General features: G+C 41.1%; 4 protein-coding genes across 18 annotated transcripts in view; 2 read left to right on the forward strand and 2 right to left on the reverse strand.

The window, feature by feature from the left end:
• Nucleotides 1-994: 994 nt before the first annotated feature.
• On the reverse strand, nucleotides 995-80116 carry LOC124612745 (cytoplasmic protein NCK1). Of its 5 annotated transcripts, none has more exons than XM_047141130.1 (6): nucleotides 79988-80116; nucleotides 73291-73508; nucleotides 13453-13660; nucleotides 4350-4857; nucleotides 4029-4262; nucleotides 995-3932 (listed from the first exon to the last, which is right to left on the reverse strand). In XM_047141130.1, exons 2-6 carry the CDS (start codon nucleotides 73397-73399, stop codon nucleotides 3720-3722), a joined length of 1272 nt encoding a protein of 423 aa, XP_046997086.1. In that variant the 5' UTR covers nucleotides 73400-73508; nucleotides 79988-80116; the 3' UTR covers nucleotides 995-3719. The 5 variants fall into 5 exon arrangements, with proteins under 5 accessions (XP_046997086.1, XP_046997087.1, XP_046997084.1 ...); XM_047141131.1 differs by lacking the exon at nucleotides 79988-80116 and adding an exon at nucleotides 75346-75711 and having other exon boundaries at nucleotides 4029-4238; XM_047141128.1 differs by lacking the exon at nucleotides 79988-80116 and adding an exon at nucleotides 75346-75708.
• On the forward strand, nucleotides 75717-109861 carry LOC124612747 (integral membrane protein 2C). The gene is made up of 7 exons (XM_047141134.1): nucleotides 75717-75899; nucleotides 76076-76255; nucleotides 76349-76474; nucleotides 90220-90393; nucleotides 90484-90598; nucleotides 108821-108967; nucleotides 109049-109861. The coding sequence occupies exons 1-7, from the start codon at nucleotides 75813-75815 to the stop codon at nucleotides 109177-109179; spliced, it is 960 nt and encodes a 319-aa protein (XP_046997090.1). The 5' UTR covers nucleotides 75717-75812; the 3' UTR covers nucleotides 109180-109861.
• Nucleotides 109715-161768, reverse strand: LOC124612748 (serine/arginine-rich splicing factor 4-like). 6 transcript variants are annotated; one of them, XR_006979568.1, is made up of 7 exons: nucleotides 161647-161768; nucleotides 129926-130027; nucleotides 129734-129847; nucleotides 129255-129652; nucleotides 128986-129182; nucleotides 127900-128018; nucleotides 109715-109961 (listed from the first exon to the last, which is right to left on the reverse strand). XR_006979568.1 is itself a non-coding variant. In XM_047141138.1 (6 exons), the coding sequence occupies exons 2-6, from the start codon at nucleotides 130009-130011 to the stop codon at nucleotides 109872-109874; spliced, it is 879 nt and encodes a 292-aa protein (XP_046997094.1). In that variant the 5' UTR covers nucleotides 130012-130027; nucleotides 161647-161768; the 3' UTR covers nucleotides 109715-109871. The 6 variants fall into 6 exon arrangements, 5 of the variants coding, with proteins under 5 accessions (XP_046997094.1, XP_046997091.1, XP_046997092.1 ...); XM_047141138.1 differs by lacking the exon at nucleotides 127900-128018 and having other exon boundaries at nucleotides 128986-129176; XM_047141135.1 differs by lacking the exon at nucleotides 127900-128018.
• A 32713-nt stretch (nucleotides 161769-194481) lies between these two features.
• The window catches only part of LOC124612878, a 139411-nt gene continuing 45534 nt past the window's right edge, over nucleotides 194482-288358 (forward strand). The window contains exons 1-6 of one of the 6 annotated variants that reach the window (XM_047141319.1): nucleotides 194482-194887; nucleotides 220283-220336; nucleotides 221940-222112; nucleotides 243594-243737; nucleotides 252015-252230; nucleotides 252774-253040. In XM_047141319.1, coding sequence (XP_046997275.1) covers nucleotides 243606-243737; nucleotides 252015-252230; nucleotides 252774-253040 — 615 coding nt within the window. In that variant the 5' untranslated portion in view covers nucleotides 194482-194887; nucleotides 220283-220336; nucleotides 221940-222112; nucleotides 243594-243605. The remainder of the gene's footprint in view (nucleotides 194888-220282; nucleotides 220337-221939; nucleotides 222113-243593; nucleotides 243738-252014; nucleotides 252231-252773; nucleotides 253041-288358) is intronic. The other 5 variants (XM_047141321.1, XM_047141320.1, XM_047141318.1 and 2 more) reach the window with 5 other exon arrangements.

Consider the following 288358-nt stretch of genomic DNA (forward strand, 5'->3'; position numbering starts at 1 on the left):
AGCTTCTTGGGGTTGGGATTGTACTGTGATATGTTTACACTATAACCTAACCATGGACTAATGCATACATTATGTCAGCAACTATAGAATACTAGTAGTTACATGATGATGAAAGTTTAACATTGTCTTGACATAACATAAAAAGGAGGAGGGGGAAGGGGATGAAATTCAAAAAGAAAAAAAAATAATAATAATTTGTTAGCTGGCATGATTGATGTAGAACCAAAATCACAAAGACTGTAAATCTTACAGGATTCAATTAACGAAAGTTCAGAATATAGTGGAATTAAAGTGGAATTAAATGTCATTATGAAAGGAAGCACATAATGAAAATAAATTCTGTTCTATGAGAACACTTCACTGAGATCTGGTGCCTCCTGTCACCAAAGGTTGGTTTTTGACAACCATCTAAAATTAGAATCCTTCTGGTGCCTCCTGTCACCAAAGGTTGGTTTTTGACAACCATCTAAAATTAGAATCCTTCTGCCAAAAGGAACCACTGGCTTCGAAAGCTTGCATATGTAAAACCTTTTTATTTTACATGAGTCTTCTACTGCCACTGCTTGGTGAGTATTTTTTTTTTTTTTTTTTATCCACCCAATTACATTGTATTGTCAATAACTGATTATTTTCATTAGTATATCTGAAAAGGATTCTCACCTAAAGTGGTACCTGCATCTCTTCCCACAAATTCTGTATGAATATGATGACAGTCATCACTGCTGAAAGTTTTATAAAAAACATGTTTGTTAACCAAAAGCAATTGATGATATTTTACTGTTACTGCTTGTCTCTCATGGTCAGTCAAACTTTATTCTACCTTTGTCACAAACATTCTTCCTAATTATTGTTTCACTTGCTACTTAAGTGACGCCCGGTCTTGATTAACATCTCGTTGGGCTCTAAATTCAGTGAACAAAGTTAGGATGACCACAAACAGAGCAGACTCAGAATTTTTAAAGCAGGGTACAGAATAAAAAAAAAGCATACAACATGAATACTAAATCATTACAATGTTTGCAGCATTTTATGTTTAAAAAAGAGCTACACAATAGGCAAATTAAAAAATAGTACACTGACCATATAATAATTTATATCCAAGCAGAAGATCTGCAGTCCATTAAAAATGAGCAAGGACACAGAAGCATGACCCTTCTGCAAAGAGTAGTCATAAAAAAAATCTCACTTGTACTTTAGTAACTTTCATTTCTAAGTCACAACTTCCCAATTACTATAATAAATATGCAGTCACTCATGAAAACACAAAATTAATATGCTACAGTTGCATCATATCATTACACACACAAAACCTATATACAGCAGGTAATTAATTACATAGCGTATTCCTTGAATGTTTACAATAATTTACACAAAGGAATGGTTATACAGTGAAAAGAAGAAAATTAAATTATACAAATATTCATAAATTCAAATCAGAGAATCTAGATGAAAAATGAAAATAATGTTCAGTATGGCAAGCAGTGCTCCTTTTAAGTATCCTTTGATACAAGTACTCTTTTTTTTTTGCTTTCATGCAAAGTGACGGTAAGTAAATATTGCTATTTCATTGCTGAAAACATTTACAAATGTTGTCAAAATGAAATCAGAATCCTATCGAATTATGTAATTTTTGCTAATGTTTTCTTGTATTTCACAAAGTATTACACATTTATTTTAATACATAATGCTATGTTACAAAATTCCTTAGTTGCCTGTTCAGTACTTCTGATCAATTACACTGCCTAAGTGCTTATCAATATGGCAATTTTCCTTCATTCTTGTTTTAACTGGTCCAAAGCCATTTTGTTAATAAGTAGCAGGTGGAAAACAAAATCTTTTGGTTTATTGGGGATTAAAAAGAAAAAGTAAAATATAATAGCAAAGAAACCAGACGTGTAAGTTGATTACTAACATTTGCAGAATCAGTAATAAAGGAGAGAGAGAAAAGGGGGGGGGGGGGGGGGGGAGAGAGATTCTAGTCTAGTTTCTACAGTTGCAATTGTTGAGAGAGCTTTGTTTTTAGGTAGTCTTAATTTTGTCTGAAAACTGAATTCATAAATGTTCTTAAATTTGAACATCTTTAAACAAATATTCTGTAATTAGTTTCAAAGAGTTGCTTGACACTACAAAATGCCAGATGTAAGTTAATCTGTGCAGAATCATTCAACGAACAAAAGAAACATAGGGCAGAAAGAATTTACATGTCAAATAGTTTCACAGTGCTGACTCTTACATCATACAAGTCTTTGATGTAAATATCAAGTTAAAGTCTCTTGTCAATTTCTTCATGAATCTAAAATCTCTAACTTCACACAGTTAAATTTAAATTTTATTTAAACAGGGTTGGTAATGTCATAGTCATTTGTGCAATTTACAATAAAGGAATCTTTACAACTCATCCTGTTCTTAGGCTCTGAGGTTACAGTATTAACCACTGTAATAGTGATAATTGTAAAGCAGGTCATGTATACCACATCTGAAGCATATAAATGTATATAGGAGCACACTGTTGAGATCTAACAAAGTTACATCAATGTCTTTATTGGAAATAGATAATTTTTTACTGATTTGAAGTGCTAACAATTTGATTTGTAATCAATTTGCTTTATCATCTTATTTAGTATTCTATTACTATGATACTGAAGTTCTGCTTGCATAAAGGTCATGTAAGCATAAGGGTACAAAGAACATAACAAAAACCAGTATCAGCAATTTCTGTTCACACAGTAGTTACACATACAACAATTTTGTAGTATCTCTGCTGCATCAAACAGTTTACACAAGTCATATGATGAGGTATATCAAAAATGAACGGCATAAAAGTACTATTAATTCCACTGGGTAATGGAAGATCACCAAAAATGTGACACATTGACAAAACATTTATTCTCATTATATCACTAGAATTATGATTACACATTGACATTATGCATTTTCATAATGTGCAGTCTTCTATACTAAATTATTCACAACAGGGAAGGACATATAGATGTGGCATACAAAAATGCAATGACTCAACAGTATTCTAAACAGAGCAAAGTATTAATGTTAACTCTTTAAGAGGTACCTAAGCTCTGATAATATGTACTAACTGAAAAATGCAAATATAGAAATCTTTCTCTTTCAGCACTTCGAGGTTCCAATGAATCTATCATTTACAATCAATCACACATCTAAAATAATATACAAAGCACTTACTGCATCCAGAATGTTGCAGAAGGGACCAACACGGGACTCTACTCTGCAAGATAGTCAGATAATAAATTAAACCTGCAACTCAATAAAATGGTTACAATGAAGTTACAGCCTTCATTAACCAAAATCAGTAACATATTCCTTATTTTTATCATGTGCATATTTTTGCCATTTGTTTTGGAAAACTGATTTTATTTTTGCCACAGAGATAACAATGACTAGAGTCTTATGGAGCTCACTGTTACATCATAACACAACAGTATTTTATGAATCTCAAATAATATGTAAAAATGGTCACATAATTCACTGAACGGCTCATGCAATCACAATTATTCCTAACAAACTAAACTAGCTTTCCAAGACTTCCAAAAACAAAACAAAAAACAATATTATACACACACTTGCACTCATTCTGCCGTTATTCTTCCAGCATATATTATAATTATATTCTAACAAACACAAACTCTTGAATGACAGATATGTTCTTCAGGTTAAGAGTAGGGTAAATAATGTAAAACTAATATTTAGCAGTTATTTGAAGATTTTGGGAGTGGCCGTACAAGATATAATTTCTCGCCTTGCTTGTTAGTATAAATAGGTGCACGCTGATAATGGTCTACAAGCTGATCCAAGGTATGAAACTTCCGCTGACCAATGCAATAGAGTGCACCTTCCACATGCACTCTGAAATGCTTATTTCGTCCAGGAGCTTTCAAAGATACCGAATAGTCACCCACCTACAAGAAGAGAAAAGACAATTACTACATAAATCTGCAAAACAATATCCTCATAATTCACAATGGAAAATTTTGGTTTGCTGAAGTAGAACTCACATTGGTTTCACTATCTCTTATTAGGAAGTCACCATCATGGCCATGCTGATTTAAAAGATTATCACACTGGGCACGAGTAATTGTTCCATAATACCACGGTTTTCCCACAAGATGAGGTCTGTCGACACTACGAACTCCTGGGGCATTACCGTCTGTTCGATGATCCAGCGAATCATGCCTTTCTCCACCGCCATCTCGATTTCTATAGGGCTGCGTAAGGTATTCACTTAGTTCCTAAACCAAATTAATTATACAAATAAGAAAAAAGATGAAAGAAATCGAGTGACAAGACCATGTTCTCTTACACATACAGTAACCTACCTGAAGATAGTTTCTTGGAACCAAGCCTATTTGGCCTTGTGCATTGCGAGCTTTATACCATTCTGGATCAGAGGGCGGCCTGTCCAATATTTCAAGGCGATCTCCCTTCTCAAATGATAACTCTTGTTCGTTGTTTGATGAAAAAGAATAGAGTGCAACAACAATATCGAGAACATTTTCTGCCATAGCATATGTGTGCAAAGTATCATCTGCATCCCCTTCTTCTTGTGTATAATTGCTTGGAAACCAACCAGCCACTGAACCACTCTGTCCACGCCACCAGCCATCATTACTCTTCTCCAAAATCAAAATCCGTGTTCCCTTCACTAGAGATAGCTCATCTGCTTGCTGAGCTTGATAATTGTACTTCACAACAGCTGTTCCAATAGCTTCCGATGGGTCAGCTGGCAAACGTCGTCCCATTGTTGGTGATTCAATAGCTCGTGATGGTGAATTACTGGAAGGAAGAGTTTTTGAACCAGACCCTTTCTTCACTTTTTTCTTGATGCTGAAAAAGTATTGACAGAAATATTAGTACTTCTGCAAATACTAATGAGAATGAAAAGGATGTGAAATGTGTTGAGGGAGGAAGGGAGGGAGGGAGGGAGGGAGGGAGAGAGGGAGGGAGGGAGGCAGGCAGGCAGGCATTATCGAAATGGGACAAATTGATAGATGTGATGTACATGTACGGATAAACAAATGATTACAATTTCAGAAAAATTGTATGACCTTTTCAAGAGAACGAGCTTCACAAATTGAGCAAGTCAATAACACATTGGTTTGTGTATGGTCCATATGCTAGGAGTTATTTAGCTTGGCATTGATTGTCAGAGCTGTGGGATGTCCTACCGATGGATATTTTCCAAGTTCTGTCCAACTGGGATATCAGAGTGTCAAAATCGCAAGATGGTTGGAAGGTCCTGCCCATAATGCTCCAATGTTCTCAACTGGGGAGAGACCTAGAAACCATGCTAGCCAAGATAGGGTTTGGCAAGCAGGATTCTCTGGCGTGGAACCAGTGATGAGCCCGCTTCAAGGTGAACCCCAATGACCAGCATAGACCTGTCTGTAGACACCACGGGCAGTGGTGGGATACCAACCTGATTATCACCAAAAACCAGGAATGATGGTCTGGTGTGCCATTTCTTTTCATAGCACGACTCCTTTGGTTGTCATCTGCGACACCTTTACAGTACAGCGGTGCATCGACAATATTCTGTGCCCCTTACGGTAAGCCCTCCTTGGCTTACATATCAGCAAGATAATGCCCAAACCGCACATGACGAGAATTTCTACTGACCGTCTTCATGCTTGCCAAACCCTACCTTGGCCAGCAAGATCTCCATCTCTCTTCCCAATTGCAAATGCTTGGAGCACTATAGATGATGCCAAGTCAAATAACAGCTTTAATAAGGGCCAGAGGTGCAGCAACAAGTTACTGACTTGCTCAATTGGTGAAGCTCTTGCCCTTGATTAAATCACAATTTTTTTCTGAAATTGTCATCATTTGTCTGTCCACAGATGTGCATCACATATACTGATTTCTGTCCCGTGTGAATAATTCCTTCATGGTGTGCCACCTTTTTTTGTCTTAAGAGTGCATTTCTGAAGCTATTGAATTGAAGTGGTGTTGAAGTGAGTCTAGCTATGGAGACTGATGTAGGAAAGCAAAGAAAATATTTATTGAAGGCACAAAAATGCAAATGAGCGATTGGCGTCATTGGCTGGGAGGCCCCTTGCAGGGCAGGTCCAGCCGCCTTGGTGCAGGTCTTATTACATTCAATGCCATATTGGGTGACCTGCACGCCAGATGGGGATGAAATGACGATGAAGACAGCACAACACCCAGTCCCTGGGCGGAGAAAATCCCTGAACCAGTTGGGAATCGAACCCGGGCCTACAGGACGGCAATCTGTCACGCTGACCACTCAGCTATCAGGGTGGACATTGAATGCACACAAAACATGAGTGTCTAATTGTGTACAAATCTTAAAAATATTACTTGGAGGAAGCACTATTGAAAACTGAACTTTAAGAACAATAGTTAGGGGATAGTATTCAAGTGCAAATTGTTTTTCTTTCAAATTTCAAGAGGTATGATAGCATTTGAATTTTGACATGTAACAGCAATGTGCAAAAAGTTCAGACAGGCACCTCAAATTGTTCTGAAACCCTTTTTTGTTTAATAATATATTTTGTCAATGCACTATATTGCCTTAAAATATGTATGATTGACAAAAAAAAATTTTTTCCAAACAATGGAAAATTTAAGATGGAATAATGAAAATATTATGAAATGGATCGATCACTGCTCACTATATAGTGGACATGTTGAGCTGCAGATAGGCACAACAAAAACACTGTTAGACAAATAAGCTTTCAGCCAAATGGTCTTCTTCCGAAAATACACACACACACACACACACACACACACACACACACACACACACAGTCTCTGGTTGCAGATGCGCGCGTGCGTGCGTGTGTGTGTGTGTGTGTGTGTGTGTGTGTGTGTGTGTGTGTGTGTGTTCTAATGCGGAAGAAGGCCTTTTGGCCAAAAGCTTACTTGTCTAACAGTCGTTTTGTTGTGCCTATCTGCGGCTCAACATCCCCACTATATGGTGAATAGCGATCTATCCTTTTCATAACATTGTCAAAAGATTTTTTTGTATCATATGTCTTGTATTTAGTAGCAAATGACTGATTTTCACAAGAAGCATAAATAAATGTACATACACCGAACTGTTATAGAAAAACCAGCCAGTGGCAGACAATTACCATAAAAACAGGAGACATACCTTTAATCTTTAAGGAACATTACTGGAAGTTTGAGAATGTTGCTGTTGTTCAGAGACTGTTAAAATTAAGTTTGGGACTAATTCACTAAAAAGATTAATAACTGAATGTCTGTAAGACAAATTTGAAATACACGCAACAGTTTTTGATGTGCATCAAGACTGATTGTGGCAATCTCGCATGATTACAAGTGATGAATCCTCTAACGTGGTGTTGGAATTCAGCACAAAAACCTTCAAGGCAAGCTTTGTGTAAGAGTGGTGCAAGCACTAGTAGCATGTGGCAAATTCTGAAAAGAAGGAAAGTACAGAAACTAGGCGAGGCTGACTCAGACCATGCAGTGCAATTCTGCGAATAACAGGTGATAGTTGTGTGTCAGATGGGATATATGGGTAGCATTTTAGGGGTGTGCAATTTTACTTGAATCAATATTATGAAAAGGAAAATTGCTAGACAACTGACCACACTGCGAGCTGCGGCACCAGCGCATGATGGGCGTGGTGACTGGGTGGGGTAAGGAGGAGGCTAGGGTGGGGAGGGGGAGGGATAGTATGGTGCGGGTGTCTGACAGTGAAGTTCTGCAAGGTAGTTGGAGGGCAGGGGAGAGGAGGGGCATGAGAGAGGTGAGGGAGTAGCGAGAAAGGATAAAAGTAAAAATACTGGGTGTGATGGTGGAATGAAGGCTGTGTAGTGCTGGGAGCAGTCGCAGTCACAGTCACAGTCAAGGCCTGTGGTATTTGGATCCTTCCCACCAACACCAGCTTCTCTGAATTGTGCAGGTGGGAACGTTCCCTGCAACACATCCTATGTTCCTGTAACCCTCCTGGTCTCAACCTTTGTTAGTCACTGTCCTCATACATCCAGCCCCTTCCCTGTTCCCATTCCAACACTGCACAGCCATCATTCTACCATCACACCCAGTCTTTTTACTTCCCTCCTCTTCCACTACTTCCATGTCCCCCCCCCCCCTCCCTCCCTCCGCCCCCTCTCTCCTGTTCTCCTCCTAACCTGCAGCACTTCACTTCACTGTCCACCACTCCCACCATACTATCCCTCTCCCTCTCCACCCCAGCCTCCTCCTTATCCTCACCCAGTTGCCACACCCATCATGCACTGGTGCTGCTGCTCGCTTGAGACTGCAGTTGTGTGTGTGTGTGTGTGTGTGTGTGTGTGTGTGTGTGTGTGTGTGTGTGTATTATTCACAAAGGCCCTAATGGCCAAAAGCTTTATTTGTGACAGTCTTTTTGTTATGCCTATCTTCGGCTCAGCATCTCTGCTATATGGTGAGTAGTGACTTTCCTTTTCATAACATTGTTAAATTCCATCCTGGATTTTCCGTTACTTGAATCAAAATTTATAAGGTAATTGTACAGATAAAAATCTACTACCAAGGGGCAGCAGGAGCACACACACATTAAGGCACTGAAATTTGGAATATTTTGGAGCCAGTGGTTCCTTCTTCTGGCAGAAGAGATGAAGGGGAAGGAAAAGTGGTGAAAGAAAAGGACTGCTGAGATTTAAGACATGGGGAGAGTTCAGAAAAGTCACCCAGAACACCGAGTTAGGGGAGACTTACCAGAATGGAGGGTAAGGGAAGACAATACATATAATGGCAGTGACAGAACATGTGGAACCAATAAAGTTTCCTGTGCACACTCTAGACTTCTATTTCTTCTTATGGGACACTGTACTAAAATGGGCAACGGAACATCACTTTAAGAGGAGTGGGAAGGATCTTGGGTCGGATGTCCCTCATTTCAGGGCATGATGAGAGACAATGAAAGCCCTGGCGAAGGATATTGTTTAGTTGTTCCAGTCCAGGGTGATGAGGGGGATGCTCCTTTGAACCTGATTCTTGGGGATGGTGGGAGGAGTGGGTGAAGGGGGGAGGGGATGAGGACATGGCACAGGAAATCTGTTTACAGAGTAGGTTGTGGGTGGTGCCTCCATGAGTATGCTCCAGCTCAAAAAAGAATAATCTGAAAGCTGCGAATTACTTGACTCAACAACTCTACTGTTCGGTAAGTTCTTACTTTTACTCCTAAATTATTTGCATAATATTCCATGGGAGTATTTTCATTTTTTACAGAGTACATGATTCAGCACACTCTTGGTTTAGTTCCTCTTTAAGAAACAGGGTGAGAAAACACACTAATAAACACACACACACACACACACACACACACACACACACACATTATTCAAACAGAAATCAGGTCACCTTTGCTCTCATTCCATGTTAAAGGTTTACTATTTTATTTAAATCAGGGGGCAAAATTAGTTCCTTCTGGAAATGATATAAGAACTGGCAGGAGGTACTACGTATGCAAGCTTTTGGAGCCAGTGGCTCCTGGCAGAATGTTTGAAAGGGCAGGTAGAGAGCTGAAGGAAAAGGACTTGTGAGATGTAAGAAAAGGTGGAAAAGGGGTAGAGTTCGGAAAAGTCATCCACAATCCTGGATCAGGAGAAACTTACCAGACAGGACGAGAAGGAAAGACTCATACATCCGGTAAGTCTCCCCTGCCCTAGGGTTCTGGCTGACTTTTCTGAATTCCACCCCTTTTCCTAAACCTCACCAGTCCTTTTCCTTCACCCTAGTTCCTTCACCTTCAATCCTTCTGCCAGAAGAAGGAGCCACTGGCTCCAAAAGCTTGCATATGTAATGCCTTTTATGTGTGTGTTCTCCTGCCGCCGTTTGGAAAGTAGGTTTTTTATCCATACAATTACATTAGGTTTTCAAAAACTGATTCTTTTTGTTAATACATGATATAACACATTTGTGATCTAGCATTGTGAATAAATTAATTGGGGGGGGGGGGGGGGGGAGATAAAAAATACACAAAAAACACAGAGTTCATAGTATAATGATCCTACAATAGAGTAAACTTAATTCTTAATAAATTATAAGACAGAATTGCTGGTGAGTACTTACATTTGGATGGCAAAATGTATAGAATTGCCATTAGAAACAAGTACAAGTAACACACTGCTTAGCTTTCAGGCCTAATGGTTTCTTCATCAGGGAGGGGTAAGGGCCAAGTTAAATTTAATTCTTGCCCGATAAACTGCTACACCCAACAGTAGATTGATCGTCGGGAAAATAATGACTGTTATTGGCATCAGAGTAGAGTAAACATTATCTACTAATACTGCAATGGGATAGTAGCAAGGATATAAGAAGAACTTTTGTAGAAACTCTGTATATTTCCTTTCTAAAAGATGTTCCCATTTTAAGTTCACAGGTCAGTATCTGTATTTACAAGGGTGCTAAATACAGTATTAGCAAAGGAACCACTAGAAAAACTAATAATGTGCGCAATTTTCATCTCAATAATGACAGAAACACAAAAGAGCTCCGATTTATTACAAAATACAGCTCACACAATGTGGAAGGAATGAACCATAAGGTTCTTCAAGAACAAATCTGTTAATAGCAGTGTCCACTTATTAGGATTGATACTCAAAATCATAAGCTGTGATAACATTTTCAGAAATGAGGAACACAAAACTATAAACTATCTTTTAGAGTTGTTTTTTGTTTAACTCAAAGTTCACACCAAACAAATCAACATTAAACAATGAAAATTAATGACGGTAAAGGCAAGAAGGAATTGAGAGGTTGATAGGCATATAACTGAGACTGAAAATTTAGATAAACTTTTGAACAATGTTCTTCAAACCTAATTAATACAGGTGGCATAGGAAAAGAAAAAAAATTGTGTGCACCTGTTTAGCTTCATTTTACTGACCTACATTGTACTGATGATGTTGCTTAGCTGCCGTGTGATACTGGGTGGAGTGACTAAGGGGACAAAGGAGGCATAAACAAGAGTAGATTAGAAGGGGGAGGTAAAATAAAGACAAAGATTGTTGTTAGTGGTTGAAGGTGTAGTATGAGTGTAGTGGGTGAGGGGGCAGTATGACGACAAGAGGTGGAGTGAGGCGAGTGTGAAACAGGAATTAGAGGATACTCTGCCCACCTGGCTTGCAGGGTCCGAGGATGTACTGTAAGGACGATTCCCACCAATGCAGTTCAGTGAAACTGGTACTTGGAGATGGTGTGGGAAAGGATGCATATAACAAAGGTTGCACCAGGTGTGAAGCAGCCATTGAAGTCAAGCAAGACAGAGTGACAAATTCTGCTCTTGGCCACAGTTTGGCAGTGGCTATTTATTCAGGAGGGTAACTGGTTGATGGTTATGCCAAAGCTGTGCGTAAGTTACAGCACGGCTGGTAAAAGATTTAACTGCTTCCACAGATCGCCTGGCTTTAGATAGGATAGGACAGGACAGGACATGAGGATATAGTTAGGTGTACAAGGAATGAGGTAGTCAGTCTGGAGTCAGTAGTAGATTGGGAGAAGTAGTGTTCAATAGTGGCATTTATACGGACAAAGTTTACAGTAAATAAAAGTGATACAAGTTAGGGCATTTAGGAAAAAGAGACTAGAGAGAGAGAAGATAAAATCTGATTATGTTTCACATAAGTGTCCTCAGAAACACAAGTACTCTAAACAGATTTCAGAGAAATTTTTCTAGCACTGAATGTGAGAACAGTTGAAGTTCTGAATATTAAGGTATGCAATACGTTCCGACAAGTGACTTCCTCAGTGCTATACAATTTCTTTAAAAATGCCAAAGTACATTTAAAGTATGACGGAGAAGAACACTGCAAAAACAATATTATTCAAAGCATACCTGTCAAACAGTGGGTGAGGGGGCAGTATGACGACAAGAGGTGGAGTGAGGCGAGTGTGAAACAGGAATTAGAGGATACTCTGCCCACCTGGCTTGCAGGGTCCGAGGATGTACTGTAAGGACGATTCCCACCAATGCAGTTCAGTGAAACTGGTACTTGGAGATGGTGTGGGAAAGGATGCATATAACAAAGGTTGCACCAGGTGTGAAGCAGCCATTGAAGTCAAGCAAGACAGAGTGACAAATTCTGCTCTTGGCCACAGTTTGGCAGTGGCTATTTATTCAGGAGGGTAACTGGTTGATGGTTATGCCAAAGCTGTGCGTAAGTTACAGCACGGCTGGTAAAAGATTTAACTGCTTCCACAGATCGCCTGGCTTTAGATAGGATAGGACAGGACAGGACATGAGGATATAGTTAGGTGTACAAGGAATGAGGTAGTCAGTCTGGAGTCAGTAGTAGATTGGGAGAAGTAGTGTTCAATAGTGGCATTTATACGGACAAAGTTTACAGTAAATAAAAGTGACACAAGTTAGAGCATTTAGGAAAAAGAGACTAGAGAGAGAGAAGATAAAATCTGATTATGTTTCACATAAGTGTCCTCAGAAACACAAGTACTCTAAACAGATTTCAGAGAAATTTTTCTAGCACTGAATGTGAGAACAGTTGAAGTTCTGAATATTAAGGTATGCAATACGTTCCGACAAGTGACTTCCTCAGTGCTATACAATTTCTTTAAAAATGCCAAAGTACATTTAAAGTATGACGGAGAAGAACACTGCAAAAACAATATTATTCAAAGCATACCTGTCAAACAGTGGGTGAGGGGGCAGTATGACGACAAGAGGTGGAGTGAGGCGAGTGTGAAACAGGAATTAGAGGATACTCTGCCCACCTGGCTTGCAGGGTCCGAGGATGTACTGTAAGGACGATTCCCACCAATGCAGTTCAGTGAAACTGGTACTTGGAGATGGTGTGGGAAAGGATGCATATAACAAAGGTTGCACCAGGTGTGAAGCAGCCATTGAAGTCAAGCAAGACAGAGTGACAAATTCTGCTCTTGGCCACAGTTTGGCAGTGGCTATTTATTCAGGAGGGTAACTGGTTGATGGTTATGCCAAAGCTGTGCGTAAGTTACAGCACGGCTGGTAAAAGATTTAACTGCTTCCACAGATCGCCTGGCTTTAGATAGGATAGGACAGGACAGGACATGAGGATATAGTTAGGTGTACAAGGAATGAGGTAGTCAGTCTGGAGTCAGTAGTAGATTGGGAGAAGTAGTGTTCAATAGTGGCATTTATACGGACAAAGTTTACAGTAAATAAAAGTGATACAAGTTAGAGCATTTAGGAAAAAGAGACTAGAGAGAGAGAAGATAAAATCTGATTATGTTTCACATAAGTGTCCTCAGAAACACAAGTACTCTAAACAGATTTCAGAGAAATTTTTCTAGCACTGAATGTGAGAACAGTTGAAGTTCTGAATATTAAGGTATGCAATACGTTCCGACAAGTGACTTCCTCAGTGCTATACAATTTCTTTAAAAATGCCAAAGTACATTTAAAGTATGACGGAGAAGAACACTGCAAAAACAATATTATTCAAAGCATACCTGTCAAACAGTGATGGTTTTTCCTTCTTGACATAATTGCTTGGCACATATCCCGCTTGATTTCGAGCATTCTGAACTCTCCACCAGTGTTTTGAATCATCCAACAGCAGGTAGCGTTCATTCTTTCTAAGATCCAGTTCCTGCGCTCCTTGAGCTGCATAGTCATATTTAGCAACGACATAGCACACATCATCTTGGCTTGTTTTGCCTAAAAAAAGGATAGGTCTCATTAATATAAGTTTCAAGAGTAATGAAAATAAAGAACAATTAAGTTGTGAAGTGTACCCTTGACTCACAAGCTAATATGAATGTATTCTTCACAGTACAAAAAATTACTAGAGAATAATATGAAATATCTGGAATCCTTCCCAGTAGCCAATGATATTACAATGTGCGCAGTACTGATTATAAAAATATACCATGTTTATAATTTTACGTACAACTTCAGCAAGTTACACATTGCAAAAAGGACACTTATTCTAAAAGGATAAAAGAAAATTTGAGCTATTCAACTCCAACAATTATAGAGCTGGTAAATATTTTGTCATGATGAGAACAATTGCAAGAAATATTGGGATGTTTGCCTAACTCTTGACAGGTTAAAATGAATTTCAGAAAAGTATTGTTAGATTCAGATCCCATCTCTCACAGAATTTGTTTGTTGCTATATTCATTTGTTGCAACTTTTTGGAATATGAGACTAACTGAGAAGGATCTCAGCAATCATTAACATATTCTGGGCCTGCAAGTGACTATAGCATTTGATATTTTCATCATTTAAAATGTACTATAGTTATAGCAGAGTTGACCTGAATCTTAAAGGTGGGTTCACATCTGTTCAACTTTCTGTATGCATAAGATGCACTGGGATGATGTTAGATTTCTATGCAGCAGATATCTTTCACTGGAACTTCAAACTGGGGTAACTGTCCTTGATATCAAGAACTTGAAACATCAGACCTAACCTTATCATCACTGATTTAATGTCTCTGTATTTAGCATTTTCCTCCACTATCAATGGTCTGACACAGAAGAGGAAGACAAGTAAGGAAATGGAACCCCATATATTTGATAACAATAGTTCCAGGTTTACTCTTGAAAAATATATGATGAAACACATTGTTACAGTTTATCAGGGCTGTCTAAAATGATAGCTCAGAGTAACTGGTGACTTGCAACTCTGCAAATGATGTGGCCCTTACCCTACTGTGCTCAGGGAATCAAAGTTTCATGAAAGATGATCCCTTACTTTGAAGAATATATTCCTGAAAAAAAATTTTAACTCAAAGTCTCAAGCAGAAATGCGCATCAATAAAGTAAGTTTTGATTTGCAAATGGGAGTGAAAACACAACATTTAATGTCCTGTGCTTCTTTTATCTATAGCAGAAACTTCTCCTCTCTCTGATTCACAAACAAATTTTAGCACCTAACACCTCTGGCTTAGCCAGCAAACTGAATTCATCGGAGCAACAACAAAATACCCAGACATTTGATACTCTTGCCAATGCTTCTGTTTACAAAATCCCCATGTCAAGCAAAACTTTGTATTCATAATATAAACTGAAGGACTCAACAAGCATATTGATATCATGATTGTTACTTTTTTCTAAATATAATTTTTTCTTGTATTTATAATTAACCATTACAATAGCACATTTTGCAAGATAAATAAAATATGCATAGTTATATTATCTTGAGGTATTCGTTACATGTTAAGAATATACAAAGGGTTTTGTCCCTCCAGTAAGCCTTGTAAGTAATAGTAGGTGGCCAAAGCCCATATTTATGCTGCAGCCTCACTGGGGCTCATTGCCAGCACACCTGGCTGTTTCTGGTATACAAAACAACTGCCCATTGTCCAGCCATACATGCAAATTTAACCTGCAGCTGTAGTTTGATCACTGGAGTAGTGTGTGTGCACTTCTCTCTAGGTGTGAATGGCATCACTTATATGCGCATGCTGAGAGAGATGCATGCACATACTATGTGTGAATGGCATCACTTATATGCACATGCTGAGAGAGATGCATGCACATACATGTATGCCTCTATTTGCACATGGGGCAAGTACAGGGATATTGGCGACTAGGCACAAGGTGCAGTGGTGTAAATGCAGATGAGAAAGACAGTAAATTGGTCATTTTAGTCCATCTCTTTGTAGACAGAATGATGATCTGAAAGTTATCACTGATTTCTATACCTTTTAATGGGCTCCACATAACTTTACCTTATTGCACATTCTCTCTCTACACATATGACGTTTCGATGGGGCGAGATAAAGGACACAGGACTGCCCCTTTTTTTTTTAAATCCATACTGGCACCATCAGTAGCATTTGTATTGCAGACTGGACCATGTCAGAAAAAGTGAACCCTCCAGATGGAGTTGTCACACTGATAGGAGCACAACATGCTTACAATAAGACTATTACAGCTCAAATGAAGTCACTTTGTGATTGAATGATAGCAGTGATTGGGGGACAACCTACAAAGCAGTGAACACATCCACTATGTGATGCTCAAGAAAGAATTGTGACTGGCTGATGGCTGGTCAAACACTGAACAGTCAACCCAATAAGTTATTTTAATCTGAGTAGTGGAACCATCTGGCCAACCTCTTTTTACTGTGAAGCATACGATTCTCTCACTCGCTACGTGCAAACTAGTAGTCCTATGGAAAATGTGAACAGGACCTTTTTGTAGGAAATTTAATGTAGTTAAACTTTGTATTGGGATACTTTTTCACTACAGGCCATAGTGTTCAAGTTATTAAAGAAAAAAGTACAAAAGTGACCTTCAAACGCAGCCCCATTCCCACAGTCAGCCTCCATTGGTCAGGATTTCTAGAATGTTGTTCATGGCTCTCTCTCCTTCCACTGTACAAAAATGTCCAGTTACACAAACTAGTCCTGATATTCAACCTTTCTTGGTCTCTATTGACTGGGCTATTATGCCACCTTCATAGTTGGCTATTTAATTAACATTATAATTTAAACGTGCCCCAAAACGTAATGAGAGAAAATCAACTTCTTTAAATATTATGCTACACTAATTACGCAGACAATTCCATCTAAACTTAGCTCTTACACGCACAGCAGTTTCAGAGTCAGAAGAACTAAAAAATACAATGATGTAATTGTTTATTTTATGGTGTTAAAAATACACAAAATTGTTAGGTAAAATTTACACTAAGATCAATTTTACAATCTGTAACTGTTGAACTACGCTGGTGTTATAGCAAGGTCAGTTAATGAAGACCAAAGAAGATCAAACGTGGGAAATAATTTGTACAGTTGCAAATTTTTGTACAATGTTAGGAGAGAGTGCCATGAACAACACACTACAAATCCTGGCCGTTGGGGGTTAAGTGTGGAATGAGGCTGTGACTGAAGGTCACTCTTGTACAGTTTTTTCGAATAATTCAAAAACTATGGCCTCTAAAAAAAAAGTATCCCAGTACAAAATTTAATTACCTTAGTTTCCTGCAAAAAGGTACTGTTTACTTTTTCTGTAGGTCTAAGAGTTTGGGCCTAGTGAGAGAGATAATATGAAAATCTCACACGTAGTTTATTTTATAATATACGCAACATATAAATACACATCTAATACATTAATATGTATATAATATATAAAGGGGAAACATTGTTCTCAAAATTCTCAAAAATTTTGTAACATTTTTTCTTCAAAATTGAATATTCAGACTGACAGACTATATATTTTTTTTTTTTCAAACAACAATTTATATGTTTTCTGTTAAACTGACTCCGGGAAAGAAACTGCTGTGAATATGTGCCATTTCATTCTCTTTCTTGAAGTCAGTTTCAACTACAACAGCAGGGCATGTAAACATTTAGACAAATTGTTTCTCACATATATACAATCTTTCTCCTTAAATATATCAAACAAAAATTATATATATGACAATATACTGATTTGTTTTCTTTCTTGTTATCGGTTTTACAGAAAACAGGGAAGGTGTATCTATGGCTTATCAGCTAATGATTAGAATACTACCATGGAATGTAAATCTCCCAGAACTCCAAAACTTGCTAATCCTACCCATTCACAGATTAAAACTATGCGAAACACCAGCAATGCAGCAATGAAGCTTCTATCATCACAGATCCAGCAGCTGGAGAAGTCTCTCTCTCAAACCCTGTACAACTGACGATCCCAACAAATTTACCCATTCATTTTAAGCAACTGTATTTCCCAATAAAAGTTTCATTTGCAATAACAAACAAGGCTCACAGTCATAGAGAGGGGTAGGAGGATGGAGGGGCAGGTGTGGATGTGGCGTGCGTGTGTGTACACACACACACACACACACACACACACACACACACACACACACACACACAGAGAGAGAGAGAGAGAGAGAGAGAGAGAGAGAGAGAGAGAGAGAGAGAGGGGGGGGGGGGGGGAGGACAGATGAAGGGGTGGGAGGACAGATGGATGGAAGAGGAGATAGACAAGGGGAGGGGGGGGGGGGGGGAGCAAGAAGTTTAAGATGTACATCTAATTCCCAAACACATTTTCCAATTACAGAGCGTTTCCAGGTTCACTAGTACAAAGATATGATCAATGTGGGATGAATATTTGCTATGTTAAAATAAATCACCAACAGTTTTTATACTTGTTGTTACTGTTATTTTTTATTTGATTGAATTAAAGATCTGCTTTTTAGAAACTATAGAATGTTATAATGCCACAAATACAGAATATTGTAATTTACAGTAAAAGCACCACCAGCACCATTTTTATATCCACACTGCTGCTAAAGTTATAATAAAGATGGATTCTTGCATTATTTTACAGTCTATCAGTTGTATGATTACAATAAATCTTGCAGTTAATACCAAACCGAACATTCCGTATCAATTATGAATAATAAAGCATGAGGTTGCCACGATAGACAACCCTAAATGTATCCACAATGAATAAATGTAGGGTTTCACCAAGTTAGAATGGACAATACGGGAAATTTCCTGATGTCCGCGATAATTTTTATCATTCATAGTTGCCGAATTACGGCAATAAGGATTTTTTCCCCCTCTCTAATGGTGCTATATACATTTTTCTCTGGCATTTCAAAGAAACTCTTAAGAGAATGTCGGCGATTTAATATGTATGGGACTTGACCAAACAGTATCAAAATAACAGTGCCAGAAACCACAGTCCCGCCTGTCAGGACAAGGGGCTCCACAAGGATAGATTGTTACTCACCGTAAACATGACACAATACGTTGCAGACAGGCACAAAGGAAAGACATTTCCACACTGAGCTTTCGGCCCAAGGCCTCCTGCAAAAACAAAAACACACACATACATATTCATACAAGCAAACACACTTCACTCATATACGACTGCTTTCTCCATCTGGCTATACGAGTTTTGGTTGCTTCTGTGGAAAAAGGCTATGGCTGAAAGCTCAGAGCCTAACGGTGTTTTTACTGTGCATGTATGCAACTCGACCTGTATCTTTACGGTGAGTAGCAGTCTATTCTTTTCGTGGTATTGTTGACATTCTAACCTGGACTTTCTGCTATACCAAATAGCAAACACACAATTCAGGTATGGTTCTTGTGTTGACCAATGTGCCTGAAACCAATCAATCTGTGTTCTGCTGTCGTAGTAATCAGATAACTCACTCATAAAGCTATTCAGACATCTACAATGTACGTGACAGTCAAAAAGTCAATATCGTTTATGGTAAATGTCACCAAATCAACTAGAGCAGTAATGTCGTCGTAGGCTGAAGAGTATCCAGATCATGCCAAGCAGTCACAATCTGTCTTTTTAAACATTATTTAAAAAAAAAAAAAAAAAAAAGTTCTACAAACTGGAAGTGTAGTGCCGGAAACCACAGTCCCGCCTGTCAGGAGAAGGGGCTCCACAAGGATCTACATCTACATACATACTCCGCAATCCACCATACGGTGCGTGGCGGAGAGTACCTCGTACCACAACTAGCATCTTCTCTCCCTATTCCACTCCCAAACAGAACGAGGGAAAAATGACTGCCTATATGCCTCTGTACGTGCCCTAATCTCTCTTATCTTTGTGGTCTTTCCACGAAATATAAGTTGGCGGCAGTAAAACTGTACTGCAGCCAGCCTCAAATGCTGGTTCTCTAAATTTCCTCAGTAGCGATTCACAAAAAGAACGCCTCCTTTCCTCTAGAGCCTCCCACCCGAGTTCCTGAAGCATTTCCATAACACTCGCGTGATGATCAAACCTACCAGTAATAAATCTTGCAGCCCACCTCTGAATTGCTTCTATGTCCTCCCTCAATCCGACCTGATAGGGATCCCAAACACTCAAGCAGTACTCAAGAATAGGTCATATTAGTGTTTTATAAGCGGTCTCCTTTACAGATGACCCACATCTTCCCAAAATTCTACCAATGAACCGAAGATGACTATCCGCCTTCCCTACAACTGCCATTACATGCTTGTCCCACTTCATATCGCTCTGCAATGTTATGCCCAAATATTTAATAGACGCGACTGTGTCAAGCGCTACACTGCTAATGGAGTATTCAAACATTATGGGATTCTTTTTCCTATTCCTCTGCATTAATTTACATTTATCTATATTTAGAGTTAGCTGCCATTCTTTACACCAATCACAAACCCTGTCCAAGTCATCTTGTATCCTCCCACAGTCACTCAACGACAATACCTTCCCATACACCACAGCATCATCAGCAAACAGCCACACATTCAGAAAACAACAGCGGACCTACCACACTTTTTTGGGGCACTCCAGATGATACCTTCACCTCCAATGAACACTCACCATCGAGGACGACATACTGGGTTCTATTACTTAACAAGTCTTCGAGCCACTCACATATTTGGGAACCAAACCCATATGCTCGTATTACTTTTGAATGCATTATGGGAACAGCAGTGATCAATGTCTTGTAAATAATTACTATTAAAAACAGTCTTGATCACGATTTGTTAAATAAATCGTGATCAAGACTGTTTTTAATAGTAACCATATGCTCGTACCTTAGTTAGGAGTCTGCAGTGGGGCACCGAGTCAAACGCTTTCCGGAAGTCAAGGAATACGGCAGCCGTCTGATACCCTTCATCCATGGTTTGCAAGATATCTTGTGAAAAAAGGGCGAGTTGCGTTTCACAGGAGTGATGCTTTCTAAAGCCGTGCTGGTGCACGGACAACAACTTCTCTGTCTCAAGGAAATTCATTATATTCGAACTGAGAATATGTTCGAGAATCCTGCAACAAACCGATGTTAAGGATATTGGTCTGTAATTTTGAGGCTCCGTCCTTCTACCCTTCTTATACACAGGTGTCACCTACGCTTTTTTCCAGTCGCTCAGGACTTTACATTAGGCAAGAGATCCATGATAAATGCAAGCTAAGTAAGGAGCCAAGGCAGTAGAGTATTCTCTGTAAAACTGAATTGGAATTCCATCAGGACCTGGTGATTTATTTATTTTCAACCCATTCAGCTGCTTCACAACCCCAGGGATGTCTATCACTACGTCCTCCATACAGGAATCTGTACGAGACTCAAACAGCGGTATATTTGTACGATCCTCCTGCGTGAAAGATTTCTCAAATGCAAAATTTAAAATTTCAGCTTTCATTTTGCTGTCTTCCGTTGCCAGGCCAGACTGATCAGTGAGCGACTGGAAAGAAGCCTTCGACCCGCTTACCGATTTTACATAAGACCAGAATTTTCTTGGGTTTTCAGCAAGATCTTTTGCTAAGGTATGACGGTGGTAGTGGTTGTATGCTTCGCGCATCGCTCTTTATACAGCAGCACGAATCTCTACTAACTTCTGCCTGTCCTCATTCTCCCGATCTCTCATGTACCGCGAGTGCAACTGTCTCTGCTTCCTGAGCATTCTCCAAATTGCTCTGTTAAACCACGGTGGGTCTTTTCCATCCGTAACCCACTTTTTCGGCACATACTTGTCCAATGTGTGATTTACAATGTGTTTAAAATTTGCCCATAAGTCTTCCACGTCCATCATACCGGAAGTAAATGAAGTCGATTCATTTACTAAGTGGGATGCTAACAACTGCTTATCTGTTCTTTCTAGTAAGGATACTCTCCTAGCCTTCTTGACCGACTTTTTTACTTTCGTAACCATAGTCGTAATGACAACATCATGACCACTAATTCCTGTCTCAACACTGACACAGTCAATGAGGTCTGGTCTGTTCATGGCTAACAGATCTAAAAAATTTCCATTACGCGTTGGCTGTCGATTTAGCTGCTCAAGACAGTTTTTGGATAATGTGTTCAAAAGTAATTCACATGATGGCTTGTCTGTACCACCTGTAATGAATCCATAGACATCCCAGTCTATACTAGGTAGGTTGAAGTCGCCTCCGACTAATATAGCGTGATCCGGATACTTCTGCGATACAGAGTGTAGACTCCCTTTGAATGATTCTAGAACTGTCACAGTGGAACCTGGTGGCCGGTCATAACACCCAACAATTAACTTTATTTCTCCTAGCCCTGTTAAACATGTCCAGATAACTTCACAATCACACTTTACTTTGACCTCAGTAGACACAATATTTTTGTCAATTGCAATGAAGGCACCATCTCCTACGGTATCTAATCTGTCTTTCCGATACGCGTTCCAACCCTCACTAAATATTTCAGTACTTCCTATCTCAGGGTTCAGCCAGGTCTCAGTCCCGAGAATAATTTGCGTGCCACACGCTTCCTGGAGGGCAGTAAATTCAGGAACTTTACTGCTAATATCTTGATAGCTGAAGTGTCTTTACACTGAGCGCGTCCTCACTTCCCCGCCTGCACGTCGACTGATGAGTGTTCATCAGGACACCTCGCACTACTGCCTAGCCTAAAAAACCCTCATGTGCACGCCATGATAGATTGTTACTCACCGTAAATATGACAATACGTTGCAGACAGGCACAAGGAAAAGACAGTTCCACACTGAGCCAAAGCCTCCTGCAGAAACGAAAACACATATATACATATTCATACAAGCAAACACACCTCACTCATATATGACTGCTTTCTCCATCTGGCTATACGAGTTTTGCTTGCTTCTGTGGAAAAAGGCTATGGCTGAAAGCTCAGAGTCTAACAGTCTTTTCATTGTGCATGTATGCAAGTCGACATGTACCTTTACGGTGAGTAGCAGTCGATTCTTTTCGTGATATTGTTGACATTCTAACCTGGACTTTCTGTTATACCAAATAGCAAACACACAATTCGGGTATGGTTCTTGTGTTTACCAGTGTGCCTGAAGCCAATCAATCTGAGTTCTGCTATCGTAGTAACCAGATAACTCACTCATAAATCTATTGAGACATCCGCAATGTACGTGACAGTCAAAAAGTCAATATCGTTTATGGTAAATATCACCAAATCCATTAGAGCAGTAATGTTGTTGTAGGCTGAAGAGTATCCAGATCATGCCAAGCTCTCACAATCTGTCTTCGTAAACATGATTTTTTTTTTTAAAAAAAGGGGGGGTCCTACAAACTGGAAGTGTAGAGAATAAAATACATCAAGGAAATACGAGCAGCTGATGAAAGAAATGAAACTAATGTTTCAGCAGAAGTAACACAATACAAATGTCATTAAGGGGCATCTCAGAAGAATGAGAAGGACCAACTAAACGAGTTTTCTGTGTACACTACATTGTGTCAAATTGCATCCTCTTTGTATTTCACTGCATCTATAGCCTCATGGCGAAAACTTTCAAAATTGGTTACAGCTCACTAAACATTATCTACGAGGGCTGTTCAATAAAGAGCGATATTTTTTTTTTTTTTTTGACAACATACTATTAACTCATCCTCATAATTTTGATGGTCCTCCTCAAAGTAGTCTCCCATGAATGCGATGCACTTGTCTGTAATGAAGTTGAGGGATGCACTTAATTGATTTTTGCAAGATAGCGACAACATTGGCAATATGCGGCCGCACATTATCGTGGTGCAGCTTCCAGCCTGCTTCACGGAAATTTGGTCTTTTGTACCTGATATGGCCTTGCAACGTTTTCAGGACATGCCTGTAGTATTGTCCAGTTACTGATGTGTGTGCAGGTACAACATGTTGATAAACTATTCCATCAATATCAAAGAATGAGATGACCATAACTTTCCCAGCAGAAGCAACCACTTTTGCTTTTTGGGGGGTTGGTGATGAAGGAAATTTCCACACTGCATTTTGCTGTTTGCTCTCAGAATCAAAATGATGTAGCCAAGTTTCATCAGCGTGATTACATTTGAAAGAAACTACCAATGTTCCTCTAACATCAATTTTAACCGCATGCAGACCTGCAAGCAAATGTCCTTTTGTTCGGGAATCAGAAGTCTTGGAACCCATCATGCACAAACATGTGTCATGTGTAATTTTTCTGTCACCAGTGTGTAGGTGGCAACCAATGAAATGTTCAGTATTTCAGAAAGTGATCTTAACGTAATTCGTCAATCCTCTACAACAATGACAACAGCAGCGTTCATGTTTTCTTCCACAAGAGCAGTAACTGGAGCACTGGGTCCACCTTCCTTTGAAATTGATAGTCTCCAATCTTTAAACATTCTAAACCACCTTTGAGCTGTGCTGTAGGGAAGAACAAACTCTCCATAGGCCTTCTGTAACATTGCATAGTCTCAGATGAATATCTGTTGAGACTCAAGCAGAATTTCAAAGACGCATATTGTTCCTTGCGCGTTACCTCCATTGCAGCGGTAGGCGATACTGAACATATATGACCTAGCCTGCCTGTCACAGGCAGAAACCAAGAGTCCCAACAATGAAACTACTACAGTGTGTTTGTTACACACTAAGCTAACAGAATATCACAAGATTAAAGTTTATCGCAAGAAATTATGACCATAATAAAATTATGATCATTCTTTGTTGAACAGCCCTCGTACAAAAAGTGTAAAGTGATGCAACATATCAATGTTAATGTTGTTTGAGGAAGAAGCATCTTTCACAAAATATATGCAACTCAATATTCACAATATGCACTAATCGTGAGCTGAAAATCCATGCTGATTTCAAGCAGCAGATAAAAACAATGCTCTTGATCTACCTATGTTTGGTGCATGTTTTTCAAGACAGCATCAATGGTCCCAATTTTACTGATGGGAATCTAAATACATTAAGTACCTCATGGCCCTAAGATACACTGCTGCTGCAGTTATTGGAAGACATCCTAATGGACATGAGGAAATCAGTGTGGTACCAACACAACAGATTTCCCTCTCATTCCACACATGTAAATGACAGACCTTCTTAAGAGAACATTTGGAGACCACTGGCACTGCTATTCAGGGAATGCTAAATGGTCTGTGCACTCACCAAACTTAACATTTCTATCCTTCTATCTGTGGTGAAAATAATAGGTATGTTAGGAAACACCGACGACTCCACAGGTCAACTGTGCTGCCATTAATTCCAGGTGAAATTCAACTTGCAATGTTTTTTCTCCAGAATAACTTTACAGTGTGCAGTAATGCTCAAGGTTAACATGTTGAACTCTTGAGATCACAGCTGTGATAATAGATAAACAAACCATACCTAAGCTAAGTGTTTGCTTACATTTGGTATAATAAGGCAGTTTGTGGAACGTCTTCTCCTGACGGAAGGACAGTGGTTTGTGGTGCCGTTATCTTGACACTATTTGACCAAGCCCCATGCATGTTATGTTGTTTAAGTTCTCTTAGATGCTTCTTTCAAATGCCACAGGAAAAAATATATAGTTCCATTAGTTCAATAAAATAAGATCAGTGTCTTAATCCGGTGACCATATATGACAAAAATTACTTGTGAATGTCAAGACATTCACCATATCGCCTGCTATAACTTGGAAAAAACCACACCTTATTTAATTAGTCATTCCGGGCATATTTCGGGTGGCCTGTCTTAGCTGCCTTACCCCGTAAGTGTTTCGTGTTCTTTGCTCATAAGGCAGACTATGTTGCTTACTGCCTTCCATTGGTACTAACGTTTCACTAATTTTACCTTAAACAACAAATAATAAACTAAACTTAGCATTAGGAGTAAAACTATATGGTCAATGATAGCAAAGGCAACCTGCGGCAGCAGTCATGTCGTATATTTATTCCAATGCCTCTACTCCACCGCCTTTTGTCTCAGCATATTCCTAACCAATAGTCCACCCGTATGGAAATCTACAACCAAACTGCAGCCGAGAGAATAGTTACCACCAGACTCACCCAGTGGCAGGGCATCCCTCTTCATCCCCCCTCCCCTCCTTGCAACACCAGGTTTTATACATTGCATGGATGGGACCTCTCCTGCCAACATATCTTTCGGATCCCCAATTTCCTCAGTGACACTCTCTGGGAGTCTCCGTTCTACCTCCATCTGTACTAGTGTTCCTGTTTTGCCTACTACTCCTCTTTTTCTGTAAGCTTCTTACTCCTCATGTGTCTCCTTCAGCCCTCTCACTTTAGTCAGATTTATAGGCCGACAAATTAATGAATTTTCCTCCACACTGTCTGCTCAGTGGTCTCTTCCTCTCTCGGAGCCGAATGCCACACCCTTCCTGAACTATATCAACAAGCAAACACACCCAATACATCACTATCACTGGGTGCACCTGGGTAAGGACTGTTTCCATATTTCAACCCTTTTTCATTGTTGTGTCTCCCTCCCTTCCCTTCGAATGCAGCCTTCCCCTGATCTATTCCTTGTTTATCACTCCTGCACCACACTGTTTACTCTTTGCTGGAGTGAGAATCTATGGACGACTATACTGTGCCCTATTACGATATGAGTGAGGACTTGATGGCTGAAAGGAGGTATGCTACTGCCAAATAGCTGTAGTTTATTGTTCACCATTTTTGGCTACTCTTCTTCTCACAGTATGTAAAATGACAATCCACTGAGCGACAGCATCTCCTGTACATGTTTCTTTGGCTACCATTTATGTTAACTCTCAAGCACACTTTTATTAACTCAAAAGATGAGCAAGGTGCCAGTGTAACCACGATACACTTTACAAACATGATAAATCCCTGAGCAGACCACATGAAAATTAAAATCATTCACATCACAAACAATGTGGTAATAGCAAAAGCAGATTTTAGTGAAGGCTGTGTGAAAACAACTGATAAAACCAAAAATTTAGAGGCACTAACCTGTAAACCTCCAAAAAGGAGGCACCCACTTATGGTCATACACAATGTATCCACTATCACATGTGAAGAAACACCTTTTGGACTCAATATATTGGCAAAATATGGAGGAACACATGCAAAGACAGGACTCTGACAGTGAAATTAAGTTAAAATTCAAGACAGTACCCAGGGCAAACATGTTTGTGCATCAGGTGGTGGATTTCAGCCAAGACTTAGGGAAGCTCTTACTATCAATGAATAGGTTGTACATTGGCTACAGAGCACTGCCAGTCAAGGGCTCACTTAGGCATGTGAAAATGTCTAACCTTTTTCAAAGCAGAGAAGCAAGTTTGTGAACACTATGGTGAAGCCAACCACTAAGAGACTGCCCCAACACTACAACAACAAATGTTATGTATGTTCAAGCCCTGGAAATGAATGTGCTGTTGCAAAGAGAAATCGCAAAAATCGACTATGCCCAGTAACCCTCTTGCAGTTCAGTGCCTGATTCTGGAAACAACACACAATGAAAGAACGGGTAATCATGGGCACAAAAAGAAGAAACCATCTTAAGTGTGGCAGGAAAGCCAACAGGATCATACCAGGATGAGGAATAATGAAGGCATGGATGACCAAGGGAAAAAATATTATGTTAATGATCAGCAGAATGTGTTATGGTACACTTTTAAAGTGTGCCCAATTATGATGCCCTTTTATTATTCACCTACAACCATTATGAACAAAATCAAACAATGGAAAGTCCTGGTTGGAATATCAACAATATTCTTTAAAAGGATCCTTTTCATAATATTGTCATTACGAACAAAACATACGCTACCCCAAGGCAGATGATGCTTGTGCGATATACATAACAGACACTGCCGAAATAGACTAGTTAGGCAGAATTCTAATGATCTGATAGGTGAAGTTGTAAATCATAGGCTTTTTAAGCGATAACTCTACTCTGTGAAAACAAAATATAACATGAGTAAATCAGTACCAACACAAATTAAAAAGATGGAAGGCATACAGAAATAGATGGTGCTCTCCCTACAGAGACTCATATCCTCCCACAAGCCTTATCTATTGTGATCACCACTAATATAGTGCACTCACTGAAAGCTGTTATGCCCGCTAATCTGCAATCTGTCACGAATCTGAAATTGCTCTCAAAGGGCATCACACCAGCTTCAGACATTGCAATACAAGCTAGAAGACATGCATAAAAATCTTGAAAATAATCTGCATCTAAACAGACTAGAGGACCTCAGCACACTTCCAAGTATATCCCTGCACTACATTACTTGCATGGCACACCCAAAAGGTAGCTTAGTGGTCTTTCCAACACCTGAAGCAATTGGCCAAATTCAGTTGAAAGTGAAAACCCTACCAACAAACACACAAGAACTCTGAGATTTCATGAAGCAAGGGTTCACCAGGAGAAAAGAAGTTCATGACCTAAAACAAAGTTACAAAGACTTTTTCAAAGCTCCCAGCCGAACCCACTTCAATTTCTCCCAGAAATCAATGAAAAGTGATATCCTTGACAAATGTGAATATAACAAATAAATTAGAAGAAGATTGGGAAATACACTATATATTCAACTGCCATATCTGAAGCACGGTGTCGCATGGTGTCTTCCAAAGAGTGAGGTGCCAAAGCAAAGTTGGTACCTCACAATGCAATTGCAAGAAAAGATCCCACCAGCCTAGCCATGTCGACAAATGTTTTTCTGTGTTGCTGCAGTGGGTCTTCTACCTACGACCGAGCATGGGACTGCTCAGCCTCAGGCCGTGATCATTGACTAAAACAACAGCATTGTCTTCTAGTAGGCCATCTTTGTGATCAATGTATTAGGCAGAAGTCAAAATGAAAGTTTTTGCTAAATCTACTCTGTATAAGAGACTTTTATTTTGTCTGTATCAATTGATATATTATCATCCAGAGAAATTTGTAAACACTCATGACATTCCTGGGGAAGTAAATTGTACTAACGAGGAGAACACAGCAAGTGCCATAACCTGATTTCTCAGAAACAACACACAGTAGTAGAGGGGTCAAGATAAACAAACACATGTCTCGGATTATCTGTAGAGACTCTGCTGTTTGTGAGAAAATTAAAGTCAAAGTTTTCTAGGTAAAGTATGTGCCTTTTAGGGAGTAAACAGTCTAACAAAAATGGTGGCACAATAGCTAGTGTCACAGCTTCACAATTCTGGGGCCCTTGTTCGAAATGTGACTTACTCCATTCATCTACCCGTGCCCGTAGAAGATTACTACATAGATGTTATAAAATGTATTAATTAAAATAATAATATCTTTATTTGTCTACTAATCTTATGTCTACTGAATAAATTAAAAAGAGAAGAAAAACAATAAATGAGTGGAAAAATTATCTGAAATTGCTTTGGTGAAATTCTTGTGGTGTATCTTGATCCATAATCAATCGCAAGCACCAGTTTTTGGAAACTCGATCGATTATGCATGTTTTATCTTGAAATTATTGCCAGCATATAAAATCTTCAGCAATGTTAACAATTCTTTTCCTCTCCCAGAGGGAAATGGCTCTGAGCACTATGGGACTTAACATCTGAGGTCATCATTCCCCTAGAACTTACAACTACTTAAACCCAACTAACCTAAGGACATCACACTCACTCACACACACACACACACACACACACACACACACACACACACACACACACACACACACCACTGCAGTCTCAGGCAACTGAAACCACACTGGCACACAAATTATACACTACATGTATGACACTTATTGTGAAAACCAATTTGTAGTTTTACAACTAATATAATGCCCTTGTACCTCCTAAATTGATAAGAAACATTCACATAGTAACCTTCTATTAGATAAATGAAAAATAAAATAAAATAAAAAAGCAATAATCTGTTTTCAGACATGGGATGTAAAACTGAAAATCCGTGATGCTAGCCACTACGTTATCACTTGCATTCAGCTACTTGCGCATTAAAAGCCATTCAAATTACATTCAAAAGTTTGATAAAGTGTTGAATATCTACAGCTAAGTCAATACATAGGTTCACTTATTTTGAGTCCCCTTCCACTGAACCAAGGTCTCCTCCGAGTACAAACCAAAGAACCCACTGTTGTACCAATGCGTGTATTTTCGTTTGGTACAACAGTAAGATATCTCAGTTTCCAGTTAATATAAACACAACTGCAGATAATCCAAGCACAAAAGCAGCTATAGTACTCCTCCAGATATTTTATCAAACAACAAAAACATTCCAACTTTGTCACAAATATGCTACATCAGTAACTCTTAAGTCCGAACATGGGAAATTAATACTAATGAGCTTTTAGACAAAATATTACCATAGCATTAAACTTTACATCAATAGGCTGAGAGATGCAGTTTATTATGCTTACGCTTCGCTACATATAATAGTGATGGACACTAATACAAAATCCGCACTACAGCACTGTCGTGTGACAGATGAGCACATTACATGAATGAAGGGAGAAACTGATGTGCTGGACAGGATGGGCTGTCCAGCCACAGATGAAAACAATGCAGCACCACAACCAACATTAAAATCACCTTGGCAAATCAGTTTGCAGCTAACAAAATCAGCTCTTGAGAATATTTCAGCATGTTACTAGAAGTGACCACAATGTAATAATAGATTTGTTTGATCCTGATTTACAGTGAAGGAATATGGGACAGGAACACAATCATCTTTCATATAATTTTTAATAGGTCAAGTGAGGAAAAATGACATGCAGAAAATGACCTTCAAGTACCAGAATATGCTGACTGCAGCATAGATTACATTATACGGTCACTTACAACTCTCAAAATGTGGCCATTCCAGCACAGAAATGACTAGACATTGTGGGATGCCATAGAGTGTGAAACATGCAAATCTGGAACAAGAAGATGAAGATGAAGAAGAAGGGGGAAAAAGTGTACAATAACTGTGCATATTATATCAAATAGCTCTAGGATACGAGGAGATTGCAGCTAGACTATTGTTCTATAGATCAGTGAAAAGTAAATACCAAGCACATTGGGGAAAAAACACGCACTGGGACCAATACATTCAAGGGCAACTAGTAACATGCGTATTGGGTACCCCCAACAGAATATTAACAGAGAAAGTGGCCTGTCCGGTTAGCCGAGCGGTCTAACGTACGACTTTCCAGAGCGGGAAGGGGCACCTGGTCCCCGGCACGAATTCGCCCGGAGGACTTGTGTCGAGGTCTGATCACCTGGCCAGGCTGTGGATGGTTTTTAAACGGTTGACCATCTGCCTCGGTGAATGCGGACTGGTTCTCCTTATTCCGCCTCAGCTACACTATGTCGGTGATTGCTGCACCACCATTACTCTAACACGCAAACATAGGGGTTACACTCGTCTGGTGTGAGACATTCCCTGGGGTAGTCCACCAGGGGCCGAACTGCACAATAACCCTGGGTCTGGTGTGAGGCAGTGGAGGGGTGAAGTGGACTGCGGTAGTCGTCGTGGGGTTGTGGACCACTACAGCTGCGGCGGGGACGGAGCCTCTCCTTTGTTTCTAGGTCCCCGGTTAACATACAACATACAACAGAGAAAGTAAAAATATCAAATGTGCTATCTACATTGTGTAAGCATTGGACTATGCCAAATACCTACTGAAGCCACTTCTTCCAGAAGATAACAGTGAAAATGACAACAATCCACAAAGAGAGGCACAAGAAAGTATGTGTACCCCACATGAAAGCCCAGGTATCATTTTACCATTTGCAAAGAAGTCGCTGTAGCTGCTATCAATCAGCTAAGAATGGAAAAGCACCCAGACCTGATCACATTAATGATAAACTGCTGAAAACCACAAAGAACATAACTGTTCCATTCTTCACACACTTACTAAACAGATCTCTAAGACAGGGGAGAATCCTATAGTCTAGAACTCTGGACAAGTTGTAATAATGCAAAAGAGCATGGATAGAGATACAACAGTTCCTTAGAGCTACAGACCTATCTGTCTTCTTAGCACCTCAGACGAAGTACAGTAGTGCTTGCTGTGCAGCAGACTGCAGTCCCACAGGGAGCTAAAAAGTCTCAGCCAGAACCAAATCGGCTTCAGAAAAGACAGATCTACAGACAGCACACTTAATTGTGCTCTCAGCATTGCTGACACTTGAGCAGAAAGTATGTCATAGGTATCATGGTTGATATTTCAGGTGAATTTGACAGCTTGTTGTGGCACACAATGTTTTCCCACCTGAGATAACCGCAGGTCCGAAAATGTTTGTACCAGAGTGTCCAAGATTACCATGAATGGCGCAGTGTGGCATGGGACACAACATCCAGCAAAGTAGTGAGGCAAATCATTAGGTGGTGTCCATGGTGATCTATATGTGGACCAATTTTCTTCCATCATACCCCTGAGCCATTGCTAATGACTCTGGACAAAAATGTGCAAGTATTAGGAGTTACAGACTATGCTGGTAATACTGATTGTGGGGGCAGAGGACTCAATAGTTACTCTGGAATGAAAAGCATATGAAGTGCTTGCTCAGATACAAAAGTCGTGCTCAAATTATAAATTAGATATTGCACCAAATAAGACTGCCCTCCTGTTAATGAAAGGCAGACATTCTCACTGGTGGAATCCTGTTCTGAGAATTGAGCAGCTACACTATGACACAATGAGGTACACAAGTATTGGGAATACACTTGGGTGAGAAGTGTAATTTTCACTTATGTATGTCTTAGATATGTCAGAAAGCTGCTAAAGTTATGCACAAATTGGCAAGGTGGAGCACTATTCACTTTACGAGCCTATTACAATTGTTTAGACTCTATAATGATGTAATAAATATTGCTACCATAGGATTTTCAGCCAGTACCAGGGGACACAAACTGCATAAAAACTGATAAAGTTGGTTAGTTGGTTGGTTGGTTGGTTGGTTGGTTGGTTTAAAAGAGCGGGGAAGGGACAAAACTGCTAGTTCATTGGTCCCTTGTTCCAAATAAAACAATGCCACAAGGGTAAGAATAAAACAAGCGAGACTGACAACATAAAACGGAGAGAAAGGAAAAACCACAAGAATGACGGAAGGGCAACAAACACTTAAATAGACAAAAGGGGAGAAGAAAACCACAGAAATGGAAAAAACATGTAGAACAGATTAAAATGGCAAAACAGATTACCATAGCTGGCTGACCACGAGAATAAAAAGGAGAAGTCAGATATTCTGCAACATATTAAAACCTCCACCCTGAAAGCACTAGGGTGGAGGACACAGAGGGACAAAGGACATGCACTAAAACTTAGATCAAATGATAAAACCCACCCTCACGAATAAAATGTAAAACTAAATAAGCCGATGAGGTAATGTCAGATAAAATTAGTGGCAAAGAGACCGATAACAGACGATTTTGTCGCAGGACAATCAAAGTGGGACAGCACACCAAAATATGGGCAACCGTCAACCGGGCGCCGCATCAACACTGAGGCGGGTCTCCACGGCATGGAGGTAGCCGTGGGTCGCCCACGCGTGGCCAATGCGGAGTCAGCAGAGAACCACAGAGTCCCTGCGAGAGGCCCACTTGGAGGACTGCCACACATTCGTAGTCTCCTTAATGGCATGCAGTTTGTTGTGCATACTGAGACTATGCCATTCCGTCTCCCAAAGCCAAAAAACCTGGCAGCATAAAAATGAATACAAGTCAGATATTGGAATGCTGATCTCCAAAGCAGTTTCCGTATAGTCTGTTTGGCCAGCCTGTCAGCAAGTTCGTTGCCTAGGATTCTGACGTGTCCACGTGTCTTCTGAATTATCGGACTGTTCCAGGGCATAGAGTGACTCCTGCATCGTCACTACCAAAGGATGACGAAGGTAGCACTGGTCGATAGCTTGTAGGCTGCTGAAGGAGTCAGTACACAGAAGAAACAACTCCCCAGGGCATTAATGGACGTGCTCGAGAGCACGAGATATAGCCACCAGCTCTACAGTGAAAACAATGCAGCCATCAGGCAAACAATGCCGTTCAATATGTCCTCCATCGACTTATGCGAAGCTGGTGTGACTTATCAGCTATTGAGCCGTCAGTGTAAACCACTTCATGGTCTCGGTACATGTCAAGAATCGAGAGGAAGTGACAGTGGAGAGCTGAGGGATGAACTGAGTCTTTTGGGCCATGTATAAGGTCCAGGCAAAGCTGCAGCCTAAGTGTACACCATGGAGGTGTACATGAATGGGCCTCGAGTATAGGTGGTAAAGGCAAGGACTCCAGTTCAGATAGAAGGGATCGAATGCAAACTGTAATTGTAAGCCCTAACCTGGGCCACAAATGCAAGAGAGGGACCACCGTGGGTGGGAAAAGGAAATGGTAATTTGGATGGGCAGGAGAACTACGAACATGTGCAACATAACTGGTGAGCAGTTGTGCATGCCTGACCTGCAATGTAGGGACTCCAGCCTCCGCCAGGACGCTGGTCATTGGACTTGTTCTAAAAGCTCCAGTCACTAGTCGAGCACCACAGTGGTGCACTGGGTTGAGTAAACACAAAGCTGAGGGTGCCACCGAACCATAAACCAGACTCCCACAGCCAAGGCGGGATTGAACATGGGCTCTGTAGAACTGCAGCAGCGTAGAGCATTCTGCACCCAAGTGGGTATTGCTCAGGCAGCGGAGGGCATTGAGGTGCTGCCAGCACTTCCACTTAACCTGACGAAGGTGAGGAAGCCAAGTCATTCAGGTGTTGAAAACCAGTCCTAAAAATCGATATGCCTCCACTATGGTGAGGGGATCATCAGTAAGGCAAAGTTATGGTTCCAATTGAATGGAACAATGCCGAGAGAAGTGCAAAACACATGACTTTGTGGCTGAAAACTAGTAGCTCGGGGCTAGAGCCCATGACTGCAACTTGTTGATGGCTCTCTGTAGGTGCCGCTCAGCAATACCAGTACTGGTGGAGCAGTACGAAATGCAGAAGTCATCTGCATACAGAGACGGTGAGATGGACAGCCCTACAGTTGCTGCTAGACCGTTCATGGCCACTAAAAATACAGCAGGAAATTCTCGATAAAAATCGGGAGAAGGCCCCAGAAGAGACCCCACTCGTATAATGTGGCAAGGATATGACATCGCCAGGTGATGTCATACGCGTTTTGTAAATCAAAAAAGACGTCAACAAGGTGATGGCGTCTGAAAAAGGCTGTTCAGATGGCAGACTCAAGGGACACAAGATGATCATTGGTAAAGCGACCCAGGCGGAAACCACCCTAGAATGGAGCCAGTAGGCCACATGACTCCAGGACCCGACCCAACCCAACCAGCAACACACCATACATTCTAGCAGCTTACAAAGAACGTTGGTGAGGCTGATGGGCCAATAGCTGTCCACATCAGGCAGGTTTTTGATGGGTTTGAGCAGTGGTATGATGGTGCTATCCCGCCAGCGTGACGGAAAGATGCCATCGCACCAGATCCGGTTGAAGATCATGAGGAGATGTTGCTTGTAGTCAGATGAGAGATGTTTAATCATCTGACTATGGATCCAATCAGGCCCAGGAGCTGTGTTAGGGCAATGTGCATGGGCACGGAGGAGCTCCCACTCTGCAAATGGGTCGTTATAGGGTTCACTGTGGTGTGTAGTGAACGAGAGGACTTTCCCTTCCATCCGCCGTTTGAGAGTGTGAAAGGCTGGGGTGTAATTCTCCAATGCAGAGGGGTGAGCATAGCACTCAGCAAACTGCTCGGCAATTGTGTTTGCATCGGGAGATAACACTGGGAATATCTGTTGGGGTCTGGTACCCAAAACTCATTTGATCTTTGTCCAGACTTGGAAAGGTGACGCATGGCACCCAATGGTCAAGACGTATCTCTCCCAACACTCGTTTCCATCGTTTGATAAGCTGGCGAACACGGGCACAGAGCCATTTAAAGGCTATGAGATGCTCCAGGGAAGGGTGCCACTTATGCCGCTGTAGAGCTCGCTGACACTCCTTAATTGCCTCAGCAATTTCCGGCGACCACCAAGGGACTATCTTTCACCGGAGGCACCCTAAAGAATGAGGTATCGCGTTTTCCGTCGCAGAAATGATCATTGTAGTTACCTGCTCAACCACTACATCAATATTACTATGTGGAGGAGATTCAACGGTAACAGCAGAGGTGAAGGCTTCCCAGTCTGCCTTGTTTAAAGCCCATCTCGGCAGGCATCCGTAGGCCTGACACTGGTGCAGTGACAGGATGATGGAGAAGTCACTACCACACAGGTCATCATGTGCCCTCCAGTGGATAGATGGGAGAAGACCAGGACTGCAAACCAAGAGATCAATAGCCGAATATGTGTCCTGTGCCGCACTGAAATGTTTGGGGGCACCTGTATTTAAGAGGCAGAGGTCGAGTTGAGACAGTAAAGTTTCGACGTGTCTACTTCGGCCGGTAAGCACAGTGCCACCCCACAAAGGGTTATGGGTTGACACTATTATAGTCATTACGGTTCTTGTAATATCCTCTATAGCCGTGGAGGGAAGGGGTCTGCATTTCCAGGAACCAGGTTTCCTGGAGGGCAATGCAGAAAGCAGGTGTAGAGCTTAAGAGTTGCTGTAGCACAGCCAGGAGGTGGAAAAAACCGCCACAATTCCACTGGAGGATGACATTATCATGAGGCTGGAAAGACGAAGTATGCAAGGAGGCAGGTTATGTCTCAGGGTCACTTGCTGCCACCGAGTGAGAATTTGTAGCCATTTCTATGATGTATGAGGCACCAGTGTGATCCAGGTCCTCAGTGGACACTAAGATCTCCACCACATCCTCAGATGCAGAATTGATAGCGTGTGGTTGTGTTGGGGCCACCAGGGAGTCCTGTTTCTAAACAGACTTCTTTTTAGTTTGCTTGCTCTCTCGCTTCTCTTTGGGGGCTTGCTGGGAAGATTTCTCCAAAGCAGCTTCAGGCATGGAGGAAGACTGTGAAGACAATAAGAAATTCAGCCTTCAGTTGCAAGGTAAAATTTTTTTTAGTTTTAGTTCATTTTAGTTTACCTAAGTTTCAATGCCAATAATGGTATCTTCTTCAGAACCTATAAATTAACCGATACAGGGATATGTTAAACATTGAAATACATCATCAATCTAATGATTTCATAATAAGGAAAATCGTGATACAAAAATTAAATTACTTTGAGGGCCAAACTTTGGCTATGTCACAGAATAAAACTAATACAGAATAAATACGCATAATAATAAGATTATGTCTGTCAATACTAAAAACAATAAGAAAACCGTATACGGAGCTACGCCGGGCCAGGAATAAGGGTCACACATAAGCAACAAGGAAACGAGGCGTCGAGAGCAGTTCCACAGCAAGGTAGAGACAAGCTGTCTCAAAATTATTTAGCGCAACATAAATTGTATACAAAATGTGACAGGTAACAGTCCAGCAAATGAAATGCCTACCTATGGTACAGTACATTAAAAAATTTTTCTAAGAACTAGGTACTAAGTCAGAGCAAGAAAATTTACATTCAAATATTATAATACAAGGGCAAAACTCCACTACAGTTACTAATAAATTAGTATGAGAGGCACAGGCGTGTGAAGCATGAAATATCTTGAACATAAAACAGGCAAATTAAGAAACACCTTTGCAACTGGCAATGAAATACATATAAATTCCCTTTATAGGTAACGTATCCTACAAGGTAGACTGTTTATTAAAAAACCTAGAGTCCAAAGTTTCTTACTCTACCACCAACAAGCTTAAAAAGAATGTAGTACATTCTCTTGATAAAGGTACTGATAAATCATCCGTGTCAGGTGTATACAATATCACTTGTGCTGAATGTCCCTGTTATTACATTGGCCGGATAGGAAGGGCCCTGTCTGTTAGGTTTAAAGAGCATCTGCCGAGGAGTGATGGACCACGAAGATCTACTTTTGCTGAACATCTTGTCCAAATGGCCCATGCTCCCAGGCCTCTAAAAGATACAGAACTTTTGCATAATGAAGTCAAAGGATGTAAGTAATTTACTGAATGATCAGCTGCAACTAAAAAATAGAAATTAATTCGAAGGATTACAATCTTTACTCCAGTGGAGTTGACCCACAGTCCACTTTGAATGACCAGTGCTGTTTCCTATCTGCTTTGCCCCATTATTCTAGTGTGTTTGTACATTGTATATATTTTGTATTATACTGGTAATGATGCCTGTTGCAAAGGTGTTTCTTAATTTGCCTGTTTTATGTTCAAGATATTTCATGCTACACATGCCTGTGTCTCCCATACTGCTTTATTAGTTCTGTAGTGGGGTTTCACCCTCTTATTATAATATTTGACTGTAAATTTTCTTGCCCCGACTTAGTAGCAAGTTCTTAGGTAGGCATTTGTCCATTTGCAGGACTGTTTCCTGTCACATTTTGTTTACAATTTACATTGCACTAAATAATTTTGAGACAGCTCGTCTCTAGCACGTGCGTGTGCACTTGCGCATGCACTTGGTCGCTGGCCGAGCCTTGCCGCAGAACTGCTCGCGACACCTAGTTTCCTTGTTGCTTATGTGTGACTCTTATTCCTGGCCCGGTGTAGCTCCATACACATTTTTCTTATTGTTTTTAGTATTGACAGACATAATAATATGATTACGCATCTTTATTCTGTATTAGTTTTATTCTGTGACATGGCCAACGTTTGGCCCTCAAAATAATTTAATTTTTGTAAGTATCGCGATTTTCCTTATTATGAAGTCACTCGATTGATGAGGTATTTCAATGTTTAATATATGCCCGTATGGGATAATTTATAGGTTCTGAAGAAGATAACATTATTGGCATCGAAACCTAGGTAAACTAAAAAAATTTTACCTTGCAACTGAAGGCTGAATTTCTTATTGTCTAAACAATTCATGGTTGCTGAAGTGCTGCATTATGTTAAAGATTTGTAGAAGACCATGAAGCTCTTCATCCTGCAGCTTTTTGGCTCCTTGAGCCACAGGCGAGTGTCCACTGTGGCATTAGTGGAGATCTTGGGAGAGAGGGCCCCAAGGGATCACTTCCGCACGAGACGAGCCGGTGGAGGCTGTTGCTTCTCCAGCAGGGAGGAGGGGACCGATGACCCCTGGGTTTGAGGGGGCCTTGCTCCTGAAGCAGTTGCTTTGGGAGCAACGGAGGAAGATTTGCCCCCTACCACCAAGGTGGCGGATGTATTCTGGTGGCCAGAGGGCCCACTGTTCGTTACACAGAGTGAGATACCACTGGCACTTGGGACAGTGATGGTAATGTTGCTGCAGCATATGATGACGTCAACCAAATGGGATGTAATCTTTCAAATTTACGTTTAGCCTCTGTGTAAGTCAACCAGTCCAGGGTCTTGTACTCCACGATTTTCCGCTCCTTTTGGAGTACTGCGCAGTCTGGTGAGCAGGGGGAATGCTGCTCTTTGTAGCTGATAAAAGTGGGAGGAGGTGCACAAGGAGTATCTGGACGCAGTGGACATCCGCTGTCTCGACATGTGGCATTGGAAGTACAGTGGGAAGGCATGTGCCTGAACTTCCAGCAATTAAAGCACCACATAGGGGGAGGGACATTTGGTTTAACATCACAGTGGCAAACGATCACCTTGACCTTTTCAGGCAATGAATCGCCCTCAAAGCCCAAGATGGAGGCATCGGTAGTAACCCTGTTGTCTTTGGGTCCCGTGTATAGATTGGCACAGAGCTCATCAGACTGCAAGAGGAGACCGCGATGGAAAATGATCCCCTGGACCATGTTGAGGCTTTTATGGGGAGTGGCGGAAACAGGAACCCCGCTTGTCACAGGCGAGTAACACTCGGGACTGGGCTGGGGATGCTGTCTGAATCAAGGCTGCCCCATTTCGCATCTTGGACAGCGCTGTCACTTCTCCAAACTTATATTTAAGGTGTCCAATGAAAAATTGAGGCTTCGTAGGTAGAAAAGAGTCCCCAACAGCTCTGCTGCAGATTAAAAACCGAGGAGAGTACGGCTCCCTCCATTCTGTAGCCCTATATTCCTCCAGTGGTGTAGCGAGGGAGGAAAACGATTTAGGGCCATACCTGTCGGCACTGTATGAGATCTTGCCCTTCTTAAAGACTGCTGGCGCCATACATTCACCAGCAAGAGATGACTTAGTCCGCTTCATTGCGGATCATCCAACCTGATGCCACCCACTCCGATTAGGGTCTCTCCCCACAGATGCCACCCACCCAGAGCAAAGGCCAACTGGCATGATGGCCATTGCCATGAGACATTATGCCCCAGGAAGACAGGCATCTACTCCTTGGCATACGTGGAAGTGTACAGCTCAGGCATCAGCAGTGTGATCCCTGTGTTGTCGGGGGGCTACCACCAAATGGGCACATGATGGCCCCAACACAATGGACTAGCTACCATGCTGGATATTGGGTGCAGAGAAATCCAATACTGTCATGGGGGCAAAAGAGGACAGGAGACAACAGAAGAAGATGACATACCCCGAAAAAGTGTCCTCCCCCAAACAGTTGAATTGCAGGTGGAGATGCAAAGCCATGACAAGAGATTCAGCAGATTGAATCTAAGGGCACTATGGATAACTCTTACACCACGTAAGGTGTCCTTCCCCATATGGTACGCACTTCTGTAGAATTTGGAAAGTGGCAGGTCAAACCATAGAATGGGACCTGAACTCCTAGTGCCGAAAAGTGAGAGACTCCTTTTAGTTGCCTCTTACAACAGGCAGGAATACCTTGGGCCTATTCTAATCCCAGGACCCGCAGGGGGGGAACTGATAAAGTAAATCCTAAGATCTATTCAAAGGAGTGTGCTGCTGAGGCTCACAGGAGCCTTTGGTACAACAGTGTTGGAAGTACTATTAGTCAGATTAGGCATGTGCTCAACTGATATTACTGTCAGATACAGGAGATCTCTCTACCAGATTTGCAAAGAGATGTTCCCAAGGTGAGATAAATTACAGTTCACGACATAACAACCAAACAAGATCTAAAATTATAGAAAATGAGCGAGTGGCACACAGACAATATCACAAAAGGTCACAGCGTATATGGCATATTCCAGATATCAAGGAGAGAATGCATATGAGCCACTAAATCCATTTATATGTATGATTCACTGCCTGACAGGCTATGGACCATACACTGAATATTTATACAGGATAAAGAATCACACAACAAATGTCTGTATGTGTGGAGACATTGAAACACAAGACAAAATTGTATTGAGCACCCTACCTACGAAGATTTCTAATTGGTTTAAATGTATGTCTTTGATCATAATTTTTATTCAATTAATTGGTTTAAATGTAGCTTTTTATTTATATTCCTTAGTCACATTATTTTATTCAGTGTATGAGCTTTTCATTTGCTTCATTTTTCTTCATATTATTCTTTTTCCAATTGGAATATGAGTTTAATTATATTTACTTATTATAATATTCAATAATTTGAAAAATGTATTTTTGTTACTTGATGCGCAATTTTTCTTTTTTTCCCATGGCAATCATCAAACAAACATTTGAAACATAACCTCAATACCTGTTGCACCATGGACAAAATAACGCAGATTACGATTTAAATGAAAGAAGGATTTATAAGTACAAAAAATTCAAACAAAATGAGAAATAGATATAATGAATGCAATAATGTGGATGAAAAAACAGGGTGATATAACAAAATAAATTAAATCAAAATTAATATATAAAATTAATTAAGAGCACATGGACAAAGATTTCGAGTGGAAAAGGAATGATTGGAAGAAAAATGAGAGCAAATGAAGTAGTTGATATTATGACTAAAATGATGTGCCAAAGGAATGAAAATAAAGAATTACATTTAAATCAATTAATTGAATGAAAATGATGATCAAAATCATTTCGATACAGATTTAAAAACAAAAAGAATTTACAGCCCCTAGTGAAATTCGAACCCACATATTCGTGCATGCTGTAATGAATGGGACACCCTCCTCTAATATTATCTTTTTTTTATAGAAATAAACAATACAGTTTATACTAATTATACTAATTAAATTAAATCAAAATTAATATATAAAATTAATTAAGAGCACATGGACAAAGATTTCGAGTGGAAAAGGAATGATTGGAAGAAAAATGAGAGCAAATGAAGTAGTTGATATTATGACTAAAATGATGTGCCAAAGGAATGAAAATAAAGAATTACATTTAAATCAATTAATTGAATGAAAATGATGATCAAAATCATTTCGATACAGATTTAAAAACAAAAAGAATTTACAGCCCCTAGTGAAATTCGAACCCACATATTCGTGCATGCTGTAATGAATGGGACACCCTCCTCTAATATTATCTTTTTTTTATAGAAATAAACAATACAGTTTATACTATCCATTCTTGTCTAGGTTAAAATTATCTGAGAGGGTTCACTAAAAGAATTTTATATGATTTTGAATACAATGAATTATATTTTGGGCTAAAATATGTAAAAAGAAATTAATTTGTTTGTGCTCTATACATACAGTTAAAATTACTCTTGTTTTAGACATATTTGAAATTACAAAATATATGGCATACTTAAAATTCATTTTATTAATTGCACAATCCAGCACTAATTATTAAATTTATTTCCGGACTCATTTACAAAATAATGATATATTTTAGCAAAAATTCTTCTTTTGTCAAGAAAGTTTGTAAAATCTTTTATTTATAAACTCTTTGGAACCCACATCCTCCTGCATGCTGTAACGGGACACCCTCCTTTAATATTACCCTTTGTTTTAGGTATAGAAAGAACCAATGTAGGTAGTAGTGGGTATGCCTCTGATGGAGACTGACGTATTTATATGATCGACACTAACAATGTAATTTGGAATATTAAGTGGAAATTATAAAAATGGTGTGATATTGAAAAATGTGATGAAGAATAAAATTCAAGAGTAGTACAGGCAAATGTTCATCAGTTATTTAGTCATCAAGAACCCACATAATGAAATCAAAATTTCAGCTGCAAGAATGTACCCCTAGATGCAAAAAACTGGAGCCAACAACAAGAGAAAATGAAGATCAGTAAAAAGTTTTTCTTTCGTACTTCTTACGCCTCTGAAAGCTTTCAAAACTTGTGCAGAGACAGAGAATTTTAATAGTGAAGTGTGGGGGGATAAGATTACAATGCGAAGCTCCTATTCCATCCATTACACCATACAGCCATTCTATTTCATACACCTTTTTTAAATGCTAGTGAGTGTCACACAAAATCCAGAAATTTTTTTCATCAATTACTCACAAACGAGAGCCCACCAGGGTAAGTGGCTGCAGGGTCTGATACCTGGGATCTTAACCCACGTCACCACACATTCATTTTCAAAAAGTTGATCCCACCACTGGGGACCTCTCCTTGTAAGTGACATTGTTAGAGACAATGACAAATGTGACTTAGTGAATGAAGTAGTGAAAAGGTAGATAGGTATAATACTAAAGTGGATACTGTGAGTAAGTGAATATGACTGAGGATACCAAAACTAATTCCTGCAAAGATGCCGAACAGGAGTGAATATGTGTTCAATAACGTGGCATCTAGGGCAGGGCTAACGAATGGATGGGAACTTATACGTAACTTATACAAGTTCCTCAGCAAAGGAATTACATTAACTACATAGTATTTATAATTAAGGATTGTGTAGAATGAAATTAAGTTAACATGAAACCCGAAGTATTCTCGAGCACATTTGCGACTGGACGGTTTGGGTTTTCCCCATTCCGATTCCCCGAGACTTTCAAATGGAAGTCGAAAGGAAGTCCTGCAGTGACTACTATCTTCATTTAGAAATCTAGAAAATTACAAGTTACAACGTAATTTTATGACAATGATGGTTCAAATTGATTGCCTTTATAGCTATTCTCTAATACGTATGTCACGAGCAGCTCCTGTATAGGTCTGCAGGTATGCATTATCCTCAGAAATAATTTTGTTCAACTGAGCTTGCTTTTTGAGCTCTCTACACCAGTGGAGAAATAGAGTGCTCTTTGCCTCTTTTGAAATGCCTGGACCTAGTTCTACCACTAAATCCTGCTGAGTGGGATAGGAATGTGCTGACTTTGACTCGGGGTTGCACTCTGTTCGCAAAGCACGTTAGGATGTCTCAGAAGGGGTGCAGGGTGCAAAAGCAGTGCTTAGCAACATTGTACTCGTGTACAGACCTTGAGTGTACAAACAATCTCACCGGAGTTGTCCTGCCAGTTGCAGAAACAGGGCTTGAACTCTCCTGAAGAGAACTGTAACTATTAGATCTTCGAACCAGAGAGAATTCTCATGTCCCCTTACTGGTTCACATGTAGCTACAAGCAAAATAAATATTTCCTGTGCACTGTATCTGTTATTTTAGTGTGTCCTATAGTGAATTTTGAGACTCAAGTGACAAGTGAAAAGGTGAAAAAATAATTTAGATAATTTCTTTGCTCCCTGAACTATTCAATTTATGCAAGTTTGAAGGAAAATTAGAAATCACGATGCTAAGTAGGCCATCTTCAACAATTGTGCAGACAGTTAAAACAAAAAGTCATCAATTCGGTAGAAAATTCAACTCCAAACTGTACAGCAAGAATGAATAGCTGTGTGGTTGCGATCTGAAAAATGCCTCATTCTGCTTTTCTTGTTTATTCTTTGGAGGAGATCTTTTGTTGACTAAACACAGAGTTTATGACAAAACTAGAAAACACAAACTTACTTTGTTCCATGTGAATATGTTTTGAATCTGGCAAGTTTGGGCAATGTAAATATAGCTACCCAATTAGCCAGAGGGTACAGAAGGTCCGCAGCATTACACTACCAAAAAGTTAGCGATAATACATACGTAATAAATCTAATTATTAACTGTATATGTTTCTGTGGTGCATTGGACCTTGCCCTCAGAGGACATGATGGGACTGAATCATCTTCCAATCCTTGCATTTTTCATTTCTTGATTAATGTTAGTGCAGAATTAGAATCCGTATTAAAACTGAATTTAGAATAAGCAACAGTTTTCAAAGGCACCTCTAAAACCACCCAGCATGAACCACTCTAATGCGTGCTTGCCAATGCCTATGAAGCTTTTGGCTGTAATAGCTGGCAAAACCAGTGACATAGCCTGCTTTTTACAGATGGTTATAGTATATAGGTACATCATTAATGGAAGGCAATTGAAAAAATTTGGGACTTCATAGCATCAGAAAAGCGTGATACCAAGTCTTTGGCAATGTACAAGAGCAGATAAATCACCAATCACCACTTCGAGAACTGTCCACATAAACTAACCATGCAAACATATGATGGTGCAGCATTCATAAGTGGCTCTTCATGAGGGCACAAGCTCTGTTTAAAGAAAAGTTTTTCTATGCTTCACACAATCATTGTTATGTCCACCAGTTGAATCTCATTATGCTTATGGTTGCTTCAATTATTAAAAATTTGTGAATATTTTTCACTAAGCTTCAAAGACTCTGCAGCTTCTTTTCAGCATCTCACCAAAGAATAGCAATTCTCCACAAAATAGTACGAAAATGGCTGCAATGTTCAGTGCCTACTCGATGGAATTTTCAGTCAACGAGTGTCAATAATGTTTCTGAATATATGGAAGAAATTGCCAAATGCTTGAATAATATGAGCAATGGGGTAAAACTGTGCAATGAAAACACAAACCTACAAACTAGTGGCTCAGTAATGAATTTGATGGCTGAAAGGTTCATTTTCTAGCTCTCAATTTTTCATACCATTATGACCCATGTGGATATTTTGTGTGATAGGCTAGTGAAAGAGAAATATTGATCCAACTTATGCACAAAATCAGCTGACAGCTTTTGATGGTGACATTCCAAAAATTAGGGGAGGAGTGAACGAAAATTCAAAATATTTGCACGAGTGCCATAAAAGAGAAAGAACTGAAGACTAAGGCAAGATGGGTAATCTACTATGGGATGCAGAAGAAGTACGTCATGTTAAATGTTACGAAGCAAAAGAAAAATTCAAGTTAACTGGAAATATTGTTGCAGCCTCTCTGTTTCTGCAGGTGAAATGCATCACTTACTCTTCCAGTTTTCAAGAAACTTCTTTCAGAGCTACTACTGAAAGCTATTCTTTTTTGGAAGCAAAGAAACTTTGGACAGAACTCTGTTATATATGGAAGAGAGGAGTTGAGAAGTTTATGTGGAGCTTTGAACGTGCTGGATTACGTAACAGAAAATAATATTTTGGGAAACACTGATTGAACCTGTAATGAAAGCAGTAATTCCAATTCGAATGGCCACATCAGATGCAGGACATTGTTTTTCATTACTGAAATGCATCAAAACCTCCTTCAAAATATTACGGATCAAGAAAGGTTACCAGCATTCGCAGTACTCTCTATTGAATAAGACCTCATTTTTTGAATTCCTAGCTTCAATCCAAGAGTGACTGAAGAAACTGCTAATACGAAAGAAGGAAGAATCGAGTTCCTGTACAAGTGATCATTACCACATCAAAATGCAGAGGATAATCGAACAGCGTTAATGTTGAGAATGCTGAAAAAGTTTAGTGAGGCAGTCCTACTACTTTCTGTGTACACAGAGTTGCAATTCGTCTTAATTTCTTTTGTCCTACAAAGTAACATTTTTCTCTGTCTATATATTTTGCTGCTGTTATGAGCAGAAACTGCAGTGACATGAGTGAGCAATCTGTTTATATATGCATTAAAAAGAACATGAGCAGTGCACTGATTTTCCCTCCTTTGTTAATGTACTTCTTGGTGAGCCACCACTGAGGTACGGTGTTCCTTTTATTAACCAAAATCATCGCATAGTTTCTCTGTAGTTCGGATCTATTATTTATGTTTCGTGCTGAACCTATCACACAGCAGGGGGGGAGGAGGGGGGGGGGGGTGGGTTGTAAACACTTTAAAGCGCTGACTGTAACAAGATAAAGATTTATGCGATTTTGGGCGTATACAGAAAAAAAATTACAAAGCATTTTCCTACAGCTGGTTCCGGAGTACAAAGTCTAAATGACTCTTAGTGTTTATTTGATGACTACTACTGGTAAAAAACAATGCTTAATTCTAGATGACTCTACTCTGGTTCATCCAGTTGGATTCTCATGTACACTATACGATAATTACGTATAATCTCTGGGAAAGTAATTTCTAAAACATAATACTTTAGTTAAAAAAAATTGGCCAGATGCGAGTAGGACTCGCGCTCCGAGGGTTCCGTAGAAACTGAATTATGTATATAGGAGTCCATCCAATCTGGGAAATGAGAATCTCCACAATTTTTGCCTGTTACTGACACTGATACTAGCAAGCTATCAGTCCCAGGAATTCCAAGACACTCGAGAATGTTTTAATTTTCAGTTTGAAGTTGGATATCGAGTGACAAAATAAATATCTTTTTCATGTGATACAACTTCAAAGTAATAGTTTCTTGACTTTTCCTTTTCTTGCACAGAGAAAGCTTGCTTCTTTCAAATTTCATGATTCTGATCAATGGGAAGTACCGTACAGGTTTTAATGAGTGAGTGTGAGAGTATCAAAATATGCGGCATAAATAATAGTATCTTCTGATTGCACTGACTTTCAAATCTTAAATGTTATACAACACCAAGAGACTATAGACCTCACAATTTGACAAAAATTTCAACTTGATACCCCTTCTCGATACCGACGCGTCTTAACAGACGCACGAAGAGAAAGTAAAAAAAAAAGTTTTTCGTTTGATATAATTACAAATTAACAATCTCAGATTTATTCCTTTAGTCATACTTTGAAACCTTGTTTCTTGCCAAATTTCATAATTGTAGGTCAATAAGAAGTATCCTGTAGATTTTGCTGAGTAAGTTTGCAAGAATCAAAATGTGTGACTTAAATGGCAGTATCTTTTAACTGCATTGACTTAGAAGCTTCAAATTTTCACTCCACAGTAAGATATAGTATGCGACATAAATTTCAACATTATATGTCTATCTGTTGCAGAGAAACAGCTGGACTGACTGATGGACTGACAACAAAGTGATCCCATAATGGTTCTGTTTTTACCAACTGAGGTACCCCAATAATTAATAAATCACATGTAAGCTCTTCACTGCACTTATGCACACATTTTTAAACTGAACTTACTTATGGTACACCTGTGTTGATGGCATGCATATATATCAATAAATGTTTCATGTAGGATGATTGTGTCTACATGACAACTGGTTATCATTCTACAGTTTTTAAGTTTCATGCAACATTTTACAAAAATTCTAAAAATGTTTAACACACCCTGGACAATTGCCATTGCCTGATAATAGGTATGAAAGTACCAATGTTTATGCTTTGAATATGCATGGATCCTCCAAACTGCCTTTTATTTATTAAGCATATTTTGGCCTTGTTTGGAATTGGATTAAAAGTGGTCTCGAGATTAAGAGCCCCCCCCCCCCCCCCACACACAACTAAAGGCTCATGGTGGACCAACACCCCCCCCCCCCCCCCAATCTCCCCTCTGCCTCCTTAGTCTGTCTCTGCAACCAATCCATAATTACAATACAGTTAAGTGCCAACTTTGTTGTACAATTCATGATGTTTTAACAATCAACAATCAGGCTTAGAATTGATACATTAAGACATTATCTTCAATACACAGGCTACCTCAAGTATGTTTCATTAATTTCAAGACAGATCAGTGCAGAAAATAAATTACAGTAAAACTTCAACAATGAAGATATAGAGATAAGTCATCTCATCATAAATCTAGAATTATTTACCATGAGTGTTAAAATTCCATAAAATCTTTTTATTGCTTGTAGACATGAGCTAGATTGTTTGTTCATGAGAAATTCTACTAGGTTGTGGAAAAGTAAAACTCAAAAGTTGACTGAAGCACTTTTGTATGCATAATGTGCTATGTGACCAATTTAAAGTTGTTTTCTTTGTTCAGGTTGGTAAACTTCTTTTCAGAATTATGTGCCACTCTCTTACAATTTCATTGCAAGAGTAAATAAGGTCCAATAATCTCAGAGTTCAGTTTTTTTTCTTTGCTTTCATAATGTAGGCCTATATGAAATTGGTTTCACTTCAATTAGCCAACATTCTGTAATATTTTAGAACAAGTCATTGACCCCTTAACTACAACCCCTTTTAATTATTATTGCAGTAAATCTGTAGATAACTGAAGAGTATTACATTGTGAAAAAGATCCCATCTCATCTGAATTCATATGGAATATTTACAGAAACATTTTTGTTTAATAAAGTCAAACCTGGATAAAAAAAGAGCTGAAATTGTCTAGAATTTCTTCCACTTTACAGAGATTTCTCAATTACCTGCTTCCTAATTTTTATAAGCCTCTTTCACTTATAAAGGTTTCCCTTAAACCAGTTCTAGCATCTACACCTCTCACTTAGGGAGATTTAAGAAAATATTGGAAACAGGATAAGGAATCTAGGCAGAATTAAGAAAGACAGTAATGGCTTATAAAAAAAATCTCAAAATATTAGTGTGGGCATTGATTTACTAATCTAAAAAGATAAACACAAATCTTCTTACCTTTGGACACATTAAAATTTTAAATTTATCACTTAATGGAAGCACTTTTAATTTTTCATTCTGATATGATGGACTTTCCTCAGAGACAACACTTGTCACTTATTTGTCTGTCTCCTAAAGCATTATCACTACACAGAGAAACAACAACAATGCATATGTCTGACCTATCAAAACATGCGCATTGTATTATGTTAAAAGAAACAAACATTAGATATATCCACAAATTTTTAATTTATCCAAATTTGCAAGTGTTTAATAATATTTAAAATACTGCATTAAATAGCTCTCCAGGTGCATTGTTTGCCTCCCTTGTTTCAATCAAGTCAAGAGTCCCTAGTGTAAATTACAGTAATTGTGGGTTACAATTAATTTATGTAAGTTCTGTGCATTATGCAATTATTTCTATTGGCCTATCACTGAAAATAGTGTTTCCATTATAGGTGTACTAAAAATGAACAAAGAGATAACAAATTTAATTTAATTTATCACGGCTGGAAATTATAAGCTATCTGCAGTGTTGATAAAAGTAAGGCTTTAAAGACATCCTCTACAATATTAGTCAAACTTTTCTTTTGCTACTTCAAAACTATTTAGAGCAGGCACTTGTGAATCAACAACACAAAACCAAAAATAACCAAGCAGAGAATGTCTGTTATCCTACATCACAAAAAAAGCAAGTAAAACATGATCAGTATTTTCTGGAATGGTAAATTCAAACTACCAAAAAGGATATATCAACTGGTCGAGTCTTCTGGTACGTTGTCTTCTATACCTGACAATCACCTGACTGAAGCCTGTAAGGACTATACGAAAACAGGGTTGGACTTACCTTTAGTACACAAACACGATTGGGATTTTCTGATGTTTATCCAGAGCCATCAGAACTTGTTTGTACATCTGATAACAATAAACTGAAGTACAAGGGTCCCAGAATGTTTACCCCGATTCTAAACTGCTATTTCTATTTATTTATGGCATATATATACATGATAACCTAGTTTCAGTGTGTGTGGACTTTATTAAGTTTTTTGCACTTGCTGATTTTGCCACTGGAAGCACCACTATTGATTAAAGTGTAAAATGACAGCATTAGTGCATGAAAAAGCACAATGTATTGTGTGGCTAGCTGAGACAAAATCTCAATCAAGGTGCAACAAAGGTTCAGAACAATATATGGGAAACCACCACCAGACGTAAAGTTGATTTAAGATGGATGCAAAAATTTTATATACTGGTACATTGAAAAGAAGGAGAAAAATGATTATCTTCAACATCTGCAGAAACTGTTAGAAACATTTGCACATTGTTCACACAATCACCCTTCAGATTGATGCGACAAGCATCACGCCAGCTCCAGTTAACAATGACCATACTGCACAGTGTTTTACACAAATGGTTGCAACTGTATACCTAGAAAATTGAGTTTGCAATAAATGAAAGCATGTGATTACAAACAACAAGAAGAATTTGCCAATAATATATGTTATTCTACATTGAAGAGAGTGATAGCCCAAGGACCAATGTGTGGCATCCACTAATACACAACGTAACTGGTAAGTGAAGAAAACTTCACAAGCCAAGATCACTAAAAAAGTGCTTTATTGGATGACTGGTTTCAACAGAGCTAAGCTCTCTTCATTGGATCTTATGCTTTAAAATAGTACAACATATTGTCAATCAGTGCTGCAAGTCCTTTCACATTACTCTGTCAGTTGCCAGCTTGTGGCAAACATGAACACTAGTGATCAGCACAATACAATTATCTTCATGTTTGTACACAGCAATTTTACATCACACTGATTTGGAATGATTTTCGTGACAGTGGTAAATGTTTATGCAATGTTAAATGACTTGCAACACTGATAGATAATATTTTGTAATGTTTTAAAGCATAACATCCAATGATGACAGCATAGTTCTGTCAAAACTGGTCATCCAATAAAACACTTTTTTAGCGGTCTTGCCTTGTGAAGTTTTCTTCAGTTACTGTACACTGAAAATTGCTCCATACTGTCAATGTCAGGAATGTATAACAACATAGTCTTTGGCCCATACTACTCCAGTTACAAATCTGTTACTGAAACTGTGCTTCAGAATTATGCTGTCTCAGTTCCAGGAAATGTTAGTCCATGTAATGTTTCAAAATCACCTCTTTGGGACACATGGGTCTGTGGACGAAGAATTTCCATATCATAGATGGTAAAAGATGGCCCAGTCCCTGCCCACAAAGATCACCATACATTGCCCTCCCCCTTCTTTTGTGGTTGTGGTTGTGGTTGTGGTTGTGGTGGGGAGTGGGGATTGTGTCAAGACTAAAGTTTATGTCACACTGTACCACATATGTCCAAACTGTTTGAAAGTAGGTCACTTCCTCAAATGCAGTAAAATGTGTGCCATAAAGTACAGTACTGTTTGTTTATTTTGCATGTTGTCAGCAGTGTTCACACTCGCAGCTCGAAATCTAAGACTTTGTGTATGCATTGTCAAATATTGTGTCAATGTTAATTAAAAAATTGTGATCATTTTAAAGTCACGGTAAACATTCTGGAACACTGTAGCTGTAGAACCATGACTCTCAATACAGTAGACTTTTATGTCTCACTTGCGTGATATCAACAAACTATCCTTCCACATTAATTTGTAACACTACATCAACCTGATGCGATAGAAACTAGTTGCAAATAAAAAATTATCAATATAGCAGCTTTTGATGTTTTGAGCATATCATTCAACAATTATCCGAGAGCTGTAGAGCAATACTGCCTTTGATGAAGATGTTTTAATATATTTGAAAATGGAGCAAAATATCTGGAAACAATAGTGTTCTAAATCACAATGCTAGCACAACTGCCCACCTGAAAAGACCGTAGCCTCTAATTTATCTCCAAAATACTATTAATTTTTGAAGGACACACAACATACCTTGACTAACATAGCTGAACAACAGGGATAGGCAGCATAAATTAATGGCATTAACTTAATGAAATGTTGTATGAAAAGACAAATATCTCTATCTCTCTCTCTCTCTCTCTCTCTCTCTCTCTCTCTCTCTCTCTCTCACACACACACACACACACACACAGTGGTTGTTCAAAACTTGCATAAAAGAAAGAGAGACAGAAGCATGAAACTAAACATAATGATGTAGGATCGATGATGATGATGATGATGATGATGATGATGATGGCAGATGAACATATCACTGTGGGAGACATCAGAATATCTTACTTGTACCAATAATTTTAGGCAAGACCCCAAGCACAATAAAACTTTGAACATATTTTTTGCATTCAACTCACCGCTTTCTAAAACCAGTGGCAAGTCATTATCTACACAGATTGCTATCTTCTTTTCAAAATACACCTAGAATGTAGTCAATTTCAATACGTTGCATAAAAAGTGACAAATCACAAGCCCAAAAAACCACAATGGACCTGCTATATGCTGATGTGACAAATTACTTGAACTATAGCATAAAATATTAACATTCACTACTCCTGCTTCTAATATACAATAACTGCCTAAGTTCAAAGAGCTTTGTTTCTTGCATAGAGTCACTAAAATACACCATGAGTGGGAAAGTAATAACAGGATATGCAGGCACTGAGTCAACTGAACCTACTGTACCAGAAATCTGTTTCACCTCGTTACTTAACGATAATGTGGAGAGTGACAGGATAGAACAGAACACTCAAAATATTTCTTATGTGCTTACAATACTCTTTGGCATGTAGGTTGTGGTGAAAGACTGAGCTGTAGAATAACTAAAAGGTATAATTTAGACTGAAAGGCGACAATTTGGTCTTGATTTGACAAAGCCAACAAATGTGAACACAAAATCTTTGTTGTGGTGAAATACTCATCTGCAGCATAGCCCAAGCCTACGTTAGGTTGTGAGTGGGTGAAGTGATATCCAAGGCTTCAATTAATGACAGATATCTGGCAGAGCTTTCTCAAAATAGTATTTTTTCTTTTACTGTACTAGGGTTTCTATGACCTGCTTGCATTCTGCCATGGTATACTTTTTTTTTCTTTTTTTTGTTATGGTTTCAGGGCGCAGAACTGCTACGGTCATTAGCGCCTGTTTGTGGCTTAGGGGGAAAAAAAACACCCACCAAATTGGAAATCAGCAGCAGAAACTAAAAAACAGAAGGAAAGCTTAGAAAACCATTATAGAAAGGGGGGGGGGGGGTGTTTTCCCCAAAAGAGCTTCAAATGACCAACTCCTCCCACAGACACTGATAACCTCGAGGACGCGATCAGCTGAGAACGTGTCATCTGCTAAAATGGGGATATATCAGGCAACAGCCGTAAACAAGCGCATAGCGGAGTAAAATAGGGGCACTGAAGTAAAAGGTGTCTCACCATCCACAGTTGAGAGCAGTGAGGACAAAGTGAGGGGGGATCGCCGGTTAAAAGACGTCAATGGCTAAAAAGATAGTGTCCTATCCGGAGTCTAGTTAAAATTACCTCCTCCCAATGACAAGTTCGGGAAGAAGAGGTCCAAGCACAGGGAAGAGCTTTCACGTCCCGCAATTTATTAGGTTGGTTGGTTTGTGGGATTAAAGGGACCAGACTGCAACGGTCATCGGTCCCTTGTTCCAAAACTTAAAAACTACCACACAGAGTAAAAAAAAAAAAACAGACAACAGACAACACAGGACAAGAAAAACTCAGACAAAGAACAGACATAACAAATTAAAATCACACGGAGTGTGGCGGTGGTTGGCCGACCATAGAATAAAAAAAGGAAAAGCCAACCACCGAGAACACATTAACAACTCAGTTTAAAACCGTAGGCCAAAGGCCAGAATCAACACAAAACAATAAAATAAAACATAAACACTCATATTAAATGATAAAAAAACCCTGCTCGAATAAAACGTAAAACTAAGCCAGCCATAGCAGGGTCATCAGTTAAAAGGGCAGGGAGCGTATCAGGCAGCGCAAATGTCTGCCTGACCACAGCTAAAAGGGGGCAGGCCAGCAAAATGTGGGCCACTGTCAAAGCCGCCCCATAGCGACACAGAGGAGGGTCCTCCTGACGCAGTAAGTAACTGTGTGTCAGCTGGGAGTGGCCAATGCAGAGCCTACAAAGGACGACTGAGTCCCTGTGGTTGGCTCGCATGGATGACCGCCACACAGTCGTTGTCTCCTTAATGGCACGGAGTTTATTGGGTGTGATCCGATCGCACCATTCAGCGTCCCAAAGCGCAAAAACTTTTCGGCGGAGGACTGCTCGCAAATCCGTCTCTGGGAGGCCAACGTCCAGAGATGGTTTACTGATGGCCTCTTCCGCCAGGCGGTCAACATATTCATTGCCCGGGATACCAATATGACAGGGGGTCCACACAAAGACCACAGAGCGGCTGCAACGGGCAAGAGTATGCAGGGACTCCTGGATAGCCATCACCAGACGAGAACGAGGGAAACACTGGTCGAGAGCTCGTAAACCGCTCAGGGAATCGCTACAGATAACGAAGAACTCACCTGAGCAGGAGCGGATATACTCTAGGGCACGAAAGATGGCTACCAGCTCAGCAGTGTGAATGCTGCAGCCATCCGGCAAGGAACGTTGTTCGGAATGGTCCCCTAGAGTTAGCGCATAACCGACACGAACAGCAACCATCGAACCGTCAGTGTATACAATGCCAGAGCCCTGATACGGGGCCAGGATGGAATAAAAGCGGCGGTGAAAGGCCTCTGGAGGGACTGAGTCCTTCGGGCCCTGTGCCAAGTCGAGCCGAAGGCAAGGGCGAGGAACACACCATGGGGGTGTATGCAAAGTGGCCCGGAAAGGAGGTGGAACAGTGAAAACCCTAAGTCCGGAGAGAAGCTCTTTGACGCGGACCGCGATTGTACAACCTGGCCGGGGCCGACGTTCTGGCAGATGGACGACCGATTGCGGGAACAGGAGACGATAGTTGGGATGCCCGGGAAAGCTAAAAACATGGACAGCATAAGCGGCCAGTAAACGTTGGCACCGTAACTGCAGGGGAGGGACACCTGCCTCCACTAGTATGCTGTCCACAGGGCTGGTCCGGAAGGCACCAGTGGCAAGTCGTATTCTGCTGTGTAAGATTGGGTCCAGCACCCGCAATGCAGACGGGGATGCTGAGCCATAAGCCAGGCTCCCATAATCCAGACGAGACTGGATTAATGCCTGGTAGAGCCGTAACAGGGTAGATCGATCGGCGCCCCAGCTGGTGTGGCTCAAGCATCTCAGAGCATTTAGATGCCGCCAACACTCCTGTTTAAGCTGCCAAATATGAGGCAGCCAAGTCAACCGGGCATCAAAAACTACACCCAAAAACCTGTGGGTCTCCACCACAGCAAGAAGTTCACCATCAAGAGAAAGCCGCGGCTCAGGATGGACCGTCTGGCGCCGGCAGAAATGCATAACGCGGGTCTTGGCAGCCGAAAACTGAAAACCATGCGCTACAGCCCAAGACTGCGCCTTGCGGATTGCGCCCTGTAGCTGACGTTCAGCAGCTGCAATGCCAATATAGCTATAGTAAAGGCAGAAGTCGTCAGCATACAGGGAAGCGGAGACAGAACTTCCCACCGCTGCAGTGAGACCGTTTATTGCAATTAAAAACAGACAGACACTAAGGACAGATCCCTGTGGTACCCCGTTCTCCTGGACTCGGGAGGAACTATGGGAGGCTGCGACTTGGACGCAGAAGGTACGATACGACGGAAAATTGCAGATAAAGATCGGCAGAGGGCCCCGAAGACCCCATCCATGAAGCGTAGAAAGGATGTGATGACACCATGTCGCATCGTACGCCTTCCGCATGTCGAAAAAGACAGCGACCAGGTGCTGACGGCGGGCAAAGGCAGTACGGATGGCCAACTCCAAACTCACCAGATTGTCGGTGGCGGAGCGGCCTTTACGGAACCCACCCTGAGACGGAGCCAGAAGGCTCCGAGACTCCAGTACCCAGTTCAACCGCCGGCTCACCATCCGTTCAAGCAACTTGCAAAGAACGTTGGTGAGGCTAATGGGACGGTAGTTGTCCACCTCCAAAGGGTTCTTCCCAGGTTTCAGAATGGGGATAACAATACTTTCCCTCCATTGCGACAGAAACTCACCCTCAACCCAAATGCGGTTGTAAAGGTCGAGGAGCCGTCGCTGGCAGTCCACTGAAAAGTGTTTCAGCATCTGACAGTGGATGCTATCTGGCCCAGGAGCAGTATCAGGACAAGCGGCGAGGGCACTGCGAAATTCCAACTCACTGAATGGAACATTGTAAGATTCAGGATGGTGGATGCGAAAAGAAAGGCTCCGACGTTCCATCTGCTCTTTAATGGAGCGGAAGGCCAGTGGGTAATTGGAAGAAGCGGAACTCAGAGCAAAATGCTCTGCCAAGCTGTCGGCAATTTCGTCGGATTCTGTACAAACTGCTCCATTCAGTGAGAGCGCAGGGATGCTGACAGGGGTCCGATAGCCATACAGGCGTCGAATCTTGGCCCAGACCTGCGATGGAGAGACATGGAGGCCAATGGTGGACACATACCGCTCCCAGCACTCCTGCTTGCTTTGGCGGATAAGACGGCGGGCCCGCGCACGCAGCCGTTTGAAGGTAATGAGGTGTTCAATGCAGGGATGTCGCTTGTGACGCTGGAGCACCCGCCGGCGATTTTTAAACCCTTTAACGATCTCAGGCGACCACCAAGGCACAGTCCGCTGCCGAGGGGACCCAGAAGAATAGGGAATGGCAGATTCGGCGGCAGTAACGATACCCGTGGTGACCGATTGAACCACCGCATCAATGCCATCATTAGAGAGAGGCTCAATAGCGGCAATGGAGGAAAACAAGTCCCAGTCAGCCTGATTCATTGCCCACCTGCAAGGGTGCCCAGAAGACTGACGCTGTGGCAGTGACAGAAAGATCGGAAAGTGGTCACTACACAGGTCGTCATGCACTCTCCATTGGACAGATGGTAAGAGGCTAGGGCTGCAGATCGAAATGTCAATGGCGGAGTACATGCCATGTGGCACACTGAAGTGTGTGAAGGAACCATCATTTAACAGCGGAAGATCGAGCTGTGCCAATAAATGCTCAATGGTGGCACCTCAACATGTCACCACTGACCCACCCCACAGAGGGTTATGGGCATTGAAGTCGCCCAGTAAAAAGAAAGGTGGCGGTAATTGGGCTATCAGCGCACCCAGGACATGCTGCGCGACATCACCCTCCGGTGGAAGGTAAAGACTGCAGACGGTAACAGCCTGTGGCGTCCACACCCGAACAGCGACAGCCTCTAAAGCTGTTTGTAGAGGGATAGACTCGCTGTGAAGAGAGTTAAGGACATATATGCAGACGCCACCAGACACCCTTTCATAAGCTGCCCGGTTCTTATAATAATCCCGATAGCCACGGAGGGCAGGGGTTCGCATTGCTGGAAACCAAGTTTCCTGAATAGCAATGCAGAAGAAAGGGTGAAGGCTGATAAGCTGTCGGAGCTCAGCTAGATGGTGGAAGAAACCGCTGCAGTTCCACTGGAGGATGATATTGTCCATGGCTGAAAAAGGCGTGAAGGGACTGGGAAGGCAAATTACGCCGCTGGGTCACCTGCTGCCTCCGATAGGGCACCTGGGCGACTGGCGAGATCAAGGTCCTCAGCGGACGCAAGAATCTCCACCACATCCTCAGATGCAGAGCTTGTAGGTAGTGGTGGAGTAGGTGCCACCGCAGGTGCCTTGGTCTTACGGGTCTTCAGCGTCGTTTTGTCTCGCTGTTCCTTTGGTTGCCGTTGCTGAGAGGGCTTATTGGAGTCAGTCTCCGGGACCGAAGACGATCGCGAAGCTCGACGACCAGCAACATGCGGCTTCTTCAGCCACTTGTTGGTGTCTGCTGTGCCGCTGGTAGGAACCTGGGAAGGGAGTGACCCAAGGGATCCCTTCCGAGCGAGAGAAGCCGAAGAAGACTTACGCTTCTCCGGCTTAGAAGCGGGGACCTGTGTCCCCGGTGGTTTAGTGGGTGCTGCTCCCGAGGTAGATAGTGTAGGAGCAACAGCGAGAGAAGGGGCCCCCATCGTCACAGGTGAGGTCCTCTGACTCAGAGCTGACTGTTTGTGTTGCAGCTAAAGGAGCTGGAGCAGGAGTGACAGTTGAGGCATAAGATGCCATCATGCGCACGGGGTGTAGCCGTTCAAATTTCCGCTTAGCCTCAGGGTAAGTCAGTTGGTCCAGGGTCTTAAATTCCATGATTTTGCATTCTTTCTGTAAGATCCTGCAGTCTGGCAAGCAAGGTGAATGAGGCTCTCCACAGTTGACACAGAGGGGAGGCGGAGCACATGGAGAATCGGGATGAGATGGGCGTCCGCAATCTCGACATGTGAGGCTGGAACTGCAGCGGGAAGACATATGGTCGATCTTCCAGCACTTAAAGCACCGCATTGGGGGAGGGATATAGGGCTTGACGTCACAACAGTAGACCATCACCTTGACCTTCTCCGGTAATGTATCACCCTCGAAGGCCAAGATGAAGGCACCGGTAGCAACCTGATTGTCCCTCGGACGCCGATGAACGCGCCGGACAAAATGAACACATCTACACTCTAAGTTGGCGTGCAGCTCGTCATCAGACTGCAAAAGTAGGTCCCTATGGAAAATAACACCCTGGACCATATTTAAATTCTTACGTGGTGTGGTGGTAACGTTAACATCCCCCAACTTGTCACAAGCAAGTAACCTGCGTGACTGGGCGGAGGATGCCGTTTTTATCAAAACTGACCCAGAGCGCATTTTGGACAAGCCCTCCACCTCCCCAAACTTGTCCTCTAAATGCTCTACAAAGAACTGAGGCTTCATGGATACAAAGGATTCCCCATCAGCTCTGGTACAGACGAGATACCTGGGTGAATACGTGTCACTGTCATTCATTGCCTTTCGTTCCTCACACGGTGTGGCCAGGGAGGGGAATGATTTGGGGTCATAAATGTTACCTTTAAAATGAGCCCTTGAACACTTAGAGACTGCTGGCAGCTGGCCACCAGCGAGAGACGATGTACCACGCTTCATTGCGGGCCATCCGCCCTGATGCCACCTACTCCGACCAAGGGTCCTCCCCACGGGTGCCACCCAGCCACAGCAAAGGCCACCTGGCAGGATGGCCATTGCCAGGAGTCCCGATGCCCCAGGGAGATGGGCATCTACTCCTTGGCATACGTGGGGAGTTAACGGCGCAGGCATCAGTAGAGCGATCCCTGTGTTGTCAGGGGGCTACAACCAACAGGGTACATGGCGGCCCCACCACAACGGACTGGCTACCGTGCTGGATGTTAGGTAACATGTGGTCCATGGTCGCCGTCAGTGCAGAAAGAGGCACTGCACAGTGCAAGGTGTAATCTGCACGCAGGAACGTAGTCATGCCCAAGAGATGGAGCGCGGGCAGGACTGCAATTCAACGGCGAATAAGCTGGCGAAAGGTCTGATCGCAAGATGGACACAATGCACCAAGTAAGGCGCCCTTCCCCAATCGGCTCGCTCTTCGGAAAATTTTGAGAGATGGAGGTCAAACCCAACAGGGGACCATCACATAAGGCCGAAAAGTTTGAGACTCCTTTTAGTCGCCTCTTACGACAGACAGGAATACCGCGGGCCTATTCTAACCCCCGAACCCGCAGGGGGTCGCAATTTATTTCTGGGAAGTGTAGACCAATGTGCGTGCCATAAAAGAGCAACATGACAACATAAAACACTCTGTAGATCGGCGAAGGGAACCATGCGAACAGCAGGCTGAGGAAGAGAGACTGCAGCCTTGGCCGCTATATCAGCCACCTTGTTTCCACAGGTACCAACGTGTCCTGGGATCCACAGGAATGCCACAGAGATGCCTCCCAAGTGGAGTAAGTGCAGGCAGTCCCGAATCCAGTGGATCAGAGGGTGGACAGGGTAAAGAGCTTGGACACTGGGGAGAGAGCTGAGCGAATCTGAGCATATAATATACTGTACCTGATGATGGCGACGGACGTATTGGACAGCCTGGAGAACAGCATAAAGCTCCGCAGTAAAAACCGAACACTGGTCGACAAGCTGAAACCGATTAGGGGTGTCACCAGCAATATAGGCACTCCCAACACCAGATGATGTTTCTGAGCCGTCAGTGTAAATAAAAGTGGCATCCTTCATTTGTGCGCATAGAGCAGCAAATGCTCGACAATAAATGAGAGAAGGGGTACCATCCTTGGGAAGCTGACAAAGGTCACGAAGCAGGCAGGTCCGGAGGCGGTGCTGTATCCCCAGTTGTCAAGAAAGTTTTAGGAAAGTGGAAGTAGCAGTTGACGGAAGCGAACTACCCGTGGTGGTAGAGAGGAATGGCGCCTTGCATACCCTAAATCCAAGAAGGTGTCGAAAAAAAAAGGTCACGGGCCGGATTAGCAGGCATGGAAGACAGATGGCTACCATAACGACTCAGAAGGACAGCTCGCCGATTGGACAGCGGAGGGTTGGCAGTCTCAGCATAAAGGCTTTCTACAGGGCTGGTGAAAAATGTTCCAGACGCTAAACGCAATCCACGGTGGTGGACAGAGTTGAGACACAGAAGAATAGATGGCCAAGCAGAGGAGTAAACTATGCTTCCATTGACCGATTTCAGCGCACTAAGGCGCAATATAGGCAGAGAAGGACCACTCGGTCTGCTCCCCAGGAGGTACCATTCAGAACACTGAAGGTTTTGAGGGATCACAGACAGTAGGCCAAAAGATAGGAAACGTGGGAGGACCAGCACAATTTTCTCTCAAACATGAGCTCCAAGAATTGAGCGACATCTGCGAATGGGAGGTCGACAGGGCCTAGATGTAGGGAAGGCAGAAGAAACTCCATACAATGCCAAAAATTGATACAAACAATTTTACCGGGGGAAAATCTGAAGCTCCGAGAGTGGAGGTGATCGAGACATCCTTGAAGACGTTGTTAATGAAGGCTGGTCCGTTGAGAGCTGTAGTAAAACACAAAATCATCCACAAAGGGGGAACCCAAGACATCGGGAAAGAGACAATCTGTAATTGGATTTATGGCAATGGCAAACAGTACAACACTTAGCACAGAGCCCTGGGGCACGCCGTTTTCTTGGGAGAAAGGAAGGGAGAGAGTAGTGTTCACACACACTTTAAATGTGCGCTATGTCATAAATTAATGAATAAAAAGGGGTAGCCGACCTCGAAAGCCCCAAGGGAACAGGGTGCGGAGGATGCCTGTCCTCCAACAGGTATCGTATGCTCTCTCCAGATCAAAAAATATTGCTGCTGTTTGGCGTTTCCTGAGATAATTGTCCATGACGTAAGTTGAGATAGCAACAAGATAGTCAACTGCGGAACGATGCTTTCCGAAACCACATTGGGCAGCAGCAAATGTAGACACCTTTTCCTTCAGTCTGATTTCCTGAATAAGCCATTCATCTTAGAAAATGGGGCAATCTCTAGAGGAAACAGTGTGGTCGCCCATACAGTTGATGCAACGAGGGGATGGAGGTGGACAAGCACCCTCTTGGGCATCCTTGCTACACTTAACGCATTTGGCCAGCTTGGAATATGAGTGCCTGGTATGATTAAACAGCTGACACCGATAGCAACGCATAGGGTTGGGGATGTAGTAAGGGCGAACTGAAATTATCTCATAGGGCGTTTTAATGTTCGATGGAAGTTGAACTCTGTCAAATGTTTAGAAGATAGTACGGGTTGGTACCAAGTCCTTGTCAACCCTTTTCATGACTATGTACAGCCGTTACGCCCTGGTCAGACAGGTAGTTTTGAATTTCCTCACTGGGCAATCCGTCGAGTGAGCGTGTATAAACCACCCCGCGTGATGAATTTAAAGTACAGTGCCCTTCTACCCAGACAGGGAAGGTGTGTAGCAGTGAAGTTCACAGCAATTTTTGTGCCTGGAGGGCAGTGGCTGTTTCTAACAACAAGGTGTCATTTTGTAATCAGGAACAAGACTTTACAGGATCTGCAATTGCATCGACACCTTTCTGAACAATGAAAGGGTTGACTGTGGAGAATTCTTGACCTTCGGCCGACCGAGAAACAACAAGGAACTGTGGCACTGATGGAAGAAATGTCCGTGGCTGGGACTCATATAACTTTCTCTTGTGAGCAGAAATTGTAGACGTAGAGGAAACCATTGTGGAAGTATTCCCCATGATTACCGGTGTCTCCGATGGTGTGCTCCTTCATTGTGGGGGCCCCCTCTGAAGGCACTCCCACCTTAGGTGATTGTTCACACCTCAGGTCACATCTCCCGAGAAACGGACGGAGGGACCAATCGGCACATTCGGAAGGTACCAGCTTGGGTAATCACCTCTCCCTGGGCCTGGCCGTTACCATAGAGTACGTATGTGTCCTACCTGTCTACCCGGGGCTGGGAATTACGCGTTACCCCATCACTGGCTACATGTGGGTCGACACGCACAGGAAGGAAAGAATGAGAAAGGGAGGAACAAAGAAATGGAAAGAAGAGGGGTCTTAAACACCTCAGTGGAGAAGAGGGTAAAGAGAAGAGGCAAGGAAAAGAGAAGGACAAAGGGAGGACAGAGACTTTCCAGCATAGAAAGCAAAGAAGAGAGACTATGTCTTACAGTTATATGCGTCCATCTCCAGACGTAAGCATGAAACATACCCCCATATGGGGAGAAGGGAAAGGGAAGAGGTGGCGGTGGGGGGGGGGGGGGGGATTGGAAATGGAAGGTATGCAGCCCGGAAAGGAAAGAGAGCCGCACTAGTTCGGGGTCCCGTGCTTGCCACGCACATATCCACAAAAGAGTTGTGGACCCCCTGGGAGGGGGGGGGGGAGTGTTTATTTTGTCTCCTTCCATGCTCCTGAAGGTTCACCTTCTTATTAATAATTAATAAATTAATTAATTAATAATTGCTTGCAGTGCTGTGAGAGGGTTGGGTTGGGTTGTTTGGGGGAAGAGACCAAACAGCGAGGTCATCGGTCTCATCGGATAAGGGAAGGATGGGGAAGGAAGTCGGCCGTCCCCTTTCAAAGGAACCATCCCAGCATTTGCCTGGACCGATTTAGGGAAATCACGGAAAACCTAAATCAGGATGGCCGGACGCGGGATTGAACCGTCGTCCCCCCGAATGCAAGTCCAGTGTGCTACCACTGCGCCACCTCGCTTGGTACAGTGCTGTGAGAGTTGTCACTTAATGTAAATATGGTTCCCTTCCCTCAGTGCCTATCTTCTGCTTGGACCTTTAAGCTGACTGACAGCACAGCCATTACTAAGCTAGAATTGCATGAAGGCTCTATAAAAGTAGAGCAGATGAGTTCTGTTTCCCACATCTTGTGACGAATATCAAAATACTGAGATCATTCAGGGGTGCCAATTACTGGAATATGAGACTAGGTACTTTTAGAATTTATAAATGCCCCTCAATCACAATTCCGTAAGGGTAAAAAAACATCGATCATACGTACCTGCATATGTACACTGATTTCAATCAAACATGGTACCTGTATCACTTACTCCTTGGAAATTATCACTGTGGGTAAGAACCACCTAACTATTAGAGGGGTGTGGGGGAAAAAGCAGTGTAGTCGACAATGCACTAATAGCCTTACTTCACTCGTTTATTATTTAAGAATGAGAACGCTTGGTGACTTGGAACAAACAAGTCTACACACAATTTCAAAACTTTACAGAACTTTTTCGCACTGACAACCCTAAAAAATGATGAGAGGAAAAAATATTATCACTTATCACATTTTCGCTGCTCCTGCATTAAAACTGCCTCATGAAATAATGTTTTAATTTATTACTTCTTTACTACGAACTGCACTCACAATCCATTTCACAGATAGTATTCAGGTATGTTGCTGAATGTACCTACACAAATATACCATTGTACAACACACAGTTCACGAGATTTGACGTCATAAACACAGACGCATGACAAACTGCCGCATCATAACTGATATTTTAATTTATTATTTATTTTCTACTAACCTTATTCACAACACATTTTGCATACATTAGCCACATATACCACTGGATGTACCTGCAAAATTATATCATTGTACAGCACTTGGGTCAGAAGGTACAATGTCATAACCACTGAGTTGCATTAATATGAAACTTCAGGGCAAAATTCACTAGATATGCAGGTGAAACATGTATAAAAATACATGTGAAACAGGTTAAAAATATCTGACATGAGAAAAGCTCATCCTAATCCCCTAGAATGATTTCAACGAAATTTGGTACACATTAGTTATGATCTGGAAAGAAATATTGTGGGAGTAGGAACCACCAGCATCCTATTGAAATGAGCAAGATAACATGGTGAGAGAAGGGGGAGGAGGAGGATGGGGGAATGGATAGACAGCAAGGAGGAGGGAGGAGACATAAACAGGATGGGGAAGAGAATGGCAGGGTGGGCAGGGAGGGGAGGGGGGGGGGGGGGTTATGGAAAGACGGAGGGCAAAGGAGGAGATGGACTAATAGAAGACACCAGGTACTCAGCTAGTCTACTTATAATTTCTCAAGTGAATTTTCCCTTCGATACATATATTGCATATAGCTCTGTCAAAAACTTGTTTCAAACAATGGAAGTTACAGGACAGAAAAATTATATGGAAAGGATAGATTGCTACTCACCACACAGAAGAGGTGCTGAGTTACAGACAGGCACAGTAAAAAAAGAACACTAAATATATCTGCAGCTTTCAGAGAAAGTTCTTCTTTAGTAGTAGAAAACACACACACACACACACACACACACACACACACACACACACACACGGCCACTGTCACCAGGCACTAAGGCCCAACTGTGATCACATCTTATGTGAGCAGCAATCTACCTGGAAGGTGTGTAGCAGGTTTAAGGAGGAGGCATAGGGTTGGGAGAGGGAGGGATGGTATCTTAAGAGTGAGGGAAAATGCTAGTGCGGCCTTTGGAAGCATGCAGGGATGAGATGGAGAATGGATAGGGCTACTAGGTGAATTAAATTCATTGATGACATCTTCATGATCTGGACCGAGCGTGAGGATACCCTATCCACATTCCTCCAGAATCTCTACATTTTCTCCACCATTCAGTTCATCCGGTCCTCCGCAGCCCAACAAGCCACCTTCCTTAACATCGACCTCCACCTCAAGAATACCTCCATCCACACCAGTCCTACCAACCATCAACACCACCTCCACTTCGATAGCAGCCATCCACTCCATACCAAGAAGTTACTTCCATACAGCCTAGCCATCAGAGGTCATCCAAATATGTCGAGGGTCACAAAGAAACTTTCAAAAACTGAAATTACCCTCCTAACCTTTCTAGAAACAGATCTCACATACCTTGTATGACCAGTCACCAACCATCCACCATATACGCCCAGTCTGGCCAAAAAGGAGCATTCCTCATGACACAGTAGCACTTAGGGATGGAGCAACTGAGTCACTTTCTCTACCAGGGTCTGGCATCTCTCATCCTGCCCTGAAATGAGAAATATGCTCCCCAATAAGAGGACCATCCCTCTCAAATGGTATTTTGTCATTCACACTCTGTACACAACATCCTTGTCTGTCCCTATTCCATACTTGCTTCCAAACCTTTGCCTCGTGAATCATGTATCTGCAATAGACCTACTTCCCACCATCACCTACTCCATTCCTGTCACTGGCATCTCCTACCCCATCAAATGCAGAGCTACCTATGAAAGCAGCCACCTGATGTACAGACTTAGCTGCAACCACTGTGTCATTATCTACATGGGCATGACAACTAACCAGCTGACTGTCCACTCAAATGGCCACAGTCAAACAGTGGCCAAAAGACAGATGGACCAGCCAGTCAGTGAACAGGCAGCCGGACATGATGCGCTGCACTTTAATGACTGCTTCACAGCATGTGCAATGTGTGTGGGGTCCCCCCCCCCCCCCCTCTCCACCAACACCAGATTTTCTAAACTGTGAAGGTGGGAGCTATCCCTACATCTCCTTCGTTTCCATAATCCACCTGGCCTCAACCTTCGCTAGTCTCTGTCCTCGAACTGTCTCTCCGCTTTCCAGCTCCCACTACAGTACACACATGGCTTCTAGCCTGCCTAACCTGCAACTACTAATACTTTCCTCTTCTCCAATTCCCTCCCACCTCGTTCTCCTCCCCACCACAGCCTCTTAGCACCACACCTAGCAACCCTGTCTCTAACATGTAGCTGCATGCTCCCACCAGCACCTTCCCTAACCCCTAAACAGCAATCCCTACCACTCCCAACACTATGCCACCTCCTTACCTCCATTACTCACTCGAGGTAGACTGCCGCTCATTTCAGACAGTGTGTGTGTGTGTGTGTGTGTGTGTGTGTGTGTGTGTGTGTGTGTGTGAGTGAGTGAGTGAGAGAGTCTTTGTTGTGTGAAAGCTCTCCTTCTGACGAAGGAATCTGCCTATAAACTGAAAATATTTCTAGTGTTCCCTTTCATTGTGCCTGTCTGTAACTTAATAACTCCCACATGTGACAAGTCGCAGTTTACCCTTTCCATCTTCTTGTTAAAATTTTATATTACTATTGTCTACCCTTTCTTCTAACCTCACAACTGTTAGCTGCAACAGTGCTATGGTTGCTGAACGGCTGGAACAAGAATAAGTACAAAAAAAATCAAAATACTATCCACGAATAACAGATACTAAATGCAGCTGCTGTCAGGGATGATTAATCATTAACATCCATGGCAGAAACTACCACAGTTCAAATTTGAGACATACAGTGGGCAGCCATTTACATGTTTAAAATCCAGTATGTTATGCTTGATGGTGAATGTTCATCAGAGACAAGGATATCATCAGGGGTGCCCCAGGGAAATGTGATAGGACCACTGTTGTTCTCTGTATAGAAGATGACTTAGACAAAACTTCTGCCCGTTGTGATGAATGGCAACTAGCTCTAAATGTGGGGCATTTTAAGTTAATGCAGATGAGTAGGAAAAGCGAACCTGTAATGTTCATATACAGTGTACTGTTTGACACATGTCATCTAAATATATGGGCAACTTCAGTTTATTGGAAGAATTTTGGGAAAATGTGGTTCATCTGCCAAGGAGACTACATATAGGACACTTGTGTGGCCTATTCGTGAATATGGCTAGAGAGTTTTGGTTCTGTATCAGGTCGGACTGTCGGAGGACATCAGAGTAGTTCAGAGGTGAGCTTCTAGATTGTTACTGGCAGGTTCGATCAACACTTAAGTGTTATGGAGATGCTTCAGGAATTCAAATGGGAACCCCTGGAGAAGAGGCAATGTTCTTTTTGAAGAACAGTACTGAGAAAATTTAGAGAATCGGCATCTGAAGCTGACTGCTGAATGATTCTACTGCCACCAACATACACGGCACATGAGGACCATGAAGATAAGATTCGAGAAATTAGGAGTTGTACGGAGGTATACGGACAGTCGTTTTTTCTTGCTCTAGTTGCGAGTGGAACAGGACAGGAAATGACTAGTAGCGGTATAAGATGCCATCCAACATGCACCATAAGATGGATGCACAGTATCAATGTAGATGTAAATGTAGATGTAAAGTAATCTAACAGAAACATGTTGAATCAAACTAAAATACAAGTAAAACTGCAATAGTAGGGACTGTATAATGGGAGAGAGCTGTCCCCATAAGCCCTACATACGGAGCTATCTGATGCCATTACATCTTCGAGAAATATCATAAGCATTCTCAAGATTGCAGAATGCCTCATTCAGATGAGATCTTTGATGGAAAGCTTGTAGTATGGTCATCCGCAAGCTTCTCAGGTTTTCAATTGTGGAATGATATCTCCTCAAATGTACACTGGAAGTGAGTGAGAAGTAGTGCAGGGTCTAAGATTAATTCAATGCAGCAGTTTGCTACCTGCTACAAGGTATATTGTGTGCATTCTTAGTATAACACTATGACCACTACAGATGTTTGAGGAAAGAAATTAAAATATATATTTCCAAAAGGTGCGGTAGAATCACTTTTACCATAACATTTTGTAAAAGATTTTTTTGTCGCCGGTGAAATGTCACATATTACAGATAATGCTCAATTAATCACTCACATGGGGAAAGAGCTGCTGTACACTTCAGTATTGGTGGTACTGTAATCCCAACTGATCCTCCATGAAAGCTGGATTCTGGTTGGAGGAAGGAATAATTTGAGTAAAAGAATTCACCATGGGCTGTAGATGTCCCTCTGGTTTGGATGGAGCTGATGTGCTCACTGTAGTATTAATATGTTACCTTGCTCTTCTACTCAATGTCATCCCAACGGCCTCAAACACAAGTATTTGTTGTGATGTTCACAGCAATTGGTCTATGCTTAAATCTTCAATGAAACACACTTCCATCTTTGTAAAGAAGCACTCCACACCTCAACAGTGAACACACCTTTTTTAAGTGGACAACTGTCTGAGCTCTTTACACTTTTTGTACATGAATACTCTCTGGAGAACCAACTAGCTACTGTTAGAATATGTACTCAAAATTACAGATGACCCAGAAGTTTCAAAGCAGCCATGGAAAATATGGTCAACCCAGGCACAACTTTGTACAACTAAGCAAGCACAGCTTAGCTGGAATGTAGCATTGTCCTTGGAGATTTGTTGCAAACTTTGTAGCCTTAACTACTACACACCATATCAGTATATACTTCATTTTTAAGTTGATATTTATTTTAGAGATTACTACCATCACCGAAATGCAGTCAGTTGTGCGTAGATAATTCTTTCCAAGATACAGAATGAATGTACCACCATCACTCCAAACTGTAGTCACTCAAAATACCAAGTATTTACAGCCCTGTGGGTTAATTACGTGTAGTCACATATCATGAACCCTGTGCTCTCTGAAACATAGCCAATTAGGACTGGCCAAGCTCCTTAGAGTTGGCACAACCTGGAGAGAACATGCAGCTTAAAGAACAATGAGTGCAGTGAGCATTATCCACTGCGACAATGCTGATGGTGCATCCCCAAAGAGGTATTCACCTCTGCCTCCAAACACTGATACATGAGCACCGAAACTTACAACAAACAGCCATATTCCATTCAAATGTGTATTACAGAGGTCACATGTGAGTAACATATACTTTGGCTGTCTAAGAAAATGTCCTGTGACAAGATGAAGACAACTTATCAACAAGTAAATGACATATTCACATAACTTTGGCATATAATGTACCAGCGTGTGCAGAGTGTTATGCAAGCAGCAGTTTGAACCTTTTAATCTTGACAATCAAACCCAACCATTGCCCTCAATACATTGAATTTATTCACTTGTTTCTACAGTAGACTTCTCTGCAATCCTTTTTCTAAGCCTATGGACTTTACAGTTTCCCTCCCGAAACATTTCAAGCCACATGTTTGTTAGCATAGTGTTCAAATTACAGGATTCAAAGTTCATCTATTAAGGCTCATTTTATATTAATGTTCTGGAACTCTTCATCAAAGATCAATCAGACCATATATTAATTATTCCTACCCACATTTATGGCCGTAATGCTCCTTAAAGGGGTGTTTTCAGATTTCTGAATACTGACTAAATATTATTTACAATACCGTAGAGTTGCACCCTAGTTCAGCAATGGTGTGAAAGATACTTTAACAGCTGCATCTGGGAAGCAACAGATGATTTGGCTACTGAGATCACTTGATTTAATCTGTCTGAATGTCTCCAAGCAACGGGAGATGATGCAGCTCAGGCATGTAAATAATCAAATCAAAGAAGGCCTACACTGCAAACAGTTGCTATCACTATTACTGCATTCAGAACTTGTTAACAGTCATCAAACATAAGTGGCAATCAATGCTCCTAAAGTATGCCAATGAAGTGAAGTTATTAATTGCACATTCAAGCATCTCCTGCATATTTGACAACTTTTTGTAATACATTAAGTGTTCTTCTCTATCTTTTTCATAACCATTTTCAAGTACCACAGGCTGACATCAGAGTATATCTTGCTGTTCTAAGTATGTTTATGCAAGCATTTTCTACCTATGCCTTAAGCTGGATGATTTACACTGACATGCCAAAGAAACTGGAATAGGCATGCATATTCAAATACAGAGATATGTAAACCGGCACAATACGACACTGCAGTTGGCAATGTCTATGCAAGACAACAAGTGTCTGGCGCAGTTGTTCGATCAGCAGTTGTTCGAACGGTTACTGATGTTACAATGGCAGTTTATTAAGATCTAAGTGAGTTTGAACTTGGTGTTATAGTCGGCACATGAGCAATGGGACATAGCATCTCCGAGGTAGCGATGAAGTGAGGATTTTCCCATACAACCATTTCACGAGTGTACCGTGAATATAAGGAATCCAGTAAAACATCAAATCTCTAACATCACTGTGGCCAGAAAAAGATTCTGAAAGAACTGGACCAACAATGACTGAAGAGAATCATTCAACGTGACAGATGTGCAACCCTTCCGCAAATTGCTGCAGATTTCAATGATGGGCCCTCAACAAGTGTCAGTATGCAAAACAATCAATGAAACATCATTGATGTGGGTTTTCATAGCCAAAGGCCCACTCATGTACCCCTGATGACTGCACGACAAAGCTTTATGCCTTGCCTGGGCCCGTCAACACCGACATTGGACTGATGAAGACTGGAAACATGTTGCCTGGTCAGACGAATCTAATTTCAAATTGTATCCAGCACACAGACGTATACAAGTATGGAGACAATCTAAAGAATCCATGGATTCTGCATGTCAGCAGGGGACTGTTCAAGCTGGTGGAGGCTCTGTAATGGGGTAGGGCACGTGCAGTAGGAGTAATATGGGTCCCTTGATACATATAGATACGACTTTGACAGGTGACACATACGTAAGGATTCTGTCTGATCAGCTGCATCCATTCATGTCCACTGGGCATTCCAATGGACTTGAGCAATTCCAGTGGGATAATACAACACCCCACATGTCCAGAACTGCTACAGAATGGCTCCAGGAACACTTTTCTGTGTTTTAACTCTTCCGCTGGTCACCAAACTCCCCAAAAACAAACATCATTGAGCATATCTGGGATGTCTATCAATGTGCTGTTCAGAGGAGATCTCCACCCCCTCATACTCTTATGGATTTATAGACAGCCCTGCAGGATTCATAGAGTCAGTTCCCTCCAGTACTACTACAGACATTAGTCGAGTCCATACCACATCGTGTTGTGGCACTCCTGAGTGCTCACGGGGGCCCCCCACGATATTAGGCAGGTGTACTGGTTTCTTTCGCTCTTCAGTGTATTTTGCAATAGCTAGTATACACCACTGATCTGCACTGGGATTGCAGGAATACAGTGCAGCTATTTTTGGAAAAATCATAATAAAATTGGTTTGACAGCAACAGACTACATGTGTGTCATTTTTAGCGTAATACAACTGTGAAGCAATGAACTACCTCCATTAATCAAAATTTAAATAACAGTTACAACAGTTGTGGTGAAATTAGACGACTTTTTTTCAGAAATATTATTTTCAAACAGTAGGATTAAGAAAAATTCAAAATTCCACAAAATAAAATGAGACAGAAGCACATAACAATAAAGTAGCAACAAGCAGGAGAGAATCGTCCTTCAGGTATCTGAGGATTCTCCTAACATTGTGTTCTGAGTACATAAATGTAGTTTACAGGAAGATGTAAATGATAAAAGATGGGCAAATGATATATTACTGGCTGAGCAACAAATAAAAAAAAAATCTCACATATCATGAATGGAACTCTCTTTTTTTTTTTTTTTTTTTTTTTTTTTTTACCACAATAACGACTTTCCTTTCCTCTCTCAAACTATAAGCAGTAGTTCAACCGCAGTTTTTAAATATCAATAATTTATATGGAAAAATATTAGTATAATTAACACACTTTGAAATATTAAGTATTCTAAAATTTGTGATTTATAAAACTCAATTAAAATTAAATTTCAATGCTAAGTTAAAAACACAGAATTCTCTGGGATTTTATAAAATTCCCAGAGATTTCCCCAATTTTTCCAGATAAAATTTAATTCCCTTAGAATTCCAGGTTTTATAGAAGAATTGCCACCCTGCTTTCCCTTAATCTATTTCGTAACCGTTATTCCTCAACCTATTCGGTATTCACAAATTAAGTATATGAGATTTGGATGATCACTTTGTAGCTACAGTATACAATGAAGTCTAAATACCATTCAAAAACTACAAGAAAGACAAAGCTTCATTATGTTACTTCCTCTATGCTATCACTTACGAAATTCATTTCTTTGAAACATCTTAGTGTATTTGTTCGAAAAAGGTCACCAACACAGAGGAAAATTAAACATGAAATGTCATATTGAAATAAATATGAATTGTTTAATACTTACCTTTGGGAGATGACACTTACAGTATAGCAGATTAAAACACACAAAATAACATCAAAGGAAGGCCAAAGTTACATGCTACAGCTTTCCTCTTGAGGATGAGAGCAAAGGAGGATGTAGACAGAGGTAACTGGAGGAGGTATAGGTCAGTCAGAATCTAGATTAAGAAATTTCTACACAATGCACAACAGAGGAAAGGAAGAGAGAATGTTAATGGTGTTTGGAGGCCAAGACCGGGAGTAAGCAAGCACTACACACCATTTCCTTCATCCCTTTCTTCCTTTCTCCCTCTGAAATGTGCCACCTCCTCTTTTTAAATCTTCCTAATTTACTCCTCTGCATTTTTAAACGATGGAGGTGCTATAGTGGTATTTGTTTCCTTATGCTGCACACAGAGACTGGGCAGATCTTTCTAGCCGTCATCACTTGCATTATTTGTACGTCACACACGCCCGTAAAACCTGTTTTGTGCAGGTGACAGATGAGTATGTGTTCAAAAGTTTAGTGTCTTGTATATGTTGCTGGTGATAAAATTAAGGCTCTAGACTTGCATTCAAGATAAATTAGTTCAAATCTACATATAGATTTAAAACTTTACTTTTTATTTCAAGAATCATGCAAAGCAAATGCCACGATGGCTCCTCTACAGAGGCCATGGCAAGTACCTGGTTGGGTCAGGCTTATGACCCACACTAACAGGAAATTATATTGTTTTTTTCTCTTGTGCTAGAAGTGATTTCAAACAAAAGGCCTTCCTTGACTGTTATTTAGTGTATTTCAGCTATGAATCTGCTGTTTCAAAAACAAACATTAAATATGTTAAAACAGAGAGAGTAAAAGAGAGAGATCCAACACAGAAAGTTGTAAGTTTCCATACCATGCCAAATAGCTGCCATGTAGTGAGGTGAGGGTCGAAAACTGTTTTTTGTCTGGCCAGCAGTAGCTTCTCTGGTGCCAACAGATTTCTGTGATCTTGCTTCCAGCATCACTCCTGCATCTGACTGACCTTAGTTTGTGGTACAGCAGCTTAACTTTTAAGCTGCAGTCACCTGATACAGTGCTTCTCAAATCCCATCTTGAGTAGACATGTTATTACTAGTGGATGCAAACCAAAAATTTAAAATGCAAACATAATAAGGCACAATCTTTTTTACAATAAACCACTGACCTACCTTCAAAATGAGGCAAGCACAAATCACAAATTTGTATACAATATAAATACAACACATTATACAAGTGGCCAAGCAACAAAATATGGGTACTTGATTATGTTTAGCTGAGGTGGTTTGCACTTACACTTCAATAAAGTTAGTTTGTTTGAATTGATTTTGTGACTCAAGAAATGTGAAAAGTGCAGTCACCATTTCTGCAGTATACTACTTTAACCTTTTAGGACCAGGAAATGAAGCATATGTCAGGGAACATTGTATCAAGTATGCCTTTGGTAGTGTGTACGAGTGGTACAAAATTATGTATTTCCCTTACAACAGATTACAATATAAAATTAGTCAGTTTGTAATGTAAATTTTTGTCTCCCTTTATTTAGGTTTAACAAGTTATCAAAATAAAGACAATTTTATAATATAAACTTAGGTATAGGTGGGCACATGTAACGATGTATATATTTCTGGATGTCATGTGCAACAACAGTTAAATGTGAAGACTGCAATTCAACAAAGCTGATCATTCTATATTCACGAGGAACACATTAACGAGAAAACTTTATAAATAAACAATCAAGTCTTAAGAAACTTCCTGGCAGATTGATTCTGGAATCAAGTCTTAGAAACAGTCCGTGAGCTGTATTTAGGGTAGCTCAGCGACCACATGTGAAACAAATACAAAGTGGTAAAAATTGGTCTGGAGTGCTTTCGATAACCTAAATGTGTGTCCATTGTGAAAACTAAACTTTCAATGTGTCTGAATCATAAGTTAACAGTAAGTGCGTATAATGAGTTTTGACATGTCTAGAGGGAAAAAATGAGGGTTACATGGCAAGCAATAGAGAGACACATGTTGAGAACTATAAGAGGAGCAAGTGCAACAGACAAATGGAGTGGGGAACAGGCTGAACTGGTAATGAGTTACGACTGTAACAAAAAGGAAATTTCTGTGATATTGCCTCCAGCAACACATCTGCATCTGATTGACCTTAGTTTGTAGTCCAGTAACTTACTTTGAAGGTGCAGTCACCTGAACTGGATTTATGGCCGACTGAATCGATGGCTAATGGACCAAGGAGTGTCAGATTTCAACAGACAACAAAAGACTTGGTGGCATAATGGAAGGGGGCCAGATGACATTAAAAATGGAAAAGAATCAAGGCAGGCTTTATTAGGCACTGCATTTCATATTATCCAAATACAGATGCTACAAAATAAATCTGCTTAGAAATTCTGTCAGTTGTATCTTCATTATACGAGTAGATACTGGAATATTCTGTAATAGAGTGCATGCAGTTAAATGTCAAGTTTACAGGAAACAGGTTTTTATTCTTCATATAAACAGAGTGCTAAAACAGATATGTAATGCAAACTGATGATGAATGTCAGAAGTGCGGTGTGCAGCAATACACAGCTATACAAATGTCACATTTAATTACTGCAGGTATCTAATGAAAGGTATCCTATTTTATGGTGGGCCCAGAGGTCTCTAAGGCATGCATTGGTGATAAAGATAAGTTATAGAATAAACGTACCTCATAATCAGTTATACCAATATTCCATTCGTTTACGCACTCCAAATACCGACCACTTAATCAAAATGCAACAACAACTCCAAAAAAAACATTTTATTGCAACTGCATAACAACTACGGAATGTATCTTGAATCAGAATTACACCGTGCTTTCATATTCCGTAATAAACAAACTACGAAACAAGCATCCATGCAATCATTTACTAGGAGCACCAATTTTATGAAAATATCTTACCAATCTTCAAACTTGACATATTACTATGACAGGCATAGATATTCTATAGACGCAGTTCTTTTAACTATAAGGTTGTCCGCCCCGATCGCTATGAGGAACAGTATTTAGGCTTGCCAGTCACATCTAAATTCCAGTCCTGTGTTCCGCCGCTAGCGTCATATGAAAAAGTCTTTCTCCCTCATACAACTGACCCTGTTGTGTTGTTATTACTTTCTAATTCAGTTTAAGATTCTGTGGTAATAGGACCACCCTACAACGATATAAATCTCCTGTATCCCATACAAAATAATTTCGCTTCACTAGTATTAAAATTTGGGCTGAGGTACTCGCTACGCGTTATTTCTTTGTCAATCCGTACAGCGCCACTGGTAAAGGACGGGAGTATTGAGAAGCTGCCGAGATCGATGTGAGGATTTGACGTCTGTAGTGAAAACTTGACAGTTCTCGATCGTATTTAAGCAAGCAAAATGACAATTATCACGAAACCATTAAGTGAAAAAAAGGCAGACAAGAAGGAAGCTCCCTTAGTTATAAATGAAGAGATTGGAAACTACGTAAGTATATACCTACGGCTTGCTACGCTAAGGGCTCTGTAATGGAGTAATGAAAATGGCAACATGAAGAAAATTATGCGCAGTTATCTTAAGCTGATAAGCACTGGTGGAATTGCAGAATGTAATATGAACGTTCACTAGTACTAGAAATTTCGCTGATGAACATCTTGTTACAGCCCTCGAAACCTGATTTGGAAGGAGCTGCAGAAACAGAACCACAATACTTTGTTTTGCGTACTCGAGCGCGTAGAGTTTCAGCTGCTACAACAATATGTTTATTTCTAACTGCTCTGTTAGTAATGAGCATCGGAATCATAGCCGGAGTGTATCTCTACAGACAATTTGCAAGATCTCAGGTAATCAAGCATTGGCCCTGAAACTGCTGCATTAGCCTATGTATTTGAAAATATGTTTCACAATAATTTAATTATACTGTAATTCGCTGTCAGGTGCAACGTTTTCGTGGTTGGTGCACAATCCCATATGAAGGTACACATGCCACAATGTATTTGGATGACAGAAGCAACCAAAACGTGAATTCAGATTCATATGTTGCAGATTCAGACTTGTTTGCTGTAAGTATTAATGGGAAATGTATATTGTCATAATCTAAATAATAATAATAATAAGAGGGAAAAGTCTGAGCATAAAACTTGTTCCATTTTTTTGCAGCATTGCACATATCAATACGGTTAGCATGATTGTTGAAAGGGAATTATACATGTACATGGAAAAATACATATTAACTGGTAGCAAATAGGGGCAACCATTCCTGGGGGAGGGGGGGGGGGCATCAGGAGCTACATTCCCCTCCCTTCCCCAGCACTCAGGGAAAAGAAGAAAATATTGTAGTCAGGTGTTTTTCTTTCGAGAAAATAATTTAAAAGTCGGTATTATGCAGGTGTTTAACAGGATCAGAACTGTAAAATTTTATGGCTACTTACAAGCCACCATTCGTCTTCCAAAATGCATACTCCAGGGTTGCCCCCCCATCTCCCCCCCCCCCCCCCCTTCAAATTATCGTACGGGCACTGTTTGTAGCATATAAAATTATTTTAGATTAATGAGACAGAAAGGGCAGCAGAATAGTCCTACTTAATTCTGAAATGAAATTGCTATTTAATCTTTTGGTCGTACGAAATCTGTCTAAGGTAAGGATTGGTTTGTGTATGGGGGGGGGAGGGGGAGGGTCGTTCTAACATGCTAATGCCTTTATTAGAGATATTCACTGACAGTGATGAGTTGTGTTGCAATCACAATCACCTGAAAGACAGTCCATGGAAAGGTACAGGAATGCTTCATGGGAATAAGTGTTCAATTGTGTATGCAGTTTACAATCTATGCCTGATCCTGTAAATTCTATGTTTGATAGGATGGTGATATTAGTTGGAATTGATGTTTAAGTTAGTGTAGGTTCTTCCACTAAGTGACGTCCTGGTCGTCATATTGTTCGCTGCGAAGGATAAGAGATTTAAGTAATCCATTTAGGAATCTTTTTAAGGACACCATTGGTGATGATGGGACATTAAACACTAATCTCCTCCTCCACCAGATTTTGGACTGTCAGATACCTATAGCACGAAGGTGACTATAGTTGTTGCCATCATAGAACATACATATTACAGATGTTATATATTCATATCCAGTTTGTATAGTAAAATCTCTTTTGGGGGAGGGTGAGAAGATGAAAGGAGGAGGATTGGATTGTAGATTATAGTATTTTATCCCTCTTCCACAACTTTAATTGTGCATATATATTGAAATAATCAGCAACCATTTGCATAAAAGAAATTGTATTTCTTTATTCGACACTCGCAAATAATGTGATAGTTATAACCTTCTGAAGAAGGGCACTAAGTGCCTGAACTGATTACAGAAATAAAATCTTTATAGGCAACTGGTTGCTGGTTATTTTGATATTGTAGATTATAGTAGTTGGAGGTGTGTGTTGTCTAATTATTTTTTTTCACCATCTTCTTTCCATTAACTGGATGCCTTACTTTAAATGCGTGAGTGTTACCTAATATGTGTGTGTATATGTACAGCAAAATTGTCCTGCGAGAACTCAATATTCTGTTAAATGGAACTAGAAGAGTTAGCATTTATTGAGTATGTTGCCGTTGTACTTGGAGCCTTATCATGTGGTCTCCTTGTGGGGATTATAAAGTGTACTGTTGGATGTGCCGTTGTGGGCAGGGGTAGTGGAAGGGGGCCTTTGGTAATAATGGAAATGTCAAGATTGTCTTTGATAATATTATGAAACGATTGAGCAGGATAGGGGTGGGTGACAGTAAAGTGCTGCCTGGGGAGCATACAGGGATGAGGTGGAGAGAGGGTAGGGCAGCTAGGTGCACATTGGGAGGTGTGATGGAGGGGGGAGGGCATTGACAAAAGAGAGGTAAAAAAGACAGTGGACAGTATGGCAATGGGCACCTGCAAGCCACCAATCCTATGCCAACAAATTCATGGGTCATCCAATGGAATCGTTTCTAACGGCCCAGAATACCAAACCCCTCATCTGGTTCCGAATCATTGTTGACATCTTTGCAATCTGGATTGAGGGCGGGCACACCCTATCCATATTCCTCCAGAACCTCAACAGTTTCTCCCCCATTCGCTTCACCTGGTCCTCCTCAATCCAACAAGTCACCTTCCTAGAGGCTAACCTCCACCTCAAAGGTGGCAACATCAGTACCTTTGTCCATATCAAACATACCAACCACCAGCAATACGTCCATTTCGACAGCTGTGACCAATTCCATACTAGTGATGGGCAGTCCCTCTCAAAATAACCAAGGCTCTTGTTGAGACCTTCACAGAGCGTAATTACCCTCCCGACTTTGCACAGAAACAGATCTTCCTTGCCTTTCTCTCTCTCTCTCTCTCTCTCTCTCTCTCTGTCTGTCTGTCTCTGTCTCCATTCAACCCCCCCCCCCCTCCCACCTCCCAAAGTTCCACAGTCCAACCACAGAGGAGCAGTCCCCTCGTGACTCAGCACCATCCAGAACTGGAGCAAGTGAACCACATTCACCACCAGGGTTTTGACTATTTCTCGGCGGCATGCCCTGAAATAAGGAATATCCTGCCCGCTATCCTTCCCAATCCACCCACAGTAGTATTCCACCACTCACCGAACCTACACAATATCCTCGCTCATTCCTACACAACCCCTGCTCCCAGCCACTTGCCTCGTGGCTCATATCCCTGTAATAGTCCTAGATGCAAGACCTGTCCCATACATCCTCCCACTACTGCCTACTCCAGTACAGTCATAAGCATCACGTGATTCTAAGCTGCAGTCACTGTGCTGGATTCCTTGTGGGTGTGACAGCCAACAAGCTGTCTGTCCGCATGAATAGCCATCGACAAACTGTGGCCAAGAAACAGCTGGACCTCCCAGTTTTTGAGCACAGTCTTCTTCATTTTAATGTCTGCTTCACTACCTGTGCCATATGGATCCTTCATACCAAAACTAGCTTTTCTGAATTGCACAGGTGGGAACTCACCCTGCAATATATCATACGTTTCTGTAACTCTACTGGCCTCAACCTTCGTTAGTCATTGTCCTTACTCATCTAGCCCCTTGCCTATTTACATTCCAGCACTACACAACCCTCCACTCCACCATCACACCCACAGTCTTCTTACTTCCGTCCCTTTCTGCTGCACCCCTCCCTCCGTCTAACTTCCTCCCGACTGCAGCTAGCTGCCCCACCTTCTCTCCATCTTGTCCTTGTATGCTCCCACAAGCTGCACGTCACTGTTCCCCACACCTTCCTCGCGCCAGCCTTCTCCTTACCCCCCACCACCTAGACTCCCATCATGCTGTTCACAATCTGGCAACCAGAGACTGTGATCATATGTGTGAGTTGCGTTTGTGTGAGAAAAAGAATAATATACCTCCACCAATATGTTTGCTAACACGTAGACCTTATCAGCGAGATTCAGTGATAATAAGTAGTGTTTAAAGGTTCAGATTGGTGGTGATCACATTGTGAAATCTGGCAATGTTTGGATTTTTCAAAAAATGCCCAGTAATATAGACAACAGTACACTTAATATTAATTGATATTCAATCATTAGCTCACCGTGGATGATGAAATAAAGGGCAAAACTGAAGATTGCTGTACCACCTGCTAGCTTTGACCTGTTACAGCATCAAGATGGTGGACACCTTCATTTCAGGCTTATACAATATGGTGACCATGATGTCACTCGTTACACATGCGAACAAACACAAATAATATGAAAAATATTTAATTGCAGAAGCAAAATTAAACAAATGGTGCAACTGTAAGATGTGGGGGAGTGGAGGTGATAATGAATTAAATGTATGACAATCCTAATAAAGAAAAGATACCAAAACACCTACTAAACAAAAATCAAGCAAGCAAAATATTCAGCAATTGACAGAACTGAAAGAAAAGAAAAAAAAAAAGAAAAGAAACTAGTCTCCAAAAGACCTATATAGCTCAAAAGTCCACAATAGCACTTATTCACACACAGCTCCATAACCCAGTAGGCCTACTGAAAATTTCACATGACCTGTGCAGCGCAAACAAAAACCCCAAAACCACACATCTCAACAATTCTGATATCTAATGCTTCACTTGACTATGTTTCAAAACTGAAGTCCACAGTACCACGAAACCATAACTCTCTTATAGCTAATATTGAAAACCTAACCTCACACAGCAAAAATTCATAAAAAAACTGCATTAACACCAATTTTAATATAAATGAAACACAATTATTGACATAAACACATATGCCATACATACAACAATAAAGGGAAACAAAACCATAAAAACATACTTACCGGTCAGAGAGCTGACACACAAATCTAGTCTACAGTCACTTTTCAGATGGCCAACCTGGACTTCTCAAACCAGGAAACTCTCCCCATAGAACGTCATATGTTGTCCAGCTGGCAACTCCACATGTACTGCTCCCTGGTCCAACATGCAGCAGCTTTGGTCAGTCTCGTGCCGTCTCCACAAACATAAGATTTCACATATTTGGCACTTAAAATGAATAACTGAAGAAATTTAATCTTGATCGAGATGTCCCACATTGCTGCTTGCACGGATCTAATCATGAACTTCATATCTGTAACTAACAAAAATGAAATTAAAATTAAATCTCCAACCATAAACAACACACTACACTAACATATCAGAATCCAAATATATATCCTAGCTACTACTACTAACACCTAAATAACTCTCTAACAATTCGGTCCAAACTCGGATGTTATTCCCACAAATGGCTCTGATGGAGTCCAATGTATCATTAACATCAGTCGCAAACAAGTTAGAAATATAAACATCCCATACTAAAGAGTCCCACTGCATACTAAGAAACACCCTCTCCATCACTTATCCATTACCCTGTACCACCATGAAGTCACAGAACACAATACATTTTGTCACAGGTCAAACCAGATGAGTGGTATTACAAACTTCAGTTGACCTCAATAGAGACAATAAGCTAAGACCTTTTTTGCATGATACCCAGAGATCTAGAATTAGTGGGTCTCACACATTGGCAATTACTACAAGAGAAATTGCAGTATCATGTATTTCAGACATTACAGTTGAATGCAGACTCCTTCATCTAACATTATCAGTTATATCTTCCAACATTTATACATGGCCTTTAAAACTATTATTTGACTAGCTTATCGACTGCAATCATTTTGAGTTTTTGTGGAAAACTACTATCATTTCATTTTCACTCACTGGTCATGCACAGATTTCATGATAAAATTATTCTTTTCAGGTATGGGAATCAATTTTCTTACAGTACTTAACTATGCACACACATCCTGCAGGGCATACTAGGCTGGAGGATTGATAGGTAGACGAGGCACAAGTTGTCCTGCTTGAGCCACTCAGAAAGCATATCTGATCATGCCACAAACAAGAATTGCAACCACGATACTGGGATTTATAGATGAAGTGCTTGCAACTGCTGAAACTAAATTGCATTTGCTGGTTTCAAGGAATGCCCCTCTTAGCAGTTTAGTTACTCCTTTCATAGGAAAGTTCCAGAAGTTTCTAAAATCGAAAACATCCGTTATCCACAGTCCTCTGATGAGAAACTTGGTTTTTCTGTGGTTTAGTCCCAAGGATTGCTATCTACAGGATACATAAAGTTTCAGACATACCTGAAGTATACTGTGGATATAGTGAGGATTCCTAAGTGACTGTTGTAAAATACCAAGTCCTTGTTGCAAGAAAGGAAAAAGACCCAGAATGAGATTTTCACTCTGCAGCAGAGTGTGCGCTGATAATCTGCCAGGAAGTTTCAAGGAAAAAGATGTCTGGGATTTCGTCCAAAATCCTTGGACTGATGTCAACCAAATTGAACTCTGAAAAATCAGGCCTCATAAGTATCGAGATTTATAACCTCTTAGCTCTGGTGGGAGTGGAGAGAGGGCAAAAATGTTTTTTTCCCCCACCTCTCACATATAGGTTGCCTTGCATGACAAACATATTGTGTAGGAAAAGTTTAGGCTGCCTGATCAACGTGCTTTGCAGGCAGCCTACATGTCAGGGGCCAGAAAATGTTTTCCAGGCCCTGACGTGGTGGGGTGTTCAGCATGAAAGGAATGTCGTGTTGTAGTATCAGTTTGGATGGGAAGATGGATCGGGAGGGAGAGATGCAGGAGGGGATGGCTAGAGAGACGGGGAAAGGAGGGTAGGGACAGAGACATGGGGAAGAGGGGGAGAAGATAGTATGTCAGAAGAGGAGACAGAATCTGGAGGGGGTGGGGAGGAGATGGACAGAGGGGTAAGGAGGGGAGGGGCAGAAGGAGGCATGAGGAGGGGATAGAGGTGATTGGATGATGTGCACAGTGACAGAGGAAGAGTTGGAAAAGACGGAGGGGGGGGGGGGGGGGTGAGATATGGGCAGTATTGTGTCCAACGCATACGTGTGCAAAGTCAGGGGGGTAAGGCTTGGGTCTGATAAAAGAAATAACTTGATGCCAGAAAAATAATAGAGAGATTGAATGAGTTATGGAACAGCATTTTAGTTGGGAATGTAATAAACTGTTAGTGTAATCTTGGCACAGTCCAAATCCTAAACAGTGCCTCAAATGAGCAAATAATCTGATGTCAGATAGATCAGATTTCTTTGATGCACTTCAACTGTAACAGTTTTGAATGCAACTGCATCTGCATAAATTTCACCATAATGGGTTGTAATATATGACCATTTTTTTCAAAACTGGGCCAGAACTAATATGAAATCGAATTAGGAAAGTCTAACCAAATCAGAATAATTAATCCCTCTTACTAATGAGATGTATCAGTACCAGTGATTGCAAGTAGCTAATGAACATAGAATACATTTTATAGGTTACTTGCATGGTTCACCTAAGTAGGACACCACTCTGGAAACGTGTTGTGCTGCAAGTGAGCAGGCATGGTCAGGTCATGTAGGCAGACAGGAGAGGTCACTCCTGGACGAGTTACCAGATGGGATGAGTGAACAGCTGCACATATCATTGTCTCTTAGCCAACCAGCTTTCCTTTCAGGAGAGGGCATGAGGCATCAGTTGTTGAAGGCACAGTGGCATTTTCCATGGGGCAACCAGTAGAGCTGCTTTACAATTTGAATTTGGAAGAAGGAGAAAAGTCATTTTTAGCAAGGTAAGCAGAGGATGCTTTTGTGAGCAAAACAGAGAAAACAGGGCTTTTTTCGAAGTAAACCTGCTACACGAGATAAGATCTAAACATGGAGTGGGAACCCCTAGTCAAGGCATCTTTGTGAGTGCGAGATGCCGCCAGGGCCCAGACACCAATGTAAGAGATGCCAGGACTGGCTAACGTAAATAAATTAGCTGTTAGTGAAATAGGACTGTGCTGTCCAAGGGCCCACTTCATTGGTGTCAGATTACGGGGCCAATTAATTTATGTGGAATACTGTAATACATGCGTACTCTAACACAGGAAAGCCGCTGATATCCATATTTTTTTATGACTGGTGGGAATCCCACAACTTATTAGATAATAAAATAAAAATTTGTTTAAAATGATTTGCATTAAGATGTTATTGTGTGTGGAGTTTCACTGTCTTGGTGTAATAACACACTATGTAGTATAAAAGTAGCAAGATAATGATTACAGTCCCACTTATGTTAGAAACAAATGAAGATTATAACTAAGAAATACTTGGACCCACTATGATTTTGTTTTTTGATTAAAGGATGTTTAACACTGCACACTTAGCCCGTATTACGGGATGCACCTTAGGTGTACAAATCTGCAGCGGCACTCTAAGCATACGTGTTTGGAATTTCAAACTGATTCACATCAACTGATTACAACATACGTGCAGGATATTCGTGGTGCAAATCCATGCATGCACACTGGACAACAAAAAAGGCATGAAACTGGAAGGAGAATATCAGATTTCTTGTAAAGTCATTCATTTGAATTAAAAATTTGTAAGAGCTCATGGTTCCTATTTATTAAGTAATTGTTGCTGTCTTATGTAGCTGTCACTGAATTATCACTGTTCTGAATTATGAGCTCTACTGTTTGTTTCATTTCTTTGAATGTTGCTGCCGCCATTTGAATGTAGTAATTTCTATTTTATTATTATACAATCCAGATTTCTGCCTTACGCTGTTTTCATAACATTCTGACGTCTCAAACATAGCATGACTGTGGCTCCAACCAAAAAAATATCAGTTTTTTGTTTTATTTTATGATTCTTGTTCCACAAGGATATTTTATCTAAATTTACATGTATACAGTAGTTGTTTTTGAAGTTGTTGCCCTGGCAATGTCTGTAACTGATAGAATTGGGGCATGATGATGATGATGATGATGATGATGATGATGATGACAAAAATCCAGACATTGTTGGGTTTGACCCAGCTGGGTAGAAGGAAAGATAGCAGGGGGATGTATTCCCTTTTAATTATGGAATTGAGGCTGGAGAAGCTGAAGGTATTTCAGAACTTCGTGAGAGTGGGTGTAGCTTGTTTTGACAAGTGCTTTCGGTGATACAGGAAGGAATTTGATCAAGTGACATAGTAAGAGGTAATTTCACCCGGCTGGAGGTAAAAATTAAACAATTTGTTTATTCATTTTGTGAGCAGACTCGCTCGCTACCTATACCCAGTTTCTCCTTCCTAGCACGTTGAAAACAAAACATGTAATCAAATTTGAACTTTTTCTCAGTTAAGAACCAAAATCCAAATCACACATGTAAATTTATATGCAAATTTACTCAGAAATTAGCAATTGCTAACATGCTTTATTATGATGCATTGGGTCACGAGCATCTTACAGCCACCTTTACTCGCCGTATGCGTGGATTAGGATGCTTAATGGTTGTTTGATCCCTTCCATTTCCAAAATATGAAGCAACCAGTGGAAACAATTGTTTTCACAGTCTGCTTTTATAAAAGAAAGTTTGCTTGCAAAAAATATTGCTTGTGTTTAATTAGTGGATTTATGTAAATTTGCTCACGAAATCACCAATATGAAAACCTGAAGTTAACTGCTGGCAACAGATGCCTGCTATAACAGTACACCATAAACAATAGCAAGCAGAAAGCATACACTTCTGCACTTGTGTACATTATGTTGAAAAACACAAATACAATAGCGCATGCTACCTAATCAAAAACATTGAAGAGAACACTTTTACAAAATACATAGGAAAATACATTAACTTTATTATTATTATTATTATTATTATTATTAATATTATTGGAACCATCTTTATAGATGCTGGCTGTTAGTGGTGCCCCATTGAATGGGGAAAGAAAGAGAAAAGTACCTGTATATGTGTAGTAATTGCCATGCTAACATGAAGCCAAGATGTCTTGTTGTTTAGGCTGTTCATGATATAAATAATAAGTAAAAGAGTATGGTATGCAAGATGACAGAAGTTCCTAGTTGTTCTAAGTGTGTGGCTACCCTGGTTTTCTGGCTGTGCCACAAATTGTAAAAATATTACTTTTCTATTACTTAGTAGAAACGTGGTTGTTTAAGAGTTTTGTACCAGAGATATTTTTACCTTTTTTGTGATTGGTTAAGATTTATGGTAGGGTTAATATGGAATTTTGTAAAAGGTTAGCTCAGCTTACAATTAGATTAAGTAGTAAATACGTCTATTTACGTGTCTTTCTTAAAGGCAATGAAGAAAAGTATGAGGTATGGCTCATAAGCCTTGGTTTTCTGTAGAAGTTGGTTGGCCAATTGAATGGAAGTTACTATTTGTGTTGCTGCTCTCTCTGTGGGCTGCCCTCCTGGTGGTTGGTTCATGCCAAGAAGTAATAGCAATAATCTAAAAAGCAGTTTATGTTTGGAGCATTTGATAGTGCTAACTTACTTCAATAAATTTAGTTCATGTTAAAAGTGTGTCTATTTTATAACTGTGATTAGAGAACTTCGAGTAAAATGAGTCTAGGTTAATGATGAAAGTTCATAATGGAATTATATATAATAATGATTTCTAAAGAGAAGACACGTCAGTGATGGTTGGAAAAATAGGAAAAGATGAATACTTTATACAACTTGGTTGTATATGAATTACTAAAGGTTTTCAGTAATATCAGTATTGCTTATTTTTTTATGTTCAATAATTGTGACATAATTCGCTCAGAAAGGGGGATATGTGGTGGTGAAGTGAAGTGAGAGGTTGCACTCTCTCTATAGTACCAACGAATGATGGTCACCACCATAAAAATATTTTTTTGTTTAGACTTGGCTGTTGTTTGGGAGTTGTATCTCATTTGTGCATGAAACCTGGTGAAGGTGGACACAATGTTTCTGCAAGGCAGAACAACGACAACTGCTTTATCATTCTTTCTGGTAACAGCTGATTTGCACCGTTTATTCTATACGGTCTTATCCTGGCTTTTAGATACACCACATGCTGTAGAGCAGCAAGTACCGTGAATGTTGGCGTGATGTCACAGAAAGAAAAAAAGCTGAAATAGCATTAATGTCGTTTCGTACTGAGTAGATGTAATAGCACAAAATTTTACGAAGTGTTTTCTGACCATGAACGAAGAATCAATACATGGAGGTACCTGAGAAAAGTTTTGATCATTTAATAGTGTTTAGATTTGTGAATATTCCCAGTTTCCAGCGCAGAAGACGTTGCAAAGAAGTTAGTCCACATATGAAGGAAAAGCACACTTTTGCTGCAAGGTTAGACCAAGAAACAGCAACTCAGTAATAAAAAATAATGGTGATCATTAGCTTTAATCCCAAAACTTTCATTTTAGACCCAACAGAACCTATCACTACATGGACCTAAGTGGAATTTCAAGCTGCAGCATTTGCTACTACTGGTAAGAAAAAGGGTTAATCCATATGAAGTGGTCCAGTGATGGTTGCTTGACCATTTTTAAATATTTTAATTTTTTTATATGTGACTGCCCTATATTTGAGAAGTTCAAAGCAGTTTTTTAAAATGATTTATCTTGCACCTTTACTGGATGGCGGCAGTTTTTATTTGTAGGCACGCGACGATTTTTCGGTCTGGAGACATTGGTGAAAATTTGAATATCTCTGCACTGGGTTAAGTTATAACATTGCAAGTTGACATGATTGTTTTTAGAAAAGTGTCCTCTACAATATTGTCTGTTACACAAAATACCCTAAATTCATAAATAACCAGTCAAAATGACCTACAAAGTTTGACATCCAAATTTTCAAAAATCCACTTTTTAGGCCTAAAAATAACAAACAAGGAGTGATTTATGAGAGTCTATTTTTTCCTGTAGTTAGATATCATGAACTACTAGCCTCATATTGAGCAATAACACTTACAGATGTTTCCTCAATTTTTTATGAATTTTTGAAAATTTTCAATTTTTGTAAAGTTTGGGATTAATTATCTCAGGTGGGACTGAACATAAAAATATGATTTTTTGCACAGTTTGTACACCTATATGATAGCAACTTGCTGTAAAAATTTCAACATTGGTATCTGACTGTGAACAAAGATATGAATTTTTGAAAATGAGGAGATAATTCACATTACTCTACAAGCTATCTTATGGTGGTTGCCTATTCGTGTGTGATATTGGAGGGATATAATCAATTATTACTGAAGTAAGGTACTGAATTATATACAAAAAGTGGAAACATCACTGAAATTAACATTTACATTATTTTGAAATACTTAAAATAAATATTTTCAATTAACATCCTTCAAGATGCGACTGTTCCTAAACCTGTTGGTGAATGTTGAGAACACTTATTTCTTCAGGCAGCTTCTGTGATATAGAATAAGACCTCCCAGTTGCTGTGGTAAGTTCAAGCACTGAAAGTTTTCTTAAAACATTTTTCTTTGGTATCCAAACTTTGTCACTAGTAGATTTCTTGAATGTTATTCTTGGACCAGCAGGGTGGTAAAAATGCACAAAAACATAATTGTTTTCCAAACTGATTCTTTCAACCTCTGTAAGCCACCACTGTCCATCACACACACATGCCACTATGTAATTCAACGTTAAAGACAGAGATATAATTTTACTGACACAGTGATCCTCATAAATTTCAGTTTCTGATGTTACATAGCATTGAACTAAGTTTTCTGTAATGCCAAGGAATTTGTGGGAATGCCTTGTTCGTTTTATTGTTATACAGTTTTTGCTTACAAAAGAAAATGGCTGCCATTCAGTAAAGGTGAAAGGTATATTTTAAAAAAAAACTGTTTTGATTGTTTCAAATATAGGGTAATCACATATAAAAAAATAAAATATTTAAAAATGGTCAAGCAACCAACTTAATTTTTATTGGACCACTGCATTTGGATTGACCCAAAGACGTTAAATATCAACAGTTCCAAAAACATTGACTGTCATTTTTTTGTGTGGAACATATTCAGAAAGTGTTCTGATAATTAAACTGTAATAAATTATTGGGAGATATATTTCTGTATAACATTCGGGGCGGCTCTGCTTCAGAATTTTTAACTACGAGCCTTGCCTGTATGAGCTGCACTCCCAACTCCTCGCCCCATCTTGCCTGAGGTAGGGCCACGTTTAAAAAAAGTCATGTCATATATACTGGCTCAGCTGTAATTTTTGCACAGCATTTTCTGTGGGCATGACTACCAACTAGTTAGCCATCCGAATGAATGGCACCACCAAACTGTAGTCAAAAGCATAATTGGCCATCTAGCTGTGGAATATGCTACTGAGCACCATGTGCTCTATTTCAGTGGCCACTTCACTACCTGTGCCATCTGGATCCTTCCCCCAACACCAGCTTCTCTGAATTAAATAGATGGGAATTGTTCGTGCAACACTTCATTCTATCCTGTGGTATTCCTGGCCTCAGTCTCTGCTAACTGCTGCCACATCTCTCTTCCTGCACCATCACTTTAACTTCTAATCTTGTATTCACTCCTTCTTTCCATAGTCTCCTCTCCCTCTGTTCTCCCTCTCCCTCCAAATCCACACATCCACATCATTGTTTCTTGTCTGCTACTTCCCCTGCCTGTGGCCAGAATGACCTAACAGCTGCCTCATTCCTATCCTCTGCACATGCTGCCTCACCCTACCAGCCGCCAGCCACCCCTTCCTCCCACTCCATAACTTTCACCCCTCACGCACTCAACCTGAAGCGAGTCTTCACCAAAGACGAGCTACATTGCTGACACGGTAAAATCTTTCAGGAGCAAAGGAGTGTGTGTGTGTGTGTGTGTGTGTGTGTACATGCACACTTTACTGCTGAGAAATCTGCATAAAATGGGGTAATCATTAAGTACTTACTGCACTCTTTAACTCTAGAGAAAGGTGTCTTATCAGTGGTGGCATATTTCATATTCTTTTTTTCGCATACATTATATGAAAATAAATAATATGCCAATACCAGACACATGAATCCTTTCGTATTTCCTCAGTGTACACAATTAAGTATAATGAGAAAATTCAAAATATTGAAAGAGAGAAAAAGAAGAAAGTTAAGGGATGTTATGGTGATCTCACCTTGTTGACTAGGAAAGCATAACAGCAATGTTTAAGTCCACCCATTAGATAAAGAGAATCCTACACCTTCTCTGTAATTATGACATTGGCACAGCTCCATGAGGTTGTGCAAAAATCTTTCACTTGTATTGGCAGTAGTAATAAGATTAAAAATCAATGTTTTTATATGTATGTACTTCCTTCAGGTGCCTATCACTACATTCTCTCTCTCTCTCTCTCTCTCTCTCTCTCTCTCTCTCTCTTTCTCTCTCCCTCCCCCCCCCCCCCCCCCCCCCCTCCCCCAAGAAAAAAAAATTATAGCTTTTTGTTGAAGAAAGTGAAATGCTATCAAATGATGATTATTTTCAGAGTTGGGCGAGGACCAGGGACTCTGATGATGATGAATTAAATGAAACCAACAAGCTGGAAGGCTATTTCAAAGAAGAATTTGAAATGGATTTAGTAAATGAAGATTTTGAGAAAATTGATGTTCCTGAATTCAAGGGAGGACGAAGAGGAAGATTCGTTCATGATTTCAATGCTGTAAGCATGAAATATTGTAGGTATTTGTATTACGTATCTAAAATGAAAATCTGAATAATTCAAAGACCCTCCCCCCCCCTTTTTTTACAGAACAAAACTGGCATTGTTGACTTAGATTCTCAGCGTTGTTTTGTAATGCCTCTGGATCGCAGTCGCGTACTGCCACCACACAGCATGTTGGATCTTATTAAAAAAATGTGGAATGGTAAGTTTGTTTTTAAGTCTTCAACTGCTTATATAAGTAAAATATAAAATTATGGTTGAACTGAACAGCATCAAATACGTTTTTTTTGCCAAAACAGCTTTTACATTATTTTAAGGCTGACTTGTAGACATATTCAGAATCTGTGACAGTCATAGTAGAACAGAACATTTTGTTCAGTGGGAAGTGGATTTAAATTGCCAATGTATACAAAAAGTCTATTGTAACTGTTTTGCTCTTCCTTCGATGTTTGTTCTGAAATTGTGCGAACCACCCTCTAATTAAAACTTACAGTACGATACTGGAAAATGTGTCATTACATATGACGTTCGCAAAAAACGTTTCGTGGAAAAATAATAGAATGATAGATCCAGTAATTTGTGTAGCACCTAATGTGCACAACAATCCAGAGGATCTCAATGTAACTGCCTAGGATATTCAGCACACTAATACCAGTTGTCCACCAAGTTCACTTACCCTGATAAATGCAGCTGTGCTTCATCAAGAAAAGGAACACTTAAGGATCGACCTGCGTAATGTACATTCTGCAATAGCCAATCTGAATTTTCCCCCTGCGAGTCCGGAGGTTAGAATAGGCCCAAGGTATTCATGCCTGTTGTAAGAGGCAACTAAAAGGAGTCTCACACTTTTCGGCTCTATAAGTTCAGGTCCCATTCTATGGTTTGACCTGCCACTTTCCAAATTCTACAGAAGTGTGGGCCATATGGGGAAGGATGCCCTACATGGTGCATGAGTTACCCATAGTGCCCTTAGATTCGATCTCCTGAACCTCTTGTCATGGCTTTGCATCTCCACCTGCAATTCAATTATTTGGGCGAGGGCACTTTTTCGGGGTATGTCATCTTCTTCCGTTGTCTCCTGTCTTCTTTTGCCCCCGTGACAGTATTGGATTTCTCTGCGCCCACTATCCAGCATGGTAGCCAGTCTGTTGTGGTGTGGCCATCATGTACCCATTTGGTGGTAGCCCCCTGACAGCACAGGGAACACACTGCTGATGTCTGAGCTGTACACTTCCACGTATGCCAATGAGTAGATGCCTGTCTTCCTGGGACATCAGGACCCCTGGCAATGGCCATCATGACAGTTGGCCTTTGCTATGGATGGTTGGCATCTGTGGAGAGAGCCCCTGATCGGAGTGGGTGCATCAGGGCAGATGACCCACAATGAAGCAGACTAAGTCATCTCTTGCTGGTGACCTTATGGTGCCAGCAGTCTTTAAGAAGGGCAAGATCAAATACAATGCCGACAGGTATGACCCTAAATTGCTTCCCTCCCTCGCTACACCATGGAGTAATGTCGGGCTACACCACAGAGAGCCATATTCGCCACGGTATTTAGTCTGTAGCAGAATGGACGGGGACTCCTTTCTATCTATGAAGCCTCAATTTTTTGTTGAACATCTGGAGGATAAGTTTGGGGAAGTGACAGCACTGTCCAACATGAGAAGTGGTGCAGTCTTGATTCAGACAGCATCCCCTGCCCAGTCCCAGGTGTTACTCACCTGTGACCGGCTGGGTGATATTCCTGTCTCCGTCACTCCCCATAATAGCCTCAATATGGTCCAGGGGATTATTTTCCATCACAACCTCTTGCAGTCTGACAACGAGCTCCATGCCAGTCTAGAATGGTGGGGGTGTTCATTTCATCCAGCCAATTTACAGGGGATCCAAAGACAACAGGGTTGCTACCAGTGCCTTCATCTTGGCCTTTGAGGGTCATTCATTACCTGAAAAGGTCAAGGTGATGGTTTACCGCTGTTACGTTAAACCATACGTCCCTCCCCCTATGCAGTGCTTTAAGTGCTGGAAATTTGGGGACATGTCTTGCCGCAACTCTTCAAATGCCACATGTAGAGAATGTGGACGTCCACTGCATCCAGGTACTCTTTGTGCGCCTCCTCCCACTTTCATCAACTGCAAGGAACAGTATTCCCCCTGCTCGCCAGACTGCACATTACTCCAAAAGGAGCGGAAAACCATGAAGCACAAGACCCAGGACCATTTGGCTTACCAAGAGATTAAACGTAAATTTGGACGATTACACCCAAATCGGTTGACGCTCACGTATGCTGCAGCTACATTACCATCGCCTTTACAAGTACCATTCGTACCAGACTCTGTGCCACACCGCGGGCCCTCTGGGCCTGCAGAATGCATCTGCCCCCTTGGTGGTAGGCAGAAAATCTCCTTCCTACCTGCTTAAGGAGCAATCCCCCCCCCCGACAAATGTAGGGGTCATTGGTCCCCTCGCCCAGCTGGAGAAGCAACAGCCTCCTCCAGCTCCTCTCATGCGGAAGGGGTCCCTTGGGATCCTCTCTCCCAAGGTCTCCACTGCAGACACTCGCTAGTGGCTAAAGGAGCCAAGAGCTGCTGGATGAAGAGCTTCATGGTCTTCGTCCGTGCCTGAAGCTACTTCAGAGAAGTCCTCCCAGCAAGTCCCTAAAGAGAAGTGAGAGGGCAAGCAAACAAAGAAGTCGACTAAGAAAAAGAACCCTCTGGTGGCCCCAAAACCACCACTCCCTACCAATTCTGCATTTGCGGATGAGGTGGAGATCTCAGCATCCCCAGAGGACCTGGATCTCACTGTGTCTCATCCACCATAGAAATGGCTACAAATACTCACTCGGTGGCAGCAGGTGACCCTGAGGCATAACCTGCCTCCTTGCATGCTTCATGCCTTTCCAGCCTCACAATAATGTCATTCTCCAGTGGAATGGCTGCGGTTTTTTCCACCAGCTGGCTGAGTTATGGCAGCTGTTAAGCTTTGCACCTGCTTTCTGCATTGCCGCCCAGGAAACCTGGTTCCCGGAAATGCGGACCCCTGCCTTCCACGGCTATAGGGAATATTACAAGAACCATAATTACTATAATAGAGTGCCAGGTGGAGTTTGTGTCTGTCCTGATCTCAGTATGCAGTGAACCTGTGCCCCTTCAAACCCCTCTTGAAGCTATGGTGTTAGGATAAGGATGACGCAGGAAATAATTGTCTTCCTGCAGATGGTGCAGTATCCCTGAACGCATTGGCTGCACTGATTCAAAACTCCCTAAACCTTTCCTGCTTTTGGGAGATTTTAATGCCCATAACCCTTTGTGGGGTGGCACTGTGGTTACCGGCCAAAGTAGACAGGTCGAAACTTTCGTGTCTAAACTCGACCTATGCCTCTTAAAAACTGGGGCCCCCACTCATATCAGTGTGGCTCAATGGCACTTACTCAGCCATTGACTTATCCCTTTGCAGCCCAGGACTTCTCCCATCTGTCCACTGGAGAGCCTACGATCACTTGGGTGGTGGTAGTGACCACTTTCCCATCTTCCTGTCACTCCCCCAGCCCCATTCCCCTGGACGTCTACCGAGATGGGCTAAACAAGGCAGACTGGGAAGCTTTCCCCTCTGCTGTCACCACTGAATTTCCCCCCACATCGATGTGGTAGTTGAGCAGGTCACTAGAAAGATCATTTCTGTGGCAGAAAAACGATCCCTTGTCCTTTAGGGTGCCCCCTGCGAAAGTTAGTACCTTGGTGGTCACCGGAAATCACTGAGGCCATTAAAGAGCATCAGCGAGCTGTAGTGTGAGCGGCACCCTTCCCTAGAGCACCTAATAGCTTTTAAACAGCTCCATGCCCACGTTCGCCAGCTTATAAAAAGATGGAAATAGGCTTGTTGGGAGAGATACGTCTTGATCATTGGGTGCCATACATCATCTTCCCGAGTCTGGACGAAGATCAGATGTGTTAGTGGGTACCAGACCCCGACAGGTGTTCCCAGTGTTAACATCAATGGCATGTTATCTAGTGACGCAAACGCAATTGCCCAAGAGTTTGCTGAGCATTATGGCCAAACCTCCGCATCAGAGAATTATCCCCAGCGTTTCGCACCCTCAAACGGCGGATGGAAACGAAAGTCCTCGCGTTCACTGAACCCTATAGTGCTCCATTTACATAGTGAGAGCTCCTCAGCGTCCTTGTACATTGCCCCGACACAGCTCCTGGGCCAGACCGGATCCACAGTCAGATGATTAAACATCTCTCGTCTGACTACAAGCGACATTTCCTTGTCATCTTCAACTGGATCTGGTCCGATGGCATCTTTCCATTGCAATGGTGGGAGAGCACCATCATTCCAGTGCTCAAACCTTGTGTTGGTCCTGGAGTGACGTAGCCTACTGGCTCCATGCCAGGGCAGTTTCCGCAGCGTTGCTCTACCATTGTAATCTAGTTTCCCTTTAGTCTACCATCCGAACAGCCTTTTCCAGATGCCAACACTTGGTTGCCATCTTTTTTGATTTACGAAAAGCTTAATACATGACCTGGCAATATCACATCCTTGCCACATTATATGAGTGGGGTCTCCGGGGCCTGCTCCTGATTTTTATCCAAAATTTCCTATCGCTCCGTACTTTCTGTGTCCGAGTTGGTGCTTCCCATAGTCCCCCCCCCCCTCCCCCCCCCCCATATCCAGGAGAATGGGGTCCCGCAGGGCTCTGTAATTAGTGCATCTCTTATTTTTAGTGGCCATTAAGTGTCTAGCAGCAGCTGCCGGGCCATCGGTCTCACCTTCTCTGTACGCGGATGACTTCTTCATTTGGTACTGTTCCTCCAGTACTGGTGTTGCTGAGCGGTGCTTGCAGGGAGCTATCCACAAGGCGCAGTCATGGGCTCTAGCCCACAGCTTCCAGTTTTCAGCCGTGAAGTCGTTTACTTCTGTTGGCGTCGTACCATTCATCTGGTACCAGAACTTTACCTTAATGATGATCCACTCACTGTAGTGGAGACATATCGATTCTTAGGACTGGTTTTCGATGCCCAATTGATGTGGCTTTCTCATCTTCGTTAGCTGAAGTGGAAGTGCTGGCAGCACCTCAATGCCCTCCGCTGCCTGAGCAACACTAACTGGGGTGCAGAGCGCTCTACGCTGCTACAGCTCTACAGAGCCCTTGTTCAGTCCCACCTTGACTATGAGAGTCTGGTTTATGATTCGGCGGTGCCCTCAGCATTGCATTTACTCGACCCAGTGCACCACTGTGGCGTTTGACTGGCAACAGGAGCTTTTAGGAGGAGTCCGGTGAGCAGTGTCCTGGTGGAGGCCAGAGTCCCTCCATTGAAGATTAAGTGTGCACAACTGCTTGCCAGTTATGATGCACACATTCATAGTTCTCCTGAGCATCCGAATTACTGTCTCCTTTTCCCATCCACAGTGGTTCATCTGCCACATCGGAGGCCCAGGTCAGGACTTAAGATCGCGTTTCGTGTCCGATCTCTTCTGTCTGAAGTGGAGTCCTTGCCTTTACCACCTGTACTCGAGCTGCTGTCACTTCCTCTCGATTCTTGACATGTACCGAGGCCACAAAGGGATTTACACCAATGGCTCAATGGCTGATAGTCATGTTGGCTTTGCATATGTTCATGGAGGACATATTGAACAGTACTCCTTGCCAGATGGCTGCAGTGTTTTCACTGCAGAGCTGGTGGCCATTTCTTGTGATCTTGAGCCCATCCACTCATGCCCTGGTGAGTTGTTTCTTGTGTGTACTGACCCCTTGAGCAGCCTGCAAGCTATTGACCAGTGCTACTCCCTGCCATCCTTTGGTAGCGACCATCCAGGAGTCAATTTATGCCCTGGAATGGTCCAGTCATTCAGTGGTGTTTGTGTGGACCCCAGGACATGTTGGAATCCCAGGCAACAAACTTGCTGACAGGCTGGACGAACAGGCTACACGGAAACCGCTTCTGGAGATTGGCAGCCCCGTAACTGAGCTGCGATCATTATTACACCGCAAAGTTTTTCAGCTTTGGGATACGGAATGGCATAATCTCAATATGCACAACAAACTGCATGCCCTTAAGGAGACTACAAATGTGTGAAAGATCTCAATGCAGGCCTCTCACAGGGACTCTGTGGCTCTCTGCCAGCTCCGCATTGGCCGTACGTGGCTAACACATGGCTACCTCCTCCATCGCGAGGACCCACCTCAGTGTCACTGTGGCTCACATATGACTGTTGTCCACATCCTCCTGGACTGCCCGGTTTTAGCCACTGTGCAGTGGACTTTTAACCTTCCCAACACCCTACCTTTGGTGTTGGGCGAAAATGCCCCAACAGCAGATTTAGTTTTGCATTTTATTCGTGGGGGGGAGGGGGGGGGGGGGTGTTTATCGTACCATCTAAGGTTGGGCATTTATCTTTCTCTCTGAGGTCACCACCCTCCCTCCATTTTAACTCTGTCGCACTTTCTTTTCATTTGTTTGTCTTGGTGATAGTCTTTCCCTTACATGTGTTCATTTTGCTTTGTCATTTGGGGTGGACATTTGAATGTCTTGCAGAGTGGATGGCTCATCCTCTTTTTTATTATTGTGATCAGCCAGTCCAGACCATATGCTCTATGGCTTTAATACCTTCTTCTACTTTTCCTTGTGGTGTATGTTTTCTCCATTTTTTGTTTGTTCCATTCATTTTCTTTTTAGGTGTGGTGTAGGGTGTTTTTGTACCTCGAGTCTTGCTTACATCAGGAAAAAGGGATTGATGACCCTGTAGTTTGCTCTCTTTATACCCCAAACCAACCAACCAATCTGAATTTGTGCACCTTATTACTGATGTTTATAAGTTTTCAGCTGGAATTTGTGCACAGCTCAGTGATCAGATGCTACTGACACATTTGTCTCAAGTGCTAAACTGATCTCTCAAAGGCCACTCTTTAACTCGTGTAGTTTATTTTCTGTTGAAATGTGGTTTTCCAGACCTTTTGTTTGTCTAATTTGTATCTGGTCTCTTGAGGTTTAGATACTGCTCTATAATTAGGAATGGGTAATCTTCAGAATATTCATATGAAAGTTAAGCTGACTTTCCACATATTACTCTGTTCTTGCACAATTCAACTTGAGGACTTGTCGATCCTTCATGTATGCCATACTGAACAGAAATTGCGCAAGACAACTGTGGGGAGGGGGGGGGGGGGGATGCAGAGAGGAGGAGGAGGAGGGGGGGGGGGGGCAAGGCAAGGTAAATCAAGGCAAGGCACAACACCCACTGAAGCCAAGACCACACAACATATGCATATAACTGTAAAATTACAAGGCTGGGCAGCTTCTACTTCGGGAGATGGAAATCAAAGTACTGCTGATGTACAAACTAAGGCAGAAAAAAGTATCCAAGCTTTCATAACTGCTAGTTTGTTCTCTGGAAGGAAACAGGGATAAGTTGGGGAAAATTGGAAAGTAGTGGCGGATCACTTTACCCCAAGATGAGAGGGACCACCTTGTGTCAACCCACAATAGGTGGAACGCTCTCAGCATGGGATTTGAGTGTCCTGCTGCTCCCTACTAACATTCCTCAACCTGTCCTCCTTTCCATCACTAAAGAAAGAAACTAATAATTCAAAAGCTAGGATAAGTTTCCTCGCTTCTGAATGTATCTATTGGCAGTACAGCAACTACTGAATGTAAGTACTAGCTAGCCATTTTGTCTCTCTATAATTTTATAGTGTTATAATTTTTTTCTTTTCTAAAAATCAAATATTTGACGAGTGCTGGAAACAAATAGTTTACCAACTTCATTCATTGCAGAATATAGAACGCATCTCTTAATTCCAGTTCAGAGGATTCTATTAGAATTTCTTGTACACAGGCGGTTGAGGATGTACCTTTATCTTTAAGGGTTATAAAACAGTTCTTTGAAATAAATCGTATAATGTTTGTGTTATGACAGAGATCTCATTTGCTCCTTCCAGTTAAATTCTTCTCAAACTGCTTTCATTAAATACTGAGTGATATTCCCAGATAGGTTTTTTAAAGTGAGTTATATGGTGTCACCCAGGGAGCTCAGTACTTTATTCTGAGCCCTGCTGTATGACTTCACAGAAGCCATGATAAGTGAGACCAAGCAAAAATGCAGTTATTTCTGTTCACTGACACCACATGACAGTGCCTGGGTTTAGTTTGTCATTAACTGTTGATATTATTTTCTTAACTATGCAATTGCTTGTTCTTCTCTTTAGAGCTGTTTGACAATTATTGTGATATGTTCAGGTAATTTTCATGTTGTCATTAAGACCTTTCATAATGAAATGTGCCAACTTTTTACCTCTAGAAGATAAGGCAGTCCATATGTTTTCATTTCATTGCTTTCTGTATGCAGTAACTTCTTCAAAGAATAGACACATTCATATTAACCTAAAAAGTCCAATGCATTGACATAAGAGACTGTTTTAACATACATGTGTCTAACTACGTATAAAAGTGTATTGTTTTAATATGGGCTGTCTAAGGATGCCTGTGAATAACATTTGGTGGTAATACTTCTATGGCATTTTTATGCATCCCATTGTGAATGATTTGAAGACAGGCATGAATATACTATCAACTAGTCTAGCATTTCCGTGTAAAATGTCATAATAAAATCTCACAATAAGCTGACAGAAGTGCCCTCATTACGAAGTGCTGTAATATTGTGGTTGATTGATAATATAAAATTTATAACAATGGAAATTCGTGGATGGAATAATACATAAAATAGAGGAAAGGTAACCACTCACCTATAGTAGAATGACGGGTGGTGCATCACATAACAGAAAACTCACACTAGAATTCTAACCCTCACGCTTTCTCTAGCAAAAGTACATGCACTCTCTCTCTCTCTCTCTCTCTCTCTCTCTCTCTCTCTCTCTCTCTCTCTCTCTCTCTCTCTGTGTGTGTGTGTGTGTGTGTGTGTGTGTGTGTGTGTGTGTGTGTGTGTGTGTGTGTGTGCGCGCGCGTGTGTGTGTGCGTGCAGGCGCATGCCCTTTCGGTCGAGAAAGAGTAAGAGCTCAAAAGCTAGTGTGCATATGAATCTCCAGCAGGTGAGTGGTTGCCTTTCCCTTATTTTACATATTATAACATAAAATTTAAATTGTTCTAGAAATATTTGAGATGAATAGCTCTTCAGAATCACACACTATACATTACATTTGTCTGTGTTGTGGGTCAACTGCCAGTCTTAACGACAGTTGCCAGTCCTATCTGGTACTTCTAAATTTTACCAAAATTTTCAGATATTTAGATTCCCCATGAACAACAGCATGCACCATGAACAGCCTTGTGCACCAGGTCATTTAGAAAAATCATGATCGGTAATAGTCTTTTAATATGTTCTTGGGGCACTCTTGAAACTGCTTACTCACTCCTCAACATGAATGATACAATGAGTTCTGTTAGCCATGAAATCTTAAAAGTAGTTAGAAAGCTGAGCTGATTCTTCTACTAACTCATATTTTGTTCATTGGGCAACCAAATTCATTTGGGAAGTCAGAGAACACAGCATTAACCTGGAATTGCTTTTTACTATCTTGCGGATATTGTGCACAAATAGAGAAAGTGACTATAAGTGCATAGCCAGCCACTCTCCCATGAAATTAGTCTACCTTCTGAGGAAGGCCATTTCAATTTGGCCAAAGTGTTGGTTACTTCAGTATTTAGCATTTAAAGTATTTTACAAGATGATGGATTTCAGTGAGAGCGAGTGGAATTTCACACAGTGCTGCTTGCAGAATACGGGCAGATTCCTCCAAAGAAATTCTGTGGTCACCCCAAAAACAATATCATATGTGAGTGTAAAGTATGCATTGTTAAATAACGCATTGATGTCAGTAATACAAGCCTACAGCAGCTTGCATCTGTTAGATATCTATTACTGAAAAATAGATTGACATATGCCATTTTTCCAATTGCTTAGAACTTATCATTGCTCCAGTGACATATAATAAAGTATTGCTTCATGAGGAGCAAATTCTTTGACATAACCTCTATAGGATTGAATAAGTAACCCAATAGAGGCAGTGGTGTTTCCTCTATTGAGCAATTTGTTTATTTTAAATTCTGGACCCATTTATTTGTCATTTCAGTATCAATGTGATGTTTGAAAGGAGGAAATGAAGTTCAGATTTCTGCATTGAAACAAGTTTGTTTTACAGAAGAAACAAGTTTGTTTTACAGAATTCAGTGTTTCAGCCTTGTCATCATCTGTCATTGTGCCAGTATGTTCAGTGAATGACTGGATAGGTGACACTTGTCTCTTGATTGACTTGAAGATCAACATTTCTTAGTATTTTTTAATGGTTCCCTAAGTAATATATTACTTAGAATACATGTTACATTACTTGCATTACTCTCCTTACAGTTGACTTCTTTCAGCTATTATCAACAAAAGATTTGAATGTTGAAAATTATGGTGCCGTCTTTGATCTGGAGTCATTACCTAACATGGCAATTTCCAAAAGATATTGTTCAATAATCTTATACATTTCCTTTGATTTTCTCCAATTTAGCCCAGCAGAGGAATGATGTTGGCTGTCAGTTATCACCAATCCATTGCTTCTTATATCCGATTTACAGAAATATTTTCCTACCTTTCATAACATTCCTTTTAGTGTTACCTACTCACTGATACTATAATAAATGTATAGTCGCAGATTTTCTCCTCAGATTTAACTCTATCAACATGTTCTGGTCTGTTAGCAGGAGTTCAAGGACATTACTCTCACAAGTTAGTTTTCTAGTCGCTCAGGATATTTTTCAGGTAAGAATTTTACCAGAATGCTTGTTATTACCACAGGCTATAGTAATTCGTGTTTTCTGGTGCCGAACTGGATGACATCTATTACCAAGGCAAGATGAGGATATTTATGTGTAACTGTATCCAAGCTTTCCCTGCACACCCTGCCACTATACACTACTCTGCCTAAGGCAAGTGACAGTGGGGTGAGGAATTTAACAGACATGTGACATTTACTGTCACCAAATAATTTCATATCGCTAGATATAATAAGTTATTTGCATCAATAAGTATACCACCACCAATGGAGTCCACTCCATCTGCAAATAAATAATCGGAAGAGTAATTGCAACTACTCACTCAATTGTTAGGACACCATGTCGTTGATACACACATAAACAAGACAGAGAATGTTGATGGCTTTCGGACAAATCTTTTCAGAGCTATTAAGTACATTACGCCATGTTATAATATTAAGAGAAAGAAAGTTGCTGCTCACCCTGCAAAAATATTTCAGTGAGAATTTTATATTTTACTTCTATTAACACGATCACTGCAGCGGACATTTAGAAGTGTCCACATGAACCATTACCTCAGTGCTCCTACTGCTTATAAGCATTTCTGCAACTGACAAGTCAGTGCAGCAGTTGCTTAGAAGTGTGTCCATCTGCAGGTATTGTTATAGAACCTAGTTGTGAACAAGTGTTTGTACAAGCAACAAAGTCTCCAGCACAGTTTTTTGTACCTAAAGTTTTGTTTCTGCGTGTGTAGTTGGCTGACATATATTGTTCAAAATAGCAGCTAATTAACCAATGCTGGCAATGGAAAATCCAGGGTATTATGTAACAATATTATGAAAAGGATAGTTGCTACTCACCATGTATTAGAGATTCCGAGTCACAGATAGGCACAACAAAAAGTGTCGGGAAAGTGAGCTTTCGGCCAACAAGGCCTCCTTCGAAATGAGACCCCCCCCCCCCTACACACACACACACACACACACACACACACACACACACACACACACACACAGTCTGACAGCTGAGGCCAGACCGCGAGCGGCAGCGCATTACAGACACCAGGTGGTAGGGGTAAGGAGGCAGCTGCGCCGGGCAGGGGTTGGGATAGCAGGGGGACAGAAAGTGCTGCTTGTTGGAGCATACAGGGGCAAGGTGGAGAGAGGGTAGGGCAGCAAAGTGCAGTTGGGAATTTAGACGGATGGTGAGGGGGGGGTTGCAGAAAGGAGAGAAGTAAGAAGACTGAGGAGGATGCGTTGATGGAATGAAGGATTGTGTAGTGCTGAAATGGGAACAGGCAAGGGGCTAGATGGGTAAGGACAATGACTAACAAAGGTTTGGGGCCAGGAGGGTTATGGGAATGTAGGATATGTTGTAGAGTGAATGCCCACCTGTGCAATTCTGTAAAGCTGGTGTTAGTGAGGAGAATCCAGATGGCACACGTTATTATGCAGTCATTGAAATAAAGAGTGTCACATCAGGTGGCGTGCTCCGCAATGGGGTGGCCCAGCTGTTTCTTGGCCATAGTTTGTCGGTGGCCATTATGCGGACAGACAGCTTGTTGGTTGTAATGTCCGTGTAGAATGCAGCATAATGGTTGCAGCATAACTTGCTGATCACATGACTGGTTCCACATGTAGCCCTGCCATGATTGGACAGGTGATGATTGTGACCGGAGTGGACTGGGTGGGTGGTGGTGGGACGATGTATGGGACAGGTCTTGCATCTGGGTCTACTAGAGGTATGTGAGCCATGAGGCAAGGGGTAAGAAGCAGGGGTTGTGTAGAGAAGGACGAGGATATTGTGTGGGTTCAGTGGGCGGTGGAATACCACTGTGGGAGGGATGGGAAGCACAGTGGGGTAGGGGCGGAAAATGTAATTCAGTTGCTCCAGGCCTGGGTGGTACGAGTCATAATGGGAATGCTCCTCTGTGTTCGGACAGTGGGACTTCGGGAGGTGGGGGTGGCTGGAAAGATAAGGCACGGGAGATCGGATTTTGTTCAAGGTTGGGAGAGTAATTACAGTCTGTGAAGACCTCAGTGAGCCCCTTAGTATATTTCGAGAGGGTCCATTTTCATTACACATGGCAAACCCACGCGTGGCTAGGCTGTATGGAGTTCCCAAGGGGCTGTTCTTTCATGAGTTTGTGTGTGGCACATACGGGGCCATTGAGATATTTCAGTCCATTCTTCCTTCCCACGCTGCATTTCCTTCACTGTGGCCCTCCCTCCCCATCCTGGCTCCTTCCTTGTTGCCCCCACCTTCCCAACCATTATTATCTATATGTATTTCCATTTGAAGCACCACAGGACTTTGCCCGTCTGACTCGTTAGCGTGACTAAACAAGTGTTTGAAAATAAGTTTTTTTTTATTCGTGGAAATGATAGTTTGAATGCATGACTGTATGTCTGTATCTGTTAGTCCCTAAATTGTCTGGTTATTGTAGATATTGGTCTATTATTTGAAGTGTTGAGTTATTGTGTGCCTAGGTGTTGAATTAGTTGGTGGGGCGAAGTTGAAGTCTTTTCATATAAAGCTACTGACTTTCTTTTAATGTATGTGAGTATGGGTGGTTCGTCTAATAATTCTTTGATATGTGTGTTGGGCGTCTATCTATTGGCATCCGCTACAGTACGGAGGACACAGTTTTGCAGAGTTTGAAGTTTGTGCAGATGAGTGTCTGCCGCCATTGACCAAACTTCTGATCCATATAATATAATAGGGAGGATAACAGCTCTGTGAAGTCGCAGCTTCATTTCTAAAGTCAGCCCTCCACCCTTGAGAAGCAGGTAAAGGCGAATAAATTCTGTACTGCCTTTGTTCTAAGCCCTATTTATGTGTTTCCCAAATGTCAACTTTTCATCGATCTCAGTCCTAGGTAGGTTTCTGAGTGGCTCCAGTCGATTTCTCTGCCTACAACCAAAATCTGCCTGCTTGGGGGAGTTAACTTTCTGGTGAACTTTATCGCTACTGTTGGTGCTGGATGTATTTTAATCTTCCATGTGGTGTACGAGCTTACTATTTCATTCAGATGATCCTTTAATTTCCTCACTGTAAAGTTGAGGTTGCTACTTCTTTTATATACAGCTGTATCATCAGCATAAAGCGCCAGTTTGATATGTCATTTATATACAGGGTGCTCCATTTATCTTGACCACCCTAAATAACTGTTTGTCCAGATGAAAATTACAAAATGTTTCAAGCAAATGTTCTTTAGCCATCAGGGGGGCATGTTTTTTACAAGGATACCTTCAGTTCAGAACACGACGTGCACTCAAGGCATTATGTGCTGGACATCTATTGTGTTGATCCACATAAGCATTCTGGTCCTTAGCAGCACTTCATCCAGAAGAGGAGGAAGAATTTGTCTGAGGAAGTTGGCATTCGCTGTGCTGTTTAAACTACCATTGATGAAGTAAGGGCCAATAATTGTAGTACCAAGCATCCCACACCAGACGTTAACTCTCCATTGACGCTGATGTTCCACCTGTCTAAGACATCATGGGTTGGCTGGACCAATAATACACGTTCCATGTATTTACCTGTCCTGTGTTTGAGAAGGAACATTCATTGGTAAATAGAACATGGGAGAAGGTTTGGGTTGCCGAGGATTTGCTGCTGTGCCCACTGACAGAACTGTATACGATTCTGGAAATCATTACCATGTAGGCGTACATGGTAAGGATGGAACCAGTGACATGTAAGAACACTGGTTTTAGGATTGCCAATCTCGTGCTCAAGCTGTTGTGTGCTCACATGTGGATTCATAGCAACAGAAGCGAGAACAGTAACTTTGGCAGCTTCATCTGTGCGAGTGCTATGATGATTGCGTTGTCGTGGGTTGAAACTTCCCGTTTCCTGAAGCGTCAGAACAAGAGAATAAAAAAATCCGTCGGGAAGGTGGGTTCTTGTCAGGATATCGCTCTCTGTACAGTTCCGCTGCCTGCTTAGAATTTTGGCTACCTTCAACAACAATAACAATAAAAGAAACATTGTGTTGATGCAGTTTGTGGGAAGGACAGTCTTTACTGTATGCCTATTCCACACAACAGTATTTAAAAGGACTAAACTACTGTACTAAATGTACCCATACATAAGAAAGCAGTATTGCAATTACTGTTCTGCTAACTTACATTCCCCATAGATACATCACATTTCTACCTTCTCTTCGTTTGTGACAGGTATGCATTCTACTTATGTTTACATTTGTCCTCTGTCAACGTCAGCATGTGGATGTGTTCCATTAGCCCGTGTATCTGCACTAAGCACTGGGAGTGTCAACGTCAAATGTTGCATAATGTAATTAATAAAGTTGTGTTTCAGTGAATGGTACACTGTGATACATTTTTGAATAGTTCTTTAGGAGAGGAAATGAATTACCGAATAAAAAATACAGGGTGGCATTTAAAAAAGTCATACCACTCTTCATATCTTTGTAAAAAAACAAAAGCTACAACGAAGGCAATCATGCTGATTAATGTCCCCCTAACAGCTAAAGAAACGGCTTGAAACATTTTATAATTTGCATCTGGACAAACAGTTATTTAGGGGGGGTCAAGATAAATTGGACACTCTGTATAACAAGTATAGTGCGGGACCCAGAACTGACCCTTGTGGAACCCCGGCCGTAGCATCCCTGAGCATACTAACATCATTGCTGGACGTAACAGAGTATTGCCTCCGTCCCAGGAACGAGTCAGTTCTGCATATTGTGTGTTCTAGAATATCTAACGGTAGTAACTTGTATATAAAGCCATAATGACAGGCTTTATTGAATGCTTTCTTGATGTCGAGAAATACTGCTTCGATGCTATGTTTTATATCTATCATCTTGCATATGTGTTCTTCCAGATGTAGGGATTGATGGACAGTGCTGTGTTCGGGATGGAAGCCAAACTGCTTAGGGGTGATTATGTTGTCTCTCAGGAATTTGGTAAGGACTCTCTGGATAGGGCACACCAGTACAAAGCACAGGAGTGAAACGGTCTGTAGCTCTCAGGTAGGATTGGTTTTTTATTGGGCTTTGGTAGGGTTACCACCTGAGCAGTTTTCCAAGTGGTTGGGAATTAGGTTAGGGAAAAATCACTGGTTATATATGGCGGTGAGGTGAGGAGGAAGGTGTTTTGGGTAAGGGATACAGACCTTGTCAGGGCTGAGGGATTGGTTGTTCCATAATTGTCTGATATAGGCACATAAAAGGTGATCAGGAACTGGTGTATATTCTGTTTCTGTCCTTTCTTGCTGTCACTCATCCGATTATTATTTCTGCTTGCCTATCAGTCACGCATCGTCGATGACTTCAGTTCAGAATTGGAACTCCAGTGATGTTGTCGATGTTGTCAATACTTCTGCCATCTCCTTGTTGTCATAAACTAATCCGTTTTCTCCTCACAGTGGCCTGTGTACCCTGGGTGTAGTGTTCAGAGCTTTCACGATCTTCCACACTTCTCTTGTGTCCTGTTCTACCTCTGAGCCATTCTTTCCATCTGAGGCCCTCTGTGCTCCTGTAACATTTTCTTTACTTGGGCTTCTGGTCTTCTAAGCAGGTGACGATTGGCGGGATCGCAAAAAGTTTGCCAATCCCTCATCACTTCTTGGCTATCAGGTCCCAGATATCAGGGCAGGTCCCTAGCACCAGGTTTGGTGGTTTGCCTGGTGCTCATCTCCTGAGCACAGGTCTGGAGTACATTTATAAAATACTCTATCATCATATCCACCTCTGCTTCATTCCTCAAGTGTGGGGTGTCATTCAGATGTGTTCTACCAGGGCGTTATATTGTTCCCAGTTAGTAACTGTCTGTTTTTGCCATCCTCCAGATTTAGTCTTTGTTCTGAGGCCAGCTTTTAGTGAACTGTTGCTGCAGCCCTCCATGGCAGGCATGGGAGCAATTATTCCCAGAGAGGGATCGCTCTTGATAAATCATCTCAATCTCATCCCACTGCCATTTTCGGTGATGCAGCCCCGGTACCCATGCTTGGAATTCGTGTCCCTCACTACTATGACTCCCTTGTCATTGTTAAACAGGGCCTGAAGGTGTCTTGACATTTATCGTTGGTCATGGGTTTCATAGGCCAAAATTATTTTAAACACTTGGTTGCCTAATTTTAATTCTGCCCCGGCCGCCTCGACCGTGATCAAGTTTGGTATGCATTTTTTTTTTTTGGCAAATCATCTGCCTCACAATGAGCACGAGTCCTCCGCCTGGGCGGTTTTGTCAATTGACCCTGTGGACCGAGTAATTGTGCACCTTAAATGAGTTGGTCGGCATTAGATGCATCTTCATGATGCAGGCAACATTTGTGGTGTGCCGGTCAAGAAAGGACTGCAGCTGCAGGGTTTTATCTGTAATGCCACGGGCATTCTAATTAAAAATTCGAAAGGATGTTCTTCTATTGAGGTCCATTGGCAAATACTGTCATACCGGCTTCTACTATTATCATCAACTTGGAAAATATATCTGATTCTGCTCGGACCTTTGCCAGTGTTTCTTTATCTTTTTGCACCAGGGTGCTCATGTTCAGTCCCACAAACAGTGCTTTCATTTCTCTGAAATCTTCCAGCAAACTAAAGAGGTCACCGCTAGTGTTTGGCGTTGCCTGAGGTGCCTCTGGTGCGGGTTGTGGAGCGGTTCTGATATCTTCTGTGCCAGGAGCAGCCGGAGGATCTGGTGGTGGGAACACAGCTTCATTGCTACAAGCAGTCGACTTGGCTGCTGGTGGATGTGGCAGTGGTGGCGTGCTCATCTCTGGGCCCACTGGAGGGTCCACTGGTGGGTGGTGGGGACGCACTTGCTTCTGGCACTGCTGAGGGGGACGGGGAAGGGTTACTTCGGCATTGGAAATGGAGGGGGCAGCCCGTGCGGTCTGTCCTGGCATCAGTACCAGGAATTGCCGTGCTGGTACCTAAACTCATCTTGCTCCCAAGTTCAGTTTTCAGTGGCAGCTGGGGCAAGTTTGCTTTGGCTGTGGTTTTGAATTAATCTTTGATAAAATTCACAATGGGCTAAGGGCACACTGGGTTTTGTGTTCTCCCATGGCTGCAAAGACTCGTCAGGTGCAGGCCTGTGCATTTCACGCACTTTGGCTGAAGTTAGCAGTTTTTGCTAGTGTGTTTGAACCTCTGGCAGCAATGGAACTGATCTGGACCTTCAGGCTTGTTGTATTTTTCTACTGTTATCCTAAACCTTAGTATACAGTGAAGACTAAATACTTGCGTCCTCATTATTTTCTAGCACCACCAAGAAGTTCTGCTCCTTCTTCCAGCCTCCAATTCTTTCCTCTGTTGCACTATGAAACATTCGCCTATGAGTTACTGCTTGCCAACCTCCAGTTCCGCACTTGAAATTTGTGTACATTGTACTACAGAAATGTTTTTAAGCCCTGCACTATTTATGTTTTTCCTTATTTGTCCCAAGGAATCTGTTGATGGTAGGTTAGCACACAATACTCTGGTTATACAGAGGTATTAATAAGATATTGTGACCTATTTTCAAGAATAGAGAAGAAAATGATGTAAACACACTTCGTAGTCTCTGTAATACTGTAGTATCTTTTATGGTTAATTTATGGGCACCATAGTGTCAACACCATTTTTTCAGTTGTATACTGCAGTAACCTTCCATTAATTTTTCAAATTTAAAATAATTTAAACTTGTTTTGTGTTTAGGTTATTATGAAGTTGATACAAATGTGGTAAGAGAAACTATGAGAGTTGTTGTACCTCCTATTAAAGATTACAGCTCTGTTGGCATTTACATAGCAAGAGAATGTAAAAATGTACCTACATATTTGCTGGAGAAAGTTACTTCACCAGGTAAGAGGCATATATCAAAATTATTATAATGATTGATGACACAATTTTTGAAAATACTAATCCAACTTTTCTGTATTTCAGTTTTCAAAAGAAGTGTACTTGAAAACAATGCGAAGTTTGCAGAATTTGCAGGGAAGAAGATATTAGAAGTTGATCTCATTAATATGCCTGAGATTTTAGAGTATGAAGCTCAAAATCTGCAAGGTGCTTAATAATGTGTGGAGAACAGTGACATATTTATTGTATTATTTGTTACCAGCATATATAAGACCTGTTTTAGGCAGAGTTTGCTGCTGTTAGTAACTTTATTGTTTCATAAGTCTGGTGGTTTGGAAGACTGAGCAGTATGCTGAAATATATGTTAAGTTTTAGGTGTTCTGGTAATAAGACTGTGGGTGCAGATGGAGAAAGCTCAGAATTCTACTTAAGAATAGAATCTCAGTTATTCCTTACATATCAGAATATACCTTTCAGTCCAAATTGATAATGGAGCCTTTACCCCTCAGAGGAAGTGTTGACAGTTTGTTAGATACAAATTTCAATACTTTTACTTTTTTTTTTGTCCTTATGAGGAAAGAGCTTACACTCTACTGTGACAAAAAAATCGTTCCATTCAGTATAGATTTGCGGGCAAGTACATTCTTGTTATAAGCTTTATCAGATATCCCTGTGGAAGTGTGTTATGAGTTTTGGGATTAGACATTCAGTAGAAAACATTTTAGTTCCTTTAGATATGAATTTATATACTAAAGAGTTTAAATGTATTTTATTTGCAGATAATAGTTTACATGTTGAACTCTTGTTGTTTATATACTTTTAGAATAACATCCATGTTACTTTACAATATAAAACTGTAGTTTCCAATTTCAGAAAATAAAAATCATATAACAGTAATGAACAGTAACTAAATAATAGGTTCACCATTTACAGCTTTTTGGCGGAGGTGGAACAACTTCTTAATCCATTTTTCCATTCGTTGCTGATCTGAAAATAACTAAAAAGTATTCTTTATTTTAATCTGATTTGAAGAGTTTAAAGTACAATGTTTTCAAACATAGAATCAAAAAGTTTAACTCCTCGTTACAATCTGCTGTGAAACTAGATTTTTTTATAATGTAAGTAATAAGTCTATTAGTTTTTGTAGACCAGAGATCATTTTCTGGAATATTTGCATATAAATCACTACAAGTGTGCCAGTTTAGTGAAGAGAGCTTTCTGATAATTATTAAGTAGGTGTTTATATTGTACATTGAAGGGGGGGGGGGGGGGGAGAATGGAAAGGGAAGAAACTGATATCAGCTGCATCGGGAGTTAATGCAGTGAAAATATGTGGCAGACTGGGATCTCCTGGTTACTAGGCACCACTGTACACAGCGTTAATTGCAAATGTGCAGACTATCTCAAAAACCCCAAAAACGGGCTCATTTTCTTCATTGTGATAAGTGGAGTTAATTTCAAGCTTCCTGACTTATTAAAACTGTATGCTGAACCAGGGCTTGAGCATGAAACTATGCCTTTAAGAGAGTAATGCTCTTGTTAACAGCTATCTAGGACCAATTCACAACTTACCCTCACCACTTCATTTCTGCTGATATATATATATATATATATATATATATATATATATATATATATATATATATATATATATATATATATATATATATATATATATATATATATATATATATATATGCGCTGGCAGGTCGATAGACACACAAACACACACACAAAATTCAAGCTTTCGCAACAAACTGTTGCCTCATCAGGAAAGAGGGAAGGAGAGGGGAAGACGAAAGGAAGAGGGTTTTTCCCAGGTGGAATGTTTCCTTCCATTATATGATATATATATATATATATACACACACACTACATTGTGAAGTATTAATTTTTGGAATCTATTTCCTAACACTAAGCAGGCACTTCAATAAAACCAAAAGGTTTTTTTTTAAATGGATATTTAGACAATTGTCAATTTTTCAGCATCAACTGCTCCAACAAATGTAATTTGCACTGCAGATTTTACAGATTTAAGGGTTAAAGATATTCTCCAAACATAAGTGACTGTTTAGAGATCCTATTCCAATCTTGTACTTAATTTTCTCTCTGACAGAAGCCTATGTGATATGGAATGGTTGAACAGTATGACATGGTAAGCAAAGGAGTTTTGCTGTGTAATACAGGTCTATGGTACTTTGTAACAGTATTGCCTATTTTTGTCCTATTCCATTCGCGGCCGTTGTCACTGTCAATATAATTTTTCAGGGTATGTAAACACAATATATAAAATTCTCAGATGCTTCTGCCACTGTTGCAAATGGCCTTCCTCAGGGTGTTTTATTACCGCTATGCAGTCTTGTTTCTCTGAATTTACCCAACAAGGTTTTGTGAGAACTGTTATCTTCCCTCCAGATATTCAGTTTTAAGTTTCTTGAGAATTTCTTTTAAACTAATGCAATGGGCTATTCTGACCTGTTATGATCCTAGTAACATGTCTCTGTATCCATCTTATGTCTACTGTCATGCTTAATCGATCTAGACTTTGTTATACTAACATCTTGTTTTTAACTTCCTTCACGGAACAGTTCCAACAAATCTGTCTTTGTGAGAGCACCACACACATACTGCTCCTCAGTATTACTCCAAAATAATAGTATAGTGTGACATGGTCACAATGTCAACCACCGATCTTGCAGTCTGATACTATATACTATGAGGTTCTCTCTCTCTGTTACAGGCATTACTTTGAACTTATCCACATATAGAGGGGGTTGCCTTCAATTACATAAAGTGGATATTTTGTTAAGTCTCTCCGGATTCCCTGAAGTCATTCAGTGAGGATACTGACCTGTAGACAAAAAAAACATCAGTAAACGATCTTACAGTGCTGCTGATACCATCTTAACAGGATGTGTGTACTGATAACACTAGTGGCCTTATATGCTTCTTTGAGGCACACCCGATACCACTTTTGTTTCTGCTGAACATTCCCTGCCCAGTATAACATACTTGCTTCTATTAGTCAAATTATTCATAAAGCCAATCGCATACATGCGAACAAAAATCCACATGATTGTATTTTGGTTAGTAGCAGATCATGTGGTAAGTGTCAAATGCCCTTTGCGAACCTAAGAAGAGAGGATCTTCCTGTTCGTAAGCACCCACCGACTGAAAAATGTGTGTACAAATGCGGCAAGCTGTGTGTTACAAGTATTCCTGAATCCATATGCTCCGGTGACTTCCAACTTCTTTCTGGGCAGAGCAGCTCGCCCACCTTACCCCTTCTTCCTTCTCCATGATTTTATTTCTGTCTTATTGAATTTTGCTGACAAAGCTTCCCAGGAGTTGCATTTTGTATCCTCCTCCTGAGAATTATTCCTGCATCAATACATATAGGATGAAGACTCATAACCTCACAGTTTGATCCCTTTAACTCCAACAACCAACCAATAATCCATGCTGATGCTGATTCTCAGAGCAGCTCGATTTCCTCCAGGAATCTCAATGTTTGAGCTTAGAATATGCTTCACAATCCTGCAACACATGTGTGCCACAAATACTGTTCAATAATTATGTGCATCTCATATTTTACCTGTTTTGTATTACCTGTTTGTAAACAAGTGTCCTGTGCTCTCTCCTGTCACACGAGACTATCTGCTGTAGAATTTCTCAATAAATAAAAGCTACAAGGAAAAAAATTCATTCTAACTGGCACTGTATCAGGGCCTGGCGCCAACTGTGGTATTACATCAGAACATTTTGATCAACAAAAACCATTGGAAAAACTCCAGATTCATAAATTACACATGATTAATTTTACATTGCTTACTATTTTCCTACAATAAAAAGAATGTCAACCATTAGAAGCTGTATGCCAAGCAACTTGATATAGGTCTAGAAACAAAATTCAAATTTATGTTTTACAAGAGCACTTAAGTTTATTATTGAGAAACAATCTCCTTTTTGCCCATAGTCACATTCACTTTTGTAAGTACAGGTTTTCTCCTTTATCAGATGATGTCTTTAGATCCAAGTAAAATAGGTGAGATGAATTACACGAGAAACAGTAAATCTGACGTCTTTTCTTGCAAGATCAAGTGCAGTACTGCCAACATTCCCAGTTTCCAAATATTCACAGCCTCAAACAGTTCTTACTGTTGTGCTGTAGAACGGTATTCTGTAGTTATCTTTTTCTGCAATTGAAAGGTTGATCATTGGTCTCTACTTAACTGTAGGGATATTTTTTGAACCAGTTCCACAACAATGACAGATTGTTTTCATAACATTGCAGAATCTTACACCCATTATCGGGTAAAAGTGCCACACAACATATCACAAGCCTGTGGGGGCCAACATGCAAATTGCAGAAACCCAAGTTTCAGTACCGTTGATTGCACTGAAACAAATAATATATCACATTTCCTGTTGATGCCAGTTGTTGATATTAGAGACTACAAATGTCTGTCATAGACAATAACATTATAAGACCATTTTCATTTCTACGTCATCTTAGATTCCAAATTAAATTATCAGGTCACAATTGGTACATATATCAACCTTAGATTTCTTTGAAGTCAGTTTCATTTTGTGAAATTCATCACAAAAGAGCCTATAACCTTGTAAAATTCTTTAGATTACTTTTCGTACAATGCAGCCATCATCAGGTAAATTAATAACAATTTCTTCTCAAATAATGGCTTTTGTATGTAAAGATTCCAGTTAGAAACTTAAGGATGTACTCTTTTATATTATTGTTTTCTGAACGAGACCTTTCAGTCCTGCTGGTCCATTCTGAATAAATACCTTTAAAAAAACATGACTTGCTATTATCAATTTTCAGTCTGTATTACTCCATGTGGTCTTTCACATTAACTTCCCTAAATAGATTATTTTCATTTCATATTGTGATAAGCTTTGTTTAAAATAACTTTAACAAACCTCAAACATAATCTTTTCATCTATTTCGGTCATTCATTGTTCAGTATGCACCAAATATTTTTCTATGAACTTCATTTGAGATTTTTCTGGTGACGAATGCAGGTCACAACAATCAGCACCTACAGTACTCTTGTACACTGTTTAGACACTAGTCACATTACCCTTAATGTTTTATCATAGGGTATAGTATATCAAAACATAAATGATGGAACGCATTATTCCCCATTTGACCACTATTGCTATTGCTGTTGAAAGTGTGTGGGACAAACTCACAAACTACACATTGCAGTCTCACTTCATTAACTGTCACAATTGCATATACCTTGATAGATTACACCGCACTTCCCTAGTGTAGCCCAAGGATGGCAATTTCTTCTTGCTCAAGAAAAATATCCAAATTCCCGAGAAAAGATTAACCGTGCTGATCTTTGTTAACCAGGTATGCAAATCAACATGCTGTTAGTGTAACTACTAGTCCCTAGGAGAGTAGCTAGCTGGTTAAGCTGTGTACTGACTTGCTGAATCTCTAACGTTAGAGCTAGAGCTATCTCGAGCACGGTGAATAGTCCACACAGCTCCACACTTTTGGCTAGAAGCAGATGAACACAACATATCCTTCATCACACACCAAACTGTGGTTTGTTGATATATTCTTTGCACGCTATCACACTGCAACATTTGTTCACAGTATAATATGCACGAATCCACATTTCGTCTGTTTAAAACACTAGCCACTTTCATCCCAGTGCTTACCTCGATTACATGTGACAACTCGTTTATTTGGTCTATTTTTAAATGTAAATCCCATGGATTTAATTTTTCTCTCTCCAGAGTTTCCTTACAGTCAAATAGCTGTGAAGTTTAAGCATAGTTGGTACCTCTTTGTACTGTACTAATAATCTATAAAATTGTCATGTCTGTTTGGATGTGCTTCTCTAAAACTACTAGATGAATTTTCATGGGGTTTTGGCAGGTAACTTGAGCATATCTTGGGGCACTGTATATATCATCAAAGTCAGATCACAGAAAAAGAAAGATATCGTAACTGAGTTTTATCCATACTAATATTATAGATGTGACAGCAACTCCATTCGTTATAGAGATAGATTAAACCCTGAGGAAGAACAAATACTGCTTTAGAAAGTGTGTAGTGCAATATACTTACTACTGGTTTCGAGAATATTATGTGAATTATGGAAAATATTTACTCTTTGCCTTTTAATTTTTATCATTTTTGAAAATGCTTGTATTGGTTGATATGTGCTACGATTCAAAGTAATGAATACAATGCTTACACAATCTTCAATGTGTTTAATCCTGACTTCCACACTACTTGATGCATAATGTACACATTCTATAATGCATAGGGCACGCCTTCCTGCCCATGCCCCTCAGTACGCACTGCTCAGCAGTGACGCTGCACATGCTGGGACAGCATGGGAGGGGAGAGTGGGCACACATCACGAGTTGTGCTTACCCGAACAGGTAGACACACGAGGGCAACTGATGGTACTTTGTGTACAGCAGCTTGCTTATTCACCAAAACTCATAACAACAAAACTACTAATATGCAAGTGTAGCCACAGCTAAGAGCTAGTTGCATAATAATAGTAATTTATCTGTACTCTCGCTGGGACAGTGATTTTGCACACTTCATTTCTCCTTTTCCAGGGGTGAGTTCTTGAATCCAGTTCCACTTAGCATCCTATCTTCCCTCCCATCATTGCACATCGTAGACATGCTCAACTTTAACATTTTGATGGCATGTTTCACCAACTTTCCAAACAGGACTGTAACTCCTTTCTCCTACACAACATTAATAAATTGAATAATGTTAACTTAAAGCTGTCACAGCTTGCCCATGAAGACATTTTCTTTGCTTACTTCCCTTTCATGCATTAGGAGGTAACAAAATGCACTTCCATGAACTAAAATGTGACTACCGTGCCATGTGATCAAGTTCCCACTCTGCTAGGTGTACAGTTTGTCTTTACTCATAATACAAAGCATGCTGCTGAAAGTATCATCATGTGGTTCCTGTACAACACTACAAAACAGCTGAATATATTGCAGTCTCCTGATTCACATATGCTGAAAATTTGTTACATATAAAATTGCATTAAAAGTGATGATGAAGCCAATTCCAGAAGCCTTGAAGCGAAATATCAACAATGCAGTCAATTTGTAAATAAAAGGAACAATCTACGATTTTTAGCCTTTTCTCTGTGTTGATACAATTGCTATCGGTCTTCGCAACAAATCCTTCAGTGTCAAATTGTCTTTGTGATAAAATATGACTACAGCATTATCGAAAAAAATCAAATTAAGTCTCTAAAAACACACTGAACGTATAAAATGGACAACTACTTAATGTTTCATTTTTAATTATTTGACAAAGGTCATATGTAAAACAGATACTACAGCATTCGTTTTATCAGAGCAATTTGTCTCCTAAACAAGCTCCACAGCTAAAAACATTTAGGTGCCTAAATACTTTTACAAATAGTGTAAAAGAAGATAGACCAGAGGTAAGTAAGTAAGTAATTATGTTCTTATGGTGACACATTTAAAAGGTTTAACACGTTGGGTGCCAGCGGCCACAGCAGCCATACATCTGACACTGTGTGCCTGGAATGGCCATGAAACATCCATCACTAAGCCTAAGGCATTCAACATGTTAATCTCTAACAAATTTATTTAAAAAGATATTCGCTTCCAGAAAACAAGTACCATGTTGCTGCTGTTACCTGCACAAATAACCTACAAAGAAAAAGAGCTACTAGTTGTGACAGTGTTGAAATATTTCATGGTTCAGAATCTGTATCACACCTATAGCATTTCTTCTTTCGAAACTAATAATAACACGAACAAATAAGACTTTTCTATGTAAAACATTCTCGGTTTTCGTGCTGCATCAATTCGGGATAAAATGTCAAGCTTTCGACGATAGCCTCCATCGTCATTATCAAAAGCAACTGACTGTCTTCACTGCTGCTGTGTTGGCCTTACATAGCCTGTGGACGTCTTGTGATTGGTATGTGATTACGTACTGCTGTCGCACACGGTGTGAATGTGTGTGCTGGTGGTGCCACCACTTGGAACGTAAACCTTGGAAGGAATGTTTTTGCTGTAAAATTTGAAATTTTCCTGGAGAATCAATTGTTCAAAAAGATTTCGCACTTTCAGCTGGTGGCTGTAAACTTCATTGCACAATATTTCGGCTGGACAACTGCCAGCCAACTTCAGGTGAGCCGAATGAGGACTGACTAAGACGTTCTCCACTCCAGCTTTTATAGTGCGCTGATAGTACTGCCGTGCATGCGTTGCAATTGCGGAGACAGAAGGGCCACACCGCCCAATGGCAGCGCCCTCGCTGGTGGAACTGCAGTACTCAGCTGCCGTCGGTATTGTCACTGGCCACAGCTATCGAAGTCTTCTGGCATCTTCGTTTCGAGCAAATTTCGGAGACAACGGGATTCCATGTGTTATTCAATTGGTAACCACTGTCACGGTTCATTAGATTTCCTGCAATGCATATTTCAACTGATTCTTTGATAACTGAGTCCCAAAAAGTTGTTGCAGTGGGCAAAATCAAAGTTTTGTCTCCGCAATTGCAACGCATGCGCTGCAGTACTATCAGCGCACTATATAAGCTGGAGCGGAGAATGTCTTTGTCAGTCCTCGTTCGGCTCACCTGAAGATGGCTGGCAGCTGTCCAGCAGAAATATCAAGCAATGAAGTTTACGACAACTGGCTGCAAGCCTGAAATCTTTTTGAACAATGTCTCTGCTGCTTCTCTGCATCGAGCACTAGTTTCCATGCACTGCCCGGATAGTATCCACTATAACCATTAAAGTTCTTTTCGCTCATTCTTATTTCAACAGCCTCCTTCATAACAGAATCCCAGTATGTGGAGGCACGAGACAAAATTTTTGTTTCATCAAACAGTATTTTATGTTTGTTCGTGGGACTATGCTCTGCAATTGCCGATTTCTCCAGTTCTCTATTTTTAATATGCCAATGGTGTTCTCCACAGCAATCAGAAATGGTATGAATGGTCTGACCTCTGCAATTGCTTCCACACTCACAGGGGCTATTATAAATTACAGGGACCCTGAGGCTGAGACTGTCCTTAATAGGGCACATCATCTCCTTAATTTTCTAAGGACGACGAAAAATTGGTCTTATACCCCGTCTACCCAGGAATCTTCCTATTTTGTTCGATATAGTGCCACAAAAAGGAAGAACCGCAATCAGTGCTTCATCATGTGAATGTGCAGCGTTTTCACATTTCCTTTTCTTGAGAACGCTGCCTTTATCATGTGCACCATAGCCATTCTTTCGGAACATGCTTCAGATGGTTAATTTCGGACTTCAAGTGGTCCTTGTCAGAAACAATTTTTGCTCTGTATACCAAAGTGTTCAAAACTGCTCTCTTCTGAACAGAGTGATGGAAATTCTGTGCAGTAAGGTATAAATCGGTATGCGTCGGCTTAAGGTACACACAGTGGCGGAGACGCCCATCCACCTGCCATTGTACTAAAACATCTAAGGATGGCAACCTTCCTTCCTTCTCCAACTCGACAGTGAAGCAGAGTTCTGATGTATGCTTTCATGTGTTCCATGAATTGTTTCAGAGCTTCTGGTGCTGTGTGGCCAGACCACAAATGTATCGTCACCATAACGATAAAAAAATGATGGACGGAGGGGAGCCGAATTTAATGCACACTCCTCAAAATTCTCCATAAAATAGTTAGTCAGTGGTGCAGACAATGGAGAGCCCATTGCCATACCGTCTTGTCATTTCATAAAATTTATTACCATACAAGAAGTAGGTGGTCATCATCACGATTTTTCTCAACGAACATCTGGGAATTTTTGATGTGATGTTCACACCGGCCAATTATAGGAGTCATCGACTTTGTTAGGTATTTGGCCAGCTTGTAGGTAGGAGTGCCAATTGCAGTGACAATAGGGCTCAAGGGAACATTATCCTTGTGGATCTTCGGTAGTCCGTACAACCTGGGAATTCTAGGAGCTCAGACTTCGAGATTTTTCGTAACATCATCTGTCAGACTGGAATTCTTCAATAGCTCCATGGTTTTTCTCCTGTACGTCAAAGTTGGGTCCCGTTTAAGACATTTGTACGTACTGTCCTCCAACGGTGATATTCAGTAGTATTAGGAACCACGGTGGCATTTCCTTTGCTAGCTGATAATACGACAAGATCTTCATCTCTCCAAAGTAAACGGACCCCCTCCCTCTCCTCTCTGCTGATATTGGATCCGGAAGGCTTAGCTGAGGAAAAATGCGACTGGTAATAAGTCTCACTTCTTTGGTGTCATCCTGTGCAAGATGCTGCAGTGCCTGTTCTACTCGACTGATAAGATCCATGAAGGGTATAGTACTTAGTGTAGGAGCAAAATTCAAACCTTTATTAAGGGCCGAGATGGCTCCCATGTCCACGTTCTTCTCCGACAGGTTGACAACAGTGCACACTGTTTCATATGATGACTCCCTCTGATCTTTGCATAGCTGCAAGATGCTCTAATTTCTTTGCTTGTTTAGCCGATATATTGCTAATATGAGCTCTTTGATGAGCATCCGTCATCATATCGACCCATTCCCAGTCAAACGGTGAGAGAACTGTAGATAACAAAAAGATGTCAACTATATAAACTTAGTGCATTAAAATCTAGTTCGTACCTTGTGTGTCGTAACCTTTCTTTGACGCTCACGCAGCTTGTCTTCTGTAATATATTCTTCACTCCAACCGACTTGATAAGATGTTTATCCACAGCAACCTCAGGCACAATCTCCTTATCATGGCAGCATTGCAGAAATGCATAATTACCCCACTACTGTGTATATTTGATGTGCAGCTTCTCCAGTTGACGAACCTGGCGTGCGATGTTCTCCCCATAGAGGAAAGATATACGAGAACAAAGTCTTTCACGATGGCACTTATATGTAAAACATTCTCGGTTTTCCTGCCACGTCAATTCAGGATAAAATCTCAAGCTTTCAATGATAGGCTCCACCGTCATTGTCAGGAGCAAGTGACTGTCTTCACTGCTGCTGTGCAAGATCCACAAGGATAATGTTCCCTTGAGACTTTTGTTGTTGTTGTTGTTGTTGTGGTGGTCTTCAGTCCTGAGACTGGTTTGATGCAGCTCTCCATGCTGCCCTATCCTGGGCAAGCTTCTTCATATCCCAGTACTTACTGCAACCTATGTCCTTCTGAATCTGCTTAGTGTATTCATCTCTTGGTCTCCCTCCACGATTTTTACCCTCCACGCTGCCCTCCAATGCAAAATTTGTGATCCCTTGATGCCTCAGAACATGTCCTACCAACCAGTCCCTTCTTCTTGTCAAGTTGTGCCACAAATTCCTCTTCTCCCCAATTCTAATCAGTACCTCCTCATTAGTTATGTGATCTACCCATCTAATCTTCAGCATTCTTCTGTAGCACCACATTTTGAAAGCTTCTATTCTCTTCTTGTCCAAACTATTTATCGTCCATGTTTCACTTCCATACATAGCTACACTCCATACAAATACTTTCACAAACGACTTCCTGACACTTAATTCTATACATGATGTTAACAAATTTCTCTTCTTCAGAAATGCTTTCCTTGCCATTGCCAGTCTACATTTTATATCCTCTCTACTTCGACCATCATCAGTTATTTTGCTCCCCAAATAGCAAAACTCCTTTACTACTTTAAGTGTCTCATTTCCTAACATAATTCCCTCAGCATCACCCGACTTAATTCGACTACATTCCGTTATCCTCGTTTTGCTTTTGTTGATGTTCATCTTATAGTCTCCTTTCAAGACACTGTCCATTCCACTCAACTGCTCTTCCAAGTCCTTTGCTGTCTCTGACAGAATTACAATGTCATCGGCGAACCTCAAAGATTTTATTTCTTCTCCATGGATTTTAATACCTACTCCGAATTTTTCTTTTGTTTCCTTCACTGCTTGCTCAATATACAGATTGAATAACATCGGGGAGCGGCTACAACCCTGTCTCACTCCCTTTCCAACCACTGCTTCCTTTCCATGCCCCTCGACTCTTATAACTGCCATCTGGTTTCTGTACAAATTGTAAATAGCCTTTCGCTCCCTGTATTTTACCCCTGCCACGTTTAGAATTTGAAAGAGAGTATTCCAGTTAACATTTTCAAAAGCTTTCTCTAAGTCTACAAATGTTAGAAACGTAGGTTTGCCTTTCCTTAATCTTTCTTCTAAGATAAGTCGTAAGGTCAGTATTGCCTCACGTGTTCCAACATTTCTACTGAATCCAAACTGATCTTCCCCGAGGGCGGCTTCTATCAGTTTTTCCATTCGCCTGTCAAGAATTCGCGTTAGTATTTTACAGCTGTGACTTATTAAACTGATAGTTCGGTAATTTTCACATCTGTCAACACCTGCTTTCTTTGGGATTGGAATCATTATATTCTTCTTGAAGTCTGAGGGTATTTCGCCTGTCTCATACATCTTGCTCACCAGATAGTAGAGTTTTGTCAGGACTGGCTCTCCCGAGGCCGTCAGTAGTTCTAATGGAATGTTGTCTACTCCCGGGGCCTTGTTTCGACTCAGACTCTTTCAGTGCTCTGTCAAACTCTTCACGCAGTATCATATCTCCCATTTCATCTTCATCCTCTTCCATTTCCATAATATTGTCCTCAAGTACAGCGCCCTTGTATAGACCCTCTATACACTCCTTCCACCTTTCTGCTTTCCATTCTTTGCTCAGAACTGGGTTTCCATCTGAGCTCTTGATATTCATACAAGTGGTTCTCTTTCCTCCAAAGGTCTCTTTAATTTTCCTGTAAGCAGAATCTGTCTTACCCCTAGTGAGATAAGCCTCTACATCCTTACATTTGTCCTCTAGCCATCCCTGCTTAGCCATTTTGCACTTCCTGTCGATCTCATTTTTGAGACGTTTGTATTCCTTTTTGCCTGCTTCATTTACTGCGTTTTTATATTTTCTCCTTTCATCAATTAAATTCAATATTTCTTCTGTTACCCAAGGACTTCTACTAGACCTCGTCTTTTTACCTATTTTATCCTCTGCTGCCTTCACTACTTGAGACTTATAGTCAGTGCAATTGGTTCTCCTACCTACAAGCTGGCCAAGTACCCAACAAAGTCGATGACTTACAGGCGGCCAGTGTGAACATCACATCAAAAACTCCCAGATGTTCATTGAGAAAATCAAAAAGATTAGAGTTAGTCCAAATGACATTTTAGTCAGCCTGGATGTGGCATCACTGTTTACAAAAGTTCCTGTAGAGAACACTTTGAAAATGCTGGCGGATCTTTTTCCTCCTGAAACTATAAAGTTGTTCCGACTTGTGGTGACGACCACCTACTTCTTGTATGGTAATAAATTTTATGAAATGACGGACAGCATGGCAATGGGCTCTCTGTTGTCTCCATCACTGGCTAACTTTTTATGGAGAATTTTGAGCAATGTGCATTAAATTCGGCTCCCTCCATCCATCATTATTTTATCATTAAGTTGATAATACATTTATTGTCTGGCCACACAGCACAGAAGCTCTGAAACAAATCAGAGAACACACAAACAGCATACATCCGAACACCTGGTTCACTGTCGTGATGGAGAAGGAAATAAGGTTGCCATTCTTAGACGTTTTAGCACGACGGGTGGATGGGCATCTCGACCACTCTGTGTATCTTAAGCCGACGCATAACGATTTATACCTTAATGCACAGAGTTTCCATCTCCCTGTTCAGAAGAGAGCAGTTTTGAACACGTTGGTATACAGAGCAAAAATGGTTTCTGACAAGGACCACTTGAAGTCAAAAATTAACCATCTGAAGTACATGTTTCAAAAGGAAACGTGAAAATGCTGCACACTCACAGGATGAAACACCAATTGCAGTCCTTCCATTCTGTGGCTCTATATCCAGCAAAATAGGAAGATTCCTGGGTAGACGGGGTATAAGACCAATTTTTTGTCGTCCTAAGAGAATTAAGGAGATGATGCGCCCTGTTAAGGACAGTCTCCGGGTCCCTGGAATTTATAATAGCCTTTATGAGTGTGGAAGCAATTATGTAGATCAGACCATTCATACAGTTTCTGACCGCTGTCCAGAATACCAAAGGCATATTAAAAACAGAGAACTGGAGAAATCACAATTGTGGAGCACAGCCTCACGAACCAACATAAAATACTGTTCAATCAAACAAAAATTTTCTCCCATGCCTCCACATACTGAGATTATGTTATTAAGGAGGCTGTTGAAATAAGAATGAGTGAGAAGAACTTTAACCATGATAGCGCATACTATCTGAGTGATGCATGGAAACGAGCGCTCGATGCACAGAAGCGGCAGAGACGAGACATTCCTTCCAAGGTTTACGTTCTAACGGAATCGGTGGCGCCACCAGCGCACACATTGACACCGTCTGCGGCTGCAGTACATAATCGCCGACCAATCACAAGTCGTCCACGGGCTATACAAGGCCAACACAGCATCAGTGAAGACAATCAGTTCCTCCTGATGACGACAACAGAGGCTATTGTCAAAAGCTTGAGATTTTATCCCGAATTGACACAGCAAGAAAACTGAGAAAGTTTTACATATAAGTGCCACCGTGAAAGACTTCATTCTCATAAGACATTTTCTATGACATTCAATGGCCCATGATTTCCACTTTGTTTCCATCAGCAGGCACTACATGTACTGTGTTTAATACAGCTCTTTCTCATGGACACCAAACGAATTAAAAGCTCCAATGAAACGACCGAATTTTCACTGTGTGTCTGGCATTGCTGGCCTACCAAATTGCACATAGGATGAGCCATAAATGAAGGTATAGGCTATCAGCTCATTCCGCAAGTTGCCCAAGCAAGTATTTGAATCTGGATTTTCAGAGGGCCACAAAATCGTGTTTACACACTGGAAACCTGTGTTCGTATTTCTCATGCCTAGTTTTACGCTATTTGTCTGCACATCAAACTCATTTTGGCACTTTTGAACTTGACATGCTTTATGCAACAAACACAGAATTATACAGTGCTTTTTTAGAAGTTAAAGGAGACTACGTTCATAAAGAAGTGGTAATTTTTTCTGCGCAATATATTTAGAATTACTGTAGCCACAGTCCAGTAAAATTCAACAATAAAAAACTGCATTCTTGGTTTTGTCCCTATTTGATTACCAGCACATTGATTAAATAACAAATTGGTGCTATTTACACAACTAGGCACTATGTACTCCATGATCCCAAGACCAAAATATAGATGAAACCGTAGCTAATACTTTTAACTATATGCTACCAATATTCCAGTTTGTCACATTACTTTGATTGCTTAAGCACTTTACGTATAAATAACAATTTTATATCTTCGCTGCTTTAGAGGATATACTATCACAGGATTTTACAAAAATAGGTCGAATACCTGAATACCTAATTAAACTTTCTACTAAGTCATTTTTGCAGCCTCATTTTGGAATCATATTTCAGCTGCTTCACTATGTTTTGGCTTAAACAAAAGTCACATCAACATTTTAGATTATATGTAAAAGTCAACTCAGGATGGTGCACATTATATGCTAGTGGATGAAGGATTTGTTTCATGACCCATTTATAGTAGTAAGTAAGTACAGTGGGGCTAGGATAATTTACCACCTCAATTTTATTGCATCTCCCATTCATGACACTACCAGCAACAGAAGGTTTAATATCAACATTCTGCAATCCTGTACAACATAAGACAAGTCCAACAACAACATAGGCACAAATTTGATAGCTTATCCCAGTTATCCGAAAAGGGAAAGGTGACCTACAGTTTAACATGGAATCCGAACCAAGTGTCATTTTCCCCAGTTGTACAACTGGAATAGGTTAGGGGCACACAAGTTGCCACACTGGTGTCTAATTGAAATACTTGCTCTGAGTCACATGAAATTATTAGTATCTGTCCTTTTTTTTTAAATTGCACAAAATCCTGTAATATTCTAAATATCAATATCAGTATAATCTAATTCATCATATAAAAATTCTAAGCATTTCCAATTTCTCTTCCAACTTCAGTGTCCTGTCAGTACGAAATGCAGGCAATTATTACAGTACATGAAGTTATTTTCATTGTTGCATATACTTTAGCCTACAGCAATAAAATTGGACACTGTTTGGTTCATAGGCTATTTCTTATGCTGTCTCGCATATTTATTCAATGGCACACAAGCATCAATTTACTTTTGAGATTCGTGAAAGCTACAGATTGATTTGCGAAACCCGTCAATGCTTTCCCAATAGTGATGCGCAGTTTGGCATTATTTTCTCCATTGTTGTCCACAGAGAAACATAAAAATTTCATTTCTACATTGTACAAAATATGACAGGTTCATTGTTGAAGATAGAATTTTAGGACTCCCACAGCTAATAGTCTTCTCATGGCCAGAGTGAAAAAGCTGAAAATTAGTGACACAGAAATATGAGAACTTTACAATACTGTATGTTTTCAGTGATCTGTGCCAAATAACGCCTGCACTAATTTTTGAATGTTTTTCACTCGTGTGTCATATCTGCAGGTGTACAAGAAAATGTTTCACTTGAAGTTGTAAATGTTATCAGTGAAAATGAGCACTGTTTCAGGGTGCATTTTATAAGTATCTAGAACTCTGCACTAACGAAACCCTATTATTGTTCAAATTGTAATTATCTTTTAAACAGTTTCTTTCACTAAAAGTGATGTATGTTTGGAATAAAACCCATTTACAAGATGACTTTCAGACTAGCTGTGGTTTCGATTATAAAGTGTTTAACTGTTGGATTGCAACAACAGAAACTATTTTCACAAAAGAAATAGTGACACAGTGGCAACACTCGTGAAGATTTCATTGGAGCTACTTGACCACTGGTACTGAAGGCCACATATCCATTCCTCTGGTTTTGCAACTACATGTTGTACTGTTCACAAGAATGCCTTCTAATATGACGTAATTTTAAAATATTTCTTTTTGTTGATGATACTAGCTTGGTAGTGAAAGAAGCTGAGTGTGGAGTGGTCAATGTATCAAATAGTGCTGTTCAAGACATACAATTATGGCTTTTAGAAAATAAATTGGTGGTAAATCACAGTAAGACTCAGTTTTTACATTTTATTAGACAAAACTAAACTAAAACTCACATTTTGATTAGACACAATGGGCATATGAATATTTTGTCCATAAGGGATGTCATTGTGAGGGCTGTAACTGTTGTTCAATACAAATACAATAGTTTCTGCATCAGTCTGACTGGTGCAGAAACTGCTTTATTTGTATGGGCATACGATTAGCGAGTCTGAACAATTCAAGTTCCAGGTTTTCAGATAGATAGTAAGCTGTCATGGAAACCCCTTGTTCAACATCTTGTTCAAAAACTGAATACTGCTATACTTACCATTCAAACGCCATCTGCCATAAGTGATAGTCCAACATGAAATCAGTCTACTTTTCTTATTTGCATTTGCTTATGACTTACAGCATTATACTCTGGTGTAACTATTCCATTCAGAATCGGTATTTTTGGCTCAAGAATGGGAAGTCTGAGTGTAGAGGGTGACTATTATTGAACTACATGAAATAAAATCATCATAACTTCTGAACGGTTTGCATTAGGACGTTCAAACCACACGGCTGGCCACAGGGCATGACGGGAATTAATATGCGGTGTATGGTTTGGTTTAGCGACGAAGCCCACTTTCATTTGGATGGGTTCGTCAATAAGAAAAAATGGTGCATTTGAGGGACTGAGAATCTGCATTTCATGATCGAGAAGTCTCTTCATCCTCAACAGGTGACTATGTGGTGTGCAATTCCCTGTCACGAAATAATCTGTAAGATGCTCCTTGATGGCACGGTGACTACTGAAGAATACATGAAGGTTTTGGAAGATGATTTCATCCCCATTATCAAAAGTGACCATGATTTTGATAAGGTGTGGTTCATGCAAGATGGAGGTCAACCTCATCAAAGCAGGAGAGTGCTTGATGCAGCACTTTGGGGACTGCATTCTGACTCTTGGTTACCCACAGGCTACTGCCATGGGCCTCGATTGGCTGCCATATTCCCTGGATCTGAACACATGCAACTCCTTTTTGTGGGGCTATATAAAGACAAGATGTACAGCAAAAACCCCAAAACCATTGCTGAGCTGAGAACAGCCATTCAGAATGTTATGGACAGCATTAATATTCCCACAGTTCCAAGGGTCATGCGGGATATCATTATTTGTCCGCACCACATCATCGCGAATGATGGCAGGCATATTTAACATGTCATAACATAAATCTAAATATCTCTAGTGTCATTTACATGTTGAAGTGTATGCATGCTGTAGTTCGTAACTAATTTACATTTTTTTTTTTTTTCCATACATGTTTTATTGTTAACTGTATCAATAATATACTCACATCTTGTAGTCTGCAGAGGATTCATGTACATTTTATTTTACCTGTTATTTTTCTGATGTTAATTTCATTTATTAACTTATTCTACGACCATGGAGATTTGCTCCTCAATTTGGCACTACAGCGCTAGACATGTAAAGAAACTTCAGTAGACACTGAAACAAAAGGCTACTCTGTTTGTGAGAACCAATGTGTTACTGGTCATTAAGTGGTGTTGCCAAAGAGAAGTGAACACAAAGAACCTGAAGGTCTTCAACCTATTTTCTTTGCATCCTATGGCCCCATATGCTCCACACTAACAAAGAAATAGAATTAAAAGTAGGTACTAAAGTCTTTAAGACATTAGAGTAATGTGACAAACCACATTATCAGTTTCAGATAGTTATAAATTATTAATCCTTATTACGTCTGTATGTAAAAACATAGGAGACAATGTTCTTGGACTTGGGGATCATAGAGTTGTCAGTGCTGCAAGTGGCAACGAAGTTGACATTTGAGCCATCTGTTGGTAATAAATAAAGAGTGTTTCACTACGTATCAAGTCGGACAACTCACCGTAGACTTCTGTAAGGATTTTTCATGACATCATGATTAAACAAGTAGGATGCCACAAGTTATGTGCTGGTGGAGTCCAAAAGTTCCAGGTTGCAGAATTTTAGGCAGAGGAAATTTGTCAGTTTGTTAAGAGAGATGATAAGTCCATAAATATGAATTGTGATTATGCAAACGTTAACATATTTTATTTGGAGACTAACAGAAGTTAGTTTCCAGATAACTCAGCATTCAGTGTCTCCATGTCCTTATTAAGCCCTACACAACATTTAGGTTGGCCTCGGTAGCCGAGTGGTCAGCACAGATGGCTGCCATATGGAGGACCCAGGTTCAGTTCCCAGTACTGCCAAGTATTTTTCCTTGTTGGGAGGACTGGTACGGGGTGCACTCAGCTTCATGATGCCAACTTAGGAGCTACCCGACCAAACAGTAGCGACTCCATGGTCTAGAAAGTTTGTAAAAGAACCAGGAGAGCAGTGTACCAATCACATGCCCCTCCATACTGTGCATCTGCATGAAGCTGAAAGGCAGAGGATGACATGGCAGCCAATAGACCTCACTTCGCCTTCCACGGCCTGGATGAGAAGCCTACACTACATGTAACTGTTTGCTCTGTGTGTCGTATCATTGACATTGTCTTCTTCAGCCATTCAACAATCTTATTTGTTGACAGATTTAGTACGTTAATATTTATCTGATAGACTCGGTCTATTGCCAGACTCGCAAATGTACGACACATTTTTTCCATTTGTTATTTATTTCATGAACATACTATATTTTCTTGAGCGCTTTTGCAGATTATTATTTTGAAGCCAAGGGTTTATGCAACTGCATCTGAGACCGATCTGTATTGCGCCGCTTACAAATTTTTGTCTTCAGCAACATGGTCCTCTTGTGTTATGGACAGCGAGTCAAAAAATATTTGGCTGTGACAGCCTCATTGTTTATTTTTTTAAAGACATTTAACTTCTGTATTCCCTTGACGTCTCTAACATACTGCAGTGTCGCTGTGTAGAAGCATTTAGCTCCACACAAAAAATGGAATATACTTATAGCACATGACAAAAGTGAAAATTTATGAACACTTACTCTTGAGTGAAATATACTTTTTGGATCATCATCATTTGTTAACAGTGGTGGAGCAGGTGCTTCTACTTCAACTTCCAGTGCTTTATCCGCTATTCTCCCAGCAGATTTTGTTGATACAAATGATCTCTGCTCAAATCCAGGACTATTCAATTTGTCCAAAACACTTTGTGATGGTCCCAGAGAAGTGATTCCTGTAACTTCAAGTTTTTGATTTACATGTTTAACTGTTAGAAATTTTTATGGTACCTCTTTTTTTACAGTACACTTACCAGTAATCCCGAGAATCTTTTCTGCACTTTCTGTAATTTGCTCTTTCAAACTTTTTCCATTTTCTTTCTGTCCTTCATTAACTTCACTGATTTCTTTTTGATCTTGTTTCTCTGTCTTCATTTTAGTATACAGCTGGGAGTCTCTCGAACTCTGTGACAGAGATCTCTGTACGGAACGTGAACGTGATCTCGATTTGTCTTTCGATAGTGATCTCGAGTAAGATCTATATCTGTGTCTGGACTTTGATGGAGATCGGGACCTAGAATGCCTTTTAACCTTCTTTTTAGATCTGGATATTATACGGTCATGTGATCTCTCTCTTGATAGTGACCTTGATCTCTCTCTGGATCGCCTGCTATGGGTCCTATTTTTTGAGTGTGACTGGTCATTGAGCATTCTGGAAAGTAAAAGACAGGTTCTGGACGACAATTCAGTTTTAAAAGGAAATTTAATATTAACAACTTCTTTAAAATTTTACCTTTTGCCATAATGATCCCTACTATGAGAGTGGTGATGTTTTCCCTTCTTGTGCTTTCGTGAGTGCCGTTTAGAATAACTACTGTCACTGCTGGAGTATGAACAGCTTCTTGACCTGGAACAGTAATCATCATCAAACAGCATTCTCAATTAGAAACAGAATTTTAATAGTAAAAAAATGCATTTGTCTTACCTTCCTCCACTTCTATTTGACTTTTTTTTCTTCCGATAATGATCTTCTCCTCGACTAGAGTTTGAGTCACTTGAATATCTGCTCATTGTAACTTTACAGATACTGTAACAGAAAGTCATTGTTGTCAGAGGTCATTACATATTCCCTTGACATGTTCAGTGCAAGTCTGAATATAAATTTTTGGATGGCCTCTTCACATTTAACTGTTCAATTAATCAGCAGCACTTTCTACACAAGCAACAAATATTTCATTGCAGTAACAATATACTTTATCAATCACACATTCTAATAAGAATAACAATAATAATTGCAGAACTCTGGCACTACAACATTGCCCACAAACCAGATTGTCTTTCCTTAAGTAACCAGATTGCCTTTCCTTAAGTGCAGCTAAACAATTAGGTGAAATAGAAAAGAAGGTAATAAAAATAATCACGAAAGTCTTGGGACCAAAATGTGAGAATGGCAAATGGGAATTAAGAACCAATAAAGAAACTGTAAAACTAACAGAATCAACATTAAAACTAACAGAATCAACATCACATATGATGAGGAAGAAAAGAGATTTAGTCTATGGTCATCTAAAATGGCTAGGCAAAAAGAGGATGCAAAAAGAATTTTTAACTTTTTGACAGAAACCAAAAAACATCCATGACAGGGATCAAAGAAATTAAGGCAGACCTGGGAGAAATGTAAATAACACAGAAAGAAATAGGAGAAAGTGAAAAGTTCGGATCAAAATTAAAAGGTTTCAAGTGTTTCCAAGATAAAACAAATAAAAAGACAGGTGCAACATGGAAAAAGAAAGACGCCAGCAACATATGGAAATAATGAAAAACACTGGAAACAAAGAATACAAGACATAAGTTATTTCATGTGCTCCTTCGCAGGTCAAACCAATTAAATAAAAAATGGGAACACATTTGTCCAAAAACAGCTACATAAAAGTACCTATGAAAGGTAATCAAAAAGTTGGAGTCATCACCCTGAAAAAATACAGTTACATAATGAATTCCAGAATGAGATCTCATTCTGGAAACATCCCCCAGGCTGTGGCTAAGCCATGTTTCCGCAGTATCCTTTCTTTCAGGAGTGCTAGTTCTGCAAGGTTCGCAGGAGAGCTTCTGTAAAGTTTGGAAGGTAGGAGATGAGATACTGGCAGAAGTGAAGCTGTGAGGACCGGCCGTGAGTCGGGCTTCGGTAGCTCAGATGGTAGAGCACTTGCCCGCGAAAGGCAAAGGTCCCGAGTTCGAGTCTCGGTCGGGCACACAGTTTTAATCTGCCAGGAAGTTTCACATAATGAATTGTTTGTTTATCTGCAGGTAGCATTTCTACTGTCTTGTTACACACTGAAATCCTCACACCACAGTGTTGCAGCACACTGCTAGAGGAACCAAGTCAAAATGGCACAGCCCATTCATAAAGTGAAGAGTTGTATAGTTATGAATATTTATCAGCAGACAATCATTGTCAGAGTGTATTAGTTATCTGACTATTGAACAAAAATAAGTAGCTCAAGAAAAAGAAAGAAGTGTCTACTATTTTGATAGTTTGAGCAGAATCAAAGTCTAACTGCAACCAAATTAAGCTCAACTACTTGACAATACACAAAATGTTAAAACTAGACACTTTCATGCTTAACATAACACAACATTGTCCTCTAATTATACTTCTCTTGTCAACAAAATGACCATTTCCTGTTGAAGTGTTGTACTGAAACCTGTATGCCACAAATATTTACATGTTTTACTTTTTACAAGAAATAAGCAATTTCTTGTGCAAAAGTGTACATGGTGACTAAATGCTACCGTAGCGGCTGTAACTAAATGTGCCCAAAATGATATTTCTGCCAACTGAAGTACAGCATATATTAGTTACAGACATCAGTAAAAACAGACAGAAAATGAAGGATGTAAGCTGCAATGAAACAATTATTAAAGGAGTAGATGGTTTCAAATATATAGGAAGTAAGCTAACCAAGAAAGGAAACATCAAGGATGGAATTCTGTTATTGTGTATCTAACATAATTAGGAACTGGAAAATGCTGACAAAGGCAATATCATGATATACAAAAGTCATATTATCCGTCAATTTTATCCTTCACTTTAATGACTGCTTCACAGCCTGCACTATCCAGATTCTATCTACCAACAGCAGCTTTTCACAGGACTTTAGATGCAAACATACGAATACTAAATGTATATAAATCAGTATTCATATGTTTGTTTCTAAAGTACTGCGTCATAATTTACATTCATGGAATGTGCTACTCATTTTAAGTTATGACTAATGCAATACGGTGGCTTAAACCATTTTAACTCTTATATGTGAAGATGGCCCAAGACTGAAACCGATAGATATTTGGGTTTAAAACAAAAGCAGCTGATGGTTCAAATATGCATCTTATACATTGTTTAATAGCTGTTGACAGTAACATTATAAAAATCTGTTCAAAATTATTTTGTGTAACTGTCTGTCAGTAGCCCCCGCAATGAATCCATAGACATCCCAGTCTACACTCGGCAGGTTAAATTTGCCTCCAAGTAGTGCTGGATGACCTGGGTATTTACACGCTACTGACCATAGAATTTCTTTGAATAACTCTAGAACTATCACAGCGGAATCAGGTGACCAGTAAAAACATCCAACAATTAACTTAGTTTCACCTACAACTGTTGTAAGTGACCAGGTGACTCCACTGTCACACTCATCTTCGACCTCAATTGTCAACTGCAATGAACACTCCCCCTCCTATGGCCTCTAATCTGCCTGTTCATTATACATTACATGACTCTCAGCTTTCCACTTTGGGTTTCAGCCAGCTCTCGGTCCCAAGAATAATCTGAGTGCGAGAACTTTCCTGGAGGCTGGCAAATACGGGAACTTCATTAGGAATACTTTGAAGACAGTTTACTGATAAAATTCCAGGATTGTTTTCTCTACGCACAATTATTATCAATGGTTTCATTTAAATATTGTGAAATCAGAAGTAAATAAACAGCAGTTATTTCATGTAAAAGTGAAAACAGCAAATTTTCCATTAATTTTGTTCACTTATATAATTTCAAACCACATATGATTCAAAATATTGGATTTAGTGGAGCCTAAATTGACCTCCTATTTCTTACTATCTGGAGAGCATTCAGAGCCACACACACTCCTGGAAATTGAAATAAGAACACCGTGAATTCATTGTCCCAGGAAGGGGAAACTTTATTGACACATTCCTGGGGTCAGATACATCACATGATCACACTGACAGAACCACAGGCACATAGACACAGGCAACAGAGCATGCACAATGTCGGCACTAGTACAGTGTATATCCACCTTTCGCAGCAATGCAGGCTGCTATTCTCCCATGGAGACGATCGTAGAGATGCTGGATGTAGTCCTGTGGAACGGCTTGCCATGCCATTTCCACCTGGCGCCTCAGTTGGACCAGCGTTCGTGCTGGACGTGCAGACCACGTGAGACGACGCTTCATCCAGTCCCAAACATGCTCAATGGGGGACAGATCCGGAGATCTTGCTGGCCAGGGTAGTTGACTTACACCTTCTAGAGCACGTTGGGTGACACGGGATACATGCGGACGTGCACTGTCCTGTTGGAACAGCAAGTTCCCTTGCCGGTCTAGGAATGGTAGAACGATGGGTTCGATGACGGTTTGGATGTACTGTGCACTATTCAGTGTCCCCTCGACGATCACCAGTGGTGTACGGCCAGTGTAGGAGATCGCTCCCCACACCATGATGCCGGGTGTTGGCCCTGTGTGCCTCGGTCGTATGCAGTCCTGATTGTGGCGCTCACCTGCACGGCGCCAAACACGCATACGACCATCATTGGCACCAAGGCAGAAGCGACTCTCATCGCTGAAGACGACACATCTCCATTCGTCCCTCCATTCACGCCTGTCGCGACACCACTGGAGGCGGGCTGCACGATGTTGGGGCGTGAGCGGAAGACGGCCTAACGGTGTGCGGGACCATAGCCCAGCTTCATGGAGACGGTTGCGAATGGTCCTCGCCGATACCCCAGGAGCAACAGTGTCCCTAATTTGCTGGGAAGTGGCAGTGCGGTCCCCTACGGCACTGCGTAGGATCCTACGGTCTTGGCGTGCATCCGTGCGTCACTGCGGTCCGGTCCCAGGTCGACGGGCACGTGCACCTTCCGCCGACCACTGGCGACAACATCGATGTACTGTGGAGACCTCACGCCCCACGTGTTGAGCAATTCGATGGTACGTCCACCCGGCCTCCCGCATGCCCACTATACGCCCTCGCTCAAAGTCCGTCAACTGCACATACGGTTCACGTCCACGCTGTCGCGGCATGCTACCAGTGTTAAAGACTGCGATGGAACTCCGTATGCCACGGCAAACTGGCTGACACTGACGGCAGCGGTGCACAAATGCTGCGCAGCTAGCGCCATTCGACGGCCAACACCGCGGTTCCTGGTGTGTCCGCTGTGCCGTGCGTGTGATCATTGCTTGTACAGCCCTCTCGCAGTGTCTGGAGCTAGTATGGTGGGTCTGACACACCGGTGTCAATGTGTTCTTTTTTCCATTTCCAGGAGTGTAGTAAATAAAATAAACCTTCAGCATGCCTGACAAGGTACATGTTGGATTCAACACTTATTAGCAACAGAATTCCACGGACAGAGATATAGCACATATGAAAGATATTGGCTTAGTAGAAAATTGTTCCAAAGTACAGGAATAACTGTACATGAACGGTACTTGCTACAAAAACTAACAGCTCAAATTCAACACAAGGAAACACAATATAATGCACGTAAAAAAAAATAAAAATAAAAAATTATCTGGTGGTGTTTGATTATATCACAGCCAATCAGTCACTGGAATTTGCCATCAACCATTACACATCTAGGGGGTAAATACTAGTAGACTACACATACTGTGGTTTGCAGAATACAGATGTAAGTGATAAGAGTTGTTACTGTTGTGGTCTTCAGTCCGAATTTGATTTGATGAAGACCTCGAGACTAGTCTGTCCTGTGCAAGCCTCTTCATCTCCACATAACCACCACAACCTACAGCAATCGGAAACTGCTTACTGTTTTCATGCTTTGGCCTCCCTCTCTAATTTTTACACAAACCCCCCTACATTTCCATCCATTACAAACTGACAATCTTTTGCCACTCAGGATGTGTCCTATCAACCAACCCTTCTGTAGTGCCATTACTACTTTGTGGGAAAATCTGTGGGAGTACAGTGCCAAAGCATTGCAGCAGATACTGGCAACTGTCAAGCATGTGTTGGACTACCAATTGCCGTAACAGGCTGTTGGTTCATTATAAGACATGTCAGGCTCAGCTCTGCAACATGTGCCAGAACAGCGTAAGACACTGTTTTTTGCAGTTCAGGCAAGGACACCAGGATCAGGTCCGAGAAGAGCAACATCGGCACAAGATAAACACTTCTTACAACTTGAAGTTCTCCCAACAATCATACCACTCCTGTCGAAGCATAAAATCAGTTCCACCAAGTTCAAGAGGTTCAGTTTTTGTGAGAGAACCATCCAAAGAATACTGAGAGAAACCAATCGTCAATCCAGAACACCTGCTATAGGCCCAGAACTCACTAGAAACCATCACACAGCTGACTATGTTTCGCAAGGGAATATCGCAGGTTGAGAGTACTACAATGGGAGCAACTGCTGTTCTCCAATGAGCTGCAAACTGGCCTGCAATAACCTGACTGTAGAGAGAAGCTCTGGAGGACACTTAGGGAAAGATATTTCCCCTGCACATTCTCAGTCAGGACACCTTTCCAGGGTGGAGTTTTGATGCCATGAATCAATATGACTTTAGGAATAGATTTGGTCCTCATGGAGCTTGGGAGCCTTCTAAGAGGAGCCTCCTATGACATCGGTGTGTGGAGGAAATCCTTGTAGAACATGTTGTGCCTTTCACTCCATTTACTGGTTGTGGTTTTGAACTACGGTAATGCTTGACAATGCATACCCAAATGTTGTGAGAATCGGGCAGGGGTTCTTGGATGAAATGAAGATTCATGCAATGGCTTGGCCTGCTTGAAGCCCTGATTAGGGATCCTATTGAGCATGTATGAGGTCAGCTGGAGAGAAGGGCCCATCAGTACTACTCAGAGAACCTACAGAATCTTCGAGGGGGCCTCCTGAAATGAGTGGAGTGCTGCATCAATGCATTAATAAGAGTATGCCTGAAAGGTTTGATGCCACGATTGGTAGAGGAGGAATTGATGCACGCTTCAGAAGGTGCGACAAGAGGTCTGTGAAGTGAATCCAAAATACACCTGCCTTATCTTTATTAGCTTTCTCAAAATTTTTCTTGAAAAGTGCATCTGTGTTAGGTTGTTAATAATTGTATTGATTTTTTTTTTTTTTTTTTTTTTTTCCAGACACTGTAGCACAATATTTTATCATAAGATATTACGTTAGTGACATAAAAGTGACTAAAATTTAAAATAATTTTCTTAAGAAATCAAAGTGTTACATTTTCTGTGCCAGTCAGTGTATTTCTTGCAATATAAAATCAATCCCACATATCCATTTGTCCTAGCCATTTTACATACTTTCACTTTCCTTACATATGAAGTTTTGAGTCCTTTCGAAACCCAAGACTTTTTTGATGTCTCATTATTCCCACACTTCTTTGTCTGCTTGGGTAAGCTGCTGATAAAGATTGATAGGAATCCATGAAAAAAAAAACATTAAATTAAGAATAGACATCTGTCACATTAGACACATTTACTATTTCAGGCCTTCAAGAACAGATTATGGAACACAACACAATGATGATGATGATGATGATGATGATGACGACGACGGCGACACATGCACGCACACCTTACTCACACATGACCACTATCTTTGGCCACTCTGTCCACAATGCACAGGGGTACGGAGGAGGCTGCGCCAGAGGGGGATGGATAGCAGAGTACGTGAGAGGGACAGTGAAATGCTGCTAAAAAGCATGCAGGGACGAGGTGGAGAGAGGGTAGGACAGATAGTTGCAGTTGGGAGGTTAGAAGGAGAGTGGGATAGAGGTGGGTTAGTGCAAACGGAGAGATGTAAAAAGTACACTGGTGGAACAGAAAGCTGTGTAGTACTAGAATGGGATCAGGGAAGTGACTCGATGGGTGAGAACAATGACTAATGAATGTTGAGACCAGGAGGGTTATGGGAACGGAGGGTATATTGCACAGAGAGTTCTCACCTGCGCAGTTCATAAAAGCTAGTGTTGGTGGGAAGAATCCATATGGCACAGGTTGCTGTGAAGCAGTCGTTGAAATGAAGAATGTCGTGTTGGGCGGAGTGCTCAACAACAGGTCCAGTTGTTTCTTGGCCACAGTTGGTCAGTGGTCATTCATGCAGACAAAGACAGTTCATTGGTTGTCATGGCAACAAAGAATGCAGCACAGTGGTTGCAGCTTAGCTTGTGGATCACGACTATTTGTGACCAAACTGGAGTAGGTGGTGGTGGTGGTGGTGGTGGTGGTGGTGGTGGTGGTGGCAGAATGTATGGAACAGGTCTTGCATCTAGGTCTATTACAGGAATACGAGCCATGCGGTAAGGAGTTGGGGGGCAGGGGTTGTGTAGGGATGGATGAGTAAATCGCGTAGGTTCACTGGATGGTGGAATACCCCTGGGGGAAGGGGTTTGGAAGGATAGTGGGCAGGACATTTCCCATTTCAAGACATGAGAGGTAGTCAAAACCCCGAAGGAGGATGTAATTCGTTGGTTCAGTCCTGGGCGGTATTGAGTTACAAGAAGAATGCTCCCCTGTGGCCAGATGGTGTTGAAAAAAACTCGAAAAAAAAGTAAATAATGTAATTTACATCTAAAAAAAACTACAAAAATACACCCAAATAAGTGGGAAAAATAACAAAATGGATGTAAAATGGGGCGGGGAATGATATCTGAGAGACTATAACGATAGTGAAATGCAAAACCTCACTATAATTGTTGTGAAGTCACAATGAGATCGCAGAAAAGATATAAATTAAAAAAAATTATTGTGGGTTGCAGGTCTGAGGGTGGACAACTGTGAAGAAGGGGGACAGTATATGCGAATGGATGATGTGAAATTAGTAGATGCAAACTGGAATGAAGTGGAATCAACGTGAGGGGTGGAGAGGGGTTGGTAGGATGAGATAAAAGATCATGTGGCACTTGAAAGGTGCGAGGATAACACTTGAAAATATGGGAGAGTGATGCAGAGAGAGTGATCAATTTGACGGTACAGGTTTAATTATATCGGTGGGAGTAATGTGAGACATAAGATGCTACACCAACAATCAGTGTGGTCTTGTAGCCATCTGTTGTGTGCGGCCAAGATGAGTGATACAGTGTGGATCCTAAGCAGACCATGCCCTGCAGTTTGTAAGGCAGCAAGAGAAGCACAGGAAAGAAGAGGTAGAAGGATGGACATTGAGTATAGCAATGCATTAGAAAATACACTGAAACTCTTAAGAAATTAGTACAGGCATGCATATCCAAATACAGAGATATGTAAATAGGCAGAATATGGTGTTACAGTCGCCAATGCCTATATAAGACAACAAGTGCCTGGTGCAGTTGTTAGATCTGTTACTGCTGCTGCACGAGTGTAGCATCTACGAGGTAGTGTAGAATGGGGATTTTCCCGTACAGCCATTTCACGAGTGTACTGTGAATATTAGTAATCCAGTAAAACATCAAATCTCCGACATTGTTGTGGCCAGAAACAAATGCTGCAGAACGGGACCGACAATGACAGAACACAATTGTTGAACACGATGGAAGTGCAACCCTTCTGTAGATTGCTGCAGATTTCAATGCTGGGCCATCAACAAATGTCAGCATGCAAACCATTCAATGAAACATCATCGATATGGGCTTTCAGACCCAAAGGACCACTCGTGTACCCTTGATGACTGCACAACACAAATCTTTACACCTTGCCTGGGCCTGTGACATTGGACACTTGATGACTGTAAACATGTTGCCTGGTAGGACGAGTCTCATTTCAAATTGTATCGAGCAGATTGAAGCGTACGGGTATGGAGACAACCTAATGAATCCATGGACCCTACACGTCACAAGAGGACTGTTCAATCTGCTGGAGGCTCTGTAATGGTGTGGCGCATGTACAGGTGGAGTAATATGGGACCCCTGATACGTCCAGATACAACTTTGACAGGTGTTATGTACGTAAGCATCCTGTCTGATCACCTGCATCCATTCATGTCCATTGTGCATTCCGACGGACTTGGGCACTTCCAGCAGGAAAAAGCGACACCCCACATGTCCAGAATTGCTACAGAGTGGCTCCAGGAACACTCTTCTGAATTTAAACACTCGCACTGGCCACCAAACTCCCCAGACGTGAGCAGAATTTGGCATATCTGGGATGCCTTGATGTACTGTTCAGAAGAGATTTCCACCCCCTCATACTCTTACGGATTTATGGACAGCCCTGCAGGATTCATGGTATCAGTTCCCTCCAGCACTACTTCAGATGTTAGTTGAGTCCATGCAAAGTTGGATAGTGGAACTTCTGCCTGCTCATGGGGGACCTACACGATATTAGGCAGGTGTACCAGTTTCTTTGGCTCTTCAGAGTAATAACAAAGGAAAACAGCATTGGGTTAGGATGGAAGAAAAGCCATCAGAGGTAAAATCAAACAATGGAAAATCCTGGATGGGATGTAACAATATTATGAGGGATAATTGCTCCTCACCATATAGCGGAGATGCTGAGCAGCAGATCGGTACAACATAAAGACTGTCACAAACTAAGCTCTTGCCCAACAAGGCCTTTGTCAGAAATAGATGACACACACACACACACACACAAAACCATAGTCTGTGGCAGCTGGAGCCACACTACAAACAGCGACAACAGTGCATGATGGGAGAGGCAACTAGGTGCGGGTACGGAGGAGGAGGCTGGAGTGGGGAGGGGGAGGGATAGCAGGGTAGGGGTGGGGGACAGTGAAGTGCTGCTGGGAAGCATTCAGGGACAAGGTGGAGAGAGGTGAGGGCATTTAGGTTAGATGTAGAGTGAGAGAGAGGTGGGGTAGCAGAAAAGGAGAGAAGTAAAAAGTGTGTTGGTGGAATACAGGGCTGTGTAGTGCTGGAATGAGAACAGGGAAGGGGCTGGTGGGTGAGGACAATGACTAACAAAGTTTGAGATCACCCTCCAAAACTTCCTCCCACCACCACACAGAATCCAGAACATAAACAGACACAAAATACTGTCATGAACCTTCCATCTGAAAGCCTTAACCTCAGAGAAATATCAGTCCTTTCCAAAGTCCTCACCTTTTGCCCCATTCCCAAATTCATTCATGCAGTACTTGTGAAAGACCTTCTCTCCTTCTTCGGGTCCCTTCAGGGAGACACTTTTTCGCCACCAATCAGACTCCACCAAAGACCAATGTTGAACCCTGCCTGACTCGGTTCACTCCTCCATCCAACCGTGATCCACCCCCACTGCCCCCCCCCCCCCCCCAAACTGTTAACTTTCCAGAATTTCTTAACCTCAAACCTTGCCTCACCATCATTCTCCAAATCTCTCAAAATGCGAACTAACTTCACATCTGCAGAAAGAACCATAGTCCACCATCTAAATACTGATCCCGACCTTATAATCCTACCTGCTGACAAAGCCTCCACCACTGTTGTTTCTAACTGCATGGATTATCTGGTAGAAGGACTCCATAAATCCAGCAGGATCTCCAGTCTCTCCTCAAATCCTTATGCCCATCTCAGAACCTCTATGTGCAGTCCATCTATTTCCTCACCCCTACCACTCTCTGCACTCCTACCTTCTACATGCTTTCCAAAGTACATAAACCCAACCACCCAGGACACCTCATTGTGGCTAGTTACTGTGCTCCCACAGAGAGAATTTCTGCTGTCATAGACCAACACTTCAGCCTATTGCCTACAACCTACCTTCCTACATTAAAGATACCTACCATTTCCGTCACTGACTCTCCACTGTTCCTGTCTCTTTACCACATGATGACCCGCTCATCACTATTGATGCCACCTCCCTTTACGTTAACACCCCCAATAGCCTTGGCCTTAATGCTATAGAATACTACCTTTCCCCATGCCCAATGGATTCTATACCAGCAACCTTCTTCCTAGCCGCCATGACCAACTATGTCCTCTCTGACAGTTACTTCTCCTTTGAAGGCATTATGTACAAACAAATCTGGGGTATTGTTATGGGCACCCACGTGGCACCGTCCTATGCCAACCTATCCATGGGCCACCTAGAGGAATCCTTCCTAAACACCCACCCCTTACTTGGTTTAGATTCATTGGTGACATCTTTTTGAACTGGATCGAGGTTGAGGGGACACTATCCACATTCCTCCAGAACCTCAACAGCTTCTCACCCATTGGCTTCACCTGGTCCTACACAACCCAACAAGCCACCTTCCTAGATGTTGACCTTAACCTCAAAGATGACTAAATCACTATATCTGTTCATATCAAACCTACAAACCACCAGCTATACCTCCACTTTGACAGCTGCCACTCATTCCCTACCAAGAAGTCCCTTCCATACAGCCTAGCCACCCATGGCCGTCTCATCTGTAGTGATGAGTGGTCCCTCTTGAAATATACTGAGGGTCTCACTGAGGCCTTTATGGACCGTGATTATCATCCCAACCTTGTGCGAAAACAAATATTCTGCGCCTTATCTTTCCAGTTACCACCCACCTCCCAAAGTCTCACCATCTGGCCACAGGGGAGCATTCCCCTCGTAACTCAGTGCCACCCAGGACTGGACCAATGAATTACATTCTCCTCCATGGTTTTGACTACGACTCATCGTGTCCTGAAATGGGAAATGTCCTGCTCACTATCCTTCCCACTCCTCCCACAGTGGTATTCCACCATCCACTGAACCTACACAGTGTACTCACCCTTCCCTACACAACTCCTGCCCCAACCCCTTGCCTCATGGCTCATATTACTGTAATAGTCCTAGATGCAAAACCTGTCTCATACATCCTCCCATCACCACCTACTCCAGTCCAGTCACAAACATTGTCTATCCTATCAAAGGCAGGGCTACCTGTGAAACCAATCACGTAATCTACAAGCTAGGTTGCAACCACTGTGCTGGATTCTATGTGGCAATGACAACCAACAAGCTATCTGTCTGCATGAATGGACACTGACAAACTGTGGGCAAGAAGCAAGTGGACCACCCTGCTGCTGAACATGCTGCCAAACATGCTATCCTTCGTTTCAATGAGTGCCTCACAGCCTGTGCCACATGGATCCTTCCCACCGACACCACCTTTTCTGAATTATTCAGGTGGGAACTCTACTTCCAATATATCCAACATTCCGTAACCCTCCTAGCCTTAACTTCGTTAGTCATTGTCCTCACCCATCTGCGTTTCCCTGTTCCCATTCCATCACTACACAGCCCTCTATTCTACAATGCATTCTTTACCTCTCTCCTTTTCCGTTACCCCACCTCTCTCCCGCTCTCCGTCTAACCTCCCGACTCCACATCATTGCCTTGCCTTCTCTCCACCTTGTCTCTGTACACTTCCCAGCAGCACTCACTGTCCCCCACCCCCACCCTGCTATCCCTCCCCATCCCCGTCCCAGCCTTCTCCTTACCCCCAGCCTGTTGCCTCTCCCATCATGCTCTGCTGCTACTCATAGTGTGGCTTCAGCTTACCTCATCCCATCAGAGGCCGGGCCACCTGTGGAAGCAGCCATGTAATGTACCATTTCTGCTGCACTCATTGCACAGACTTTTATACTGGTGTGACTCCCAGCCAGCTGTCAACCAGGATAAATAGCCACCACCAAACTGTAGCCAACAGTGAAGTGGATCACCCTGTGGCACAACGTTCAGCTGAACATAATAAGCTTAATTTCAGTGGCTGCTCCACAACTCGGGCCGTCTGGATCCTCCCCCTAGCACCAGCTTTTCTGAACTGCACAGATGGGAGTTATTCTTACAATGCATCTCTGCTGCCAACGTCATCCCGGACTCAAGCTACCATAGTATACTGTCCCCACACCCTCCACCCAACAGTTTCCACTTTTGCTTTCCTATCACCTCCTCTCACTTCACATGCCTTCCCCTCTCATCGTGCTCCGCTCTCTACCAATGCACTCACTGGTCTTCTCCCCTTCTCTGCTCCTCCCCTTTACTGCTCCTAGCCCTCCCCCTTCCCCCCCCCCCCCCACCCCACACAGTATCCTGACACTACACCTGGCAACTCTGTCTGGCTACCATCTAGTTCCTGCACACTCCACCATGCAGCGCTGACTCCTCTCGCACCACCCGTTGTTCCCTGCTACGCCTCCCCCTTCCCCACTCCATTCTGGATTGTTGCTTGCATTCAATGCGACACCACTGCATTCTGGTCAGAGCACCCGGACACAGTGCCAATATGTGCGTGATGTGTGCTGTCTTGCGCAAATGTCTGTGTGTTTGCTTTCTTTCCCGAGAAGAAGGCTTTGGTCAAACGATCAGTGTGTTACAGTCATTTCGTTGTGCCTGTCTACAAATCAACAAGTCATCTTTATGGTGAGTAGCAATCTAGACTTTTCATTATTGATAAAATTATTTAATTGGACAGATAAATAGCCTACTCACCACGCAGTGACGGAACACACACATTAAAGACTGTTGTGATTGGCAAGCTCTTGGAGCCTGTGGCTCCTCCTTCAGGCAGGAGGGTTGAAGGGGAAGGAAGGAAAACGACTGGAAGGGTCTAGGAAAAGGGGTGGATATTGGAAAAGTCACCCAGAACTGCAGGTCAGGGGAGACTTACCGTACAGGATGAGAAGGAAAAACTGATTGTTGGGGGCTGCATCGGACAAGATTTGAAAACCTGAGAGCTTAAAGGTGGAAGACAGGGTAATATGCAAGACAGAATTACTATTAAAACATGGATGAGTGGGCATAGGCAGGTGGTATATACTGCAACTCACAATATCCTGTTGCAGAACATACTATAAAACATGACATTCGTGACCTCGGCACCAGTTTCACCACACACGCCATCTGGATTCTTCCCCCAGACACCAGTTTCTCAGAACTCCGCAGGTTCTCGTGCACGATATTTTAGTAGGAATCTCTGTGTTGCAAATTACCCTGTCTTCCACCTTTAAGCTCTCAGGTTTTCAAATCTTGTCCAATACAATCCCCAACAATCAGTCTTTCCTTCTCATCCCGTACAAAAAGTCTCCTCTGATCCATGGTTCCGGGTGACTTTCCCAAAATCTACCCCTTTTCTTAGACCTCTCCAGTCCTTTTCCTTCACCCTTCTTCCTTCCCCTTCAACCCTTCTGCTTAAAGATGAAGCCACTGGCTCCTAAAGCTTGCCAGTCACAACAGTCTTTAATGTGTGTGTTCTGCCGCCACTTGGTGAGTAGATGTTTTATCTATCCAATTAAAGAATCTGGTCTTTTTATATTATTGCTGATACTCCAACCTGGACTTTCCACAGTTCAATTTTCTAGAGTTGAATTAGGAGGTTTTTGTATAATGTTTTTTATGCTTTTAAATATTTTCCAAGTGGAAATCAGTGTGTTGAGTAATTGCATTTTGCATTCAAGAATTCTCCTCTTTTTGTGGACAATCTTTTTCTGTTTCAATTAATGCTGTCACTAATCACAGTCTCTGTGACAGTGTCCAGTAATCATAACCTGTGAGTACGTTTTATTCTCCTAAAGAGTCATGTTACACTATTTCAAAGAAATTGCCACTGTACAGCAAGAAATTGTTAACATTCGTAAATCCAAAGGCCAATGAAAAATACATATCTTATTTGCCACTTCTATGAATTTTGTGGGTATCTCACCCCTTTTCTTGGTTTTTAAGTAGATTTGTCTTGTTACATGCACTGATAGGACTATCTCCGCTTTCCTCTGTCACGTTCCTTTTCCTTAATCTGCTGGCAACTTTCATCTATTTCTGAAGTCATCGAGCATCACAACCCATCCTCTTCCCTGCAAGCTTAACTTTAATAACTCCTCACAATAATGTTCCAGCCACAATATTTTCTATGTTCTTACCACTTCCACTAGTCGTCTTCTTATTTTTTAACCATATCTTTATTTCTCATTCTACCAATCCTTTTTATTGTAAGCATATTTTCCGCATCGACATTTTGAAACTACAAAATATTCTTCTTCTTTCTTTTCAGCTGTTCTTGATTTACTGCCACATAAAACTACACTCCAGTTAAAATATTTTCTAAACCTCTTTCTTGGTTCTATCTGAATTCTTTTTACTGTAAACAAAACTTTCGCCGTTTCATAAACTTTTTTGTCTATTGATATCTTACTTCTTATAGTATCCTTACAGCTTCCAAAAACAGTTTGCTTCTTCAGAGAATTTTCTTTCAAATATAGTTTCATAGAAATGTCAAACAGTGGAGACTACAGTTTGGAATAACAACATTCTAAGGACAGACTGCTACTAACTACATAGGGGAGGCACTATGAGAAAGATTGCTAAAATCCATGCACACTACCTCTTCGGAAACAGAAAAACATGCATACTTGCAAAAGTGCAACACTCACACTCTGTGGGAGCGTGCACGGACATGATGAGGACCGGTTGGGGGTCTTGCTGTGGGGGAAGTGTGGAGAAGCATGGGGAGTGAGGAAAGGTGGGGGTAGTGGTGGGGGGCAGAAAGTATGTACAGGTGCGTTGAAAGGATGGGTAGTTTGTGTAAGACTGAGTGGGACAAAGGAAGGGGATGGGCAGATAGAGGACAGCGACTAGTGAAGGTTGAGACCTGGGGGGTGAGAAGCGGGGAGGGGGGGGGGGGGGGGGGGTTTACAGGAATGAATCTGTTGTAGTTAAGAGTTCTCACCAGCACAATTCAGAAAAGCTGGTGTTGGTAGTAAAAATCACATGGCACAGGCTGTGATGCAGTCATTAAAATCGAGTATGCTGTATTGGCCAGCTGTCTCATGGCCACAGTTTAGCAGTGGCCATTCACATAGACAAGCAGCTTGTTGGTTGTCATGCCCACGTACAAAGTGGCACACTGATTGCAGCTTAGTTTGTATATGGCATGGCTACTTTCACAGCCAGCCCTGACTCTGATGAGATAGGAGATGTCTGTGACAGTACGGGTGTAGATGTTAGTAGGAGGACGTATGGGACATGTTTCGCATCTGGGTCTATCGGAGGAAAATGAGTCGTGAGGCAAGGGGCTGGACATGGGAGTGGAGTAGGAATAGCCAAGAATATTGCATAGGTTGGTCCACAAAAGAGCACTCATCTTGTGACTCAGTATCATTCACGACTAGAGAAACTGAATAGCATTCTCTGCCAGGGTTTTGACTATCTCTCATTGTGCCCTGAAATGAGAAATATCCTCCCCACCCCTCCCAGAGTGGTATTCTGCTGCCCACTCACCCTACACAACACACAGGGTACTATGAAAGTTTTGCAATACGATGCAACAATAAGTCCCAGAAGCCTGGTTGTTGTTCTGTTCATACTTGCATTGTAGCCACTGTACCAAGTCTTTGGGCACAATTGTTCACTAGCAGGGTTAGTTTGGAGCGCTTGCTATGGCATCTTCATCATGAAGTGAGGTTCAGGCAGTTTTGCGGTACAATGAAGTTTAAACATAAACCAGTGCTTTGAAGAAATTACTCTTGCACTCGGTGATATGTGTCCACATCATACAACTATGTTCAGGTAGTACAGAGGATTCCAAAGAGAACATTTCACTCTGAAGGATCTTGAGAGGACAGGAAGGCCACCATCATCAGTTACGGAGGAAAACATCGACACTCTTGAGGAAAATGCTAGACGAACACAGTCAAGTGACACATAAGCATACAGAAGATACCTTAGCAAGTCGTTCGATTCTGCATGATCATTTGCAAGTAAAGAAACTTTGTTGTCTCTGGGCGCTGCACAGACTGACGGAAGAGCAGATGACGCAACATAAGACTCTTGGTACCAGGAGATGTTAAAGAAGGTTTCCAAGGAACAATCCCAGTATGGTGAAAAACACTCCGACAGTTGATGAGACTTGGCTGTACTACTATGACATGTCGACTAACACTTGAAACAAATTTTGGGTCTTTGAAGATGATGACACACCCAGAGCTATCATAAAATCCCACTCAGTAAAGAAGAAAATGGCAGCCAAGTATGCACTGAATATTTGCATGGTACAGAACTGAAACTTCTTGAGCACCCTCCTTACGGTCCAGGCCTTGCTCCTTGTGACTTTGCACTGTAACTGCATGTAAAAATGAAGCTGAAAGGAGTGCAGCTTTCAAGTGATGAGGACCTCCTGAAGGCTTGGGACAACAAGTGTGCCTTGCTCCTTACAGAAACTTGGGAGAACTGGTTTATGCATTAGTTTCAGAGGATGGAGGGGTGTATTCAATGTGCCAGAAATTACTTAGAAAAAATTAAATAAATAAAGCTGTATTGCAAATCTTCCCTAGTACTCTTTGTATTCTTGTCCTATCCTACTCCAAACCTACTCCCGACCTACTGCCTCATGTCTCATATCCCTGCAACAGACCTGGATGCAAGACCTTTCCCATACACCCTCCCACTGCCACAGGCATCTCCTTCCCCATCAAAGGTAGGGCTACCCATGAAAGCATCCATGTGATCTACAAACAAGCTGCGACTGCCGTGCCACTTTCTACATGGGCATGACAGTTAGCAACCTGCCTGTCTGGAAGAACTGTGGCCAAAAAATAGTTGGACCTACCAGTTGCTGAACATGCTGCCCACAATGACCCACAAGACTATTTTACAGCCTGTGTCATCTGGATCCTTCCTACCAGCACCAGCTTTTCTGAAATGTGCAGGTGGGAACTCTCTCTACAACATATCCTTCGATCCTGTAACTCCCCTGGCCTCAACCTTCGCTAGTCCCTGTCCTCCAACTACCTAATTCCTTCCCTGCTCCCACACCATTACTACACACGCCTTCTATCCTGTCAACACGCTCCCTCCCCACCCCCCTCGCCTTCTCTTTTGCTCTCCACAACCTTACCCTCATCCTCTCCAGTTCAGTCTCTCAATGCTCCACCTAGCAGCCCTATCCTGCCCCCACTATGGCCCTGCATCTTTGGTAGGTTGGTTGGATGCTTAAAGGGGCCAAAATGCTAGGTCATTAGTCCCTTACAGGTCTATACGACTGTAGATCAAAGATATCTTACGACGCATTACCCAGGGGAAGAAAACCCCAAGGCCTACCAATGTCAGCGTGGCTGAGATAAGGAACAAAAAGAAGAAAGGGAGACAGAGGAAAAAAGGCAAGCAAGGTGCCCATTCTAGGGAGCAGCCAGAAGCCCCTGAAGGCAGAGTCCAATGAGAGACCATACATCCCACAGCCCCCATTGTTTACCAGACGTACTCTACTCCAAGACTGCCTCGAAAAGATTAGCAACACAGGCAGGGCTAGAGAAGCACAGACAGGCAAAAGATGAACAAGTCTAACAGACTACACGAGAGGTGGGGGAGAAAAATAAAAGAGCAGGAAGGGTGAGAACCGGGTTGAACCACCAAGTCCAGACAGCTGAAGCTTGATCTGGACAAAGAGTGTTCTGCCAACCTTTCAACAAGCTGATATGGGAGTGGTAAAAGCCTGCTTCAAGAATAAAATGTAAAACTTGGTCAGCCACTGGTCGCAGCCAACAGCAGCGAGTCAGGGAGATTAAGAATCTGCTGCAGGGTAATAGATTGAGAGAGGTCAGCAAAATGTGGACTACCATCAAATGGGCACCACAAATGACATTGGGGTGGATCCTCGCTATGGAGGAGATGACCACGAATCAGCGAAGTATGGCCTCGCAAGAGGCCTGCGTGGAAGACCTCCACAGATTTGTAGTCTTCTTTACCATCTGTAGTTCCTTTGGTGAAGTCAGAGAAGCCATTCTGTACTCCAGGCACCTAAAACTTGATGGCATAATACTGATCGGAGGTTTGTTTCCAAAATATTGATCTCGAGCCGGTTTGGCCACACTATCGGCAAGTTCATTCCCCCAGATCCTGAAATGGGCCGGGGTCCAGATGAAGGTCACCGAGCGTCCACACTGTTCGAGGGTATAAAGGGAAACCTGGATAGCAATAACCAAGCGATGGTGTGAGTAACACTGGTCAAGGGCTTGCAAACTGCTCAAGAAGTTTCTGCAGATAAGAACGAACCCACCAGTGCAGGAACAGATATGCTCAAGAGCACGAGAAATGGCTACCAACTCCACAGTGAAAACACTACAGCCATTTGGTAAGGAGAACAGTTCAGTACATCCTGCATTAATATAAGCAACCATCGGGCCATCAGTATAGATGACTTCTGAGCCTTGGAATGTGGGAACGACGGAGAAAAACTGGCAGTGGAGAGCCTCAGGATGAACTGAGTCTTTTGGACCTTGTCATAGGTTCAAATGGCTCTGAGCACTATGGGACTTAACATCTATGGTCATCAGTCCCCTAGAACTTAGAACTGCTTAAACCTAACTAACCTAAGGACAGCACACAACACCCAGTCATCACGAGGCAGAGAAAATCCCTGACCCCGCCGGGAATCGAACCCGGGCGTGGGAAGCGAGAACGCTACCGCACGACCACGAGCTGCGGACACTTGTCATAGGTCAAGACAACGCTGTGACAGAGGGATGCACCACAGAGATGTACAGGGTTCAGTCCAGAGGAAGGGTGGAAGAGGAAACAATTCAAGTTCAGAGAGGATGGACCAGATGTGGATTACGATTATAAACCCTGATTGAGACCACTGTCGTGGGAGATGGGTTATTGTCTTTGGAAAGAGGAGATGGTAGTTTGGCTGCTTAGGTGAGCTGTAAATGTGGGTAGCTTAATAGACAAGCTGCTGTTGGTGACTGATCCACAATGGAGAGACCTCAGCCTTCACAAGTAAGCTTTCATGGGGCTAGTTCAAATGCTCCTGTCGCAAGTCAAACCCCACAGGGGTGCATCATATCCAGTATCCGCAAAGCTGAAGGTGATGCCGAACCGTATGTCAAACTTCCATAATCGAGGTGGGATTGTATCAAGGGTTTGTAGAGCTGCAGAAGGGCAGTGCAATCTGCACCCAGCTAGTGTTACTCAAGCAGCAAAGTGTACTAAGGTGGAGCCAGCACTTTCGCTTAAGCTGGCAAAGATGGGGAAGCAATGTCAACCGAGAATCGAATACCAGTCCTAAAAGGTGATAAGTCTCCACCATATTAAGTAGTTAGTCATTGAGGTAAAGTTCTGGTTGTGGGTGAATGGTACGACATCAATAGATGTGCAAGATGCAAGTTGGGGGGGGGGGGGGTAAAACTTGAAAGCCATGAGTGAGGCCCATGCTCACCTTTCATATGGTACCCTGCAGTCGATGTTCAGTGACACCCACACTAGAGGAGGAAGAGTAGAGGCAAAAGTCGTCAGGATACAAGGAGGGTGTTACTGAGGACCTTGGGACGGAGACAGATGACACCGAGACTTGAGAAGCCAACACAAGCACCGGCTCACAATGCGTTCATACAACTTATATAGAACACTGATGAGACTTATTGGGTGATAACTGTCCACTTCTAGAGGGTGCTTACCCAGTTTCAGTTCTGTGACGATGATGCTTTCCCACCACTGCGATGGGAACTCGCCCTCGCTCCAGATATGATTAAAGATGGCAAGGATATGACACTGACAATCCGTGGTAAGTGCTCTTTCATTTGGTTGTGGATGTGTGCTGGCCCTGGTGCTGTATCTGAGCAGTGGGCAAGAACACTGACAAATTCCCAATCACTGAATGGAGTGTTATATGGCTCCAGGTGACGTGTACTAAAAGATAATTGGTTTTGTTCTCACTGCTGTTTTTAGGACACAAGAGGCAGGTTGATAATTCTCAGAAACACATGCTTGATAATAGTGTAGAGCAAAAAGTTCAGTGACAGCATCTGAGTCAGTGTAGACAGTACAAGGTAATACCAGGTACACTGCAGGTGTTTGTTTAATTCTAGGGTGCAAAAACAACTAAGGTCGTATGCACACATGTCAGAACTGTAGAACACAAAGACAGAGAGAGGAGACAAAAATGACTACACGTCAATCCCAATCAACGGAAGTGGAGACAGCTAAAAACAAGGATGCGGAGAAAAGTCTATAAAATACGCCATAGAGAAATGGAGGTCAGGAACTAAAAATTACATGGCCTTTGCCGTATTGCTACGACGGATAAAAAGTAAAACGCAGTCGACAGGCTGTGCAACGTTCACTAAAATGGCTGATAATTCAGATGGCAAATATAAATTTGAACATAAGTAGTTAAAAAAAGGACATTCCATCAGGAAACGGCAAACTTTCAAAGGTTGAGGGCAATGAACACAAAGTGGTGGGGTAACACCATTTAACAAATGGTGATGGCTAAAAAGATAGTGCCCAATATGCAACCTAGCTAAAATAATCTCCTCACAGCAAGATGGCCGAGAGGAGATCATCCAAGTTGCTGGGAGAGTTTAATTTTCCAGAGCTTGTTCCCATGAAGGGAGGCCAGTGGTGGTGCCGAAGTAACACCACCAGCTGACAGATGGTAACAACACAGATTTCATGGTATGGAAGAACTGGCAGGCTGAGGTAGCAGACTGCAGCCACGGCGGCAGCATCAGTAACCTCATTTCCCGACAGATCGATGTAACCAGAAACACACAAACATCACTGTGGCTCCATCAAGAGTTAGCAAGTGACAGCTTTCCTGGACCCATTGCACTACGGGATGGGCAGTGTATAGCACACAGACACTTTGAAGGGCACTGAGAGAGTCAGAGCAGATGACGAGCCTGTGTCGCTGGATGTTCTGCATGGCCTGATACAGGGTGAAGAGCTCCGCTGTAAATACTGAGCAATGTTCCAAAAGCAGATACCAAGAAACATCAGTGCCAAGACAAAGGCACACACGACACTACTGTCAGTCCAAGAGCCATCAGCATACACAAAGATACTATCACAAGGCAAATGGCATGCATATCGCAGAGGAAGAAGTCAAGGCAGTATGACAGTGGTAGTTTGGCAGCTTCTGCATACAGACTCTCAACCAGGTTAGTATAAATGGTGCTACCGGCCAAACTGATGCCACAATGGTGGATTGTATTGAGATGGCGTAACATGGGAGGATGTGCAGATGCATACAAAACACCCATAGTCTAGTTTTTAGCGGACAAGCGACTGGTACAAATGGAGGAGAGGGTGATCTGATCCGCTCTCAGGAAATACTGCTGAAGACAAGTAGGACATTGAGGGACTGTGTACAGCGGGTGGCCAGTTATGACACACGAGAGGACCAAGAAAGTTTCCTAATGAGAATGAGCCCCTGGAATTTTGTAGTTTCAATGAATGAAAGAGCAACAGGCCCAAGACATAAAGATAATGGAAGAAACCAACTGTGCTGCTAGAAATAAATACAAATGATTCTGTCGGTGGGAAAGCGAAAGCCATTCTTGATGCTCCATGAGTAAAGACCATCGAGACATTGCTCAAGGAGAACAGTCCATGGAGAACTGCAATATATGGCAAAATCGTCAACGAAAAGTGTGCCGGAGATGCCCACGAGAGACAGGCAGGGTTAATGGTGATAGCAAAGAGGACGATGCTCAGGACGGAACCCTAAGGCACACTGTTTTCTGAGATAAAGGTGTCCGACAAGGCAGCGCCCGCATGCACCTTGAAAACTCAGCATTTTAAAAATTCCTGAAGGAAATGGGGCACATGGCCACAGAAGCTCCACGTGTAGAGAGTACAGAGGATACCAGTCCTCCAGCAGGTGTCATAGGCTTTCTCCAAATTGAAAAACGTGGCCACATGCTGGTATTCCCACAGAAAACCATTCATAACATGGGTTTAAAAGGTGACAAGATGTTCAACTGCAGAACGGCGTGCTCGATATCCACACCATGCAGTGGTCAGTAAATTGCAAGACTCAAGCCACCATACCAGCCGGGCATGAATCATACATTCCATCACCTTGCAAACACAGCTGGTGAGAGACATGGGATGATAACTACCAGTGGCTTCACACCAGTGTCTGGGAAATGTGCCCTCTGTCCACATGTGATTGTATGTATGAAGCAGAACGTGCCTGCCCGCAAGAGAAAAGGTCTGCAACTTCTGAATGTGAACATTGTCTGGTCGTGGGGCGAATGATCCGAGTGAAGTGAGAACGTGATTTATCTCCCTTGTAGTAAAGTCGGCACTGAAGCACTCACTATTCTGAGAAGAGAAGGGCATCACCTGAGCCGCCTCCACTTGTTTCCGTTGGAGGAAGGCAGCGTGATAGTGGGAGGAGCTAAAAATCTCCACAAAATAGCGACTCAAGGTGTTGGAGATGGCAAGAGGGTCCACTATAACACTGTCTACTACAGTCAGGCTGGAAATTGGGGAATGGACTGTGGTCCCAGAGAGCCATCGGAGGTTGGCCCACACGACAGAACAGAGAGTAGAACTGTTAGAAAAACCAGTAAATGAAATCCAGCTAGCTTTTTTGCTATCCCGAGGAGCACAACACTGCACATGCAACTGTTTATAAAGAATGCAGTTTGCCATAGCAGAATGTAGTTAAAAATGCTTAGAGTACTTCTCTGCATGCAAATCGCGTCACAGCACACCTTAGTCCACTAAGGGACCGGGACACAGAGCAGTAAGGAGGTAGTGCGAGGAATGAAAAGTCCTGTGGCAGTAAGGATAACATTTGTAAAATATTATACCTGGTTATTGCAACTGGGGAAATGTGGTCCACTGAAGGTCACCAGGGAAGCGTAAAGCCTCCAGTTGGCCATAGAAAGCTGCCATTTTGGTATGCATGTAGGTACGGTAGGAGTCGGCAAACGGACAGTACAAGCGAAATGGTCACTCGAGTACATGTAAGAGAGAACTGACCACTCGAAACAATGGGCAAGCTGGGCAGTGCAAAGGGGCAGGTCCAAATAGGAATAGGTGTGCGTGGAGTCAGAAAGGAACACAGATGCTCCTGTGTTAACGCAGATGAGGTTATGACGACTGAGGTGAGCCAAGAGGGCACCTCTCTGACAGATTCTGGGAGAGCCCCAAAGGGGATGGTATGTATTCAAGTCACTGAGCAGCAGAAAGGGGTGATGGAGCTGCCCAATAAGCTGGAGGAAGTCTGACCTCATGATGCCCAATGACGGAGTGATGTAAACCTTATAAAGGGAAAAGGTAAAGTGAGGAAGGAAAATGTGGACTGCAACAGCCAGGTAGTTAGGGAGGTGGCTTGACATTGAACAACATCCCAGATGAGTAACATGACTCCCCCATGAGATGGAATGCTGTCATCAGAGAGAAGGTTCAAGCGGACTGGGAAGAAATGCAGGAGCTCAAAGTGATCGTGAGGATGCAATTTTGTTTCCTGGATGCAGAGAACAAGCAGATGCTGTGATTCTAAGACCAACCGTAAGTCCTCTTTGCTGGATCAAATGCCTTGAACATTCCATTGGAGGAGAGTTCTGACGAGGAAAGCGGAGGAGGGAAAAAATGAAGGGATGTCACCTCGGCGGCTGCCGAGTCCCCCCTTTGAAGACTCATTGCTACAGCACACAGAGGATCCTGCTCCGTGTCTACAGAAGCATCGGCATTCTTCTTCTGTCAGTGTGCAGAGTCCAGGGTAGAAAAATGGTTGGCGGTGCACACTGGTGACACGGACGTCAGCCGGCCGAGGATATCGCGTGGCAACACCGTCAAAGAGAATCTCCAAGTTGGTGAAGGATAAGATCATTTGCCTTTGTTTGACTTCTTGGAGCCTTTCCGGTTGACAAAGGAAGACTGAGATGTTTGTTGGCTGGAGGGACACAGGGAGTGTTCGCAGGAGTATTCCTCCTGTCCTTTCCGGACTGCGGTTGTGTAGCAGGTGACTTTGCGCCATGAAGCAAAAGTTTGGGGGCTTGTTGCACAGCTGGAGGAAGAGATGGGATGCTACCATGGCAGTGGGCAATTTTACAACCAGGGAGCTGAATTTGAGGTTGCATGTCTGCATGGCTATGTCCTTCGTGAAGCGAGATACAGCATGAACAGTACTATACGTGCCAGATGATACGATGCAGAGTTTCCAACTAGCCAACAACTTGCAAGTGACCAGTTAAGGCACTTTTTCCTTCATCCAGATCTCCTGGACAGCCCGCTCATCGAGATAAACGGGACAATCTCGGGAGAAGGCAGCACGGTTGCCATTGCAGTTCATACAGCGGGGAGAACAAGGCGGGCAATTGGCCTTATGAGAATCCCTGCTACAGATCTGGTTGTAACAATGACACTGGTAGCACACACTGGGTATGAGTAGACTGTGATAACTTCATAACTTACTTTAATCTTTCATGGAAGCACCATTCTACAAAAAGTGAGAAAAAGAGTGTGTGTGGGCACTAAGAATGCATCTAACTTTTTCATCATCCAACAGACTGCAACGACACACTGATCAGAGAGGTTCATTTGGATTTCTGCTCTGGTCAGACCATCAAGACCATTTGAATCATTAGCTTCATTCCGTTTACATTTAGTAGACTTTGACTGTGATGAAGAAGATTGGCTCACTGCGAGAAAACTGCCAGCATCTCCAATGGCACACTCCTTCCAATGGGGGCCCCCTTCAGAAGGAGGCACACCCACCTTAGGTGATTGTTCACACCTCCCGAACACCTGATAGAGGGACCAACCGGAAATCTGGGAAGGTAGCAATTGCCCCCTCCTTGAGCCTGGCCCATGCCAGAGGCTATGTGCAAAACCCTATGTGTCAACTTGAGGCTGGGAATTATGCGTTACCCAGTCACCTGTTATTTGTCAGACACGTGGACTGTCTTTCAGGAGCGCACAGGAAGGAAGAAGAAAAAAAGAAGAAGCTCAAATCAAAGTGGAGGAAGGATAGGAGAAGATGAACAAAGAAAGAGAAAGGAATGAATAACAGTGGAGAGACTGTTCTGATATCAGCTACTGAAAATGCAGAACACATTTCCAAAAACATCCCAGGCATGTCCCTCAGGGGACAGGAAAAAGAATAGCAGGAGGATAGACATGCTGCACACATAAGGGAAAAGATGCTGCAAAGGCTGGAGCCTCAAGGTAGCCAAACACAAACCTGCCAACGGGCAGCGAGCCACCTGGTGGAGGGGAGGGGGGGGGGGGGGGGGGGGGGACCTGCAGGTGTCTGGTATCCACAGAGCTGTCTGATCTTAGCCCAAACCTGCGACGTAGTAGTAATTGGTCCAACGGTTGCAACATACCATTCCCAGCATTCCCACTTTTTCTCTTTTTATTAGGTGGTGCACCCAAACCATCATGGGGGCAGGCATGGTTGAGCAGTCTAGAGGGGCCACTGTAGGAGGCTTAACAGCCGGGAATACCGTTGCCAAAGGGGGTGAAATTGTCATAGCTGTAGCATGTGACAAGCTGGGTGCAACTACTCATATTTCTTCTTGGCCTCTAGGTAACTCAGTTTGTCCAGAGTCCTGTATTGTAGAATTTTCTTTTCTGTTTGGTAACCAATGCAATCTGGTAAGCAAGGAGAATAGTGCTTTCCACAGTTGACACAGATGGGAGGAGGTGCACAGGGAGCATGCAACGCTCATCCACAATCTCTACAGATGGGGATAGCGCTGCAACGTCAAGACATTGTCTTCTAAGTTCTCCACAAATAATAAGGGCTTTGTGGCCACGACAGAATCATCATCAGTCCTTGTAGAAACGAAGTATTGCAGGGAGTATTGCTCTGCTTGTCACTAAGCCCTACATTCCTCTGACGGCATAGTCAGGGAAGGGAACATGTTAGGCCCCCGCCATATCTCCCTGCATTGAAAGAGGATTGTTCTTTCATAGAGACTGCTGGGCCCATATGGCTACTAGTGGGAAATAACTTCATCCGCTTAATTTGTGGCTGATCCACCATTGTGCCACCCTCTCCAAACGGGGTCTCTCCCAATGGGAACCACCCAGCCTCAGCAGTGGCAACCTGGCCAGTAATCCATTGCTCAGAGTCCCCATGCCCCAGTCATGACCAGTCACAACAAGTACATACTCCTTGGCACACATGGGAAATTTTCAGTTCAAGCACGAACAGTGCCATCCCTGGGTGGTCTGTTGGTGCCATTCCTGCATGGTCAGGGGGCAACCACCATGCAGAAGTTGACGATCACCCCCACAACGGGATGGCTACCGTGCTGGGTTTTTGATGTGTTACTGTACGAAGGGGAAGAGTGCACAGATGGAAAGGCACAAAGGTGGAGACACACCACATTTCATGCCCTTCCCTGAAGGATCTGCAGTTCTGGAGGATTTTGAAAATTGGTGGCAGGTCAAATCCAACAAAGGGGACAATGTGTTTATTTGATGAAAAGTTGTACAATACGTTAGAAGAGGAAACTAAAGGCCCAATCATAAACCAGGTCCAAGCACGGTTGGCACCAAGAAAACCATCCGATGGAGAGGCAGAGGGAGAACGGCATAGTGAAAGTATAATCGTGCAGCACAGAAAGGAAGTACTGCTACCTAGATTGCTGCTCACATCAGATGCAGCCACAGTTTGGGCCCCAGTGTCCAGAGTTTATGAGTTGTCCTCATGTGAATGAACATGTGTTTCTACTTCAAAAGAAGAACATTGTCCGACAGCTTAAATATTTTAGTAATTTTTTTTTCTTCAGTGTGCCTGTCTATAACTCACCACCACCTCTATGTGGTGAGTAGCCAAGCTATCCTTTCCATGTTGTTGTTTTTAACAGAAACTTCATCTTCACTGATCTCCATCACTTTAGTTTTCCTGTACTTATCTTCATTCAGTACTTTTTCTCACTTTTACAACATTCACCATAATAATTTGCAGTTCTGACAATACTGCAGACTTAAACACCCTTATCCATTTAACTCCTACTACTACATCTCCCTCAGAAGAAATACCGAAAAGTTTTGGTGATAAAAACCCCTCTTCCAACACTTATCTCATATGTCTTCCCCCAGCAATACTTACGACGACTTTTTGCCTTGCATACAGTTCCTTTACCAGTCCTCTCCCCTTGTAATTTATGCCACAGTCTCCCCAATTTATGGTTTAAACAGCCTGATGCAGTATGACAAGTGACAATTGTCATTGTACACAGGTACCCATTCCCACAAGTGGTGTCATCCAAAGAACAAGGCGCCCAGGTAGGTATGGTACCTCAAGACGGAACCACAAGCAAGCACAGTCACTGCCAGATGCAATGACAAATGAGAGGTGCCTACATAGACGTGCCCTCAAGAGTTCCATACGCCACAGCTGCGGCATGCTTACTTATGTCAGAATGGTGTGCCATTCAGCCCAGTCTGGAATTGTCGTTAAGACGAGAGCATTATCTTGTGAGAGCTGTATTAGACAGAGCTATACAGTAAAATTTACAGTCAATTCTACTTTGAGAGAAGAGGTAATTATCTTTTACAGTGTCAAGTTATGTGTTCACTGACAGTAATGAATACATGACATTGCTGTGGACATGGGCTGCTCCAAAGTATTTCATCTTGTGATCAAGTTATAACAAAGTGTTGGGCTCCTCCAGAAGTAAATCTAAGAACCCACCATAGTGTCGACAAGTATTATTGCATGCAGCACAAAGACCATGTAGAAAATAGTAATCCTTTGACAACAAACAAAAAGCCATGCAAATATTAAGAAAACAACAGTAGATGAACAACTATTCAGTATAATCAAGACAACAGCAGATTTTTCTTCAAAGTACTGGTTTTCCTGCTTACTTTTTCCCCCTTTCCCAGCCAAACAGACTACAGCACTGATGAATTTTTTTTGGGAAACTAGCTAAGTATCATTGACTTGTGACTTGACAGAACCTCATTCCGAAGAGAAATAGTGCCTAGCTGCTATCCTAAGAATAATTTTGTCAGTGTAATATGCTGAGAACGCCTGCATTCACATATAGGCTATAGCAGTTTTATGATATTTAATTGTTAACAGCATATATTGATTTAGTTTCTAACAATTCCTTAGCTCATACCCTGAACAGATCTACACAACAAGATACATGAACGGACAACTGATTAAAAGACAACCTCCACATGATAAGTGTCAGACTGGTGCCACATAATTCATTAAAAGTCCTTACAAAGAAACACGACTTTGACTTGCAAATCATTACTTTCATTGGTTAAGTGAATAGGACTCTGCATAAAAAAGCAGCTAAAAAATTATAATCTGCTGCTCCAAGGTTATGAAGTCACAACTTGGCAGAAACAATATTGGGCCAGTGTGTGATACTGGAATGCCCCACCCCCTCCAGCTGAAATCTTGCTTATGGCGATACACTGATGTACAGCATAGTCCAATGTCTAGATTATGCTGTAAGATGATAATTTGATTGAGTGTTGGCGAAGCCACTAAATGAGTATGGCAAATAAAGATCACGGTAACAGCATACCTTAACGTTTACATCTGTGCCATACTGAATGCACTTATCATAAAAACTAACGATAAATTCAGAAAAGCCTATATTGGACAATGGACAAGTCTTTCGTGCATATTATATACATATCATACATAAACCACGAAATATGCAAAGGGAGTCCATTACTCCCTAACTTTTACCCAGCACTGTACGGACACCTCTGGATGGCAGTGAGCAGCAAGTAAAGTAGATTGTATATCAAAATAATATCAGCATGAAAGAACATTAACTGACTGGATTTCCTATTAGCTTAACAAGAAATGGATGTGAATATGACATTATACCTGGTTCAGAATAAAGTGATGGAGCTAGTTGTTTACAGGGTATCTACCACAGCAACAACCAGAGTATGAGTTTGGTCACTCCCTCTGTTCTGCCTAATATATCACTCTGCAACCTCAGCTGCAGGTCTCTTAATCAGCTGTGAACAAAAGTCATGGTCTGTAACGAAACTGTTATGATTTGTTTCTCTGTGTGAAAAGTTCCTTTTTATGGAGTATATGACACCAACTACGAAAAAATTGCGAATCAACAACACCTCCGCCTTCCACGCTCAACTGTCAGGCACTTTGTTACTCTGATTCAGGTATAAAAGCATTTAGCTTCAAAGTTCAACGTAGCAGCAAGTGGGCAAGGAATAAAACGAATGCTGCAAACTACCGCGAGCCATGGAAGAGCCTGGGCCGCAAGGGCGTCAAGCTTCCTAGGTCGTTGTTGGACAACGTCAAAGGAAGAGATATTCTGCTTTCTCTTTGTAAACAAATCGATAGAGTCTTGAAAGGTTCATGTAAAACGTATAGGCAGGTGACACATGGTGGGCCACAATGCCTGTAATACTTCCACAGTTATGAAAAAGTTGTTAAACGGCAAAACCAATAGTTCATCATTTATACAGATAAAAAGTAGTAAAGATATAGGAAAGGAAGAGTTGCGGCGTCAGAACGAAAAGTGATACATCGCTCAGCAACGAAGAAGGGTGTAAACAGCGGGTGTTAGGTAGTGAAAACAAATCAACTGCTAAAATAGTAAGTCTGTAACTAAGCATAAAGCCACGTAACACTGCATCATGTAATATGTCTTCAATAAATCCTGCTTCAAAACTGCTGTTGAACGGGGTCCTATTTTACATATAAAAAGAAAACCACCATGTTCACAGCAGACAGCAACACCCAGTTTGAATGCCTATCTTCAGTTGCAGTTATGAATCCTGTTGAGACATAAACAAATGTGAATACAGTCTTGTTTCTTGGTTCAAAGACTTCTCTCAACATATTTCTATCCACTAATCAATATAAAAAAATGCCTTAGCCTTAACGGAACATATAATCTAAAAAAGGATGCCTAATAGGGTTTCATAGAGCTATCAATCTCTCTCTGTTCTATGACTGAAATACTGCAATTAACACTTCACGTAAAAACAGTAAATAAGATGATAAAAATATAATACTAAGAGACATACAGGTATGTCTAAGTCTAATAGTCTCTGAGTATCACCACACATAGTGCTACTTCGTGATACTGCTTATCCACACATCCTAGATACTCCTTTCAAGGGTACCCATACAACATTAATTTACATAATGTAAAAAAAGTAAAATTTCAGCAAACTATTAAAACACAATTGCGGTCTTTTGCATACAAAATAAGCAGCTATTACGAATATACTGGAATATTCTAATACTTTGATTAATTAAAAGAGTAAATGTAAATGCCATGAGGCTAGGGTCTCCCGTCGAGTAGACCTTTCGCCTGGTGCAAGTCTTACGAGTTGACGCCACTTCGGCGACTTGCATGCCTATGGGGATGAAATGATGTGTAAAGCGAGCACTCTGGATGACGTACAGTAGGCTAAGTGACAAGTGCAATGTGACGAAAGGCAACAGCAAAAACAATAGGTAATGACACGGCTAATCTTCGGAAAGTTTAATTAAACAAATTCAATTGAGAAATATAAACATACGCCAGTATCGGGGGAAACAGTAACGTAAGGCACCGTAAAGTGAAAAATTCAGGTCAGTCAACTCCTGTAATTGTCATTCGGAGACACATTTACCATAACATTGATATCGAAAATAATTACTAGTGTATGTCCAGCCACAAAAATATTACACTCAATAAATCCACAAAAACATTAAACTCAACAAATCTTACCAGGCGCCCTTATAATTATTCGCCAATGAATAATATCAACAACACTACTTGCTACTAATTGCGGAATCATAAGCCTTGTTCATATCTTAGATATCTAAACGCATTACTTACATTCTACCCACCACCTATCACAACAAACAATGTCAATATAAACACTACGGATTATCAAATCCCACTGACAAATTAGACATCGCGCTACTATCATCACTGGATACTACCATAGCCAGTGTTACCAACACCCATTGAAAAGGCGTTCTAAAATAAGTTACTTTGCATTGAAATAACCTAGATGGTACTTATATTTTACTACGTCTATAGGTTTCAAAATGCATGCAGTTATTTATCTACCACATATTTTATTAAAATACAACTACCATGTGATGAATTAGAATCGACAATGACTGCCATATCCATACAAATACAAGATCCATACAAATTAAAATACAAGATAACAAGAGTGTTGACTACCGTAATTAAATTAAAATGTAGTTTAGTTTAGTATATTTTTTTGTCCACAGATCATATTTTACAACGATATTGCACATGTCATGTTTACAGTTCTGTACAGGCTGAAATAAATTGTTTTGGTATTTGCATGGGTATTTGTCATTGATACATATATACAATCTTTTGTAATAATATTTATCGATAATCAATATTAATACGCATTGATGATATATGCTAAAAGGCTACATTAACTTACGCAACAATCTTCTCCATACCTAAGAAAAGTTTACAAAGATATATATATCGCCGTGCTGCTGAAAATACTAATACATTTAATCAAAATGAAAACTAATTTTTTAGATCATGTATGATGACCGTACTGCAGAAAATATTTACACATATACACATAGTGAAAACTTATATAAATCATAGATACACCATTGCACGTAGTCAGTATGTTCTCTTCTGTATTTTCAGCACTACGCTTCGTTTACATTTTCCTTCTTTCAGAAAATTTGTTTCCACACGAAAGAGGTAGTGTTTTACTCCATTTCTAACTTTACATTACACGGTTTTGCCTGCAAGTGTTTTTTCATCTTTTTCCAACATCCAGATATAAGATGTTCCTTAATTTTTTTTGAAGGTGCTCACTTCCTTTATCCTCCATATGCTAAGTGTCAGTCTGTTATAAAGTAAGTTTCCCTCATTTTCAGAGTCCCTATTTGCCATTTTCAATCTTTTACAGAAGGAATGGCAGTTTTCTCTGACTTTTGTGTTGTGGTCACGTAAATCTCTGTTTGAAAATGCTGAATAATTTAGCCTACCATTAAAAGAAGTATTGTCTCATATATGTACAAACTAAGCAAAGTCAATATTTTGATTTATTTTATTTTATTTTTTGCGGGATTCACATCGTGTTAGTTTAGCTATGCATCTGATGTCTTTCTTTTGAAGCTTTGAGATTCTCAATGTGTGCATCTGCTGCTCCTCCTCATACGGGCATACAGAACAGTACGTGTGGGAAGATAAGTCTATAGTCCATTTTTAGCAAGGTTTCTGTGTCCACCATACAGCACAGTCTTTTCATTAAGAAAACATTTGTATTTATTTTTGAACATATCTTATCGATGTGGTTATCCCATGTCAGAAATTTGTCCACCTCTATTCCCAGAAACTTTAAACAATTTATTTCTTTTAAGTCCGCATTCTCAATGCTCAGAATGAATTCCTCTGAACTGTTGGCTCTGTTTCTTTCAAATTTTGTACACATATTTTTCTTCCTGTTGATCAACAAATTAGTTAATCTAAAATACCGTTCTACCTTTTCCAGATTCTCACTGGCTGTCCTTTCCAAATCCTCCACTGAGTCACTACAAGCTAGTAAAGTTGTTTCATCAGCATACATAATCATGTTTTCATTTACAACAGTGGGAATATCGTTTACACACAAGTTAAAGGGTACTGGTCCTAGTACTGAACCATTAGCTACTCCATATTTTACCTCTGGAAAAACAGAGACTGTTTTCTGTGTATTTCCAGATACATGTTTTATTTCGATGCACTGTTGTCTGCTTTCAACAAAGGTTTATATAATATCTGCAGCGTTTCATCTTATGGCATAACAGTCCAGTTTTTCTATAAGAACTTTATGTCAGGTATGATCAAAAGCTTTCGAAAAGTCTTAGTATACACTAGATACTTTCCTCTGATGATCCAGTGCCTTAGTGATGAGTGTTATGAGGCTTGGCACTGCGATCTTATCGGATTTCCCCTTTTTAAATCCATATTGTGCTTCATTTAAGATGTTTTAATTCTCAATGAAGTTTATAATTCTGTCTTCCGTCACTACTTCTACTGTTTTTGACAGAACAATTATGATTGTTATGGGTCTATAGTAACCTGGATCTCCTTTCTTGTCTCTTTTAAATAGTGGGCCTACCTTGCTCCTTCTTAGACATTATGGTAATATGCTTTCCTTCATTACTACATTTATCGGTAATGTCAGAGGCTTTGCAGGATATCAAGCGCAGTGTTTGACCATTTTTGCTTACATGCCATGCAGGTTTCTGTATTTTTATTTTTTAGTTCTCCAAATTTTTTGAAACTTCCAATCCATCTGTAGGGAGTAAGTATAACTGTCAGTGAGCCTTCTGATAATTTCCATGTTCTTTGATACTAATGTGGTTTCTTTTAGAGGTTTCTCCACTACAGCTATATAGTGCTGATTAAAGAGGTTACACAGTTGCTGTGAATCTGTCACTTCTTTCCCCTCCGTTTTCAATATTATATTTGTGTGTTTTAAGACATGTGACTTGTTTCTGTTCTCATTTATATAATTCCAGATTCTTTTAGAAATAGAAGGTGCTTGCATTTCGTGTGTTTGGACGCCTGATAAATACCAGCAGCCATTTTCAGACTATGAGATAGTAAAAAGATGTATGTTGGAAGTGCCATGGCATTTTTTGAAGAGAAAAAGGAATTCGTTTCCCGAATTTAAGATGTTCAATTGTCAGCAAGAAGTAATACAAGAAGAAGCAAAATTTTGGCTGCTGACAGTAAAAGTAGTTTGTTCGAAATTCTGCAGAACGACCTTGCTATGCCATAGCACTAGATAAATCGTGCAATATTGTTGATGAAGAACAAATGTAGATTTTTGTGCGATTTTTTAATATTGGAAATAAAGAATTTAGGGGAGAACTTCTAACAGAATTGTCACTTTAAGACAAGATTCGCGGAGATTTATTCAAGACTTCGTGACACAAATCAAACATTAGTTATGATGAAAAGATGTCTCTTTCAACTGACATGGCCCTAGCGATTAAGCAAAACGACTACTAAAGAGAATCAATGGTAAGAATGCTGGGCTGCTATCTTATCAGTGCACAATTCACCAGTAGCACTTAGTGTGACTCTGAAAGAAGTAATGGGCAGGTTGATCAACTTGACTGATTTTATGAAGTCTCGTTCTGTTCTTGAGCACAGACAGATCAAAGAGTTTTTTTTTTGAGTGCGTTTTGGCGCATTGTGACATACTGCAGTACAACAATATTCATTGGCTAAGAAAAGGTGAAGTGAATAAACGTTCTTGAGAAATAAAAGAAGAAGTAACACCCTTGTCAATAAAATTCTTTTGGGTTTGGGATCGCATTGTCAGCTATAACATTCCGACGTTTCAGCGTTCACTTAGCAATACACCCTGAGGAAGGTGTCTTGCAATAGTCGCCCAAACTTCAGTATTTTATGGCCCTAAACCCAGAGGAAGACGGCCATGGAAACCTACATTTCTACCAAAATTACGTGAAAGAATTCACTGCCTTTCTAGCAGTAGTTTATCGCAGATTGCTGGAGGAACGAAACGTGCCTAGCGATGGAAAAAAACGCTGGTCATTCTCTTTATAGGACAGATTCACATATTTATAGGCCTAGGTCGCTGAAGTCAGTCTGCCGTAGTATTATAGAACACGTTTTACATTCAAGAATTATGACGATTTTGGAGAATGAAAATATCCTCCATAAAAATCGACACAGATTCAGCAGAGATCTTTCGAAACTCAGCTCGCTCTGTTCTTCTATGATATCCATGATGGTGCAAAGGTTGATGCCGTATTCCTTGACTTCAGAAAGACTTTTGACACCGCCCAGGACTGCCGTTTAGGGAAAAAATATACGAGCTTACCAGGTATTGGACCACATCTGCGACTGGATTCAGGAGTACCTTGGAGATAAAACTCAATACGTCGTTCTTAAAAGAAAGAAATCGACAGATGTAAATATAATTTCCGGAATACCCTAAGTAAGTGTAATAGGACCGTTACTGTGACTCTTCAACTTCCAACAGCGTATTTCTTGAATGAGATTTTCACTCTGCAGCGGAGTGTGCGCTGATATGAAACTTCCTGGCAGATTAAAACTGTGTGCCCGACCGAGACTCGAACTCGGGACCTTTGCCTTTCGCGGGCAAGTGCTCTACCAACTGAGCTACCGAAGCACGACTCACGGCCGGTACTCACAGCTTTACTTCTGCCAGTACCTCGTCTCCTACCTTCCAAACTTTACAGAAGCTCTCCTGCGAACCATGCAGAACTAGCACTCCTGAAAGAAAGGATATTGCAGAGACATGGCTTAGCCACAGCCTGGGGGATGTTTCCAGAATGAGATTTTCACTCTGCAGCGGAGTGTGCACTGATATGAAACTTCCTGGCAGATTAAACCTGTGTGCCCGACCGAGACTCGAACTCGGGACCTTTGCCTTTCGCGGGCAAGTGCTCTACCAACTGAGCTACCGAAGCACGACTCACGCCCGGTACTCACAGCTTTACTTCTGCCAGTACCTCGTCTCCTACCTTCCAAACTTTACAGAAGCTCTCCTGCGAACCTTGCAGAACTAGCACTCCTGAAAGAAAGGATACTGCGGAGACATGGCTTAGCCACAGCCTGGGGGATGTTTCCAGAATGAAAATCTCTGGTGTTGTGATTTGCTGTGAGACACACGCTGACAGTGAAGACAGTTCATTGTATGACCTTTTGTTTGTCTTTAGAATTATTACTTTTGCTTCTTCGTCTAACAGTCTACACTTTACAAAACTCAGTTTCAATTGCTCACTTGGCAAAGTTTCCAGAGCAGTAACAACAACAATTCTGGCGGCATTGTTAGTAACAAATTTCACACTGTATCAGTTTCATCAATAATAGTATCTGATGTTCCAAATCACATATTAACTTATCAAAATTTCAAAAAATGATTTTCAAGAATATCATTATTTGCATTAATCTTCATGGTCAACAGAGCCTTTCTTAATAAAAGTTAATTACCCATACCTTTCTGCTCAAAGGTTTGTGTTAATGAATTCCACAAATCATACGCAGTTTTCTTGTTCTTGATATACTTCAACTAGCTATGTAATTTTTTGGATTATTTATGACTTACACTTCTTATAATTTTTGCTAAGTTCTCCAAGAAGAGCTTCCTTCTCTTTCATATTGTTCAACTGTGTCATCCTGGGTAGACTCTACCATTTCCATGTAGGAGTTTTCCACAGAACTCAATAATTCTAGGTGTTTCAATCTTAAATTTCCAGTTGCTAAAATTTGTGCCATCAAACAGTGGTATCCTGTATTTCTCTATCTCCTGGGCCATGACTATGAATTATGTATTGAAATAATTAATTATTTCAGTTGTACTGTAAACCTGGCAGCTGGCACCCAGGCCCATAACATGTTGTTAATGCTAGAAATTACCAGATATTTACATATATAGAGAACAGCGGTATTTTGATCGAATCAGAACTCCATCCATTGAATTTCTAGGCTTCATAGTTCTGATGTCAGGGCCTCTGTATCTATTTTATAAACAGATACCAAATTATCAAAGAGCCAGGCTCGGGTTACGACATGAAAACAGAGAACAACACCAACACATTAGAGGACCTGTTAGTGAACTTTGAATGTGAGAAACACATTGCGAAAGTCTGTATTTTTATTTAGAAACATGCTATTTGGATGACAATAGTTTTTACTTATTCGTCATGGACAGGCCTCATAGTCCGGTGGTAAGTAGGCCAAACTCTTTTAAGTCTAAACTGAAGAGATTCCTTATGGCTCACTCCTTCTATTCTGTCGAGGAGCTCCTGGAAGAGCTAAAAAATTAAGCAAATTCCAGTGTTACATTGTTGATTTTCTTTATTTAAACTTACGACTTGTCACCTAAATATGTTTTTTTTATATTTCATTTTATCTGTTTCTAATATCGTGTTATAATTTCATGTATTGACTCGTTCCATGACCATGGAGACTTCTCCTTAATTTGGTCCCATGGAACAATAAATAAATAAATAAATAAATAAGGAGCACACCTGGAAACTGCATGATTTTGTGGCCTTGGAAAGTAATATGTTCAAGAAATCTTAATCAAAAACCACAGTTCACAGTCATATAAAATTTGGAAATAACATCATAACCACGTTTGGCTGCAAAATCATATATTTATAAAAACTAACACAGCAGTTTCGACTGTGTGGCCATTACAAGTGGAAATAATGGCTCATTAATACATGTAAGAATTTAAAAATCACATGACATCACATGATGCAGAAGCTAATTTTGCCTCATTGTGTTCCTGATATTACTTGTTAATCGCACAGCTCCTTGAATTGCTTTCTAATGTATTCTGATAGATTTCTGTTGGATATGTATTTGTGCCATTTAAAACAAGCTCGTTTGGTCGCACTGCATTCTGTGGACTCAGTTTACTTGTTACTGTTTGTGAATCTGTGTGTGAATTGCTCGATTTAATTGCATGTATTAAGTTAATTCTTGTATGCTACTTCATTTTTATCACATTCATTTTTCGAGCTTTCTCAAATTTAATCTACAACTACATCTCCATCTGTGCTGTGTATAGTACCAGCTATTACTGTTTCTTCCCGTTTCATTCAAGTATAGAATGTGGGAAGAGTGATTCTTTGGATGCCTCTGCATATGCAGTATTTATTCTACTCTTCGCCCTAGATGGGCGATATGTACGGTTTTTTTTGTGTATTCCTAGAGTCATCATTTAAAGTCGGTTCTTGAAACTTTGTTAATAGACTTTCTTGCGATAGTTTACATCTATCTTGAAGAGTCTTTGAGTTCAGTTCCTTCAATATCTCTCTGATGCTCTTCCACAGATCAAACAAACCTGTGACCATTTGTGTTCCCCTTCCCTGTATACATTCAATATCCCCTGTTAGTCCTATTTGATAAGCATCTCACACACTTGAGCAATATTCTAGAATTGGTCGCACAAGTGATTTGTAAGCAATCTCCTCTGTAGACTAATTACACGTCCACAGTATTCTGCCAATAAAAAGAAATCTGCCAACTGCTTTACCCACAACGGAGCCTTCCTGATCATTTCATTTCACATCCCGCCAAAGCATTAAACCCAGGTGTTTGTATGAGCTGGCCGATTCCAACAGTGACTCATTGATATTATAGTTATATGATATTACGTTTTTTCGTATTGTGAAGTGCACGATTTTACATTTCTGAGCATTTAAAGCAAGTTGTCAGCCTTTGCACCACTTTGAAATCTTATCAAGATCTGGTTGGATATTTATGCAGCTTCTTTCAGATAATACTTGCATCATAGATATCTGCATCATCTACAAAAAGTCTGAGTTGACTATTAATACTGCCTGAAAGGTCATTAATATACAAAACGAACGGTGAGGTCTCAGCACACTTCTACATCGGTCAATTATTCTCCATCCAAGATTGCATTGTGCATCCTACCTACCAAAGGAGAACTCCATGTTAGTACCTTTTTACAGAATGGTATTCAACTGCATTACATCATGTCACAGTCTGAGTATGTCATTCCCCTTCAAATGATGTTACTTCTTGCCACCAAGTATGCTTTGTAGCCTTAGTGGATAGTACAATCTTTATTGCAAATGTTAAAAATGCTACAATAGTTATACAAATGTGGTCACATGTTGTTAATAGGTACTGCTATAATCTGTTCATCATACTGTAACCCAGTAAGGAGGATTTTCTTCATTTTTTGACACGCACTGGTGTTCTTGAAGTCATCTGCCTGTATCTACAATTGAAATGTAAGAGAAGATGTCCAAATAGCCTAAATTCGCACAAGCAGTCCATTTCTAATAATGCAATTGTATATCCTTTAAATTTTTTCCTTTAATATATGTACATATATTTTTTATTAATATAACACAACTGGCGATGTGAGTGCTATGGCTTCAGGGCACCTGTTGTAAGTAGAGTTTGTTAACTATTGATATATTAAGAAATTTTTATGACATTGTTATTATTCATAAAAACTAATTATCTGTATTTTCTGTTTGCATGAATCACAATGGGGAGCATGTATAGCAATAAGACAAAAACTGAGGAGAAAAATTTGGCAAGGAATAAGAATGGACACAGATTACTTCAAATTTTCCATAGTAAGCAGTTCTGTTTGGTGCATCAAAGATAGGATGGTGATGTAAGTTGCTTTCAAGGTTACTCTTGGTAGTGCCTCTTTTGATGTAGGTAGAAACCTTTTCCTCATCATCCCCTTCCTTGAATTTTATGATGGAAAATTTACAAGAACTTTTCTGAGTGATACGCATTGTCAGTAAAACATAAAGAACTGTGACACAATAGTTTGCGTGTCATAATAGACGTAAAACAGCCTCTGACATCACGTAAATTACAATTATCAAGTGTGAAAATAGCATATGAAATGTTAACGTTTTTTGCGAAATTTTTATTTTTCCATATTCTTACAACATGGTAGAAAAATATATGTCCATTGTCAATAGCAATAGCGAAAACACAATCAGCCAAGATGGCATAGAATTGCACGATTGAAGAATTGAAGTTCAGGTGTCATGCAAACCTACAGCAGAAAATTTCGGTCAGAGATGAGTGTCGCAGGTGCGACAAATGATAGCCATGCTCCATAGCAGAATAACCTTGAAGACACAATGTTTACAATTGACAAGACAATGTCATGCATCTCCCAGAGTAATATACCGCTCATGAATGAAACGCCAGAGAGCGATACAAATATGAATCTTGACAACACATTACGAACACCACACGTTCACAACACAAGAATTAACTTGGAAAGTACAGTTGATAACAACCACAGTAGTACAACTGAAGCACTGCTATGGCAGTTATTACCTAACATAAACATGAAATTTGATAATGTGAACACCAATCTCAGTGATATCAAACAGAGAATGAACACAAATTTCAGTCTCAGATGTTACGTCCATAGTGCTCAGAGCCATTTTGAATCAATTTCAGTGATATGAAACAAGATATGAATACCAAAATTGATAATTTGACACAATCTGAACACCGTCACACAAGATCTAAATATAACGAAACAAGAACAAAAGCAAGCATTCAAGGATTTGCAAGACACTGTCTCACAGAAATTCAATGACATAGCCAAAAATGTTGTCACTAAAATCAACAAAAAAATTCAATGATATGAAAAAAAACAAAGAATGAAGTACTTCCTGAAGTTAACAGTAACATTACGGAATTAAAACAGACGGTAGATTCTTTTAATGACCGTCATGATCTAGTAGAGCAACAGATAAAGGACATCACAGATGCAAACACAAATATTAAAGCCTCACAAAACAATTGGTTTCGACAGTAAAGAACGTAACCACTGTCATTAACAAACTAAATAAAGATTATGAAGGTGTACCTCTGGCTGTACAGGAGCTTACTTTAAGGGTAGCAACATTAGAAGTTGACTCGTCATGTGCTAAGAAGGAAAGAAAGAAGATCAATGAAAATCGAAGTGACATCACTAGTCAAGCTGAAACAGTTACGTTAGATAAGGTAATACCATTACAGAAGAGTTAGTAACAGATTGTAAGTTATACACAGATGTAGTAAAAAAGGCTATTCAGAAAAAAGAAAAAACGAAAGTGAAATAGTGAACAAGGTAATCATTAACCTACAAGCCACAGAAAATAGGATCCACAATCTTTTAGAAGAAAATATTACCGGATCTCGAAATATGCACATAAATAATGTTCAGGCCACAGTGAACAAACCATAACCTGATGGTATTTATGCACAAATTGTCACGAGTCCCACAGCAGGTACCAGTGACAGTTGTAGAGTGCAAAATGTAAACATACCCACAACTCAAATATCTGAGCGATTTGCAACTGGAATTACAGGTAACTACAAAACAACAAAAATACGACTGAAAATGCCACGTGTCTATGAACTATTTTTGGAGACAAAGGTTTGCTGATACATCGACAGTAATATTTATCAGTGCTTTTCGTTATGTATTTCCACGCAACTGCACAGAAGCACAGAAAATCAGATTTGTCGTGGGATATATGCAAGATGACGTTCTATTATGGACAACTGAAGTGGCCAAACGTTGCAGCACTTATATCCAATTTGACCAAGATTTCCTCAACAACTGGTCTGAGGCAGTGCAATGCAAGAAAGACTCAGATGCGATGATTTCAATCCAGCACCATGCAACGGGAAATACAGTAGTCTGCGTGGATACTTTTAAAAATACCTGAACAAGACACATTACTGGACGAACCCAATATCACAGGTAGATGTGTTAAAAATTTTGAAAAGTCGTTTACCATCGCACATTGGAGAAAAATTAGTCACATGCCAGAGTATGACACTGAATACTTTCTGTGAGTGCTTGATTCTATCAACTTTATCTATGAGGAAAGATCTGTACCCAATAGAACAATAGAAAATCAGGCACAACAACAACATAGTTATGTAAATCAGTCAGTAAAACGTGATCTTAATACTCAGCAAGAATGGTACACACAACAGTAAAGTTACATATCCAGAGGTAACGAGTACGGTAAAGGGAACTGAAAAAATAATCGATTTAAAAGAAATCTTCAAAACAACAGGAGTAATTACAACCAACAAGCGAATTACAATCCACCATCAGAAGGCCATATGCCGAACATGAACAGAAACAGTCATCCCAGCAGTGGCCACCACACGGCAACAATGCCATGCATTACGCTGTACTGCAGCCGACGTTTGAGCAGCACAATAACAGCACAGCAGCCAAGGACACAAATTGGCGAAGTACCCACCTGGTGCAACTAAGTGAAATTACTCCAATTACTCTAGGTAATGAATTAAGTTAAGTCATAGTTAAGCCACAGACTATTGTCCTTCTATGCAGAGGGGGTAAAGCAAAACTACAAACATGTTTCATAAGATTTGAAAAGCAAGGTGACACCAAGGATGATCTGTATCAGCATGAGTTAGATACAACAAATAATATCCAGGAAGAACACATACAAGCAATCAATATGATGAAAATATTTAATATTGACACAAAGTTATTTTTAGAAACAGGTTCAACTACCAGCTTAATGTCAAATGCATTTTTCTGTGAATCGAAGAAGAGAGGCAAATTCCCAACATTTCCTTTCGAAAATTGCAAGGTGTAAACTGCCACAGGCAGTAAGACTAAATTGCTCAAACATCAGGCACTTATTCAATTACAGACTGAACATTTTACAGTGAAGTACAATTTTCTTGTAATTGACAAACTTATAATTAATTGTCTTACTGGCATGGACACGTTTAGAACATACAAAACACAGATTGGCAGAGGTAATGGTAAATGCAATTTTTATGTAAAGCATCAGATTTTTCTATTGATTTAGTCAAAACACCTGATGAAAGTAACAAAAATAAACAAGAGTCAAATATAATAGTACAATATTCCTTCCCAACTGTATATTTCATGAACAAATTTGATACTGAACAAGAAGCAATGCTGCGGTTAGTTACGAATTGGTAGAGCAGAAACTACATGAATAACAGATACTAAATGATATGCAAAGACAAGAACTTTCTACTTGTTGTTTAAGTATGCAAATGTTTCCAGTAAGGAGCTAGAAGTAATCAAGGACTATGGAAATAAATTTGAAGTCTATCCACATGAAACATTTTGTGTAATGTCATATCCTATTTCACAGACAAAACGAGAGGCACTAAGGGAAGAGATCAATTATGTGATTAAATGGCGAATTGTAAACCTTCATTTTCACCATATGTATGATATATTACCAGTAAGTAAACCAGACAGGTTTGTAAGATTAGTTCTCGATGCTAGAGATATCAATAATATTTTAGTACCAGTATGTATAAGACCAGACAACTTGGATGAACAGATTCCAAAGTTTTAAAATACAAAATATTTGCATATACTCGATCTCAAGATTTCCTACTGGCAAATAAATCTCCACAAAGGAAGTCGAAAATACACATCATTTGTTTGTTGTGGTAGAAGTTATGAATTGCATGTTCTACCTTTTGGACTGAGCATTAATGCAGGTATGTTTATTTCGGCACTGGACAAGGTTTTAGGACCAGACTTGCTTAGCAAAGTCACTGTTTATGTAGACGACATGCTAATAGCCACACCCACTTGGTTAGGAGATATCAAGCTAATTGAACAGGTACTTCACCGGTTTGCAATTTAAAAAAGTCTAATTTTTGTAGGGAGCAAGTCAAATTTTTAGGACATGTTGTGTCAGAATAAGGTATATAACCTGATCTGCAAAACTTGATGCCATACGCAATTGTCCAGCTCCAAGCAATAAAAAACAACTAAAATCATTTAAGGACTAGCATCCTTTTTTTGTAAATTCTTACCACAGCAGCTGATGAACACTGATGCATTACTCAAATTATTACAAAAAAATAATCCTTGGTTATGGGGTAATAAGTGACAGGAGGACTTTAATAACACTAAGCAGGCTTTAGTCAATGCAGACATTCCTATCCACCCTGACATGTCAAAGGATTTTTGTCTATGCATATACACTCCTGGAAATGGAAAAAAGAACACATTGACACCGGTGTGTCAGACCCACCATACTTGCTCCGGACACTGCGAGAGGGTTGTACAAGCAATGATCACACGCACGGCACAGCGGACACACCAGGAACCGCGGTGTTGGCCGTCGAATGGCGCTAGCTGCGCAGCATTTGTGCACCGCCGCCGTCAGTGTCAGCCAGTTTGCCGTGGCATACGGAGCTCCATCGCAGTCTTTAACACTGGTAGCATGCCGCGACAGCGTGGACGTGAACCGTATGTGCAGTTGACGGACTTTGAGCGAGGGCGTATAGTGGGCATGCGGGAGGCCGGGTGGACGTACCGCCGAATTGCTCAACACGTGGGGCGTGAGGTCTCCACAGTACATCGATGTCGTCGCCAGTGGTCGGCGGAAGGTGCACGTGGCCGTCGACCTGGGACCGGACCGCAGCGACGCACGGATGCACGCCAAGACCGTAGGATCCTACGCAGTGCCGTAGGGGACTGCACCACCACTTCCCAGCAAATTAGGGACACTGTTGCTCCTGGGGTATCGGCGAGGACCATTCGCAACCGTCTCCATGAAGCTGGGCTACGGTCCCGCACACCGTTAGGCCGTCTTCCGCTTACGCCCCAACATCGTGCAGCCCGCCTCCAGTGGTGTCGCGACAGGCGTGAATGGAGGGACGAATGGAGACGTGTCGTCTTCAGCGATGAGAGTCGCTTCTGCCTTGGTGCCAATGATGGTCGTATGCGTGTTTGGCGCCGTGCAGGTGAGCGCCACAATCAGGACTGCATACGACCGAGGCACACAGGGCCAACACCCGGCATCATGGTGTGGGGAGCGATCTCCTACACTGGCCGTACACCACTGGTGATCGTCGAGGGGACACTGAATAGTGCACGGTACATCCAAACCGTCATCGAACCCATCGTTCTACCATTCCTAGACCGGCAAGGGAACTTGCTGTTCCAACAGGACAATGCACGTCCGCATGTATCCCGTGCCACCCAACGTGCTCTAGAAGGTGTAAGTCAACTACCCTGGCCAGCAAGATCTCCGGATCTGTCCCCCATTGAGCATGTTTGGGACTGGATGAAGCGTCGTCTCACGCGGTCTGCACGTCCAGCACGAACGCTGGTCCAACTGAGGCGCCAGGTGGAAATGGCATGGCAAGCCGTTCCACAGGACTACATCCAGCATCTCTACGATCGTCTCCATGGGAGAATAGCAGCCTGCATTGCTGCTAAAGGTGGATATACACTGTACTAGTGCCGACATTGTGCTTGCTCTGTTGCCTGTGTCTATGTGCCTGTGGTTCTGTCAGTGTGATCATGTGATGTATCTGACCCCAGGAATGTGTCAATAAAGTTTCCCCTTCCTGGGACAATGAATTCACGGTGTTCTTATTTCAATTTCCAGGAGTGTATGCCTCATCTCAGGGTCTGGGGGCATGCTTGTTCCAGATGCTAGAAGAAGAAAGTAAAGAAGTACCCAAGGTCATCAGTTCCGATCTTACTCTGTGTCAGAATTGGAAGTTTAGGTGTAATATGGGCATTTAAAAAGTTTGAATATTTTTTGTAGGGTAAGAATACAAAAGTTTAGTCTGACCATCAGTCACTGTCATTTCTTTTAATATGTAAACTTTCGCAGCGTGTATTAGCTGGGTAGTGTCTATACTTACAAGAATTCGGTTTAAAGATCATTTGTATTAAAGAGAGTCAGAATGTTATTGCAGATGCCCTGTCTAGGTTACCACAAGATTTGGAGGAATTTAGTGAATTAACAGAGCAAGAGGCAGAAATCAAAACTTTATTAATGCAAGGTACAACACAACAGTCTGATTACCATAAGTTTAGTAAGCAGATGAAAATTATACAACACCAAGATCGCCGATGGAGTAAAGTCATGCAGAACCTTAAGCAAGGTGGAATGGTAAGTAAATTGTATCAGGAGTACAAGGGCACTTTATTTTATAGGAAACATAGAAAATCTGATCAATGGTGTGTGTGTGTGTGTGCATGTATTCCTGAAGATTATATTGACGAATTTATAAGACACATACATGAAGAAAAAATGTTCTAATGTGTGTGAATTTCTAAGGGCCCAAACTGCTGAGGCCATTGGTCCCTTGACTTACACACTACTTAACCTAACTTATGCTAAGAACAACACACACACCCCTGCCCAAGGGAGGACTTGAACCTCTGGCGGGAGTGGCCGCACAGTTCTTTACATGGTGCCTCTAAACACGCTGCCACTCCAAGCGGCATACTCGCATGAAGTATGGGGATTTTATGGAGAAAGCAAGTACTGAAACAATTGCAACACTTTGTTATTTTCCAAATTTGAGAGGGCGAGTTGTAGAGGTATTAAGAAAATGGGCAATATGTCAAAAATAAAAACAATCCAATGTGTCAGAATATACTGAGCTACGACCAATACTTACAAACAACCCTCTAGATATAGTATCTCTGGACATAGGTGGTCCATATCCAAGAAGTAATGTAGGAGTAAGATACATAGTAGCACTATACAATATTTTCTCAAAACATATCAAAATGTATACCATTAAAAATGCAACAGCCACAAAACAATTGAGGGACACTATTCGAAAAGAGTAGGTAAACCAAAGGTTTTACTAACTGATAATGCTTCATATTTCGCTGGGCAAATGTGGAAACAATTTATGACCTCACAGGGCATAAAAAAATGTGTCAGTAAGTTTTTTCATCAAGATGCAAACGCAGAAGGACGAGTCTTTAAAGAATTAATCTTTTTATTAGGACATACACCCCTCACAAACACACCCGACAGGTAGAATATGTAACTCCTTTCATGCAAGTTGTCAATGACCTTCCACATTCTTCAACAGGTTTCACACCTAACGAATTGATGTTCCGGACAAAACAAACGAATGCGTGGGAGTCGCCCACGCCAAAGCAACCAACTACAGAAATGACACTATAAGAATCAAACAACCCATGGTTACACTAGAAAACAGGACCAAGTAGCGAAAGAAAATTTATAATAAGAAACTGAAATGTGTTATACAGTTTTTTGAAGGGCAACGAGTCCTCTTACAGATGCACCCTATATCTACAGAATTTGGCAAACTGAATAAGAAGCGGCAATTACTCAATTCAGCATCATAATATTTCAATAATACCATACTCTGGGATGTGCAGATTAGCCTAGGAGAAAACAGGAGGAGACAAGGGTCTCCACCCTCACAAGGATCTAAAAGCTTTTATAGAATGATGAAGCTAGGTAGCATCTTTTCTTTCCATCACAAGATAATTGTACATGGTGTACATAACTCTAAATATAATTTTTCTTCTGGAGTGTATTTTAAGGTAAAGTAATGTGTATGGGCATAAGTAATTCTTTTGATTTGTACACGTAACCATAAAATCAAAAGCGATGAGGAGTAATACACCACTTCATACTAAGCGAAAGCATAAATAAAATTAGCTTATGGCTCAACTGTCCCTGCTCCACAATACGCACTCACGCCAGTAGTAGGAGAGGAGGCATTGAGCTGTGCACATACGCAACACACTGCCATAAGATGCAACCAAACAGGAATGCGATATATATACGTACCTAACTTAAATATAAAGTAAACGGAAATACTAAGCAATTGCATCTACTATCTAAGAACTAATAAACCTATTGATATATGTACACAGAGATTTAATTAAATACTATTCTATGTACGACGTATGTACAAGGAAAAGGAAGCATTATGGGAAAATATACGAGATGTGTAAGCTAAGGAGAAACGACAAAATACCGTTAGAAATGTCAAATAATTTTCTTTGCAGGGTAAATCATCATAATGGGTAACGCAATAAACGAATGTCTACGGATTTAAAGAAAGTATGGAGATATCTGCGGTCGCATATAATGACAAAATATATCAGTGGCCACAGAGCTAGTTGTAAGTTAGTTTTAAGTTCTTTTCTTTCAGTGACCAGTGCATCGTCAAGGTGCAGATGAAGAGAATTACGTGGAGAGTAGCAGGCACCAAATAAAAAAATTGGCCACACCTTGAGCAAACAATTCAGCGGCAAGGATGTTTATACAAAGGCAATAAGGCATATGAAAAATGAAAATATGGATTGTCGCAGTATATCTCTGAGACATTTACCAGTACCTATTCGCTGCAGAGTACACATTAATGTTTAAGCATGTGATTTTACAAAAACCAATTAATTGTTATGGTGTCACATGGGAACACAAATAATGGCATTTTCAGGTATTTTTGAAAGATAAGACTTTGATGGTTGAAACTTTTTCATATTTCACTCTAAGCTACACATGAATTGAAGTAAACAGCACTAGTAAATGAAGAAGCAACAGGATATTTTGTGAATGATTAGTGAGTACACATTATTTCCAAGAAATAAAAATTCCATGCCAACTAGTTCATCATTGTGTGAGTAACATTTCCTCATGTATCCTTGAACCAGTAGATGAGTATTTCCTTTCTTCCCTCCCAAACAAAGGAGGCAGCACCAAGCATAATTATGCCAGCAACGAGTGATGTTTTAGGCTTATTTCTAATGTTTTTCTTCCTCCTCTGCCTAAGGAAGAAATGAGCTCCCATAAATGATAAAAGCCTATCTATAAAATGAAGTATAAATACATCATATTCTTGTTTTGTACCATAAAAGTGTGTTATGTAATTAATTTGAATATGTGATGTGAATGGAGATACGTTAAATCTACTAAACAAACTGTAGTTACAGAACCCAGTTAATGAAAAATTTTTTTACACTTTAAAACTTAAGAAATTTATGTTTGTAATGCAACCGATGGATGGAATTACATTTCCTTTATCGTTTTCCATAGATCCCTTGGAGAGGAGTCTCTGGGATGTGGAAAGAGTAAAAGTCTTTTTTTTTGTTACTCAGATACATGGATATTGTACAATTCTAATGCAGACAGTGTTATGAGTTATAATCCTTGTGAAGATATTCATCGATGGAGTAGAAGGAGTTGACCAACAGGAAGTTCTTTAATTCCCTCTGAAACCTATCTTTATCACTTACAAGACCTTTGATATGCTCTGGTACGTTATGGACTGTTTGAGTACCCATGCATTTGACTCCTTTTTGTACTAATGTTAAGCTTTTATAGTCCTTATACAGATTGTTTTTGGTTCTGGTATTATAATCATGGTTTGCACTATTTTGTGTGAAAAGAGACATGTTGGAAATGACTAAGGACATCAATGAGTATATGTACTGAGAAGTAGTAGTTAGAATACCAAGTTTCTTAAAGAGGTCTCTGCGTGATGAGCTAGGACGGACACCAGATACAATTCTAATGACTCAATTCTGAATTTTGAAAATGTTCTCTTTGTGGAGGAGTTTCCCCAAAACATGATTCCATAACTCATTAGTGAATGGAAGTAGGCCGAATAAACTAACTTCTTCATTTTTAAATCATCTATTTCTGCTATCATGGGTACTGCAAATGTAGTTGTACTAAGGTGTTTCATTAAGTCTATAGTGTGAGTTTTCCAATTTAGGTTGTGATAAATTTGTAGCCCTAAAAATTTGACACTGTATACAACATTAATTCCATTGTTTGAATACATTACACTTACAGGGTCAGGTATTCTTTGCGAGGCACTAGACTTTATGTACTGAGTCTTGTCAAAATTCAATGACAATCCATTTGCTGTGAACCACCCATTGATACTTACACATATTTTGTTAGATGATTGCTCAGTGAGATCACGGTTACTGTTTTTTATACCAATACTTGTGTCATCTACAAATAAGACGAAATTTACATTTTGTGGCACTGCATATGGAAGGTTATTAATATATTATAGGACTAACAAGGGAACTAAAATAGAGCTCTTGGGCACCCCTTGTCTGATGGTTTCATATTTTGAATGACTATTGTTATGTGGTAAGCCCAATAAAGACACACACTGTTTTCTATTAAAAAGATAGGGTGAGGACCACGAGCCTGTTACTCCTGTTATCCCATAATATTATAACTTTTGTATAAAGATATCATGCTTAACACAATCAAAAGCTTTAGTGAGATCACAGACTATTCCAAATGGTAATAACTTCTGAATTATTGATTCTAATATATCATCTGTAAAAGTGAATATAGCTTGATCAACTGACAATCCTTTCCGAAATCCAAACTGATTGTGAATGAGAATATTTTTCTAAACTAAGTGTTTATAAAGTTTATTGTACATAACCCTTTCAAACACTTTTGAAAATATTGCCAATAATGAAATGGGATGGAAGTTTTCCACTGATGATTTGTGTGATGGTTTGACAATAACATATTTAAGCCTATCTGGAAAAGTACCACTGTGGAGGGATTCATTGTATAAGTAACTCAGTATGTCACAAAGTTCTGAGGAGCAACATTTAATTATGGTAGTGCTGATTTCATCATAACCACTAGAACATTTGTTTTTAAGAGAGCTAATAATATTAGAAACCAGTCTCAGAAACTGACATACAGCTGGGAGAGCGGTGTGCTGAGCACATGCCCCTCCATATCCGCATCCAGTGACGCCTGTGAACTGAGGATGACACGAAGGCTGGTCGGTATCGTTGGGCAACATTTAATTATGGTAGTGCTGATTTCATCATAACCACTAGAACATTTGTTTTTAAGAGAGCTAATAATATGAGAAACCGGTCTCAGAAACTGACATACAGCTGGGAGAGCGGTGTGCTGAGCACATGCCCCTCCATATCCGCATCCAGTGACGCCTGTGAACTGAGGATGACACGACGGCTGGTCGGTATCGTTGGGCCTTCATGGCCTGTTCGGACAGAGACAGAGAGAGAGAGAGAGAGAGAGAGAGAGAGAGAGAAAATAATATTAGAAATCTCCTTTTGGTGAGGTAGGATATAATTGAATATTTTAACCTGTCTTCTGAGGAACTATGCAAACCTAAGTTGTCTGCTACTGAAAGGAAAAAGTTGAGGATGTATCGGCAATTTTGGAGGTATCTCTAATCAACTCATTATTTACATTAAACATAATTTCCTCATATGCCTAATTAGTTTTTCCTATTTCACTTTTTACTATGTTCCATTTGGTTTTTATCTTGTTGTCAGAGGCATTTATTTTTTCTTGAAAATAAATACATTTTGAGGTTCTGATTACTTTGTTTAGAATTTTACATTATAATTTGCAATGCGATTTAGCTCTGTAGTCATCGTTTTCCATTAACATTAAGTACAGTCTTCTTTTTGTCTTGCAAGATACTTTTATTCCATTTGTAATCCAAGGTTTTTAAACATTTAATCTATTTGCTTTGATTACTTTCTTAGGACAAAAGTTTTCAATGTGACCTATGGCCATATTAGAGAAACAGTTATATTTTTCATTTATCGCAGGTGAACAATGTACATCTTTCCAGTCTGTATTCCTCAAACAGTTTTTTTATACCTCAATTCCTGTTCCATTTATTATTCGTTTAGTTCCCTACTTCCTGTTATTAGTTGAATCAGACCCCATTATATTACATGTAAGCAACTGGGCATCATGATAAGAGAGGCCACTAAATATTGAATTTATACAATGATTTGCTAGTGTGGCAGTATCTATGAAAATTTTATTAATAGCAGCGCTGCTGGTACCCATAATCCTGGTTGGAAACTATTCTAAGGGAATGAGATTATAAGAAGTAGTAAGAGACTCTAGTATGGATCTCCAGAAAATTTAAATTAAAATATCCATTTATTATGAGTGCATTATTTTTAGAAGCTGTTTAGTGAATAGTTGGAGATTACCATTTGGAGCCCTGTATATTGTGACTATAATTATTTTTCTTTTGTGTGTTTCTACTTGTGTGACACATGTATCAAAATGCTGATCACTAAAGTATTTGAGAATGTCAGTATTTTTATAATTGTGACCCCTTCTAATGTAAGTGGCAACTCCTCCTTTCTCCATCTCTTTTCTACAATACTTTGAAGCTAAGGTATACCCTTCCATATTTAACATTTCAAATTCAGTACCTAAATGATGTTCAGAAATAAAAGTACTATCAACAGGTTTTGTAGACTGTAGCTCATCTCAACAGATCTCAAATTCATTAACTTTTTTTAAAACTCTGATATTTTATTGTAGTAACTTTACTGTTACTTTTTTTGTATCCACAGGTATTATGCTTAACATATTCAGATACATCTTGTTCCAATATTGAATGTGTAGATAACGAGCTTAACCTAAAAAAGAACTACTTCCATGAGTAGCAGTGTCCCCCCTTAAAGAATTTGCTATTAACCTAGCCAGTATATCCCCTATTCTATTGAGATGCAGGCCATGAGAAGTAAAGCCTCACCTACCAATAGTGTCAACAGGAACCAAACCAATCCCTGACCCAGCACCAGCCTGAAGCAATCCAACACCATATTGACCCTCTTCACAGAGCTGTTGAACTGGGGTCGATCATATTATACTCAACATTAGTATGGTTCGTTTCTGATGCTATTTTTACCAGGTCACTGTCATACTGTAGCCCTGGTCCCTATCGATAATGTTCCCTGCGATGTCCACTATTACAACATGATCCTCCTTGGTGAAGCCATTACACAAAGATCCTATGCCCTCTATCACTTGACCGAGAGATCCACTAGATTGAAAAAGTTTATGACCTCGTAGCTGTCACGTAATTTTCCCTGCAGAAGTTGGACCATCCCTTTTCATGACTGCTGCCTAACAGCAGAATTTTCTTCCTACTTCCTACTTTTTCTGAAGCAACAGATTTCCTGAGTCTGCTGTGCATCAGCTACACTTACATCTGTATGAGGCTTTTCATTACTTGACTGTGGCAGCAGGGCAAATCTATTTTTTGTGCCAACAATGAAACTGTCAGATACTGTCCTCTTTCTGTGGCCACTGTTCCCTGCTACCACTTCCCGCTCCTCTTCACCCTTCTCCCCCCTTAACCTATTTAGTTCCTCCCTAGCTTTATCTAATTCAGCCTGAAGGGTTCTAATCTTCCCCTCCTTTTCTGCTATTTTCATATCCTGTGAACACACTCTATAGTACCTAGGAAGAGTCTCATTTTGTTCCCCAATTTCTAAGCTACTACATCCCTTCCCCGCCCCCCCCCCCCCCCCAGTGGAACGATTTGTCACAAAAGCTGCATAGCACCCCAGAACTAAAGTTCCTATGGCAGCTAAAACACTTCACACTCATGACTGTTTACAGTGTAGGCCTACTTTTTAAGCTTTCGGTAAATAAAGATAATTTCCTATTTATTATGTTCTATAGTGGTCTAACATAAATATAATATTAATGTACTTACTTCATTGCACTTCGAATCACTTAACTTTCGTACACAAAATTTAGGCCTAAAAACGGCTGTTAGGCGGTAAATTTTCTTTAAAAATGTGGCACAGAACTTAAAATCTTCACTTCCCCGAACAGATATTACACTACTGCACGCAATCAAACCTAATAAAATCTAGACAATGCACTTAATACTTACTAAAACTTCAAAAGTAAGCGCACACGGAGTAGGCTTAAAACAGCTGTTCAGCAGCAGCGGTTTTACGCTATTTTCTTTAAAAATGCTGCAGAGAATTTAAAATCGTCATTTCCCCAAACCATTATTACACCACTGAACGCAATTAAACCTAATAAAATCTAGCCATAGGTATAAGCTATCATGTTATGTATATTGTTGTAACTCAATACTTGTATAAATTATCATTGGCACCAAACTCCTTGTGAAGGAATGAACTTTAAAGACAAGCAATTGATACAATGTTTTGTACCGCCATAAGTGTTTTTCAACAAGTGGACGGTCAAGTGCTGTGACATTCACGTAAGGGTACAATGAAATAATTTCCGAGTATTGTGGTTCACGACGCTTGATTCATTAGTAAGTGAACTATAGTTGTTCGAGCCAGTGCGTACCTTGTCGACGGATGCAGTTGGCCAGAGTTCTCTCCGCTGAAAATGCGAGCACGACTGGTAATAGTGACGCCCCTGCTGTAAAAATGCAGATCTTCTGCCACAGCTTCTGATTTTGAAACTATAAGCACACACTCACTCCACCCAGAATGAAGACAAAGGCCATGGCAGTTCTTCAATATGTAACACTCAGGTGAAAATGTGACACTCAATGTGAAATCAACACTAAGAAAACGAGTGCACACACGGGCAACGGTAGCAACTAACTCATTGACCTTTAGCGACTAGTGCTTAGCCGCAAAACCTGCTAGTGCACAAGACTGAAACCCAACAGTGACGCTGAAGCAAACTGAACATTATAGTCAGTGCACTAAATTCAATTGTGTAATCAGCTATCATATTATGTATATAATGTTTCATTTTCTTGTAGAACTTTAACATACGTAGGATAAGCTAGCATACCCATTCCATTAAGTAAAGAGAAGCCGACAAATAAGGACATCGACCCCTATAGGCAAATTTGAATGTAAATATGTATGTGCAAAAAACGCTGTATGTCTACATACCATGTCAATGTACAGTGCGGGTGCAATTATCTAGGTACATGGTGAAAGACCCCCCCCCCCCCCAGTTATGGAAGGTTAAAGTTTGTTTTCAAAAAATGAAACAGCAATTGACCATAAGCATCAGCAAAGACATTAATTATGAATGTGCAGTAAGGCGCTGAAAAAAAAATCATTCATTTTCCTTTGTAGATGATTTTGTTTTCTCTCTCTCATATGTAGGAGGATGGTTAAGATGTATTGCTTAAAGTATGAACCATTACAAGTGTTATGTATGATATGTGTGTATGAATAAGAGAATACCTAACACCAGTATGAAGTATTTTTATTGAAGTCAAATGCAACCCAGTAAGGAGGATTTTCGTCATTTTTTGACATGCACTGGTGTTCTTCAAGTCGGCTGCCTACCTCTACAATGTAAGAGAGGAAGTCCAATTAGCCTAAATTCGTAAAACCAGAACATTTGTTGTAATGCAATTGTATTATCCTTTAAACTTTTTTCCATTCATTTATGTAGACCTTTTTTATTATTATAACACAACCAGTGTGAATTTTCGTCGCCTGTACTGTAGGAGGACCATATCCCACAGGCTATCAGTTGCGAGAGAGGCCCCTACGTTGTTCTTTCATAATCATTTCGAGACATTGTTTTTTCTGCAGTAACACACCCAAACAGTGTGTAACTATACACACATTTTGTTTTTCCACCACGACTTCGAGGTCTGTGTCATGTGGTAAACCGACATTAACATATTTCGATCCATTGGCTGTCACAGAAACCTGGACATCATATAAAGTCTCATAAGCGAGGATTAATATACAGGGTGTTTCAAAAAGAATATACATCTTTCGAATGCATGTATTTATCAAACTTTAGGACACACGAATATGAAAATTGGCACACATATTTACGAACCTCTTAAGTTCAGATTACACATGTTCAATATGTCCTCCATCAGCGACACGAACAATATCACATCGATACTCAAATTCCTCACATACTCGGGCAAGTAAGTCCTTCGTCACTGATGTTATGGCAGTACAGATCCGGTTCTTCAACTCTTCCAGGTTCTGTGAGAGTGGCGGTACATTAACGTTGTCTTTAACGAAACCCCACAAGAAGAAGTCAGAGGGTGTCAAATCCGGTGACTGTGGAGCCCAGCTGAGACTTGCTAAATCGCCAGCTCCTTGATGATCAATCCAATGGTTCAGTAGCGTTTCATTAAGAATTTCACACATTTGGCGACCCCAGTGAGGGGGGTGCCCCATCTTGTTGAAAAATGAAGTTGTCTTCGTGCAACCTCGGAAACAACCAGTTTTGTAACATAGTGAGATACTGCTGACCGTTAACCATCTTTACATCAAAGAAGAATGGGCTGTAAACAGATGATCGGGATATCGCACAAAACACATTGACTTTGGGCCAATCTCGTACATGTTCAATGACTGCATGTGGGTTCTATAGGCCCCAAATTCGAACATTGTGTTTGTTTACCTGACCCCTAACATGGAAAGTCACTTCATCACTGAACACGATCCATTGTGCGGAAGTGTTATCATTGTCATTAGCATCAATAATCTCGTTACAAAGTGCCACTTGTTTGCATTTGTCATCAGGACACAGAACTTGTAACAGCTGTAACTTGTACGGCTTCATAACCACCCGACGTCTCAAAACACGCCAAATTGGTGTTGTAGGCAGTTGTAACTCCCGACTGGCATGGAGAGTTGATTTTGAAGGACTACGTTGGAAAGCAGTTTGAATTCGTGCAACATTTTCTTCAGGAACACGAAGGCAGCCAGGACTCTTTCCTTTACATATGCATGCTGTATCTAGAAACTGTCGATACCATCTCCGAATGTTCCACCCATTTGGATGATCAATTTGGTACTTCAACCTGAATCATCCTTGCACTGTAATCAAGGAATTGCACTTCGCAGACTCGAGAACACAAAACGATTTCTGCTGTGGAATAGCCATTTTAAACATGTGACGGTTACCAAGCAAAACAGAAGACAAATGAGATCTAGTGGCTATGAATATAAACTAAACTACGTTTCTCCAATAGCCGAGCTAAGACACAGCGATCGGTAGTTTGGACAAAATAATACTTTGTAATACGTATATTCTTTTTGAAACACCCTGTATTTTCAACTGTCTTGTTCGACTACTTTCTTGCTTGTCCCAACTGAAATGCCTGGAAGTAGCTGATAGGAAAGAGCGAAATCCCCAGAAAGTCTTCAGTAGGTTGATAGATATTTTACATATAAAATCAAACCACACTTTGCTATGTTACCAATATGAGCATTTACATACTGAAAAAATGGAAAAAATGACCTAAAAATCAGTAAAAAAGTTACGAAAATTGTGGGAAAATACATACAATTTGAGGGTAGATATGACAAAATGCGGGAAAATTGAGAGGGAATTAGAGAGTACTTACATGTCTGCTTAGCACAGGAAAGTTATTGTACATAGAAATGAGTGTGTGACAACAAGGGAAATACAAGGAAAAAAATAAAAATGGTAGCAATGCTACCCAGGGAAACAACATGACCATGGACAATGATACGACAGCTGGAGTAGACTGTGTAACGTGGCTGACCTACAAGTGTAATATAATATGTAATTTATGTATGTCAGATAACAAGCTCAGGTGTTATGGATTTCTCTATGAAGAGCCTGGACACATGACTGCAAAAAATTCTTAGATCCTCCTTAGGTAAAGAGTACTGTATTAAGAGGTTTGGGGTGCAATATACAACTACTGAATGGATCGTACGTTTGACCCTGTGCAAGACTGCCTACGTTTTTCAAACCCTAACAAATAGTATTTACAACATGCTCTCTGTACTATCCACCAACGCCAACCTGCCAGTTGTGCTAACAGTTACCTTACAGAACGGCCACTGCATGGTTTTTTAACAACATTCTGAAGTTTTTTTTTACTGAGGTTGTAGGAATATCTACAAGCTAACTGCTGTCTTCGATGATTTCCTAGGAAATTGTTGTGGATGTGAGTTAGAGCGCTATCTACTTGCGATCGGGAACAGCAAATCTCTCCATACCACAGCCAACACAGCACTTCCAGTGGATGTGTGACGAATCATTCCACCAAACAGAGTGGAAACCTATTTTGGTACCCTCCTTTAGATGAACGAGATTGCATTAGAAGTACATCATTTCCTGGTCATATTTTTGGCATGAATCAAGTCGCCATTTTCACAACTACTTTGATTCTAAGTCACTACTACTGGTTTGCTTCACAGTTGATATGTATGTGGTGTGTGTGTGTGTGTGTGTGTGTGTGTGTGTGTGTGTGTGTGTGTGTGTGGAAGAGAGGATTTTCTGCTCATAGAATTAGGGCGTCATTTCCGTCAAACCAGTGGAAAAACTATTTCAGCACCCTCCTTTAGATGAACGAAGATGGGAGCGAAGTACATTTTCCAGCCGCATTTCAGACATGAATCGAGCCAACAGTTCACAACTACAATGATTCTAAATCACTCATAAGGGTTTGAGAGGTATTGCAAACCCTGTGTGTACATTTGCCTCACAGTTGTCCTCTTCATGGAGTTAGTGGAGCATGGTGTGTAATTTCGCATGTCAAACACCGCTGCTATTCACTTGTCTGTTTGCCCATAATATGCATTTTACATTGCTGGCAATCATTTTATAGGACTGATGCGAATGTAGTATAACTTCTGAAACATAATCGAATGTGAACAGTGGGCGCTATACACCTCCAGAAAGCTATATTTCGCATGTATCACTAAGAATCTACATTTTTCTTCGGTGCAGAAGGAAGTAATTTTATCGTCTTAAAGACTGTCACTGTAGTGAGTGGGATATAAAACTTGCAGGGTGGTTGTATCAGATTCTGGACATATATGTTTGCTTTAGAGTACAGAGAATGTTGCATTTTGCACGGCTACTATTTAAGAAACCAAATATCTTTAATATTTTAGTGTATTTAAGTTTAGAACTGTGTTGCCTGTGTTTATGTTCATTCCAGACAATGGAACAATACTCTGGAACTGATAGCACAGGTGATTTACATAAAAGTTTCAAACTCCATGTATCTGCAGCTTCATCATGCATAAACCACACTTTTCTTCTTAACCGTCTTTTGCATCACCACAACACTCTCGTGTCTGCTGTACGCCAATAAGTGGTGCTAACCTCCTCGACATGCACACATCTGGAGAGATTTTGTACTTTTGGTTGGGTGCCATGAGTAAAATTAGTGTGGAACAGTCTTTCTGAGCAGCAGTTATAGACTCCGCTCGCTCTGTTCCTTCAAGAGATGTGGAATGTAGTGGGTATAGTACTCACTTACTTCCGGTCAGTTGCAAATTAAATCAGTGACAGTGTTGCAGGGAGGGCTGGTCGAAGACAATGCGGGGAGAACTTTCAATCGATCATACAGAAATTGTGAAGCATGCTGCTGTGTCATTGGTTAGCGCTGAAATTACCGTAAAACTGGTAAAACCACTAAAATTGATCACGCGATCAACTGTGGTGCATATTACAGCACATTGTCCCATATAAGTGGTATCTCTTCTATACCATCTGTTCACTGGCACACTATTAATTATCACATAACGACTGACTGACACCGCTTGTTTGAGATGGAGAGAGTCTTGGTGGGAGCAACACCTACCGAGAATGACGAGCAAAAAAACTGTGATCACATACATGACCGCAATACGAAGAATCGGTGCTTTTGCTCACTTCAAAATGGAACACTGAACATCGACTACCTGTCACTGTGGAATGTGACATTAAATGTAGAGGTCATCACCTTCAGACAGCTGTCAGGAGACGTTCCTCAATGCTGTAGACTTTTCCTGTTTCCGTATGCTGTGCTGCCCGTCACAATTTTTGTTTTGTTTTTACCAATAAGAAAACAGTACCTCCTTTTTTTTAGGTCCCCAGCCCTGCGCACATTGTGAGCAGCTCCTTCCATGGATGGCCAACACTGGAACACTGATCATGTACGTGTGTGTAATATGAGAAGGCATTGCTGTTGGCTTCTTCGAGACAAACACCGCGATATCTGTCACTGCAACACAACAATCATATATTGCGAGTGATAGCCTACTGGATATGGTCTTATTTTCTGTACAGCAGACAAAACTTGGTCGATGTCAGCATGCTGACAGTATTTGGTTTTCGATATATCCGTAGAGAGACACTGTAAAATGCTATAGGATGACATTAGGAGGTTCTATTACAAGGAGTGGTATGACACGTTAAAGTTTCGAGGCAGGTAGTTCGTAGTTTTTTTTACCCCCTCTGGATGTTACAGAATATCGAAGAGGAATGCTCTCGAAAATAATAAATGACTATATCGATGGTGATCTGTATCAGTATTTCATATGACTGAAATGAATATAATGCCCTCATGCGGGACAATTTACAATTTGAACACAAGGAATTCTCTCAAATTATACCGATCTTGTTTATGAAACTATCTATTCTTGTGGAACCATGGCTCTTTAATTATCGTCACGATTGTATGTTTAAAAATATCTGTTACCACAGGTCATGGGTTTTTTTCATTCTTCGTGACTGCTAATTATAAAGTTGCCACCACTTGAATTATGGCTTGTGGTGGAACCTAAAAATGATTTTTTCCGACACCTGAGTAGATTGCGTGAAACAGACTGTTCTGTGATGACCAAATTGCTTACAAAATTACACCACCAGAATCCGATATTGTGAATAAAAAAACTTTACCCACATACAGTTCCGCAGATGCAAATTTTTGGGGGACGAATATGTTCGATTTTGGCATACAGACAGTATTTGTTTTCGATATATCAGAGTAGAGATTCAGCAAAATCTTATAGGGATCTCTGCTACGTGGTGTTAGTTCTAGGTTCCACTACAAGGAATGGTATGGCAGCTCAAAGTTTAGCTGTAAATAGCTCATAGTATTTCTTACTGACTGGATGTTACAAATAAACGTGGAGGAAAGCTCTAGAACGTGTCTGCATTTGTCTGTACCAGTTTATAGTCAAGTTTGAGTCTGCGCCTAATAAGATAATCTTATTCCTGTACATAGCCATGAAGAGAAATGTATAGACACTTTGTCAAGTATCAGAGGTATGTGAGAATAAGATTAATGTACCAAGTCCAAAGGAACTTCAGATTGTCAGTTGTAAACAGCATCCGGAATCAAGTTACGTAATATCTACGTTTTTTATTATTTTAATAAATGTGCGTGAAAATTAATCAAGCTCTGTTTAAAGTTGGTCACCGTCAATCTGCTACTCTAAGCGTGCAAGTGGCATTTCTATCGTCTGACCTAACGGCAGAAGATAAACACGCCACAATAAGACCACGAGACATATTGCTGACACTCGCCTACTTCGTTAGAGCGACAAGCCAAATAATCTGATGATGTGTGTACCGAAGGTCTTACAGTACGCACACCACACCTTCCTTTCATGCCAAGTGCTCTGAACGACGTATGAGTGTGTTGGTATGTGTGAAATTATGAAGATGTCCCACCCCCAGCAGGTATTAGTATGTAGATTGGAAGGAGGCAACTCTCTATGTACTTTTATGATAGTTTTGCTCTTTCATCCTTCCATAAAAAATACTTTGAACGACGTATCAGTGCAAGGGGTGTGGTGCAGTACTGTAAATGAATGAATTGAGAGCGAAAACTTAGGCAGTGAATCTCAGGAGAGCACACACAAAGCGATTCCAACCAGTCTATAGCATTCTAATTACATAATTAGAACATGTAGTAATACTTGCTCTAACAGCTGAGATTTTTTCCTCAGTGGGGAGGCTGTAGAACAGTTTCGAGTGGTATTGATGCCCAAGACACACACACGAGATCGGCAAAATGTGAGAGCAGGCCCAGAGAAAGTGATGATGGGGGGGTGGGAGTAGAGTGTGGGGTGGTTGTAGAATGGTTTGAACTCACTCTGGTAGCCGTATAGTGAACTAGGGCAGCCATTCTTCTAACTTCAAGTAAAGATAGACACACACGATCTGAAAAAAGTGGGGACAGGAAGTGGCAAAAGTGGAGACAGGGAGTGGCGGAATGTGGGACAGTTTACAAGCACTCTTTGGTGTCTGAAGTGCGAACTAGGACAGTCAATTTTCAAACTTTGAGGAGATCATATATACACAGACTTGACCTGAAAAAGTGATGGTGGCAGAACATGGGGGCTGGAGATGGTGTAAAGTAGAGGCAAGGGGTAGTGGAGTGTGGAGGACAGTCCAGCAGTCAGTTTCCAGCAAAAAACAATAATGAATAAACTACACTTATCTAAACTTCCTTTCTGGCAGCTGGGCAGAGACTGACCATTCCTCGCCATTTCCAGATGTTGTGTGGTGGTGGATGATGTCATGGGAGTGGGGGGAGGGGTGGGTGGAGTTTGGTTAGTGGATGTAGCCAAACTGACCTACTTTCCCACCAGAGTTTGAATTTCATACCATGACGCCAGTGTGACGTATCCATATTTATGGCCGCCGTCTTTGATCTGCCACCTTGAATAAATTTTTCAACAATGCACAGTGTCCCCAATACTGTCTAGCCCCACTACTCGAGTGAAGTGAGAGAATGTGTGAATCATTAGATTCCATACAAAATTGCAACCTGTCAACAAAAGTACCTGTCTTAATAGGAAAAGACAACATCAGAAACATACGCTTTTCGAGGTTGAAATATGTGTTTACATTCTCTTCCTGTCCGTGAAGTAAGCTTCGATTATACAGATGCTTGGAAATGTTTCTCCATGAATAAGTTGTAGCTTAGATACCTAAATCAGCGAGATTCAGCTGTGTCTACATTTTTTCCCAGATCATTCATGGATTTCGATAATTTGCTAATGCTTGGAAGGTAAAAATACAATAAATATTTCATTAATTAAGTGGAAAAGTAATTTGTGGCTCAAGCTGTCAAAAGGTAACAACTAACAGCTTTCATAGCAGAGAATGTTGTGACTGTATGTATTACACCTAACCTGGCCAAACAATGTTCTGCGAGGGCATGGGCTCAAGCAGCGCTCCTGCATAGTGCTAAGAGTGCAGTGGCTAGTGGGACTGAAAGGCGAGAAGGAACAAGAAAAGCAAGGCTGTGGGCCATACACTGTGAGGCAGCCAGCTTCTCACAGTTTTTCAGCAATAACAATTGTGTTAAATTAGGTTTAAGTTCTGCATTATACATTCCACCTGCTCAAAAAAGGAAAAGTGGTGAAGCCACCTCATCCAGTGCTGAAAGAGAATTGCTTTACTTTTTATATAGTTTGAAGGGCATGGAAAGTGCTTAATATGCCATCACACTATTATGAGCTGGAATATCATTCATTGGAATGTGGTTACAACAGCAGCCACAAAGACAATATGATGCACTTCTCTTCTGATGAACGAGAGTGAATGCTGGCTCTTCAGGTGACCATTAGGGAAAACATTGAGTTAAGGGTAAAATTCTATGTGGTCGACATCACAAATTATTTCATTTCATCAAATCTTTTAATGCAAGTGAAGAATGTTTGGTGACTGAAACGGTGGACAAGATTAATGCAATAAAACAAAAATAAATCCTATGGAAAATTCAGCTTCAAGTTCATGATATGTAACATATAACAGAACACAAGGCAGTCATTTCTGTATCAGATATATCTGGCTATGTTTCATTAATTGAGACATTTTAACATGAATTCTCAAAGATTTCGATTTAAATGTCAGCCCATTCTCACTTGTGGTTGCTAGTATACTTCCTCATTACCTCCAACTTGTCCTAATACACTTACAGTGTAACACACAGCTCAATGACCTGTTTGTCCAATCCAGAAATTTACAAGAATCTTATAAAATGCTGCCATAAAAGACATATCGTCAACTACTCAGACAAGTCCAATCTTTGGTTCAACAAGTGTGTGTGAACAGATTTTCTTCTGTTATGAAATTGAGAAAGTCCCACCAGTGTTCGGAATTACCAGATTTTAATCTGCATGACACCAGTGTTTGTATCATGAGCTGTAGTTCCAGATGTATCACATAGTCTGAAATCAAACTGTACATAAATTTATAAACATCACAACTTAATGTTAAATGTCTGTTTGTGGTTCTGTTCACTGCATCAGCATTGTGTAATGTACGCATTGAATTAAGCAGGAAGTCGTTGCTTTGGCGGAAAACTGAAAAGGTGAAAATAAGCACTACAGGTAGCGATGAAATCCCCATAGAAAAATGTGCTGGAGTATTTGGCTTTTAGAAATAGTCGCACTGTGCTGCAACAACGTCTTCCTGGCACTTACGTCTTCGAGTGTTTCTGGCCCCTGATTTATTACTGCGCAAAACCTATTTTCGGATCCAACATTAATGGGTTTCGTCTTCCTTGTATTTAATTCTTGTCACAACTCCACTATGACATTAATACCCAGCCGTACGATTTCAGTTGACGGCTTATTGAAAGCTGTGGAGCTACGTAGAATTTGTGGCGCCATGTTTGAACGCTATCTCACGGTGCCACTATTCACTAGGGAATGACAGAAGTTATACTTAGTTATATGTGCGATCCCGGCTTAAACCCGGCTCCTGTTGCTTACGGACGTGGTTTATGAATAAATACTTTGGCGGTTGATTGTGATCTTTGGCACACTAAAATTTTGCGTTCTGTCAGCGACAAAGTTTGAATGTTGATTTTGAATTGACAGTGTGATAGATGAGTTGTCAAAGTTCATCCTCGAGCAGAAAAACTTGATATATGAAGAAAAGAAGAAATTGAACCTGATACCAATTGCCAGTCCACGTAGCGCCATCTCCAGTGATGATGTCAAAGTGAGTTACGAGGTTGACAACTATTGCGGCTAGGTTTTCGTATTTGCATTGTATTGAATCCGTTGTTTATATACAACAAAGGCTGAAATGCAGAAACAGCCAGAGTGTAAGTGGAGCAGTGATGTATTTGATGTGTCAGCTTTCATAATTCGTCAGAGAAGTTTGATTTATGAAGAAAAGAAGAAATTGTGGATGGTAGAGAGTGAGAATCGCACAGCGCTACATAATTGAAGAATTCGCCACCCCTAATCTTAAAGGTGCTTACATTTCTAATTACATTTGGTATCTGTACCATATTTGTTATAGGGAATGGCTGCATAACGTGACAGAAACTAAATATTATGTACATGCCTGAGCCCGACCGTAAACCTAGCGAATGCCTTTTATTACGACAATATATAGAATGTAAAGCACTGTTGATATTTATTCTATTACGCATACGGTGTTTTTATATTTAATTTTATCAATCTGGTCATACGTTAAAGCAAATGTACGCATGCTGTTGGGAACACACAGATTCGTCGTGTTTTACGTACTTCACCAAAGAAACTTCTGCAAGAAGTGGACTTCGTTTTTATTTATTTACGACGTGTTCGTTGTATTTCTGATTTACTGATATAGAATATTTTGTGCAAATGAGTATCAGGCTTAAAAATAATAGCCTATAAGAAAATATGTCTTGTATAAGCCCAGGCGAAGAAATGCCCAATTTCTTACAAAGTAAGGTTTCTATATTTGTCACTAAGCCGTTGTCTTCCTGATTCTGACATGAGAGAGAATGTACAATACTCATGCGCATCACAAATTCTTATATTTCGTTTATTTTGAATAGGTGTCAGTTTCTTAACCGATGTAACATGGTGAGTTACGAAAAACGCTGAAAGAATAAAACGTCTATCATCGTGAGTAGTGTAAGGGACTTCTTGGTTTAAGGGATTCTCTAATATGATAGACCCCTTTTCATTGTGGATAATCGTATACATTGTCCAGCAGTACCTTCGTTGATGACAGAGGTGAACCAGAAAACTGCACAAGATTGTTGCTGATCAATGTCTTAGAGTACACGAGATGTCTTGAAATACAAAAATTCTTTTGTCCTATTGGTAGGCCATCATTAAGAAAGCACTACATATCTGTAGATAATAAACTAATCAATGGGGATTTGGCACAATCTGTCAGGAAAATTTGGGAGTAAATGCTATTGGCACTTAGGATTCAACAGATGGCTGGGTAAATTATTTCACTAAACACTTGGTGTAGGCTCAAATTCAGGCATGGTTAATAACTTGCACCCATGCCTGCAATTTAAGGGAGGGTTTACTTTGCCACATCATGGTCACATTTGTCCTTTCCATAATCAGAGGGCACTGGATGGATACTTTCTCTGCTGTGACATTACTACCTACCCTGTCTCCTAGCACTTGTGCTGCTCAGACTAACCATCACATAAAAAGGCATTATACAACTACTGCTACTCAACTCCATGCCTAAAGATGGTGGCCTGCTGCCTCATAGAAATTTATTATTAAAGTTTGTACATCGAGGGCACATTACACATTATGCCTCAGGAGCTAATAACCAGTGAATTACTTTGGTAAATCCTTAAACATACATATTGTGATGTTAAACATAGTAATTGAGAAAGAACATAACTAGTATCCATACAAATTTATGGAGCTCCAGGTTTTTTAAGGGTCGTATTTGGTACACCTACGTGTCATAACAATAAAACTGCCAAATATTGCTGTCTTAAGTCTAACCATTTTTAGAAATTCAGTTTTGAAGGCCCTTCATTAGCTGGGCACCGATTTCCTTATTTTGAGAGAGCTACTACTTAGTAATGAGTTGATCTGCAGACCTCATTTTTTTATTTATGAAGTACATAGACCAGTAAGTGGAAATTATGTCTAAAAAGTGAGATACACTATTTAGATTGATTGTGAAAAATGTTGAAGCATGCACTGTTTTCATACTCTTCTTGAAATTCATGATGTTTAAAAATATCATAATTTTATTCAAGGAGACATTACACACTTAAGCTAGTGAAGTGTAGGCTAAGTCTTTAGTCATAGTATTAGATAAAAACAATGGTGAAAAGCTTATGGGATTGAAATTAATAGTTCTTATCTTCACTTAAAGATGACTCCATTGGAAAAAAATCAAATTTGGTGAACCTTGAAGTTGTGGAGTGATACGTAGACAATTGAATCTAAACTTCATTTTTTCTTAAATGTTTACATACCTGATGGCAATCTTAGGTGCAAAGAGCAATATTCTAACTCAATTTCTTCATTGACATAGAATAAAATTGAAAAGCCCCTTACACTTACCATCCACATTCGGCACTGCAGGGGATTGGTAATTTAAACCATGTATATTCTTTGGAAAAGTGTTCCTGAAATACATTTGTTGTGGACCCTGTAGGTCAGAACTGAAACAGGTGGGACATAAAAGCAGTTAAGTAATGATTCATGCAAAGATCAGTTTCATAAACAAATCCAAATATAAAGTACGAAAGTGTACTTTTAAAACTTTTCTTTATTTTATTCTTAGAATCCATATCAAATCAGGCATTTCAGATGCCTGATTCTATCATAACTCGGGCAGGGTATGTCAGTTGAGCATTTAATTTTTTTGTAAAATTTTAAGTCAAGAGCCCAAAACAAAGAAGAGTTTTAAAAATAAAATTTCAAATAATGGAAATATCATAATGGGATAGCAAAAATATGAAAAGGGTACATTGCCTTCTTTACATTTTATGCTGGTTATCAATTAGGCATTTTCAGCTTTTTTTCTTATTTTATTGAATGGTTCCATAATTGACCAGCAGATAGTGCTGAAACTTGTTTTCAAATGGTTTTTGTATTTTCCAACTTTATTGTTTGTTGTGGACAGTGCTCAGTTAGCATTGCTGAGCTGTAGTTGTGCTTGAGAGTTAATTACAAAATGGAGAAATGTGGTATTGGTTTGTAGAATAGTAGTATGTAATACTAAAAACAGAAATTGTATGAAGCTGCATGTGAGATTGTTTGTGCAAGACTCAGTATCAGAGGTGGGCATAAAATTATAATTGGAGCCTTCCACTGCCCACAAGGCTCATATCCTGATGTAACACAAAACTTTGGAGAAAACCTCAGTTCACTTGTAAGTAATTCTCCAGTCATACTGTAATCATTGGTGGAAACTTTAATCCTCCAAGATTTAATTATAATAATTGCAGTTAGTGGTAGGCGTGATAAGACATCGCTTCTCAAAAAACTGCCTAGAACAGACAATCAGGAACTTCACTCATGCTGGAAACATATGGAATCTAATAGCAACAAATACACCTGACATTTTTGAGGATGTCCACATCAAAATTGGTATCAGTGACCATGATATGGTTGTAGCAACGAACGACAACTAAAACAAGCAGGAAGATGTATATGTTCATTGGACTAGATAAAAAATCAGTAGTGTGTAACTTAAAACTTCCAGTATGTAAAGGAACTCTGGCCCAAGTTTAAAAGAATAGTTACCCATGCTCCGGATTGGTGGGGACCTCCATGATATACAGTCACTGTAAATAAACTTCTGAAGGAACAGAGATTACTGCATAATATGTGTGAAACAAAGTGTAAGGCTATAGATAGAGATCTTGAATGAAATGCATTTGGCTGTCATGAGAGAAAGGTGCAATGACTTCTGTAGCAGGATACTGTCAAGTGATCTTTCTCAGAACCCAAAGAAATTCTGGTTGTATGTAAATGCTGTTAGTGGCACCAAAGTTAGTGTTCAGTCCGTAGTGAATGAGACAGGAACTGAAATTGAGAGCTCCAGGTGTTGATGAAATCCCTGTCATATTCTATAGTGAATTTGCGGCTGTGTTAGCCAGTCTTCTAATTATAAGCTATTGTATATCCCTTCAACGAAAAACCGCACCCAGTTCTTGGAAAACTGCCTACAAGAAGGGTAGTAGAAGTGACCCACAAAACTACCGTCCAGTACCCTTGACACACATTTGTTGTAGAATCTTAGAACATATTCGTTGCTCAAACATAATGAGGTATCTTGAAAAGAATGACCTCAGTGCCAACCTGCATGGATATGAAAACATTGATCACGTGAAACCCAGTGCACACTTTTCTCACATGACATACTGAAAGCTTTGAATCAAGGCAACCAGGTAGATGCAGTGTTTCTTGATTTCTGAAAAGCATTTGATTTGGTACCGCATCTGCGCTTATTGTCAAAAGTGCGATCATAAGGGGTATCAAATTAATTTTGTGACGGGTTTGAGGACTTTTTGGTAGGGATGAAACGGCATGTTCTCTTGGGTGGAGAGTTATTGTCAGATGTAAAAGTAACTTCAGGTGTGCCCGAGGGAAGTATGTTGGTACCGTTGCTGTTCATGTTGTATGTTAATTATCTTGCAGATAATATTAATAGTAAAATTAGGCTTTTTGCAGAGCATGCAATTATCTATAATGAAGTACTATCTGAGAGAAGCTGCATAAATATTCAGTCAGATCTTGATAAGGTTTCAACATGATGCAGGGATTGGCAACTTGCTCTAAATGTTCAGAAATGTAAAATTTTGCACTTTACAAAACAAAACGAAAACATAGTATTGTATGACTATAATACCACTGAGAATAATCAATGAGTCACTGTAGAATTTGGCCAACTTGTACAAACACCTGGGTGTATCATTTGTAGGGATATGAAATGGAATGTTCACATAGGTTCAGTTGTGGGTAAAGCAGGTGTCAGACTTCAGTTTATTGGTAGAATTCTGGGAAGTGCAATTACTCTGCAAAAGAGATTGCTTACAAATCACTCAAGCAACCAGTTCTAGAATATTGCTCAAGTGTGTGGGACCCATACCTGATAGGACAAAAGTTTGGGATATTGGACGTATACAGAGAAGGGCAGCACGAATGGCCACAGGTTTGTATGATTTGTGGGAGAGTGTCACAGAGATACTGAAGGAACTTAACTGGAAGACTCTTGAAGATTGGCATAAACTAGCCCAAGAAAGTCTGTTAACGAAGTTTCAAGAACCAACTTTAAATGTTGACTCTAGGAATATACTAAAATCCACTATGTATCGCTCACATAGGGACCATGAGGATAAGATTAGAGTAATTACTGCATGCACAGAGCCATTCAACCAATCATTCTTCCCACACTCCATACATGAATGTAACAGGAAGAAATCCTAATAACTGTTACAATGGGATGTACCATTTGCCATGCACCTCATGGTGTTTTGCAGAGTATAGATGTAGGTGTGTGTGTGTGTGTGTGTGTGTGTGTGTGTGTGTGTGTGTGTGTGTGTGTGTGTGTGTCCAATATCCTGGGAAGGATACTGTACAAAAATCCATAGGACAAAAATTTAGATGGATCTGAAAGATGATGATATTCTAGCCGAGATGGTTTATAATATGCAGCAGCACCAATAAATGGCAAAATTACACTCTTCAAACAATGGAAAGTTCGATATGAAAAGTAACACTATGCTGCTCACCATACAGTGGAGATGCCGAGTCGCAGATAGGCCCAACAAAAAGACACTCACACTTAAAGCTTTCAGCGATTAAGGCCTTCGTCAACAATACATGCACACAAACGCAACTCACACACGACTGTAGTCTCAGGTTACTGAAACCACACGACAAGCTTCAGCACCAGTGCATGATGGGAGTGACAAATTGGTGGGGGGAGGGGGGGTTAGGAGGAGGCTGGGGCGAGGAAGAGGAGGGATGGTATGGTGGGGGTGATGGACTGTGAAGTGATGCAGGTTGGACAGAGCGCTAGGGAGAGGTGGGGTGGGGGATGGGGGGGAGTAGTGGAAAAGGAGAGAAAAAGTCTGGGTGTGGTGGTGGAATGATGGCTGTGTAGTGCTGGAATGGGAACAGGGAAAGGGCTGGATGGGTGAGAACAGTGGCTAACAAAGGTTGAGGCCAGGAGGATTACAGGAATGTAGGATGTATTGCAGGGAAAGTTCCCACCTGCGCAATTCAGAAAAGCTGGTGTTGATGGGAAGGATCTATGTGGTGCAGTCTGTGAAGCAGTCATTGAAATGAAGGATATCATGTTTGGATGCGTGTTCAGCAATAGGGTGGTCCACTTGCTTCTTGGCCACAGTTTTCGGTGGCCATTCATGCAGACAGGTAGCTTGTTTGTTGTCATGCCTACAGAGGATTCAGTGCAAGGTTGCAGCTTAGCTTGTAGACCACATGACTGGTTTCACATTTAGCCCTGACTTTGGTGGGATAGGTGATATCAGTGACCGGACTGGAGTAGGTGGTGGTGGGAGGATGTATGGGACATGTCTTGCATCTAGGTCTATTACAGGGATATGAGCCATGAGGTACGGGCTTGGGAGTAGAGGTTGTGCAGGGATGAATGAGTACATTGGCGGAATACCGCTGTGGGAAGGGTGGAAAGAATAGCGGGCAGGATATTTCTCATTTTAGGGCACAACGAGAGGTAATCAAAACTCTGGCAGAGAATGTAATTCAGTTGCTCCAGTCCTTGGTGGTACTGAGTTATGAGGGGGAATGCTCCCCTGTGACCAGATGGTGAAACTTTGGGAGGTGGTTGGTGACTGGAAAGATAAGGCACAAGATATTTGTTTTTGCACAAGGTTGGGAGGATAATCACGGTCTATAAAGGCTTCAGTGAGACCCTTGGTATATTTGGAAAGGGACTGCTCGTCACTGCAAATGTAACGACCGCGGATGGTTAGGCTGTATCGAAGGGACTTCTTGGTATGGAACAGGTGGCAGCTGTCAACGTGGAGGTATTGCTGGTGGTTCGTAGGTTTGATATGGACGGAGGTACTGATATAGCCATCTTTGAGGTGGAGGTAAACATCTAGAAAGGTGGCATGTTGGGTTGAGTAGTGTCAGGTGAAGCAAATGGGGGAGAAATTGTTGAGGTTCTGGAGGAATGTGGATAGGGTGTCCTCACTGTCAATCCAGATAGCAGAGATGTCATCAATGAACCTGAACCAGGTGAGGGGTTTAGGATTCTGGGTGTATTGGAAGGATTCCTCCAGATGGCCCATGCGTAGGTTGGCTTAAGATGGTGCCATGCGGGTGCCCATAGCCGTACCATGGATTTGTTTGTAGGTAATGCCTTCAAAGGAGAAGCAATTGTGGGAGAGGACATAGTTGGTCATGGCGACTAGGAAGGAGGTTGTTGGTTTGGAATCCTTCGGGCGTAGAGAAGGTAGTGTTCAATAGCGGTAAGGCCATGGGCATTAGGAATGTTAGTGTACAGGGAGGTGGCGTCAACAGTGATGAGCAGTGCACCGTGTGATAAAGGGACAGGGACTGTAGAGTCAGTGGAGGAAGTGGTCGGTATCTTTTATATAGGAGATAGGTTTCGGGTAATAGATTGAAGATGTTGGTCTATGAGAGCAGAGATTCTCTCAGTGTTGGCACAGTAACCAGTCACAATGAAGTATCCTGGGTTTATAGACTTTAGGAAGCATGTAAAAGGTAGAAGTGCGGAGAGTGGTAGGGGCGAGTAGAGAGAGAGAGACTCCGGGTGGAGGTTATGTGATGAGCCTATGGATTTTATAGTGACAGGAGATCCTACTGGATTACTGGAATGGGGTCGCTGTGGCCAGGTCTGTAGTTGGAAATGTCTGACAAGTGGTGGAGCCTTTGTCTGCAGGTAGGACTATAAGGTTGGGGTCAGTTTTTAGATGGTGGACTGCGGTTCTTTCTGTGGATGTAAGGTTAGTTTGCATGTAGAGGGATTTGGGGAATGATTGTGAGGCAAGGTTTGAGGTTGATAAATTCTGGAAAGTTAACGGGGTGATTAGGGGGCAGTGGGGGTGGATCGCAGTTGGTTGGAGGAGTGTACTGAGTTAGGCAAGGTTCAGTATTGGTCTTTAGTTGAGTCTGGTAGGGTTGGTGCCAAAAAAGTGTTACCATTGTAGGGACTGGGAGAAGAAGAGAAGGTCTTTCACAAGTCCTGCATGATTGAATTTGAGAGTGAGGCAAAAGATTTGGCCTCTGGAAAGGACTGACATTTCTGTGGGGCTAAAGGTTCTTTCTGGAGGAAAGGTTCATTACTGTGTTGTGGGTCTGTCTATGTTCTGGATTCTGTGAGGTAGTGGGAGGGAGTTTTGGAGGTCGGGGTGAGTGTAGTAGGTCTGCGAGGCAGGGTTTGTCAGCTATGGGGGGATGTGGGGGAGGTTTGGTGGTGCTGTAGAGATGGTGGACAGTGGTACTCCAAAGTGGGTGTAGGAAGTGAGAAGGGTAGGGAGCTTTTTGAGGTGGCATTGTGCATGTTGCTCACGTTCCTGCAGGGCAAGAGTTCCAGTAATTTGGGATTACATAACAGTAGAATTTTGCAGATGGAGAGAAGGTATGCAAGGAGATTTGGGCTTGGTTAACATGGTTTTGCAGGACTATGTTGGTGAGGGCTAAGGATTGGCAGAAACTGAACAGGTGTGGGTCATCGTGGAAGGTGGGGTGGCAGCCAGAGATGGGCAATTTGATGGTAAGCCCAGTAGGGGGGATTCCTTGAGCCAAGCAACAATGCAGGAACAGTATGTGGGACTGAGATCTGGCTAGGGATAAGGAAAATTTTCTGTATTGATGCAGATTGAAGGAGCAAGGATCCATGGTGGTGGAAATATGCGAAAAATTACATAAATAATGCAGAATTACCTTGCACATACAAGAGCGCGAAGTGAACTGCCTCCGACCAGGACACATACAGTATATATACAGCTACACAACATTCGAGTACAATGATTCTAGATATTTGTGGATACTTCTAGAATGTACTCGAACCGAATGTTTAGCACACTGGACTCGCATTCGGGAGGACAACAGTTCAATCCCGTGTCCAGCCATCCTGATTTAGGTTTTCCGTGATTTCCCTAAATCGCTCCAGGCAAATGCTGGGATGGTTCCTTTGAAAGGGCACAGCCGACTTCCTTCCCCGTCCTCCCTAATCTGGTGAGACGGATGACCTCGCTGTTTGGTCTCTTCCCTCAAACAATCCAATCCAATCGAACCGAATATAGAAATTAAAATTGTACAGTCCAGATGAGTTTTGAACTCTCACGCAGTTCTACTCAGCTTCTCCTGTGACATTGCTCCCTTCTTAAGAGAACAGCATCTCGGTGTTATGGCATCCTAGTCCAGGAACGAGTCATCGGTCTGGCATACTCCGACTCCTGATGACAGTCTCGCCCTGGCGGTGATCTTCTTAGAACTTCCTTTGCTACTACGCTCTTCGTTACCTTTCCGCTTGTTGCCTGTCGCTGGAGCTTCGAATTTACCCTGGTTGCAGGATCCTTATAGGGCTTCATTCGAAGGATGTGGACCTTATCTCTGACATCAGACAATTGTCTTAAACCTTATAAGGTACAAAGTAGCGCCTGAGGAGTTTCTCAGAGAGACCAACCTTCTGAACAGGATTGAAGATCCAGACGCGGCCACCAGGCTGGTAGGCAACAGGGTGGTGGCTCGCGTCATACCTTCAGCAATAGTTTTCTTGAGCCTGCAACGTGTGGAATCAAGCTAAGTGTCGAGCTTCCTCAGCTCTTATTAACACCTGGCCAATGTAGTTGTCGCCCACATCATCAGGATGTAACGGAAACACAGTGTCCATCATCGTAGTTGCCTCATGCCCATGCACCAGTAAAAATGGCGTAAATCCTGTGGTGTCTTGTTTGGTGGTGTTTTAGGCAAATGTCATGAAAGGTAGCATCTCGTCCCAGTTGCTCTGCTCAACATTGACAAACATTGATAGCATGTCGGCCAAAGTCTTATTAAGGCGTTCAGTAAGCCCGTTAGTTTGTGGATGGTAGGCAGTCGTCATGTGATGAGTAATGTTGCACCAACTGTTTATCCCGGTCACAAGATTCAATTGAAAAACTTTCCCTCGATCCGTAATTAATGAACTTGGGGCACCGTGTTTTAATACAATGTCTTCCACTATGAGTTTGGCTACCTCGGATACTTTGGCTGTAATGGCTTAGTGTGTCAGATAATCAATGCAAACAATAATCCATCTATTGCCACTAGCAGACATTGGAAATCGTCCCAGGAGGTCAATCCCAACACGCTGGAAAGGCGTTTTGACTGGTGGAGTTGGTATGAGTCGGCCAGGTGGCTTCTGAGGAACTGCCTTTCTCCTCTGGCACTCTCTACAGTGCGACACATAGTGACAGACACTCCTAAATAAACCTGTCCAGAAAAAGCTCTTGCGGATTCTATCGTATGTCTTAATAAATCCTAAATGTCTGGCTTCAGGTGTCTCATGGAATTTCTGTAGAACATCTAAGTGTGTGTGTTTAGGAATCACTGGTAGCCACCTCTTTCCAAACAGATCATAGTTTTTCTTGGAAAGTAATCCATTAACTACCTTAAACTGTCCTTTCACATCCTCTGACCGATTTAAGGCAAGCATAGTTTGAGATATCTTGGCGTCCTTGTGCTCAGCAGAGAGATCCTGGAGTGCAGCGAGACAGTCCCTATCTTCATCAAAGTCTTGATGGTCTTCCACAGGGTTTCTTGAGAGGCAATCGGCATCTTGGTGTTTTCTTCCACTTTTGTATATTATGGTAATGTCATATTCTTGAAGACTTAGTGCCCACCTGGCAAGTCGTCCTGTTGGATCCTTAAGACCTGTCAACCGACAAAGTGAATGATGGTCTGTAACAACTGTGAATGGCCTTCCATAGAGATAATGTCGAAATTTGCACATGGCCCAGATCATAGCAAGACATTCTCTTTCTGTAGTTGAGTAGTTTCTCTCGGCCTTTGTAAGTGTCCTAGAAGCATAGGCTATAACCTTGTCTTTTCCAACCGAAATTTGCACCAGAACAGCACCGATCCCATACCTGCAGGCATCCTCTCATCTTACAGACGAAGTACAGTGTCAGTTGTCAGAGCTTTTTGCAGCACATCGAAAGGATCTTGTTGAGCACCACCCCAGATAAATTTAGCATCAGCTTTTAGCAACTCTTGGAGTGGCTTGGCTTTGATACAAATGTCTTTGATAAAATGACGATAATAAGAACAAAATCTGAGGAAGCTTCTCACATCTCTAATACTTTTAGGAATAGGAAATTCCATCATAGGTCTCACCTTTTCTGGGTCTGGCCGCACACCTTCATTTGACACAAGGTGTCCAAGTATTTTGATTTCTTTTGCTCCAGAGAGACACTTTCTTGGATTAAGTTTCAGTCCGCTTTGTTGGAGACACACAGGAACGGCCCCTAGTCTTTTTATATGTTCATTAAATGTCTGTCAGAACACTATAATGTATAATAATAACAAAGACATAACATCCACTTCAGGAGGCTTAAAAGATTATCGATCATCCGTTCAAAAGTTGCTGGTGCATTACACAAACCAGACGGCATTACCTTAAACTCATACAGGTCCTTAGGGATGATGAATGCGGTTTTCTCATGATCAGCCCCATTTACTTCGATTTGCCAGTATCCCTAGTACATGTCCATGGTTGAGAAAAACTTAGCCCTCTTCAGACAATCTAGTGTATCGTCAATTCATATAAGAGGGTAAGCGTCCTTTTTAGTTATCTTATTAAGCTTCCTTTAATCAACACAAAAGTGCCAACTGCCATCCTTCTTCCTGATGAGGACCACTGGTGATGACCATGGGTTCTGCGAAGGCTGAATGATGTCATTCTTCATCATTTTTTCTACCTTGTCACGAATTATTTGACGTTCTGTTGCTGACGCATGGTATGCTCTCTGACTTATTGGTTGATGGTCTCCAGTGCTAATCCGGTGCTTCACTGTCAATTTGCCTAATTTGCTCTTCACCTGTGGATTGAGGCATTCAGAGAACTCTTGAAGAATGGCAAGTAGCTTCTTCTGTTGTTCCTTAGTGAAATCTGGTAATAGCCGAACTAGAAGATCTTGTCTCGTAGTGGTAGTGCTAATTTTGCCCACAGACTTGGCATGGGAGGTTTCTATGACGCTCCGCTGTTTCTCAATTGATGGTTCAGCGTTTGCTACGCGCATGCGTCTTGGAAGGATCTGCAGTTCTCGGTGACAGTGAACTATCCACAATTCCCCGAATCCATTCTTAAACGAGACGACGGAGACTGGTATGGCCAAGTTATTCTTCAGTGGTATACTTCTCTTATATTCCACTACAAGATCCATGGGTTAATGCATGGCATGAAACGTGACAGTTACCTTTCTAATGCTGACTGCAGGAATGATCACTTTATCCAGCACACATAGTCTCCCCACACTCGGATGTGCATCTTTGTGTCCACACTATCTCACCTCGTCTTGCATAATTTTCGAGCGACCACAATCTATAATTTCCTGAGAAGCTTTCAAAAAGTTCCATCCAAGAATGACGTCATGACTACATTCTTGTAAGACAATGAATTCTAAGGGCTATGTATGGCCACTTATACCCAAACGAATGGTACATCTTCCTGTAGGTTTTACATATTTCTCACTAGCCACCTTCAGCAGAGATGTTTTGTTGTCGAAGGATACGGTTTTCTGCAGATGTTCCATAGTCCACAAGAGCCTGGGCTGGTCGGCCATCCATGAGGATATCGACGTAGTTTCCCATCATTTTTGTAGTGATCGACGGCGGAGGATTTTTCCCTTTGGTGGCCTCACCTCTAAGGAATGTCGCACCCTTTAGTTTTCCAGGTTGCGGCAGCTAGGTAATCGGCTGGAGCTTCGAAATGGCAATGGCGGCGTGTTGGGGAGCATCTTCTCCGGCGGTTAGCGTGCAGTGATGGTGACCTATGTTATCCTGCACCCATTCGTCGTCGTCCCGGATTTGGCATCAGCTAAGACCGGTCTGCTGTCTTCTGGTGTGGGCATCATCAAATATCCACCGCCTTTCTCGACAATAGCACACCACTTGTCCCGGTCGTCCACAGTGGTAACATACTGGTTAGTTATCCTGGGTCCTCCAGACGTCAATCTTGGTGCTCAAACATGTTCCTCATGCAGCATTGTGGGAACGTAACTCCAGCTGGGTCTTGACTTTTTCACCGTTTTAAAGGGAAATGAAGGACGAGAGATTGGATTCAATATCTGTTCCACTTCCTCCCTTATGACCTCTTGAAGCATCTCAGTTTTTTGCTCGCTGTGAATCCCTAGTGCCTTCTGAACTTCCTCTCTCATTATCTGACGAAGAACACTTGCGAAATCAGTTTCTTCCTTCATCACAGACATCAATACGACGTATGGGAGCTGTTCAAACTTCTTGGGTGTAATTCTTTTTCATGCATTGTCTCGATATACTGTAAACATTCTATGAAGTCGTCTGCTGACGAAACCTCCTCAGAAGTAGGGCTTGATACATGTCCTCAGCAACACCCTTCATGAGATGTGCAACCTTATCTTCCTCCTTCATTCTAGGATCCTCTATTTTACACAGCTCCAAGACATCTTGAATGTAGGATGCTGAAGTTTCTCCTGGATGTTGTGCCCTGCACATTCATTTATCTTAAGCCTTGCACTTCTGTCGTGTGTCGCCGAAATACTTGCGCAGTTCTGCCTGGGATACTTCCCAGCTTGTGAACTTCTCCTCGTCGTTCTCATACCATTGCTTGGCAGTGCCCTCCAAGTAGAAAAATATGTTAGCCAAACATAGGGTGTTATCCCATTTGTTAAATTTGGCTATACGCTCACATACCTTCAGCCACTTGTTTGGATCTTGGCCATTGTCACCAGAGAACCCGGAAGGATGTCTCATGTGGTGGCAGTTGCTGTCATGTTAGTGTCCTCTTCTTCTTCTTCTGTCTCCGATAGATTGCGATCTGTTGAATATGGCTCAAACTCTGGTTTCTCGCCACGTAAACAGCTGCTCTGTCATGGCCTGATGGGAGCCACTGTGTCGTTGATAATGTGTGGTATCACAAGTTCCAATACCCGGCATCTTCACCAGAATAATGTCACATAGAGGAAAGTGTAAGTAGATGAATGACAAACACTAACTTCACTTAACAAAGGTTTATTCAGCACTTGCACATACAAGAGCGCAGAGCGAACTGCCTCCGGCCAGGAGACATACAGTATGTATACAGCTACACAACATTCCAGTACAATGATTCTGGACATTTGTGGATACTTCTAGAATGTACTCGAACCGATTATAGAAATTAAAATTGTACAGTCCAGGTGGGTTTTGAACTCGCGGCCCTCCATGCAACAGTTTAGTATCATAACCACTGCACCACGGTGCTACTCAGCTTCTTCTGCGACAGTATTACGAGCAGGAAAGTTGCTACTCATCATATAGTGGAGATGCTGTGTCGCAGATAGGCACAACAAAAACAGCACACACACACAGCATGGTGCGGGTGGTGGACAGTGAAGTGCTGCTGGTTAGACAGAGGGCAGGGGAAAGGTGGGGAGGGTGGGGGGGAGTAGCGGAAAAGGAGAGAGAAATTCAAGACTTTGCTGAAAATAATAGTTTCCTAATACAAGTTGGGAATCACTGGTATAATTCTCAGTCAACCGTGTATCCATTTGTAGTTTACTGCAAATGTGTACGATTCTGTAAAATCTCTGAATGTGTGCTGTGTATCTTATCACATGCAGTACAATACCTCAGCTGTGTAAGTTTTCCTGAGACATTTTGTCAACAATCTCAAACAGCAGCCTGCAGATAGGCAGATTAAAAAAGTGGGTATTCTACATTGTAGGATACCACCTGTCTGCTTTGACCAATGACGTAATTGCACTGTGCCGCGATGTGTTGTGTGACGTCATTGAGATGCGATGTGTTTGTTTTGGAGTGGAAATGATACATTGTTGCAGAGAGTGCGGTGTGTGAAGAGGTGGCATGCTCTAGCAGTTTAATTGTGTGATTTGGGATGTGTTTGCAAGGCATGTTATTGTCTACATCTACATACATACTCTGCAAGCCACTGTACACTGTGTAGCGAAGGGTGCCCCGTACCATAAATGGTCATTTCCTTTCCTGTTCTACATGCAGGTAGAGCGGGGGGGAAATGACTGTCTGTAGGCCTCCACATGAGCTATAATTTCTTGCATCTTGCTTCGTGCTCCCTAAGTATGTTGGCAGCAGTAGCATTGTTTTGCAGTCAGCTTCAAATGCTGGTTCTGCTAACCTCTAAATTGCTTCAGTGTCTTCTTTCAATCCAACCTGGTGCTGGTCCCAAACACTCTAGTAGTACTAAAAAATAGGTCACACTGGTGTCCTATATATAGTGTCATTTACAGATGAACCACACTTCCCTAAAATTGTCCCAATAATCCAAAGTCGACCATTTGCGTTTTGTACCGCAGTCCTCGCTTGCTCATTCCATTTCATATTGCTTCGTGATGGTACACTCTAATGCTTTGGACGATGATTGAAGTGTGAAGTAGATATACTAACTTCCACTCCTTTTAGGAGATGACTTACTTGTCCGCAGATGATCTTCTTCGCTGGCTTCTGGAATCTCTTTAAATTTCTTTTCCGAAGAGTGATGCTAGGTACAGGAATATTTAAAATTCTTCCTCTACTTGCGAAATAAATAGATACTTGAAGGTTACTTTTCATCAACTAACAATATATTAAAACTTCATACAGAACAAACTTCTCCCTTCTCACATAAACATCTGACTGCTTGTAAGTCACTCATATCGCCTCACCTCAGAAACAAATCTAATTACATCCACAAAAGAGTTGGCGTAATAACCATAACTCTATATCACAGGATTCATGAAATATGCCTTGCCTCTAGCAAGGCTGGAATAAGAGTTTTTTAAGAGTTCTTTTTTCACTAACGGTAGCCATTGACACTATTACCACAGAGTTACATAAATACTCCATGGTCCCCTTGTATGCACTCACTAAACATCTGTGGACTGCCAGACAGGTACTTGTTGGTGCCGTTCGACCGCTGTGTCTACATTCTTCCTGTGACTGAATTTAAACCTGTACATACAGACATGTGATGTGCTGTAGGTAGGATTCCGCTTTCTCATACTCATATCTAAAATATCATATGTTTGTGACGGTAGAAGGCTGAGTGGTTCTAGAATTTATGGAGAAATTCTCGAAACACTACATATCCCTCCCCTCAGATCGAACATGTGATATTTTATACATAATCATTATATAAATAATATCACAGATAATAACAATTTCATATTTTAACAGTATAAATTTCTTTTCTTTCAGTAACCGTGAATAATCTTTTGCTTACTACTTCGCTATTCTCTCTCGTGCTACTTTAATACTAAGCCTTGATCATTCATTCGAGGTTTTAGTCAGCTCTTCACTAGTATTTAGGAATTGTGAAGGCTCCTCCTTTATTTCCAATCATAAATTCCAGGTGTTCATGACATTCTATTCTCATCTTTTGTACTACCTTTCCTTAGTATGTACTATTCTTACTATTTCTTGTAGCTTGGAGGAACTCTGGGCAAAATGAAAGTGTTCTTTTGATCCTCGCAAACTTTCATGAAACGTAATAGTGCTAGTTGTGCATAGAACTCAAACTTTCCAGAATAACCCCTATAAAATTTGTGGCTTCTGTCACGATACTGTCCCCTTCTTCTAGGATCAGTACCTGTACCTTGCTTGTGAGTTGACCTTATGAGAGCACATCCTCTTTCCATTCTGTAAGGTATGCCCCTAATAATACATCCCTGTTTTTTAGGCCACAGGTCATCCTATCTCCATGTAGGTACACCTGCCCTATATACTTAGCAAATGCCAGGTATGCCCCCCTTATCCATTCTGAGTAGGCTTCACGGTTCATTACCCTAGAATACGTTTCTGTGTATACTATAATTAGGTATTCTGTGGTAATGATGCAAATCTATTTTACACTTCGCATTCACTTTTTAATTGATCATTCAATACCTAAAGTCCTCCTCTACTTCTCAAATTCTATACTCTCCGTAGATAATATGTCTACATACACTATATAAGTCCTATTTAAGGCACTTTATCCTTCATAAGTACGATCACATCTGGACAGAGGGCACATTTCCCAGACGCTGGTGTGAAGCCACTGTCGTACCGAATCTAAGCTCGGTAAGGACAAACACCTTCCTTCTAGTTATTGCCCCATTTCTCTCACCATTTGTGTTTTCAAGGTGATGTAGTGTGTGATTCATGCCCAGCTGGTATGGTAGCTCGAGTCACGCAGTTTACTTACCACTGCATATTGTGTATTTCGAGCACGCCATTCTGCACTTGACCATCTTGTCACTTTGTTGACCCATGTCCTGAATAGTTTACTGTGGATGCGCCAGACTGTTACCATGTTTTTTGATTTAGAGAAACCCTACAACACCTGCTGGAGGACTGGTATCGTCTGTACTGTCTATATGTGGGGCTTCAGAGGCCACATGTCCGGTTTCCTTCAGGAATTTTTAAAAGTCCAAGTTTTCAAGGCACATGTGGGTTCTGCCTTACAGGACACCATTATTCATATTATGGCCTGTCTGCCACCGGGCATGTCCAGCTCCCTTTTCGTTGACGATTGTGTTATCTATTGCAGTTCCTTGTGGACTTGTCTCCTTGAGCGGCATCTTTAGGGTCGTCTTGATCAGCTCTACTTATGGAGCATTGAAATGGCATTTGCTTTTTCACTGACAAAACCATTTTTGTGAATTTGAGGCAGTGCAATTGGTTTTTTCCACCATCTTTACATTTTGGGCTTGTTGCTCTTCCGTTCGTTGAAACTATGAAATTCCTGATGCTCATGCTCGATAGGAAACTTCCTTGGTAATCCCAGGTGTCTTACCTGGCCTCCCACAGTACGCGGTTCCTATGTGTCCTCAGGGTTACTTCTTGGGGAGTGGATTCTCCCCCCCCCCCCCCCCCCCCAATTTTTACCAGTCCCTTTTCCATTCAAAACTAGACTGTGGGAATACAATCCACCATCGTGGCCAACAATAGTGCCTTTTATGATAGTCTGGTTCAGAGTCTGTATGCAAAAGCTGCAGAGCTACCACTGTCTTACCACCACGATTTTTTCCTCAGCAGATACGTATGGTGTTTGTCTGCCGTGCCTGGCCACCCATCCTGTGCCTCCTCCTTTGATAACTGCTTTGATCGCAAGTGTGGAAAGTGCCCCTATTCTCTGGAGATCGACTGAAAGAGGGGGTGGAGGGGGTTGACAGAGGAAGGAAACAGGAGGAGATAAATCGAGAGAGGAGAATGTGGAGATGGGCTGACAGAGGGGTAGGAGGAGGGGGAGAGAGAAAGATGATGATCAGAGAGACGGGGAGTAGGAGAAGTACAGAGAGATGGGGAGGAAGAGAGAGAAGATATGAGGAGGAGGTAGAGGGTGTGAGGTGGGATAGAGGGAGCAGAGGGAGGTGGTCTCAGAAGGGTTGAGGAGATGGACAGAGAGAGGGTAAGGAGCAGATGGACAGAGAGATGGGGAGTAGCAGTTGGACAGAGAGTTGGACAGAGGACTATTGCTCCGGCAGCTTAACTTCATGGTACCTGCCACTTTCCCAATGGGTGTGTACTGTTCACCACGTTGGCTTCTATGTGTTTGACTATATAGTGAATCGTAGCTCCAGAATTATTGCGTATTCTAAAGTCGAAATTTGTATAAATTTATAAACATCGAATATAATGTTAAATGGCTGTACGAGGATGGTTTGAAAAGTTCTCAGAATCACCACGAGAGGTCAGCGCTAGGGCAACAAGTTGTTCACGTGATATTATTGGACTGTTGCTGTAAACACGTGCCACATCAGTGCTCTTGGAAGAGTGTTGTGGCGGTGACATGGCTCTGTTGTTGTTCCCGCATAGTGATTTGTGAAAATGGAAAAAAATAGAGATTTGAGCAGTGATTAAGTACTTTGTAAAAAAGGTGTGAAAGCAAAGTGCATGCATGCCAATTTCCAGAATACACTGGGGGCTCTGCTCCTTCATATTCAGCTGTTGCCAAATGGATAAATGAATTTAAAGTTGGTCGGGAGAGCTTAGATGGTGATACACGCAGTGGTCGGCCAAGATGTATCACTACTCCAGAAATCATTGCAAAAGTGCACAAAATGGTCATGGAGGATCGCTGATTGAAAGTGCATGAAATTGCTTACGCTTGCCAGAGGTCATCTGAAAGGTATATCACATTTTAACTGAAGAATTAAAAATGGAAAAAAATATCTGCAAGATGGGTGCTGCGACTGTTGACACTGGATCAAAAACGTGCTGTCGCTACGGCAAAATTACAGGAACTAAGATATGAATTGTTGCTACTCATGTCTTATTCACCTGAAATGGCTCCATCAGACTTCCATCTCTTCCCAAAACTGAAAATTTTTCTTGGCGGACGAAGATTCACTTCAAATGAAGAATTGATAGCTGGAGTTGATGACTGTTTTGCAGGCCTGGAGGAAACTCACTTTCGAGGTGGGATCAAGGCATTGGAACATTGTTGGACCAAGTGTGTTAATCTACAAGGACACTACATTGAAAAATAAAAAAAAGTTTCAGTGATGTAAGTACTTTTTTTCATTTCTGTTCTGAGAGCTTTTCAAACCACCCTTTTAGATTTTCTGAAGGATTCTGATAGGAAAAATGATGTGGAAACCTTATTTTGATCTTACAATAATGTTTTGTTTGGTGAAGCTCAAAGCAAGAAAATAACTGTCTATCCTGTAACAAATGCTCTCTCTGGTCATGGTGCATAAATAGTTAGCATAAGTGAAATAGAGCCTTACAGTACACACACTCCTCACTGAAAATCAGTTAGAATAATTAATGACTCATGGAGAAAGGTTTTCAGAATAGTTTACTGGAGATGACTTGGATTGAAATTTATTATGAACCAAAAGCTAACATCAAATTTAGTCTATTTCATGATAAATTCACATCATTATTTGAAAATGGCTTTCCGCATAAGCTAATCAGAAAGGATATTAAACAGCCATGTAAAAAACCATGTATCAGTTGAAGGATTAGAGTATCTTGTAAAAGGAAAAGGGAAATGCATGTTGGCAGGAAAAAGTAGAGATCCTGCAGTTGTTTGCACACTACAAAAACTACTTAAAATCACTAAGAAAGATTATTAAAAACATCAAGGAACATGCACATAATGTCAGAAATAGTCTGAAGATACATGGAATGTAGTGAAACAACCAGCCACAGAACAGCATAACATCATTATTGAACTGAATGGAATGTCTATAAACAAAGAGTCACAAGTAACAAATATATTTAATAATCATTTCTCAAATATAGTAGATAGTATAGAGACAAACAGTTACAGAGAAAAGTCTCAGCAGTATATTGAAAAAGCACTCTCATTAAATTCAGTCATATTACTGTATCACTAACTTGTCTTTCAGAAATGAAGAAAATTGTATATTCTCTCAAAAATAGAGACTCATTTCAATTTTATGGTGTTTGTAATAGAGCACTATAGATTTGTTCCCATATAATAAACCCTGTCTTATTTGAAATGTGTAATGCCTAACTAATTGAAGGCATTTGTCCAGAGAAACTGAAATATGCCATTGTTAGACCTCACTTTAAGTCAGGTCATAGGAGAGATGCCAGTAACTATCAACCTGTTTCACTGCTGACAATTTTTCAGAATTTTGAAGAAAGTGATGTATTCTAGAACAGTATCTCACCTGAGCACGCAGTGGTTAGCACACTGGACTCGCATTCGGGAGGACGACGGTTCAATTCCGTCTCCGGCCATCCTGATTTAGGTTTTCCGTGATTTCCCTAAATCGCTTCAGGCAAATGCCAGGATGGTTCCTTTGAAAGGGCACGGCCGATTTCCTTCCCCTTCCTTCCCACACCCGAGCTTGCGCTCCGTCTCTAATGACCTCGTTGTCGACGGGACGTTAAACACTAGTCTCCTCCTCCTCCTCCCTCACCTGAGCAACAGTAATACTCAGCAAATCACAGTTTGGATTGCAGAAGAGTTGCTCTACTAAGATGCCATTTACATGTTCACTCACCAAATTTCGCAAGCATTAAATAACAAAATAGCACAGGTGGAAATTATCTGTGACCTATCTAAGCCTGTGTGGATCACAGTGTTCTCCTAGATAAACTGAAATTTTAGGGGATTGATGATATAGCCAAGCAGTGGATTATGTCATATCTAACCAAAAGAATGCAGAAATTTGTACATTGTAACTCAACCAAAATTGTATGGTGACATTGTTCTGACTGTGGGTGTCTTACGTTTGCTACTGTTATGTAAGCGATCTTCCATCTAATATACAACAAGCAGTATTAGATCTTTTTGGAAATGATTCTACTGTTGTAATCAATCCAAGCATACTTACAACAACAGAAGAAATAGTAAACAAGATTCCTTAAAGTACCATCGACTGGTTTTCTGTGGATGGACTCACACTCAGCACAGAGCATTAGATGATGGCATGAACAGTTCCGAGAAACATGTTTGTGTAAAGGCAAATTGCCGGGCAGTCCCCAAGTGTCAGTCCTCAAGTGTCTGATACAGACATTGAATGCGTCTGCCAAAGTTTCACAAGGAGTCTGCAGAACACCAATCGCTGTGCAGCTCAACAGCTAAACATGCCCCCGATGTCCATCTGGTGTGTTGTGTCGATGTTTAGACATGAACCTGTGCAAAATTCAGCTACTGCAAGCTCTTCATGAAGGTGGCAAACAACAATGTGTGGAGTTCTGTAATTTCGTTCTTGGCAAGATAGAAGTTGAGTTTCCTTCCACATTTAGTGTTTAGTGATGAGGCAACATTCCATTTAACATTTAAATGGAAAGCTGAACAGTCGTAATGTGAGAATATGGGGTACGGAACAACCACATGAAGTTGTATAACTTGAGAGGGTCTCTACAAAATTTAATGTGTTGTGTGCAGTTTCATGGGGAAAGGTGTGTGGTCCATTTTTGTGTGCCAAGAACACTGTTACATAAAGCACATATCTTGATATGCATGAGAACTTTCTTTTCCCACAATTGGAGACTGATTCAAACAACTTCATTTACCAGCAAGATGGGGCATCGCTACACTGGCATCTGGAAGTGCGGGAATTTTTAAATCATTCCCGACTTCCAGATGGCCGGCCGCAGTGACCGAGCAGTTCTAGGTGCTTCAGTCTGGAACTGCGCAACCGCTACAGTTGCAGGTTCGAATCCTGCTTCGGGCATGGATGTGTGTGATGTCCTTAGGTTAACTAGGTTTAAGTAGTTTTAGGTTCTAGGGGACTGATGACCTCAGATGCTAAGTCCCATAGTGCTCAGAGCCATTTGAACCATTTGAACTTCCAGATGCCAGTGTGTCATTACTGAATGAGGGGTCGGATGCACTGAACCAAATGATTACATTTTTGGCCTCCAAGGTCACCGGACCTAACTGTATGTGATTATCTCTTGTGGGGGGTTTATAAATGACTGTTTATGTGCCTCTGTTACCAAGAACAATGAACGAACTGAGGCATCACATAACAGCAGTTGTGGAAGCTGTAACTCGAGATATGCTCGCTGCAGTGTGGGAACAATTATCTGAGTACCGTATTGACATATGCTGTGCATCTCAGGGGGGGGGGGGGGGGGGGGGGGGGTCATACTGGACACCTTTGAAAAGGTATGACAAAATTTTGAGTTTCCTGTATATCAACAAACAAAATTCATTGTTTATGTTTAATAGTTTCAGAAATATAGATTGCCAAATCAGGTGATTCTTTTTTATACACCCTGTATTTTGCATATTTTCATCCAGTAATGTTATATGGAATAATGTTGTGGGGTATCTAATCTATAGAAAAGGAAGTATTCATTGCCCAAAAACGTGCTGTAAGAATAATATGTGGTGCTCACCCACGATCATCTTGTAGACGCTTGTTTAAAGGGTTGGGCATTCTGACTACTGCTTTCACAATATATTTATTGACCCATGAAATTTGTTGTAAGTAATCTACTGTTGTTCAAAAGGAACAGTGAGGTACATAATTACAGTTCCAGAAGGAAAGATGACATTCATTTTCCGCATTAAGCACATTTAGCACAAAAAGGGTGCACAATGCTGCAACTAAAATTTTTGGTTACTTACTCAGTGATATAAAATGTGTGACAGACAACAAAGTAAAATTTGAAAAGAAACTGAAAAAGCTTCTTCCTGACAACTCCTGTTCTGTAGAAGAATTTCTGTCAGTGTGATGTGTAAACGGTGGAGGGTAGGAATTACTAACTCTCATCTGCATGTATAATAATAATAATAATAAATAAAAACAAAGATGGGGTGACTTACCGAACGAAAGCGCTGGCAGGTCGATAGACACACAAACAAACACAAACATACACACAAAATTCAAGGTTTCGCAACAAACTGTTGCCTCATCAGGAAAGAGGGAAGGAGAGGGGAAGACGAAAGGAAGTGGGTTTTAAGGGACAGGGTAAGGAGTCATTTCAATCCCGGGAGCGGAAAGACTTACCTTTGGGGGATGGGTGGATATGTGCGTGTGTATACCTGTCCTTTTTTCCCCCAAAGGTAAGTCTTTCCGCTCCCGGGATTGGAATGACTCCTTACCTTCTCCCTTAAAACCCACTTCCTTTCGTCTTCCCCTCTCCTTCCCTCTTTCCTGATGAGGCAACAGTTTGTTGCGAAAGCTTGAATTTTGTGTGTATGTTTGTGTTTGTTTGTGTGTCTATCGACCTGCCAGCGCTTTCGTTCGGTAAGTCACCCCATCTTTGTTTTTATATATAATTTTTCCCATGTGGAATGTTTCCTTCTATTATATTGATATCAATAATAATAATAAATAAATAATTAAAAAACTTAAATTTTCAGCATGTACGTGTAATTATAAATTCATTTGTTATGTGAATGTAACATGACTTGTTCCACATTATTATTATTTATCATGCAAATAATCCATGGAATATGAAAGTAACAACATTGGCCACATATTAATTGCATGTATCATCAGTAAACAGAAACCAGTCGATATCTTAAGTTTCCAGCAAAACTATATTTTTGAGCAGATTTGTTTTGAATCTTCCTCTCTCTTCTTCAGATGCGCCCAAGCAATATGTTTATACCAAAATTTGGAAGATTGGGTGCTTCTGTTCATGATATAAAGCCTGAATTTTCCAGTGGTACATACTAAAATGTTTAATCTGTAATATATGTACCCAAAATCAATATTATTGACTACCAAAAAACAAGTAACTGATTAGAATTAAAGACTCAGTGGAAGTTACTTCCTTTGATTCTCGAGTAATGCTCCCTTTATGTACGTAAAATGATAGACTAAACATTCATTGAATGCAATCATTGCAGATAGTGACACTTCAACATCGTAATAGCCTTACAGCTATCAGTAAGCCAATTTTCAGCAGTGTGTGGTGTTGATAGACAGTGGAAGGTAAGTTGGCAGTTAGATCTGAATTGATTGTAGTGTAAGGTAAATGTTGAAGGAAAAGAAAAGGCTGACTATTTGATTGTTGAAATGGAAATAACTGTGCTTTGAAATATATTTGAAAATAATTTTTTTCTTACATGAGCATCATAATTTTACAGTAGCATACACTGTGGTGAATCATGACTGCTCTTGGCTGATTAATCATTTTCACTGATTGTGCAAGATCATAAGTCCAAATGGATTTACTTTTCTTTGAAGGAACTATCGAAGAACAATAACATTTGTGAGATTTGAGACAGAGAGGCAGAATAGTCCAAATAAGTTTGAACTCAAGAGAGTGTATGTGGCAATGTACCAAAAATAAATCGTATCTGCTGTGGGATGTACTGCGTTATGCAAGTCATAACATCAGATCGCATTATCCAGTAGTAAAATCTCAGACTGCAGTTGACTTACGGGCAAGAGGCAAAATGTGGTGTTTTTTTGGACATAACACACTGCAAACTTTTCCTAAAATGATAGTTGAGTAAGCATGTAAGACTACCATGATGACTACAATCTGACATTGTGAAATGTTGACTAGTCTGGCAGATACACACAAATATATTACATTTTAGTGCAGTTCTTTACAACAGGCAATCTCCACTCTGATATTTGAGGACACTCTGAACTGTAGCTGCCACGTACGAGATCTTTCAGACTCCAGTTTGCTGCTAGTTATTCATGTTATTCCACACATCAGATTTCATCAGAACTATGCCTAACCAGATGTATGCAAGCCATCTTTGACAGCAGTCAAGTGCTGTTGCTACCCTGGCCTGAACATTCACCTGACATGTGTGGGATGTTGTTGATTACAGCTTTTTACCACAGTCCTGTAGCAACCACTCTTGATGTTTTTTGGACTAACATAAAATACTGAATTTTCAGAGTTGAATATTGTTTCCCATTTTGTAATCCTAATAATTTGTGTTCAGACATATGTGGTATGAATTTCTTTACAGTCACATGCATTGTAGGCATTGCGATTTGTGCAGATATTTGTGTTTAATGTAAGAGGTTTTAAGCCTTCTGGTAAAAGATTGGTGGGTAAAACTATTCAAAGTAGAAAGACTACTATATTAAAGTTAAACTGTAGTGTATTCATTCAGATAATTGTAGAGTGAAATACTACATTTTGATAGTGGCAGGAGAAATGATATAAAAATCAGAAATACTGAAAACCTTTATGAGATTCTAAATTAATAAAATGGTGGTCTATGTTTCACTCACTCTTAGTTTCTATGTGGAATTGATATTTTTGTTAGGTTCCCAATGATATAATGAATTATTACAGATCCGTGGAACAGAGACTTGGCTTCAGGTGCAGTAACATCTGTTCGAGAGAAAGGTAGGTGACCAATAAAGACTCGTGTCTTAACAATCACTTGCCTTTTATAGAACAGCTAGTGCATGAAAATCGATCAGTGACTTTGTTCTTAGAAATCTTATGTACCACAAAAGTGCTGCTATTCTGCAAGTGAAGTTTTTCTGAACTGTGGATAGCCTGATGCAGCTTAGACTCATGTGATATATTCATTTTACAGTGTACACACGTTATTTCTCCTTCATTTTATCATCTATTTAGATGTTTAGCATCACAAAAGGTGATTCGCTTAGAACTGTTCATAAATGTCATTGTTATTGGTAAAGAGCTCTTCCTAATAGTTGATGAAACCTTTTAGAATGAAAGATAACAGTATCAAGTCAGTACACGATTTCAGTACTTAGGTATAATGAAAGAGTAACTGCATCTAAGACTGGGTAGAAAGGATGTGTGGTGGAATAAAACTTAGGGAGAGGTGAGATTGATGTTCCTTATTTGGGAAAAACCTCTCACAGGATCATATTCTGCCACTCACCTAATCGGAGAAATATCCCGGTCCACGCTTGTGCCACAACCTACCTTTAACCACTTGTGGCACACATAATATCATTGTGGAAACCCCAGGTGCCACAGATATCCTCGGTACCCACTTACTGCTGCTATATTCAAACTCTGCTGCAACTTCTACAAAGCCTGTTATGTGGGCCTTACGATCAACCAGCTGTCTACTTGAATAAACAAGCACCATCAAACTGTGGCCAAGACAAAGTAAAAGCACACAGTGGTAGAACATGCTGCTCAGCACAATTACTCAGTGTCAGTAGTTGCTTCACAATCAGTGCTGCTTGTACCATTCCCCTCTCCCCAAATATTGGTTTTTCTGAATTCTTCCTGCAAGCAATCCATGTGTCCTGAACCTGCCAAATACCAACTCACAGTCTGGTACACACATCCCCTGTCCCCACAGTGTTCATCACACTTTTCACTCTGCTGTCTCCCTCTTCTTCAGTCTATCCCCATCTCATTTCAGCCCAGCTCTTGACTTTGTGTAGAATATGCAACTTCCCCTACCTGCTCCAGGACTAATTCAGTGGTGAGACATTCCTATCCTGTTCCCTTACTGTCTCTTTCTTCCAGTTTTCAGCTTCCTTTCCCTCCATCCAACACAACCCTGCACCTCAGGCAGACTGAAGCACTGGGACAGTACAGCCGGTCACGCACTCGTGTGTGTGTGTGTGTGTGTGTGTGTGTGTGTGTGTGTGTTTTCAGCAGTGATCCCACTAAACAGTGGATGGTTCTCATTACTCCTTCCACTATTTCAACTTTTGGATGTGATAATAAAGTAGTTGCAGTTAATATAGTAATGTTGAGTAGTTGGTTATTGAACTATTATTGACTGTAGAATAACAACACTGTATTGTGTGTTGAAACATAACATGCTGCAGTGCTGATTTGTCCTCCCATTTTCCATGTTTTTTGTAGTTCAAAATGTCTTATCTTTGTTTTTGTATATCTTCTGAAGATAATGGGAATAACTACGAGTAGACTAGCTATCTGTTCATGTTACATGTATAATATTAAATATAAATGTGTGGTGGTGAATTAACATTTGTATTTCTGTATCCAGTGAAAATCTTCAACAGTCGAAGGTCCAACTTGCAATACCAGTGTTAAGCATAAATTAAAAGCTATTCTTTCATTGTTCATGGATGCCGAAGTAATATAGTAAAAAATAAAACACCAAGAAGAATAATTTAGAACAAAAATCAAATCATTGCTGTCACATTCATTACTAAGCAGGTAAAACAGTAATGGCAAATTAAATAATTTATTCGGTCTGTTATAGTGTAAAGTGTGTCCTGCTGCATGTTTGCATGTGCGTGTGCATGCATGTACGCTTTGGTGTCTCAAGTGAACCGATACGTAATACTGGTGCTACATTCAGGAAGTGATTGTAATATGACTAATTGAAGGCCTATTTCAGTTGAATTTGTCATAAAGCTTCCAAGTATTATCCTCTGGGGAAGTTTCTGAAAATGAGCAGAAAAAACAAATTTATCTTCCATGGTGTCAGTCAGTTTTATTGGATTCAGCTTATATTTTGATGGGTGAGTTGGTCGATTGGTAGAAGCAAGTGGCAGGTTTAGGCAAGTCAACATACTCATATTGTTCATTTTGAGTTTGGTACATACTTTATGTGACAGTTTTTGAATCCTAAGGGTTTACTTGCATTTGATGCGAAATGTTATTGTTTCAGGTTACTATTACAGTATTCTTAAATTCCTGCAACAGAATAATTTCTTAGATTAGAGAATGTTTTTCTGTTAGTCTTCCAACATGGTGTAGACCACTCTTTATCATGTCGTATTAGAATTGCTTTTAACTTTCTGAACGTTGCCTGAGAGTTGTCAGTTTGTTTGCTGCAGTCTTGCATTTTGACAGGAATAGAATAATCTTATGGAATAAGATTTTAATTATAAAAGTAAATGTGGGCTACATTACAGTGTGCAGGTATTTTCCAACAAAATATCCCAAAACATTCTTTACGACAATACTAAGACATTATGTAGAACAGTCTTGATCACATAAAAACACTTTTATTCGTAAGTGGTGACTGGTTTCGAATTGATGTAAATCATGTTTGGACCATACTTCAGTGATAAGTGGATATCATCCACCGATGTTCACACATTAGTGGGTGATATAATTCCTGCTCTGTGCTATCATCTTCATGTGTCTTCACTGGAGTATGGTCCGAAGATTATCCATGTTGGATGAAAACGGATCATCACTTAAAAGGGTTCTTATGTGATTGAGACTGTATATATAATAATCTATTAATAGTTCATTGCAATTGCTGTTGTGCCCATTATGTTTACAAAGATTCTTTACAACAGGATATGTTGCTTTTACACAACAGGCATGACCCATCTAGATTGAGATGAGGTCCTTTATTTTGCAATGTACATCGTCACTTAATGATGCTAACAAAGGTGTGTAGGAGATTTTAGCACAAAGTGGAATCACATGGTGGTAAATCACTCTCTTACAATCAAAAGTATGAAAAACATCACAGTCTCTGCAGATGGCCAAATGTTTGCTCTTTTTAGTGTTTGAAAAATTTGCAATGTGTATCTCGTTAGCTTGGTTCAGTTGCATTTGAATGTCTAATAATTTATCAGACTGAAATGTGCTGAAATTTCCAAATAACCTCCAAGACTGAGACCAAAAATTAATGGGATTTGTACAACTTAAATATTTATGGTCACTGAAGTGAAAACCAAAAATTCTTTTAATGTATTTATTGTGTAAACATTGTATAAAGCAATTTCATTTCTGTCATAATATCCCTCCTACACTCAATATCAATATATTGAATTTTACACAGTGCATGAATTCCTGTAGAAAAATATCATGTGGGAATCTGAGCAACCACTCGCACATCATGTGGCATTGCTCTTTGTCAGAAGGATTGGCTTGTCTTTCATCCCTATTGATGATTCTTGCAACAGCTTCACACACAATGTACCACACATGAATAATTATATTTAAATAAAAAAAAACTAAAATCATCCATATACACTGTTCAAAGTGTCCAAATACATTGTTTATGTTGTGGATGACACCTGTCCATCCATGCTAATGACCACATCAGGAATCATCGCAAGAGTAATGGAGGTTTAATGAAATACCTTGTTTATCCTGAAGATTGATAAAATTTGTAAAAAAATGAGAAAAACTTGTTTTATTTAGTGATTACTTCAGTTTTAAATCATAACTAGTAACACATCACTCGCAATAACATTTAAAAAAATAATTAGTATTATAAAGATGTAGAAAAAAGATGCTATGTTATTACAACCCTGGGGTAGTTATTCATTTCCTGCAGAACACAGTTTGGGAAGTCTTGCTGTAGGAAAATGCAGAGTTGTGCACTTCACAAAACTGAAAACTTGTTATTTCTTGACTACAGTATTAATCAATCATAGCTAGTCAGTGATTTTACACTAATATTTGAGGGTAATGGTATGTTGAGGTATGAAACACATAGGCTCACTTAAATGAAAAGCCACCAGTCACTGGTAGGGTACTGGGAAACTGCAGCTTTTGTACAAAATAGATTGCATACAAAACACTTGGGTGCACCATAATTAACTGCTGAGGTGTCATCAACCTGAAGGTTGGTTTGAACACAACAGTGCTATAGTAAACATGGTCTTGTTGGAGGTCATGTGATGTCACCTTCCTCTGACCATTGAATTGACTTATGTTGTCATCTATAACTTGAGACCTTTTAAGCCTTATTGTGGCATTTAACCACTGAGCTACAACAAAGGGCACATAGTATAAAAAGGGAGGCTGTTTAAATTGATATAGGCTTGCTTGAAAGTGATAAAGTTGAACAAAAGTGTTGAAATCTTAACTTAGAAAGATATCTGGAATAACTTGCTTAAACCACTTCAAGAACTGGGTTTCAGGGCAGAAGTAACGACTATTCTGATGACCGCTATGTATTGGACCCACGGAGATCACGTGGATAAAATGAGGCTGTTATTTAACAGCTAACACAGAGCTGTGCAAACACTTTGTTTTCCCATGCTTCATCTGTGAAAGGAATAGGGAGAAAACTTCATACCTGGTACGCCCTACCACTCACTTCATACTTATCCACATAGTATTGATACAGATGTAGAATGGGATTATGATGGTTCCTCAGTGCTGGTGTTTGCTATTTATAAACAGCATCAGTAGCTTCTAATTATTTTGTAGGGACACTTTGTGTTGTGTGTAGGAGCCAGGAGCATCAGGACTGCCATTTTCCATCATGCATGCCGTGTGGAGTTTTTCGGTAACATTAATAGTGAAACCTGGTATGGGTGAAGCAATTCTTCATAGTAAACATAGGTGTACAAAAATAAGCAATTTGCAGGGTTCTTGTGAATGCGTGGCTGAGAGCTGCCGCAGCCTTCTGTGTGTCTTATTTTTGTAGTTAGTACAGATGTATTTGAAATGTAAACTTTTGAAAATGTCCCTACGTTGTAATTTCAATTGTGTGACTGGCTTTGGAAAGGTAGATGTGTGTTAGAAAATTCATTACAATTGATTCCTGAGTCAATTTCTGGGATCCACGTATTTCATTACAGGTATATCAAGTTTCTTGTGTTTACTTACCAAATACCAGTGATTTTATTTCGTGCATGAGGAAAATTCTTTGGATGTCTTTTATAGCTACGATGTTGTATCTCTTCTTTCTTGACCAAGTCACCTAGATTTTGCAAGTAATGAACTTTCCATTTCTTAATGAGAAGGGCCAAACTTATTATTCTTTCTTCTGCAACTGTATTCTTGATATGTGCAGCAGTGGTACATTACAACAGATAACACTTTTTCAGATCTGTGATCAATTAACTTCCATTTATTATTCATAAAAAGCTTTTTTATATAGCAACTTCCATAATGTTCATGAGAAGCAAATTTATTGTATAATATAAAGTTTGTAATTCCTCACATGATACCATGTCTATGTGGAGTAAGTTACAATGTAATCTAATTCTATTAATAATTATTCCATGACACAGACCATTTATGATCAAAACACTTATAACATTTTTCAGATGTAATAAAAGTTAAGTTTAAAATATTACTTGTTTCTCTTTTCTTGCATACTTATTACTGATTGACCTTATAGTGGTTGTCAAAAAGAATTGTAAAATTTTAGATGATGCCCTTCAGCAGGCATTGTATGATTAAATAGTACACTATATTCTCATCTGATAGGGCTGAAATATCACCCCTCCCCCAGGTGGCTCATGGTTCTTTTGTGAGTTCATCCCATGGTGCCTGTGGAGCCCCAAGCAGCCCATTCTTCCTTTCCAGGTTGCATTTCCTTCTCCTTGCCCCACCCTCCCCATCCTTGCTCCTTCCCCACTGCCCCCTCCCTCCCCATCCATGCTCCTTCCCTGCTGTTCCCTCCTTCCCCTTCCATGCTCTTTCCCTGCTACCCATCTGGCTAAGCCTCCTAACAATACAGGGATCACATTTCTGATAGTTGAGCAGTTGCCTCCTCTGTATGCCTAGGAGTGGTTGCATGCCATACTGCAGCATCGGGAATCCCGGCATTGGCCGCTGTGCCAGACAGCCCTAGCTGTGGCTGGGCGGGGCCCGTGGGGATAGCCACTGGTCGGTGTGAGTGGTATCAGGGTGGATGCTTTGCATGTGAGGTGTATCAGGCTTAGAAAATCTGGTCATTCTTCTACGACCATCTCTTGGTGGTAACAGATTGTTGAATGCTGCTTCTTATGTCCCCACGACCTTTCCTTCCCAGGCTACTCCCTGGGAGGAGGACCAGCTTCACTGGCTTGGGCTGAAACACTTTCCCTGCTACCTGGTGAGCACTAGGATGGATAGGGATATGTTCAGTGCCAAAAAACCATTATTTTTTGTGGAAAATATCGAAGACAAATTTGGCAAAGTGGAGTCTCTCATTAAGATGTGGTCGAGTTCCTGTTGATCAAAACTTCTACCCCCACCCATTCTGCAGCTCTTCATGCTTGTGATCATCTTGACAATGTCCTGGTGTCCACTACACCTCACCAGTCTTTGAATATGGTCCATGGAGTCATCCTTCAAACGGATGAGATTCTCTGGGCCAATCTGGAATGACGAGGTGTTCATTTTGTTCAGTGTATGCAGAAAGTTCATAAGGACAATCACACGGATACTGGTGCCTTTATTCTGGCATTTGAGGGAAATAACTTTCCAGAGAAGGTGAAGATTATGTGTTACCAGTGTGATGTGAAGCCGTACATCCTGCCAACCATTAAGTGCTTTCAGTGCTTGCGTGTCGGGCACATGCCTTCCCGATGTTCGTCGGACTCTCTGTGTGGTGAGGGTGGACATCCGCTCCATGAGGGAAGCCCCTGTGTTTCGCCACACGTGTGTGTTAATTGTTGCAGCCCTCACTCTCCACGCTCACCAGATTGCCTGGCTTAGAAGAAAGAAAAGAAGATATCAGGCTATAAGTCCATGGATCAATTGTCTTACACTGAGGCTTGTCAGAAATATGACCAATCTCATTCTGTTTTGACGGCTTCTACTTCTGCCTCTGTTCATCCTTTCCCCCTCCTCCCTCTTCCTTACCCCAGTCCCCTCTGTATCTCCTCTCACCCTTCTCTGCTGTTCCCAAGCCCTCCCTTCTGGATACTGCTTCCCTTCCCAGCCGAAGAAGTGTCCCCCTTTTTCAGCACCCGCCGGTGGTGGGGCTCCTCCCAGGACCTCTCCCACCAGCATCTCTCAGGCTAGAGGTCTGCTGCCACATCTCAGCCAAAGGACACATGGTCTGTGCATCCCAAGGTCGCCTGCTCCCTTCTGGTTCTGAATCTTCCGGAAGCCTGTTCTCTCTCTGTGCCCTGCTTTCCTCAACCTATGAAAGAGGAGGAGGAGGAGAAGAAGAAGAAGAAGAAACAAAAGTCCCAGGACAAGCACCCCCCTCAGGGGCTCACGGAGGTACCATCTCTCCCCTTGCAATCTGAGTCAGACCTCTTATTTACAGATGTCACCCTGTCCTTGTTGGTGACGGATGGTGACCTAGCTGCATGATTGGCTCCAGCCCATTCACCTCCCATTTGGATACCCACTCTGTGCTTCTTCATTGGAACTGTAATGTATACTACAATCATCTCCCAGAATTGCAGTCCCTCATTGTCTTTTACTCAGCAGTTTGTCATTCTTCAGGAATCTCATTTTATTGATGCTCACTCACTGAACCCTCATGGGTTCCGTGCTTTCCATTGGAACCGGATCGGCCTTTTGAGGGCTTCTGGTGGCATTTGCATGCCGGTCCATACATTGCTGTTCCCTGCTTTACAGGCCCTGTACGCTGTCCATCAGTTTCATCTTGTAACAACTTAAGCGGCTTCCTTCTTCCACCAGTCTTATTGCCTTTAGGCCTAAATATCTTTGTGCCAAAGCTGATTACTTAGCCAAACAGAAGAAATGGGTGTGTTGGAAATGCTTTTTCTCCTCTCTAAGCTCTTCCGTCCCTTCTTCATGGGTGTGGGCTACACTTTGCACCCTCCAAGATTGTCAGCAGTAGTCTTCCATTAGGGCCTTGCCCTTCCATGTGGCCTTTGTACAGACCCATCAGTTATTGTGAGTCACCTCACAAACCATTTTGTGATGGCATCAGCCTCCTATCCAGCACCCTTCCTCCTCTGGAAAGAGAGGGATGCAGCTTCCCATGAATGTTTTACCTCTCGTCAGGCGAAATCCTATTCTTCCGGCCCTCTCTTCTTCTCACTGACTACTGGCCCTGATTCCATCTCCACAACTAATTGTTTAAACATCTCACTCCTCCACAACGACAGTATTTCCTCTGGGTGTTTATCTATATTCGGCTTCATGGCATTTTCCCCTCTCAATGGAGAGACAGTATTGTGGTTTCTGTCCTTAGCCGTGGGAATGATATGCCATCCCAATTACAAGCCAGTCAGCCTGAGCAATGTTCCATGCAAGTTACTATGATGGATGTTGGCTCATCGGCTCAATTGGGTCTTTGAAACTCCGGGTTACCAGTGCAGGTTTTGTGAGGGACAGCCTCAGATCAGTCATCTGCTTCAATTGGAAACAGTAGATCGGCACGCGTTTTCTCAGCACCGCCATCTTGTTGCAGTTTTCTTTGATCTTCAGAAGGCATGAGACTTAGCTTGGCACCATCACATCCTCGTTATGCTCCATGAATGTGGTCTTCGGCTCTCTTCCGACATGTTGTTCAGAGCGTCCTCCTTTTTCTCATTGCTATTAATGGACTTATGACCTCTGCTGGACCATTGGTCACCCCTGCTCTGGATGTGGATGATTTCTGTATTTGGACAAACGCCCACTCGGCGGCCTCTGTGACAGTTCCAGGGTGCCATCTGGCACACTCCCACAAGGACACACTACCACATGGACACACTTGCATGGTTTTCAGTTCTCTCCCTCTATGTTGAGGGTGGTGCATTTCTGTCGCCGTACTATGGTCCATCCTGATCCGAAGCTCTACCTCGGTGCCCAATACCTGACCGCAGCCCCCAATTCCATTTCTTGGGTCTTCTTTTTGACAACAAGATTGCTTGGTTGTCCCATATCAGTCATCTGAAAGTTGGCTGTTTTCTCAACTCGATGTCCTCCACTTCCTTGCCCAAACCTCTTAGGGGGCAGATCATTCAACCCTTCTCCACTTTTATTGGGCATTAGTTCTGTCTCATGTGGACAATGACTATCAAGTGATTCTTGAGTTTCTCCCGGCGTATTTGGTAGTCAAAATATCCACGGGTGTGCTGCCGGTCTACAGTGTCCAACGGGCACAATATTTCGGCGATCATACATGTCGCCATCATCAGGTGAACTGACAGGACTGAGCTCCTGTGAACGTGCCGGCACGGAGATCCGTACGCTATGGCTGCTCAGAGGGAACTGGGTTCGGTCGCGGCGGCGGCTGATTTAAATACCCTCCACCCGCGGCGCGCTCCCTCCGCCGTCCGCGCCCCGCGCCATGGTCGCGCGGTGGAACAGATTGCGACGGCGTCTGAGATGACGTCGGTGTGATGGCTCTGTCCGTCGTGGTCGTCACAACTATACGTTTGCTCGATTTACTCTTGATTAACCCGATCGCTGGTTCCCAAGCCTTGCTAAGATTATAGCCACAGTCACGGTTTATGAGGTCGTCATTGGTGCGAATTTCGATGGCCTCTCTAACAACGCTGTCCCAATATCTCGACGTCTGTACCAGAATCCTCGTGCGGTCATATTCCATGGCGTGATTTTCCGACAAACAATGTTCAGCGACCGCCGACTTGGTCGGATACATCAGACGAATGTGCCTCTGGTGTTCACGGCATCGATCCTCGACGGTACGCATCGTCTGACCAATATACGACTTGCCACATTGACACGGAATCTGGTACACGCCGGCCTTCCTCAAACCGAGGTCATCTTTGGTGCTCCCCACTAGTGCACGAGTTTTATTTGGAGGACAAAACACAGTTCCGACCCGGTGTTTCTTCAGAATGCGAGCGATTTTCCCCGAGAGTGCGCCTGTGTATGGAATAAATGCAGTGCCTACCTCCTCCCTCGTGACTTCATCCATCTCAAGGGGTTGTGCTGCAGTGGTTGGGCGGAGAGCACGTTGAATCTGCCACTCTGAGTACCCATTTTTTCGAAATACAGTTCTCAGATGTTCCAATTCCTGGGGTAGACTCTCTGCGTCAGAGATAGTGCGCGCCCTATGTACTAGAGTTTTAAGTACCCCATTCCTCTGTGAAGGGTGGTGGCAGCTGTCTGCATGCAAATACAGATCAGTGTGCGTAGTCTTCCGACACACCCCATGACCTAGGGTGCCGTCAGCCCTTCCCTTGACCAAGACGTCAAGGAAAGGTAATTTACCCTCCGTTTCAGTCTCCATAGTCTGATGTATCCGACCAAGTCGGGGGTCGCTGAACATTGTTTGTCGGAAAATCACGCCATGGAATATGACCGCACGAGGATTCTGGTACAGACGTCGAGATATTGGGACAGCGTTGTTAGAGAGGCCATCGAAATTCGCACCAATGACGACCTCATAAACCGTGACTGTGGCTATAATCTTAGCAAGGCTTGGGAACCAGCGATCGGGTTAATCAAGAGTAAATCGAGCAAACGTATAGTTGTGACGACCACGGCGGACAGAGCCACCACTCCGACGTCATCTCAGACGCCGTCGCAATCTGTTCCACCGCGCGACCATGGCGTGGGGCGCGGACGGCGGAGGGAGCGCGCCGCGGGCGGAGGGTATTTAAATCGGCCGCCGCCGCGACCGAACCCAGTTCCCTCTGAGCAGCCATAGCGTACGGATCTCCGTGCCGGCACGTTCACAGGAGCTCAGTCCGTCAGTTCACCTGATGATGGCGACATGTATGATCGCCGAAATATTGTGCCCGTTGGACACTGTAGACCGGCAGCACACCCGTGGATATTTTGACTAATGACTATCAAGTTTGTGGATCCACGCGGCTCCCCTTGAACGCGGTTCATCATTGTTATATTTGTTTAGCAACCGATGCCGGTATCCCTCCCTGTCGATACGGCAGTTGCAGCTCCTGGTTTCCTATGCCATCACTACCTGCTCTTCCCCTGCTCGCCCCTCCTATTCTATTCTTTTCGTGGCTTTGGGCCATCGTACACCTGCTGCACACCCTTGGTGGGATTTACCAGTTGGGCTCCGCCTCGCTTCTCTTCGCCATGACTTCCATCTACTCTCCTTGTCCTCATGCTCACAGTCTCTCCTGAAAACACCCAACTTGGTTAGTTCCTCGACTGCGGATGGCAACCAAATCTGCCGATAATGTGGGGTATGCCTTCACGTCTTCTGTTGGCATGAAACACCATCTCTTGCCTTCCACATGTGGGGTGTTTACTGCAGAATTGATGACCATCTATTAGGTCCTCATCTTCATGAAACGGTCTTCTTGCTGAACTTGGTGATGTCGCTTGTTCAGTTGGTTTCCTTTGGGTTCCTGGCTACATAGATATCCCAGATGCTGATCATCTGGCTGGAGGCAAGTTTGCCACCTACTCCATGATCTCTGTGTTCACTCTGGGGGCAGATTTGTGGCTTTACAGAAAATCCCATTTTGCTCAGTTGCAGGCCGACTCTTGGGAGGCTACCTCCCAGTCAAATAAACATTGCACAATCAAGAAGTCTCCCACCATGTGGCGTTCTTCTCTCTGCCTCTCATGGTGGGAATCTGCCATCCTCTCCTGGGTGCATATTGTTCATATTAAGTACCGTGTTCCATCACAGTAATCCATATTGTGCTGGACTGCCTGGCTTTTATCCCTTTGTACTAAATAAGTCCCTCCCACCTTCTTTGTCTCGAGTGTTAGGAGATGACCCCCGCATGGTTACATCTATCCTCAGTTTTCTTTGTGAAAGTGCTTTGTCCACTCAGGTTTAAGTTCTTTAATTTTCCTCTGCAAAATCTCAGTCTCTCAGTGTAGGTGTTGGTTAGAGAAGACTTGACATTGCCTCCACACCAATCAGATAATAACTCCCCCCCCTCCCCCCTCCCTCCTCCCCAGCTTTCCCTCCATTTTGTCTGGTACTTTGTGCAGTGTGTTTCTCCTTTTCTTCTGTCCTCTTCCCCTGTTGTCCCCATTGTATCAGTTGTGTGGGGTGTGTTGATGGATCAGTGGTGGTGCTGGTGTCTCATCACACGTAGCATTTCTGGAGCAGCTCTGCTCTCCCCATTTCCACCCACATGCCTGTTGTTCTTTCCTTTTCATGCTGCCCTGACATCCTTTTTTAATCTTTGGTTACACGTCATCCCTTCCGCTAGACTAGACTGTGCTATTTATGTTGTTCCTTGCTATTTATGTTGTTCCTCCCTCAATTTCTGATGACCTTGCTGTTTGGTTTCCCCCTTCCTCCCTCCCCCCCCCCCCCCCTGGCCCAAAAAAGTAGAAAACCAACCATCAAATGTCCCCCAATGGGCCACAATTGTGGAACTTGGAAGAGACATGATGATGCACCAGTACATTTTGTAGCTGATGTGAGACAATGTTGCTAATGCCAGTCAAAATCCAACCACCAGCAACTATTACTTAGTATTTATCACTTGTATGAGATTCTTGAAATCTATTTGTAATACTTGTATACTCTGAAATATTCAATGTTTCTATAAATACCAGTATTCTTAAATATTTGATGTTTGTAGAAATAGCTGCACTCTGCTTGAGGATTCAGTTTTATTCTGAGTGTACATTGGTGTCAGTAATAAACGTGCTTTCAGTGGTATGTTTTGTACTTCATTGGTGGCCCTGCCTTCGGGATTGGACTCGATTGTGTTTTCAGTGTGACATTGTTTGGTGAAGATGCCAGGTACTTTAAAACATCTGTATCACTGTGGCTCAAATAAAGCAATGTAAAACCTGTGTTGTGTGGACAGGAACTGGAATAAAGGCATTCCTTAGATCCATGTTCAGTAGACATGGATTTCAAAATGGCAGTGAGTCAGCTGCACATCAGGCATGCATCATGTTTTCCAGAGACACTGGTCAGGACAAATTGAAATTACAGAAAGGATTGGACCAATTCACCATATACAACACGTGGGATGACATGATGTGTTTGGCAAATGCGTACTTTTACTTGCATGGCACAGCACAACAGTGGTTGGAGAACAGTGAAGAGGAGCTGAACAGCTAGAAGAAATTACAGGGAGAACTGAAGAAAATGTTTGGCATCAATCAACAGTAAAAGTTCACCTAGTAAATTAGCAACTGAAAAACAGGGCCCAGTGTGATGCGGAAATGACAGTCGTACAAACAGAATATTGTGGCCCTATGCCATACAGTGAATTTGAATTTGACAGAAGCTGACAAATTCTCAAGCTAGATGAAATGGGCTGCAGAAGACATGTGCCAAACTCCTCAGTAATGGATGTCACAGTGACAGAGGAATACATCAAATAGTGCTAGTGAATTGGGTAAATGCAACAGGAAAGTCAGACGAATGAGGTAAGACTGACTCACGAATGTCATCGCTATGGCAGTTGTGGAAGAGCACCATCTGCTCACCTCTCCCATATACCATATAGTATGAGAAGAGATACACATGTGTATGGCAGCCAGAGATGTCTGGCCTAGTACACATGAGATAACAGCCACAAATGTCAACCCCATACTTCAGGAGAAAATATAGAATGTCAAAGAAGATGCGTATCAATCTTTAGCACCAGTCTATGCCACTAGTCCAGTATACCATGAAAAATAGACTCTGCCAACTCAGACTTATGCCAGAAAGCTGTCAAACAACCACCTAGCATCCGATCCATACAGGTGCAACAAACTCCTCCATCAAGTACAACAACGCACAGAAGAACAGACATTTTCAGGACAGAGGACAACATACAAGTTTGTTTTCACTATGGATGCAATGAACACATTGCATGCACCTGCGAGAAAGGAGGCAAGTTTTATACAACCTTACACCACCATCGCAACAGTTCTATTCACGTCACTAAACTGCAGATTATAACCGACCTGTGACACTTAGCTCATCACCACATCCCAGAGAAAGTCACTCCCCAAAATGCTGTAGCCATTTGCCATCGTTGTACATTGACACCAGTCATTGCCTAGCCATTGACTTCAGGAAAATGGAGCATGGAGATCATCTGTGGAGGTGAGGCCACGACAGATGCAAATTCTCTGTGGACAACAAGTATGAAGATGTCAGGAAATCTCAACACCATTAATGGACAATCTGTCCAGACACTAGTCAACACAGGGGCTTCCTTTTCTGTAATGCTGGATGCTCATCACCATCAGGTAAATAGGACTATGTCCACGATAAGAAAGCAATCGTACAGAAAGTCACAAATGGTGAACATGTATTGCAACAATAACTATCAGTGAAAAAAACACAGCCCTTTGAATGTAACAGAATGTTGTCGGTATGTTATTCTTGGATGGAACTTCTTGCAGGCATCAAAGCAGTCACAGACTATGGAAAGTCAGAGCTCCAGATTAACAAAGCTGTTGCAACAAGCACACATAACAAAGATTTCTCTGGGCCATGTTTGCTATTGAAGACTTTCTTATCTGGCCATTAATGAGATGAGTTCCAATTATCAGTTGAGATGCTCAGTTAAACTGTGAAACTTTTGTTGGTTGCAAATGGCTACTCAGGATCACAAGTGAAATCTTGTATGCCTGCGGAGCTTGTAGGCATTGCAGGTGATCAAAGAGACCTTTAGATCACGAACGTCATCTACAGCCACAACTTGTTTCTAAAGATATCTGCGTAGGAACAGTTGAATAAGCCCAGGAAGTGCACCTTAATGTCCTCAACAAAGAATTTTGGTCTGCTACCACTACAGTCACCACAAGGAAGGAAGCTACTACTGAGCTGGCAATAGGATATGGCCTAACTGAGGAATGTCAGCGAGTGTTAGCCATTCTGCACCAATTTTCAGGTGCCTTTAAATCTGCAATGGAGAAAAGGAAGATGGACCAAACAGGCCATGGTAAAATACCATATCAACACCAGGGATCATCCAAAATTTATATAGTGTGTCATCAGATGAATAATGGATAATCTGGGAGATAGTGGTGAAGATGCCGCAAGATGACATCATTGACCATTTGGAAAGTGTCCTATGGTCCTTGTGAAGAAGAAGAAGAAGAAGAAGAAGAAGGACAGCCCCTGGTGTTTCTGCATTGGCTACCGACGACTGAACCAAATCGCAGAAAAGACTTTTATCTTTTGCCATGCACTGATGACACTGTTACTGCTGAAAAGGAGCAAAGTATGTCCCAGCCATGGACGTGGAGTACTGCTATTGGCAAATCAAGGTTGCTAAGGCTGGCCAGGAAGACTGCCTTGATAATTCCTACCATCCTCCATGAATTTATTATTATGCCATTTGGACTGTAACACTCCAGCCAGCTTCAAATGTATGATGGACAACCTACTTAGATACCTTAAATGGATGGCATCTCTTTCCTATCTGGATGATATTGTTTTGTCCCCCTCCCCCACCCAAAGCCTTTTAATGAATGCCCAAGCCACCTGACAACCGTGTTCAAGTGTGTTCACACTGTATGTCTCTGTCTGAGTCTGACAAAGTGCCTCTTCCTCTCCCAAGGAATAAAAACCTGGGGCACCTAGTGAATGGTGATGGAGTCCATCCCATTACAGAGAACTTAAGAACAGTCACAGATTTTCCAATTCCTTGATGCATTTGTGACAGAAGGTTTTCTTTTTTTTTTAATTCGCTCATACTATTGGCAGTTCACATACAGCTTCTGCACCAAGACCTGTCCTTCGCAAAAACTATTGCAAGGAGACACCCATTACCTATAACGAAGTGCAAAGTGTTTTCTGTTTCATTATAGAGTTGCTGACATCTCCAGTTCTACTATTATATTAAGAGAATGCCGAAGAAGAACTTCAAACTGATACTAGTGGTTCTGGAATAGGGGCAGTTCTATTACAAATTCAGGAGGGTGCTGAAAAGATGATAGCTTATGCTTTCAGAGTACTATCCAAGTGTGACATGAACTGATCTTGAATCGATAAATAGTGCCTCACAGATGTTTGGGCCATCAATAGATTTTGGTCGTGTTTATTTAGCAAACCATTCACCGTGTGATGGACCACCATTCTCTGTGCTAGCTGACTAGCCTGAAGGATCTGCCAGGTCGGCTGTGGAGATGAGCACTGAGGCTTCAGGAGTGCATCACAGTTGTATATGAGGGTGGACTGAAAAGTAATGTACACATGCTTGTAGAACACAAACAAAAACAAATGTATTATAAGTTTTTTTATTCTGTCACTGAAAAAATTCTTCTGACTTTTCTTGAATCGAGGACAGCTGCTTTTATCTAATAGCCTGAGGTGTAATGATTACCCTTGAGGTCTTGCGAGTAGAGGAAGAAAATAAAAATTGCAAGACACGTGATCGGGGGAGTAAGGAGGCTGTAGAATAAGTTCCTACTTCCAGTTTTGCAGAGTTTCTTCAGTTTTGTGTGAGGTGTGTGGCTGAGTCATGTTGCAAGATTGCTGTTTAATAATGAAGTTGACAAGTGCCTCAGATACTCCAGTATGGTATGCGATACACTTGTGAGTGATTTGCCAATCATTTTAAATCAAATTGTCAATGGATGTGCAATGTTCATCTGTGGTAGTGATCAGACAGTTGCTTTATGTTTCATCAATGATTATGGATTTTCCAGGCTCACACCCATGAAATTTTATTACCAATCAGTTTACAGTAGACCTATCTACAAAATCATCGCTATAAACTGCCTGTAAATGATAATGAATTTCACCAGGAGTCTCATTTTCAGCTGTTAAAAATTCAATAACAGCATACTGTTTAACTTGCATGGACTTATCACTAGAATATGTCTCCATACTTTCGCTACTCAAAATACACTGGGTGAACATAACAGATGCCAACTGTGCACACATGTAAAGGGGAAAGTTATCTTCCATATGCTACCTCGCGCATTTCTCAAGGTCATTTTGTCCACATTCTAGAAGCTTGCCTGCATTACTTTCCAGTGTATCATTGTACAAAAGTGGAAACAAACACAAGGACACCAACTGCCTTTCAAAGGATTCTTTGGTGGAACATAGTAACATGGGTAAAATCTCAGTCATTGCTGTGTTAAATGACTTTATTAATGAACAGGGGTAAGATTCAGCACTGCTGAAAGCTATAGAATCCTTGGAGGAGGAACCAACCGAAGGAGACTCCCGATTAATTAATTAATGGAGCATTGCATACGAGAATTATGCTTTAATGTGGCAGAAATGTTTGTTCATCTTTCCATCACATTAAACAGCCACTTGCCCTAATTTATTTGTCACCGGGGGTTCACGGGGGCTCTACTGGTCCATTTGACATTATGCGAGACACTGTATGGAATGCCAGCAATGGAAGTATGTGCCACTCCAGGGCATTTGTTACCAATCACACCTGCAGTGTCACTCCACCAAATTGGAATTGACCTCTTGAGGAGGTTGCTGAAGTCACCACTTTGGAATCAATGGGTAACGATCTTCACTGTCTACCTCAACCATTATGCTGTCACTAAAGCTGCGCCAACTACTGAAGCTCCAGAAATTGTGAAGTTCCTTGTAGAAGACAACACTCTGAAACTCTGAAACCTGCGATGATTTCTGATTGTGGAAAAGTTTTCCAGTCAAGGCAAGTATCACAGGTAATTTCACATTGCAACATAACCTACCTGATAAATGCCTACCATCTTCAGATGAATGACAATACAGAATTCTTTAATAAGTTGTTGGCAGATATGCTGCTGATGTACGTATACAACACGAGAGATTGGAATACTCCATTTCACATTCACATACAACACAGCACAAATAGGCCCCACAGGCTTCACACAATTCTTCCTGCTCCACAGTTACGAGGCTGAAGCAGCAACAATGGATACACTGTTCCTGTTTTATTCGGATGATATTCAAATGACTACATGGATACCTCATTACAAAGACCAAAGAACCGAGGCAGTTGGCTCACATACGGACACTGGATGCTGAAGAGGATGACTGAGAGCGCTACAACGCCAAGCACCAACCAGTGAGACACAGCCCAGGAGATATGGTTTAGATTGTTCCACCTGTGCGAATGTGCAACTGTCAGAACTAAAGCGCTACTTTGGCCCATATCCTTTGTTGCTTCTCAGACATCATACTTTTAGTCAAGGATTATGACCCTTCAGAAAGAAGACAAAAGTGCAGAGATGTCTTTGATGTCCTCCGTTTGACACTCTGCTACAATCCGAGACGCTGGTTGACAATGGTAGGTTCAAAGAAACTGAAGACCCACTTGACGATTATGAAGCTTCATTGCTCATTATAATGAAGTAAGTATAACAACATAACCAGAATGTAAAGATCTGCCAGTGCCATCAGACAAAGGATCACTGATAAGATCTAGATCCACAGTGCTGCAGTTAGCACAAATGAGAATTTCTGGAACAGTGGGTCGCCATTTCTCTGTCAGAGACAGAGAAATGCCGTGAGCTGCAGAGCACATAGTGTGGTATAGTGGTTAGTGTTGCTGGGTGATGTGCTGGGAGTTGTCAGTTCAGATTTGACCACCAGCAATTTTTTGTTTGGTAATTATCATTTCTGGAGGGTTCTGGAAATATATTTGTAATGCTCATATATTCTGGAATATTCAATGTTTATATAAATACCAACATTTAGGAATATTTAATATCTGTATAAATAACTGAACTCTCAGCCCAGGAATTCAGTTCTATTGCGGCTATATGTAGGTGCTGGTAATAAACATGTTTTCAGAAAGTGTTGTATGAGTACTTCATTGACAACTCTGCCTTCAGAATTTGACTTGATTCGTCGTGACAATATAGTAAATCGTATGTATAGAATGAGGGCGAGCAAACATATTTTACCAGCTGATATGAAAGTCACTGGAAATTTTGAGAATAACTGAATCTTGTGCACTGTTGAACTTACGTGGCAGACGTTTGTTTTCACAATAGTCAGTTCTATTATTGTTAAAGCTTGAACAATGTGCAACAGCCAGAAGTGATAGGAGGAGTGAGAGTATGGTAACTGTATGTACATCTTGGAAGTAGGTACCTGTGGGGTATCCTGGGCTAGAAGGCAGCAAGTATTTATTACATGCAGGGAATTTTCACTTAGTTTAAGTCAACACTGTGGGGCACTTTCAATTGAAGGCATCCTGTCTGATGGAGTTGATTAGAAATCTTTCTACTATGTAAACATGTTGTCGGTACTCAGTTTTTTCCCAATGAAGATAAAGCCTCCCCCAACATGATGATCAAATTCACAAGGTAGACCATTCATTGTTACTCCCTGTTGCAACTCAAATGAAATACTGCCAGGTGTAAAATACAATGGAAAGCATCTTCCATCTGCAGGGGAGGGGACAAGAGGGAGTACTTGACCCCCTCCCCCTCCCATCGCGTCTGGAATCCAGAGTTCAGAGTTTTTATTGATTATACATACACTTCTAGAAGTGATTTTTCATAATTCCACTAAATCTCTTGTTTAGCCAATTTTAGCATTACATATCTGACCACAGTGAAGCAATACTATGGCTTCTCAAAACAGACCAACTATTTAATATTAAAAATGGCAGTCATTGCTGGTGGATGGATTTCAACTGGCAGCTTGCAGTACTAATCACCACACCACACCACACTACATGCACTGGATCTCATGACAGTATTGAACGCTTAACCTAGATAATGTTGATGGACATTGTCATGTATGCTTCCAGACTCTCTTGCTCTGATGTTTCTGTTATTTATTGCAGACCATACATTTTCTCGTAATGTTTCACATTACACATTATACCAGAGGCAGTGGAACTCAATGTGGTGTATTGTTCATCAAAAGTGTAGTAAATTGCCTTTGTAGTTGTGAATTAACTAAAGTTTCTCATGACAAGACAGTTTTAGCAAAATGTACAAGAATATTACAGTTGTCAAGTGTGTTTATAGAATTGAACTTAGTACTTGAATATCTTCTGATTTCTTTTTGTTTTTCATAAATTTGATATATTCACTGCTCATTTTTCTTTGCAAGATATGTAGGCTATGGTATCATTCTTTTCAGATACACACATCAAGAAAAGTTTTGCACCATCTGTTATTTCTAAATTCATGGTGTGGCATACATATATATTGATTTTCAGTGTGTCCAGATAGCAAAAAAGTGTAACAATAAGCTTGTCTGTTTCCCATAGGCAGTATGTGGTGTAACATCCCCTTGCTCGGATAAAGGCTTGACTCTGTTGTGGCATACCATTGCTGAAATCAAGCCACCCTGATCCAAATTGTCTCACTCTTCCATGATGATTCCGCATGAGTCACGCAGACCACATTGTCGTTGTCAACATCCAAAAATAGCGCGTTTCAATCAATCCCATGTATGTTTGATTGGGTGTATATCCAGTAACAGGCAGGCCATTCCATTCTGGTGATCCTCACATGCTGAGGAATTTGTTCACAAGAACAGCATGATGAGCTTGTGAGTTGTCATCCATCAAGATGAATTTGTTACTCAAGTGTTGGCAATACAGTCCCACTATTGGTTGCAGAATCTCATCCCAGTACTGTAGAGCTGTGAGATTGTCCTCAACAATGCAAAAAATTTATGGTGGCCTCACGTAATGCCTACTCAGAACACCAGTGGGACACCACCTTCTCGCACAGTCGTGGAGGCATTCGATATTACCATGTTGTCTGCGATTATTAGGGTATAAACAGACCGAAGTTTCATCTGTAAACAATACCTGATACCAATCCTGGGATCTCTCTTCTGCATTATTTCTTACCCATCTGCAACTACGTCACAGTGTTGGGATGTACTATGTGGTGTTTGCCATGGTCATTGGGAATGAAGATTCGCATCGCACTGTCAGCTCTTAACAATTTACTTGATGTCCTTTAGCCTCATTGACTGCTGAATTAAGTCCTAGAGGACTCAGCCATGGTTCCTTTGGCTCAAAAGTTGTAGATATTGATCATACTGTGCCCCTGTCAAACACGAATGAGCTGTGTAGTGTAAGTCCTCAACACTGCCTGCCGATTTGAGCCAGTTCAGTCTCCGTACCACATCCCTCTGGTGCACAAATCTATCAACTGCCCCCATTGGCAAGCCTTCTGCACATAACACGGTGATGTGGACCTGATCGTTGGTCGCAACTGTCTTTCGTAGCATGATGGATGTTCACTCAGCTGTTCCACAGACCTATGTAATTAGTTTCTACTGGAGCTTTATTTTCAACTCAAACACTGCAATCCATTAAAGTGTGGTGTTCTAATTGTAGGGAGCACTCATTATAACTGTGTGTATGTTTATAAACAATGTCAGTGGTGACCTTCTGATCTGTACAGGAGCAGTCATAATAGCGACACACCTGCACGGCATATCATCAGGCTGATACAAAAGTTTTGTTGATGTTCATAGTTTAAAGTTGTTATTTATATTCTCAAGCATTTTTATCCATCATGGTTTCCTTTCATTTCCTCTCTTTTTTTGTTTTGTGAAAGTGGGGGTATCAAGTGTGTTGTGCCAAGCATTGGGTCACATTGAAATTGGCAGCAACAGCTGCGCAAATGTAGGCTTGTAAGAAAAATAAAATGCCTGTTGTATCATTTGGATGCCATGGAGGGGGGAGGGGGGGTGGAGAGAGAGAGGAGAGAGAGAGAGAGAGAGAGAGAGAGAGAGAGAGCACGCATGCATCTCCTCAGGAGGATCCTTGCGGTGTGTTAACATAGCACTGCACCATATTTTAAGAGAAAGTAATCTGTATGCTAATGGGGTACAAAAACCATCAAATAACCAAAAATTGAACAACAGTAGTTCTCCAGTTGTTTACAAACTGTTTTGCTGTGTTAACCTTCTTTTCTCCAATCCTAAAGATGATTTATCTTCGTTTGCTGTATTATTCTGTGTTTAGTATTTGGACTCCCTGTGATGAAATGCACATGATGATGCTCTCGTAGAATAAGAAGTCACTAAATCATATTAAAGGTAACTCTGAAATATTTCTGATTGCTGATGACACTAGCTTCATAGTAAAGGATGTTGTGTGCAACACTGTCCCGGTTTCAGATAGTGCAGTTCATGACCTAAGTTCATGGCTTGTAGAAAATAACCTAACGCTAAATTACAGTAAGACTCAATTTTTACAGTTTCTAATACACAATTCGACAAAACCCGACGTTTCAATTTCGCAGAATGGGTATATGATTAGTGAAACTGAACAGTTCAAATTTATAGGTGCTCAGATAGATAGTAAACTGTCATGGGAAGCCCACTTTCAGGATCTTGTTCAAAGACTTAATACTGCCATTTTTACTATTCGAACGATATCTAAAGTGAGTGATTGTTTGATATGAAAATTAGTCTACTTTGCTTATTTTCATTCGCTTATGTCATATGGTATTATGTTTTGGGGTAACTCTTCCCATTCTAAAAGAATATTTTTGACTCAGAAACGGGTGGTGTGGACAATAAGTGGAGTAATTTCACGAATCTCTTGTTGGCCCCTGTTCACAAGTTCGGGTATTTTGACATTGGCCTCTCACTATATATATTCCTGTCATTTCTTGTTAACAATATTAGCTTAGTCCCAAGAATAAGCAGCTTTCACTCAGTTAATACTCAGCAGAAATCAAACCTACATTTGGATTGGACTTGCTTAACTCTTGTGCAGAAAGGTGTGCAGCATAGTGCTGCATCCATTTTCAATAAGCTACCGCTCAAATTCAAAAATGTTAGCAGTAATCCATGCGCTTTCAAATTGAAACTGAAGAGTTTCCTCATGGGACACTCCTATTCTGTTGAGGAATTCCTTGAAAAATTAAGCTGATTCTTATTGTATTGTTGATTGCGTTTAATTAAACTTATGAATTGACTTTTTTAGGGTTCATAAACATTTTATTTTTATCTGTAATTACTTTTGTGTTGTAATTTCATGTACTGACATGTTCCATGACCTTGGAGATTTGCTCCTCAATTTGGTCCTACTGAACCTGATCTATAAATAAATAAAATAAATAAAAAATTGGGCCTAATGTGTTACTTGCTTCTCCAGAAGCCAAATCTTTTTAGAATATGTCTGTATGTTATTATTATTACTATTTATTATTTTGAATAACCTTCCTAAATTATAAAACTGTGTTCTGAATTTAAAGTCGGGTTTTCTTTTTCTTCTTCTAGTCAGACCGTAAGATGGTTCGCTACGGAGAATATTCACCCCTGAACCCAACTTGCAGAACATCTAGCAAGCTGCTTCTGGGGATTGGGGAGTATGATGAAAGGAAGCGCTTATTAGAAGAAAAAAGGAAGCAGGAACATAAACAGGTTAAAAATTAATATTTTGTAATGAATCTACAAAATGTTTCCTAGTTCAGCACTAAATTGTTGCATAAGCTGTCATATTTATCATTGGAATGGACCTTTTAAACAATTTTATAAAATTACACAGCTGTGTTTACTTCTTTGGTAACATCTGATTTTTATCAATTAAGAGATCCTATTAGTCTATTTTTGGTAACTTTTGTTGCTGCTGGAGTAAGTCATAGGCAAGGTTTTGAAGTTCTTCCATTCATTGCCTTGCAGTGCTCGCCATTTGAGCATACTCAGAGTGTTAAAAGTCAAACTGGAATTGATCAAGGAGATTTTTCATGTGTGTTTTAATGATATTTAATCATGTATTACCAAGACCTACAACTTACTAATTGAATATTTATTTACTGTTAAAGTTTTCCAATTTTTTGAAGTGTTAGGTGCAACCATTGCTTAAAGCTTTAATCATGAGACATCTGTTTGTATCCTGCAGCAACAAGTCAGACCTCATGTATAATTTTCAGAATCTGTATGTCACTAAGGAAATTTAAAATCAGAATATGGAATTCATTTTTGTGCATAATTTGCTTTTATTTATGTCTCTCTTGCTGTAAGCCTCAAGCTTCCAACCAATTTGTCAGTGAGCTGTTGTGTACCTATTTCATGACAGTTTCAGTGCTATAGTAAATTTTGATAAGAAATGTTAGAGTTTATCACCTTCATTAAAAAAATAAACAGACTATAGCATCTCATTTCAATTTTCTGTCTATGGTATGTGAAAACATGACAGTTTAGGTAGTGGAATCGATGCACGAGGCTGTCACATAATTGGGGCATGTCGATAGTGTCACTACCACAGGTATGATTTCCTAAAAATCTACCAACACACAGTGCTGTAACTTGTAAGGAAACTCCTGTGGCTGGGCTAGGTTAAAAACAATAAAATCGTATGTTCCACATAAGACATCTCGCAGTGGGTAAGGATATTAATGGTTACCTGTAGTGTGTTATTGTGAGCGAGTATGCCGTGGATGGTGTGCTTGTGTGGCCTTGCACTTGCTTACTAAACTGAATAATCAGTGATTGAACACCATTCGTAGTATAAGGAAGAAAACAATTCAAGATGGGGGTAGGGGGGCATTGTCATACTGACTATGCTTACAGCTCTGTAACAGCCAGCCACCAGAATGGTAGTATTGCTAACATGGGTAGCAGTGCTGACAAGAGGTCAATTCGTTTCTCAGCAAATCAGTAGAATTTGTGATATATTGAAGGAATTCAAAAATTTTACATTTAAGCAGGATGTCCACTTAGGCTTGTGGAGCCTGTACTTAGATAGAGCTCACAAAGTTTATAAAGAGTATATTGTTAACTGTTCTTTGAGGAAGAATGATTGCTTAGTAGAATCAGTTTATGGGTTCATAGGCATAAAGAGCAGATTGAAAATTGTCATGCATGTAGGAAAATTGGAGTAAGGAGATATGGAGTTACACTGGGGAAACAGTCATGATCACCAATTTAGTATTGGAGGGCAGCATGGAGGGTAAAAATCGTATAGGGAGACCAAGAGATGAATACACGAAGCAGATTCAGAAGGATGTAGGCCGCAGTAGGTACTGGGAGATGAAGAAGCTTGCACAGGATAGAGTAGCATGGAGAGCTGCATCAAACCAGTCTCAGGACTGAAGACCACAATAACAACAACAACAATATTTATTTATTTTTTCCCAGCTATGAATTTGATCCATGTTCTGCACTTGGGCACCGCAAATGTGGTGTTGTGCTTCCAGGTCTAATAACGTAGCCTGTATGAACTTCTCACAGATTCAGTTTCCTTCAACAGTCGCCACAATGTAGGTCTTCATACTTTATTCTTGACCACTTTAGCTTGTAAGGATCTTCTTGGACTTGTGCACCGACCACATTTTAGTTGCACTTTGTCCGCAAAATTTTTCAACACTTATTTATTTATTGTGCATGGCCTCCTTCGAAATACTCTCCTTGAAAAATTTATACACTGCTCCCAACACCATTTCCATGTAGGGAAGCAGTCTTGGTATATATCTTGCTGGATCACATGAATTGCCGTTTTATATTTTCTATTGTTGCAAAGCTTCATCCTTTCAACAGGGTTTTCAACTGTGGAAATAAAAAGAGTCCACAGGGAACTGCTCTGGGGAGTGCGGAAGATGAGGCGACACAGTAATTTCGTGTTTTGTGCAATAGTTACACACTGACATGGATGAGTGTGCGGGTGTATTATTGTGATGCAAGAGCCATGAATTCTCACACCACATTTCAGGCTGCTTCCCTCTCACATTTTCTCGCAGGCGCCAACACACATCCCAATAGTACCATCAATAAACAGTTTGCCTCTGTGGTACGAATTCATGATGAACCAATCCTTCAAAGTCAAAGAAATCCAGCAGCATGCATTTGACGTGACCTGACGAGGTTGTTTTCCTTTTTGTCTTGGAAAACTTTTCCTGACCCATTGTGAAGATTGAACCTTTGTCTCAATATCATAACCATGGACCCACATCTCATCAGCAGTTATGATTCTCTTAAGGAACATCTCATTCTCATTTTCGCGATCCAAAAGCTCTTCAGAGATTGGGAGGCAGAGGTCTTTTCCGATCTTGACGTGTGAGCCGTGGGATGAACTTTGGCGGCAACATGATGCATTCAGTATGCCTTGTCAAGATTTTGTGACACAATCTGACTGAATTGTTACATCCTTCAGCAATCTCTCGGACAGTCAGTCTTCAATTGGCACGCACAGTTTCATCAATGTTCCTGGCATGAGCGTCGTTGGTAGATGTCGAAGGGCATCCTGAATGAGGATCATCTTTAACTTGGTGTCCAGCCATTTTTAAACTGTATGAATTATTCTTAACACAGAGTACGGCTTAAGCATTCTTCACCGTTGGCGTCCGTCATCATTTGGTGAGTCTCTGTAAAGGCTTTCTTGAATTCCATGCAAAATTTAATGCAGATGTGTTGCTCCTCTAACTCTGTCATCTCAAAATTCGCAAACTGTTTAACATAACTCAAGAGAGCACTGAACAATAACTAACAAACACGCAACAATGAAACTTCCAGCAGTTACACATTTAACAAAGATGTGTGCAGGGATGCCAACTGCATTTTGCTCCAACATGCCATTGGTGTACAATTACGAATGTTCCGGAATTTTTTGAATAGACCTCATGTAGAATAGATCATGATTAACATAGGAATTGTGAATAAATTTAAGTGTTCAGAAGGATGAGTTTACATCACACAGCAGTGTGAAGGCTTTCCCTTCACCAGCATGCAAACCTTCAGCAAACTTGCACTAGATGAGGAGAATGCAGAAGCAGCTTGGCCGGAGGGGGCACAGCAGTAATAACTGCAGGTGAAACAGACAGTTCATTAACCAACTCCTCAGATGAATCTGACCAAGTTTCCAACCATCTGTCTGCACATCGCATCGAACAGCATGAACATTATTGGTCAATTGCACTTCTGTAACAGCAGGTGATGCACCTTACACATGCTTATTTGGCAGTCTATTGTACTGCCGCTGTTTGCTTTATTACACCCTTTAATCTGTTGTTTTATTTCTCTGCTTTTTATGTTTATTACTGTATTTCTTTTAATTTTAAAATTGCACTGTAGTTTTATAAAGTTTATGAAGTTGTGATTAAGAAGTGTAAGGGATCCTGATAGCCTAAAAATAGCTACTAGTCAGAAAAGGCAACTTATTGTGTGCTCAGTCGAACAGACTTGACAGAGGTGAGTCTATTACTAACTTCGCCTCTGTGATGGGTGTTGGAGTGACAACTGTTCAAGACTGGAAAAGTATCTTGAAACTTTTTTGTTAATTTTAGACATTTTAGACAATGGTGTAGAAACCAGAACAACATTGAAAAAACCCAAACTGGAGCTCTTGGATGACGCCATGAAGGTTTGGTTTTGTCAGTAAAGAAGGAAGGCAACCCCGATTTCAGGCTCTTTCATTAAACAACAAGCTGTTCAGGGAATAGGGTTGTGATATTTCTGAAGCAATGAAAACCTCAACATAGAAGATGGGATTTACACAGATGCGCAAGCTTTGAGAACAACTTCAGAAAACCAGTCTACAAAAATCATGGAAGGTGGTTTGTCGTGACTTAAACAAAGAGCAAGAACTTACAGAAACTAATGAGTCAGACACTGTATAATCAGTCACTGATTTGCAAACTCGTCAGATTTACAAGTATATCTAACCTGCTGATGTAGAGTGACAGCTAGCAGAAGTTGAAGTTGCTGCTGTTGCTGTTGCAAATCAAGAACTTGGAAGATGATCATATCATCGATCTTGTCTTCTAACAATATAGTGTTGAGCAAGAGGAGTCAGATGATGAATAAAAGGAAGAAGATGAAAATATCAGCCCCTCTTCAGCAAAGAATGTGTTATGGCCAAGGAAGTGGCATGATGCAGCCACAAAGTAAAAAGGTTTAAGAAATTGAAACAAAAATAAATGTTACACATTTCAAGTCAATTTTCAGTGCTAAAATTTTCTGGGTTCTTTCATGTTTATTAGAGCTATAACTTTTTTATTTAATTTTGATTTATTACATAGATTTGAACTCTGTAAATGACTTGTTTCATTCTGCCCTGATTAACTGACCTTTTTAGTGTTCCAACCAAGCCCTGGTCCCGAATGTGACTGTTAAATGAGGTTCTACTGTATGTGGATGGCTTTTTCATTAACAGTAAGTTTGAAAAACAGGTTGTATATGATCCGGGACAACCGGGAGACCCGGGAAAAACCTGGGAATTTTTTCATCCAGGAGAAAACTCGGAAAAACTCGATGAATTTTTGTGTTTAGTTTTCAGTTAAGTTTTTGTGATTTTAATTGGTAAGAAATAATACTTTAACAAAGCGTATTACTGTATCCCGCTACCTCATAATAATACTGCAGCAATAAAACATGAACGAAAGAAAGAACGAAAATAAAAACTTAAGTTGCAAAGGAAATGCGCCATATACAACAACAAAACACAGTGCTCATACAAGTATCTGCCAACAGCAAAACGTGTCAACGGCTTTAGGAGGAGTATGCAGTGCTTCGTTACAACAAATTGCCTCCAATGAGTGTGACGTCACAACTGTTTACTTTAGATTAGTTTGAGCAGTTGCGAGCGGACTCATACACATGCGCAGTAGTCGCGCATGTGTAGTGCCTTGTCCCGCTTCTGGCTACAAAAGTGTGGCAGGAAGTAGCATGATGCTACCAGAAAAAATATTACTGGCGCATGCAACCCGCCAGATTCACTGGGGTCACACTGGGGTATCTGCCCCAGATGGCAATTTCAGTCGAGCATTAATCCCCCTGCAGAATAATGAAGTTATTTTTGTCGGTTTGCTAAAGTTATTTGGCTTTGAGTAATCTTTCCTGCTGAAGCAGTCAATTTATTGGAAATGAAGTGTTTACTTCCACACTATTGGCTAGTTTCAACTGTTTACTGAATTTCAAAAGAGAAGGTTTTCATCTACTAGCACATACGGCATTATGCCATTATAAAGAATCAAAAGTGAGGTGACACAGTACCGGTACTCAAAGAACATTTACATCTGAATCTGGATGTATGAAATGTACACTTTAAGCTGAATTATGCCTTTTAGTATGGTTCACGAAATTCTGATGCTCTTGGAGTATCCTCTGATGTCTTGTTTCTTTTATGACATAACGTAAGATCTTATATGTTTTACATGTACGAACATACGGCCTTCCTGCATCATCATAGCTGCACAAGCATGGTGATGCCTGTTATCTGGTGCTCTTTGGCAACTGCTGAAAGGAACCTCTTCCTAACAGGTCGCGGGAAAATATTACGAATGGTTGTTTGAAAAGCATACGATGAACTATGCGCGAAAATGTACGATAAATTTCTTAAATCCCAGAGCGTTTACCTCTCATTTAAAAATCAACTCTTTGAGGATGACTATTTAGGGAAAATTTCAAGCCCAGAAGATCAGACATTTATGTCATTATTAAAAATTTTACTGTCACATTCGTGTGATTTTATATTTTATCTTAAAGTGTAACACATGCAAAAAAAAAAAAAAAAAAAAAAAAAAAAAACCTATTATATGTGAAACCTTAGCTTCTCTTGCAGCTTATTAATCTTAGAGACCAATATTACCTATTTCTACTGGCTGACTACATCACACGTCTTCACGTCTTATGCTCTGTACATCTGCTGTCATTGGCTAGCGAGATCACATGACATGAGCCATGACTGGCTCACAAAACTGCATCGCAATCTCGATTTCAATGCTTCGGAAAGTAACATACGGTGATTGGTGGAATTCAAATTTATACCTTTAATATGAAAATATGCAGCCTACCTGTTGCTGCACATCAGAGATCTTCCCTTTTTTTTTTTTTTTCTTGGCCGCGTATACACGCTGAAAAACTTTACAGTGTAAAATATTATTTATAACTGAAGTAAAATTATTGTGCAGTGATTAAAACTGAAGAAAAGCTTCATTTTAATAGTTAATGTTATTTGTGGAATGTATTATCAAGTGTGTTCATTATTCAGATTTCAAGTGTCAAAAGTCATAAGAGCAGCCTTGAAAAGTGATTTGAAGAAAGACAACTGAAAATTGTGAGCATCCGTGGGACAGTATGTAAAGTAATAAGTTGGTGCCAACAGAATTTTGATAATTTTCTACTACTGGTTTAAAGTCATTTGTAGTGTAACGTTGTCTTCGGGATTGCATAGTAACAAAGATTAGGAAGGAAAATTGTTATAAAATTGGGAAAAACCATAGATTTTTAACAGAAATTAGTAATAAATATTTCAACATCTGTATCACTGAGTGTTCTGTTCAAAGTGAAATGCAAATTGGCACAAAAACGACATGCTGATAGAGAAAACACAGCCCATAGAGAACAAAATTGTGAATAATGGTTCCCTGCTGTCCCTTCACAGGACGCGATGGGATTGTATATGAAAATACAGTGATAGCGAGGCTGGAAGCCAGGTCCCTGTTAAGTTGTAAAAAATTCTGGAATTCTTGAAAGATGATAGCATCAAATTCACGTAGTCGTAACTACATTTCAGTTTAGTAGTAGTACCATGACTACTTTCACGATCGGCCCAACCCCTCCACTCCAGTTGACTGTTTCATGGCCCTATCACTGTTGATCCTCATACCATGGACCAGTCTCTTACCTAGATTCCATTGAGCTTGCCACTGGTGGGATTGGCTTTTTCAAACTAAATGTATGGTGATGTAGGTTAAGATCCCAGGTATCACATCCTGTGGCCATTCATCCTGTGGTGGGGCCTTGTTTGCGAATAATTGATGAAAAAAAAATTCAATCCATTGGATAGGGTAAGGGTTTTACACACAGGGGCTTGGGTTTGAATCTTGTCAAGTGTATTAAATTTTCTATTTTTAAATCTTTTTCGAAACGACTTTGATAATTATTTTTATTCAATTAATTGGTTTAAATGTATTTTTTTATTTCTGTTCATTTGTCACATAATTTAATCACCATATGAACTTTTTTGTGTTTCATTTTTTCTTCATTTAATTCTTTTTCCACTCACAATTTTTGTGAATGTGAATTTAGTTAAATTTATGTATTATAATATTCAATTATTTGAAAATTTCAATCGATCAGTTAAAAAGAAGAGACGAAATAATCTATATATATTGAATGTGTAATGGTGTGAAAAATGTATTTTTCACATTGAGATGTTCCTGTTTTTTGCTTAGTAATTGTCAAACAAACATTTGAAAGATAGTCTAAATTCCTATTGCACTATGAACAAAATAACACAGATGAAGATTTAAGCGATAAGTAAAACAAAACCCAAGCAAAATAAGGAGTAGATGTAATGATTGCAATAACATGGATGAAAAAATAGGATGTTAAAAGAAATTAAATTGAAATTGATGCATAAAATTAATTAAAACGAGCAAAGATTTCAAGTGAAAGATGAATGATAGGAAGAGAAATGAGAGCAAATGAAGAGGTTGATTGTATGATTAAAATGACATGGCAAAAGAATGGAGATGAAAATTCCATTTAAATCAATTAATTGAATAAAAATGATTAGTCATTTCAATAAAGATTTAAAAATGTACCCACACAAAATTTTTGTCCACTAGCATCACTCATGTAAGTCTACTGCATATATTAATGTGTACAGAGCGGTGCACAGTAACAGTTAAAATTTTGAATCCTTTGCAGAGCTGTTTGACTGAGTTTTTCTCGTCTTTTACTAATTTTTTGTTTCTTTAGGTCCGCCCAGCTAGAAAAGAATACTCCCAACCATCCAGTATGCAAAATTATATTGCGCCTGCAGCCCCAAAATTCTCTTCCTCTGTTGCTGATAAATCTGTCCAAGTTGAATGTGATGCTGCCAATGATCAGAATAAACTTCGTCGTACATATGTTGATCAGTGTGTACAGGTGACTGAACCACCAGCAGTGGATATTCGTGATGATCTATTGAAGGTAAAATGTAGTTCAAAGGAATATGAATGTACAAGAATTATTTCTAATATTGTTTTGATTTTAAGTAACAGACCACTGAATAAAAATAGTAGAGTACAACATGACATTCTTTGTAACAGAAGCTAGCTCTAATGCTCTCTCTCTCTCTCTCTCTCTCTCTCTCTCTCTCTCTCTCTCTCTCTCTCTCTCCATGTTTTATGATAGCATAGGTCAGATTTATATAACTGCATGTAAAACATTGCTACACTAGTTTTTATTTGGGCACAATCTTATACACTAAAGCTTTATAAATTATAAATATCATGATGGGACCCTGTAAAAATTACCATTGTTTTTCATTTGTTAAAGGATTTATTGGTAGTAGAAGTACCTACTAAATTTTAGTTTTCTATTTTGCAGATATTAAATACAATCAGAGAATTGTGTTGAAACATGCAATTACACAGTATTCATAAATTACTTATTGTGCTTGTCTAGCATTAGCATTTGTATCAGTGTAATTTCTGCTTTATCATATATGATTACAATATGCCAAAATTCTAGGATGACTATGGAATTCCATACAAAAGCAATCAAAAAAGAAAATACATCAGTGGACTTCACGATTTAGAAGTTGCTGCAGGTGAAAATCTGAGCCTCAATATTGAAGACAGTACTGTAAAGAATTCCATTGATTTTAGCATGCTGAGCCCTAGAGATAGGAGACTGATGGAATTTTGTGGCAGTGGCAGTTACAACCCAAGCTTTTATGAGAAGTGGAAGTCTCCTACAAGAACTGTTGCTGAAAAGGATGCTGGTTTAGCTGCAGAGGTAAAAAATTGAGTTGTAATTAAGCAATAGAATTACTGTCAAACCTGTTTAAAATGCAGTGTGCACTGGGGGAAAAAAACTTTGATATAAATGTCAGAAATGTCAAGAACACCAGTAGCTGTAATTTCATCTCGAATTTATTGTCAGACGATTTCAGTGTTACAGTACTTCATCATCAGGCTCTGTGTACCAGATAACATATGTATGTCATATATGAAAATAACTGGACTTACCACCAGCTCTTGGGTGACAGCATTTGCACATGACAACACCTCAGACACAACTTCAGTTGTGTTTGAGATGATGTGTGCAAATTCCTTTTGAGCAAGAACTGTTGAGAAGGGTGATTATTTTCACATACAACATGCATATGGTTGTCATCGAGGAAATTCAGCCGTTATATGGTATAGAGGGCCTGACGATGGCATATTGTAATGCTGAAACTGGTAGCTAATAAACTGGAGATAAAATTGCAGCTGATGGAGCTTTTGACATTTTATCGTGCATATCAGCTGTGTTTCTACCATTCACTAAAGCATGAATGGGTGCACCTAAGTTTGATATCAATGTCAGAGCAAGTCATAAGATGTTAAATTGAACAAAATTTATCAAGTAAGTGAAGGCAAAAAGTGCAAAGTTGTGGAGATATGGCCACAAAGCAGCAGCAACTCAGTAACAAAAGTGCACAAATATGTAAATTTATCATAACATCTGTTATGCTAGAGAGCACAGGAACTGGTTGAGTTGCTTCAGATTACTTAAGCAGAACAGTTACAGCTAGACAACGTTCACATTCATATGCTAGACTGGTTAACTTAGAAGAGGTCTTATCACTCTTAGCTTTGGAGCACATATCTTGATAGTTAAATAGCCATGCTAAGAACAATATTTTAGTAACATTTAGCAACTCAGATTCCCTGCCCAGCCTGAGCATCAGTATGGAACAGTTTCAGTAAATAATGCAACCCCACACTTGTCTGGTGGTGCTCCTTGAAGTCTTCAATAGGCACCATTGATAATAGGACTGTTGACTTCCCCTGTGTTCACATTTTTTTATTTGGATTGCATCCTGGGCTCCTTGCACTTGTTTACAATGATTATCACTATGCACTTGCTTCTGGCTAACTGCTTACTTTGTGAATTCTGCTGTCATCGATCACAGAATCCGCATTTTTGTTCCACTGGTCTCTGTGTCCCACCAGTGCAGGTGATTGTAAACTTAGTTCTCCTACACTGAGTAGAATATCAAAGGGGCAACAAGGACTTTCTCCTTTCTCATAGAGCAGCTATTCACGTGGATTCTGAGTTTCCACAATTGTGGCAGCAATAAGTGAAGCATCAGCAAGACAAGTTGTGGGAATTTCAATAGCAATAGCAGGAATTACAACTGTTGCAAAACCAACAACTGTCTGCAGCTGCAGCATCAACTCCTTTCTCTCAACCATCTGCTTGCTTCAACAGGCAAGTGAGAGTTGGGAGGTCTATTTACATTGTTTTGTTGTTGACTAGGCAAGTCAAATAACTGACACTGAATGTCAGAGTGCACACCTATTGTCTTCTAGTAATAAATTGTACAAAGTGGTGGAAAATCTACACTCACTCTTGAACCCTAGCAGTTTGAGGTTTTCAGATGTTTGTGGTTTAATGACTGACTGTTAAGTCACCAAATTCCATAATTGCAGTTAGGCTCAAATTTAATCAGTGTATTAAACAGTGTAAGCAAATGTCGGATTGCCGTTAGGCTTAACACACAAATGTGATTTTTCTTGTAAACAGTGTAGCTATTAGTATGCAAAATTGTTAATCCGTGATGTTATAGGTATGTATAGCTCTTGATAGTGAAGTTCGTGTAAGGCTTTAAGGTCATCTGTTCCAACCATGAGCAATGTGCTAAAAATTGCTGAAGCTCAAAAGAAGCTCATCAGCACAAGCTATGTTCCACAATACTTCTGGTATCAGCATGTTCTTCAATCAACAAATGACAACCAGTCAATGTTGTCATCTGATTTACCAAGCACAGTCGTCTGGTAGACTGGAAAGGCAGGACTCATAATGGTCAGTCCCCCTATTGTTGGTAGAAGCACACAGGTAAAAGCATTATGTTTGCCATGTCTTCAGCATCTGTATGACCCACTAAAATGGGTCAAACAAACCTGTGAATGTTGATGCTGCCCTTCTCTGTATATGTTCGATATCCCCTGTTAGTTTTATTTGGTACTGGCCCCACACACTTGAACAGTATTCTAGATGGGTCACATGAGTGATATGTAAGCAGTATCCTTTATATACTGATTGTATTTTCCAAGGTCTCTACCAATAAACCGAAATCTACTATCTGTATTACCCACGACTGAGTATATGTGATTATTCCATTTCATATCCCTACAACGTGTTACACGCAGGCATTTGTAAGAGTTGGCCAATTCCAGCTGTATTTCACTGATATTATAGTCATAGTGTGAAGTGCACTTTTACATTTCTGAATATTTAAAATAAGTTGCCAATGTTTGCACCACTTTGAAATCTTATCAAGTGCTGACTGAATATTTATGCAGCTTCTTTCAGGCAGTAATTCACTGTAAATAACTGTGTTGTGTGCTAAAAACCTGAGGTTACTATGTATATTGTCTGTGATTTCATTAATATACAATATGAACAACAAGGGTCCCAACATACTTCCCTGGTGAATACCTGAAGTGAACAACGGTTCTCCATCCAAAATAGCATACTACTTCTTCCTTGCCAAAAAAATCCTCAATCCAGTCACAAATTTCCCCTAATAACTCATATGAGTGTACTTTCGACAATAAGCTTAGATGTGGTGTTGAGTCAAACTCTTGTTGGAAATTGAGGAATATTGCTTCTACCTGACTGCCTTGATCCATGGCTTTCAGTGTGCCATATAAGAAAGGTGCGAGTTGAGTTGCACGTGATCGATGCTTTCAAAACTCATGCTTGTTGGCATGAAGGAGTTTATTCTGTTTGAGATACCTCTTTTACTTGAGCTTGGGATATATTCTAAGATTCTGTGACAAATAAATGTTAAGGAATTGGAAGATAGTTTTGTGGATCTCGTCTACTACCATTCTTGTTAACGAGTATGACATATGTGTTTTTCCAAGTACTGGACATGTTTTTTTCATTTGAGATATCTACAGCAGCTTATAGTTAAGAGGGGCTAACTCAGCTGCAGATTCAGTACAGAATCTGATAGTGTTTCCATTGGGTCCAAGAGCTTTGTTCAATTTCAACTGTTTGTCAACATCACTGCACTAACAATTATTTCACTTATCTTTTGAGTGGTATGAGGATTAAATTGAGGCAATTCTCCTCATTTTTCCTTTTAAACGAACATTTGAAAACAGAGTTAAGCATTTCAACTTTTGCTTTGCTAACCTCTATTTCAATTCCTGTCTCATTCGCGAGTTAGTGAACACTAACTTTGGTGCCACTAACAGCCTTTATGTATGACCAGAATTTCTCTAGATTTTGTGAAAGATCATTTTACAATATTCTGCTACTGTGACCTTCACCCCCTATCACATTGCATTGATGAGGATGTGGGAAATGTCTCCAACACGATCACCCTCACTGCTGCAACTGCCCTTTTCTACAGGACCCTTCCATTGCTGGTTGGTGCTATGGGGGACCAAAGATACTGCAACAGCTATTTGGGATCTTAAAAGAGGCATCTCAAGTGACAACTTCTTCACTGAACACACTCCTCAGTTTTAAGTGGTTTCACACTGTGGCTCACTGTCCAATTAAACACAGTAAGAAGGAATACTGGGAGTGCTACTTATCCTCCTTGAGAATATATTCCTCTTCATTGCAGATGTTGGCCAAGTTCTGTAGTCCAAAGATCAATAATTCTGGTTCTTTTCTTTCATGGTGATATTTTTTTTTACTGACACATTGGCTCTTTGTGAACTGCTTTGTGACTGTGTCGGCATCCTGTTCTCACACAGCTACCTTTCAGTTTCGTAAACGACATGTTGAAGACATTTCTGTATCCCTAACCTCCTTCCCTAAGCTTACTGACACATAATGAACCTTTCATGGACTGGGCATTCTACAGGCTCTATAACCTTGCCACGTGATACAGTCCCAGCCCCTGTCCCTGATTCAGTTCATAATCAGGTGATCCAACATGTATATGTTCCTCAAGGAGTCAAGTCTCCTCAGAGTTTTCATCTGTATTTGACTAGGTGTTTTCCCTTTGCAATGACGAGCCAGTATTGTCCCATTCCTTAAACCGGGCAAAAATCCAACATCCATCTTGAAATATGGCATCCTGGCAAAGACACAAGTTGAAAATATGATCACTATTTTTTATTTACTTAAATTTGCCATATTTCGTGACGGTACCTTTTCCGTTTGACGTTTGCAAGGCGATATTAGTCTTGGCTTCAGTTGTCTAGGTATGATTCCACAATGCATCTATGTCAGCTGCAGAAATGACGTGGTTCAACGTGTTTTTCTCATTTTGGTGTTTCAAATACAGTTTCTTCAAATGTAGTTTCTTCTTTTTAGTTAATACAAAAATAATAGTAACATAATTCAAAATTATTTATGACTGCGACCTTCACATTGTTCTTCCGTGAACACACACCAAGAGTTAGTTGCCGACTGACTATAGTCAAAGACGACTCCATCGTCAAAGATATTTTACACAATTCACAAGTTTCCATTTGTAATCAGTCTCTTTGCTATTCTTCGATACATTTTCTAATAGTAATCAATAGGCTTTTACTCTCAAAAACAGAAGTAAATTAACATATAATAAGACAAATTATAATAAATTCTGACAAAAATATAAGAAAACATTTACAATTCGGTATCGACAAATACGGTAAAAAAATAACATCTCCCAGATCCATTACAATCTACAGCTGCTGACCAGTTAGCCTGACTAAAGTGGTCTGCAAATTTCTTGAAGGGATAGTAGTCCAGAAAATGTCCTTGGTTCTAGAATTGTGCAACCTTTTGTCCCTCTACCAGTGTGGTTTCTGGGAGGGACAGCCCTCAACTAATCATCTGGTTGGGTTGTAAACAGCTGTCTGAAAGACTTTTTCTTAATGCCAGCACCTAATCGCAGTCTTTTTTGACCTGTGTAAGGACTAAGACACCACTTGGCATCATCACATTTTACTTGCCATCCATAATTGGGGCTTCTGAGGCTCCATAATGATTTTTATCTCCAGTTTTTATCCTACCAGTTGTTTTGGTTACAGTTGATACATCATTTAAAACCCCGCAGGTGCAAGAGAACAGCACCCCTAATGGCTCCGTGCCGAGTCTTACCATATTCACAAGAGTATTAAGACGACCCAGATTATAAGGCGACCCCACCCCCCTTTTTTTTTCCAGTAGTCTTCTTGGGCATGTTTTGGCAAACCAAAATTAAAAGTTGTTTTATTGACATAAAGGATCTGTCTAAAAAATTAATGTTCCATTTATTCCAAATTTGTGCTATTTATTGATTGTTGACATTTTGATAATACAAGGAGAAATAAAATAAATGGACAGAAATTGTTTAAATTAATTTTTTGGGGCTGTGTGTGTGTGTGTGTGTGGGGGGGGGGGGGGGGGGGGTGTTCACTTACTAACAGTGTTGTCTGTGGTACCACTATTTTTAATCACCGCCATCATAATTGCATAGCTGTGAAGTTTGTATCTTCATGGCCACAAATATTTGGCTGTTTCTTCTGAATGTGTGTGCGTGAGTGAGTGGGTGCACGTGTGGGTGTGCGTGCACACGCAGTTGTCAACAAACCCCTTTTGTTCTTGTCATACCTCATGGTGAGTGTCGATAGTATTGCAGCACAAAACCCCATGTCTAGACTTTTAGTTTCCTGCAGAAGTCAATACTGTTGTTGAGTATCTGTCCAATTTCAAGGTGGCAAATGTTTGTAAAGCCAAAGTGCGCATTATAGATTCATATTGTTGGCAACATGTTGTAATTTGTTGTCCACTTACTTCTCCCCTCCCTACTCTGTTCTAGTTCTCAGCTAAGCTATCATTACTGTTCTGTGTCCCAACCTGTCCATAGTGCTGTGCTTCAGCAACTGTAAAACATGAACTGCAGTACCTTCCGGGGTGCAAGTCGTACTTAACAATAGTAACTAATAAACAAATCACAGTCACAATTTAGTCCAGTTCTCCAACTTTTGATCATCCCATGATCTGCTGACTTCTGCGGGTACTATTGCCATGACAGGTCTTGCCACTGTTATTCATCTTGCGACAACATTTATAGTCAGTTTAATATGATTTATTTCCTTTGTTAGAATTTCATTCTAGATTAATTTTCCTTCTTGTTTCATTTGAATGTCACCCTCATGTTCTAAAGCTGATTAAAGCTGGTGACATTTTTACTTGGTTTTCTAATACTTGAACAGTGACTGAATTTCTCATTTGCAACCCACTTAATCAATCATTACAGTCTCTCATAAAATGTTTTCACTTACGGAGCAACATTTATGTTTGTACACAGTATTCATATATGTATGAGAATTTTTGTTGCAAACCTCAGAGGTTGGCACAAACACACAGAAGCCAAAAGCTGTTGGTAAACCAAATGCATGTCGTCTGCTGCGCCGACCGACCAAACAATCGACCAACGGTTGTCGGTTGTCCCCACTCAAGTCAGGCATGGAAAAGATCCCAGTATAAATCGTCGACTGACAACTTGTTGCCATGAGGGCACTTCAGCGGGCAGACACACGCACACACACACACGCGCACACACACACACACACACACACACACACACACACACACACACACACACAGGTAAAAGTTACACTACTCTAATATCATGGTTCATTCAACTAAAACATGCTGAATCCTGTCCTTGATGTGGTCGTGCACTCTAGTGACCACATCCTTCCGTGGGAAAAGTGCATGTGTGTCGCCAGCGGTCGGGCGAGTACTGGCTGTCCGGCCCTCACTGCTGCCCCGTCCCAACTCCACTCCCTGGACACGCGATGACGCGGAAATACCAGAGGCCGCTCCAAAGATGGTACCACAGTACGCACTATCGATAAGCGCTGCTGCTGCCACTCATGGACAGACAAGGCGAGCAAACGTAGTGGCATCAGTGAACACACTAAGAAAAATAGATGACACTATCGCTATTACAAGATGCGAAACTATGAACGGCATCAACGCAAGTCGCACAAGGCTCAGGTAGCTTTGTGAGATAAAATAGTGAAGGCAACAATGATCTAATAGGTAAAAAGATAAGACCTAGTAAAATCTTGGGATGACACAACAGGTACTGAATTTAATTTTTGAAAGGAGAAAATGTAAAAATGAAGCAAGTCACAGGGAATATATATTTCGAAAAGATAAGATTGGCAGAAAGTGCAAAATGACTAAGCAGGAATAGCTAGAGTACAAATGCAAGGCTATAAAAGCATGTTTATCTGGGGGAAAGATAGATAATGCTTATACAAAGATTAAATAGACCTGTGGAGAAAAGAGAATTAACTGTATGAATATCGAGAGCTCAGATGACAAGCCAGTGCTAAGCAAACTGCAAGGTGGAAGGAATACATAGAGGGTTCATATAAGGGGCATGAACTAGAAGGCACTATTATAGAAACTGAGGTAGGGGCAATGTGAGTTAGTTATTTTTTTAATTTTTGTGTAAATAATGGTAAGTCTTTGAAGGTATGTGGGATGTGGGGAGGGCGGCAGTCCGAACGGCTACTGTTGTTACCTTCACCTGTAACATACCAATTCTCATTAATGTCTTGTAAAGTAATGTCCATGGAATCAATCGCTTTACCTCTTTTCTTGTTAACAGCAGCAGCTCCAGAATCTTCTTGTGCAGCCTCAATCTTATTAGAGAGAGAAATTTCTTCTGACCGTGTCACGTCAGAAAGACATCGTCTTCGAGATAAAAATTTTTGCAGAATGAATCTCAATAGACATAGGTTTTTCTTCCTGCTGCATAAAACCCAGCTCAAAACTTGTAGTAAACACAGTATTGAATACTTTTTGATACGACTTTACTCTTTCTTTCATCACACATAAGATGGAACGTCTCCATAAACATCCTACCATGGAGGCATCCAAAACAAGATAAGTGATTAATAAAAGAAAACTGTAAACAAATGAACTTGAACAGAATTGAAATTACTGAGTTAACATGGATTCTATACCACATGTAGTATAATCTTGTTAGGTTTATCTTCCTATAAATCATGAGAAAGAAAGAAACAAAAAATTTAAAATTTGTCTTTCAGGTATCCCAGTTTAGGTGCACTGTGTCTGGTCTATTGTCTATTGTATACAGGTGTTGTCCAGACTTTACTTTACGACAGTATACAGTAGTCATCCACTTTTCTGGCTGTTTAGGATTTGTGTATCTGCTGCTCAGAGCAGACATAATTTCCATATTGGGTCCTTGGTCTGGAGGGGGTCAACACCCTTTATTGTTTGGCCAGAGTTAATAAGTTTTGATTTTGACTTTTAATTTTTTTAGTTGTCCTACATGTCAGTTTTTTCTTTCTTACCTTTTTAACTTTTACCCTTTTTATATTGATTTTACAAAATTCTTATTTGTGATAACATTATTTACAGTATTTAATTTGTTCCTTTTTTCTGGGCCCTCCTTAATTCGGTTTTCTTACATATTGCCACTACAGTGGGCATATTGATTATTAAGTTCAGTCTCCACTCTGCATTGTTAGTGCATAACCATCACACAACATTGGAGCAAGTCAGTATGTCCATGTATCATAGTGACCTCATGTGCCTCTCATTCCTGCCAGAGCTACAACGCAGGAGCTATATAAGTTCCCGTCTACTAGTTTGTAGACTACGAGTAACCCCATTTCGCTGCATAGTCCGAAGAAGCTGCTTTGTACAGTCAGCACCTTGATGACTGGCTTCATTTTTTTCCGATGTTGCATCAGGGAACCATGTAAGTTCCCATCTGCTTGTTAGTAGATTATGACATACTTTACGTTGCTGCAGAGTCTGAAGAAGCAATCGACATCATGAGGAATGTTTGTTGAGGACAAGGTAAATTTGTTTTGTTCCCTTTAGTTCTTTCATCACTCCTCTCCTGTAACCATGTCCTGCTCTGTTGCACTGCCATAAAAGGTTTATCCTTGTTTTATTCTTGCCATAGGCATGTGCTGTATTCATGGTAGTAAGCCACCTGTATCACTATTTGCACTTCACACAGTTCAGGTATGTTTTGCATCACCATCATCTATTTGTCTTTATATAATGTAGAGAAAATATTACATAGAATTACAAGGTTATACACGAGAATTGTAGGTTTATATTAGAAGTTAACTTCAGCTTTCTTCATTTATTTACAAATCCTCCCTCAATTACAGGGTGTCAGAAAAAGGAAACTGAAATACTCGAGCATCCTTGCATCTTTCAGCATACCACACAATTACACTCAGCAACACCTTTAGCAACAATACAAGAGAAAGATCTGTCATCTACAGGGAACTGTTTCGTTTGAACGAAGGAAAGATGTGGGAGTGTCTGCCCAAACTTCATCTGAAATTTTATCATATCAAAATCAAGCAAACATTTAGTGTTATCTAATGCCTTCAAGTATTTTTATCACGCTATCTACATGTATGAGGTCTGTTCAACAATTTTCGTAACTTTGTCCACAAAATTTTTCACTGTTTACCTTTTACTTATTGTGCATGGTCTCCTTCAAATGACTCTCCTCCATAATTGATACACTGCTCCCAATGCCATTTCCACTTTCAGAAGCAGGCTTGGTATGCCCTTTTGAGGATTGCATGAAGTGCCATCTGTGAACTTTTTTTTATCTCATCTGTTGTTGTAAATCTTCATTTGTTCAGTGGAATACCCAACTTTGGAAACAAAAACAAAATGACCGCAGGTGCCAGGTCTGGAGAGTACGGAGGATGAGGCAGCACAGTGATTTCGTTTTTTGTGCAATAGTCACGGACCAAGAGGAATAAATGTGCGAGTGCAAGAGCCATGAATTGTCTTGTCACATTTCAGGCTGCTTCCTTTTTGCAGGCATCACAACATGTCTCCATAGTACCATTGATTAACAGTTTCTCTCTGTGACACGAATTCACCATGAAGTAATCCTTCGAAATCAAAGACTCCATCAGCAAGACATTTGACCTGATATGACAGTCTTTTTTTGGTCTTGGAGAACCTTTCCCAACCCATTGTGAAGATTGAACCACGGTCTCCAATGTCATAACCGTAGACCCACCCATGCCTCATCACCAGTTGTGATTCTTTTAAGGAATATCTCGTTCCCATTTGTGCAATCCAATAGCTCTTGACAGACTGCAAGGCATAGGTCTTTCTGATCTTGAGGCATGAGCCATGTGATGAACTCGGTGGCAAGACATTCTAAGATGCTGTGTCAGTATTTCAAGACATGATCCAACTGAAATGTCACATCCTTCCGCAATCTCTCGGAGAGTAAGTCTTCGATTTGCGCGCACAGTTTCATTGACATTCCTGACATGAGTGTTGTTGGTAGTTGTCGAAGGGCATCCTGAACGAGAATCATCTGTAACTTCCATCTGGCAATTTTTAAAGTCTGTGAACCATTTGTAACATGGAGTGTGGCTTAAGCACTCATCACCGTAGGCTTCATACATCATTTGGTGAGTCTCTGTACAGGTTTTCTTGAGATTCATGCAAAATTTAATGCAGGCACGTTGCTCCTCTAACTCTGCCATATCTAAATTCATAAACTGTGTGACGCAACTTTCTACTCAAGACAACAGCACTGAACAATAACTAACAGACATACAACAATGAAACTTCCAACAGTTACAGATTATACACAAACGTGTGCAGGGATGCCAACTGCATTTCACTTCAATCCATTGGCACAAAATTACAAATGTGTTCCAGAATTTTTTTGAACAGACAGCATTTTCGCTTGGAAAATTCGCTGTTTAAAATGCTACTTGATATTCACTCAATGTGTTATGTGCCTCATAGTAAATTACATTTTAACTCATTCGTTATGATATTAGAGCTTTTCTTTACTTCATAAATTCATTCAGGTACTGAAATCTCCAAAAAACTCATCCATTTCACATTCACACACAATGGGCCCCATATTCAAAGTACCTGTCACCCTAATACTCATCAACTTAGTCAGGTTGTGGCTTTGCGTCATTCCCTAGAAAATATTCTTATCACTAATTAAACTAAACTAGTAAGTATGTAACTGCCAGTGGGTTCAGCTCGCATGACATTCATCCTTTAATCACTTACTCATACTGGCTCAGTACGTAGGAGTATTTCTTTTTTAATTTATTTTCACACTTGACAGAGTTAAATTCTTGAAGTATTCTTAGCTTCTAAACCTTAATGAGCACAATTGTTTTGTTTTTAGAATGAGCACAAATATTGTTATTCTAGTTCCCCTCAACTTATATGCAGTTTGTTCTCCTTATGCCTCCTGTATTAAGTAAATGACTTCGCCTGTAACATTTTGTTATCCAACGCATAGCATAAATGAGCCAGTAGGTATTCGTTTAGTATACGGTACCCACTTTTCAGTTCTTTTCCATATAGTTTGTAGTGTGTTAAAATGCTGTAGTTAGCTTATACAATAAAGAAACCCAACTTTAACTCACAGTACGTATTGTAAATATTGGTGTAATTCGTAGTTAGGTTTAGTATTTGTTGAATTTACTTCCCTTTCATTCTCCTATAGATGTTCTTTAGTTCATTTATTGTTTTGTATAATAGTGTTTATTTTATTTTAGCTTTATACTTTTGTCAGTTCCCTATTCCTTGTAAATACTCCTTCTAGATTACATTAATCCTATTGTATTCATATATACATGTTATTTTATTAATTCCATTTCTGTGCTGATGTCAGTACATTGCTTGTTCTATAGGGTTGTGATATGCGCATGGTATTACATTACCAGTGTGGTTAGTTACTTAACCCATATTGTTCTGCAAATGCATAAAGTTTCTCAACATGCACCATAGTGTTTGCAGTGTCTGAGTGTCTCTACACTACTATTCCTATACGTCAGAACTGCTGCTCTCCACCACAGCAATTTGCCGTAGGCCAGAATGCGTCTGTCACTTGTCAGCTCTGTTGTCCCATACTATGGCAATCCAAATAACTTTGATTAGTGGTGTTTATTTAATGGGCACTTATTAACTATGTCATTGAATGCTCTTTAAAAATAACCTTATCTTTATATTATCTGGCACTTACCTAAATCCTACTGCTCTGATTAGGTGTTTAGTGCATGATACATACATAAAGTGTATTTATGATGTCATCTCATATACAGGTGTACATAAAGTCCGAGAACAATTTCAATTATTTATTGCACAAGAACAAAACATTGTACAGATGTCATACATATTGCATTTTGAAGAGAAACTCTGAAAGTTCTTTTGTACAAACATTAGATATGCAAAGCATGAGTGACCCAGCTACATCACATGGTAGATGTGGTACATTCACCAGATCTTTAATGTGCCCCCACAGAAAAAAGTCACTCAGAGTGAGATCTGGTGATCGGGCAGGCTATTTCATGAAACAGCTGTCCCCCTCTGTAGCAAGGCTGATCCGTCGATGCAGCAGGCCTGTGTTCAGGTACCCACGAACTTCACAATGAAAATGGGGTGGAACCTCATCCTGCTGAAAGATGAAAGGAGAGTCCAATTGCATTTGAGGCATCAGCCATTGCTGCAACATGTCCAAGTAGGGAATATCCAGTGACAGTGCTCTCGGCAAAGAAGAATGGCCCGTACAGTTTTTGACGTGACAAAGCACAAAAAACATTTACCTGTGGGGAATCACACACAAATTCAATACATTTGTGTGGATGCTTTGTACCCCAGATTCGACAATTATGCCTGTTCACTTTCTCATTAGCGTGAAAAGCAGCTTCGTCGCTAAAAATTAAGCGACCGACAATGCCATCCCCATCCTCATTCAATTGTTGCAACTGCGAACAAAACTCTAAACGCTTGTCTTCGTGGTTGTCATTGAGCTCCTGCAGCTCCAATTTGAATGGTTTCATAGACAGCTTCTGTCACAGGACTTTCCACACTGTCATTGGAGCCATTTCGAGTTCACGTGATGCACGACACACCGATTTCTTTGGACTCCTTATGAATGTTTCTCGTACGCACTCCACATTCACTCTGGGATGTCCGCTTCTCTTTGCCTGGCACAAACGACCCATCGTAATGAATTTGTTGTGCCAGTGGTAAATGGCCTTCCTTGTTAGGGGCTCCTTACCGTACTTGGTTCTAAATGTCAGTTGAACAGCTGTAGCACACTTATTTTTGTCAAACTTCAACACACAGAAAGCTTGCTCCGCACCTTAACTCGGCATGTTTGCGACTGACGCTGACTATCGGCAAATTACCAAACTATGCTGTGGTAGTATACATGGAAAAAATCTTTTTCAGCGTTTCTCTTGAAAATTGACATATGTATGATATCTGTACATTGTTTGGTTCTTATGCAATAAATAATTGAAAGTGTTCCCAGACTTCGTGTACACACTGTATATGGTGTTTTTTATATGCCTGCTGTTGAACTGATATATGGTATTCCATGTTCTCCATCAGTTTAGATTGTGTGTACTGATTATATTGTTTTCCACTAATAAACAAACTCCTTCAGGTCTTTAAGTGGATATAATCCTTTTTCCTTCCCACTGTTTGGATATGCTAGTCAGTAACATCCTCAGCATGGAATGTTGAGTATTATACAGGGCTATTACAAATGATTGAAACGATTTCATAAATTCACTGTAGCTCCATTCATTGACATATGGTCACGACACGCTACAGATACGTAGAAAAACTCATAAAGTTTTGTTCGGCTGAAGCCGCACTTCAGGTTTCTGCTGCCAGAGCGCTCGAGGGCGCAGTGAGACAAAATGGCGACAGGAGCCGAGAAAGCGTATGTCGTGCTTGAAATGCACTCACATCAGTCAGTCATAACAGTGCAACGACACTTCAGGACGAAGGTCAACAAAGATCCACCAACTGCTAACTCCATTCGGCGATGGTATGCGCAGTTTAAAGCTTCTAGATGCCTCTGTAAGGGGAAATCAACGGGTCGGCCTGCAATGAGCGAAGAAACGGTTGAACGCGTGCGGGCAAGTTTCACGCGTAGCCCGCGGAAGTCGACGAATACAGCAAGCAGGGAGCTAAATGTACCATAGGATGGTGCTCCACCGCACTTCCATCACGATGTTCGGCATTTCTTAAACAGGAGATTGGAAAACCAATGGATCGGTCGTGGTGGAGATCATGATCAGCAATTCATGTCATGGGCTCCACGCTCTCCCGACTTAACCCCATGCGATTTCTTTCTGTGGGGTTATGTGAAAGATTCAGTGTTTAAACCTCCTCTACCAAGAAACGTGCCAGAACTGCGAGCTCGCATCAACGATGCTTTCGGACTCATTGATGGGGACATGCTGCGCCGAGTGTGGGAGGAACTTGATTATCGGCTTGATGTCTGCCGAATCACTAAAGAGGCACATATCGAAGGCACATATCGAACATTTGTGAATGCCTAAAAAACCTTTTTGAGTTTTTGTATGTGTGTGCAAAGCATTGTGAAAATATCTCAAATAATAAAGTTATTGTAGAGCTGTGAAATCACTTCAATAATGTGTAATAACCCTGTAAATGATTGCCACTTATGATTGAGTTTCTTGTATTCTGTCAACTTTGGATAGGATCACAGCAATACTACCTGGCCCACTTGAAAATTAGTTACACATCCTAATCTCTGATGATGTTTTTCTACCTTTTGCCTTTTCTTCTAATGTGAGTAGAGCTTGTCGTACCTTCTCCTCCATAGTTTTTTTTTGTAATGGTTTTGCCCATTCATCTATTGTAATTTTGTCAAACATCAACTCTGTGGATATGAAACCAGTAGATGTGTGTGGTAAATTATTTACAATCAGCTGGAATGGTGATACAAATTTAATCCACTAGTGTTACTGTGGAGTGTATGTATGGATGAATCAGTTAAACTTGCAAAATTACTCTTTTGATGGGGCTGGCCTCCAGGTGAAAATGAGATACTAGTATGTATCTGATGTATTTATTGACAAATTCTTTCCGTTTCATCCTGGTGAAATATGATGCATTGTCAGTCAAGATTATCCTAGGCTTTTCTTTCACTTTTCTCCTTATGATTAGACCTGAGGTTACTGATCCTACAGCATATAATTTGAGGTACTTAGAAAAGGCATCATACAATGCTATCACATATTTCACTCCCCCTGTCCTTGTGGACATGGGCCAGCCACGTCCATTCATACAATTCGAGTGGTTTCATCAGAATGATAGGATGTAATACATTCAACGTAGGCTTATTTGTGTTTTGGCATGTTAAACATTTTCTGATCACTTGTTGTATCTACATCTCATGTTCACGAAATAGCAATAGGTGGTGGTTTTGCCTGTACATTTTGATACACCGTAGTGGCTCCACAAGTTACGAATGTGTAGCACTCCTCGGTATATCATGTAGAACTTGTTTACATTTGTATCCCCCCCCCTGCGGGTTCGGGGGTTAGAATAGGCCCGCGGTATTCCTGCCTGTCGTAAGAGGCGACTAAAAGGAGTCTCAAATGTTTTGGCCTTATGTGATGGTCCCCTCTCGGGTTTGACCTCCATCTTCCTAAATTGTTCCGAAGAGCGAGCCAATTGGGGAAGGGCGCCTTACATGGTGCACTGTACCTGTCGTGCATTGAGACCTTTAGCCGGCTTTCTCGTCGTTGCGATGGTGTCCAGCTCGTTTTCCATCTCTTGGGCGAGGATACGTCCATGGGTGCGATTTCCACGCTGCACTGTGCAGTGTTGCTTTTCGCTGCGATGACGACCTCATACATTTTTGCACCTAAGATCCAGCACGGTAGCCAGTCCGTTGTGGTGGGGCCGCCATGTACCCTGTTGGTTGTAGCCCCCTAACAACACAGGGATCGCTCTACTGATGCCTGCGCCGTTTACTCCCCATGTATGCCAAGGAGTAGATGCCAATCTCCCTGGGGTATCAGGACTCCCGGCAATGGCCATCCTGCCAGGTGGCCCTTGCTGTGGCTGGGTGGCGCCCGTGGGGAGGGCCCTTGGTCGGAGTAGGTGGCATCAGGGTGGATGACACGCAATGAAGCGTGGCACATCATCTCTTGCTGGTGGCCAGCCACTAGCAGTCTCTAAGCGTTCGAGGGCTCATTTTAAAGGTAACTTTTATGACCCCAAATCGTTCCCATCCCTGGCCACACCATGGGAGGAACGAAAGGCAATGAATGGCAGTGACACGTATTCGCCCCGGTATCTCGTCTGTACCAGAGCTGATGGGGAATCCTTTGTATCCGTGAAGCCTCAGTTCTTTGTGGAGCATTTAGAGGATAAGTTTGGGGAGGTGGAGGGCTTGTCCAAAATGCGCTCTGGGTCAGTTTTGATAAAAAAGGCATCCTCCGCCCAGTCATGCAGGTTACTTGCTTGTGACAAGTTGGGGGATGTTAACGTTACCATCGCACCACATAAGAGTTTAAATATGGTCCAGGGTGTTATTTTCCATAGGGACCTACTTTTGCATTCTGATGATGAGCTGCACGCCAACTTAGAGCGTAGAGGTGTTCATTTTGTCCGGCGCGTTCATCGAGGTCCGAGGGACAATCAGGTTGCTACCGGTGCCTTCATCCTGGCCTTCGAGGGTGATACATTACCGGAGAAGGTCAAGGTGATGGTCTACTGTTGTGATGTCAAGCCCTATATCCCTCCCCCAATGCGGTGCTTTAATTGCTGGAAGATCGACCATATGTCTTCCCGCTGCACTTCCAGCCTCACATGTCGAGATTGCGGATGTCCATCTCATCCCGATACTCCATGTGCTCCATGTCCCATCTGTGTCAACTGTGGAGAGCCTCATTCATCTTGCTCGCCAGACTGCAGGATCTTACAGAAAGAACGCAAGATAATGGAATATAAGACCCTGGACCGACTGACTTACCCTGAGGCTAAGCGGAAATTTGAACGGCTACATCCCGTGCGCATGATGGCATCTTATGCCTCAACTGTCACTCCTGCTCCGGCTCCTTTAGCTGCAACGCAAACAGTCAGCTCTCAGAGTCAGAGGACCTCACCAGCCCCCTTGACAATGGGGGCCCCTTCTCTCGCTGTTGCTCCCACACCATTTACCTCGGGAGCAGCACCCACTAAACCACCGGGGACACCAGTCCCCACTTCTAAGCCGGAGAAGCGTAAGTCTTCTTCGGCTTCTCTTGCTCGGAAGGGATCCCTTGGGTCACTCCCTTCCCAGGTTCCTATCAGCGGCACAGTAGACACCAACCAGTGGCTGAAGAAGCCACAGGTCGCTGGTCGTCGAGCTTCGCGATCATCTTTGGTCCCGGAGACTGACTCCAATAAGCCCTCTCAACAACGACAACCAAAGGAACAGCGAGAGATAACGACATTGTAGACCCGTAAGACCAAGGCACCTGTGGTGGCACCTACTCCACCACTACCTACAAGCTCTGCGTCTGAGGAAAGCGGTGGAGATTCTTGCGTCCGCTGAGGACCTCGATCTCGCCGGTCCCTCGGACGCAATGGATAGCATTTGCACGGGTGCTCCATCGGAGGCAGCAGGTGACCCAGAGGCATAATCTGCCTTCCCAGTCCCGTCACGCCTTTCTCAGCCATGGACAATACCATCCTCCAGTGGAACTGCAGCGGTTTCTTCCACCATCTAGCTGAGCTCCGACAACTTGTCAGCCTTCACCCTTTCTTCTGCATTGCTCTTCAGGAAACTTGGTTTCCAGCAATGCGAACCCCCGCCCTCTGTGGCTATCGGGGTTATTATAAGAACCGGGCAGCTTATGAAAGGGTGTCTGGTGGCGTCTGCATATATGTCCTTAACTCTCTTCACAGCGAGCCTATCCCTCTACAAACAGCTTTAGAGGCTGTCGCTGTTTGGGCGTGGACGCCACAGGCTGTTACCGTCTGCAATCTTTACCTTCCACCGGATGGTGATGTCGCGCAGCATGTTCTGGGTGCGCTGATAGCCCAATTGCTGCCACCTTCTTATTGCTGGGTGACTTCAATGCCCATAACCCTCTGTGGGGTGGGTCAGTGGCGACAGGTCGAGGCGCCACCATTGAGCATTTATTAGCACAGCTCGATCTTTCGCTGTTAAATGATGGTTCCTTCACACACTTCAGTGTGGTGCATGGCACGTACTCTGCCATTGACCTTTCGATCTGCAGCCCTAGCCTCTTACCATCTGTCCAATGGAGAGTGCATGACGACCTGTGTGGTAGTGACCACTTTCCGATCTTTCTGTCACTGCCACAGCGTCAGTCTTCTGGGTGCCCTTGCAGGTGGGCAATGAATAAGACTGACTGGGACTTGTTTTCCTCCATTGCCGCTGTTGAGCCATCTCCCTAATGATGGCATTGATGCGGTGGTTCAATCAGTCACCACCGGCATCGTTACTGCCGCCCAATCTTCCATTCCCAGTTCTTCTGGGTCCCCTCGGCAGCGGACTGTGCCTTGGTGGTCGCCTGAGATCGCTGAAGCGATTAAAGATAGCCGGCGGGCGCTCCAGCATCACAAGCGACATCCCTGCATTGAACACCTCATTACCTTCAAACGTCTGCGTGCGCGGGCCCGCCGCCTCATCCGCCAAAGCAAGCAGGAGTGCTGGGAGCGGTATGTGTCCATCATTGGCCTTCATGTCTCTCCATCGCAGGTCTGGGCCAAGATCCAACGCCTCTATGGCTATCGGACCCCTGTCAGTGTCCCTGACCTCTCACTGAATGGAGCAGTTTGTACAGACTCTGACAAAATTGCCAACCGCTTGGCAGAGCATTTTGCTCTGAGTTCCGCTTCTTCCAATTACCCCCTGGCCTTCCGCTCCATTAAAGAGCGGATGGAACGTCGGAGCCTTTCTTTTAGCACCCACCATTCTGAATCTTACAATGCTCCATTCAGTGAGTGGGAATTTCACAGTGCCCTTGCTGCTTGCCCTGATACCGGTCCTGGGCCAGATCGCATCCACTGTCAGATGCTGAAACACCTTTCAGTGGACTGCAAGGGACGCCTCCTCGACCTTTACAACCGTCTCTGGGTCGAGGGTGTTTCCATCACAATGGCGGGAAAGCATTGTCATCCCCGTTTTGAAACCAGGCAAGAGCCCTTTGGAGGTGGACAGCTACCGCCCCATCAGCCTCACCAACGTTCTTTGCAAGCTTCTCGAACGGATGGTGAGCCGGCGCTTGAATTGGGTACTGGAGTCTCGGAGCCTTCTGGCTCCGTCTTAGGGTGGGTTCCGTAAAGGCCGCTCCGCCACCGACAATCTGGTGAGTCTGGAGTCGGCCATCTGTACTGCCTTTGCCCGCCGTCAGCACCTGGTCACTGTCTTTTTCAACATACGGAAGGTGTACGATACGACATTGCGTCATCACATACTTTCTACACTTCGTGGATGGGGTCTTTGGGGCCCTCTGTAGATCTTTATCCAAAATTTTCTGTTGTATCGTACCTTCCGCGTGCAAGTCGCGGCCTCCCATAGTTCCTCCCGAGTCCAGAAGAACGGGGTGCCACAGGGATCTGTCCTCAGTGTCTGCCTGTTTTTAATCGCAATAAATGGGCTCGCTGCGGCGGTGGGAAATTCTGTCTCCGCTTCCCTGTATGCTGACGACTTCTGCCTTTACTACCACTCTACTGGCATTGCAGCTGTTGAATGTCAGCTACAGGGCGCTATCCGCAAGGCGCAGTCTTGGGCTGTAGCGCATGGTTTTCAGTTTTCGGCTGCCAAGACCCGCGTTATGCATTTCTGCCGGCGCCGAACAGTCCATCCTGAACCGCGGCTTTATCTTGCCGACGAACTCCTTGCTGTGGTGGAGACCCACAGGTTTTTGGGTGTAGTTTTTGATGCCCGACTGACTTGGCTGCCTCATATTCGGCAGCTTAAACAGGTGTGTTGGCGGCATCTAAATGCTCTGAGATGCTTGAGCCACACCCGCTGGGGCGCCGACCGATCTACCCTCTTACGGCTCTACCAGGCGTTAATCCAGTCTCGTCTGGATTATGGGAGCCTGGCTTATGGCTCAGCATCCCCATCTGCGCTGCGGGTACTGGACCCAATCCTACACAGCGGAATACGCCTTGCCACTAGTGCTTTTCGGACCAGCCCAGTAGACAGCATACTTGCGGAGGCAGGTGTCCCTCCATTGCGGTTCAGGCGCCAAAATTTACTGGCCGCTTATGCTGCCCATGTTTTTAGCTTGCCCGGTCATCCAGACTATCGTCTCCTGTTCCCACGATCGGTTGTCCATCTGCCAGAACATCGGTCCCGGTCAGGTTGTACGATCGCGGTCCGCGTCAAAGAGCTTCTCTCCGGGCTTAGAGTTTTCACTGTTCCACCTCCTTTTCGGTCCACTTTGCGTACATCCCCATGGTGTGTTCCTCGCCCTTGCCTTCGGCTAGACTTGGCACAGGGCCCGAAGGATTCAGTCCCTCCAGAGGCCTTCCGCCGCCGCTTTTATTCCATCCTGGCCACGTATCAGGGCTCTGACGTTGTTTACACTGACGGTTCGATGGTTGCTGGTTGATGGTTGCTAACTCTCGGGGACCATTCTGAACAACGTTCCTTGCCGGCTGGCTGCAGCGTTTACACTGCTGAGCTGGTCGCCATCTTTCGAGCCCTAGAGTATATCCGCTCCTGCTCAGGTGAGTCCTTCGTGATCTGTAGCGATTCCCCAAGCGGTTTACGAGCTCTCGACCAATATTTCCCTCGTTCTCGTCTGGTGATGGTTATCCAGGAGTCCCTACATACTCCTGCCCGTTGCGGCCGCTCTGTGATCTTTGTGTGGACCCCCGGTCATGTCGGTATCCCGGGCAATGAACATGTTGACCGCATGGCGAAAGAGGCCACCAGGCAACCATATCTGGATGTTGGCCTCCCAGAGACTGATTTGCGAGCGGTCCTCCGCCGAAAAGTTTTTGCACTTTGGGACGCTGAATTGCGCGATCGGATCACGCCCAATAAACTCCGTGCCATTAAGGAGACGAAGACTGTGTGGCAGTCATCCATGCGAGCCAACCGCAGGGACTCAAGTCGTCCTTTGTCGGCTCCGCATTTGCCACTCCCGGCTGACACACAGTTACTTACTGCGTCGGGAGGACCCTCTTCTGTGTCGCTGCGGGGCGGCTTTGACAGTGCCCCACATTTTGTTGGCCTGCCCCCTTTTAGCTGTGGTCAGGCGGACATTTGCGCTGCCTGATATGCTTCCTGCCCTTTTAACTGATGACCTTGCTATGGCTGGCTTAGTCTTATGTTTTATTCGGGCAGGGGTTTTTTATCATTTAATATGAGTGTTTATGTTTTATTTTATTGTTTTGTGTTGATTCTGGCCGTTGGCCTACGGTTTTAAACTGAGTTTTTAATGTGTTCTCGGTGGTTGGCTTTTCCTTTTTTATTCTATGGTCAGCCAACCACTGCCACACTCCGTGTGATTTTAATTTGTTATGTCTGTTCTTTGTCTGAGTTTTTCTTGTCCTGTGTTGTCTGTTGTCTCTATTATCCGATTTTTTACTTTGTGTGGTAGTTTTTAAGTTTTGGAACAAGGGACCGATGACCGTTGCAGTCTGGTCCCTTTAATCCCACAAACCAACCAACATTTGTATCCCTAGCTTCCCTGTAACTTTTTCTTACCTTTTGCCAGTGCCGACTCTCTTCTTGCAGCTGTCCTAGGCTGCGGCACACTTTTGTATAGTACAGGCTATCATTAGCAAGACTCTAATATCTGAGGTCTGTTCAGTATATTCCAAAAATTCATTCAAACCATGTGGTAGTCTTGGTTGCACATCAGCTATAATTTTTTGTTCACTCCTAATTTACACTATTTCAAAACTTAATTCTTGTAAATATAGGCACCACTGAGCTATCCTTCTGTGGAGTAGTTTGCAGGTGTGGAGAGATGAGAGGGCTTGGTGATCACAGTAATCCTTCGTGTGCATGTCCCATAACTAATAATCAAACTTTCAAATCGGCCACATGACAGTGAGTGCTTGGAGTTCATGGTTGCAGAGTACTCCCCCCTCTCACATTGTAAGGATTCTACTCATGAAAGTAATTAGCCCTTTAACGTGAAAAAGACAAGGCCCCCCCCCCCCCCCCCCCCCCCCCCCCCAACCTCAGGCCTTGTGATGATAAGCCTGTACTTAGACAAAATTCCTGGTTCATGTCAGGCTGGTTTAAAATATCAGCATTGACAAGTACTTCCTTTATGTTTCCAGAATCTTTTTTCTGTATTGTTTTTCCTTCATAAGTTCTACATTGCGTCACTACTTAAGAGTTAGTTGGGCACAAATTTTCGAAAAATGGGGGCCAGGCCTAAATACGTTTTTAGCTGTTCCTTATTTTGTGGACATGGGAAGTATCTAAAGGTTCCAGTTTCCCAAGACCTGTCAAGATCCCTGAAATGGTGTGTCCTAAAAATTTAATCCTTTCTTTTCCGAATTCGGACATTTTCAAGTTCGCAGTTACCCCATACTCAGAAAAATGATAAAGTAACTGCGCTATTATGTGTAGGTGCTCTTCCTATGTGGAAGTCGCTATCAAAAAGTCGTCTATGTATATCGTAACTTGACTTAGCAGCTCCAGTCCCAATACCTTATCCAGGGCTGCAGTAAAGACACCACCACTTACATGTACCGTATTTACTCGAATCTAAGCCGCACTCGAATCTAAGCCGCACCTGAAAAGTGAGACTCGAAATCAAGGAAAAAAATTTTTCCCAAATCTAAGCCGCACCTGAAATTTGAGACTCGAAATTCAAGGGGAGAGAAAAGTTTTAGGCCGCACCACCAAATCGAAACAAAGTTGGTCCGTTGTAATATGAGACACAATTTAGGTGGAATGAATGACGATACAGCTACAGTAGGTTCGAGTCGTAAGCTTAGCAATTAAGCTTTACTAGGTAGCCATTGCTATGCGCCACGCAGTCCGTACGTATTTATACGGGTACCTTTCCTTTTTCACGTGCTTCGTCTGGTTTGAATTGATTGTTTATTTTGCTTTGATCTAGTAAGTGCCGATCTCTTTGTTATAGGTGTTTACATCACTCTAAGCTGAAAATGCATTACTGTACTGTGTCATGAATTGTTTGTCGCATTCTGATAATGAGTGTTTACGGCCTGTCCCCGCTCGCGGCATGGCTTGCTTTTGTGCGCGCTACTGCCCTTACAATAAAAAAAGAGAGGAATTGTCTCATTAGCAAAACAATGGCAAGAGACTGCTATTTGTCGTTACTTACACTGCTGCTTTCTTTGATAATGATCAACAAGAACCAACTAATAGACTGCTTATGATAGAAGACGTTCTGAACGAGAGTTTGGCGAAAATTTTTCTCGGTTTGAAAATCTTTGCAGGCACCTCTTTAGTACATTACATTCAGCACAGAAATTAGGGTCATCTTAGATTTAAAAATCTAGTCAATTGCCGAGCTTCATTTCTAACTGTATCACTGTTAGGCATAAGAATAATACGAATATAAACATGACATGATATGTATATTCTTCCGTGTTTACTGCTGTCTCACCCTAGTTTTGTAGTTTATTAGGCAGACAGGATTTAAATGAGATAGCAGCAAACACGAAAGAATACATGGCAAAATGTTTATATTCGTATTATTCTTATGGCGAAGAGAATACTGCATGTGATTCACAATTCATAAAAGTTCCTATTAGCAACCATCTCTTCTCACAGGTAGGAAAAAATTCAGAACGTAGAGTTGTCCATATTGATAAACATCCCAAACAGTCTTGTCAGTTAGATTTTCGTAGTACATTGAAATGCTGCTACATTCGAAAATGAACAATAAGGAATTTGTATTTACTCCGTTGGATAATGTATAAAATGCAGTGGTCGAAACTCGGGGCGGAGAAGAAAGGTCGTCTTCCACGGGTTTTTTTTTTTTTTTTTTTTTTTTTTTTTTTTTTTTTTTTTTTTTTTTTTTTACTGACGCGGAGGTTTTAGCGCCAGTATATCTTTGTGCCTGCATGCAAAGCATGCCCTTGCAGCGCTACATATAGTTGTGGTGGCACCTACCAACATTTTTCAGAACTTCCGCTTACTTTGCACTCGATTCTAAGCCGCAGGTGGTTTTTTAGATTACAAAAACCGGAAAAAAAGTGCAGCTTAGATTCGAGTAAATACGGTCAACCAAAAGTTAACACACAAAATTCACAACTTCTTCCCCCGCATAATAACACTGTGTACTTTTTGCTCTCTAGGTGCAAGATTATTTGCCACTAGAACACATCGAGATCGATTGTGGTAGGAAATCAAACTCCACAAAACTTAAACCAGTTGTTGTTCTAAATTTTCTGGTTGTGTCCTCACTGGGACGATAATTTTGTTTATGCCCCTTCCAGCAAGTGCTAACTATATGCTACCATCTAGCTTTGCAATTGCTAATACGGGACTACAGTAGGATGAGTGAGGAGGTTCTGTTATCTCCCCACCCAGTCAATGATGCTTTCTGTTTACTTCAATACTGCTCCCATTTTTGACGACGGTATGGGGTAAGATGAATAACAGATTTTTCTTGGGGGTTGACATCTATCTTGTAGATACAATTTTTTTTTTCACTCCTGGTCATTTCTTAAACCATGTGTGCTTTCTTGGATGAGTACCCTTAATTTGTCCATTTGTGCCTCAGATAAGTAGGTTCATTGACCTTTGACTGTATGCTAATGCATCTATGTTCTCACTGTTAAAGTGTTTGTGTTTTTGTTCATAAAGTAGTATCATCTCAGGATATAATAATTGTATTTTTACATTACTATCTCCTCAGAGTCTGTTATGGGTTGTTCTTACACTCACCAAATCTACTGATATCTCTTGTTCATCCTGTACGAAATAACGCTTACCATTACCTGCATCAATCTGTACTTTGTATAGTCTGAAAACATTCATCCCCATTAAGCAATGAACAATCAATTTTTCTTCTACCAAAAAGGTACATTCTATAGTGGTGTCTTTTGAATGTTATGAGTATACGAGCTTGTAATTTTATTCTCTTTGATCTCTTCCCAACTGCAGTCAAGTTATGGCACTTTTGTACTGATAAAGTTTGTATGTCTAATATCCTTCCTAATTTCATTGAACAAACTTTGTGAAATAATGTTAGTCAATGCTCCTGTATCTAGTACAATGGGTACTGTCACGTTGGCTAGTTTAGCTGCGTTATTGCTAATTATTATTATTTCTTCTGCATTTTTAATGTCACTTTTGTCTTTCATACATAATTCCTGCTTAATATTACTATCCTGTTCATAGCATACAATACAATTTGTAAATAAACGCATGCCCCCCCACTCCTCTTCTCAGTCTGCGACTGCAGGCTTATCGCAACCTGCCTCTGTTTTCCTGTGCAGTGACGGGATAATTTCATCGCTTTGCTTTGCTTTACTTGTGCTATATGCACAGTATTATGATCATTGTTTCTCCAGTTTGTATCCTGCCCACATTGCGAATCAGTTTGTCTTTGTCCTCTCTCCAGTACATATCCCCCATTTTCTTGTCTGTAACCATTGCTATTTATGTTAGGGTGCCTTCTGTTGTCGGTATGTCGTGGCCAATTGTGATACTGATTTTCATTGTCTACTTGCAGTGGGCCTTGAACTCTGGTACCTGGACCCCTTTGTTCCATAGGTATTGGGTCTTTGTAACCTGGATAATTTCATGTCCTAGCCCATTTTTGTTCTCCATAGTTTTATCTATTACCTTGGTTCTTATTTTTGTTACTTTGATGAAACATGTAAGGACACCAACCCATGCTGGTTGTTTGTACTATTCTGTTACAGTTAAAGTGGTTTCCATTATGTGATATATCTGGTTGCATATTCCTACTCTCAGTTGGCAACTCCCCCTTTTTGTAAATGAGATCGATCGAGTTGAGCATAGAGAGGAAGTACTGGAGAGCTTATCTGGTATTGTCACCAATTTTTCCTTGATATGCAGTGGCAACCGATTCTTGAATACCATATCTTTAAGAAGTCAACATGTGAGATTGGATTTGTCCAGTAATATGTCTTATATTTTAAGATATTTTTCAAAATGTCAACACATTCCTCCCTGTTTACTGTTAAAGGGCTGAGGGTTAAACACCTCACGATGCAACCTCTCTTGTACAGTGATTGACCAGAATTTTTCAAGAAACACTTGCTCAAATTATGTGTGTGGCAGCACTCAGTCATGTCAATAGCCTAAAGCAAAGCGTCACCTCGGGTACAGCCTACTGTGAATCTGATCTTTTTTGCTTCCATTCAGGTATGTGGCAGCACATTCCAGAATCCCCTTATGAACATGACAAGGTTTGTTTTCTTGCCCTCAGTCGAATGTACTGGAAATTTCCTACTCCTAATTAGGCCTCCATATGCTAAAATGGATGACAAACAAGGTGCTGTGCTCACAAGCTGTGGCACTGTCACTGGCTGCATGTGATTGTATGCATCATATGACAGCACCGTCATTGGTGTTGGTTGTTGTAAATTATACTCCTTTTCTTCACCGCCAGGTATAGTTGCAGGTGAATAGGTGAATGCGTGTAAGCATTCCCACTTCCTGACATATCTATTTGGCCTGGATTGTTGGTTTCGATTGGCTCTTTTGAACTACTGCTACCATTCATGAGCTCTTCACGAATTCACTTTCCTGCTGCTTTAATGTCTGAGTCGATTTTAGCAATTATTTTGCTTTCCTTCTGTGTCATTACTTCTTCCATTACATCTACGTATATTATGTGCTCTTGTACAAACTTTTGTGCAAGCGTAGTGGTGGTATCTACTAACCCAACCTCGGCTCTTTCAATTACTTTCTTCATATCCTTGCCCAAGTGTTCTTGGTATTTTTTCACTAGTTTCAAGTGTTCCACCTCTCCTTATAGATTTTGCATTTCATCTGGTAACTCCTTGCAAACTGACTGCAGTTCCGTTACATTCCTATGCACAAGCTTCATGATCTCTGTAATTTTGGTCTGTGCCACTTGTAAATTATTCTGAATTTCTGTTATACTGTTAAGCCTGTCCATGGTTTCCTTTTGATCTTGAATTATGGATGAGAATTTCTGATCTAGCTTATTTTAGTCAGTGGACAAGTCTGTGCATAAATCTCTCGCAGAATGACTGCACCGGGCCATGCTTAACTTTGCACTCAAATAATCAAACTTATCTGTTAAGTCATTATACAGGGTGATTCAAAAAGAATACCACAACTTTAGGAATTTAAAACTCTGCAACGACAAAAGGCAGAGCTAAGCACTATCTGTCGGCGAATTAAGGGAGCTATAAAGTTTCATTTAGTTGTACATTTGTTCGCTTGAGGCGCTGTTGACTAGGCGTCAGCGTCAGTTGATGCTAAGATGGCGACCGCTCAACAGAAAGCTTTTTGTGCTATTGTGGTGTTAAACCTCCTGATAGGTGGTGTATTAAACGTTGGTATAAACAGTTTACAGAGAATGGGTGTTTGTGCAAAGGAAAAAGTTCTGGACGGCCGAGAATGAGTGATGAAAATGTAGCACGCATCCAGCAAGCATTTGTTCGCAGCCCAGGAAAATCGACTCCCAGAGCTAGCAGAGAGCTGCAAATTCCACAATCAACTGTATGGAGAATCCTACAAAAAAGGTTAGTTATGAAATCTTATCCCGAGGCGATGGATCGGCCGCCAGGCAGCCTGTGACAGAGCACTTCATCACTGGCCTCCAAGAAGCCCTGATCTTACTCCCTGCGATTTTTTCTTATGGGGGTATGTTAAGGATATGGTGTTTCGGCCACCTCTCCCAGCCACCATTGCTGATTTGAAACGAGAAATAACAGCAGCTATCCAAACTGTTACGCCTGATATGCTACAGAGAGTGTGGAACGAGTTGGAGTATCGGGTTGATATTGCTCGAGTGTCTGGAGGGGGCCATATTGAACATCTCTGAACTTGTTTTTGAGTGAAAAAAAACCTTTTTAAATACTCTTTGTAATGATGTATAACAGAAGGTTATATTATGTTTCTTTCATTAAATACACATTTTTAAAGTTGTGGTATTCTTTTTGAATCACCCTGTACAATCTGCTCAAATTGTGCATGTTCATATTTAAGTCACAAATATTATTTACATTTAAGACATTGATGACATGCTAGTGCCTTGTGTATCTTTCAGATTTTGTTCACTCGTGATCAGGTTCTGTTCATATGATGTCCAACAAATATATATTTTGGAATCCATGCTAGCACATGTTCCGGTATTATCTTGGGATAAAATGCTCCCTGGGGTCGCTTAGGACTTGATTTCACCTACTGTGAATAATAATAAATTACCCATAAGTACATTTTCCTCCCCTATATAAGTTAAGTTTAAATAAAATTCATGACTCTATACTGACAAATTAAAAAAAATTATGTGGAAAATTAAAATAGTAACTTTATTAAAATATTTTACTAGACTTTTAAAAAAATTATGTACAATGTACACTTTGCCAAAATGGCAATTATTTGTTGCCTTCATTATGGTCTACGTAGTATTAGAGCAATTTTTTAGAACAGCGATACAACTACTGATAATAATAAGCACAGTTCCACAATTCTTAGGACCGGATAGGATCTCAGTTTACTACTAATAGATACACTACCAAGCTAATCATGCCTGCTTAACAATTATATGGTTCCTACCTTTGTTGCAAAATGATTGTCTCCAGTATATTATTAGGATAATTCCCCCCCCCCCCCCCCCCCCCCCTCTCTCTCTCTCTCTCTCTCTCTCTCTCTCTCTCTCTCTCTCTCTCTCTCTCTCTCACACACACACACACACACACACACACACACACACACACACACACCCTCACTTTTGCTACTTGTCTCGTTCATCTGCAATAGTTGCAAACATGAAACACAGAAATAAAGTACAATTAGTAACTTTACAATGTAGGCAAGTAACACTTTATCTACTTATTTATGTGCTCCTTCAGCACTGTCCGGTCACTGGTAGCCAGTTGAAGTGGGGGCAACATGGCTGTTATTTATTATTTCAGTTTGTATAAATAAAGGTACGTATTTGAAGATATGTGGGGAGGGTAGCAGTCCGAACAGCTACTACTATTATGTTCACCTGTAACACTACCTAATTCTGATTAATGCTTTGTAAAGTAATGTTCGTGGAAGTTATCGCTTTACCTCGTTTCTTGTTAATAGCAGCAGCTCCGGACTCTTCTTCTCTGGCCTCCCTCTTACTAGATAGATACATTTCTTCTGACCATGTCGTGTCAATAAGGCATCGTCTTCATGATATAAAATTTTTGCAGAATAAATCTTAATAGACCTAGGTTTTTCCTCCTACTAAATAAAACCTAACTTGAAACTTGTGGTAAAAACTGCATTGAATACTTTTTTTATACAACTTTACACTTTCTTCCATCACACAAAAGACTGAGCAACTCCATAAAACATGCTACTGTATAGGAGTCTGAAACAAGAGAATGTGATTAACAAAAGAAAACTGTTAACAAATGGACACAAAAAATTGAAATTATGAGGGTTGGAACCTAAATAGTGGCAACTATTTATTCACAGCTGATACAAAAGAGTTACATGTTTGCACCTGTTACTGTCCTTCAGAGTTGTCACCAGTATTGTGTAGAACCCATTGCCAGCAATGTGGAAGGCATAGTATACCGTTAGCAGAGCCTGTTCTGTTGATGGTGCGAATGGAGCAGTCTACTGCCTGTCGAATCTCTGGTACAGCTCTGAAGCAAATGCCACGAAGTGGTTACTTCATCTTCGGAATCAAATCAGTCACAAGGACTTAAGTTCGGGGAGTATGATGGATAGTACAGTACTTTCCAGTCCCATTGACCGAACAGAGCAACCACAGCTTGCGCTGTATGCGCCCGTGCATTTTTGTGCAAAATGATGGGTGGGTTGTGCAGAAAGTCTCGCCGCTTCTTTTGCGAAGCTGGTCGCAGGTGATGCTCCAAAAACAAACAGTAATACTGTGCATTGATGGTCTGCCGTAGAGGAACATAATGCGTTAGGATAACACCATCTCAGTTGTACACGAGAATCACCATACTGGGGCTCTGACGGTCTTTTGATTTTCACGGCAACCCACAATGACATCATTCGTTGGACTGGCGTTTCAGTTTTGGCTCGTAGAATGTGGCCCATGTCTCATCCAGTGTTAAGATACGGAGTAAGAAAGCCTCTCCTTCACGCTCATAGCGCTCCAAGTGTGTGTGAGCAGCGTTGTAATGCATCCAGTTCAGCATTTCTGTCAAATCATGTGGAACCCATCATGTTGCAATTTTTCGTATGCCCAGGTGTTCCTTTAGGATGCGAAGCACAGTCGTATGCGCTAATCCGGTTCCATGGGTGAGCTCACAAATCATATGGCATCAATCACTGTCCACTAACATGACAACAGCATGCACTTCTTCTTCAGAGACACTAGGATGACCTGCCCGATGCATGTCTGCCGACCTTCGTTGAAGGCTTTTACCCAACGTGCCACTGTTCTGTACATAAATGTCGATTCCCCGCACGCCTCTTGAAGACCTTGATGACACTGTCGTGCTGTACGACCTCTGGCACATTCAATCTTGATCCAACTCAATTGTTCCTGTTTCAAAAACATAGTGACACCATTATGTTAGACCACTCGCTCACAAGTGACTGTGTTTCCCTCGATTGTGTTCACGCTGGTGTCTTGGGACGGGCAAGTCAGTTTGCTCGTAGGTAAGATAGGTATGTCAACAAAATGTGCTCTCAGCGACAATAGTAGATTCCATTGCATAGTGTTTCCACAGCAGTGTTGCCACTATTGAAGTTCCAACCTATGTACTAAGATAACATAGATTCTGTGCCACATAATTTTGTTAGCTTCATCTTCCTATAAATCATGAGAGAGAGCGAGACAAGCAATTTAAAAAGTTTGTCTTTTTGATATCCTATTTTAGGTACACTACAAAAGGGAAGAGTAGCTAGATGAAAATGAGGTAGGATGTATGATACTGTGAGAAGAATTTAACAGGGCATTTATCGACTTGAACTGAAACAAGACTGCTGGAGTACACAACATTCCCTCAGAGCTATTGGGATACTTTGGATAGCCAGCCATGAGAAAACAATTCCTCCTGGTGTGTAAGATGTGAGATAGGTGAAATACCCTCAGACTTCAGGAATAATGTAATAATTCCAAAGAAGGCAGGTGCTGACAATGTGAATATTATTGAATTATAACTGCAAAAAACACACACACACACACACACACAGACACACACACACACACACACACACAGAGGGTGAATGACCTATAATTTGCACCACAAATATTCTGGGAATTGGAAGTGTTGTTGATGTGCAGTTTTCAGAATGTCAGTGGTGCTTGTTGCAGGATTTTAGTGCCAGTTGTGTATGAGATATTGTATTTTGGGTACTTCCCACACAGCCACTTGTCAGATACCTGTGGTAGGACACACTAAATAACAACAGAAATGGATACACTAGTTATGTGGATTCTGTCCAGTAACGAGACAACTGACCAACACAGGTTATGTTCAGAATAACCACCAACAGCGGCAGTACATGCTTCCAGTCCGGTATGGAATGACTGTTTCGCATGTGCTAACATTTCAGTGGAGAGGCCTGAGCAGCTGCAGTAATACATAGTTGCATATCATCAGGTGTTGTTGTTATGTCTTTGTAGGCAAGATGTTTCAGCTTTCCACACAGAAGAAAAGGCTGCAGGCATCAAATCTGGGAAATGGGCTTGCCGAGGTACAGGTCCTTTGTGTCCAATCCAACTATTAGGAAATAATTCCTGAAGACATGCTGTAGTACTTTCTGCACTATGGGCTGGACAACCATCATTTTGGTGCCACAGGTTCCTTCTAGTTTGCAGAGGAAGGTCTTCTAGCATCCGTGGAAGATGGTCTGTTAGGAGCTGCGATACTTGTGCCCATTTAATTTTCCACCTCTGAAAAACTGGCCTATGAGCTGATGGTTCACAGTCCCACACCCCAAATTTGCACTCCATGGATGCTGATTTTCCTCCTAACAAAGCCAACAGGTATTGTCAACACATCAATAGTGGATGTTTTGGCAGTTTACCTGGCTGTGATTGGGAAATGTGGCTTCATCACTAAAAAGGATATGATAAATCTAGACTATCCTGTCTTGACGTCTGTGTTCAGAAGTTAACATGATTCTCATAATCATTTCCATGCAGCTCTTGGTGTAAAGAGATGTGATAGGCATTAAACTTGTGCTGATGGAGAATGCCTAGGACACTTGCCTGACTCATGCCACAGTCCTTGTGTATCGCGCAGGAGCCAATATGCAGATCAGCGGCAACAGCAGTAATAACACTAATTTCCTGCTCTTCTGTCATCATTTGTTTCCTTCTGTTATGTTGTCTAGGTGTTACACTACCACTTTCACGTAACTGGATGAAGAGGTTGATAAATAATTGCAGAGATGGTTGACATCTGTTAAAATATCTTACCTCATACACTGCACAAGAATAAACTGCATTCTTCCCACTTGTAAATCACATTGTCCACTCACGAACTACTGCTTGGACTGTCATACACTGACTGACAAGCAAGTCACAGTGCACTCAAGGAACACACAAGCACATGGTCAGCAAACATAACATCACCACACCTTGCAACTACACAGGTTTAGTGGCTCAAACAAGTGTCTGTGTGGAAACTATTCAAAATACAGTATCTTATAAGTGACTTGCTCTAGAATCATCCAACAACCACACTGACTTTCTAATTTACCCTACTTTTAGCCTGTTATGTCAATAGGCATTGTCCCATTTAAAAATGTGTGTTTGCACAAAAAACACACTACCAATCCATTCTGTGAAAACTGTGTATCGGTAGTACTTTCCATTTCTGCCATATTTCTTCAGTGGTGTGATGATTAGTGTGTGGTGTTACATTGTCCAGGGAAAAAAAGGGCTGTTTGAGGGTCCTGACATATTGGACAGAAGTTGTAGTGCATCCCTGCTCAAAAAAGGTATAATCATACCCACTGCGCCCCATAATACTGTGGCCATAACTTTCCCTGTCAGTCACCATTCCATTGACTGCCTCTTTGATTCTGGTTAAAAAATGCCCTCATGTTTCATCTGCAGTCAGTTTTTTGCCAGACACACTCTAACTCCAAACAGAAGTGCTGCAAGGGTTGTTTTTCTCATCTCTTTATTCTGGTTGGTTAACATTCTTGGTACTCAAGTTGGACAAACGTTTGAGTGTGCTAGATGTTGAATAATCACCACCACACTGTCTTTATTGAGGGAGTTTATGCAACGCAAATCACTTGCTATTACCCAGCGGTCACCATGAATTGTGTAATCAACTCACTGAATGTTGTGTAAAGTCACTGATGTCACCAGCCTGCCGCACCACATTTCCTTAGCCAGTGACATTTGCCTTTCACTTTATTACAGCAATGAACCCATTGTCTGCCGGTGCTGATATCCACTGTTGCATCAACATACACATTCAAGAATTCTGTCACAGAATGCTGTCTAATACGATCATCAGTGTCGTCCACTCTCCAAGCAACAGCAGTACTGACATCTGTTAACAGAGAAAGTTACTGCTGCAGTAGGTTGGAGACGCAGCTTTGCAGAATAGCATGAATTCAAATTTTTTACTTAACAAACTATTTGAGGAGGAAAAAAGTAGCCATTACTTTTTGACTGACCCTCATATTTACAACAGAATTGAAATACTGATGGAAGCCAACTTCAGGAAGATTATTTCAAGTTCTAAAGAAATGTAGGAACCCACGAAGCAATATTGACTCTTTCACTTACTGTACAAGAAGAGGTCCTCAGGGTGGGATTCACATTTCAAGCCCGCATCTCATGGTCGTGCGGTAGCGTTCTCGCTTCCCACGCCCGGGTTCCCGGGTTCGATTCCCGGCGGGGTCAGGGATTTTCTCTGCCTCGTGATGGCTGGGTGTTGTGTGATGTCCTTAGGTTAGTTAGGTTTAAGTAGTTCTAAGTTCTAGGGGACTGATGACCATAGATGTTAAGTCCCATAGTGCTCAGAGCCATTTGAACCATTTTCACATTTCAAAACAATCAATACGGTTATGTATATTAAGTTCCAACATATCATGCCCTTCAGCCATTAATGTTGTTGGGCCCTCATTTGTGAGTAATCAACAAAAAAAACTTTTGAATTTTTTCGTGACACTCAACAGCATTAAAAGTAGGAAGAATACACAAATTGCTTGTGTAGTGTAATAGTTACAGCACAGTCATCAGATGCAAAATGTTGTGGGTTTGAATCTTGTCATGGGCTTTGATTTTTTTTTTTTTTTTTAATTTTAAAATCTTTATCAAAATGACTTCATTATTTCTATCCAATTATTTGATTTAAATGTTTTTTAGCTATTCCTTTTTCACATCATATTAATCGTCATACTAACTTTTTCACTTGCTCTCATTTTTCTTCCTATCGTTCTTTCTCCTTTTGGAATATTTGTTCATGTGATTGTAATTGTTGCTTTGTATTAACTTAAATGTAATTTCTTCCATTTTATGATCTTATATTTTTGTCAATGTCACTGCATTTATTATTTCTATTTCTCATCTTGCTTGAATTTCATTTTATGTATAATTTCTTCTTTTGTTTAAATCTTCATCTGCATTACTTTGTCCATAGTGTAAAAAGAATTTATTTTTCAGGTTTTTGTACGACAATTACCATAAAAAAGAAAGTACATCTTGGAACCCATTGCATAGTTTATCTCATCTTTCGTTCTTTAACTGATAGATCAACATGTACAAATGTTTAAATATTATCATAGGTAAATAAAAATAATTAAAATCAAATGTACAAAGATTCCAAATGAAAAAGAATTACATGCAGTCAAAATAAGGCCAAATAAAATAGTTAATACAATATGAGAAAAAACTACCACCACAGCTATATCTTGAGAATGTCTTTATTCTATCACACGACTGGTTTCGGCGGCACACTACCACCATTCTCAGGCCTACTGCCAAATGAGTATTTAATTTCCTTGGCACATTTACTGTGGTATCCTTGTTACCAGCACACGTGGGCTAGCTTTCATCAGGAGTCTGTACTCAATGCCATGTTGTCTCCATTGATTGGGAGACACGGTATCGAGTACAAACTCCTGATGAAAGCTAGCCCACGTGTGCTAATACCAAGGACCCCACAGCAAATGTGCCAAAAAAATCAAATACTCCTTTGGCAGTGGGCCTGAGGATGACAGTAAT

Source organism: Schistocerca americana, chromosome 4 (assembly GCF_021461395.2).
Source record: "Schistocerca americana isolate TAMUIC-IGC-003095 chromosome 4, iqSchAmer2.1, whole genome shotgun sequence".
Classification (NCBI taxonomy): Eukaryota; Metazoa; Arthropoda; class Insecta; order Orthoptera; family Acrididae; genus Schistocerca; species Schistocerca americana.

Bases quoted from the DNA above. Each gene is read 5' to 3' on its own strand.
- LOC124612745 (XM_047141130.1), bottom strand. From the start codon at position 73,399: ATGCTGGAAGCAAGATCACAGAAATCTGTTGGCACCAGAGAAGCTACT. The intron at 13,661-73,290 runs GTATGGAAACTT...TCCTTTTTTTAG, and splicing joins CATGGCAGCTATTTGGCATG to GCAAAACAAGCCAAGATGAT. The intron at 4,263-4,349 runs GTAGGTTACTGT...AATTTGGTTTAG, and splicing joins TTCCAAGAAACTATCTTCAG to GAACTAAGTGAATACCTTAC.
- LOC124612747 (XM_047141134.1), top strand. From the start codon at position 75,813: ATGACAATTATCACGAAACCATTAAGTGAAAAAAAGGCAGACAAGAAG. The intron at 75,900-76,075 runs GTAAGTATATAC...ATCTTGTTACAG, and splicing joins ATGAAGAGATTGGAAACTAC to CCCTCGAAACCTGATTTGGA. The intron at 108,968-109,048 runs GTAAGAGGCATA...TCTGTATTTCAG, and splicing joins GGAGAAAGTTACTTCACCAG to TTTTCAAAAGAAGTGTACTT.
- LOC124612748 (XM_047141135.1), bottom strand. From the start codon at position 130,011: ATGAGCAGATATTCAAGTGACTCAAACTCTAGTCGAGGAGAAGATCAT. The intron at 129,183-129,254 runs GTAAGTGTACTG...AAAAACTTGAAG, and splicing joins AAAGATTCTCGGGATTACTG to TTACAGGAATCACTTCTCTG. The intron at 109,962-128,985 runs GTAAGTGTTCAT...AATACTTTTTAG, and splicing joins AAAGTATATTTCACTCAAGA to TTATTTTCAGATCAGCAACG.